General features: G+C 42.9%; 4 protein-coding genes across 4 annotated transcripts; 2 read left to right on the forward strand and 2 right to left on the reverse strand.

Annotated features, from left to right (window-relative positions):
- Positions 1 to 1,576: 1,576 nt before the first annotated feature.
- On the reverse strand, positions 1,577 to 113,940 carry PYD2 (pyrimidine 2). Its single transcript, XM_087395715.1, has 13 exons — positions 113,523 to 113,940; positions 95,937 to 96,092; positions 72,620 to 72,671; positions 54,396 to 54,665; positions 53,971 to 54,182; positions 44,170 to 44,290; positions 43,922 to 44,009; positions 43,715 to 43,793; positions 16,002 to 16,089; positions 4,136 to 4,176; positions 2,696 to 2,748; positions 2,347 to 2,503; positions 1,577 to 2,022 (listed from the first exon to the last, which is right to left on the reverse strand). The coding sequence occupies exons 1-13, from the start codon at positions 113,616 to 113,618 to the stop codon at positions 1,828 to 1,830; spliced, it is 1,608 nt and encodes a 535-aa protein (XP_087251841.1). The 5' UTR covers positions 113,619 to 113,940; the 3' UTR covers positions 1,577 to 1,827.
- LOC147886650 (uncharacterized) lies at positions 101,507 to 104,485 on the forward strand. Its single transcript, XM_087395047.1, has 3 exons — positions 101,507 to 101,563; positions 102,380 to 102,982; positions 104,219 to 104,485. Exons 1-3 carry the CDS (start codon positions 101,507 to 101,509, stop codon positions 104,483 to 104,485), a joined length of 927 nt encoding a protein of 308 aa, XP_087251173.1.
- Positions 113,941 to 147,453: 33,513 nt separating the features above from the next.
- LOC147886651 (ubiquitin-conjugating enzyme E2 2) lies at positions 147,454 to 149,026 on the forward strand. The gene is made up of 5 exons (XM_087395142.1): positions 147,454 to 147,703; positions 147,940 to 147,965; positions 148,068 to 148,157; positions 148,312 to 148,400; positions 148,580 to 149,026. Exons 1-5 carry the CDS (start codon positions 147,579 to 147,581, stop codon positions 148,706 to 148,708), a joined length of 459 nt encoding a protein of 152 aa, XP_087251268.1. The 5' UTR covers positions 147,454 to 147,578; the 3' UTR covers positions 148,709 to 149,026.
- A 129,105-nt stretch (positions 149,027 to 278,131) lies between these two features.
- Positions 278,132 to 278,611, reverse strand: LOC147886652 (uncharacterized). The gene has a single exon (XM_087395295.1). It carries the CDS (start codon positions 278,609 to 278,611, stop codon positions 278,132 to 278,134), a length of 480 nt encoding a protein of 159 aa, XP_087251421.1.
- Positions 278,612 to 288,358: the final 9,747 nt, after the last annotated feature.

Genomic DNA, 288,358 nt, shown 5'->3' on the forward strand with positions numbered 1-288,358 from the left:
ATAATTGCAGATTTCAAGGCTGAGTTGAGAGCCACATTTGATATGTTAGATTTGGGCATGCTTCATTTCTATTTGGGGATCTAGTTCATATAAGAGAGACGTGCCATCATTATGTCTCAATCCAAGTATGTGCAGAAGCTTTTGGATCGGTTCACGATGCATGATTGCAAGCCCATAGCCACTCCCATGGAGCCAAACCTGAAACTTACTATGTATGATGGAGGTGAACCGGTTGATGCCACACTTTACAGCCAGGCTGTTGGATGCCTCATTCATCTGTGCGATACTCGGCCTGATATTCAGTTTGTAGTTTCACAAGTGAGCAGATATATGCACAGCCCAAAGACTGCATTGGTAGGCTGTAAAACACATCTTTTGTTACTTGCAAGGCACTAAGTCTTATGGCTTGATGTTTCCTTGGGAGGGTGACTTGCAGATGCGTGCTTACAGTGACTCAGATTGGACTGGAGATTATGACACAAGGCAGTCCACTAGTGGTAATTGTTTCTTTTTTGGTGATGCTTGCATTTCTTGGTTGAGCAAGAAACAATCTACAATGGCTACCTTCTCATGTGAAGCTGAGTACAGGGCAGCTTTCACAGCAATAGTTGAGTGTGTTTGGCTACGTCGTTTAGTGGCTGATCTTCATCTAGCATTGGAGGGTCCTTCTCCTATTCTCACTGATAGTCAGAGTGCTATTGCAATTGCCAATAATCTTGTGTTTCATGCTTGCACGAAGCACATTGAAGTTCATTATCATTATGTCAGAGAGAAGTTGCATGTAGGGGAGATCAATATGATCTATGTCTCCACACATGACAATGTTGCAGACATCTTCACCAAAACACTTCCACGTGAGAAGTTTGAGGCATTCCGCTCTCAACTTATCTCCTTTTGGTGATTGATCTTTTCCTTGTACATCATCACATTGGCACTACAAAGGGGTGTTGGAATTATCGCCATAATTCATGGCAGTGACCAATGTATGACTAATAAGTGGGTTAGGGGCACTTTTCCCTCTTAGAGGTTTTTTCCCCTAACCGCAATTAGGATATCCAAATACAGTTAGTAGTTAGTGGTTGGAGATCTTTTCTTATATATCTTGGAAGTCATATTGTACTTTTTGGAAAGCTTTTCAATAAGATTGTTGTTATTGATCTAGCAGGACATTGTTCACACCCTCGTGGCCACTTCGGGTGGTATTCAGGACTCCTCATGGGTAGCAATGGTGGCCAAGGGAGCTTCTTTCATAGGAGCATGGGACCATGGTCTATTCTTCACGTATACCTCCACAGGTCCTTCATGGCATTTCCACCCTCCGGGTTTGTTAGGACTTAAATGCTCGTACTTAATTAGAATTTCACTTTCTTGCCCAAAAGAAAAGAAAAGAAATAATATTGCTAGTGAAGACAGTAAGCAAGAGGCCAATGGGGAGACAGAATGCAAGCTTGTAAGCAATCCAGCTGCCAGCATCAGCCCCAATAGAATGAACTTGTCTTATATAAAAAATAAACATGCTGAAAATCACCCATCCAACATCCAGGAATTAGAATCACATATTGTGGATAGAAAGAAATTGATACAAAGAAAACTTCAATGGATCATTCCTCCATTGATTTGCTGTAAGAAACATAGGTATTCATAAAGATAAATTATTTAACAATGCAGCTCTTATCAGCATCTTTTTCCCAGAACTACAATTTTAAGAGATTAAACCAGATTTTGATCCTATCCTTAAATAGGGTATAGAACAGAACCCTGCTGAATGTCCAGTTTGATATACCTTTCCTTGAGCCATCCACATTTTGAATGGTACCAAAATTCGTTCTAGGATATACCAACTCTGTCTTTGTGATATGAAGCTCTAAGGGGAGACAGATAGGCTGAATCAATTGTGTTTAAACCACTAAATAAGGGACCGAAAGGTGGCAGAGATATGTATCTTCCAGAGCCTTGTTTGACATTCAGCCTCCCTTTCTCCCAAACAACTCTTCCTCTACTAATTGTCACTTCAATCTTTCCCTGTGGTCATCATCCATATAAGTTCATGGTTGAGCATAATTGATGGAAGTCTCAAGAATGATCTAGTCATGCTTTCTCTCAATGCATGCATACATCACATGCAAGTGCGGACAGGAAAATGTACATGTACACAAGAAATGCGCATATGCATGCATACATGTAACACGGAAGACTGCATATCACAAATTGGTCTGCATAGAGTGAAGGCACATATTTTAACGTAAAGTAAAATGCAAAAGCGTTCTATGTGTACATTTAGACTCAGAGAGGGAGAGGGAGCCATTTCCAGTGGTTTATAGGATTTGAAAAATAGGGGAGACTCACCTTTATGTGCCAGCCTTCATAAATATTTGTATCAATCCTAGAATGGTGAGTCTTGGCACTTATTGTGAAAGTTTCATTGGGGTTCAGAATAATGATATCTGCATCTGAGCCAGGAATTATAGCTCCCTTCCTTGGATAGATATTGAATATTTGGGCACTGCAGGCACCCAGTTGCAAATTATTGTATTTAGCATTGTTTATCCTAAGCTTACAAAATTCAAAATTCAATTTGTTGAAAGAAAATATCTGGGCATAAGAGAGATTAAGTATATAAAACAAACCAAAATTCTGAGAATTTGTAACCTCGAAGAGTTGACTGAAGATAACTAATATGAAAAGGACCACTCACCAACTCGTGCTTGTTATTCGCACATAATCCATCGGGGTTATCTTTCCAGAATTCTAGAAAGAAAAGGCAAGTCATCAGGAAAAGCACAAATTACACACACTTTTTTTGTGTGTAAAATAACCTTTCATTAGGAATAATACACACAGACACACAAACAGTTTGAAACCTTCGTATGATGTAGCTCTATTCATAATACGCATTAACCTTTCATTATGAAGAATACACACACACACACATACAGTTTGAAACCATCATATGAGGTAGCTCTATTCATAACCATCACCTTCTTCACCTTGTCTTCCATCTTACCAATGCTCTATGACAGGTCACTTCTGTTCCCTGACTCACATCTACAAGAGGTCTTTAGGTCATCCCTTGTACAAGGCACTATCAACTCCGGCTCTTTAGCTCCTGCCCAACCTGCTCATCCTCATCATATGAGAATGCATTCTCTAGAGATAAGGTGTCTTCTCAACCTTTAATGTGACCACTCACCTGTATACGGATGACTAAAAAGACCTCTTATGCAGGGCATTAGCATTGATGGAGATTTTGCCTCCACATCCTCCTTTGAGGAAGAGGAAGAGGAGTCTTGATTTACAAATTTTCAGTTTTGATTCAGAACTCTGACATGATATATTAGAATGTCATACAATACATTAGGTGCCGTACGTAATATATTTTGGGTACCACATGTAATGCATGTCACACGATACATCATATACCTTTGTAATACTAGAATATATCCAATCATACAAATTTAGATCTTTTGTTGTTCACACGATACATCATACATGATAGGTTAGGTAATACTACCAAACCACACAAAAACAAAACAAAAACAAATCCCTAAACTATTGCACTGAACGAAGTCACCAAAAGCTTGCTCTCTTGTCTTTTTTTACCCTTTTTTGGGTATGTGTGTACATACACACTTGTGAGAGAAAGGAGGGGGGCTTGTGAGAGGGAAAGATGGTCTAAGAGAGAAAAGAAGGGGATGAAGTAGGCAAAAGGGCGAGGAGGCTTGTGAGGGAGCTGGTGAAGGAGAGCTTTTTGTAAGCAATGAAGACGAGGCCTTTCTTTTGGGCCTGGAGGGGGAGAGATGAGGAGAGAGTGGTTTCCAGGCATCCTAAAGCAATGGCTATAGACATGAGAGATGAACCAAACTAGACCTTGCGTGAAAGGAGGCTACGGGAGAAAGGAGTGGAATCAAAGGAGGGGGTGATAGAATCTTGTGAGGAATTGGATTAAGGAGAGGAGTTTGTGAGAGATTCTTCCCCCCAACACACACACATACTCAAATACACCCTTGTAGTACACAACACAAAACACTTATAAATGCCATACTAAAGGAGAGAATGAATAAAGTTCGTTTCACAAAAATAATTAAAAAGTAAGCCCTGGGGAAATCAAAAATATTTAGTCTGTTACATATCTTACCACCATTATATCCCACAAAATATGCATCCGTTCTTCAATACCTGCAATGCCAAATATTACAAAACATCAAAATCAATATTTTTTTTTTCAGAAAAGAGATTTCTATTAAGTATGAACAAAACCCACAGAGCAAGCTCAAAGTGGAAATAAGATCATGCAGCACATGAGAAAAAGCACTCCTCAAAGCAACCAAGGTTTAGGCTGAAAATGCCATCTCAACCCTGTAGGAGTCTCAGAGAAGAAGGGGGAGCCCTCCATTCCCTAAAGAACGCAGCCCTCCAAGTAGAAGCTGCCTGAGAAGACCCCTACATGTTTGCCCAGATGGCCATCAGTGTATGTATAGTGTCTATCCATATACTGGCCAAAGTGTGAGAAGGGTGAACCTAGGTGGCATTCTTAGGAAATAAACAATGAAACTTAGCTAACAAATGTAAAGAAGGTAGCATGTCTCAATCGATACTTTATGGATTCCATCTCATAGTGCAAAAGATTTTGTGACAAGATAAGTGTCACAAACTGAGGAAAGAGAGAACTTCGCAAGTGTGTTATAATTACATTTGTGAGAAGATATGAGTCACAAACCGAGGAAAGAGAGAACTTCGCGAGTGTGATATAATTACACAAGAAATGTTGGGAGTACATGGAGATATACATGTTAAGACTCTTGCTTTCTAGCCAAGAAGATATGCAAAGTTCTGCCTCAAGAAAGGTTGCTAGTGTTAGGAAATGGAGTCAAGATGAGTTAGTTTGGTGTGTTCTAGTGTGAGTTCCAGTCTAGTGTGTCCTATGGATACCACGTGTCACATTGGGAGTTATCCCATATGCATTGGTGTTCATATGTGTGTGTGTGTGCTCTATATAAGAGCTGTACTTGTCTAGTGTCAAATCAATCAAGTATCAAGCCTACAATCTCTTTGGTCTATATGTGAGTACTTTCATTTTGTTCATTGCTCTTGCTATTTCATTTCCATTTCATTATGTCTCTCTTTGAGTATCATTATCTCTCTCCCTAGTCTACCCTCTCTCTCTTCCTCTCCACCATGCACCTTCATGTGGTATCAGAGCCTCCTTTCCTACCTTTCCCTTCTCCATGCTCAATCTAGAGGATGAGGGAAGCCCACAAATGGAAGCCATCCTCTCCTCCATATTTGAGCTCCCTTCCACTCCTTTCTCCCCATCTTGTTCTCTTCTCCTACCGCCTCACCTTTGGAAGCTATGGATCTTGGTTTGTTGCCCACATGAAAAGGAGTAACTCGGTCCATTCTTGTAGGAATTTGTGAGCGTCTTCATAGAGGAAAAAGACAGCCCGTTTTTTGCTCACAAATAGCTCGTTTTTGCCGTTTTGGGGGGCATTTTTATAAAGGAAATAGTTGCGTACTATTGGGGAGATGTTTCTACTACTGGTCACCCTAACGACCTCATTTGGAGCCCATTTTTGAATAAATGACCTATTTGAAGAGAGCTTTTGTCATCTGATAGCTATAGCCCATGATGAGTCATGTCTCTCAAAGAAGACCTAAGGCCCCGAAAGGAAAAGCCAAGCAACTGAGCCCCAAGTCATGAAGAAGGGGAAAGTTCAAGGAGCAAAAAAAACTAAAATCCTAGCAACCACCTTCCATATAACCCTTGCCTATTTGCAATCCCATAGACAATACTGAATAGTTTCCATAGCAGCACGGCAACAGGGACATGTAGGGTCAGTCCCTAACCTAAATCTCCACACGTTCACTTCAATCCCACCATGAATAGAAAGCCAAAACAAAAGAGTAATATTTATATTCCTGTGGGATTTCCATAGTCTTCTCCAAAAGTTTTTATGCAGATTAGCAGAAATGTGAAAGGCATCCCAATGAAGCGTTCTGGAGGGCCTCCAACCTCTACAACTGAGCTGAAATCTAACGGCATTGTTGATCGTGTAATGAAAGAAGGAAAGGCTCTTCTCTTGGTGCCCTTTGTCAATCCACTCCCACTCTCCGGGTCCCATTGCAAGCACTTGATGGGGACACCTCCATAAAGCCATAATCTCCATGATCCCAGAGAAATGAGAAGAGAGTCACGATTTAGGTACCACTTAAAGTAAGAACCGATCTCCACATAGCCTAAAATTTTGACCGGCTGAAATGCTCTCTCTAGCAAGATGTCATCTAAAGATCTTGATAGCCTGCCTCCCAATGCACATTAAAAACTAGGGCATCCTCATGTACATCTTGAACTGCAATAACCTGAAGTAGAATGCCCGTACTCAAGAATGCAGCCATCCAGGTGGAGCAAGTGATTGGCATGTCATCTGTCTCAACCCAATCCACTAGCAAGGCTGCATCGATCTGCTGAATTCTGCCTGCACTCCCTCTAAGATGACTAACCATCTGAGCTTTCCTATCCTCTGGAAGCTTTTTGCAAGCTTTCCAGGCACCTACAGTGGAACAGGTCCCCTCTCCCAACTGGACCACTGCATGTAGTGAGAGGCACCCAATGGTCTACCATGCTCATCCAATATTCTATCATTCCACATGATTGTTGCCTATCAATCTCTTCATGAGAGGAAGGGGAAACCCTCCGAAGAGTAATCCTGAAGCTAGCCCATGCTTTCCGGATAGCAACCATGAGAGGGGAGGAATTAGATCTGAGATGGGCTGAAGTAAAGATCCATCTAGTACTATCCATTCAGTCTCCTCCCGAAGGTGGTGTGTATGACTTAATGCTGCGAATAAAAAAGTCTTTCCATGGCTCCTGCCCAAACATAAGTCTCCTCACAACCATCTTGCCGAGCAAGGCCTTGCACTGTAAATCTAAATCTATTACATTAAGACCCCCTTCCAAAGTAGGGAGAATGACATTCTCCCAAGCCATTCTGGCTCTAACATCCTCTATGCCATCAAGTCCACTCCATATAAAATTTCTTATCGGCCTCTTAAGCTGAGTGATGCAATCCCTTGAATGGCACCATCAAAAACAAATAAACCATGTGGTGGCCAAAGGTATCCTGGTTCACCACCACTACTCTAGAGGCAAGGTTAAGCTTGGTAGAGCCCCAAAAAAGGAGCTTTCTCCTTATACTCCCCAACACTGGAGCAAGCTGTTGTGTCAGAGAGATGCCCAAACCAACCTGGAAATCTGATATAAACACCCCTTCCAATTCAAGTTAATCCTATGTCACTTCCCCACCGAGAGTGTCCTCGTCAATGATCCAAAAGCCATTGGATTTGTGCCAATTAATTTGCGCCCCCACAACAGTGTAAAATATATCCAAACAAGTTAGGCTGCTGCTCCTCCCCGTTCCCCTGCTGCTCCCCCTCCCTCAGCCCGTCCCTCCCTCTCTCCCCTCAGCCTGTCCCTCGCCCCCTCCCTGCTGCTCCGCCCCCTCCCCCTTCCTGCTGCTCCGCCCCCTCGCCCTGCCTGTCCCTCGTCCCCTCCCCCTGCCTTTCCGCCCCCTCCCCTGTTCCGCCCCCTCTCCCTACTTCTGCCCCCTCCCCCTGCCTTTCCGCCCCCTCCCCCTGTTCCGCCCCCTCCCCCTGCTTGCCCTTCGCCTCCCCCCTGCTGTTCCGCCCCCTCCCTGCTGTTCCGCCCCCTCCCTGCCTGCTCTCCCTCCCCCTCTCTTCCTCTCAGCCCTCTCCCTACCTCTCAGCCTGCTCCCCCCCGCCTCCTCCCTACTTCTCCGCCCCCTCCCCCCCCCCCCTCTCCTCCCCTTCCCTTCTCTCCTTCCTCTCCCTCTCCTTCTTCTCCACTCCCTCTCAGCCCTCCCCTCCAGCGCCCCCTCCCTCCCTCTCAACTTGCCCCTTTCCCCTCTCAACCCCTCTCCTCCTTCCCTCCCCTTCCTTGCCTCCTTTCCCCTCCTTCTGCCCCCTTTTCTCCCGCAGCTTTTTTGGAACGGAAGGAGCCTTTAATTTGTTAGAGTCAGCCTCCTCACCTTGATTGGCGATGGATACTCCGTCAGCCAATCCTACTCCACCTCCACCAGCCGTGAAAACTCTCACTTTCTCTAAAGACGAGTTGCAACAGCTCAAGAAGGATGTAGAGATTGAATGCTCTACCACGTTGCTAGCACGCATCTTCGGGTCTCACCCCTCCAGATCCCAAGCCAGAGACTGGATGCTTGCGGCTCTCCCCCCAGACCTCACTCCACGATTGTTAGATGTCCGTCTTCTGGGACGAGGTTTTTTCCAGGTTGTTTTTGACAGTCCAGAGGCTGCGAGCACTGTGCTCAAGGCTGAGTTTTTACACCTGGGACACAGGAGATCTTCTTTGAAGCCTTTCACATTGGTTTCGACCCAGTAGAGGCAGATAAGAAAATCCTCTCGCTCTTCATCAGGTTCCCCGGGCTTCCCCAGGTTTACCATCGACTTCTTTCTGTTATTGGGGAGCATTCAGGCAGGACAGTGAGGATTTGTAGGACCTCGGGACACTTTGCCAGGGATTGCCCCAGGAAGAAGAAAAGGCCCAAGAAGCCCTCTGGTACAGCTACCGCCCCAGGGCATCGACAGGGGGGACAGGGAGGTGGTTCAGACCCAGCACTTGCCCCTCGACCTCGACAGAGGGGTGGTACAGGTCCAGCTCCTGCTCCTCGTCCTTCGCTTGGCGGTCCTCCTCAGTTAGGTGGTGGTACAGGTCCAGCACCTATTCCTCGACCTCGACAGGGGGGTGGTACAGGTCCTTCACCTGCTCCTCGACCCCACCTCCCTCAGGCACACGCGACGCTCTACAGTGGGTTCCAGTACGTGCGCAGGTCCCTCCTTCAGTTCACGAGGGTACCTTAGTAGACTCTGCTTCACCTCGAGCTGTCCCTCCTGTCTCACCATGCACACTCCGAGACGTTGAAGCTTCGACCTCCTCCCCAGTTGCAGCTTCTTCCTTAGATCCAACAGTGCCAGATGCTCCTCTTGAGATAGGAGAGATCTCCGCGGCTGGGCAGACACAGGATAGAGAGCATTCCTCACTTCCTCCCTTGGATAGGGGAAAGGGGATAGCTTACACTATTGATCCTCTTCCCTCACAAGGGATCCTTCGCACTCCGGTGTCTGGCTTGCTCTACAGGAACTCGTTTTCAGCCTTGGCAGAGAGTTCAGATTTCCCAGAGGAGGAGTTTGTGCCCGCTACTTTTGGGGAGCCAGTGGTCGGGTTTCCTATTGACAGGGCTTCTTCTTCAGGTGCCAGGATTCTTTCCCCTGTTGATTTTCCACCACTTGGTTCCATCCCTCCCTCCTCGAGCAAGAGGTCTTCCCCTGTTGAGGGGTTTGTTTCCGCCACTAGGTCGGGTAAGGTGTTCCACTCTACATCCTGCCGTCGATGAGGATTATCAGTTGGAACATACAGGGCCTAGGTGGCGTCCCACATCGCCGCCATAGATAGCTGATCCGGGATCAGCTTCATCCAGGTGTTACTGGGGGTTCCATTGATATATTATTTATTCAAGAGCACAAGCTGGATTATAGAGATTGTGCCAAGTCAGGCGAGTTGCTTTCTGGCCATACTCTTTGGTCGCCTGCCTTGGGCACCAGGGGAGGCACTTCTATTTCAGTTTCGCAGTCGGTGCTGGGCACGGAGTCATTATCCCCTCTAGAGCTCAGTGGATTATTCTTTTGATTGGAGGGCGTAAGGTTGGCTTCCTTAACCTATATGCCTCCAACATTAGAGGGAAACATGTCCTTATGTGGAAGACTTTGCTCTCCTGGGCCCCCATTGTGGATTCATGGGTGATTGGAGGTGACTTTAACATGGTCGAGTTACCGTCAGACAAAAAAGGGGGTAGAGAAGGCGGACTTCACTCTTTGGAGAGAGCAGCTTGGGATGCCTTCCTTTTCCATTTCTGTGGCAGAGATACTTGGTGTGATGATGCCTTTCTTATTCAGCCACAGTCCCTCCTGTTCTCTTGGTCGAATAGGAGACAACAGATGCCTATTCATGCATGCATTGACAGATTTAATGTAGATGACTGGGCACTAGACAGAGGTGGATCGGTATGCATTGCTGCGGGGGTTTCCACTTCAGACCACTTCCCTGTTGTGCTGGCTATCTCAGAGCCTCACTTGAGAAGCCGGTCTGCCAGCATCACGATTCCAGATGCCTTTTACACAGAGGAGGACCTTACAGAGGCAGCCCTACAGATATGGTTTGCTCATGTCCACGGTGGGCAGCCACATCCATCACATGTAGCCGCTGCCCTTTCTGGTATTAGCGACTTCTACTGCTCAGTTGCTTGTACCAGGAGACGAGATATTCTCAGACGTGAGATTGGTGTTCGCCAGCAGTTGGCAGCTTTGCAGAGGGAAGAGCAGAAACTGCCTTCAGATGCTTGGATTCAGGAGCGCCTTGCTGCAGCAAGGGCTCATCTGCAGTTATTGCTTGATCAGAGAGCAGAGTATGCCTTTCATGCACCGGAGTCCTTCTAGATTCAGATGGGTGGTAGAGTCAATAAACACTTTTTCTCTACTCTTGGCCCTAGACATAGTAGAGAGAGTGTATCCCAGCTTATTGACTCACATGGGGTTTTACAGACAGAGCCTGATGACGTCTTACGCATAGCTTCAGATTTCTATGCCACCCTCCTTACTGCTGATCCTGAGACACACGATAGAGAGGATGCTAGACATGCTATTTGGCAGAGTATCCTTGTGTTGGTGAATCCGGATATGCATGTTCTACTCGACGCACATTTCACCAATACAGAGTTCAGGACTGCACTTTCAGCCCTTCACAAGGGCAAGTGCCCAGGTTTAGATGGCCTCACCCCGTCTTTTTTCATTGCATTTTGGGATATGATTGGAGACTATATTACTTCAGCCATGCAGGCCATTTGGGACTCTGGCGAGATGCCTGGGTCGCTTACAGAGGGTCTCATCCACCTTATCCCAAAAGGAGGTAGCAGAAATTTATTGTCCCAGTGGAGGCCTATCACACTTCTGGGGACTTGTTACAAGATTCTGGCCAAGGCTATCAGCCTCCGATTGCAGCCACTTCTCCCTGATCTTATTCATGACACTCAGACGGGTTTTGTGCATGGCAGAAGTATTTTTTATAACATTTTTTCTTTCTGGGAAGCTTCAGAGTGGGCCATGCAGAGTGGCCAGAATCTTGCCATTCTACTATTGGATTTTGAAAAAGCTTATGACAGAGTAGATTGGAGTTTTTTGGAGGGCACCCTTCTACGCTTTGGATTCACTGATGTTTGTATCAGAGGTGTTTCCTCTTTCTACACATCAGGCCATAGCCAGGTACTTATGGGTGGGGTAAAGGGTGAGAGATTTCAGATTTCGAGATCAGTCCGTCAGGGATGCCCCCTTGCTCCTTTCCTTTTTTTGTTCGTGGCCGAAGCTATGAGTATCTATGTTAGATCTCAAGCTGACATCTTTGGGCTGAGACTTCCCATCAGAAGAGAAGAGGAGCTACTTGACAATGAGTTGGCTGACGACACAGCGATTTATTTGGATGCCTCTCCACAGACGCTCACTTCTTTCAGGACAGCATTGGATTTATTTTGCTTGGCGGCAGGGGCGCAGATAAATTGGCATAAATCCAATGGCTTTTGGATCAGTGATGAGGACACTCCAGTTTGGGGGCTTGACATAGGGTTCACTTGGGTTCAGAGGGGTGTGCCTATCAGGTATTTGGGCTGCCAGGTCGGCTTGGGTATTTCTACCACGCAGCAGTTTGCTCCCGTGTTGGAGAGCATCAGAAGGAAGCTTCTCTTTTGGAGCTCATCCAAGCTGGATCTTGCCTCTAGAGTTGTGGTGGTCAATCAGGTCCTCTTGGCCACAGCCTGGTTTATATGTTCATGTTGGTGCCGTTCTAGGGACTGCATCATTCAGCTCAGAAGACCGATCAGGAACTTTCTCTGGAGTGGGCTTGATGGCACAGCAGATGCCTTAGCCAGGGTGGCTTGGGAGACCCTCATCCTCCCTACACAGGATGGGGGTCTCAATATTATTGATCCACATTTACAGTGCAGAGCTTTACTTTGCAAGATGGTGGTGCGAGGACTTATGCCAGGACAGGAACCGTGGAAGGACTTTCTTATCAGCAGCATACACAGGTGCACACCTTCCTCAGGAGGAGACTGGATGAACAGTGTTAGATGGATCTTCACCACAGCACACCTCAGGTCACCTTCGTCCCCTCTCATGGTTGCCATTCTGAAAGCTTGGGCCAGTTTCAGAAGCTCTCTTCGGAGGATTCCTCCTTCCTCCCGGGAAGAGATTGATAGGCAGCCCATCATGTGGAACGACAGTATTTTAGATGATCTTGGCAGGCCACTGGGTGCCTCACTCTACATGCAGTGGGCCAGGTGGGAGAGGGGACCTGCTTCTTCTTTGGGATCTTGGAAAGCTTTCCGTAGGCTTCCAGAGGAAACCAAATCAAGGTTGACAGGACATCTCAGAGGGAGTGCAGGGAGGATCTTGCAGATTGAGGCAGCCCTTCCAGAGGCTTGGATAGACACAGATGATTTGCCACTCACTTCCTCCACTTGGGCAGGTACTTTCTCGAGAGGCGGGGTTCCGCTTGAGGTCTTAGCTTTCCGAGATGCACAGGAGGATGCTTTGGTTTTTACTGTCCAGGATGGTGGCAGATTGCTCAGGTCCACAGAGGACATCTTGCTTGAGTCTGCTTTTCAGCCTATCAGGGTTGTAGGTCTTTTGATGCAGGGATCAGATTCAGAGTGGTTCTTAGACCTTGACCCCCAGCTACTCTCCACCGGGTCTTGGAGGCTCTGGCTCTATGGAGGAGTTCCCATCAGGTATTTACAGTGGGACCCCGGAGAGTGGGAGTGGATTGACGCGGGGCATCGAGAGAAGAGCATCCCCTTCTTTCGTTACACGGTCAGTAATGCCAGGAGATTTCAGCTCAGTAGTAGAGGTTGGAGACCCTCCAGAGTTCCTCATTGGGAGACTTTTGGTATTACTGCGGATCAGCAGAGGTACTTCTGGAGGAGGCTCTGGAAATCCCACAGGAATAGAAAGATCACTATCTTCTTTTGGCTTTCTATCCATGGAGGGATTGCAGTGAACCTTTGGAGGTCCAGATTCGGAGCCGACCCTACTTGCCCTCGTTGCCTTTCTGCTTCGGAGTCTATTCAGCATTGCTTATGGGATTGCAGACAGGCGAGATTGATTTGGATGGGGATAGCCAGGATCTTCAGTCACTTTGCCCATTCCCCACTTTTTATGACTTGGGGCTCGGTGGCTTGGCTTTCTCTTACAGGACCTCAGGTTTTCTATGAGGGAGTTGACTCCTCTCGGGCCATTTCGGTTCGACGTCATCGGGTTGAGTTCTGTTCGTTGGATGTGGTACCACACCATCCTTTTACAGATGTACATGCCTCTGTGGATACTTCTTGGGAGATTCTAGCGAGCATAGCAGCCTGGCATATCTGGAGAGCCAGATGCACAGAGGCTATGGAGGGTACTCAGGTTCATCCCTCGCACACATTGGCTAGTATCTGGACAGACATCGTACACACTCTGATGGCCGTATGGACGGGTATGCAGGGGGACTCCCGTGCAGCCTCAGCTAGGAGGGCTTCTTTCTTCAGGGAATGGAAGGATTCTCCTTTCTTCTCTGAATCTACTACAGGGTTGAGATGGCACTTTCAGCCTCAGCCTTGGCTTCTTTCCACCTCACTCTGAGGGGTTTTTTATTTATCCTCATGATTTCATGATGTATTCCGCTTTGAGCTTGCTCTCGCGGGTTTTTGTTCTTACTTAATAGAAGTCTTGTTCATGGAAAAAATATATATATATATATCCAATGTTGTCCTGAAAGAAGTGAGCACTCGTGGCGTGGCATCCAAAAAAACAGCAATATCATCTGCCAGCTCACTATCCAGAAGCTCTACTCCTCATCTCAAAGGAAGTCTCAACCCAAAAATCTCAGCTCGAGATCTAATATAGATACTCATAGCTTCAGCCACAAATAAAAAAAGGAAGGGAGCAAGGGGTCATCCCTGGCGGACTGATCTGGAAATCTGAAAACTCTCTCCCCTTTACCCCACCAATAAGCACCAAGCTATGGCCCGCGATCTGTGTCAAGAGGATACCCCTCTGATGCATGCATCTATAAAGCCAAAACAAATAAGGGTGCCCTCCCAGTGCTGCCCTCCTAAAAGCCCCGATCTACTCTATCATAAGCTTTCTTGAAATCTAGGAGTAGAATGACTAGCCTCTCGCTGCTCTGCATGGCCCGCTTTGAAGCTTCCCAAAATAAGAAGATATTATCAAAAATGCTTCTGCCATGCACAAAACCAGCCTGCGTATCATGAATAAGATCAAGAAGTAAGGGCTACAAACACAGGATTATTGCTTTGGCAAAAAATTTGTAACATGTGCCCAGAAGTGTGATTGGCCTCCACTGGGACACTAAATTTCTGCAACCTCCCTTTGGGGCGGGATGAATGAGACCCTCCGTAGGTAAGCCAAGCATCTCACCCAAGTCCCCAATGCCCTGCAGGGCTGAGATAATGTGATCCCCAATCATATCCCAAAAAGTAATAAAGGGTTTCACACGTGGCAGACGCAAGTCAAGTACGATGTACACAAGTTTGTGGCCTTATGTGAAAGGCACGAAGCAAATTGACATCACTACGGATGAGGAGGATATTGAAGAGAAAGCATTGGCCATCATTGCACTTAACCTTCATCCAAAACTCATTCACTTGGTGGCGGGAGCCATGTTATCGAAGACAGCTTGGAATGAGTTGGATCGACTCTATGGAGCAAGTGGCAAGCACTCTCGCATTGCACTCAAGGCCAAATTATTTGGTTTACGCTTTTCTGAAAATGAAAAGTTGAGTGATTTTATAAGCGAGCTCCATAGTATCATAACGCAATTGGCCACTATTGATGCTAAGGTGGAAGAGGAGGACGTGATTGATGTGCTCTTGAAGAGCGTGCCCGAGCCATATGAGCACCTTGTCACAACCTTAAAGCATCTCCCTGACCCTAATTCAAAAAGTATTATTAGTGCTTTACTTGATGAAGAGCGCAACACCATGGCAAAGAAAGGAGAGGGCGTATCTACATCAACTCAAGGGCAGGCCGGTCACGGCAAGAAGAAAACGTTTTTCAATGGGTTCAAAAGTAATTTTTGTAAGAAAAAGGGTCATGATGGGGCCCCTTGTTTTTTACAAGACCCTTCACGAAGAAAGTGTCATCATTGTGGTGAAATTGATCATTGTAAAAGATTGCAAGAAGCCACGTGAAGCGGGCAACTTTGTAAGCTCGTCAAATGACACCTCTGATGGAATCCTCTTAGTGAAAGAGGAATATGCATCTTGTGCATTGGCATTTTCCTACCGTATGCTATGTAATTTTGTATGCAATGCTCAATATGCATCGAGAGGGAATGCTGAAATCTCTTCCTAGTAGAAGTAAGAGAGTGCATGGGTGAGTGGGTTAGCAAGCCAATGGGATGCAGGCTTGTGGATTGGGGATGAGGACCCTGATCCTAATCTTTGTATAAGTACACACACAAGTTGAAGTGTGTGGTGTGGAATGGAAATGCAAACGTACGAGTCGGATAGCTCTTGCCTCTTGCTCTCTCACATCCACACTTTCTCTTTTGCGAGCTTTCTTCCTAGAGCTTCCACCATCTTCCTCCTCTTGAGTATCCCGATCCATGTTTTGTAACACGTGCGCGTGTGTGTGTGTGTGGAGAGACAAGAACCACTGAGTCTTTTGAGAGCCTACTTCTTCCATCTTCTACTATTTATGGATGTCACTCAGGAAATCCTTTTATGATTGTCTGTTCGTCAGATAGATTACACTGTCTACTTGTCTTACAATGAAATTTTATTTGTTGATCTCAATATAAAATACATGGATTTCACCCCCAAAAAAAAGTGAGTGTGTAGAAGAGAGAGAGAGAGAGAGAGAGAGACCATTTACACCATTTGGAATCTTGCGAAAATCACCCTTTCCAGCAGCCTTTTGTGTAGAATTGAACACGGCATGGTCTGTTCCTACAAGCTGGGCATCCATTTGACAAACATATATTACAACATTGAGAAAAGGAATGTTCTTGTTTACCACTCTAATATACATTTAAAAAAATCATCTTCAATTATCAGAAAATTATTTGCTCAAAAATTTTCCAAAATGAGTGAATGATTGTGCAATAAATTATGAGCCACCACCTTAAATGGGTAGTGGCTAACACGTAAAGGTGGCTTTCCCTTGCTGAGTAAGCATCAAATCCTGTCCGAAATCAACTACATCGCACACCCATCCCCCCCACCCCGCCAACCCCCCCCCCCCCCCCCCCCCCAAGTGTGTGTGTGTGTGTACTTTCTTTTTCTCTGTAAAGAAATCTTGCATTAAGAAAGCGTGCACTTTCTTAATGGAAATTTTCTTGCATGAAGCCCCAAGCATAAAACAATTGCCACTGTGTGACACCCTAGTGTCGTAACATCCTGCCCAGTCACTGTCCATGAATGCATGCAAAACAAGTGGGTCCTCTCAACCATAGAGTAAAGCCAAATATTGTGTGGCCTTCAAGTATCGAAAGACCCGCTTCACTGCTTGCCAATGCTGCGTACTAGGCTTGTGCATGTACCTGCTGAGCTGGGAAATGGCATGCTGAAGATCAGGCCGGGTATGACAAAGGTATATGAGGCAACCAATAGCCTGCTAATAAAGGGATGCATCAAATGGCGGACTTCCATCCTCGGAGGAGAAACGAAAGCCAAGCTCCGATGGAGTAGAAACTGGCTTGCAAATCTCGAACTCTGGAAGCGATCAAGAAGCTGTCCAATATACTTGGACTGACTCATCATTATACCCCCCTCAACATATGCAATTGTATGCCCAAATAATAGTGCAACCGGCCCATAACTCTTTGAAATCTGCAATTTGTTCCATATCTGGCCCATTGATAAGCACGTCATCCACATATAAAATCAGAATTAAAAATTCTGATGCACTCTTTCGGACATAAAGAGTGGCCTCGGTTGGGCTATTTTGAAAGCCACGGGCTGTCAAAAATGCATGTATCTTCGCATACCATGCCCAGGGTACCTGCTTCAAGCCATAGAGGCTTTTATGAGCCGGCAAACCATATTTTTAGAACCAAAATCAGGTGGCTGAGTGACATAGACCTCTTCCTGAAGATCACCATGAAGGCAGTCTTGATGTCCAGCTGATGAACCTCCCAATGCTGATGAGATGCCATAGCAGTAACACACCTGATAGTAGTAATGCATGAGGTGGGAGCAAAGGTCTCCTCAAAGTCAATGCCGTGCTGCTGTGCATATCCCTTTGTAACCAAGCGGACTTTGAGGCGGTCAACACTACCATCAGCTTCCCTTGTAGACCCACCTTGTGCCAATGGCACGCTTGCCTGCTGGCAAGTAACACAACTCCCAAGTGTTAGAAATGACCCAACAGAGGGTACACACAGCGGAAGACTGATAGTAATGCCCAAGAGCTCACACAGCGTGGTGTGGGGTGTGGAATCACAAACTTCTTCAACTTATGTGCATAGAATAGATGTGCAGACTCATCAATAGACAATGAACCAACCAAATAGAGAAACCACCAAAATAATATATTTCCGTCCAAAGCTATGGACACAATACAAAAGAGAGAGATCCAGAGTCCCACCAATGGTGTGGTCCTCTGATCTTACCACAAGGTACTTCTCCTATCTACTGGCTATCTCTAGACTCGAGCCCGCGTGCTCCACCTCGAGCGTCTGTAGACTTTCTGTCTAGAATGGTTCTCTCTACCTTACTGCCTATAGATCAGCCTAGGTGGGCAGCCCTTTCTCAGCTTTTTCTGCAGCTTCTATGTGCCTCCTTCACCTCCTGGATGTAGGCCCAAGGAAGGTCCTCCTGCTACTTCAATCTGCTGGTGGTTGGCTGCTCCAGAGAAATGATGATCACAACACCTTGCTGCCCTAGAAGACAGCCAAGGTTCAGCCTCTAGGGAACTCAGTCTGCAGCACACCTTCCACTCTCCTTCACCCCCAGTGTGAGGCCAAAGGGAGTGGCTTCTGGCTGCTCCTGTCTGCTCTCTTTCTTGCTGAATGTTGGATATAGAATGAGGCCAAGAGCCTCTAATTTTATAGGCCCTCAAGGGCCCCTTGAAGTAACCGACTGGCAGCCCCTTAGTGGCCGACCAGTCTGCTCAAAACCGACCCATTGTCCCTTGCTCCTTTCCTTTTTTTATTCGTGGCCGAAGCTATGAGCATCTATGTTAGATCTCAAGCTGACATCTTTGGGCTGAGACTTCCTATCAGAAGAGAAGAGGAGCTGCTTGACAGTGAGTTGGCTGATGACACAGCGATTTATTTGGATGCCTCTCCACAGACATTGACTTCTTTCAGGACAGCATTGGATTTATTTTGCTTGGCGGCAGGGGCGCAGATAAATTGGCATAAATCCAATGGCTTTTGGATCAGTGATGAGGACACTCCAGTTTGGGGACTTGACATAGGGTTCACTTGGGTTCAGAGGGGTGTGCCTATCAGGTATTTGGGCTGCCAGGTCGGCTTGGGTATTTCTACCACGCAGCAGTTTGCTCCCGTGTTGGAGAGCATCAGAACGAAGCTTCTCTTTTGGAGCTCAGCCAAGCTGGATCTTGCCTCTAGAGTTGTGGTGGTCAACCAGGTCCTCTTGGCCACGGCCTGGTTTATTTGTTCATGTTGGTGCCGTTCTAGGGACTGCATCATTCAGCTCAGAAGACCGATCAGGAACTTTCTCTGCTTGATGGCACAGCAGATGCCTTAGCCAGAGTGGCTTGGGAGACCCTCATCCTCCCTACACAGGATGGGGGTCTCAATATTATTGATCCAGATTTACAGTGCAGAGCCTTACTTTGCAAGATAGTGGTGCGAGGACTTATGCCAGGACAGGAACCGTGGAAGGACTTTTTTATCAGCAGCATACAGAGGTGCACACCTTCCTCAGGAGGAGACTGGATGAGCAGTGTTAGATGGATCTTCACCTCAGCACACCTCAGATCACCTTCATCCCCTCTCATGGTTGCCATTCTGAAAGCTTGGGCTAGTTTCAGAAGCTCTCTTCGGAGGATTCCTCCTTCCTCCCGGGAAGAGATTGATAGGCAGCCCATCATGTGGAACGACAGTATTTTAGATGATCGTGGCAGACCACTGGGTGCCTCACCCTACATGCAGTGGGCCAGGTGGGAGAGGGGACCTGCTTCTTCTTTAGGATCTTGGAAAGCCTTCCGTAGGCTTCCAGAGGAAACCAAGTCAAGGTTGACAGGACATCTCAGAGGGAGTGCAGGGAGGATCTTGCAGATTGAGACAGCCCTTCCAGAGGCTTGGATAGACACAGATGATATGCCTCTCACTACCTCCACTTGGGCAGGTACTTTCTCGAGAGGCGGGGTTCCACTTCAGGTCTTAGCCTTCCGAGATGCACAGGAGGATGCTTTGGTTTTCAGTGTCCAGGATGGTGGCAGATTGCTCAGATCTACAGATGATATATTGCTTGAGTCTGCTTTTCAGCCTATCAGGGTCGTAGGCCTTTTGATGCAGGGATCAGATTCAGAGTGGTTCTTAGACCCTGACCCCCAGTTACTCTCCACCGGATCTTGGAGACTTTGGCTCTATGGAGGAGTTCCCATCAGGTATTTACAGTGGGACCCCGGAGAGTGGGAGTGGATTGACGCGGGGCATCGAGAGAAGACCATCCCCTTCTTTCGTTACACGGTCAGTAATGCCAGGAGATTTCAGCTCAGTAGTAGAGGCTGGAGACCCTCCAGAGTTCCTCATTGGGAGACTTTTGGTATTACTGCGGATCAGCAGAGGTACTTCTGGAGGAGGCTCTGGAAATCCCACAGGAATAGAAAGATCACTATCTTCTTTTGGCTTTCTATTCATGGAGGGATTGCAGTGAACCTTTGGAGGTCCAGATTCGGAGCCGACCCTACTTGCCCTCGTTGCCTTTCTGCTTCGGAGTCTATTCAGCATTGCTTATGGGATTGCAGACAGGCGAGATTGATTTGGATGGGGATAGCCAGGATCTTCAGTCACTTTGCCCATTCACCACTCTTTATGACTTGGGGCTCGGTGGCTTGGCTTTCTCTTACAGGACCTCAGGTTTTCTATGAGGGACTTGACTCCTCCCGGGCCATTTCGGTTCGACGTCATCGGGTTGAGCTCTGCTCGTTGGATGTGGTTCCACACCGTCCTTTTACAGCTGTACATGCCTCTGTGGATACTTCTTGGGAGATTATAGCGAGCATAGCAGCCTGGCATATGTGGAGATCCAGATGCACAGAGGCTATGGAGGGTACTCAGGTTCATCCCTCGCACACATTGGCTAGTATCTGGACAGACATCGTACACTCTGATGGCCGTATGGACGGGTATGCAGGGGGACTCCCGTGCAGCCTCAGCTAGGAGGGTTTCTTTCTTCAGGGAATGGAAGGATTCTCCTTTCTTCTCTGAATCTACTACAGGGTTGAGATGGCACTTTCAACCTCAGCCTTGGTTTCTTTCCACCTCACTCTGAGGGGGTTTTTTATTATCCTCATGATTTCATGATGTATTCCGCTTTGAGCTTGCTCTCGCGGGTTTTTGTTCTTACTTAATAGAAGTCTTTTTCATGGAAAAAAAAAAAAACCGACCCATTGTGGGGTCCACTGGCCAACCCAGCAGCCCTCCCCATGGGCTCACAAAACTAGGCCCCTTTAGGGCCATTTGCAGGGCCGACCTGCCACGTGGCATTGTGCCACTGGCCAGGGCCCTACTGCCCTAGATTCAGGGCCTTTTGCAGGCCTCACACCTACCTATAGCCTCTGCCATCTGCCCCGCATCTTTCTTCATGCAGGCGCCTTCCTGCTGCAGCATCCTTGCCTCCTGCCAGGCCTATACCAGCCCAGTACAGCCACGTATGCATTCCGTACCTTCTCCGTACTGAAGCGCCGTCTGTCCTTGCTGGAAATCCCTCCGCAATCAGGCTGCTGCAGGTCCCATACTGTTCCTTTAGGGATCCTCCTCTATTGGCTGTGAGGTGCTGCCCATGTGGCAGCCCCCTCCCTCTCTCTTCTGTGGGCATCATCTGCCCTAGGTTTCCCTCCCCCACGCTCTCCTCATATGGGGGCTTACAGATGGGGAGGTGACCATTCCAACACCAAGTGTTGTTGGCATGAATGGATTCAAACTCATCCTTCATGGCATCCATCCATTCCTTGCTGTCAAAGGCATCCTTGTGACATAAAGGTTCCTCATTGCAAGCAGTAGCAACCAAAGCTACAGCCAAATAGTTGCCATGCATCTATTTATGCGCACCTCTAGTGTGGGCTGGCAAAGGCTTAGCTTGTTTGCTGTCCTGAGTGTGTCCAAAAGCCATCTCGGGACTGATTTTTGCTGTTTAATGACAGCACTCTCCTGTGCAACTGCCTGCTCAATAGCATGATCATCAATTAAAGGCATACCAGGCTGAGCAGGAACTATTGGAGGAGGATGTGCATTGGTAGAAATGTATGGCACAACAATCTGTGCTGGCTGCTCTGGATCTATGGGCAAGGTAAAATTGTATCAAAGACATCTGAGGAATCAATAGTAGGCTGTTTTTTGCATTCCAGCCAAGGTAAAGGTACATTTTCAGCGAATACAACATCCCTAATGACAATGACCTTGCCTGTGCTGGGGCTGATACAACCTGTATGCCTTGCTCTCTACGCTACAACCAATGAATATGCATTTTACAGCTTTGTCTTCAAGCTTGTGCCTCAGCTGAGATGGCACATGAGCATAAGCCAATGACCCGAAAACCCGCATATGAGAACTTTCAGGTTTGCAACGGTGCCATGTCTCGTAAGGTGTGTGAGTCTTCAATGCCTTTGTGGGTGCCCGATTGAGCACATAGTTGGAACACATTGAAAATGAATCAGAGAATTCATGGGACATGTACTCTCCCCCCCTGTCAGTGCGTAGAGTAAGAAGCTTGTTCTCTGATTCATTTTCAGCCATGGCAAGCCAATGTATGAAGCATGGGAACACATCAGATTTGGCCTTCATGCCATATATCCAAGCAAATCTAGTGTAGTTATCCACAAAGGTAGAAAAGTAAAGGTAGCCCCCAAGAGATGCTGTCCACATCGGCCCACACACATCACTATGGACAAGGTGAAGCTTCCTGGATGCACCAATTGTCCCATCCTTTGGAAATGAGAAATGGTGCATTTTGCCCAACAAGCATCCCTCACAAACATGTTTAACCAGTGCATGCATGGGTGGGAGAGCAACCACCATGTTTTGTGAATGCATTTTAACCAAGCTTTTGTAGTTGAGGTGACCCAACCTCACATGACATAAGTGGGAATCTGAAATTACAGATTCAGCCACCAAATTTGCCTCTATAACAAGTTGTTTGGCATAAACATCAAGATGATATAGCCCAGAAGAAAGTGACCCAATAAGTACTAAGATGTCATTGTATTGGTTGTCATACATGGCACATCGTTAACCATCAAAGAGAACCCGAAAGCCATTCAAGGATATGGCTGCAATGGAGATGAGGTTCTTTTTGATACCTGGGACAAACAAACCGTCCATGAGCGTCATCGTATCACCTGAAACTGAAGTGACCTTGACCTGGCCAATCCCTTTCACGGGATATGATGCATTGCTTGGCACATGTCACTGTGCCACCATGTGGAGCAGTCCCCAATGTCTGAAAGAGTGATCTGCAAGAAGTGATGTGCTTAGAAGCACCACTGTCGAAGCACCAATCTGACTTAGAATCTAAGACAGACAAGGCTGTAGCATGCTTCTCTGGATGGTGGTACTGGCATGTCACCGTGAAAGCCCACTCATGGTGAGCAATGTTTGCTGCCTCATGCAATACTAGCTCTCGTAAAAGACAGTAGAGACACTCTCATTTGCTCTCCCTCTCTCCCTCTCTCAACAGAGACACTTGGGCCCAGGATAACACGTCGGGCTGGACCCCCCCGAAGGTATTTTATTTCTTGAAGAGAGAATCTGTTACAAGAGTTCAGCGTAGAGCTGCCTGATACCAAAATCCAACGTGAATGATTCATTACAAGAGCTTCAAGCTCATTTCAAATTGGCAACATGCCACATGTCTAAAATCTAGACTAAGTCCTATTACATGCCACTAAGGGCCACTCTGGAGTCTTCAAAGCACTTGGTCACACGAACCGCCTCCTAGATGCTTGTTAGGCTCCCATAGCGCTTAGGAAAATAACTCTTCCTAGTACCTGCAACAATTAATTAAAGCGTACCACCATGGCACCCATTAGTTGTGTGCACACACAACAAATATAAAAAAATATATTTATTCTCTAGTTGACCGGAGTCAACACTCTTGATTATAATTAAGAGGCTTTGACCAAGGGTCGAGACGCCTTAATTATAGTCAAGTCTCTCCAACCAAAGTTGGCACATCTTGGTTAACCCTCTTGGCGCATGCCAAGTCTCGTTGACCGAAGTCAACACTCTCTGACCGTAGTCAACTCTGTGGTTCTCTAGTTAACCGTAGTTAACCCTCTTGGTAATAAACCAAGTCTCCTCGACCGAGGTCAAGTTTACTTGACTAGAGTCAAGTATCTTTGACCGTAGTCAATTCTTCGACCATTAAAAGAACTCTTTGACCATAATTAACACATATAAAACTCTTTAATTATGATCAAATAAATGGTCAACTGTACTTTGACTTAGGATATTTACATTGTGGCGACATCCCCTCGGCTTCTATTCAGTTGACCTCAACTGAAAAGCTTCCTTGTAAACATCCAAAAGCTGTGGATGGTCGAATAACATGTCTTCGTCCATCCACTTGGCATCTAATGCCATATAATTCTTGAATTTACAAGATACCTGTAAAACTCCTTGCCCTGAGGGCCTTTGCGTACAGTATGCTACACAATCTGCTCTGGCTGAAGGACCTCCTCCAGCTCATCCACTTCTGGTGGATCCTCTGATACTGGTTCTGTAGGCTCTGGTCCTTGGAATTTCTTTAGAAGACTCACATGGAATGCATTGTGAATCCTCCCATGCTCTGGCAATGCTAACCTGTATGCAACCTCATTTATTCTTTCTGTAACCCTGAAAGGGTCATAGTATCTGGGAGATAACTTTGCATACACTTTCTGTTTGCCTTTAAACTTGCAGAGCCTAGCTTTTTCAAACTTCAAAAGTACCCAATCCCCTTCCTTGAGATCTAACTGTCTCCTATGCTTATCAGCAACTCTTTTATGTTTCTCTTGAGACCTCTTGATTGCTGTCCGAACCTGGCTGTAAGCTGTCTGGAGGTCTCTCGCAAACTGATCAGCTGCAAATATTTCATCTTTGGTCCTCAATATAGGTAGCAAAATCACCTTCCCATAAATGACCTCAAAGGGGGCTTTCCCTGTAGAGCTGTGTACTGTATTATTGTAAGCAAACTCTACCAATGGTAGGTACTTTTCCCAGTCTGAACCTTGGTCACCCACGTAGCATTTCAGCATATCTAATGCTGTAGAATTTGCTACTTCACTTTGACCATCTGTCTGGGGATGGAAAGAAGAAGAAAAATTCAAATTCGTCCCCATGTTATCATATAAAGCTCTCCAGAATAGACTGGTCATTCTGGGATCTCGATCACTAACAATGGACTTAGGCATACCATGATGCTTAAAGATCTGTGCCATGAAAAGCTTAGCCATATGATTTGCCGTTATGGTTTTGCGAACCGGAATGAAATGAGCTTGCTTGCTGAATCTATGAATGATAGTCCAAATCCCACCATTCCCTGACTTTGATCTTGGCAAATCAAAAATAAAGTCCATTGTAATACTTTCCCATGGTGCCTGAGGCACAGGAACATGCATAAGTAGGCCAGGTGCCTTCCGTCTATCATACTTCACTTTCTGACACGTAAGGCATTCAGTAACAAACTGATGTATATCTTTCCGCATCCCTGGCCAAAAGAAATACCTCTCTAGTGCTAGAGTTGTTGCTGTAATTCCTCTATGTCCAGCATAGGGAGTGCATGGCATTCCTCCAAAATCTTTTTCGTCATCTCCTGGGTGACGCATAGGCAATCATCTTTCATTAGATACCCATCTTTCAGGGAATAGTGACTGGTGGATTGCCCCTCTTGTATTTGCTGTAAAATCTCACCAAAATCTGCATCACTAGCATATTGCTCCCTCATGCCTTCCAAGTCTTGATGATAAGCAATAGTCACATTATTGACCTGGGGTCTTCGGGACAAGGCATCTGCCACTCTGTTCCGAATTCCTGGGGTATGGGCAACATGAAAATGATACATTGACAGCATGCTTGCCCATTTCATATGCTTCTCGGAAAGCTTGGTCTGAGTCAAAAAGTATCTCAGACTTTGGTGATCTGTTTTAACAGTAAAATCTGCACCCAAAAGATAGTGCTTCCATGTATGGATGGCATGAATTACAACCAATAACTCTTTCTCATAGATTTCCAGATATCTTTCAGCATCACGCAATCTTCGGCTCTCGTAGGCTACTACATGTCCATTCTGATGTAATGCAGCCCCAACACATTCTCCACAAGCATCACAATCAACATCAAAAGGTTGATAAAGATCCGGGACTACAAGAATAGGTTCTGTAGTCAACGTCTCCTTTAGTGTATTGAATGCTTTCTTCTGTGATATTCCCCACGTGAAGGCTGCATTTTTCTTAGTAAGGTCATGTAATGGAGCTGCGATATCAACAAAATGCCTGATAAACCTTATGTAGTAAGAACACAGGCCTAGGGAGCCAGGGCTAGGTCCTCTGATATGAAATTATCAGTAGCCCATGGATCAAATAAAATTAGCGCTTGCTGGTCTCTGACTTTACCCCAGGATAGCAGCAATTCTCGTTCTTCTGGGTTTGAAACATGACCCAGTATGTCAGGAATTCCTTCTGCCCTTGGCTTTTGCGGTCCCCGTGGCTCCTCTACCTCTTTTCCCTTCGAAGTTGAAGGCTTTTCCGGGCACTAGGCAGCCACATGCCCCTCTTTGCCGCACTTGAAGCATTTCCCATCTCTACGGAATTCAGCTATCTGTTCAGGGGTGAATGGAGATTTGACTTTATAAGTCTTTGAAAACTGAGTTACCCTTGGCTTCTGAGGCTGAAACCCTTTCTTTTCAACCTTGGGGTACTCTTTCTTTTCTGATTTTGAAAAATCAGTTTCCTTTCTTTCAGCACGTCCTGCATGCAAGGATAGTACTGTAGATGGATCTTGTAACGGCACAAGACTAGCCACTGAAGCTGAATGCATAAGTTCTTGAATGTTCTTTGCCCCTAGAGCATTTACTATTGCCTGAATTCTTGGACTGAGACCTACTCTATACTTTCTCATTTGGGTTCCTTTGGAGATCTTTTTGAAAGGTGCAACCTGCAAATAAGCATCCCAAAACTTTTGGTTGTATACATCCACTGTATCTCCTACATCCATATGCAAACTGTCCCAATCTTGAAGAACATGGTCTCTAAACTGTTTAGGCATAAACTGCTGGTAGAAGGCTTTCTTGAAGTCCTTCCACTTCTTTGGGGCTGACCCATCTGTGGTCTGTGCACTCCACCATGCACTAGCTGTTGCGATCAAGTGCAAACTGACCATTCTTAACTTGGAGGATTGTGAAAACTTTTCTGTACCGAATGCAGCATCAAACTGCCTGATGAACTACAATGCTTTGTCTGTATGATCATATTGTCCATTGTAGGTCATAAACTTGACAGATTTACCTCCCTCTTTGAATTCCTTAGTCTCTCTGGAAGACTTTCTCTTCCTAGACGTCTTGTGTTTTCTTCTTTTCCTTGATGGTTTATCTGATAAAGAAGAAGATACAGAAGTCGAACTCGAGGTAGACGGTGATGGACTAGGAGATCGGTGATGATGCCTCGATCTCTTCCTGCTATGAGACCGTCCCCTATGAGATCTCTCTTTCTCTGGCTGTACACGAGAGTGTGCCTCTAGCATTGGCACGTCATATACTGCATTAGGCATAGCTTCTGCTTGAAACAAATGCTGAGCCCTTGGATCCTTTCTGAGATTTTCCATCTCTTGTATACGAGTGCGTACCATCTGCTCAAATTCTTGCTGAGTTTGCTGCACACTTCTCTGTCTTGGATGTACATCCCTATCTTGTGAATCCCACTGGATAGGCGATTGAGCCATTTTCTTACAACTCGACTGAGATCTGCAAGTTTCTCACACACACTGTGTATGCAACTGATGCACACTGCCTTTGCTTTTCAAAGAGAAAAATCACCTCAACAAGGGGTGTCTTGCATTCACAATCTCTGCCAGTACCGGGCTGTCAACTCAAGGCATATACCCACAAAGTTTCCAAGGCATCAACAACTATATTGCCCCTTTTCTGGCTGTTGCAGAAAGCACTCATAATGCATCTGATTCCCTTTTTCTGAGCACAAAGGCATGCATTTTCTCTAATTTTTCCTCTGATCTCTGCTGTTTCTGATAGTAAAAGTCTAACAGGTAGGTGAAATCTGCTAGCAGAAACAGTCTTTGCAACTGTCCCTTTTTTTTTTTTGAACAATAACAAGATGAAGTAACTGACTGGTTACTGTAACCAGACTAACTGGCTCTAGTCTGATTAGTCTACTACTAGTCTAACTGGACTGGTCACAGTCTAGTTACACCAACCAGACTGGTCTGGTTAGGCCAGATTAATTGGACCACTGTTGAACTAACTGGGTACTGGTTCAACTAACCAAAGTTAACTAGCTGTAGTTAACTTAACCACGGTTTCACTAACCACCGTCAAACACGAACTTGCATGTGAAGGCATCGCGTAAGAACCTCCGTCAAACACGAACTTGCGCGTGAAGGCATCGCTATGCTTGAAGGCGTCGTCACCACACGGGGAGCGTGACGGAATACTGGCCGAACTAAATTTACGTTCACGTCTCCTGCTATCGCTTCTCCTCAGTTCACGCCTGGAAGAGTTCCAACTGCAGGAACTTTTGCATCACAACGCGCTGGGCACATAGGAGAGCTTATGTTGTCCATCACAAATTACACTCGGAGCCCGTGCGCTCCCTCAAAGCCTGTGAACACTTCTCCAAAGCTTCATCGGTGCACCCCCGTCAGGCCAATTATTACCCATGCAAGAAACAGGAACGCTTCCACAACTGTCTTCGTCAGGACTCAAATGATGAAATCCTTCACGCCTGCCAATCTAAATTTGCGTTGGCCCTTTCTCTTCTGTGGTCTCTCTACCAACAGAAACTCTCGTCAGAGGTGTCCTACGTTGGCCACTTGGATTTTTCCCGAACCTACTCTCGTAAAAGACAGCAGAGACACTCTCATTTGCTCTCCCTCTCTCAACAAAGACACTAGGGCCCAGGACAACATGTCGGGCTGGACCCCCCTGAAGGTATTTTATTTCTTGAAGAGAGAACTTGTTACAAGAGTTCAGCGTAGAGCTGCTTGATACCAAAATCCAACGTGAATGATTCATTACAAGAGCTTCAAGCTCATTTCAAATTGGCAACATGCCACATGTCTAAAATCTAGACTAAGTCTTATTACATGCCACTAAGGGCCACTCTGGAGTCTTCAAAGCACTTGGTCACACGAACCGCCTCCTAGATGCTTGTTAGGCTCCCATAGCGCTTAGGAAAATAACTCTTCCTAGTACCTGCAACAATTAATTAGAGCGTACCACCATGGCACCCATTAATTGTTAGCGCTTTGCATGCAAATAACACACTGTGGACTAATTCTAGTCACGGTGGGCGTCCCCACTAAACACATGTGCACACATAACAAATAAAAAAATATATATTTATTCTCTGGTTGACCGGAGTCAACACTCTTGATTATAATTAAGAGGCTTTGACCAAAGGTCGAGGCGCCTTAATTATAGTTAAGTCTCTCCAACCGAAGTTGGCACATCTTGGTTAACCGTGGTTAACCCTCTTGGCGCATGCCAAGTCTCGTTGACCAAAGTCAACACTCTCTGACCGTAGTTAGCTCTGTGGTTCTCTGGTTAACCGCAGTTAACCCTCTTGGTAATAAACCAAGTCTCCCGGACCGAGGTCAGGTTTACTTGACTAGAGTCAAGTATCTTTGACCGTAGTCAATTCTTTGACCATTAAAAGAACTCTTTGACCATAATTAACACATATAAAGCTCTTTAATTATGATCAAATAAATAGTCAACTGTACTTTGACTTACGATATTTACATTGTGGTGACACCTCATGACCATGATTTGGGGCAGCAGCAGTAGTAGTGACAGCAAGTCCCTTTTGCTGCTTTTTCTTTTTAGAAGCGATGCGCTTGCGACATTCAGAAATGTCATGTCTTGGCTTCCGGCAATAATTACAACGTTTGTTGTTTTTCTTCTTTGCATCAGACGGGGCAGAATTAGATGAGTGTCCAGCACTAGATGAGCCTCTAGAAGGCTTGGGTTTGCTGTAATTTGGCCCCTTCTTTCCCTTATTTTTGTGATTAGCGACAAAAGCCTAATTTGCAATTTGAGAAGCAGCAAGATTTGTGCGACTCTGCTCTTCCTGCAAGAGAAGGGAAACAAGCTGGTCGTAAGTGTTGGGATTGCCCATGTCAACCAACCTCAATGTAGTAGCAAACCCCTGGTAGGGCTCATAAAGTCCATTGAGTGTCGTGGACACTACCTGAGCATCTGAAATAATTTCATCCACATTAATGAGCTGCTCTTGAAAATCCTTAATTTTTGTGATGTATCCATCCATGCTGTCCCCCTCTTCCATTTTGACAGTCTCCAATTGCCTGCATAAGAAAGCAACACGTGCCTCATTGTGAACCTGGTAAGGGTGAGCCAAGATGTCCTACGCAGCCTTTGATGTTTTGCAAGACCGAATGTGAGGAATGATATGTCTCTTCACTGAAAAAGCAATGATAGATTGTGCTTGGGAATCTCTACCATCCCATCTGGTATGTTCCACTGTTGGGTGTAGGAGGTATGGCTGGAGTAGTAGTAGATCCAGAGGTGGCTGTAGCAGCTACACCAGCAGTGGCAAATTGGGAAAATTGGGAAAAGCCCCAAATTGTGCTGCAAGTTGCAAATGTGATTCAATGTGCTGCAATTCCAAGACAATGTCAATGTCTACCAAATGCCCAAAATTGGTTGTACCAAGCCAATGTCACTGCTGCAAATTTCAACAAAATTGACAAAACCCCCAATTTTTGGAAGGGCAAAACTGTCAAATTTGGGGCAAATGACCAAAAGCCCCAAGTTTTGCTGAAATAAAGCAAATGTGACAAAATAACCTGCAAATCTAAAAAGATCCTGCAATCTGTCAGCAATAGATCCAAAATTCCTAGTGTCCGAGTGGAAATGAAGTCAAAATAGGGCAAATACTGCAAAAGCCCCAAAATGTGACCAAAAGGAGCAAATGTCACTGCAAAATCTGCAAATGTGACACAGAAGCCCCAATCTCTAGAGCGAAATCACCTCAATGTCATAGCAATGTGTGCAAATGTGACATAAAAGAGGGTGAAAAGCTTCAAATCCAACTATACCAGGCAGATCTGAGTCAAGAGGGAGAGAATCCCATCCAAATGGTGCTAGAGCAGGTTGGAGCACCTGGAGGAAGGCCCAAATGACTGAAAAAAGTCCAGATCTGCTGAGCAAAAAACCTCCAAAAACTATTAAAAAATGCTCGAAATCAACTTCTGACAAGTCGTACGGATTTCTGGCAGCATCGCGCATATGTTCGTACAGGTCTGTCCGTACGGCCATCCATACAACTGTACGGACAAAAACAATTCCGCCAAAATGGTGCGGGATAGGGTCATTGGTATGCGGGCAGCTGAAAAATTCCAAAAAACGTTGAAATCGAACCTCAAAAAGTCAAAAACAGTCGCTGGACTGTTTTTCTGCTCAAAAAACAGGTTTTTGGTGATGAAATGAGGCACCGGACTGAGCTGGAGCAAAATGGCAGGTAGGAGCAATGGGAGAGTACGAGGGAAGGCAGGTAGGAGCAAGAGAACCTGCTCTAATACCACTGTTGGGTGCAAGAAGCAATGGAACGGGAGTGGAGTGCAGGAAGCAAACAACAAGCTTAAGCAAAGCTTAGTACTGCTCAAATGGATAAGAGGAAAATACAAAGGGTGGCCTATATGGCCCCCAAGTCAACCATATGGTTGACCGGAGAAGTCAACTCATAGAGTTGACCTGACCTACAAGGCTCATACCAGGGCTAACTGCTAACAATTACACCATTTGAATTTTATTGACTTGTATCTTTCTTATTTCCCCAAGAAAAAGACTTCTATTAAGTTCAAAATTGCTCCAAGAGCAGAGTGATCAAGGCAAGCATGCTCCTGTTCTCTCTCTCTGTAAGCGGCGCCTTAGGTGCATATCTCTCGCCTTGCATCAAGGCCTTAGGTGCAGCCCTAGGCGCGCCTAAGGCACTCAGCTCTAGACGTGCCTAAGGTACCTCACCCTGGGGACGAGCATTTTCTGAGCGAAATCTTCCGAGCATTCGAGCGAAGGAAAAAAAAAGCTTCCAACTATGCATAAATATGGCAAAAATCAATGAGAAGAAAACATAGTTTCACTTAGAAATATGCAAAGTATTATAGCAATGCCTATTTTATACAAAAATCTTTAGGTGAATCTTTAGGAATGGTGAGAGCATAATGGGATGGCTTTTGAAGAAACCCACATGTAGAGTAGACTTCTCTATGAAAATTCCCTTATGATCCTTCTTACAACTTTTACTTAATAGGGGGTGACATTGAAAACCCTCTCTCAACCTATCTTCGTGAAAGGGTTTCTTCAAAGAAAACTCATTGAAGCAAGCCATCCAAGTAGTTTCGCCAGCAAAACCCCTTTGAAGCAGGTCTCCCAAGGTAGTTTCGCTGGCGAAACTATCTTGGACAGCACTTTTAAAAGTGACATAACTTTCATATCCAATGTCCAAATATAGTCATTCAGCCACTCAAATTGATCGGAACACCCCATTTGAGCACATCTGTGGAGTTATATTTTGGAAAATCTTGCATATATAGTATTAAATATTACATGTATTTTATGAGAGTGATATATAAGCCCAAGTTAATACTTATTTATAGTAATTTAAACTTCTTTAGAAACATGTCCATAAATATCTTGTTATTTATGCTATAAAAACACTAAAAAGATATTGCCATATGATATAAATGAGTTAATAAGTAATTATATATGCATAGTATTATTACATTGAGAGTGATTATGAGGGATGTTTCTTAAAGGAATCAACACTTTTTTAAGGTAATAAGAGGGGTACAAAGGGATGTCTCTAAATAAGAAAATTATGTTGTGTAAAAATGAATGAGTGACTAGTCTGTATATTTTTATGATAAAGGGATCTAGCTCTAGTGAAAATAAAAGTGTAAAAACCATGTTTCCTAAAGAAATACATTTTTTTAAGTCTCTTGAAAAACACGCTCGGATAAACCTGCTCATAGGTTTTTGCTCATAAGATTGACACATCCCGTCACCCCCATCTCCAGCCCCGTTTACAGCCACCAGCTTCCGCCTTAGTTTGTCAACGCATCCAAGCAGCAGCACAACAGGTCGAAGTACCAGGTCGAACAACAGTTGGCCAAAGTAGCAGCAGCAGCCGCCTTCCTCCCCCTTTCTCCAGGTCGTAACAGTAGCAAACTTAACCCTGAGCTGGGCTGAGACCCCTTGCCCAGTTCGGGGGTTAGTTAGCTTGGGGGTCCTATAGATATGGCCAATATGGAGTGGCTTAGCCTACCATCTCCATATGCGCATACATACTACAAAGGAGGTCTAAATCGGCCTATCATTGGTCACCATGAGCAAATCTCTTATTTACAGCAAGAGGTATGGGATTTGAAGATGCAATTGGCAGCAGTGATAGCTAAACTTCCATTTTTTGAAGGGCCTAGAAAGCAGACAATCATAGATGTTGTGAAGGCACGTAAGGCTTCCCCTGCCACCCCTCAATTAGTCTCTACAGTTAAAGACTTCATTCACACAGAAGTATAAAAAATTAAGAAGGAAGTTACAGTGGAAGTTGAGTCAAAGGCAAGTAAAACTAATATTCAAGAAGAGATTTAGGAACATGAAGCCAAATGTGACAACGCATTGAAGATTCTTGATAGGACTCTCTGAAAATAGGTACAAGGATGATGACTCTTTTAGTGAAACTTTAGCACATGTCAAAGCAGCCATGCCCAACATTGAATGGAAAGTTGATGATGAAGATGATGAGGAAGGAGCAACTAACATCAAACACTCCAGAGGACATGCTATCATCACGCTCAGATAACTTGTGGACCAAGCTTCTCCGCCAATCATAAAAGCTGAAAGGGACAAAGGTATGGATAGTTGAGGAGCTCAATTGAAGAATAAACAGAGCGGCTTTTGTACTCTTTGGGAGTTGCCATATACCCTCCCTAAGCTGATGAATTAGATGGTTATATGCTGACCCATGGACCTTTTGGTCTCCCTTGGACTTTAATAGACTTTTTCTTTTCTTTCTTTCTTTCCTTCACCATCATGCTCTTGTAGCTCTTGTATCCCCATGCCACCTTTAGGAGCTCTCCTTTCCCTCCATATGTACATGCTTCTTCAACTAGCCTCTTTTCCTCTCTAGTGTATTCTTCTTCCATAAGTATTCTTTGGGCTCTTTCTCCCTCTCTATGTATTTCTTAAGGGGATGAAACCCCTATTTTTTCATGAGATGAGCTCATTGAGTTGTGTTTGAGTGGGGTTTCATCTCCGATGACAATTGATATCAGTTCACGTCATCTCTCAACTTTTCTTCCCTTCTCCCTTTCCTTTGCTCCATTTCTTCTTGGAAGAGCCTAAAAGTTGTCGTTCGTTGAACACTCAATACAGCCACATGGGCCAAACTTTTCTAAAATTGTCATGCACTGTATATTCTTCAATTCTAGTTGAAGTCGATGGGCCTTGCATTGTTGACAAAGGTGGAGCTTTGAGAAAGCAGGTTTCCCAAGCAAAGTCAGTGCACTACAAGGAGGGAGAGGATGGTAGAGGCAGGTAGTTTCGGGGAGCCAAGAGGGAGGGGCGGGCAAGGAGAAAGACAAAACAGGGGGGCAAAGGGTTGCCGAAGACAGCCAAAGCACCCCATAGCAAGCAGGTTTGTTTACAACCACCCATCACTTAGTATAGCACACAACCCATCGAGTGGGCTATGTATGAACATGAGGCCCAATGAGCCTATCAACCTACCAAGGAGGTCATGCCATATGGTGCCCTCCATAGTTCCCAAGAAATGTTGTTGGAAAGATGCATGAAGGGGGACAACTAAGGCAGAAAAGCAAGAGAGGGGAGGTGATGAGCATAGGAGAAGGGACCAACAGCTCACAATTTGTGAGCAGGCAGATCACGAGCTGAGTAGGATGGCAAAGGTAGGGAGGAAGGAAGACTAGGGAGCAAAAGGGAAATTTGTTGGCAGTCTCTTCTTCTCGGTCTAGAAGATACAAATAACCATTCATTCATGCGTATATGCTTAGCTATGTACTTGTGAAAGTGGCCTCTTTGGCCACCCCCAAGTCTCCCACTCTGATGTGGCAATGTTTAGTTCTCTGGCCAAGTGTTGCATGCTCCTTCTCACACACACCTCACCCCACCTTGCCCACCTTCCTGCAGTCTTCACAAAACAAGGTGCTAAGGACGTTGTGATGAAGCTTCATGATGGCCGAGAGAAAGATCACGAGGGCTTGTGCACTGTATTCATTGCATATGGATTAATATCCTAGCCTTGATCCTAGCGAAGCTCTTCAATAAAGTTGTTTGCCTTGGCTTCCCATGCACCTGGACACTTAATACCATCTCACCCATTCACAAAACAGGGGATCCCATGAACCCGGAGAACTACAGGATGATCGTGATTGGACATGTCATGTCCAAGATCGACACTCAGTACTTCACTCCGAGGTCAGCCATAGAGACGCAGGGACTCAGAGCAGAGGGGCAAGCTGGATTTCGATGTGATCACGGGACCATGGATCACATACTCACACTTAGGTGTGTCATCCAGGAGGCCATGGCACGGAAGCTGAGTGACTATTGTTGCTTGGTGGATTTCCGCAAAGCCTTCTCATAAGATAACCGCAGGAGTTGGGCTATGAATGAGAGATCATTTGGGCTGTTGGCACTTTATGAGACACTTTCAGGTACGGTCCAGACAAGAGCGGGGTGGACAAATGAGATAATGAGCATTATTGGGGTCAAACAGGAGTATCCTCTCTCACCAACCTTGTTTGGCCTCTACATAGATGAGCTATGAGCTCGAGACATTTACGTAGACACTGCAGGGGCTGTATGCACTTTAGCTGGTGCTTTGATTCAAATTTTAATATACACAGGTGATGTGGTACTCTTATCTTCCTTTGTGGAGGGCCTCCAGAGACATTTAGATGCACTACAATCTTTTTGCGAGTTACATTGTTTTAAGGTCAATTTTGGGAAGACCAAGGTTATGACCTTCAATACATCTAAAGAAGCCATGCATACAGAGTGGTTCACCCTTGATAAATCACCGGTTGAGATTGTTTCGTCCCACACATACCTAGAGGTTCTCTTTTATGATCCTATATTCATGATGAGACCGGCGATGCAGGCTTGTCCTGAGCAGAGGATATGCCCTGTTGGCTAGGCTCTTTGTTGATCCTCCAAGACATACTTGGATTCATCTTCCCCATTCACTGAGGATCGCTAATGGGAAATTTTGGGTATCTTCACATCGACTCCACATCGAGAGTGGCAGAGCTGAGTGAGAACCCAAGGAGAGATGAATATGCACCTTGTGGGATCTACAAGAGATCGAGTCGAAGGAGCATTTCATTTTTAGATGCCCAATGTATTATGAGATCTAGGGGCACTACTTCTGTCTCTTCAAAGACAGCTCCAGGATGCTATCTCGCTTTTTCTCTTTTCCGGATCAGAGATGTTTGGTCGCTTACATTCATGAGATAGTCAGGCACCGAGAGCACTTACTTAGATCACAGACACAGGGACGGGCCACACTAGTAGACTCTTCTCACAGCATGATCACTGAGTTCTTCTAGCCGGACCACCCAGGTTCTCCTCTCACAGGCCTCCGACACGGACGTGACCCAGAGCTGGAGGCGTGTGCCACCTGGCAGAGGGCAGATGCACAGATTACACTTGAGGACATTCCCTCCATGTTCAAGGTCGACATGGGTCACCATAGCCCTTGTCAGACATAGAGCTATAGCCACGAGACAGTGAACAACCGTACCCACGGACAGTTCGACAGCACTCTATCTCTGATTTCTTGTTACCACCCCCCACCGTCCTTGGGGGAGGGGGGGGGGGGGGGCAGGTGCAGTTGTGATACTCAACCGGTCTTGCCTTGTACTCTAATGACATGCGATGGTAGTGAGGATGGAGATGACCACTCTTCGAGCATAGTGGATTCCCACCAAGAGAGAGATTTTCGTATAGATCCTAGATGCCCACAATGCTTCACAACTTTAGAGTCCATTTAGCATTGCGTTGCAAAAAGGACCAGATGGCCTAGAAGTGCATTGCGTACTTTTTTTAAAAGCCACAAAAGCGTACTTTTATAAAGTATGACCAAAGTATATGGAAACAATAAAATCTTGTGAAAAACCTCTAACAAAATCAAATAGAGAAAAAGTGAGGTTGTTTTAACCAATCCAAATAGCGGAATTGCCATGAAGGCCCTAAGGCAGTCTAAGTGAAGACAAAACCATGGTCCCACTATCTCATGAAAGCCACTCTCCTAGCCATGGCTGCGCATGATGAGCCCTTAACTCTGCTCTAGGTGGCCATGAGTGTGTGTATAATATGTAGCCAAGCCATTGAGAGTGACTGAGAACGATAGGTATGGGTCATAATCCCTTAACTCTACTCTAGGTGGCCATGAGTGCGTGTATAGTATGTGGCCAAGCCATGAGAATGATAGGTCTGAGAACGATAACTCTGGGTCCCGGCTCCCACCTAAGGCCTATGTGCATAAGGATTTCCGAGTCAGCCATGCAATAAGACTGGTGATGATATCCCATGCCAAATGTATGGAGGGGGTTAGCAAATGTTTACTCCCTTGCTTGTCGACAGCAGTGCTCCTCTTTCTGAAAGCGGTTTACAGAGAGCCTTGTAGATGTAGACTCTTGAATTGTTGGAGGAGATTTCAACAATCTAGAGCTTGAGGACAATAAGCAGGGTGGAGCCTCCTTCTCGGCAATGCCCTCTACAAAGCGAAGTACTTGGGAATAGCTCATCTTCGGGATCAGTGGGAAAAATGAAGTTTTTAGAGTCCTTAACATCAAGCAGAAGCTACATGACAGTTGCCCATGCTGGAAAGAAAGGTTCAACAAAGTCTAGTCTAAATCCATTCTTGAAAAGATTTCCACTCTACCTTGGCTCATCCTTCACATGACTACGTAAACAAATATCAAGAGGCTTGAAAACAGGCAAAGAAGATGGAAACTCTAAGAGGTGTCCAACGTGCAAAGAATATGTTTATCACCTGCCCCTATTGTAGGCCTTGCGGAGAATGGAGTAGGAGAGGCCGCCGACATGGGGATGAAGTAGAAGATTGCCATGTGGCAGAGGAGTCATCATCCCACATATGGTGGGTTGTGGAGAGGTCTTGAGAAAATGGCCATACTTGTATTTGAAGGGGACGTCTGCTTTGGGGAATATGACATTCGTTTGAGGCTTATCTTGTTTCATTAGTTGGCATTCTTTCTTTTATTCGTTTGTGCACAATGTTAGTCATTTTGTTGGATGGACGGGTTTATTGTGTTGGATTATATCGGCATGTATGTGATGGTGGTCTTAGTAGTTAGTTTTAGTGGTTTGATTCGTACGGGGTGATGGCTAGAGAAAGGAGGCTCGCCTAAGTGGATGTTTGTCAATTGTTTGTGTGTGTGTGTGCTTTGGACGGGGTGATGGTCCAAAAGAGACCTAGATGCTCTGAAGCAACCTCCCATTGTGTTTTGCCAATTCTTTGTGTCTGTGTATGCTTTGGACGGGGTGATGGTCCAAAAAAGACCTCGATGCTCTGAAGCAACCTCCCATTGTGTATGGAGTAGTACAACATAGTATTGATTCATTGATTACTAATGGATCATAGATGGAGATGAAGTCATGATCATTTGAAAGTTTGCAACATGGAGGAGGTTTGGTTTATGATGTTTATTTTCTAATGTTTTCATAGTGCTAGCTTGGGGTCATGTCCCAGCACTGCATGTGTATATGCCATATAGCAGGAGGCATGTTCCCTCATTTTCTTGTTTTACATTCACCAAGGATGGTGAATGATTTAGTGCCCGGGGAAATTGTTGTAGGCCTTGTGGAGACTGGAGTAGGAGAGGCCTACATGGGGATGAAGTAGAAGATTGTCATGAGGCAAAGGAGTTATCCCACGTTGTGGAGAGGTCTTGGGAAAATGGCCATACCTATATTTGAAGGGGACATTTGCTTTGGGGAAAGCTAATGTGGTAATCGAAGAATTGTTCCTAGTGACATCACCGAGTGTTACTGAGGTCAGGTATGTTGATCCCGAAATCATAGTAAGGATGTCTGACATAGAGAGTTGGGTCGACGAGGAGTCAAATGCCTTTGTGAAGATGAAGGACAGTATGGAGTGCTTGGAACCTTCCAGGTGTGTAGCTGTTGACACTGACACGAGGGTGGATTCCATGGAAAGCCCTGGGGTCTCATGGTCAGATGGATGCTGGACTTCAGAAGGGGACAGTATAGGATTACACACGATCTTGGCAGGTGCCTCATTGAGGTACAGGGTTTGCTTTCAGAGCGAACATTCAGGCAGTACAACAGTCTGGTATGTATTTGATATTCTGCATTTGAGCCTTTATAGCATGCTGTGGAGAGATTCTGCTCTTCATTTGTCTCAGGTGATAAGAGATTGGAAGGAATTGGCCTTCTTCTTGTTTCATTAGTTGGCATTCTTCCTTTTAGTCATTTATGCACAATTTTAGGTTGCCTTACCCAGTGGGCATAGGACAGCTTCCATGCTAGAAGGGTTTGGAAATTTGTTGCAAATACATGTAGGGAGACCCTTAAACTAGAAAGTAATTCTCCTTGGAGACACATCAAAGTGAAACATGAAATTTTGGTTCATATTAGAGCTCAGGAACTTTGGATTATTTGGACCGTTAGGAACAACTACCAGGTTAATCAGACTGATCCTAACGCTGAGGTTTTATCCTCTTCTTGGTGGGACAGCAGACTTGATGAAGCCATCTTGAACTTCAATGATGCCAATGACCAGCTACAAAGGGAGATGGATGCCTTTTGCCAGCAAAAGAAATACTAGGATCTCCTCATCTGCTCCTGTTGCTGCTCACACCCAGGTCAAAAAGGAACCCTGCTGATGGTAACGTTTCTTTTTGGACTTTTTATGATGATGCTCAAAGGTTCAAGTCCTTTGATTTTGGTTATGAGATCTCCTACAAGTTTGCTCCTTGCTCCTCTGTCTCAAGGGACGAAGCCTTCGAAGTGTTTTGTTATTATCTTTCGGAAGATGTATGCCAGTTTTCGCATAGACTACCCCCTGAGGAATCCTGAAACTCCAATGTAAAGTCCTTTTGTTATCAATATAATCATCAATCTTTTTTACCCAAACCACAAAAAAAAAACCCTTGTAAAGTATGTACATTTCCTTATAAGAAATATGTACATTTCCTTGATCTAAAATGGCAAATTTTCTTATAAGGAGAAAACATTAAATGTAAATATAACTATATTTCAATCTCCATCAGTCGTGTCAGGTTCCATAGTGATGGGGAAAGCATAGTAATGTGGAGCAATATACATGCCAATATCCAGATCTGACTGCAAAATGCTGTCAAGTCAACTGGCTGAGAAACACATTTATCTGCCATGTCTAGGACCAAGAGTGGAGAAGAAGTTTGTATTGAATTTCCCCTCCATCTGAATCTAGAAAGACTCCCATGTATGATAACAAGATCAGATATACTCTCCATGAGAGTCTGCTCATGAGCCCTTGCTGCAATAATGCACTTGTCGACCCAGGCATCTAGAGGCCTTTCTTGTTCTTACCTTTGTAGGGCTTCCAACTGCTGACAATGAATGGCAACCTCCTACCTAAGGATATTCTATCTCCTGGTCCTTACAATGGAGTGATAAAACCACTAAAATGAGAGGTCTCTCCTACCATAGGATGGGAGAGCTCTCCTGCCATAGTAAGAATCTCAAAAAGTGCCACTAGTAACTCCTCTACAGAGAAAACATATGAAATTCTAATAGTGGCAGATCAAGCATGAGTGTGAGGCTCAAAAATTAAAATAATAACCGGATGGTAGTCAGAATTAGATAATAGAACAAAATGCAAGTAGTATCACCTCTGTCCAAAGTTCAGCCATCCATACAAAAGCTATCAACCTGAGCATGAATGGTTGACTAAGAAAATAGATCTACTCTAGCAAGAAAAGCATCATCAATTCCAACAATCTATGCCTCCAAACTAAAAAAGGAAAGTATCCCAAGAAGCTCTGTCAAGAGAATGAATGCCACCAATTCATTCCCTTCTATTATTGGGAGCATAAATGTTGAGGAAGCCAATCTTATGTCCATCTATCAACAAGATAACCCACTGATCCATAGATGGAATAATGCATACCATGGCAACCACAAGAGAGAATGATGGCTGAAACTGAAATGCAAGTCCCTCCTTTGGTGCCAAGGACTTCGAGTCGCTAGAAAGAGGAGATCATGAGCACAATTGGGGTTGTCTATTATCACCGACCTTGTTTCGCCTATCCATCGACAAGCTAGTGTCCTTCATTGTCTGTGAATAGTAGAATCAGGATCAAGGAGCTGAAGGACACTGGACCTGAAGGACACTAGCTGGCTACTTGATCCTGATTCTACTATTCACAGACAATGTGGTCCTGTTCTCCTCCTAGGCTAGGGCATCTAGATGCACTTCAATCTTTCTGCAAGCTAAGAGTCGGATGTTAGAATTAAAGCAGCGGGTGGCATTAATATAGCAACGATTGATGTTAATTTTAGTGCAGAGTCGTCGCATTAGCCATATAGCAGCGATGACTGAGTCAGTCATGCATTGTCGGTCGTTTATAGAAGCGACTTGATTTTGTGGGGCCTGTTTGGGAATCTGACTGACTGACTAACTGCTCAGGCTCCAGTGAGATTGTTGCATTTATACATGCCTGGGGGTCCCTTTTTCAGGCTCGATCTTCATGATGCAACCACCTATGCAGACCTGTTTGAGCAAGGGATATGCAGCGATTGCCAAACTTTAGCATCAGTGCTTTCACTCACATGTTCAAGATCCTATAACCAAGTCTCTCGGATGGACATTGACCAATTGGTAGATAACTAAGGGCTCCTGCTCTACGTTTCCCTTTTTGGTTTTCCCTCTCTCACAGCAACAGCCCGATGTATTTATTTTTTCCTCATCACAAACACTAGCCTTGGGTATGGGTGTCCATTTAGTGGCCCCACCATTAGCTTTCATTGTATCTGGTTTTCTTTCAGTCTCAGAGACCCTTTGGTCTTTTATCGACATTAGTAAACTTTCATTCTTCTTTTCTTTCTAAAATCCCTATTATTCGGTTTGTGCTCCTGGATAAGAAGAATATCAATAGGTCCCTGGACATGTATGTTTGCATATCAGTTGTCTTTGGTGGTGATGATAAACACCACCAAGACCTTGAATGTTCCAACTGACAATCCTCATCGGCAGCAGGAAGAAGCATAGAACTGCTTTCCAGATCTAGTGATGGAAGCATTTGCACTCTCTGAACCTCCCCTAGCATAAGTGAGGATGGGAAGTCCCCTGTAGAGAGGATAATACCATGCTGTCTCATAACAATGAGAGTCGATGCCCTCTCCAAATGAGCTGGACTGTCAATAAATTCTCCACTCTGCATCAGCTGAAATGAAGCTGGTGTCCTTCAAATCCTCACTTGCACTAGGGCAGCCAAAGATGTAAGAGATGCCTGCACTCTGGTGGCCAATCCAACTCCATCAGGTGTGGAAGAACTCGTTGAGCTGATAAAGAAAGAGGTTGATCATGAGTTTGAGATGGTATATGAAGGGTGTGAGGAGTCTCTTGATCCATGAATGAGAAAGAAAGAAAGAAAGTTTATTAAAGTCTTCAAAAGACTGATGGGTCTATGAGACTATGAAAATCCTGGTACGAACGAGCTGTGAGGGTGGAGCTACTAAACAAACATCCACACCGATGCAGAATGCAAAAAATGCAGAATGGTACTACTAAGTACTAAGTACAACATAGTATGTCGGTGGTCGACTACTAAACGAGCATCCACACCAATGCAGAATGCAAAAAATGCAGAATGGTACTACTAAGTACTAAGTACAACATAGTATGTCAATGGTTGACTACATATCAATCTCATCATCATCATCATCAGGATATCAAGGTGGATGAGGCAATGGAGGCATGAAATCGGAGATAGAGTGCTATCAGCCACTCAAGGGTCTATCTCTGAAGAGGCAATAGAAACGCCCTCGGATCTCATAGTAAATAGGACACTTGAAGATGAGGTGCTCCTCCGTCTCAACCTCCTGCATGTCACATAATGTGCATATGCGCCTCTCCCTGGGTAGGCGTTCTGCTCTGCCACTCTCGATACGAAGTCTATGTGAAGAGACCTGGAACTGCCCAATAGAGATCCTCAGTGAGTGGGGTAAGTGGATCTGTGTGTATCCTAGTGGGTCAATGAAACCCTCCTCTATGATATGTAAGCAGTGATCTCTGTAGAAGCTAAGCTTCACTGGAAGTTTGCTCGGTCCCAACCAGGGTCTGGAATGTGTGTAGCTGTAAGAGATCCTTACAGATAACCTAGTTGACCTTGTGTGATAGGAGGGGAGAAAACGGAGCATCCATACTGTACTAGAAGGGAGGGAGTCTATCCATGTGGAGCCCTAGTCGCTCAAACCAACTCTCTGTGCGTGCATGCTAGCATCTCTGGTCACCTCCTGCTGAAAGTGCCATAGAGGAGGACAATGCTAGCCATGGTAGCCTGCTGCGCCCAGAAGTGTAATCCCCATACTCCCTGACTCGGTATAGATACAGATACAGATACTCGGTACAGACCTACCATCTCTAACTATTTTCCATCTCTAACGAGGAGGAGCAAGGTCCATAGAAGGATCCTGTTGAGAAGAAGGAGCATTCCTTGTTTCCTTGTTTCCTTGTTTGGGGGATCTCTGGCAAAATGCCAAAAATTCTGCACATAGGACACTGATCCTAACAATCTACAACCTCAATCCTCTGTAAAAAAAAGAATTCATCTGATCAGTGAAGCATAATGTGATCATCCCTAATGCTAGGGTAACAAGCAATGACCCTAACACAAGGGAATCCATTAGCCTTGTCTGCCTAGAAGACATTTCAAGCATTGACACACACCCTGCGTTCACTGATCTTCTGTTGCATTTTTATTGGTTTTGAAGGTGTGGTAGGCACCTCTATTTTCCCTGCAAGGGTTTTTTTATTATATAATTTATTGTCTCTTTTCGCCTCATAGGTTTCATCACGTTTTGCAGACATTTATAAACGACCCCCCCCGCGCACGCACACACACACACACAAAAAGTTTGTAAAGCACAAAATTTTTTGTAATTCCTTAAACCTGCAATATTCCTGTTGAAAGTGCCGCTTGGAGAGCCTTGTTGTGCCCTGAGGGCCTTATAGGCGGACTCATCACATACCTGCACATATAGTTTACATGTAAATACCAAAAGATGTTTACAAAATAGTACACACTTTCTTTCTAAGAAGTGACACACAACAAAGAGTCATAAAAAAATGTTCCAGCCCTTTTATTCAGCAACCTCACTTTGCAGCAATGTCAAAAACCGGGTTCCACATTTCTGAGTCATCCAACGCCAATCCAGAAACCACAGGCTCCCCAATGACACGCTGTCCTGTAGCCACATATTGATAGATTCAATGTCTCTCTGATGCCCATTCTCTCTCTTACTCTAGTCATTTCAGGACACTTCAGAGAAACAACAATATCAGCAATCATCAGCCTACTAGAAGTGTTGCATGTCCACCGTGTGAAAAGACAGTGAAAAGACAAACCAGACTGGCGAGCCCTTGCAATTTCCTCCAATGCATCGATACTCATTACATGCACTACATACAAGGGAGTGTTCACAAACTGTGCCAAGCGAATAGCTCGTGAAGTCGCCTCTCCTTCCAACTACAAATCCACAAAAAATATGTTTTGAGAGCAAGATATTTGTCTACATTCAAGAAAAAAAACACGTAAATTTCCTTGTCATTATGATAACATAGAGTAGATGGCTAAAAAGATTGCTATTTGCAACATAATGTGAGTCCTCTTGATTTTCTTCATCATCTTCTGGCAAGTTTGCAAGATCTATTCAACCAAGATTGAACCGCATGAAAGAAAAAAACAGTGGTGGCCTTCTACTGAAGTGCCCAAGTGCCCTCCACACACATGCATAAGTAGGAATAATTGGTGCAAGGGAGATGCCAACAATGGCTACGATGAATGCTCCAAACTGAGAGTACAGCAACTAACTGTAAAATGAGCAATGAAGCTGATACATATATGAATATCCAGAAGTATACTTTTTTCCTACTGACCTAAGAGTCAATGGAGCACATATGTCTAAATGTATCATTTCAAGGATACCAATTTTGCTTGAACCTTTCTTTGGGATCTTTCTCACGACATATGTCTAAATGTATCATTTCAAGGATACCATTTTTGCTTGAACCTTTCTTTGGGATCTTTCTCACGGATGTGTTTTTCATTATACATCCTTTGTAGATCAACCCCACCCTAGTCAAAGATGTGACAGGACATTTACAAGCCTCTCTTGAAACAGACTTTGCATGTTCAAAACTTTCATGCCACATGATTTCTTCCTTTGAATCATGGTACAGATGGCATTTCTTTATTTAATCCCTCATCCTCAACTCCTTTGGCTATGACTTTGAAGTTATCAGCCTTGTCTTGAATGAGACATTGCCCTTCATCAAATTTAACCTTCTTAGTGATAGCACTAAGAGATCTAAGATTTTTCTTTAAAGCTGGAAAATACAAAATATTATGCATGTCCCACATGTCTTTGGTTAGCATTCATATTGGTATATTCCCAAGCATCCTTTGCTTTTTTGCATGACCTTATGTGAGGGATTATAGCTCTTTTAACTAACAATGCAATCAAAGCATGAACCTATGCATGAAATCAGATACAACCGAGTTGTCAGGCCGCTCCTGCGAATGCTCCCACCCCTCCCCCGCTCCCGTCTACCCCCCCTCGCGCTGTGCGGCCCCCTCTCCCCTCCCCCTCCTCTCTCTCCGCCGCCTCCCAGCTCGCAGCCGCTCGCCGCGCCTCCTCCGTCCCCCTCTCCTCCTTCTCTGCCCGCCATCCCCCCCCCCTCTCCTTCCTTCTCCGCCCCTCCGTCCTCTCCCCGCCTCCCCCCCCTCGCGTTGCGCTACCACCCCCCCGACCCCTTCCTCCCCCCTCCCCGCCATTGCGCAACGCTGCCACCCCCCCCTTCCCCTCCCTCCTCTCCTTTCTTCCCCGCCCCCTCTCGTGCTGCGCTACCACCCCCCCCCCTCTCCTCCCTCCTCTTCCCCGCCCTGCGCTGCGCTGCCCCCCCCTCCCTCCTCCTTTCCTTCCCCCTTCGCCATCCGCTCCCTCTCCACCACCTCTCCTCCCCCCGCTTCCCCGTACTTCTCCATCCCTCCCTCTTTCCTCCCCCGCCTCCATCCCACTCCCCCCTCCCTCGCCTCTGCCATTTCCTTCCCCCGCCTTTTGGAGCTTTCGCAGTTTGTCGGTGCGATATGGCGGCCGTGAGCCCGGAACCGGTGGCCCAGACGGACCCCCCCCCCTCCATCAGCCTACCGCATAACACTGACCAAGCATCAGGTCTCCTTGGTGAAGTAGGCCGCCACTGACTTCTCCCAGACGTCCGTTTATGGGAGAGTCATTGGCTACACCCCTGCACGAGCAGACATCAGGGACTGGTTGCAGTCCACCCTCTACCTTGAGGACAGCCACATTGAGGAGGTCGCACTCATGGGACGTGGTATCTTCTGGCTCAAGCTCTCCTCAGCATAGGCTGCGAGTGATATGGTCAGACGGTCCCCTACTTCTGTGGGTGGGAAGATCATCCTTATGGTCCCATGGTATAGGGGTTTCAGTGTAGCGGACTTCGATGCCCACTTCCGCATTCCTCGCCATCCAGTTACCCTCATTTTCCCAGGCCTCGCAACAGAGCTTCGCCCGATCATCAAGGACCTGGGGGCGCACTTTGGCTGGCTCATGCAGGACACCTTCGTTGATGCGGCGGCAGCCCAAGGGGTGCCACGTGTCAAAGTGGCAGTCCTAGATCCGCAGAGTACCCCCTCGGAGTTCGAGATTGAGACGGACACAGGTGTGGTGACGCAGCACATTATGGTCACTGGTCGCCCAGATCAGTGTCTACGATGCCACGGCTTCGGGCACCAGGCGCGCTCCTACCCTCGCTTCATGAGGACAGAAGCTCAGATGGCCCCCATCCAGGCAACTCAGGAGCCCCCCCGCCAGGCATCGACACCCCCTCCCGAAGGGGAAGGCTGGACTGAGGTCAAAAGAAAACGGAAAGGAAACAAAACAAGACCAAAAAAGCCTTCCCATCTACAGCAAGAGACCCCTGTGGTCACCAATCAGCAGCAGCCCAGTAAGGGGAAGGAGAAAGGGAAGGAGAAGATCAGCCAGCCTCCCATCCTTCACCCCGCCCCCCCCCCTCCCCCCTCCTCCTCGGTCCCCCTACCTCCCCCCCCTCCGCGTTCCCCCCCAGCACCTTTGGTTTCAGCCCCCCTCTCTCCCTCGAGCATGATCCCAAGGGAACCCCCCCTTCCGCTTGCGCCGCCTGCGGCCCCGAAGCCAGCACAGACCTCCCTCGCGCCTATCCCTCCTGGCCCAGTGGAGGGGAGAGGCCCTTCCCCGCAGATGGCCAGCACCACTCCAGCTTGTTCGACAGCCAGCACCCCTCTTTCTGGTTCATACTCCTCATCCTCGTCCCCACACCCAAGGGCAGCTCCTAGAGCTCTACCTCTGGAGTTTTACCGAGCAGGACCTTGGGATTATTTGGATGCAGCGGGTATTGGCTCCTTCCCTGCATGCCTAGACATCAGCATCTTCTTCCTCCGAAAGGGGGCGGAGGGTAAGGTGTCCGTCCTTCCCCCCCATGATGGTCCTAGCTATTCCTTCACTAGCGCCAGTGACGGGAATGAGCAATGGACGAATGAAAATATTTGGGAGACGATTTGAGATCAGTCCCAGGAGCAGGTGCAGGACTTGATCGGTAGCAGAGTAGCGGAGCTTCTTCAGCAGTAGTGGAAGGAGGGTGACGTTCGTATGAGATGGCGCCACAGCGCCAAACGATTCCGCCTTTTGGTCATGACTCATTCGACCGCCTCTGGAGTGGATCTACGCGGAAGGGCTCTGCCCTTGTAGAACCTCAGAGGTAGCGGGCTTCTAGAGTATTTCCCTAGTGGAGGCTTCGAGTTGGTTAGAGAGAGCTTACCACCATGGGACGAAGGGCCTCTCCCCTCTGTTGAAGGTTTTAGAGGATGGGTCCGATGATCCGGCCTCTCCTTCGAAACCCTCACAGAAGCGCCTTCGTTTGCACACTGGACATCCTCCGACCACCTCGACATCGACCGCAAGCAGACAGCTGTTTGTGGCCCATCTCCCCTCTTCATGAGTATGCGCATTATCTCTTGGAACGTCAACGAGTTCCACTCATCAGGAACCCCCGGCCCCAGGAAGATGGTGCTCAGACAGGAGCTCCAGCCAGCCTTCGTGGGAAGGGTAGATGTGCTCCTATTGCAGGAACACAAGCTTTCGGCTTCTCAGACCAGTAAGTGTGGGAAGGTCCTCACAGGACGCTCCCACACCTACTGGGAACCTTCGATTGGCGAGCAGGGGAGGAGCGGGGGTGTCTGTACCTCCATCAACCCTTCTCTAGTTCAGCATGTGTGTGGTTTTGGCACCTTGATCCCAAGACGAGCGCTTTGGGTGGGCTTGAATATTGAGGGATCCCGCATCGGCATCCTCAATATCTATGCCCCGACCGACCTCAGACAGAGAGCCGCTTTCTGGAGCTCTTTGACAGACTTATTGCCAGAGATGGATTCTTGGATTGTAGGAGGGGACTTCAATAACCTTGAGACTTTAGAGGATCAGCAGGGACGGGGCCCAGAGTTCCTTGGTATAGCTCAGGCGGAGCAGGCAGATTGGGACTCCTTGTTCGCTGTGGGAGGTCGGGACAGCTGGCGGGAGCCTTCCTTTTGCAGATTGACAGGGAGTCTGGACTTCTCTTGGGGTTACAGGAGGGAGGGAGGCAGACTTCTGGAGCGGTTGGACCATTTCTATGTCAGTGATTGGGCGCTAGGCAGAGGTGGAGAGTCAGGAGTGGTTCCAGGGACGACCCTCTCTGACCATGCCCCAGTCATCCTAGTCCTGGACTTAGCCTCTCACTCCCTACCTCCACGCTCGTGCCGGATCCCAGAATCCATCTACTCCAGAGCAGCGGTTCGCAGCAGGATAGTGGACCTGTGGGAGCAGGATTGGGACCCCATGGGGGATATGGCAGCTTAGGTAGCTCAGCCGAGTCTAGTCTCATCTGTCAGCAGGAGGCGATTCAGGTCAGGCAGCAGTGGTGGGCGAAGGAGAGGGGTCTCAGACGAGATCTTGCCTCGATACAGCGGATGCAGCAGTCTTCTCCAGGCTCTGAGGAGCTCAGACGACAGGAGGTTAGAGCCCGAGCCATGCTAGAGGAGATCACCCAGTGACGCTCAGAGTTCTCGTTTCATGCTTCCAAGTCCTTTTGGGCTAGGAAAGGCGACAGGATGTGCAGAGAGTTCTTCAGGACTCATGGCCAGAGGTCAACAGGGGAACAGCTTCGATCTCTTAGAGCGCAGGATGGTAGTGTCAGGACAGATCCAGACAAGGTCCGAGACTTGGCGACAGATTTCTATAGATCCCTATTCCAGCAGGAGTCCCCAGACCCTCGTGCCCGCCGTTGCAGGGAGGAGGTGTGGAGGTATACACCGTCGCTCGTGCAGCCTAGCATGAGTGAAACCCTTCTCGCTCCTTTCACCGTGGTGTAGGATGCGGTGAGCGCTATTGATGGGCAGAAATGCCCGGGTGAGGATGGGCTCTCTAGAGCTTTCTTCACCACCTTCTGGGAGCAGGTCCACCAGCCCTTGTTCGCAGCCTTCCAGCATATCTTCTCCAGCGGACAGATGCTAGGACAGATGCTAGAGAGCCTTGCGACAAGCTTGATTTGCCTCATCCCCAAAGGGAGGGACCGTCAAGAGATCAGACAGTGGCGCCCTATCACCCTCCTCCCGACTGCCTACAAAATCCTTGCCAAGATGATCAGTAGCCGCATCTGCCCCTTGCTACATGACTTGATCCATGACACCCAGACTGGTTTTGTCCAAGATCGCAGCATTTTGGACAACATTTTCACATTCTCAAAGGCGACAGAGTGGGCCCAACACAGTGGCCAACACCTTGCCATACTCCTTGACTTTGAGAAGGCGTACGACAGGGTAGACTGGTCCTTCTTGGAACGTACACTCTCGGTTCGGTTTTCTGGACGAATGGATTAGAGGTATTGCTAGTCTCTACAGGTCGGCCTCCAGCCGGGTTATCATCAGCGGCAGGATGGGGGAGAGATTCACCCTTGAGCACTCGGTGCGTCAGGGCTGCCCGCTTGCGCCCTACCTCTTCCTATTTTTTGCGGAGGCCATGACTCACTTCCTACGAGCCCGTACCACTAGTCTTCGAGGGATGCGTCTCCCTATTCGGGACGATGCAGAACTTCTGGACTTCGAGTATGCAGACGACACGGCCCTGTATGTGCATGATGATATCGAGTCACTGGAGCGAGTGAGACTGTCCTTAGAGGTTTTTTGCCTAGCCGCTGGGGCGAAAATCAACTAGCATAAGTCAGTCGGTTTTCTTACGGATCCGGAAGCCAGCTCACAGTGGGGTATTTTCCTGGGGTTTCGTTGGATCCCTAGAGGACAGACGACACGTTACTTGGGATTCCAAGTAGGTCTGGATATCACACCGGCTCAGCAGTTCTTACCAGTCCTAGTCTCCATACGACGGAAGCTAGCCTTCTGGAGCACGGCTCGGCTATCTTTGGCAGGCAGGGCCCTTGAGGTCAATCAGGTCCTTCTTGCCACCGCTTGTGGTACGTGGCATCTTGCTGGTGTTTCTCGAGATCGTGTGTAGCCTAGCTGAGGAGACTGGTGCGGAACTTTCTTTGGTCTGGCTCAGATGGTTCCGGCACCACCAGAGCCCGGGTCGCCTGGCAGACGGTCATTCTCCCCCAGATAGAGGGCAGTCTTGGCATCATAGATCCAGAACTGCAGAGTCAGGCATTACTTGGCAAGTTAGTCATCCGCGGTCTGACCCCAGGAGGGCAGACATGGAAGCTCTTGCTTCAGCATGGTCTCAGCTCGTGTATCCCCCAGAGAGGGGATGATTGGCAGCCGTCTATCCGGTGGATTTTCACTTCTGTCCCACTGACTCAGCCCCGTTCCCCCTTCCTCCGTAGCCTCGTCTTGGTCTGGAGGAAGTTGCGGCACAGCCTCTCTCAGGTTCCCCCCAGCTGCCGAGAGGAGATAGACAGACAACCCCTGATCTGGAGCAGCTAGGTGACAGATGATACAGGTCGCCAGCTTGGAGAGAGATCCCATATCCCATGGGCGCTCTGGGCGCGTGGGCCTGCGCGCTCGCTCCGGGTTTGGAGGGACATCTATAGCCAGTTGAGCTCAGGCGAGCTAGCAGCAGCAGTAGGTACGGCACGTGGGATCCAGGCTCGGCGAGCGGAGATCGATGTTGCCGTTCCTGCAGGTTGGAGGATTCCCATGATCACTAGACAGCTCCTCCCAGGAGATGAGAGGTGGCTAGGGCAGTTCACACCCCGTGGCATTCCTTTGGTGGTTGCAGGCCTTTTCTCGAACTCCTCGATTCACTTCTTTTCCGTCGCCGATGGTAGCCGTCTCCAGAGCAGAGAGGCCGTGATCGACCCCCAGCTTCCTTGGCAGCGCCTTCGCATCATAGGGCTACAAGGGAAAACATGGCATATAGACCCCCTGATTATGCAGGACCAGGACTGGAGACTCTGGATTTGGGAGGGCCGCTCCTTGGTAGAGGTGGAGTGGGACACAGGGGAGTGGCGCTGGCCACCACTGGAGGCCTCAAAGAACCCTACCCCCTTCTTCTCATACAGTGCGTGTACTGGTAGGCGTGCTCTTGGGGCTCTCCAGCGCAGGCTACCCACACAAGCACATAGTTGGTATGCCCAAGGGATATCTCTGGTTTTTCTTTGCACATTCTGGAAGACTCTTTGGGCAAGCTGGCAGCTAAGGAAGATCTCTTACTTTCTTTGGATGGTGGCCCACAAGGGGCTACCAGTTGGCAGCTGGCTGAGGCAAATGGGGCAGGAGGGGCACTGCCAGATGTGTTTTCAGAAGGAGTCGTCCCTGAAGCATTACCTTTGGAGCTGCTCGCATGCTCAGACACTGTGGAAGGGAGTCATGGGGATCTTAGCGAGGGCTGCACCCGAGCTAGGACCGGTCACTTGGGGAGCCGTTTGCTGGTGCAGCACCGAGATGGGACATCACTTGGCTTATGAGTTCTCTAGGCAGAATCCAGTTTTCTTCATCACGCAGGCCACCTGGGCATACATGGACAGCTTCCCTTGGCATCTGACACAGACAGATGCAGGAGCGATGACTCGGCACCCAGTTTGGGAGATCATAGGGAGTATTGTAGGCTGGCATATCTGGACTTCCAGATGTGCGCAGACCTTAGGAGATCAGGCTTCTTCTGCTACCCAGACCCTAGCGGACATTTGGAGCACGATCATTCACACACTCAAGGGTCAGTGAGATCAGATTCAAGGGGAGTCCCGGGCAGGGAAGGAGAAGAGACGGTGCTTCCTTCGCGACTGGGACCATCGAGAACTGTTCTTCCAGCACTCTGCTCAGAGTCTTCAGTGGCATTACTCCCCCCCACCGTGGCTGTTTGTCCACACTCCGATGATTATGCCCTGAGAGGTTTGTAATTAGTATTTTGTTACCACGGGCTGTATCCGTTTTGTGATTACAGCCCGCTGGCCTTAGGCCCTCTTGTACTCTCGTTTTCAAGCAATATAACTAGCACTACTTTTTGCACAAAAAAAAAAAAGAACCTATGCATGAATCTAACAATGCAATTAAAGCATGAACCTATGCATCTCTGCCATCCCATCTAAATGTCCCTAAGTTGGAGGCAAAAGAGGTGTGGTGCTAGAAGATGAAGAATCAATAGCATTGCCACCACCCGTAGTGACAAGTGCACTAGCATGTACCTGTGACATGTACCTGTGATAGAGGTCTAACATCAAATCCTACAATGATATTCCACAAGTTCTTGGCTACCAACACATGATGCATCATGTACAACCACATGGCATAGTTGGTGCCATCTAACTTATCTTCAGGTGCAAGCATTCCAAAAAGATCACTATTTGCTATTGCAACTGGACTGAAATGCAAACAAATCCGCAAAGTTTGCCTGAACAATGTGACTACATACGTATTGAATGCAACTGTCTGATTCTGACAACTAAAATTCATTAATTGCACGACAATGCACAACAGATGTAATCTAAAATCCCAGATTTTATACAGCTTGTACAGACTGTACGGCCCATACGGAATGACATGATCAGCGGTCTACTACTGAGTGACGGGGGTAGCTGCTATTGAGGGGCAGACTTAAGATAGCAAGAGAAAATCCTCCTTAGTAGTGACGGTCAAAGATGGCACAGATAGAGAAGGGCAACCTCCCAACAATGGCGGTGGACAGAGTCTAAATCTGGTGGTAGCAACTGAGTCGAAAGCAGCTAGCTACAACTATAGACCTGCGCCTAATTGAGTCAACCACAGATAGTGATGACAGATTTTTTCGTCTGAGATCAAATTTTGGGGAACTCCTCTACAATGAAGGAAGTGGCTGCAGCAGTAGCTCCCTGTACAAAGTGGCGACCAAGAATGAGATGATTCCTCCAAGCGTGAGGCGGCGGCAGATTTGTGCAAGGAAAAAGCTAGTCAATGGCAATGCATAGGAACGGCAGCGGCTGCATATTTGACACACTAGAAAAGAGGATACGACTTATGGAGAACCCACACGAGAAATCTCCAGATCCCACACAAAATGGGGACGGCGGACTGGATCTAAGACCTGCTCTAATATCACTATAGGGATGCAAGAAAGCAGGAGACAACAAATACATATGAACAGTACGTAGATTGTAGAATGCGTCAAAAATAGAAATACAAGTCTCATGATAGCTAACTCTAGGTAAGCCTCGGATAGGATTAAAGGTCTTAATAGTCATACGCTGACTAACTGGCCTAACTATCCCAAATGGACTGAAAGGTAACTTCAACTAGCTGTCCTAGGCCTACAAGGTCATACAAGGTCTAGGTCTAACAAAAGGGTGGCTTCTCCCTCACACCTCTTCTTAGCTTGTGCTATATATATGGGTTCATTGTGTGTTTTTCAGTTAGTTGCTGCAACTTTCTCTTGTGCATTGAAGCCAGTAATTCAGTGTGTGGATTTCAGATTCTACCTATGCTATTTGTGTTAAGGGAATCACATTCTAGTGATTCTTCACCATCGTTTTCTTTCAAGGGTGAGAGAGGAGGCCCAAATGCTTCCTGCTGTTGTAACGTTTGAAAATATATCCAAAAGTTACTGCCAAAATTTTCCAGTTTAACAGTGACCAACAGTATGCTGAGAATCAGGAAAACAAAGGCTAACAGAGGAAGAAAGACAAATCACATACTATAGAAGGCCTTGAAATGCCATGTCCTTCAGGACCAGTTATACCCAACTCAATCATTCTAGCTTGGCCCTCTGCCACAGCATCGCCATTTTCTGCATGAACTTGTGCTAATGCACCCAACTCCTTGCATTTCTTCAAACCTTGCAATAGTTGCTCATCTGTGACCATGAGTGATCCCTTGTATGCCATAAAGAACTTGAATGAGTTGATACCTACCAATAACAACAGGCACGTCAAAATATATAAAAGACAATTTAAGACTACGTCTCTAAATATATTCTGCAAATAGGAAGTAGCAAAGAATTCATTAGGATCAATTGATAACGCTCCAATCTAGCACCCTCAACCTTCAATACCATGTTCTCTGTAAAAACATGCAGCCTTGTCCATCCACAAAGAAGCCTTGAGAGAAAAATCAGATTCACCTTTTTCCTTTACAAGAACCTCCATGTCTTTTGCAACGCCATCATTCCAAGATGTAACAGCCATGTGGAACCCATAATCCATACAAGATTTTGCAGCCTTGTGTGAATATTCTTCAAAACCTGCAGCCAGGTTTCCATCAAGAGGCAATGCAAAGTCGATGTGCATAGTTGTGCCACCAGCCAAAGCTGCAGCTTGCCCAGAGAAGAAGTCGTCACATGTCTCTTGGCCCATGAAAGGCATTGCCAAATGAGTATGTGGATCAATCCCACCTAACAAATCCCTCAAAGAGTCAATACAGCATTTGAACAGAACAAAATCCTATTTAAGTACTCTAGATAGGAAAAAACTCTAAGAAATAATGTGATTACGCACATTAGGCCAAATTCCTCCGCATACTTTCCCTTAGCCATGTTCCTATTTCTCTGCAGTTATGCCTTCGTTACTAGGAGTGAACCAACAAAACCATTGAAAAGCCTCTAAATCACATAATCATTTTGCCTTTGTGTCACTATCTATTCCTACACAGATTCTTCCCAATGAAGTTTACCAAAGGAAACGGACCAAGAGTCATGTATGATATGGAGCATTATGAAAGGTCATCAAATGCATTCAGTAGTCAGTACGGGACTTATAATGAAGATGAGTATATGTGAGCATTCCTTTTTTGGTTATGAAAAGATTGGTACAAGATGGAGACCTAAAATTTTACTTGATACTACAAAATGCAATTCATTAAGAGCGAGTGAGAGAGCGAGAGAGAGAAAGAAAAAAAGAAAGAAAGTCTATTAACGTCCACGGAAGACCAAGAAATCTATGGGACAACATGAAAACCAATTAGTACATCAGCTTAGGGAGGGTAGCTCCCAGGGAGTGCATAAAGCAGCTCCATTTATTTAGAGTAGCTACATTATGACTTGGAAAGAAACATAATCAGCCATACATTAGTTTAAGACTCAGTCTTTTGGCTTGGATTTAAACTCTTTAATGAGTGCTACGCCCTCACGGTACACTACCCATTTTCCATCATTCCTTGCAGCCTTGACCTTAGCTAATTCCGTTGCCTTATTTTTCAATTGATCTTGTGTAAGCTCTTCAACTATCCATATCTTAGTTCACTTGATGATATGATATGATTGTATTAAAGTCCACTTGAAACCCTTCAAGATCTATGGGACTGGTGACCACTTTTATTATGTTTTCGGTTATGAGAAGATTGGTCCAAGATGGAGACATGACAAATTGCTTGATACTACAAAATGCAATTCATTAAGAGAGAGAAAGAAAGAAAGTGTATGAGAGAGAGAGAGAGAGAGAGAGAGAGAGAGAGAGAGAGTAGAGGGAGATGATATGATATGACTGTATTAAAGTCCACTTGAAGATCTATGGAACTGGTGACCACTATTAGCTAGTAGTGGTCTTTTATCCAGGGATGCCTTTCTTTTTAACTACAGTGGCAAAGATGATTGGATAGATGATGCCCATCACACTTTGCCGCATTCACTCTAGTTCTCTTAGTCGAACAAGAGGTTATAGATCCCCATCCATTCATGAATAGAAAATTTATATGGTTGAGATTGGGCACTGGATAGAGGAGGCTCAATATGCATTGCACTAGGGGTTACCACCTTTGATCTTTTCACGCGGTTCTCATTGTTTCTGAGCCTGATCATATGCGCCGCTTTGCTAGTCCACGATTCCAGATGCATTGTATGTAGAGGAGGGTCTCATAGAGGATGTTTTACAGATATGGGTTTCTCATTTGCAATGTGGAGTATTATCCCCTTCACATGTAGCAGCCTTGTCTGGTGTTAGTGATTTTTAGTACACTAATTGCTAACATCAGAAGACTTGAGATTCTCAGGCAGGAGAGGGGCCTCTATCGACAATCAGCAATCCTACAAAGGGAAGAATAGAAAAGACCTACAAATGCTTGGATTCAGGAGTGCATTGCTACAGCAAGGGCTCATATGCAAATTTTGCTAGATCAAAGAGCATACTATGTCTTTCATGCACGAGAATCTTCTAGATTCAGATGGGAGGATAAGCCAATAAGCATTTTTTCTCTACTCTTTGTTTTAGACATTGTAGAGAGAGTGTATCTCAGCTTATTGACTCTGATAGGGTTTTGCAGAAAGAATCATGCAGATTACTATAGACTTTTATCCTTCCTTTCTTTCAGTAGATCTTGACTCACCTACTAGAGATGATGCCAAACATTAGGTGTGGCAAAGTGTTCCAGTATTGGTAAAACCACATATGACAAAATCTCTTGATGCCCCTTTCACCAATCCAAAATTCAGGACTGCACTTCTTGCCCTTCACAAGGGCACATGCCCAGGCTCAGATGGGCTGACACCTTTCTTTTAAATCATTTTTTGAGACATGATTGGGGACCATGTTACCGTGATTGGGCATTTGGGACGCTGGAACGATGCCCCGAATCACTTACAAAGGGTCTCATCCATCTTACCCTACAGGGAGGTTGCAGAGATTTCATTTCCCAATAGACACCCATCACTTTATTGGGAACCTTTACAGGACTTTGGCCAAAGCTATCGATCTGCGGTTGCTCATTCTTCCAAATCTTATTCATGATATGCAAACGGGCTTCGTGCATGGCAGAAGCATTTTTTATACTACTTTCTGTCTTTAGGAAGCTTCAAATTGGGCTATGCAAAGTGGCCAACACCTTGCCATTCTACTCTTGGATTTTGGAACAGCACTTGACAGAGTAGATGGGATTTTTTGGACGGCACCCTTACGCACTTGGATTTTCTGATGCATCGATTAGAGGGGTTTCTTCCTTATATATATCAGCACACAGCCAAGTTCTTATCAGAGGAGAAAGACGGGAGAAATTTCAGATTTCCAGATCAGTTCACCAAGAACCTGTTTGTGGCTGAAGAAATGAGCAAATATTTGAGATCATATGCAGACGTCATTGGGCTGATACTTCACCTCAGACAGGGCAAGTAACTCTTTGATAGTGAGTTGGTTGATGATACTACTGTTTTCTTGGACACCACTACACAGAACCTGACTTCTTTCAGGGCAGCCTTGGATTTGCTTTATATTGTAGCAGGTGCACCGATCAATTGGAACAAATCCAATGGCGTTTGAATTAGTGATGAGGACACCCCAACCTGGGGGCTGATTTTGGTTTTACTTGGATCTAGAGGGGTCTTTTTCTCAAGGACTTTGGGCTTCCAGGTCGGTGTGGACATCTCTCCTTCGCAGCAATTTGCCCCTATGTTGGAGAGTATGAGGAGAAAACTTCTTTTTTGGAGCTCAGTCAAACTTGACCTTGCTTCCAAGTTGTTGGTAGTCAACCCGTTCCTATTGGCCATGGCATGGCTTGTTTGCTCTTGTTGGTGCCATTCTTGGGATTGCATCAGTCAGCTAAAGACCTATAAGAAATTTTCTTTGGAGTAGACTAGATAGTTCAGTAGACACCAGAGCTTGGGTGGCTTGGGAGGCTCTGATTCTTCCCACGAAGGAAGAAGGCCTAACATAAGAGCAAAGCATTACTATGTAAGGCGGTGGTTGAAGAGACAGGGTAGCTAGCTAGGAACGGAATGGAAATATGGAAAGCATAATGAAAGGCAAAATGGAAAGGAAGGAAAGTACAAGTGCAAGGCAATAACCAAAATACTCACAATGTATTGATAGCTTGATGTTGACTGATATGTTAGACAATAGACAAGTACAACAATATATAGTGTGCCACTAGACTCTAGAAAGTCACAATGTCTATGGGATATCTCCCAATATGACACGTGGCATGTCTAGGACTCACTAGATTATAAAACCACTAGTACACTCATTTTTTACTCACTTTGGCTTCATATTCCAACAGTGGTTAGAGGACTTTTTCCAAGACAAGAACCATGGAAAGACATCTTCATTCGTAGTATGCGGTCCGTGTTCTCCTTCCTTATGTGGAGATTAGATGGAGATCATGTGCAGCAGTGCTTCATGGTGGTATCTAGACCCAAACCCAGATCACATTCCTTGGAGTCATGGAGGACATGGCTCTATGGAGGTGTCCCCATAAATTCTTGCAGTGGGATCCAGGGGAATGGGAATGGATTGATGCAGGGCGCTGATGGAAGAGCCTCCCCTTCTTTCAATATACGTTCCGTTCAGCTAGGAAGTTTCAGCTTAGCCTCAGATGCTGGAGGCCCATCGGAGCTTCTTATTGGGAGGTTTTTTAGATTCCTGCTGATTTGCATAAGTAATTTTTGGAAGAGACTCTAGAAATCCCTCAGGACTAGGAAAATTACTCTTTTCTTTTGGCTTTCTATTCATGGAGGGATTGTAGTGAATCAGTAGAGATCCAGGTTTGCGCCACATTCCACATGTATTCATTGCCTTTATCTTAAAGAGTCTATTCAGCATTGCTTATGGGATTGTAGACAAGCAAGGATCATTTGGAAAGGGATCGCTAGACTATTGGGCCCATTTCCACGTTCTCCTTTTTTCATGGCCTGGGACTAGCTAGCCTGGCTATCACTATCCAAACCTTAGGTGTTTAACAAGAGACATGACTGTTCTTGGGTTATTTTGGTTCGATGACATTTGGTCGAGTTGCTCACTTGATGGCATTCCTGCCCGTCCGTATATACGTCCACATGCCTCTATGGACACTTCTTGGGAGATTCCGGCAGGCATAGCAACGTGGCATATTTGGAGATCCAAATGCATAAAGCCTTTAGCTAGTTCCCAGGTCCATCTAGCACACACTTTGACCAGTATTTGGGGGAGTATGCAGGGATCTTTATGGGCAGCCTCTACCAAGAGGACTGTCTTCTTCAGAGAGTGGAACGGCTCGCCATTCTTCTTGGAGTGCCCCATAGGGTTGAGGTGGCATTTTCAGTTGGATTTTCTCTGGCTCTCATAGGGGAGTTTGATTTTGACCTATTTGGGTTATGTTTTCTCATGATAGCATGATGTATTTTCCTTTGAGCCTTGCTCGGGGAATTTCTTTCATACTTGGAAAAAGTCCTTTCTTTGAAAAAAAAAAAGATAGGTAGCAAAAACTTGTTTTGAAAAGGTAATGGAACCAGCCTCTAATCTCATAGTAGGGGCAGTACTTGAAGATCCATTTGTCGTCTATCTCAATAGGCTAGTAGTCACAACATCAAGCATATCCTCTCATAAACATGGACAAGCCCCCATCTTCTTTCCATCCGCAATCTGTGCGATGAGACTCTCACCTGACCTAAGGTGATCTTTCATGTATGTGACAAGGTGATCCAAGGATACTCAACTCTCAGAACGAAACCATCCTCTATAAATGACCTTGATAAAACGTATGCATCATATGAAGATACAAGGGTGCTCAATCCAAGGCTAGGAACTACTAGCTGGCTGCAAAAGATCGGCTCAGATGACCTGGAGCCTCTTGTTGGAGAGGTCACTGCCCCATCTATAAGCCCCCATATGAGGAGAGCATGGGGGGGGTGAACCTAAGCACAAAAGCATGGCACCCAGGTGCTAGTGAAGGGACTGGCAGAGGCAGCTCAAGGCGTCTTCATGGCAGGATGCAGTCACGGAATAGGCGTCCCGGATGGCAAGGGTTGCAGGCAGGATCTCGACCTGCAGCAAGCCCTGGACAAGGCGCAATGACAGCAGCAGGAACAGCAGTGCTTTGGGGTCTGGAAAGCAACCTGGCAGGCCAGCACAGCAGGCTGGAACAGGTCTCACATGGAGGCAGACAGTGGCGCAGGGCCACGTGGCAAGGCGGGGGAGAAAAGGCTGGACTGGACCCTGTATTTATAGGGCATCTGCCCTTGAAAGGTGGGCCAAGGGCCCTTGTAATGAGTGCCCCAAAAGGGCAGCCCACAGTCCCATAAAAAGGGAGCTGTGGGTCGGTTTTGGTCGGCCAGGGGCAGGGGGCTGAACCGACCAGCAGTCGGCCCTTTCTAGGGCTGCTGGGTCGGTTGGCTGGCCAGGCTCTTGGGCCTATATAAAGAGGGCAATCAGGCCTCATTTCAACATCATCTGGAGCAGCAATTCCACCAGCAGAAGGAGCAGCAGCAGGGCTACCTTTGGGCCTACAGTCAGGAGGAGAAAGAAGTATCTTGTGCTGCAGACTTAGCTTGCAGGAAGCTGCCCATCTAGACTGGTTTCCAGACAACAAGGTGGAGAAGATCATTCTAGACGGAAAGTCTACTCACGCTCGAGGTGGAGCACGCGGACTCTAGTCTAGAGATAGCCAGCAGATAGGAGAAGGACTTTGTGGTAAGATCAGAGGACCACACCATTGGTGGGACTCTAGATCTGTCTCTCTTGTATTGTGTCCATAGTTGTGGACGGAAATATATTATTTGGTGGTTTCTCTATCTAGTTTGGTTCATTGTCTATTGATGAGTCTGCACACCTATTGAATGCATATAAGTAAAGAAGTTTGTGATTCCACACCCACACCGCACACTGTGTGAGCTCCTGGGCATTATTTCCGCTGCGTGTACCCTCTGTTGGGTCTTTTCTAACATGGTATCAGAGCCCAAGTAGGAGGCTCACAGGTGTGGGAGCCTGAAGGCAGGGACCTTGCTGAAGGACGACCCTGATTCAGAAGCTCTAGGGAATCGACTTCCACGACTGGAGGATTGTGCCCTTGCGAGAAGGAGGGTGACTCAGGTTCAGTCAGGTGCGTTCAGAGTTCTGGTTTACTGAATTTGAGTTTGGTTGACTTTGCTGTGTGGTATATATAGCAGAGATGTCGCCATCTACAGCCTCTTCAGCCCCTGCTATCCCTTCCTCCTCCTCCAGTTTTCTCTCTTTCACTATCCCTAACTTTGGAGAGTCTGGGAACCTGGACGAGACTAATTACCCGATCTGGAAAGTGAAGATCCGGAGTCATTTAGTGGCTCGGAAGTTGTGGAAGCTGACCACAGGAGAGGAGTCGAAGCCGGAAGACTTGGTGGACAGTAAAGGGAAGGTACTCATGGCAGTAGACAGAGAGGAGCTTGAAGCTTGGGAAGAAAGAGATGCCCATGCCCTGGCAATAATCATAGGGACTACGGCGGACTCTGTTCTTCCGCATATCCAGCTGGCCGAGACGTCAGTAGAGGCGTGGGCCACCCTGAAGGATCTGTACGAGACAGATAATACCTCCCGGATCGTGCTTCTTCAGCATCAACTTTACAATCTTGATATGGAAGAAGGCGATATGGTACATAGCCATTTGACGAAGGTCAAGGTGGTGCGGGATCAGCTGGCAGCAATTGGTCAGAAGACAGACTCATGCCATCTGGCCTTGATGGTACTAAGGAGATTGCCTCGGAGTTTCAAGAGCTTTGTTACGGCTGTGACAGTAGGACAAAGGACCAAGCCTCTGACATTTGAGGAGTTGTGTCCATTACTGCTACAGGAGGAAGCTCGGGAGAAGCTCTACAATGAGGACAAAGATGACAAGGCGATGCTGGTGAAGGATTCCGCTGGTAAAGGAAAGGGCAAGCCTAACGGTGGCAAGTCCTATAAAGATAACTCTGACGATGAGGGGACTTCGAAGAGGAAGCACAAGAAGAAGTGTTTCTATTGTGATACGCCCGGACATTTTGCAAAGGACTGCAGAAAGAAAAAGGCGGATCTGAAAAACAAACAGGAGTCTGACTCAGATTCAGAGGGAAAGGCCAAAGCTAATGTGGTAATCAAAGAATTGTTCCTGGTGACATCACCGAGTGTTACCGAGGTCAGATATGTTGATCCAGAAATCACAGTAAGGATGTCTGACATAGAGATGTGGGTCGACGAGGAGTCAGATGCCTTTGTGAAGGTGAAGGACAGTATGGAGCGCTTGGTACCTTCCAGGTGTGTAGCTGTTGACACTGACACGAGGGTGGATTCCATGGAAAGCCCTAGGGTCTCATGGTCAGATGAATGCTGGACTTCAGAAGGGGACAGTACAGGATTACACAAGATCTTGGCGGGTGCCTCATTGAGGTACAGGGTTTGCTTTCAGAGCGAACATTCAGGCAGTACAACAGTCTGGTATGTATTTGATATTCTGCATTTGAGCCTTTATAGCATGCTGTGGAGGGATTATGCTCTTCATTTGTCTCAGGTGATAAGAGATTGGAAGGAATTGGCCTTCTTCGAAGGCAGAAGGGGAAGTATTGGTGCTTCTTCAAATCTCGGACGCAGATTGCTAGAAGGTGGTGAACAAAGAGTACTGAAGCCAGAAGAGTACCTACTTGAGAACTCAGCGAGAGTTCATGGTCTAGGTTATCTGGAAATATTCATTGGTTGCGGACCTTGCCAAAGGAAGGACGGGTTGAAACAGACCCTCAGAGCATGGTGCCTGGAAGACTCCAGGTTGTTCACTCATTATGAGGGGGACGACTGGAAGATCGTGACGGCTGGATTGCTCGAGTTCAGAGGCGGGAATGCGACTGAAGGAGGTGGTACCAGGAGGTGCTACCAAAGATGGACCTGTGTATCAGGATGGTGTGCCGAAGCAGAACCGGACCTGGTGGAGCAGAAGCCACTGGATGAAAAGCCAGGAAAAGATTTCGACACCGAAAGGTTCCAGAGGACTACGACCAGGGAGTTACTGGAGCATCTTCATCGACGTGTTGGCATTGGTCTAAGATGTGTCGGTGAGAGGGGGTGTTGGAGAGGTCACCGCCCCATCTGTAAGCCCCCATATGAGGAGAGCATGGGGGGGGTGAACCTAAGCACAAAAGCATGGCACCCAGGTGCTAGTGAAGGGACTGGCAGAGGCAGCTCAAGGCGTCTTCATGGCAGGATGCAGTCACGGAATAGGCGTCCCGGATGGCAAGGGTTGCAGGCAGGATCTCGACCTGCAGCAAGCCCTGGACAAGGCGCAATGACAGCAGCAGGAACAGCAGTGCTTTGGGGTCTGGAAAGCAACCTGGCAGGCCAGCACAGCAGGCTGGAACAGGTCTCACATGGAGGCAGACAGTGGCGCAGGGCCACGTGGCAAGGCGGGGGAGAAAAGGCTGGACTGGACCCTGTATTTATAGGGCATCTGCCCTTGAAAGGTGGGCCAAGGGCCCTTGTAATGAGTGCCCCAAAAGGGCAGCCCACAGTCCCATAAAAAGGGAGCTGTGGGTCGGTTTTGGTCGGCCAGGGGCAGGGGGCTGAACCGACCAGCAGTCGGCCCTTTCTAGGGCTGCTGGGTCGGTTGGCTGGCCAGGCTCTTGGGCCTATATAAAGAGGGCAATCAGGCCTCATTTCAACATCATCTGGAGCAGCAATTCCACCAGCAGAAGGAGCAGCAGCAGGGCTACCTTTGGGCCTACAGTCAGGAGGAGAAAGAAGTATCTTGTGCTGCAGACTTAGCTTGCAGGAAGCTGCCCATCTAGACTGGTTTCCAGACAACAAGGTGGAGAAGATCATTCTAGACGGAAAGTCTACTCACGCTCGAGGTGGAGCACGCGGACTCTAGTCTAGAGATAGCCAGCAGATAGGAGAAGGACTTTGTGGTAAGATCAGAGGACCACACCATTGGTGGGACTCTAGATCTGTCTCTCTTGTATTGTGTCCATAGTTGTGGACGGAAATATATTATTTGGTGGTTTCTCTATCTAGTTTGGTTCATTGTCTATTGATGAGTCTGCACACCTATTGAATGCACATAAGTAAAGAAGTTTGTGATTCCACACCCACACCGCACACTGTGTGAGCTCCTGGGCATTATTTCCGCTGCGTGTACCCTCTGTTGGGTCTTTTCTAACACCTCTCTTGTTAGATAGATGCATGGTTGGGGCATTGCATTGGGATGGCGGAAATTCTCGGAATATTACAATGGTATGGTTATGTAGGCTAGACTTAGCTTAATTATTCTAGTCTGTAGTGTTTTTCATATCTGGGTTTCATATATAACCTAGGTGTTATACTTTATAGTAGAACTATTCAGTGAAGCTTTGTATGTGGATTACACCCTCATATCTTGTGTCCACTTTGTGACTCCCCACAATTCCAACATTTGGTATCAAAGAACATTGTTTTCGCATGCGTCGTGCCCATCACCTCAAGCATTCTACCTTGTTCACTTCGTGGACAGTTCTCGCTTTGATGTGTGTTCTCCTCAATGTCTATAGTCGCGTCACTCTTGCAGCTATCAAACGTTCATCCTCCCACACACTTTAGGATTTCCATTCACATGTGCATAGATGCGATCCATGTGAAATGTGGAGTGGAGATCTTAAAAGGGCGAGGGCGAGGGCGAGGGCAAGGCAGGGAGGAGGGGCAAAGCAGACAGGAGGAGCCGTGGGCAGCAGGGGGGAGCTCACCGAGCAGCTCCTCCATCCAGTGGCAACTGTTTTATGCTTGGTACTTCCGGTTCCACCCTTCTATCGAGGGGACTTGACTTTGTGGGGCCTGTCATTCCTAGCCCCAAAAAGGGGAACATGTATATCCTGGTGGCAACAAACTATGGCACCCAATGGGTTGAAACCATGCTAGATGACATGCTCAGCCCAAGTTGTGGCTACCTTTCTATAGTGCAAATCATTCCCAGGTTTGGATGTCCCATTGAGTTGATGACGAGCAAGGGTACACATTTTCTCAATGAGGTGATAGAGGACTTGGTATGACAATTTGAGACTGTACATAAAACACCCATGTCCTATTATCCAAGGGGTAATGGTTTGGTTGAGAGCAGAAACAAAACCATATGCAGCATCCCACCATCTACGTTTATTTCAGGATCTTCTCAAATGATTCAACTCAAAGTTGTACCTTAATTAGGGTGATGCTTCAGGGAAGGCAAAGCGGCAAAGAGAGGGTTCACACGTGCAGGGATACAAGAGGCAAGCAAACTGACACAAGGCCTAGGAAAGTCAGTTTTGAGGGAGGATCATTGCCACTTCCAGCCGAGTGTCCCCCGCTTCATGAGAATGATATGCTGGCACATTACCTAGCGTCTTCATCCCAACAATCATTCTCCAATGTTGCATAGACACACCTACAAAATCAGGAAAATGAGCACCTCCTGTTGGCATTAAGAAAAGGTGATCTCCTGTGTGTTTCAAGGAAAAGGACTTGGACAATATTTTTACAATCGCCCTACAAGAGACCCTTGAAGCAAGATCCAACACAATCAGGGCTTCAACCTGTTACCTCACTCTTGATACTCCTACACAAAATACAGGGTCATAAAGGGATGACTTGATGACCATGACTAGAAGAGATCGTATACAAGGGATGACCTAAAGACTCAAACCAAGAACCATGCACAAGGGATGGCATATGATCTATTCACATGACCATAGGGCTTCAACAATGACATCCATTTGTACACTGAAGTGACTAGGCAACTTATCTACTTGACCAAACATACCATGTGGTCACCAGGATAGTTAGAGGGGACGATAGACAAGATTGCTAACATACAAGGTGATCTGACCCCAAGGCCACTTGATCGAGCCACTAGGTCTGTGCTGAGTGGCCAAGTTTCCTACAGTGGTGGCATTTTCCTTGAAGTATCGCCACCTCCACCAGACGCCCAATGACTGCTCTTATCATTGAGATCCTCTACTACATGCTCAGTTCAGTTTGTTTCTTGTCCTCTAGAGAGAAAGCATAATGTGATAAGAGGTGAGATTCCAGGATGCTTCCATTTGAGATCCTCTAGCTAGACCCAAAAGGGTCACCTATCCACTACAAAATCACCAAGGTACAATCTGCTAGCTCCACCACGAAGAAAGGAAATAGAAAAGAGGAGGGGATAGGATAAAGAAAGAATTGAATAGGATAAGAAAGGGGAGGAAAGAAGGGAATGAGTGACGCACAAGAGGAAGTAATGAAGGGAAAGGAAGCAAGAAAAGGAAGGGGCAGAAAGAGAGCGCAGAGAGAAGAAGAACCCACCGAAGGAAGTGGGCAAACAAATAAACGGAGTGGCAAAGAGTGGAAGGCATATTAAAATCTGCCCTCAAGCTCCTTCTCATTCAAAAAAGGGGGGCATCCAAAGTATTACCAAGCCAACCCAAAGGGCTGGTGAAAATGCACACACGAACAAGGGGGGGCGCGGGGGGCCAGGGGGAGGGAAAGGGGGAATCAGCAGCCCAATGGAAGGGTCGTCGGGAGGCAAAAAAGAAGGTGGAAAGAGAGACACTAGACAGACAGGGTGGAGGTGGAACAGTGGTGGGGGGGCTAATGGGACATCCCAAAATCCAACCCATCACAAGCCCATGGGTGTTGTGGCAGAACAGAGGACGGGCATCCCAAAGAGGGACCAAAGAAGAGACAGCAACAATGAGGAAAAGACGGAAGGAGCGAAGTGGGAGGGATAGGAAGATGGAGAAGGAAGGATGGAGCAGGAAGAAGGGTGAGGTAGAGGCAAAGGAGGGGTGGGCTGTTGAAGCGAGCTCATCACAAAGTAGGGGAGAAAAGTCTCATCTTGAGTGAGGATAGCAGTTCTCCCTTCCCTCATGTTTAGTTTAAGATTTTGGACAAGCTTTTGATCTCCAATATTGTTTTTAGACAAGGGATCTCCGTTCGCACAAACCTTGCAAACTTGTTAAGAACACATCCATCTTCCAAAAAATTTGAAAGACTTTGCAAGAAAAAACTATTTGGGGTACACTACCATGGTTGATGCAAGATCATCCCATTTGTTGATAGGTGGGTCCAACGCTTACAAAAGTCCTACTACCAGCCTAAAGCTAGTGAAATAAGGAGCGCTACATGCCGAGTGCTAGAATGTAAGAATGTGAAGGTGTAACACAAAGCATACCAGAAATGAAGAAGAAATCAAGACAACATTCAACAAAGAGGGGAATCCAATGGAAATAATCCAATTCAATACTATTACTTATGCTTAGCTCAAGCTTGCTCAACACCTCTCCTCTTAGTCTTCTTCACTCCCCCTTGCTCCCTAATTGATTCCCATACAATGAATACATACCTTCGTCCCCTCCTTGGAATGTATTACCCTCCATTATCAATAGCAAATGTAATGACATGAGTACCTAGTAGTACCCAAATTAGTATGCTAATCAAGGGGAGAAGGACGTTCGTTCAGACGTCTCTGAAATCGGAGACATATTGAGTGAGATAGGAAGGAAAAAGAGTTATGTTAAGTTATAGGTCAATGCCTAGGGGCAAAAGGGGATTAGAATAATTAAAGTGTAGGAAAAGGGGTCAAGGAACCTTAGAAACCCTAGTACCTAAGGTCTAAAGGTTAACCTAGGTCTTAGGGAGAATCGAAGGGGCACATTTAATGAGATGTGACCACTCGTATGGTCACATCCCATATTCCATCCCTTCTATTGGAAGGAGGCTCCTGTCTCATAAGAAGAGTAGTCCCGGCACATAGGATAGGTCCTACGCACGTAGGTAGGTCAGCCTAGAGTAGGAAATGAATAGGATAGGGAAAGAAATACCCACCATAGAGGTCACGGGGGCGCTTACTACAGCTTCAAAGCTGTAGGAGGGCCAGTAAATCAGCCATAGAGTCATAGGATGGAGGGAAATTAGAGATTTAGAGATGAACCCGGAAAATCGGTCCATTACATTTGGTATCTGAGCCACTTTCCACGCAAAGCAGAGAGGAGAGCACATCTGGATCACCCAAGGATTTATCTGCAAAGGGAAAGACATAGCGAGGCCTTCACTGATTAAATGAGTTTCAAAGGCCAGGAGAGTTGGACATTGGACGGTGTTCGATCAAGCACAAAGGTTTGAACATGAAGAAGTCGTGCCCCCTCAAGCTTGTCTAAAGTGGGACGATACAACAGATTTTTCAACTGTTGCAACGGCAGTGGCAAGAATTAGATCGAGACCATGACCGAGATCATCGCAGATGGAACTAAGAAGCATGAAGCCAACAATAGTGAGATACACAACCAGATGTGGTCCAAATCGAGGTGGATACTACACGTAACGGCATACCAGGCCTTTGAGAGGGTTAATGCAGCCTGAGTGCCTTCCCTTGAATATAACAAAGAAATCAAGTGTTGGAGGTCGAGACAATCCAGAATCGGTTGATTTTGATGAGAAGAGGCAAAGCCAAGCAAGAAATCAAAGGATTGTGGAAGGACTTTCGAGGGCATCTCAAACGACTAAAGGAGCTTCAGGTACGCAATGCATAGCTGCAAACAAAGCCCTGTGTTGGAAGCCCCATGATGTCCCACATCCACGACGATCAACCACAACGACACCGTTGTCGCTCAGATGCATGGCCGGGGTAAAAACCCCCAAATAAAGGTTCATCGAGTGGCAAAAGATTATCGTTCAGAGGCTCGAAAAGATTGCGCAAAGGCAAATCTACAAGGATCAAATACACAGGGTAACTAAGAGATTGAGGGTACCCAAGAGTAAGTGAGGGTTTTCCACATTTGGAGGCCACTTTACTTGGATCCTTGAAGGAGGCTACAAATTGTCTCTTTGAGAGTATGATGGGAAAATACATTGTAATGGATTGAGAATTGGACTTACCACCCAATTGTTAATCTATTTCAGCCTGGTAAACTGAAACTGAAGGCAATGTATTACTCAACGTATTACTCGAAGATATCAAGAGGAATGCTACCAATAGAAGAAAGAAAGAAAGAAAGTTTATTAAAGTCTTCAGAAGACCGATGGGTCTATGAGACTGTGAAAATCTTGATACAACGAGCTGTGGTAGTGGAGCTACTAAACGAGCGTCCATACCAATGCAAAATGCAAAATGCAAAAAATGCAAAAAATGCAGAATGGCAGTACTAAGTCCTAAGTACAACATAGTCATGTCGATGGTCGACTATATATCAATCTCAGCGTCATCATCAATATCATCATCATCCCCAGCAACAGCAAGATATCAGGATGGATGAGGCAGTGGAGGCATGAAGTCGGCAATAGAGTGTTGTCGGCCACTCAGAGGTGTGGTCCTAGCACGTCTCCTGGTCGTAGCTCTGCGTCTAACCAGGGCTACTGTGACCCCCGTCGGTCGGGCTCCAACTCTAAACAAGGAGGGGATGTCTCCAAGTGTGATCTGTGTGTCGACCCTCTGTCTGAGCTGTCGGGTCACGAGCTCCAGGTCATGGTCATGTCGAGGCCTCGTCTCGTTGGGGTCCATGTGATCTAGCTGAAAGAACTCCGTGATAGATCTCTAAGAGGGATCAACCAAGGAAGAAGTCTGATCCTGTCTCCGTGCTCGGAGTATCCTATCGCGGTGTCTAAGTGCCTCATGAATGAAACCTGCCAAACACCGCTGGTCTGGGTAGGAGAGGAAATGGGCTAAAATCCCATAACTATCGCTGAAGAGACAGTGGAAACGTCCTCGGATCTCATAGTACACATGACACCTGAAAATGAAATGCTCCTCTGTCTCAACCTCCTGTATGTCACATAGTGTGCATATGCGCAGCTCCCTGGGTAGTCGCTCTGCTCTGCCGCTCTCGATGCGAAGTCTATGTGAAGAGTAGTTTCAAGCTGGTCACTTGGGACTAGACCATTTGTTTATTTTGCATGAGAAGTTCTATGAGGTGCACCAAAGGAAGGACAACAGGGAAAACCATAGGGCGCTCACAAAGATAAATATTCTTATCTTTTCTTTGATTATTATGAACACATAAGATAAAGTGAACCTAAGGGATTAGGGTTGCATTAGAAGTGTTAGGGTGAGTGGTAAGATAGCAAACAAAAGAGATAAGGGTTATCCTGGAACCCTAGAAAATTTATAGTGATTAATTATGCATGTAGTTCACAAACATTTTAGATGAGGACAGCTAAAAATTAAGCAAGAGGGAATGTAATGACATGAGTACCTAGTAGTACCCAAATTAGTATGCTAATCAAGGGGATTAGTCAAGAGAAGAATGTTCGTTCAGAGGGCTCTGAAATCAGAGACATATTGAATGAGATAGGAAGGAAAAAGAGTTATGTTAGTTATAGGTCAATGCCTAGGGGCAAAAGGGTATTAGAATAATTAAATTGTAGGAAGAGGGGTCAAGGAACCTTAGAAACCCGAGTACCTAAGGTCTAAAGGCTAACCTAGAGAGAAGCGCATCCCCTTCTTTCGTTACACGGTCAGTAATGCCAGGAAATTCCAGCTCAGCTGTAGGGGATGGAGGCCCACCAGAGCTCCTTATTGGGAGAATTTTCAGATTTCTGCAGACTTGCAGAAAATTTTTTGGCAGAGGCTCTAGAAATCCCACCGGAATAGAAAAATCACTCTCTTCTTTTGGCTTTCAATTCATGGTGGGATAGTAGTGAACCATTGGAGATCCAGGTTCGGGGGGCTGACCCTACTTGCCCTCGTTGCCTTTCTGCTTCAGAGACAGTACAGCAACAGCACTGCCTTTGGGATTGCAGACAGGCGAGAATCATATGGAAGGGGATTGCAAGACTTTTCAGCACTTTTGTTCGCCTCCCCTTCTATATGACCTAGGGCTCAGTGGCTTGGCTCACTCTTCCAAGGCCCCAGGTTTTCTTTGAGAAACATGACTCGTCGTGGGCTCTTCACAACCAACGACACCTTGTGGAGTCGTGCTCTTTAGAGGATGTTCCGGCCACTCTCTTCAGGGCTGCTCATTCCTCGGTTGACTCTCCATGGGAGGTTTTAGCTAGCATTGCAGCATGGCACATTTGGAGAGCCAGATGCACTGAGGCTATGGAGGGTTCTCAGGTTCACCCTTCTCAGACCTTGGCCATTACTTGGACAGATACGGTACACACTCTGATGGCCACATGGGCGACCATGCAAGGATCCTCTCGAGCAGCCTCCACCAGGAGAGTTATTTTTCTCAGGGATTGGAGAAACTCTCCCTTCCTTGCTGAGACTTATACAGGGTTGAGTTGGCATTTTCAGCCTCAGCCTTGGTTTCTTTCTACCTCATTCTTCTGAGGTTTTTTTATTACATGCTTAGCATGTTGTATTTCCGCACAAAGCTTGCTCTAGCGAGTTTCTTTCTTACTTAATAGAAGTCTCTTTTTTGCCCCAAAAAAAAAAAAAAAGGTTAACCTAGGTCTTAGGGAGAATCGAAGGGGCACATTTAATGAGATGTGACCACTTGTATGGTCACATCCCATCTTCCACCCCTTCTATTGGAAGGAGGCTCCTGTCTCATAGGAAGAGTAGTACCGGCACAGAGGATAGGTCCTACGCACGTAGGTAGGTCAATAAGATAGGGAAAGAAATACCCACCATAGAGGTCACGGGGGCGCTTACTACAGTTTCAAAGCTGTAGGAGGGCCTGTAAATGAGCCATAGAGTCGTAGGATGGAGGGAAATTAGAGATTTCGAGATGAACCCGGAAAATCGATCCATTACAATGAACTCGTCTCGCCTGTCAAGCATCTCCTCACTATTGGCCTTCTTGTTATCCATCTACTACTCATAGCGTCATTTCAAGCTATCGGAATGGCTAACGAGTTCAACCCTATTTCATAAGTCCCTTGATTACTCTCCTTAAACATCCCATAAAAGTGAAACAAGATCGTCGTATAGTTCTTTGTTCTCCCCGAGCCACTCTTAGCCATGCCTCCATGGCAACCCACCTCTCTCCATCTCATACCACTACTTGCTGTCAAAAAGCTCCTCTATTTCACTTTTCCCATACCTCCAAAACACTACTCATTATTATGGGAAATCACACACGGCTACCTCTAAATTGTTGTTTTTGAACTGAAGATGACTCATGTTCATTTCAAAGGTTGTCACTAGCTTGTCATTTGGCATGTTCGGAAGGCACGTTGTTCCCAAACATGGTGGCTCACTACAAAACAAGAATCTCTAGCATCACCTTGAGCTCTCTTGGTTCACACACTCTCATGTATTTACATGAGACTCATGAGTACCTCCAAGAAGCTCATGACACACAAGGCCCTCTCAATGCCTACATTAAAGACCAACTCTTGTTCTTTACTTTGCAAAAGGGGAATAAGATGGCACTATTTGCCTCCTGTATGGCATCTAAAAATTAGGCACGCTTTCCTTTTAGCTGTCACTTTCTGCACTACTAAGGTAAGACATTTTCTGATGTTTTGTATTCCTTACACTTTATGTAAAAGGTTCCACGATTTTGCGTAGTTTAAGGTGGTGGTGGTGTGTTGCAAGGAGGGGGAAAGGGGGGGGAGGGGGTATATGGCTGCATGGGACAAGAACCAGCCCTATCTCAAACTAGGTCACATCTAAAAATGAAATCGAGATCCACATGACAGAAGGAACATAAAGTTAAGTATGATACCTCAATTCACATTTGTGCATTCCCTTTTGTTATAGAATTACCATCATAAAAACTTGTATATTAATTGAGAAGACGATCACCTGGCATTACATAATGTCCAGTTGCATCGATGACTCTTGTTTCATCAAAAGCCTAAGAACAATGAAATTTGCAAATCAATAAGGCCTTTATCCAAAAAAACACAAATACATCTCTATTCCTTTTTCTAAAAGATGAAGATGTCAAAAAGATGAAGGAAAAGATATCCTTTGTTGCTCACATTAAATTCTTACAGACAAGGATGCATATAAGTAACATGAGAGGAAACTGCAAGAACATGAAGCCTCAAACTGAAAAAAGAGAAATAAAGTTATTAAATTGCACAGGTCTGCTATGCCATGCAAGAACAAAACATATTGTTGCAAGCCTTGTGGAGAATGGAGTAGGAGAGGCCTAAATGGAGATTAACACGGAGAGTGCCATGTGGCATAGGAGTTATCCCACATATGAGGGGTTATGGAGAGGCCTTGGGGAAATGGCCATACTTGTATTTGAAGGGGTTTTGGAGAAGATTGTCTTCTTATGAGCCTTCTCTCATTTGAATCATGTAATCTCTTTTCCACTTGGTAATTCATTGTTCTTTGTAGGGCCTAGGACACTTTTGAAGATCTAGTTGCAGAGGTTGAGTTCTTATCCTCCTCCTCATGTGATAAGTGACATCTATTTGAGTTGGGGGCAGTCCATGACCTTATCATCTATAATGGTCTCCAGAGATGGCCATCATCTAGAGGACCCACTTGTTTCCCACATGGGGGGGAACAAGTATAGTGAGCTACCTACTGGGCCCATTAGCCTTTGCCTCATGGATACACAACTTCATTGTACCCCCTCCACCACTCGGGACTGACCACTCATACCTAGCCTTATGTATCTCTGCTACTATGCCAACCACAAGGAGAGCTCCTCCCACGCCTGTTCGCGTCCAGATCCACTTTGACCATGCCCTTGAAACACTATATGTGAGCCACTTAGCCAGAGAGCTTCTGACCCTACTTGAAGATGATATAAACCTCACCATGCCTCGGACACCCTAGTCTCATTGGTACAAGACGCTACAGTTCTAGCACAGATGTTTAACCATCCTATTTGCCACGGCTTCCCACCTGCTTGGAGCACTACCACTATTTTACCAATACACAAAGCACGAGACCCCATAGATGCTGGGAACTACCGCACCCTCATGATTGGCCACACGTTGGCCAAGATTTATGGACTGGTACTAGAGAGGGAGATCAGCAATCATACAGAGGCCAAGGGCAGCGTGTACTAGGACAGGCAAGATTACGGGGACAACATTCCACTCAAGATCACATATTCACTCTTAAGAATATCATTGAGGAGGTGAGGTCCTGACACTAGAAAGTCTATGCTTGCTTCGTAGACTTTCGGAAGGCCTTCGACACTATCCCACGATCCCACATGATCAAGAGAGTACACAAGATGTAGATCCCATATACTTTGATTTGGGGCTTGATGAGCCTATATGAGTCCATTAGAGGTAGAGGTTGTGCCCCAGGAGGCTTATGGGATTGGGTTGAGAGCAAATAGGCGTGAAGCAAGGTCGCCCCCTTTCATAGACTCTCTTTGGACTCTACATTGATGAGATCACATCCTTCATAGACTGCCTAGGGGACGAGGGATCACCACTGATCGACCTCATTATACAAATATTGCTATATGCTAATGACATAGTCCTCATATCATCTTCAACAGAGGGGCTGCAGAGACATCTGGAGGCCCTAGAGTGTTCTGCAAAGAGAAAGAAAGAAAGAAAGAAATTTTATTAGAGTCTTTGGAAGACCGATGGATCTATGAGACTAAAAGAAAACCTGATACAAATCACAGTAAGGGTGGAGCTACTAAAACGAGCATCATCACCCGTGCTGAATCCTAAGTCTGATCATACATAATCAAATACATCTGGGTATGACAATGAAAAGAAAAAAGACTGGAGTGGAACAGAATCCTCCGTATGTCATGTTGCCCTGGCTGGTGCATAGCCGATGATGGGACGCTGGCGTCCGTCAAGGGGTCCCGTGCGTCTCGATCTCCTAGAGGAGGCTCGACGCAAGACCAGAGCCACCGTGACTCCCGTGGGACGTATCTCGGGTCTAAACAATGACGGGAGGTCTCCCAGAGTGATCTGTGTGTCCCCTCGATGTCTCGCGTGTCGTGCTACAGTCGTTGGGTCGGGATCTCGGGTCGGGATCTCTGTCACGTCTACGGCTAGAGACTGAACGATTGATGCCACTCGATGAGAAGAACTCTGTGATCCTGCTCTAAGAGGTGTCTGATGGTGTGGCCAAGCCCCGTCGCCTGAGTAATACTCTCTGTGTCGGACCCCCTCGTGAATAAAGGCCGCGAGGCATCTCTGATCTAGGTAGGCAAGGAATCTAGAAAGGAGCCCAGAGCCGTCTCTGAAGAGACAGTGGTAGCGACCTCGGATCTCGTAGTACACTGGGCACCTGAAAATAAAATGCTCCTCCGACTCAACCTCCTGACAGTCGCACAATATGCATATGCGATGCTCCCAAGGGATCCCCTCTGCTCTGCCGCTCTCTATGCGGAGGCGGTGTGATGATACCCGAACTGTCCGATGGAGATCTGTAGTGAGTGAGGCATATGAAGCTCAGTGTACCCTGGTGGTGTGATGAATCCCTCCTCCGAAATACGAAGACAGTAATCTCTATAGAAACTCAGCTTCACTGGAAGCTCCCTCGGCTCCAACCAAGTCCTAAAGGTGTGTAGCTGCAGGAGATCCTCTCGAATGACCTGGTTGGTGTGTGGCCCGATCAGGATGGTGGGTGGGAGTACCGAAGGGGCATTTAAACTGTACTAAAAAGGAGGTATCCTATCGATGTGAAACCCTAGTCTCACAAACCATCTGTAAGTCCGTGCATACCAGCATCGCTCATCTCCCTTTGCTGCCAACCTCATGGAGGAATCGACAGCCAACCATGGCAACCTTTGTCTCTCTGATGTGCAGTCCCCATATGATCTAACCCGGTGTAGATATGTGATGGTCTGAAAGGCTGCATCTAGTTGGAGTGGAGAAGCACCAAACTCGGCCTGAATGATGTGATGTGGTACAGATGGTTTCCCCCGGATCATCCGTGAGAGCATGAGGATCTGCAGGCGCTCCACCCGTGTCCACTCTATCTCTGACATGTCAGGTCCCCAACAAGGGCTGCCATACATACCGGCTGGTCGGATCAAGGAGTCGAAGAGAAGAGCCTTGGTCCGAGGGTCCTCAAAGTGGGAGTGGAAGCATTGTCTCTCTAGCCGAGCTACTGAGGTGTATCCCCTACTCAGTCTGGCCTGCATCACTGGTCTCATTGTGAAGATCGGGCCGGAGAAGATGACCCCCAAGTAAGTGTATGAGGATACGATCTCAACTGGTGACCCACTGAAAGTAAATTGCTTCCGTTGCATGTTTGCTCGAGAGGTGTTAAAGATCATGACCTTGGTCTTGCCAAGGTTGACCTCCAAATCATGGGATAAACAAAAAGCCTGCAGTGCATCCACGTGTCGCTGAAGCCCCTTGGGTGTGGACGACAAGAGTGCCACGTCATCTGCATAAAGAAGAATCCTGATGATGATCCCGGCAAGTGAGCAACCGGTCCCTCCGGAAGCCCCCATGAAAGTCTCAAGCTCATCGATGTAGAGGCCAAACAGGGTGGTGATAAGGTACAACCCTGTTTAACCCCTATGGTACTCAAGATCTCATCTGTCCAACCTGCGCCTGTCCGAACTCGGCCTGAGACACTCTCATAAAGTGCCATGACTGCCCAGATGATCTCCTGATCAAATCCCAGTGTCTGTAGGCGTGTGATGAGACGAGCTCGAGGTACTATGTCAAAGGCTTTGCAGAAATCCACAAAGCAGCAATATACCCTCTCCTTTCGTGATCTGGCCTCCTCAATGACACTCCTGAGTGTGAGTACATGATCCATAGTCCCATGGTCTCGCCTGAAACTGGACTGACCCTCTGCTCTGAGCCCTCTCATCTCTCTGAACAGGCTAACCGATGCATCCAATACTGTTGCATAGATCTTGGACATCACATGTCCAATCATGATAGTCCTGTAGTTACTCGGGTCCATGGGATCCCCTGCCTTGTGGATGGGGGTGATGGTGTTGAGTGTTCAAGTGCAGGGGAAGCCAAGGCAGATAGCGTCATTGAATAGCTTTGCTAGGATCGGGGCTAATGTGTAGATCCCATATGCGATAAACACAGTGCATAGCCCCTCGTGATCCTTAGCTCAGCCATTGTGCAGTTTCAATGTTGCGTCCTTGACTCCCCCTCTGGTGAACAACGTGCAAGTGGTGGGGCGGGGTGTGTGTATGAGATCTGGTGTAGGCTGGTGTGGGACATCATAAAGATGGTGTGCATACGTGTGCCAAACTCTCGTGTCGGTGAGGGGTGATGGAGACCTATGCTCAAGGAATCTCTGCCAAAAATCCTTAGAGTTGTTGCTGTACAAGATGTTCAGCAGCTCCTCATTTCGACGAAGAAATGCATGCTTCGTCCGACATATGAGACGTCGATACTTGCGTACCGTGTCTGGTGTGTTCGGGAGGTGACATCTGGTTTCAAGTCGGAGTTGTCGGCGATAAGCCTTGCACTCTACATCGTACTAGTTGTTGCAGGGTACAGAACCAAGAGGTGGTGGTCTAGTGGACCATGTGGTGTGGGGAAAGATTTGGAGGGCAACCTCGTGGAGTGTGCAACTAATCAAGGCAGCACGGTCCTCTATGAGTGGTATGTGATCGATGTAGGTTAGGAGTCTGTTTAGGCGTCCAAAGTAGGCAGGGGAGAGGCTGTGATCAAAGTGTATGTCGTGGTAGGTGTCGTGCTTCCTATGTGGTGTGGCTAAGCATGGGGTGGTGATAGTGAAGAATAGGTATGTGTGATCACCTCCTGGAGGGAGTGATGCTACGGTGAAGTCGGTGATACATGAGGTGAAGGTAGGGGATCCCATGATGTAATCTACTACACTAGTGCCCCCCCCGTGTGGGAAGCAAATAAAACCACTTGAGGAGGGCCATAGGTCAAGCCCGTTGTAGATGATGAGATCATGCATCCTGCCCAGATCAAGGAGCGCGTGTCCATATGGTGTAATAGGCCCGTGTCGGTCCGATGAGATCCTGGTCATACCTGCTCCGTCTAGGTCCATGTCTGGTAGCATGATAGAGTCGTCTCAGAAGTCTAGGAGTGGTGCCTGGCGCGTGCTCGTCTTGGCGTTGAAGTCCCCAACAAGGAGAACTTCCCCGCGGGCTGAAAGGTCTGGGATATCCTGATGTAAGGGTGCATATGGCGATGTCTCACCCTCCTCTCGTGCCACTCTGGCGAAGTGGGATGTGCTTGGCGGGAAGTAGCATATTGCTATGAAAAGGTCACGAGTGGTTGTGCGTCAGATCTGGATCCACATGAATCGGGAGTGTGCGTCCTTCCTCTCAATGAAGATGGCTCCAGCGAGGGAAGACCTGTACAATGTTGTGACCCCGCCTGATCCTCGAACTCCTCCTGTATCCCTCGTCTCATCCCTGAAGCTGACTCCCATGTGTAGCCACTGACTATCGGTAGTGGACGCTCTGGGCTCTGGTGTGTCTCCGTGTAAAAGACTGTCTTGTCCTGTGTAAGATTCCGAGAAGTTCCCTGGGTTTGACCATAAGGTACCATTACAGTTCCAAATGGTGCAGGCTAGGGTCTCAAAAACCTGAGTTTCATAGGCCCCTCTCCCTAGGAGGTACAGGTGGGAGCCCGACGGGTGCCGATCAACAACCTACCATCTCGGACCACGGCCATTTCCCCTCCTTGCGGGCAACATCCCGCTGCTAGAGAAGAACTCGTCGCTCCTCAATTTGTAGTGGTGTCAAATCCTCATCCATGGATAGGGTGGGATGCTCTCGTAGAGCGGCTCGACGTCGGAGTGTCGCTAGTCAAGCATGTGAATCTCTGAAGCGAATGACTAGGGGCTGCTCTCGGTTGGGGGGTCTCTCCCAACATGCCATGCTCCCTCTATGCCATGGTCGGGGACCCCCATGGTGGTGGTCACAAAGGTGATCGCCTCCTCCATGGGCGTCGTAGTGGTGCCCGTGCTGTCTCGCGTGATCCCTCGTATCCGGATGTTGAGGGCCTTCAAAGCCCTCTGCTGCTGCTCCTGTATGGCAACTGAAACGGTTGCCTTTGCGGGCTCCCATTTCACCATGTCCACCCTCCTAGTCATCTCTGCTATAGCCGATTGTATCATGGCTATCTGTGCCTTCATCTCTGTGACTGGGGTCCCTCCAGGCGCTGCTCTTAGGGTTCCAAGCTCCTCTCAAATCTGTGATGTCGTGTCTAAGCCCCTGGATAAGGGTGCCCTGCTCGTGTATAATGCGGGCCTGCTCCTGGGTGTATCGGGCCTGCTCCTGAGTGTAATGTGTCAGCTCTGCCTGACGGGCCCGGATACTATGTATCTCAGCCAATAGGGAGTCCCAAGCATCTGGTGGAGGCCTAAGATATCCTGGCCCAGGTGGGAACTAGATCTCGAGAGGGGTTGGAATAAAGGTGGGCTGTTGAGGTTGTATTGAGGGTGGGGACAGCGTGATCTGGGCGGGGGAGTGGTATGTAGGAGTAGCGAGGCCGGAAGAGGTGATGAAAGGTGGCTGACTGAGAGGTAGAGGGGATATGAGGGAAAAGTATTGTGGAGCCGTGGCCGGTTGGGCTAGTGGTGGGGCTACTGGAGAGGAGACTTGTGATGATGATGCAGGAGAGGGGGAGGAGAGAGGTGGCGTAGATGATGAGGCGGATGATGGTGGTCAAATAGTGGTGATAACCATAGAGGTCGAGGATGTGGTGAGCGGCATGGGCTTTGGGTGCGCACCTTTCTTCTGAGCCGCGGTGCTGTCCATTGTCAAACCGCTCCGGTTGCTGCGTTTGTTGAAGTCCTCCAGGCTGAGTTGCTTTTGTGTTTTCCCCTTGTCACCATTCCCCTTCCCCATCTCCTCGCGCATGTAAATTTGGACCGAAGTGTCTTCCGCCTAGTCCCTTGTCCTCATCCCCCTTTGCCATTCATTATGGGGGAGGCAGCAGCGGGCAAAGGAGGGGTTGCAGGAGGGCGGAGCTGCAGGGGGAGGGGGCAAAACAGGAGCAGCTAGGGAGGGGCAGCAAGAGGGCCGGAGGGGAGCGGGTGCAGGGTGGAGGGGCAGGGCGGAGAGGCGAGGGGCAAGGCGGAGAGGTGGAGGGGCAGGGCGGAGTGGAGAGGCTACGGGAGAGGCTAGTGGGAGGGAGCGGAGAGGCTAGCGGGTAGGGCGGAGGGACAGAGCGAGAAGGCGTAGAGGCTAGCGGGAAGGAGCGGAGAGGCTAGCGGGCAAGGCGGACATGCTAGCGAGAGGGCGGAGAGGGAGCGGAGGGGCTAGTGGGAGGGGGCGGAGGGGCAATGAAACCGGCCTCTAATCACTCAGAGGGCAGTGGAACTAAACCTTTAATCACTTTAGCACTTATTTACAGCTCACAAAGCATATATCACAACCATTAACCATTGCATGATCACCATTTGGCATTTACCCATTTGTTCACAAACAAAACCACTCAAAAAGGGATGGAGGCTAGAATGCCCCTGCTCAACAAACATAGACAAGTGCACCCGATTGGCCCCAAACACCGTGGCGCCCCTTTCGGTATTTCTTTATATTTCACAGTGAAATGATTACAAGTTGCATCTGGGAGACCTTCCTTGCAACTGAGCACATAGCCCCAATTCACTAAGCCTTCGCAAGGCTTTCAAGCATAGAACACCATCACATAAGTGCACTTAACCCATAGGCTCAACCCAAAGGCATTCTCTTTTCCGAGTGCAATTCCATTGCCTGTCCAAATGCAATCACACTGCACCCCAGCTGCACTCTCTTTGAGTGGTTTCCAGATGGCATTCACAAAGCTTTTCAAAGCTCCAAAATAAAATCAACAAAGTACCCAACCAAAGAATGACTCATGTAGCACTGCCCGGGCACCTGTGAGCCAAGAAAGAGGCGGCACACGAGGCCAACCAATAGCTTATGGCAAAAAGAAATTGCAGCAGCAAAATCATAACTCACCAAGCCCTGAAAACTCAAACCAAGTCCTCAATCGCCAAGAGGACATAGTAGCCAATGCCCAATTGCATTCTCAGCCAAAGAGGAGTGCAAAGGCATGAAGAAAGAGCATTTAAAAGAGCCGACCAACAAGAATTCCACTGAAATATGCGAAAAGAAGCACTTCTATCGCGAAGAAATGGGAGTTCTTGGGCTCAAAAGAAGCGTGCTTCAGAGAGGAATGCATTGAGAAGGTTTTGGAGAAGTTTCATCGTCGGAAAGTTCTCCAAAACTGAGAAAAACCAGTCAACCAGCGCGTGGGACCACTCGAAATTCAACAAAAAACTGTAGCTTTGCAAGAGGAGAGGCCTAGGAGGCGGTAGAAGCAAAAAGGTCCACAAGAAGCCACTTTTGCAAATTCGACCAGCAAAAGAAGTGCTCAGCTCTGCCCGTTCTACCAAACGCACGGAGGGAAAAGCATATCACTACGAAGGGGAGGCAGAGGGGAAGCCATCGGGCCAAACGGAAGTCGAGGAATCCAAACGGGTGAGGAGTTATGAAGAAAAACGGAATTCAGCTGAAGGAGGCTGAAAAACCAGTCCAAAACCTCAACAAACGAAGAAGATGAGAGAGAAAACCACACATGTGAAGTTTAGAAGGCCCACGAAAGCCCAGGAATGGCAAAGGAGCATGTAGAAGGCACTAGCGCCACCTGGAACTCTAGGGGGGCCACTGAAGGTACATGGCCCTCTAGGGGGCCCATGAAAAATGCCACATCATCATTTCCCAACAACCACTCTTTTAATTCCTTGGAATGCCTTTGGGCCTAAGGATTAATTACGCTTATGTGCTAGGCACCATGCCGCGTTTAATTACACATTATTAAGCCCATGCTTGGACTTTTAAAACCAGAGTTGTCACGGTCTTGTAGTACATTAAAGTACTTAGAATTTCATGCCCCCGTGACATACCCCTCTCTTGAAACAGCAAACCACAGTTTGCTGCCCCAAAACATAGGAGCGAGCATGAAATATAGCATAAAAGAGTATACAAGAAAGCCGCAGCTATAGTATACACAGACCACAGACAGTGAAAATATGGCTAGGAGAGGCATGGATCCATCCATATACACTGCTCAAAATCTATGTGATCCTCGGCGATCAATAGTCAAGATGCATCAATATCATGAAGTCTCACAGTAGAAATATTGTCAGCTCAGTATCTCGAATGAAACATACAATGTCATCAAGCGACCTCATGAAATCACGGTGAGCCCGTCTGTACTGAGGGAGTGGAGGTGCTACCCCCCTCTCGAACACCAGGTAATGCTCCAGACGCTCGCTCTGCTGAACTACCTGTAGGAGCTCGGACTAGAAAGCATCAAGGTAAAGCTGCAATATCCCAGGTGAATTTGTCAGTTCACCTTCCTCCATCCATTTCGCATCAAGTGATGGGTAATTTTGAAATTTTACAAAGTAGCGACGGATAACTTTACCCTTGAGCTTTCTATCTCTGTGTGCCAGAATCTGCTCTGGGACCAGAAGTTCATCCTGTTCTTCCACTTCAGGCTGCACCTCATCAGGTAAATCCTCGGGAATATCTCCATGATATTGCTTTAATAAGCTCACATGAAAGGCATTATGTATCTTCCAATGCGGAGGCAACTTCAGCCTGTAAGCTACCTCGTTTATCTTTTCAAAGGACCATAGTAACGCATTTTCAGCTTTGTGTACAACCTTTCCTTGCCTTTCTTATTTTTCATCCTTGCCTTCTGAAAACGCAGCAAAACCCAATCACCTTCTGTGAATACCAATTCCCTGCGGTGCTTATCTACTGCTCTTTTCTGCTTGTCCTGACTTCTTTGCAAGGCATATTTGATCTTCTTGTAAGCCTCTTTAAGGCTTTCCACAAAACGATCAGCTTCGAAGATTTTCTCTTTTGTATGCAAAATGGGAGGTATCTTCCTGGCACCTTCCACTATTTCAAAAGGTGCTTTACCTGTGGATGTGTGCACCGTATTATTCCAGCAAAGACATAGCATTTAAACATATCCAAGATGGTAGAGTTTTCTTGCTCCGATTGTCCATCAGACTGAGGGTGAAAAGATGACGAAAAATTCAGCATAGTGTCCATATTTTCAAACAGCCCTCTCCAAAAGAGGCCGGTCATCCTCGGATCTCTATCACTGATTATGGATTCAGGCATCCCATGATACTTGAAGACATGCTACAGAAACAATTTGGCCATTTGATTTGCTGTAATTTTCTTTCTTACTGGCACAAAGTGGGCTTGTTTGCTAAACCTGCAAATTATTGTCCACAATCCATCATGTCCAGTGGGAGTACGTGGAAGATCAAACACAAAATCCATAGCTATGCTTTGCCATGGTCTATCCGGAATTGGCAAAGGATGTAACAACCCACGTGCCTTCTGCCTGTCAAACTTTACTTTCTGACAAACCATGCATATTCTCACATATTCTTCCACATCTTTCCTCAAAAAGATGGCCAATAAAAGTATTGCTCCACTGCTGTAATTGTTGCTGTAATTCCCCTATGTCCTGCATATGGAGGAGCATGACTTTCCATTATAACTTTCTGTCGCATCTAATCAGTGACACAGAGTCATCCATGCATCAAAATGAAACCCTCTTTCAACATATAGTGATCATGCCTTTGACCATCAGAAAGCTGATCATAAATAGTTGAAAAATCAGCATCATTAACATATTGATCTTTCATCACATCTAACACATTGTTGTAAGCAATGCTCACTGCTGAAACACTGGGTTTCTTGAAGACTACTTCAGGCTGTGGTTTCTTGGAAAGTGCATCAGCCACGACATGTTTGTTACCCGACACATGTACAATTTGAAAATGAAACATTGAGAAGTTAGCCCATCTCATGTGCTTTTCAGATAATTTTCTCTGCGTGAGAAAATATCTAAGTGACTGATAATCTGTCTGCACATAAAAATCAGCTCCAAGAAGGTAATGTTTCCATGTGGTCAAAGCATGTATCACTGCTAACATTTCCTTCCCGTATGTCTGCAAGTACAATTCAGCATCTTTGAGAACTCTACTCTCATATGCAACCACTCTGCCATCATGCATCAAAGTGTCTCCTATGCTGTTCCCACATGCATCACAAGTTACAGCAAAGGGTTTTGCAAGATCTGGCTAACGGGTTCAGAACGCAACTTTTGCTTCAGCTCTTTAAAAGCTGCATTTTCCTTTGGTCCCCACCGAAACGGTACAGCTTTCTTTTGTAAAGCATGCAAGGGAGAAGCAATTTCTGCAAAGTACTTTATAAACCTCCGATAGTATGAACACAACCCAAGAAAGCTTCTGACTTCATGCAGATTTTTCAAAATTGGCCAACTCCTTATGGCCTCAACTTTTGCAGGATCCATCTTGACTCCATCCTTTGATACTATATGACCGAGAAAATGAATCTCATGCATAAAGAACTCACTTTTCTTGGTGTTTATTAATAGCTTGTGTCTTTTCAACTCTTGAAACACAATAGTGAGATGTTTCCTCTGCTCCTGCTCATTTTTAGAGAACACAATGATGTCATCGAAGAAAGTGCCTACAAACTTTCTGTGTGCTCTGAAAATTATGTCCATCATTCTATTGAAAGTGGAAGGTGCATTAGTCAAACCAAAAGGCATCACAAGGAACTCATATAAGCCAAATGAAGTGCGGAAGGCAGTCTTGTAGACATCTTCAGGCCGTATCCTTATCTGATGGTATCCACTTTTAAGGTCAATACGACTGAACATTAAGGAACCTTCCAACTGATCCAATATATCATCAATGCGTGGAATTGGAAATTGCGACTTTATTCAGAGCCCTATAATCAATACACATTCTCCAACTGCCATCCTTCTTTTGCACAAGCAACACAGGGGAGCAGTAAGGAGAATTACTTGGCTGTATTAATTCCTTTTCCAAAAGTTCCTTCACTTGTGACATTCTCTCTTCCTGTTGTGCCTTACTGACACGATAGGGAGGTATATTAGGCAGTGAGCTTCCTGGAATTATATCAATTTGATGATCCTCGGGCCTCTTGGGAGGTAATTCTTGAGGAAGTGCATCTGAGAAACAATCCTGAAAATCTGAAATAAAAGCAGCCCTTTCTCTATCTAAAGCAGAAAGAGCAGAGCCTTCCTGAACTGGTTGGCTGTCCTCTTTGACAAAAATCAAGTACGCTGAAATATGACGCTTTATTACATTGGAAATACAAGAAGCTGAACCTACAGGGATGGACTCCCCTTTCAACTTTACATCAAATACATGATTTTTGCCTCTATGAGTTAAAGAAATCTTCTTGTTTCTCATCTGCACATCAGCCCCCACCCTGTACATCCAAGGCATCCCAAGCAAAGCATCACACTCTAGCAAAGGCATAATGTAGAAGTCCTCTGCATCCTGATATCCCTGGATATGCATCCTCAACTTGCCAATGATAGGAGTGATAGGTGTGTCTTGGTGTTTGGCAGCCCGTTTGTTGTCTTCTTTCTTGCTGTCCATAAAGCCCAAATTCTTCTCCTACATCCATGCATATGCTGTCCTTGCATTCTCAATTAATTGAGTCATAGAACCCACCTTGGTTTTAATGCAATAATCACGTAGCTCACTAGGCAATCCACAACAGTACCTCTCTATTTGCTCTTTCAAAGAAACATGCCTGTAAGAGCTCAATGGCAGCAAAACATCCCAAAACCTCTGGGTGTAATCATCAAGATTCTTGCAAAGTTTGTATGACAAGTCATGCCAGTGTGAAAGTACTTCAACTTCAAAAGTTGGAGTAAGCCAAGTAGAAGAGAACAGTTGCTTAAATTCCAGCCAAGTAGCAGGTGCATCTCCATGAAGCATAAGGTTGGTGTACCACTTAAGTGCATTGCCTTTCAAAAATGTGGCGACCTTCCTCATCTTGGATGCTTCTGTAAACAAACCCCCAAGAAATGCAGCATCAAACTGTTGAAGGAATGTGAGGGCTTTGTACCTGTCCTGTACTCCATTATATGTATAAAACTTGACATGAGAACCACCATCTTTAAATTCTTTATATACATTTGATATTGGCTGTCCCAAAGATGGTTGTATATTTGCAGCATTCCCTTCACTAGGGAGAGCCATGCTTGGCTGAACATTAGGCATGGGAGCATATGATGTGGCTTGCATGCCTAGCTGCATTCCCACATTGTCATACATGGCTTGCTTTCTATGCCCAATTGGCAGTGGAATCAACATAGCAGCAAAGATAGAATTTGTACCAAAATATTCAGGTTGCTGCCTCAAATATGGCTGAGGTGGTTGAGCCACATTTATGGACTGCACATTATTATTTTGAGGAGTAGAAGTACCCAAACCAAGGCCTTGTGCTGGCTGCTCATACTGTTGCACTGGCTGTACTTTTGGTACCTTTTTCTCAAGTGCTCTTTTGGGTGATCCCTCTCTCTTGGAAGTCACTTTCTGAGTCATTTTTGATGGCTGTCCCTCATGGGAAACTGATGCATGAGTGTGCGGTCCGCCATGAGAAGATGATGCATGTGTGTACTCACTCTTTCCGTGCTTGTGCTTTGTTGATTTCTTCTTCTTCTTGGCATTTGTTTGTACAATCTGAGCCAAATTTTGAGCCAGCTGAGTCAAAGTAGTCACTGCACTTGCAAGCTGTGTATTCAACATAGTAGCATCATCTGACTCACTGCTAGAACTAGTATCACCGTTGAGCTCAGTTGTAGCTTCATGTGTGGCCTGCTCAAAAGGCATTTGTTGGGCTCCCTGCAGCTGTACACTAGCTGGATCATCAAGGCTTTCCTGCCTTCTCCTTTGAGGAGTTGTGAAGCTCTCTTGCTCATGGGTACTCACCATGTTTATGGTTGTAATATTCAGCTGTCAAAAAGTGCAGCAAAGATATCCTTCTACCAAACTACCGAGGCCACCTCTTAAGAAAGAGTGTGTGGTATCCTGGCAATGGAACCAATGAAACCGGCCTCTAATCACTCAGAGGGCAGTGGAACTTAACCTTTAATCACTTTAGCACTTATTTACAGCTCACAAAGCATATATCACAGCCATTAACCATTGCATGATCACCATTTGGCATTTACCCATTTGTTCACAAACAAAACCACTCAAAAAGGGATGGAGGCTAGAATGCCTCTGCTCAACAAACATAGACAAGTGCACCCAATTGGCCCCAAACACCGTGGCGTCCCTTTTGGTATTTCTTTATATTTCACAGTGAAATGATTACAAGTTGCATCTGGGAGACCTTCCCTGCACCTGAGCACGCAGCCCCAATTCACTAAGCCTTCGCAAGGCTTTCAAGCATAGAACACCATCACATAAGTGCACTTAACCCATAGGCTCAACCCAAAGGCATTCTCTTTTCCGAGTGCAATTCCATTGGCTGTCCAGATGCAATCACACTGCACCCCAGCTGCACTCTCTTTGAGTGGTTTCCAAATGGCATTCACAAAGCTTTTCAAAGCTCCAAAATAAAATCAGCAAAGTACCCAACCAAAGAATGACTCATGTAGCACTGCTTGGGCACCTGTGAGCCAAGAAAGAGGCGGCACACGAGGCCAACCAATAGCTTATGGCAAAAAGAAATTGCAGCAGTAAAATCACAACTCACCAAGCCCTGAAAACTCGAACCAAGTCCTCAATTGCCAAGAGGACATAGTAGCCAATGCCCAATTGCATTCTCAGCCAAAGAGGAGTGCAAAGGCATGAAGAAAGAGCATTTACAAGAGCCGACCACAAGAATTCCACTGAAATATGTGAAAAGAAGCACTTCTGTCGCGAAAAAATGGGAGTTCTTGGGCTCAAAAGAAGAGTGCTTCAGAGAGGAATGCATTGAGAAGGTTTTGGAGAAGTTTCATCGCCGGAAAGTCCTCCAAAACTGAGAAAAACCAGTCAACCAGCGCGTGGGACCACTCGAAATTCAACAGAAAGCTGTAGCTTTGCAAGAGGAGAGGCCCAAGAGGCGGTAGAAGCAAAAAGGTCCAGAAGAAGCCACTTTTGCAAATTCGACCAGCAAAAGAAGTGCTCAGCTCTGCCCGTTCTACCAAACGCACGGAGGGAAAAGCATATCACTACGAAGGGGAGGCAGAGGGGAAGCCATCGGGCCAAATGGAAGTCGAGGAATCCAAACGGGTGAGGAGTTATGAAGAAAAACGGAATTCAGCTGAAGGAGGCTGAAAAACCAGTCCAAAATCTCAACAAAGGAAGAAGATGAGAGAGAAAACCACACATGTGAAGTTTAGAAGGCCCAGGAAGGCCCAGGAATGGCAAAGGAGCATGTAGAAGGCACTAGAGCCACCTGGAACTCTAGGGGGGGCCACTGAAGGTACATGGCCCTCTAGGGGGCCCATTAAAAATGCCACATCATCATTTCCCAACAACCACTCTTTTAATTCCTTGGAATGCCTTTGGGCCTAATTGTGGGCAGTGATAGTTTTTCTCGTTTGTGGGGCTTGCAAAACTGCAACAGTGTTGTCTGCGCTGTGAAGATGGAATTGTAAGGATGGTATTCTTTATGTGAAGTTGGTACTGCTGATGACAGACAAAGTGCTGATTGCTTCTGCTCCTGGCTGTTTTGAGGACAGACAAAAAAGCTTATTGTTTGTGCATGGAAACACTGCAGCAGAGAATGGATTAAATTGAATGTGTTATGGTGGTCTGAACGAATTGGGCATGGGGGGCGTAGGGGGGGTCCTGTGCACTGCTAAAGAGACTGCTTTTACATCCTTCAAAGATCTCTGCAAGAAAAGGCAAGACATGATCATTTTTGTGCTAGGCACCATGCCGCGTTTAATTACACATTATTAAGCCCATGCTTGGACTTTTAAAACCAAAGTTGTCACGGTCTTGTAGTACATGAAAGTACTTAGAATTTCACGCCCCCGTGATAGGCAAGGCGGAGAGGCTAGCAAGAGGGCTGGAGGGGGGGCGGGTAGGGCGGAGAGGCTAGCGAGAGGGGGCGGAGGGTAGCGGGTGCAGGGCGGAGAGGCGGAGGGGCAAGAGGGGCAGGGCAGGGCGGAAAGGCAGAGGGGCAGGGTAGGGCAGAGAGGAGCGGGTGCAGGGCGGAGGGGAGCGGGCAGGGCAGGACGAGGGGTAGGGTAGGGCGGCGGAGGAGCGGAGGGAGAGTTGATATTCAACCTTGGGAAGACCAAGGTTATGCTCTTCAACACGTCACAGACATAGCTTCACTTACCGAGGTGAGCCAGTGGAGATAGTGCAGTCCTACACATACTTGGGAGCAGTCTTCATAGAACCCATCTTCATAATGACTCAGGTAGCCAGGGCACAACTCACAAAAGGGCAGATAGCTTTGGCTTGACTCTAGAGATAGTGTTTCCAGGCACACTTTCACACTTTAGTGCAGACGACTACCATGTATGCAGCACCCTTTTGAGGGAGTGATCTCCCGGTGACAGACTGGAGGAGATTTGAGCAGCTACAAGTGACTATTGGGTCCATGATGATTCAGAGAAAGCCCTCAGTCCCACTTGAGATAGTATAGGCAGAGTTCGCCATGACACCTCTCCAGGTTGATGCCATCTTTCAGAAAGTGACATTCATCCACAGAGTTTGGGCATTACCTCACTGGAGACTACCAAGGCTAGCATCCAAACGACTAGCAAAGAGAGGGTCAGACACATGTTATGCGCGTATATCCACACGGTTTTCCAGGCATAGTATTCAATGGATAGACTTCCCTCCTTTCAGTACAGCATGGGCGCGCCACCTGAGTCGATCCCACAAGATGAGATTAACCATATCATACCGTTAGATCTGCTCTAGCTCCACACATCTCGGACATGGGGGAGGACCAGGAGTTCCCCACCAAGATCCAATTCTATCGTGACCACTTCCTGAGAGCATCGGAGGAGTGATTCATCATCCAACCCCAGTATCTCGAGGACAAAGGAGTCTTACATGCACTGAGGATCACCATTGGACAGATGCAGGTCTCATTCCATCAGTTGAGGATTGAGGCGGGGAGAGTTACAAGTATACCCAGAGAGCAGTGGATCTGCATGCTATGCACATTGGGGATGGTCGAGAAAGAGGAGCATTTTCTATGTGCTTGCCCAACCTACTATGAGATCTGGAGGCGATACCACTATCTCTACCAGGAGGGGATCGGTCCACTCTCACGGCTGATCCACTTCCATGCCCAGGTCTGCATTGGGCTTATCTGATTGAGATGTGCCGACAAAGGGAGATACTACTACGACATATTAGAGAGCAGCAAGAGGTGACCAAGACAAAAGATACAGAGGCTGACTTGATCACAGTGACACGTCACAGACTTCTATATGCATTTGAGTCAGCTCCAGGGCACCGCAGAGTGGAGGAGGAGCTAGCTCATATGAGAGCAGTCTGGATCACTAGAGAGAGCCAACAGGGTGATACCAAGAGAGGGACACAGAGACCACACGCGACACGGAGAGCGACTAGAGCACACACTATTGAGATCCGACCTATCATAGCTTTCCTCAGAGGAGACCGCTAGAGACGAGGAGTTACTCTGGACACAGCTTAGCGAGTTCAGAGATCAAGGAGACCATGTCCCCTACCATAGCATGAGACAGCTCAACAAACGTAGATCCGATATATTTTCATAGCTCACCAAAGAGCCACCACGGTGCCAAGGTTAGGCTTTGAGTCCCAGCTCTCAGTTTGTATTTGATTTTGCTTGAGCTCATTCACTTAGCATAGCATAGGGCCCTAGCACACCCTTTACTCCAGCTCATTGAGGCTTGTATGAGGTTTCTTTGTGGTGTACTTTGTCCCATAGGTACGCGAGGCCTCTCTTGGACGTTAATACAACTTTCTTTCTTTCTTTCTTTCTCCCTCTCCATCTTAGCCTTCCATTCCCACCTTATCCTCCCCTCTCTTCCTCATGCTCATTAAGTAGCTCCACTACCACAGCCCATTGTATTCAGGTTTTTTCGCAGTCTCATAGACCCATCGGTCTTCCGAAGACTTTATTAAACTTTCTTTCTTTCTTTCTCTCACTTCCCCTTGAAAAGTAGCACTAGGGCTAGCGTGTTTGGAGATGCTGCAGGGGGGAGGGAGGCAGCAGCCCCTCCCCACACCACCTTTTGTTTCATGACGTTGCACAACGGGAGGGAAGGAGCAAGCCCTCTTGTTTTTGCTGATGCAAAGGGATGGAAAGCGCCCCCCCCCCCCCTTCTAGTGGCGATGGAGTTGGAGCAGTGGAGGTTGAAGGGACAGAATCCCGGAATTGGGATCTCAAAGAGATGGCACGACTCTCTTTTCAAAAATGTTGGATCGGAACAATCACCAATCATCTATACAAGCACCAAAAGCAAGTGGATAGAAGGCTGCTGTTTTGACAATCGATGCTAAACCATTATCCATGTATAAAGGAAAGAGTCATACCTCGCATGCAGTTGATGCAAGCTGTTCCAGCTTAATGGCTATTGTTCCCTGGAGCAGTCTTGCCTTCATGCTTTGTGGCCAGCCTCTTCTCTCTGCGTATGGCCTACATATTTTTTACCTCACAGCCTTGGTTGCTTCTTTTAGTTCCTCCTTGAGATCCTTTTCTTCCAAAAATGCTTGTGCCTCACAACCTTTACCAATCTCGGCTACTCAATCTGCTGCCCAGGATGCCCTTGTTACTGTCCCTCTTAGTTCTTGACCTTGAGAGCTTGTAGTGGCAGTTCAGCTCGTCACTTCTTCCTCTCTATCAGCCCAAATCCCTTCCTTTCTCCTAGTCTGCCCCTCATCCCCAGACATTCCTCTATGATGTTCCTTGCATCCTTCGCATTCCCTGTATTCTCTCCTCTTCTTCTGTTTGGTTACTCTCCCTTCCGCTTCACCTTTCTCTTCCCTCTCTAATCTCTCCTGCATGCAACCACCTCCCAAATTTGTAGTTATGGCTTAACAGGCCGACAATGGACTTCACTTGATAATGGACAGCTCTGGTGATAGCGTTGCTTATGTGGCTCGTTTGGAGTAGAGCATGACATGGTTCGGTGAGGCAGCTGTGAGCTTGAGTGTTGGTTGACTAGCGAAGGCATGGCGATAGGCTTTGGGCAAAACTATACTAGATACACGATGACAGGTTATGAGCAGCCAGGCAAGCAAGCCTAGTGTATGGTGATGAAGAGTCATGCCAGATTGCAGAGATTAACTGAGATGCACGTGATGACGCATGGCGACATTGTGAATTAGTTAGCTGTGGGGATGGCAAGCATGGCTAGCAGCAAGAAAGCTTGGTGTATGGCGAGCTTGAGCAACGAGCTGAAAGGGCATAGCATGAGCAAGCACGAAGAGACACGAGTGGTATTGCACATGACGACAAAAGCTTTGGCTTCTAAGTTATTATTGATGTGCCTATGATGGTAGATAGTGCTAGCATTTAATCTCATAGGTCATGGCATTGGGCAAGAAGCTTAACGTGCCATTTGTTACAGTCCGTCATCTCCACGGGTTTGTCAGAAGGATGGATGGGTTTATTGTGTTGGATTATGTTGCCACATATGTAATGGTGAGTTTTAGATTTGGATTAAGGGGATTATTTGTGTGGGGTGATGGCTAGAGCAAGGAGGCTCGCCTAATTCTTGTGGAGTTAATGGGCATTAAATGTGTGCATGTGTGATTTGGATGTGGTGATGGCCCAAAAGAGGCTCTAAAGCAACCCATTGTTTATGTATGCAGCAACATGAGAGACTATTATTCATGTGATGGAAAATGACTCACAGAGGGTGTTGTACTCATTATCCCTTCAGTGAATCGTTTAGCATTGGGGGAAACTATTATAGGCCTTGTGGAGAATGGAGTAGGAGAGGCCAAGATGGGGATTAAGGAGGATGGCACAGAAGGAATTATCCCACATATGATGGGGTGTGGAGAGGCCTTGGGGAAGTGACCATACGTGTTTGTTTTGGAGAAGATTATCTTCTTATGAGCCTTACATCGTTTGATTTGTGTAATCTCTTTACCACTTGGTAGTTCCTTGTAATTTATAGGTTCATTATCATTTTTTTGTGAAAAGGTTCGAGCAAAGGAAGTGAAGATGTATTTTTCAACAGATGATCTGCTTGTTATGTTCTCACCAAACCACTGAACTTCAAAGTATTGACAATGTGAAAGAATAAGCTAAGCAATAAGGTTGATAGGATATTTCCTGCATATTTAGATATAGATTAGAGCCAAAGGATAGGTTCACGATTTATTAGCACAACCAAAGGATAGCCTCAGCACAAGTCATGAGGACCAAATGAGCGCTATGCAAAGGTGGAAAGGTTTGATTACCATGAGACTTTTGCTCCAACCATGAGGATAAATCAGTCCACAAGTTACACATCATCATTGGCTTGCTTAGGAGATGGTTGTATGAATGGTGAGCTAGACAAAGAATTCTATGTACAATAACCTAGCGCATGAAGTAATGTGATCAAACCTCGAAAGGTACTCTACAGGGTCATGTATGCTTATTGATGAGAAATTCTGAAAGATTGATTTGAGGCTCCACAAATGCTAACCTCTACCTCTTCATTTAACTAACTAAAGCTGGTTGTGGCTTGTACTATTCATCCAATACACAATCCCACATCACTAACACGGTTGAGGTATAGAGTTAGTTCTCCATTCAATTGAGCCAAAACATTGGAAAGCCAGAATGTGGATGCTAAATACATCAAGGACACCATCTAGTACACTTTGGGTACAACTCTGAGTGATTTTTGTGACCCAAATCGAGTAGTTGCCACACATTTGAGACATTCAACTTCAATTGCTTCATGTACAGATAAGGTCGCTACTATTGGATGAGCAAGAAGCAATCTACCCTAGCACAAATGCAAAGTACACACCAGCGCATTTTGCTATATGTGATCTTCGAGGAGATGGGAGTAGATCAGGATCCTCCAAAAAATTTAGAAAGTGACAACCATAGTTACATTGTTGTTTGCAAAGAATTCATTTCTCTATGCTCACACAAAGCACATCAAGGTCCCTAAGCAGTTTAGACTTTTAAAGCAAGAACATCAAGCTTGCATCTTTCTCCATCACAGTAACTGCACTGTCACTTTCACAAAGGGGCCTTATTGGGATTAGTATGAGTACCTTCTTCTCTACTAGGCATTGGTCTTCAATGATTAGTCATAGAGTGGGAGTCCATTATCAACATGACCTTAACCCACTTGTGACACCCAATTTTGACATGCCCCGTATGAGGAGAGCCAAGAAACATGGGATAGAGTAGGATCTTCCCCGAAATGTCTAAAAAGGACCATCCTTATTGGGGATAAGGGACCACCTTCAAGGTGGCTCAACAAAGAGCCCTATGTAGGACCTAAGGCCTGGTTGGCTGGCTGTTCAATTAACACCTAGGCTTGGACCATTATAGGTTGTCTAGCATGTTTGTGAGAAGGGCTTACTTGGTTGGCTCGTGAGTGTGTGCCTACAAGGCTGGCCACTTGTGGCATTATATAGTGGGGTCCCAATTCCTCCTCTCCATACCTACTTATCTCATGTTGATTGATTACCTCATTGGGGTTTTATTGTCTGACTAACAAGGGATGCCCCCCCACCCCAACTACTAACCCTATATAATGGGAGCCTTGTTAGAGAGGCCTTGAGCCTCACCCCTCTGATGATGACATGTGTAATAGTTAGGACTTAGTCCCATATGCAAATGTGTGCCTTGACGTACCTTGGATATAATGAGGATGTTGAGTCCTCATTGAGCAACCCCCCCCCCCCAAAGGAATTTCTGTGCTCAGTGGCCTTTGGCATGGCTATTGGGCAAAGTGTGGGACCCAATGTACCTAGTGCTCTTCTTTGTCAACTAGTGGCAAGTTATGCCTACCCCAACGTGGCATCTAGTATGTCCTACATCTGCTCGCGGCTGATGGGTGGCAGCTATCCTACCTAGGTAAACTTGTCAAGGCATACAAAACTGTGCATTGTGCTATTGCTCTATCCTTGCCCATGGTTGACGCATGTGCATGCATGATTGGCAACGGTGGCTGTGGGATATGGCAGCCCGTGATTAGTGTAGAGACTGACTATGGCTGCAGAATGTGGTGATCCATAGTTGATGCTGTGCGGACCTCGTGATTGGTGCAAAGACTGGCAGCAGCTGATGTACTTATTGATGGACCCATGTGCCAGAATCACGACACCCATGCACTCGCTCTTGATGCTGAGCTGTCCAAAATGTCTACTTGAGGGAATTTCAGCTCATCGGAGGTATTAGAGAGGTGTCGAGTCTCACCCCTCGTGATAATGATAAGTGTAATATTGAGGGACTTAGTCCCATATGCAAATGTGTACCTTGATGTACCTTGGATATAATGAGGAGGTTGAGTCTCCATTGAGCATCCCCCTAGGGAATTTCGGTGAACAGTGGTGCCGAAAGCGATGGAATTTTGAGGTTCGAGCTCTGAGCGAAATCAAAAAGGTGGGATAGATGAGAGATGATGGATTGCCGGGACAAGATGGCAGGCCTCGTCTCTCTCACAAGGCAGCCAGCTGGAAGGTGGCGGTGTCTCCATGGAAGATCCATAACTCCTTCCCCTGGGTCCCAGCCACTCGTCCATCATATGACCAAGACAATTATTAGTCGTTTTTCTCATCACATTGAGGGAGCCTTATTTTGCACTTGTCCATGCCTTGTATAGTTTGGTTATTTCAATCAAGATGCAAAGCAAATAGTACAACTAGTAGATCTATATGTATGGCAAGAAAAGGTAGGACAGCTGTGGGGCACAGTCTGGGACACCTGTACTGAGTGCTCTCCTTCGACGACACGTGGCAGCTTCTTCTGGCTGCCCCGCAACCTAGTATCCCATCTACATACCCACTTATCTCCAATTGAAGTGCATCAAGAAGGAGAACCTTCCTCCTTGTACTTGCAGCTATTTTGACCCAGCTTGATGCCCTTTTGTGCACTACCTATAGATTCAGCTTTGAGCTTCGTTCTTGTGCAAGTTTGTATTGAGCTCATTTTTGAGAGAATTCAATCTTGTGGCATCAGCATATGCTTCTAGTGCTATTTTGGTGATCTCTCACAAGCACAATAATCATCAGCTCCTACATAAGTGACAGTGTTACCATAACAAAAACAATAAATTTCCAACAAGCGCAAGGATCCACATCCTACACAAACTTTTAAAAAAATACATGGAAATTTCAAGCAGGCCATTTGATGAATGAAACAAAAAAAAAACACAACGATTTCTTTAAGCATTAAGTACACTGTGTACGCATGGAATAGCTACACATTTTTATTTAAAAGTTGTACCTTAATGTTTGGTCCAACAGCCATGATTATGTCATCCTCGATGTAAACATCCGCTACTTCTTGCCTGTCAGCATTAACAACGATTCCCCCCTTTATCAAAAGTTTAGCTGGCACACTTTCGGGAGATGACCATGTATCATCAATTACTGAGCAAACCTGGCAAATTTAAAAGATTCATGAAATTAATTAGAAAATACATAAAAAATAGAAGAGATTTCTTTTTTTTTTTTTTTTTTTGCAAAAAAGAGACTTCTATTAAGAAAGAAAGAAACTCGCTAGAGCAAGCTCTGAGTGGAAATACATCATGCTAGGCATGTAATAAAAACACCTCAGAAAAATGAGGTAGAAAGAAACCAAGGTTGAGGCTGAAAATGCCAACTCAACCCTGTAGAAGTCTCAGCAAGGAAGGGAGAGTCTCTCCAATCCCTGAGAAAAGTAACTCTCCTGGAGGAGGCTGCTAGAGAGGATTCTTGCATGGTCGCCCATATGGCCATCAGAGTGTGTACCATATCTGTCCAAGTACTGGCCAAGATCTGAGAAGGGTGAACTTGTGAACCCTCCATAGCCTCAGTGCATCTGGCTCTCCAAATGTGCCATGCTGCAATGCTAGCTAAAACCTCCCATGGAGAGTCAACTGAGGAATGAGCAGCCCTGAAGAGAGTGGCCGGAACATCCTCTAAAGAGCACGACTCCACAAGGTGTTGTTGGATGTGTAGAGCCCAAGACGAGTCATGTCTCTCGAAGAAAACCTGGGGCCCTGAAAGAGTGAGCCAAGCCACTGATCCCCAGGTCATATAGAAGGGGAGGCGAACAAAAGTGCTGAAAAGTCTTGCAATCCCCTTCCATATGATTCTCGCCTATTTGAAATGCCAAAGGTAGTGTTGTACTGTCTCCGGAGCAGAAAGGCAACGAGGGTAAGTAGGGTCAGCCCCAAACCTGGATCTCCAATGATTCACTGCTATCCCATCATGAATAGAAAGCCAAAAGAAGAGAGTGATTTTTCTATTCCGGTGGGATTTCCAAAGCCTTTGCCAAAAAAATTTCTGCAAGTCTACAGAAATCTGATAATTCTCCCAATGAGGAGCTTTAGTGGGCCTCCAACCCCTACAGCTAAGCTGGAATTTCCTGGCATTACTGACCATGTAACGAAAGAACGGGATGCCTTTCTCTCGGTGCCCTTCATCTATCCATTCCCATTCCCCAAGGTCCCACTGCAAAAACTTAATTGGGACACCTCCATAGAGCCACAGTCTCCATGAGCCCAGGGTAATAATTAGCGGGTCAGGATCCAAGTACCACTGTGAAAGAGAGCCATGCTCCATGAAGCCCACTACCCTAACTGGCTGAAACGGTACCTCTAGTAATATATCATCTGTGGACTTGGACAGCCTGCCCCTCGATGAAACATCAAAGACTAGGGCATCCCCATGTGTGTTCCGTAAAGCAATCACCTGCAAAGGAATGCCCGATCTGGAAAATGCCCCCATCCAGGTGGAACAAGTAATAGGCATGTCATCTGTGTCCACCCAATTCAAGGGCAAGGCTGCATCAGTCTGTTGAATTCTTACTGCACTCCCTCTGAGATGATGAACCACCTGGGCCTGACGGTCTGCAGGAAGCCTCCTGAAGGCTTATGCTCCCACAGTAGATGCAAGGCCCCTCTCCCATCTGGGCCACTGCATGTAAAGAGAAGCTCCAAGTGGTCTGCCATGCTCATCCAAAATACTGTCGTTCCATATGATAGGTTGCCTTTCAATCTCTTCACGGGTGGATGGGCCTGCGAAGAGTACTCTTGAAGTGGCCCATGCTTTCAGTATAGCAACCATAAGAGGGGAAGAAGGAGATCTGAGGTGGGCTGTGGTGAAAACCCATCTGGTACTATGTATCCAATCATCTCCTGAAGTGGGTGTGCGAGACTGTATGCGTCTGATAAAAAAGTCCTTCCAAGGCTCTTGTCCTGGCATAAGTCCTCTCACAACAACCTTGCAGAGTAAAGCTCTGCACTGTAGATCCGCATCAATGATATTCAAACCCCCTTCTCTTGTAGGAAGAATCAAGGTCTCCCAAGCCACCCTAGCTGTAACATCAGTTGTGCCATCTAGACCACTCCATAAAAAATTCCATACGGGCCTCTTGAGCTGAGTGATACAATCCCTAGAGTGGCACCAACAAGAGCATACAAACCAAGCTGTGGCTAGAAGAACCTGGTTAACCACCACCACTCTAGATGCCAAGTCAAGTTTGGCTGAGCTCCAGAAAAGGAGCTTTCTTCTGATGCTCTCCAACACCGGAGCAAACTGTTGTAAAGGAGAGATGCCCACCCCAACCTAGCAGCCCAAATATATGACGGAGACACCCCTCTGTACCCAAGTGAAACCAATATCATTACCCCAATCTGGGGAGTCATCATCGCAAATCCAAAAACCATTGGATTTATGCCAATTAATGTGTGCACCTGCAGCCGTACAAAATAAATCCAAGGCTGTTCGGAAGGAAGTGAGTGTCCTGGGGGAGGCATCCAAAAAAACAGCCGTGTCATCTGCCAACTCACTATCCACCCCGTTTCTTTTTCTGTTTGTGGCGGAAGCTATGAGTATCTACCTTGGATCTCAAGCTGATATTTATGGGCTGAGGCTTCCTCCTCGCCGGGAAGAAGAGCTCCCAAGAGGACATCCCTGGCGGACTGATCTACCGATCTGAAATCTGTCCCCTCTTACCCCCCCAATAAGCACCTGGCTATGGGCTGATCTGTAGAGAGAGGATACTCCTCTAATCCATGCATCTGAAAAACCAAAGCGAGAAAGAGTACCCTCTAAAAAATCCCAGCCTACTCTGTCGTAAGCTTTTTCAAAGTCCAAGAGTAGAATGGCCATCCTCTGGCGGCTTTGCATGGAACATTCTGAGGCCTCCCAAAATGAGAAAATATTATCGAAAATACTTTTGCCATGCACAAACCCTGTCTGTGTGATATTATTATGAAATAAATAAATAAATAAATGCTGGCATACTCAATGGATGAATAATGGCATACTCAATCAATGACGAAGCCATCTGATTAAGTTTGATTTCAAAATGGAAAAAAACAATCAAAGGCCTCTGGTAACAATTAGAAAGATGAAAAATGAATTCAGATACTCTTGCATGAAAGGATTAACTTCAACCAAATTGTATAGCAAGAAAAGAATTCATACAAAGCATTCATTAAATTCCACTCGACACTTATCGGGATCTATGAAACTCCCAACTTCAGGGTAACAAGGACAAAAGCAACTCTTGTGTGGCCTCCTGCATTTCCGAAAAGGGAGGGGCCATTGCATATTTGTAGCCCGAAGCACCCGTATAAAGTGAGTATGTGTTTCCCTTGTGGGTGAGGCTCCAAGAAATCAATATGGAACCCAAGAAAATCCATAGGAGAAAGGGGCTTTAGGGGGATAGCATGTCACATTCGGAAAGTTTGGGAGAATAGAATCGAGGTCATAAGGGAAGACACACATAAATAATACATATGGTTGGGGATAGGAACAAATGAGGGGAATATCCAACTGGCAGCATGCTATTTTGCTGGCCCACAAATCTCCCATATACAAACACAACAGAAGCATAGCACAAGGTGACCCCTGCATGCATTTGGGGGAGGATATAGCTGCGTATTCTAAAGACCATGCAATCATGCTGGCAGGGGACTTTAATGCATGAAAGGGATCAAGGCAGGGCACCATAAGAGTGGAAAGAAGAGACCCACTGTGGATGAAGAATGGAAGTTCCATCTCTCTTAGGGAAAGGGAGAGAGGGAGGTACACTTCTAGGATCCAAAACAAAAGATACTCCTTTTTTATTGACTAGTGTCACATGCACCCCTGGACTTGGGTGCAAGGTGACACACTGGCTACATCGACAAGTGCATTATAGTTCCTAGATAGGAGATTTTGTCGTATGCTGTGACCCCTTTGTGAGCCCTTCTCCAGGGACAGGTCACACACAAGCTACATAGGTCAGTCTCTCAGCATTAGGTCAAGTCAGTAAGTCATTTCTTGTTCACTAGTACCCATTGGAGAACAGTAGGTTAAGTTTTTCCATCTTATAGTTTAGGTCTTAGCCTAGGTTAGGAGTCCTTTTAGGGTCCCCAAAGGCTGGACAGGTAAGCAGGGAAGGCAGCCTGCAAAGGCTGCCCAAAAACTCCCCTGGCAAATGAGCCAGGGAGGGCTTTTTATAGGCTGGTTGTAGGCCAACCAGTCTGTAAAACAGACCAACTCAGTCGGCTGTTTACAGACTGGGTTGGCTCAGTCCAGCCCTATAAAAGGGCCCCTTGGTTGCCCTCTTTCCTCATTCAGTGCTCCTGCCTTCAGCTCTCCTACAAGCTCCACTCCAGCCTCCTTGTGCAGCCCCTGAGATCCTCAGTTCTGGCCCTGCTCTAGCCTCAGTCCCTTGGCCATCAGTTCAGCCTAATCTAAAGGTGTCCACGCAGCACAACAGTCGGAGGTTTGGACCAGCAAACGGAGAGATGTTTGGACACTGTCTCCTCAGCTTTTCTCAGTTTTCTTTACAGGCTACACAGCCTACTTCTTAGCTCTAGTTTCTCAGTCATATCTCAGCTCTCTCAGAGTATCTATTACTCTCAGCTATCACTCTCTCACTCACGCAGTAACCCTGCATTTCCGGTAGACAGCACAAGCCTCTTCCTTGCCTTGCAGAAGCATCCTACATCGTCAGTGTGGACAGCATCAAGGTCTCAGTATTGGTTGGCGTTGCCTCTCAGGTCTTTGGGTCTGCTATACGTGTGCACAGTGAGCTCTTCAGAAGCGCGTTCCGTGCTCTCTTGAAGAGTGTTCTTTGTATTTCTTAGTTCTCCAAGTATAAAGCAAATTCTCCCCTGATTGGGGGAGGGGGCCCTCAGTGGGTACAGGGACCCGATCGGTTGTCGACTCTACTCTCTCTCTACCCTCATCTCCTTTCTCTCTCTATGGTAAACAATGCTCATTCCTCGCTAAAGGTTTAAAGAAGGTCTTGCTATGAATTACACGATTAGATTACCATTGCATGTTACATTGGTATCAGAGCTTTGGTCTGTATCCAGCTTGACTACCGCGAGTGTATGGTTGTGTTGGAATCCGGAAAGGACACACAATCAAGCGTTATGGAAGGGTCAGGAAAAGATTTCAACCTCAAAGACTTTGAAGAGGAGAAAGACTACCAACAAGATACGCTTCCGCCAAATGCTCAAGAAGTGATGGCGAACCTTCTAGAGCAGAATCGGGTCTTGCTGCAGCAACTCGAAGAACATTCATCCAAGCTGGAAGAAAGCAGAAGACAGCTGGACCAGACAAAGCAACGTCTGGAGGAAAAAGAAGCAGAAAAGCTGCTGGAAGAAAGAGAAACCACAGATTTTGAAAAACTCCTCTTGTTGATGCAAAGAAAGAGGAACCACAGATTTTGAAAAACTGCTCTTGTTGATGCATGAGGAACGCGAAAATGAGGAGGCACTGCAACGCGTAGAGCTCGCCTAGGCAGAAAGGCAACAAAAGCTAGACCGAGAGGCGATGCTTCTCCAACACAAACAGATGTTAGCCGCTATGCAGGCAAGTTTGAGCGCAGCGGCCGTCTCCGCCATAGCTTCGCCATCGACAAAGGTAACACCACTCACTCCATCTACTCCAAATTTTGTTAAGTATGATGGTAAGTGTGACCATTCAACAATTTTACATTTTATTCATCAGTTTGTAGCTCATTTTCCATTAGCACGGATTCAAGATGAGCAAGATAAAGTCCACCTTACAACCCCTCATCTTACAGGTGAGGCGGTGACTTGGTGGCAACATTGGGCTAGTAAGCATACTGACCCAAAAACGTTTAAGACGAATTTCGTTTGGGCAATGTTTGTGATCGACCTCAAATCCCGTTTTCTCCCACCCCAATATATGCTTAACCTGGAGGATGAGTTCGCTCATCTCTCCCAGAATGGTTTGCCTGTGTTGACATACAGTAACAAGGTCATCACGCTGGCGCAACAGTTGGGCGTGACGGAGAGTGCCAAAATGAAGCAATTCATTCAAGGATTGGACACGAACATACGTTTTACCATTCGGAACTTCGACCCGCCGGATTACGAGCGGGCGCTAACTCTCGCACAGAATCAAGAGATGATGTTGAACGGGGGAAAGCCCAAGCAGGTCCAGAAAGATTCCAAAGCCCCGCAGCAGTCAAATAACACAGCGGGTAAGGATCAAAAGAAGGACAACCAGTTCCAAAAGAAAGACGGCCAGGCTTCTGGTCAAAAGGAGTCCAAGCCAAAGATGACTCCGGATGAGAAGGCTAAAGTGGGTATTACGGGAGGCTATCTACAGCCCAACGAGCAGAAGCGGTACCACCAAGAACATCGTTGCTTTCATTGCCACCACATCACTAGGCATGGCAGGAAGGATTGTCTGAAGTGGCTTGTCGAAAAGGCTGCGAAAGCACCTGCTTCGTCCGTCACCAATGTATTGGCTCTTCGAGCCCCGCCTCCATCCTCAGCTACGAATGCCGTCTTCCCTACTTTGAACGCCATTCCCACGGTGGTCTTTCAAGGTAAGAAGGAGGACGACTTCTCAGATCAAAAGAAGACACTCATTCGAGCGTACGGCACAGCTAACGGGCATCATTTTATTGTCCTGTTTGATATGGGGAGTTCAGAAGATGCCATCTCCCCTCAGCTTGCCAAGACAGTGGGGTGCACCTTGGTGCCTCACGAGCTTGCAGTGGATGGGTTCATGCCCGGCTTACGCACACACATCACGCATAAGGCCATCCAATTCACTTTTTCAGTTCAGAAAACCATGTTTACGTGGGATTTTATATTGACTCCTTTGATGGGGTGCGACATGATCCTCGGGATTCAATGGTTCCGTGAGCATGTTCCGAAGCCTGATTGGTGGCAGGACACCTTCACAATTGTGGAAGGTTTACCTGAGCCCACCATGATACGCGGTGATCGGAGCATACCAAGGATTCCATTAATCTCTCATATTCAAGCAGATCGCGCCGCCTGCAAGGGTGCCATGTGTGCACTTGTCTATGTCTAGTGCCAAATCACTGCAGTTCAAGCCGCTCCTCCGATGGAGCAAGCAATGGTGGATCTACTCCAAGAGTTCAAAGACATCATGCTCCGGGACGATCTGCCACCCCAGCTGCCTCCCAACCGACCGGAAGACCATCGCATCAACTCTCCAAGTAAGTTCCCTTATCGACTTTCAAAGTCTATGGAGGGGAAGTTAGAGCAGCAATTGTCTCAATTACTGCGCGCAGGGTTTATTAGACCTTCTTCTTCGCCTTTTGCTGCACCCATTCTATTTGTAGCAAAGAAGGATAAGTCCGCACAACTATGTGTCGACTACAGAGCACTCAACAAGCTTACGGTAAGCAACAAGTTTCCTATGCCCCGCATCGAGTACATCTTGGAAAGACTCAATGGTGCAATATTTTTTTCAAAGATTGACCTCAAGAGTGGCTACCATTAAGTCCGGATTTTTGAAGCTGCCATCCCAACGACAGCTTTCCGAACTGAGCGAGCTCATTACGAGTTCGTCGTCATGCCCTTTGGTCTGAAGAATGCACCACCAACATTCAACAAGATAATGTCCCGAGAATTCGCAGAGTATATTGGGAAGTGCCTGTTCATCTTTCTTGATGATATCCTTATCTTTTCCGCGACAGCCGAGCAGCATATTAAGGATGTGCGATGTGCCCTACAGTTATTACGTGATAACCATCTATATCTCAACGCAAAGAAAAGTGAATTCGGATTGCTGGAAATTCAATATTTGAGCTACATCATTAGTACTCAAGGGATTCTTGAGAAGATCCAAGCTATCACAAGTTGGGTTGTCCCCACGACAGCCCAAGAGATCCGCTCCTTTGTGGGTTTGTGTCAAGCATACATCTCGCACATGGAGGGTTTCTCAACATACGCATCCCCTCTTACAGATTTACTCAAGGGGGTAAAGACACGCAGACAAAAAGTTCAAGTCACAGGCAAAGCTTTGCAGGCTTTCCACAACTTGCAACGGTTGGCCACGACTGCACCAGTTATGAAGATTGCCTCTTGGGATGATCCATTTCTGGCAATCACAGACGCTAGCAATGTCACCATAGGGGCAGTTTTACAGCAAGAGGATAGGCCTGTGGCATACTATAGCAGAAAGCTTAACGATGCCGAAAACAACTATTCAGTGTATGATAGAGAGCTCCTCAATGTCATTCAGACATTAAAACATTGGAAGCCTTTCCTATACGGACGGACTTTCACGGTGAAGACAGATCACCAAGCCCTTAAGTGGCTTCAGACAATGCCTAGTACGCACGGGAGTGATCAGCAACAGCGGTGGAGCCAGATATTCCAGCAGTTTGGGGGAATGATTGAGTACGTTCCCGGCAAAAACAACCCCGTTGCAGATGCTCTCAGTCGGAAAGCTGCCATCCAGACCATTGAGCAGGCCACTGTGCTCGAAATCAAAGGAAAGGATCTTGATAGTAGGAAGGCACAGTACGCGGAGTCAGCAGAGTTTGGCACGTAGAGGTATCAACAGGATTTTGGAGAAGTTAGAGCACTATTTCTATTGGCCAAAGATGCGGAAGGACGTATATGGCTATGTGCAGAATTGTCAAATATGCCAAAAGGTCAAGGCTTCCCACAAGAAAGCGGCATGCTTACTTATGCCATTGCCAATCCCCGACGGTCCTTTTCAGGACATAGGTATGGATTTCGTGTGGCCACTTCTAGCATCCGCAGGTACGCATTATACTCAATGTCTTACTCTTGTTTGTCGCTTTAGTAAATATTATATGCTCATTCCCTGCAAACAAACGGCCAGCGCTGAAGATGTAGCTCGTTTGTTTATCAAGTATTGGTGTCCCATTGGAGGGTTGCCAAAGACCATCACATCCGACAGGGACTCAAAGTTTACATCTAGCTTTTGGCGAGCCTTGTTTGATAATTTTGGTACTAAGCTGCAGATGTCTAGCGCTTTCCATCCGCAATCGAACGGTGAGACAGAAAAGTATAATTGAAATCATATTGTCATGATGCTCAGGGAAAGTGGGAGCAATTTCTTCCGCTTGTGCAAGCGATACCTATTCTTTGAGTATTGGTCGCACACCTTATGAAGCGGCGTTTGGACGGCGATTTACCTCACTCCTCACCCAAATGGTGTCTCCAACTCTTGAAGTCAACAAAACCACCGAATCAATGGCAGAGATTACGGAGTCCGTGAAAGGCCGCATCACCAAAGCTCAAGCATCGTATACGCGCCAGGCTAACAAGTCCAGACGAGATGTCCAGTATAAAGAGGGTCAATGGGTGTATTTACGCATTATCAAGCAAAGATTGAAGCAGGTGGGCAAGCGATGCCCTAAGCTATCCTTCAGGAGCTTCGAACCATTCCCTGTTATTCAAAAGATCAACGATGTCTCAATGAAGTTACGCCTACCAGACATTTGAACTATGCACAACGTGTTCCATGTAGCTTGGTTAAAGCCATATTTTGGACCTCCTCTTTCAGAGATTTTCGACGAGCAACAACCTGAAGGTCTTGATGAAGCCGAAGTTTTGCAGCCAGAACAGATCCTTCTTCATAAATTCAAGCATGGGTCAAGACGCAAGATCCGTGAGTTTTACACCAAGTTCCGTGATCGAGGTACCCATGAAGCAATGTGGTTGGACAAAGATAGTCCCTTTAGGGTCCCCAAAGGCTGGACAGGTAAGCAGGGAAGGCAGCCTGCAAAGACTGCCCAAAAACTCCCTTGGCAAATGAGCCAGGGAGGGCTTTTTATAGGCTGGTTGTAAGCCAACCAGTCTGTAAAACAGACCGACTCAGTCGGCTGTTTACAGACTGGGTTGGCTTAGTCAAGCCCTATAAAAGGGCCCCTTGGTTGCCCTCTTTCCTCATTTAGTGCTCCTGCCTTCAGCTCTCCTACAAGCTCCACTCCAGCCTGCTTGTGCAGCCCCTGAGATCCTCAGTTCTGCTGGCCCTGCTCTAGCCTCATTCCCTTGGCCATCAGTTCAGCCTGATCTGAAGGTGTCCACGCAGCACAACAGTCGGAGGTTTGGACCAGCAAATGGAGAGAGGTTTGGACACTGTCTCCTCAGCTTTTCTCAGTTTTCTTTACAGGCTACACAGCCTACTTCTTAGCTCTAGTTTCTCAGTCATATCTCAGCTCTCTCTCAGTATCTATTACTCTCAGCTATCGCTCTCTCACTCACGCAATAACCCTGCATTTCTGGTAGACAGCACAAGCCTCTTCCTGGCCTTGTAGAAGAATCCTAGTGTGGACAGCATCAAGGTCTCGGTATTGGTCGGCGTTGCCTCTCAGGTCTTTAAGTATGCTATACGTGTGCACAGTGAGCTCTTTAGAAGTGCATTCCGTGCTCTCTTGAAGAGTGTTCTTTGTATTTCTCAGCTCTCCAAGTATAAAGCGAATTCTCCCCTGATTGGGGGAGGGGGCCTCAGTGGGTACAGGGACCCAATCGGTTGTCGACTCTACTCTCTCTCTACCCTCATCTCCTTTCTCTCTCTATGGTAAACAACGCTTATTCCTCGCTAAAGGTTTTAAGAGGGTCTTGCTGTGAATTACACGATTAAATTACCATTGCATGTTACAACTAGTCAGACCAGCAACTATGTATGAGGTGGTTTTTCGGTAGGGCCCCAGAATGGAATAAGATAAAGCGACTACAAGTCATGATGCTCTTTGGCATGATTCATTCATAGTAGTACACTCGAGAGCCAGAAATTAACCCAAACTACGGAGAATTCAATTCATAACTAGACCTAAAGCAAATTAAACCATGAATACTTGACTGTTGTCCAACTTTTTTTTTCCTTTTTTCTTTTTTCAAAGAAAGGAACCTTCTATTAATGCTTGAAAGACTTCATACAAAACAACAGCCCCAGAGGTGCTGAGTATGGAAAAAACGGAAAAGGCTAAAAGAAAAAAACCGGCCTCTTCCAGAGAAACCCAGCTCACTGCCTAGGGGATCTCTGGTACTGGGGCTAACAGCCAAGTGGGGGGACTATACAACCAGCGAATCCCTCGCGGAGTAAAGATGTAGAAAACTCATGCAAGCCAAGCCTTGCAGAATCGGGCACGCCTCTCAATAGTCGCTTGAGAGCCTGGAGTCCCACGCTCCCAAGTGGAGTGTAGAGTGTAAATGATATCCTGCCAGATGGCGACCATGGTAGCCGAGGGTGGAACCGGATGCTCACATCACGAGACTGCAGTGAGCCACCCAAATGTTCCACGCATTGATACTGGCTACCACCTCCCAAACGCTGTCCTCCGGAGGAGGAAGGGGAGCTAGGCTATTAGGAGGGATTGCCTCATGGAGCGCTATCCTCTAAATGCTTTGACCCTGTATCTGGTAGGCTGGAGAGAACTCATCAATCTGGAACGCATGTCCTCCCTTAGTCAACCAAGCCACCATCCCCCCCAGGTGTAGTCCCTCTGAAGACTCTACATACAAGTCATGATCCTGAGGGCTCCCATCCAAATCCTCGCTACTCTCTGCAATAGCTCCAAAGGCAATGTGGAATTGTCTCCAAGAAACCACCAGAGCAACAATGGCACTCCCCTCCACTCGCATCTGCTCCACCCAACCACGGTCTGATGGTCAAGCCTCCGCGGGCGGCCAGCCAGAAGAAGTAGGATATTTTCCTCGCCCGCAAATTGGACCATAACCACGTTCAAAACCTGGAACGAACATCTCAGGGCACTCTTTGGGTCACCCAATGCCGCTCCCTCGAGGGGGTCCACCTCGAAGAGTCCATCTGAAGCCTCCTGCCAATCCGTGTGGTGTAGGAAAAGAAGGGCATCTTGTCCATCTGCTCGGCAAGGCCGCCCCTGGAGGGCCAAAACCACTCTCCCGGATCCCACTGGACCTCCGTCAAGGGTCTACCCTCCCACAACCAGAGGCGCCATCAAGCATCTTGCTCTGAGATACTGGGAGGGTCAATGTGCCACTCCTTTCCCAAACGTCCCACCACTTTGATCATCTGCCAGTGAATCCCATCAAGACTCCCATCCATCTCAGGGTCTCTCTCAGTGAGCGGATGAAGTAGGCCTCCAGGTCCTACACGGTAGAAGCCGGGGTGCATGCTACCTCGCTGCATCATCATCCTCAAAGGGACACCAATCCAAGAGAACTGCCCCAACCAAATGATGTCCCTCCAAACGCGAAGTCCCTCCCACTAGGACTCAAGGATGGCTGGGTCAATCTCTCTCATCGGCTGCCCTGCCCCTCGCAGATGCACTATGGCGCCAAGCCTCGCCTCTGCCTCCATGGGTAATCTGCTCCATCTGCCAAAAGACCCGGCCAGACCACTATCCCACTGTGCCCAACCAATGTGCGTCCGCTGTCCGAGCATATGCCCCTCTTGATCTCGGATCTCTGGGTGCCACATAAGGGGCTGACGCTCAAAGTCCTCTCTGCATCTGGGCGGAGCACGAATGAGACCCCCTACTAGTCTTTGCCAGACCCTGTGAAGGCTCCTCATCAAGGGTCTTTGAGAAGATCCACCTGTGTGAAGACTACCACTATCCTCCGGTGCGTGGGGTGTTCCTGAGAAGCCCTTGCTGTAAGAGAAGCTTCCAAGGCTCTGCACCTGAGGTGAGGCCGCGAACAACCAACTTGCCCAAAAGGGCTCTGCTCTGCATCTCCGGATCTATGATACCCAAGCCTCCTAGTGCCTGTGGCATGATCACTGTCTGCCAAGCGACCCAAGCTCTAACATTCCGCATGCCGTCTGATCCAGCCCAAAGGAAGTTCCGAACCAAGGGTCGGAGCTGCCCAATGCATCCTCTGTGAAAGCACCAGTAGGAGGCAATATACCAGGCTGTGGCAAGGACCTGGTTGCCACTAAGGCACGCCCTGCTAGGGAGAGCTTGGTCGAGCTCGAGTAGAGAAGCTTGCGCCGAACACTCTCAAGGACCGGGGCGATCTACTGCTCTGCTGTAATGTCAATACCAACTTGGCAATCGAGGTATCTCGTTGTCTGGCCCTGCGGTATCCATCTGAAGCCAAAGTCACTCCCCCACTCACGGATTTCCTGTGTCTCCTCATAGCTTGTGAAGAAACCTATAGACTTTGTCCAGTTGATCCGCGCACCCGAGGCCTCATAGTAGATAGCCAGGGCTCCCCTGACTCTCTCCAAACTCGCTGTGGTACCCTCAACATACAAGGCCATGTCATCTGTAAACTCAGAGTCAAGCAGTTCCTCCTCCTGTCGGATTGGGAGACTCAACCTATGAGGCCCGCCACTTGTGATCTCAAGTAGTATTCCAAAGCCTCCGCCACGAACAAGAAGAGGAAGGGAGCGAGTGGGCAGCCCTGGCGGATTGAGCAAGAGAGAGGAAAGGCCTCGCCCGTGTATCCTCCAATAAGCATCTGGCTAGAGCTCCCCGCATAAAGCGCCGAAACTCCTCTGACCCATCTGTCTGAGAAACCCAATCTCCGCATAGTGCCCTCCAGGAAGGACCACTCCACCCTGTCGTAGGCCTTTTCAAAATCCAAGAGAAGGACGGTTGTTGTCCAACTAATCTAAAGTGACTATAGATGATGTGGTACCAAGAAATATTCCTATTTGTATGACAAGATGATGTGGCAGGTTTCTTTCTTGACGTGTCAATGCTTGATGGTGTGCAATATAGTGTGCCTAGCACCTAAGTTCCCTGCTACTGTAGATGCCCACATGTCATTCAGGTAGGTGCAGCAGAGTTGGATGACAAGCCAGGCCCATCTAAAATGGTTTAGAACTATATACAATGGGTCCAATGCTACAATCTGGACAGATGCCAAAGGTTTTTTGCCCATAGACTCCAACAAACTCTGGACCAAAATCTAGACCAATGAGACGAATACTTTCGTACTTCCTAAATAATGTGAGAAGACATGGACAGGGTGATGTGGACTTCAACAACCTTTATGTTGACTAGTATCATGATGTAGCAAAATTATATGTGATTGAAGAGAAGCAATTGTTGAAGACACTAGCGTGTCTAATTTTGTGTCTACCAATTTTGAGAAGAGAATGTCAAACCTCTCCATTGAATTTGCTAGCTGATGAGGATGTGGTTGGAGATCCCACTGATGACATTATTGATAAGATTAGGGACCTGGTTTAGGATCCTAGTAATGATGACATTTTATCTCGCACACCCCAAGGGCGATTCTTTAGACTCCACTGCCCCTACTATAGCCACCTAGTCTACCCTACCTTCAGCTTGGGCTCGTCAGAAACTTTCTCACAAGATATCCTTTCTCTAGTGGTTTTTGCCTCTCTTTATTTTGCGCCCATAATGGGGACACGTCTACTACCAGATCAGTTAGCAGTTTCCACCAGACCCTCCCTCTTCAAAGAGGGTTGTCCCATCAAGAATGACGAGGAGCTTCTTGACTATGAGCTTGCAGATAGATGCTGCAGCTATAATTCTAGAGGCCTCTTTCAGGAATTTATGATGCTTCAAGGCAGCTTTGGAGGATTTCTACTGTGCCGTAGGAGCACTCATCAACTAGCACAAATCCATTGTATTTTGGATCAGTGATGTAGATACACCAAGATGGAGGATTGAATCTTGGATTGAGATAACTAGAGAGAGGTACCACTGCCAAATGTTTGGGATGCCAGCTAGGCATGTATGTGACCCCATCTAGAAATTTGCTCCAGTTATACAAACCATGAAGAGAAAGTTGCTTTATTGGAACATGCAATGGTTAATGATCGTGTAATGCGCAGCAAGACCTTCTTTAAACCTTTGTGCAAGACGCATGCATATGCACCATGAGAGAGAGAGAGAGAGAGAGGGTTAGAGAGGGAATGTAGACGATGGGTCCCTGTACCCACTGAGGATCTCCCTCCCAAAATGGGGAAGAATTTACTTTATACTTGGAGAACTGCAAAAGATACAAACGACTCTCCTTCACAAAGCTCGGGATGCAAATCTGAGGATGACCCTTCGATACAGAAAGCTAACCCACAAATGCCCCAATCTCAACCAAGACCAACGCTGCCCACACGGAAGATGTGGACCACTGTGCAAGGCTATTAAAGAGGCTTGTCTGTCACCGGGCATGCAGCGGAGCTGCGTGAGTAAGGGAAGACGGAAATCTGAGCTATGGAGCTTGAGAGATCTATATGAAAGCTGGGAGAGATGGAGCTAAAGAGAGCTGTGAAAGAACTGTAAAAAGAGCTGAAAACTGGAAAAGAAAGCTGCTGAGACAGGAACCCCAAACCTCAACTCCAAGCTGGGCTATGGTGCTGCATTGACACCTTCCTGGATCACCATTAGGGACTGCTGAACTGATGGCTGTCTTGCAGGGGATGTTTGGAAGGGCTGAGGGCTGCACCGGGCTGGAGACTTGAAGGCTAGATTGCTGGGGAGCTGGATGGGAAACGAGGCCAGCAAGCCCCCCGTTAAATGGGGGGCTGTGGGGCTGGTAGTGCTGAGCCAACCAGCCTGAAACAGGCCTACAAGCCCCTTCTGAGCTCCTAACCTAGGCTGAGACCTAGACCTATCTAGAACCCTAAGACGGAAACACTAACCTACTATTCTCCAGTGGCTACTAGTGAACAAGGACTTGATTTCTGACTTGACCTAAGGCTGAGAGACTGAACTATGTAGCTCATGGCTGACTGTCCTTGGATAGGCATACGACAACAATATCCTATCATAGGAACTATCTGCACTTTGTCGATGAAGCTAGTTGTCACCTTGCACATAAGTGCAGGGGTGCATGTGACACCTAGACTTAGCCTCAATAGCCCTCATGGTGAACAAGGTTTACTAGCATCTACAGCTTACATCGCTCTCAATTGGTGCTTCTTATCATTAGTCAGCTCAGGAGATTCATATAAAATTAGCATGAGGGCCAGGGTGGCTTGGAGTACCATCATCTTACTTAGACATGAGCGAGGCCTTAAAATTATTTATCCTAACATCCAATGCAAAGCCTTGCTAGATAACTTGGTCATCAAAGAGATCCTGCTTGGCAATGAGCCTTGGAAGGACTTGTTCACTCAAGTTGCACTTCCCACAAAGAGGTATTGGCTCCTGAGCACCAAATGGACTTTCACAGATGCCACGTTAGACTCTGATCTTCTCCGCTCGTGACAGCGTTTATCACAGCCTGATGTCAGATCTGATCAAAATTTCCCTCTCAGGAGTTCCGCAGGATGAGAGGGACAAAAAGCCCATTATGTGGAATGAGTACTTTGTAGATGACTGAGGACGTCCACTGGGATTTTCAAGATACATGCGATGAACTAGATGGGAGATGGGATTGGCCTTGATAGTGGGCGCCTCGAGAGTCTTCAAAGAGCTGCCTTTGCCAGAGCAGCACATCATCACCCAAGACTTACGAGCTACTCGCAGATGCACCTTACAAATTGACTATCCCTCTTGACTAGGTCAGCCGGCCAATACAGCCCCTATAAAAGGGGCCCCCTTTGGGGGGCATTAGTCAGTGCCCTTCCAGGGCACACAAACAGTGCAGATCTGCACCCAGGTAGAAGTGCACATATTCGTGCACAGGAAGCCAGCAGAGGAGCTCGTCCTTCATTGCTACTGAAGAAACACAGCAGTGTCCTGCAGAAGGTACAGCATTTCGGTGCCTTACCTCAGCGCCAGCATGCTGTAGGTGTTGTACATGTATTGGCAGCATGTATTGGCAGGTTTGTAATTGGTTTCTACATAAATACATATTCATTTTGGCTCTCTAGATCTGAAGTGTTTTATCTATAATTTCATGAACAGTTGCTTATGCAACTTTGTGTGATCTCTTCCACTGTGGGAAGTTAGCTGTAAAGAGCAAGCTCTCTTGTTTTGACATGCTATCCAAATCTTGCATGGTGTGGATGCATCCGATCATAGCCAGCGATGAGCTCTAATTGTCTGCAATTATGTGCCTGGCCTTCCAGGAGTCACAGCTTGATCATGTATCCCAAGACCTCTGAGTGTCAAAGCAGAAGTGCCTCTCCCTAACGTTTTGCTCATTTCCAGAATTGGCTGCCTCTATCTGCTGTCCTTTTACATAGCCTTACTTGATATTCCCAAGTGCGCTTCGTTTAAAATACCCCTGCCAGCGTTGTGAATTTTTTTCTTAACAAGAAGGGCCTTCTTTTGTTGGAAGACGGAAATGGATTCATTAGTTGTTATCGTTAGTGCCATGATGAGTTACACCAAAATGTCACCTAAAGGCCCCCTATTATGTGAACGGCAACCTTCCGATTCCTTTGTTGTCAGTCCTATCTGTTAAAGATTCTTTTTTTTTTTAATAACGAAGGTAAGAAATGAAAGATGCAAGAGAGAGAGAGAGAGAGGATGCGGGGGGATATCAACGTACATAAATCACTTAAGGATCAATCAGGAATGCATATGCAAATCAACCTTCTGATTACTAGCGTATTAAAACGAATTCGTACGACGTCTTATCCATAGAAAGAGCGGAGGGGAGGGAGGGGCACTTGTTGCAAATGGTCAGTCACTTCTGTCAGCTGTTTTTGGGCGCTTTTGTGCTTTACATTACATAGACACAACAGGCGCTCATCACAGAAGGATTACTCGATCTTGAGGAGTGACGTCGGCGGATGCATCGCTTGTAAGAGAAAACACGAGCAGGAGCTGCAGGATTGCGCACTTAGCTCCTTTCGCTCCCATATTATAGATGCGATTAGCACTCTGAAATTCGGAGATCCTTAAAAGGGCCTAATTTACTTCTGTACACCGATTGCGTTGGATTGCTGATTTTTCAATCGACCTCGACACTGTTGGCATGCTCCTCAAAATGGCCTGCAGATCCTCTTGGTGGGCTATTGAGCTAGTTCTTGAGCCTCTTCCATCGATCTTTTCGGGTACCAGTACGAAGGTCAAGGTCTTTTTGCAATCATTTGTGAATATTCAATAGAATCCTCTGCAAAAGATAGATTCTTTGATCCACGTCCCAGGATTCCTACTCACGTGCAAAATAATATGTTTCGCGAAATTAAAATCTAATGTGGGAGCTTTTAAGTGTAAGGGCCCGGCGGTTCCGGACTTAGTCTCCGGTTTGCGAGCACCTTACGTCGGACCCGTTTCCGAGTCCCAGCCTCCCTTAACGTCTCTGCTGATACCAAATCCCCTTTATGCGCAGCTTATCCCGACACGACCCCTGCCCAGGCCGTCCACTGTTTTTCCCCACTTGACACCACGCCCCACTGGGCAAGCCCTTATGCTTCACACACCTTGGTCTGCAGGTTCACTCGGGTCTCCAAGACCCACAGGAACGTCCTCTGCGCAACGTCCTGTTCAGCCCACTTCCTTTCACAGTTAACAGCCGTTACGTGGGTCGGCACGTTAGACCCCTTCGGGCAATCCCAATGTCCCGGTTCGGTACCCAACGGTTCACGGTTTGTACAATGGTATGGAGAATGCAAATGGCCCTCACCGTTCCCCACTCGCTTTCACGTGCCCTCAACCCGTCCCACGTTTTGCTTTCTTGTGCGTGCGCTTCAACGTGCACCACGAGGACACAACCCACAAGATGGCATGATGACGTTATTGGCAGAGCGGTACTAGATGGAGTGCCAAACGGTCGCAAGAACGCACTTGATTGCAATAGAAATATTTACAAGCAAGAGGGAGCATAAACGGCCGCTGACGTTTTCCTCACCCAAATCAACATAGCATGAGAGAGCACTATCCTCCATATAGTAGTGGCTGGCCGCTAGGCACCGTGGGGGCTACTTCGCCCAAAAAACGTCCGAACACTCACGACAGGTCAACCCTAAAGTTGACTTTCTTATACTCTCCCCGGTTCAAAAGAATTGATGTCCTCATCAATTAAAGGGGAAGAGTTGCCGGCTATACGCAAAAGCCTAACCTCACCAAGGTGACTTAAGTGAGTGGCCACACACACACACAAAAGCCTAACCTCAATCCGAGAACGTCTCAAATGAGTGGCCACACACGCACTAGTATGGCCTTTTACATGGGCATCAAAATTTGCCTTCTCCTCATAATGGGGGGCAAAGAATGAAAAGAATGATATAATTTTACAACGTATTTTACAAAGAAAACGGTGCCTCAAGTTTTGGCGTTTTTGAGAGGTCATCGCATCTAAGTATAGCTTTCCAAAATGAAAAATTAGCCGTTTGCGAAAATTCCCCGGCCAAAATTTCCAACCCGCCAAAATGGTAACGTCGGGATGCGACATTGGACCGGGCCAATGTTTCCAACCCGCAAGCAACATGATATTTGAAGGAGGCCCCCTTGGCCGGATTTGCCTTGGAAGCCCACGTGCGAGATGAACAAGCCAAGTATCACCTAGCCAAAATTTCCACCCCGCTTCCAACATGATTTCATGAAATGACGCTATGTCGGGCGAATCTTTCCACCCCGCACACAGCATCAACTTGCCACTTGCCACCTGTCCAAGTGAACGAACTTGCTCACCCGGCCAGAACTTCCAACTTGCCTAAAGCAAAACATGCCCGAACGGCTTGATCTTTCTTTTGGTACCTGTCATCTCCATTGGCTTAGGCAATAAGCCCAAGTAACAAGGAGGAAAAGAATGCGAGCCAATACTTAGACTCGTTTTTGACTCTTCCAGTCGGATCATGACGTTAACGCACTGCTTCCATTCCTTCCATGCGTCTTGCCACGCAGACTTTGAATATTGGTGCATCACCCAAGAGATGATCTTATGTTTTGGGAGAACTGGACTTGTGCGCTTCGCCGTTTTCTTCACCCTTCGCACCACTTTTCTTCCCGACCCTCTTCTTCTCATCCTCACCCGTTCTGCACAGGCCGTCCACCGTTTTTCCCCACTTGACACCACGCCCCACTGGGCAAGCCCTTAGGCTTCACACACCTTGGTCTCTGCAGGTTCACTCGGGTCTCCAAGACCCACAGGAACGTCCTCCGCGCAACGTCCTGTTCAGCCCACTTCCTTTCACAGTTAACGGCCGTTACGTGGGTCGGCACGTTAGACCCCTTCGGGCAATCCCAATGTCCCGGTTCGGTACCCAACGGTTCACGGTTTGTACAATGGTATGGAGAATGCAAATGGCCCTCACCGTTCCCCACTCGCTTTCACGTGCCCTCAACCCGTCCCACGTTTTGCTTTCCTGTGCGTGCGCTTCAACGTGCACCACGAGGACACAACCCACAAGATGGCATGATGACGTTACTGGCAGAGCGGTACTAGATGGAGTGCCAAACGGTCGCAAGAACGCACTTGATTGCAACAGAAAATATTTACAAGCAAGAGGGAGCATAAACGGCCGCTGACGTTTTCCTCACCCAAATCAACATAGCATGAGAGAGCACTATCCTCCATATAGTAGTGGCTGGCCGCTAGGCACCGTGGGGGCTACTTCGCCCAAAAAACGTCCGAACACTCACGGCAGGTCAACCCTAAAGTCAACTTTAGGGTTGACCTGCCGTGAGTGTTCGGACGTTTTTTGGGCGAAGTAGCCCCCACGGTGCCTAGCGGCCAGCCACTACTATATGGAGGATAGTGCTCTCTCATGCTATGTTGATTTGGGTGAGGAAAACGTCAGCGGCCGTTTATGCTCCCTCTTGCTTGTAAATATAGGAGGATAGTGCTCTCTCATGCTATGTTGATTTGGGTGAGGAAAACGTCAGCGGCCGTTTATGCTCCCTCTTGCTTGTAAATATTTACAAGCAAGAGGGAGCATAAACGGCCGCTGACGTTTTCCTCACCCAAATCAACATAGCATGAGAGAGCACTATCCTCCATATAGTAGTGGCTGGCCGCTAGGCACCGTGGGGGCTACTTCGCCCAAAAAACGTCCGAACACTCACGACAGGTCAACCCTAAAGTTGACTTTCTTATATTAAGCTTAACTCTACCGCCAAGGGCATATTTGCTCAAGCCCCAGGGCCAGCTCAGCACAATGCCCAAAAAAAAAAAAAAAAAAATCTCTTCTCTCTCACCGTTAAGGTCCCCCACACCTTAAGGACCTAGAAGTTCATACAATTGAAATACATGTCAACAAGAGAGCATGGGTGTTAAGCCTCAAAACTTGCATGCTCATGATGTCATAGAGATGCCACCTCCCTCAACGGCTTTAATTTTGAATCCCCATGGCAGGAATCTGCTCCATAATAGTTCTTTACTTCGGATGTGGGATTTTCAATTTCCAAATACCATGACCTACATATGCACAGACGCACGCCCAAATAAGAGGTTCATGTACATAGATTTGGAGGTTCAGAGAGTTCAACTAGTTCAGCTAGAGTGAGTTCTTGATGTTCTTACACATGTTGTGAGTCCTATAGACACAGTTTTTGCTCTCACGGAGATGAGGTGTCTACATGTAATCTTTCTACAGGTCATTAACTACCCACTAATAGAATTTCTTTCTTGATGTTCTTACACACATTGTGAGTGCTAGACACACAGCTTATGCTCTCACGCAGACAAGATGTCTACTTGTAAATCTTTCCATGGGTGGTGAAGTGCTGAGTCGGTTCAAATTAATTTCGAGACTCGAGGCCTGCAACCGCTTGCCATATTCTGAGGATTTTCCTCCCCTGACTCTTTTTCCCATACGTGGCTGCCCACTAATAGAATGGACTTCATCACCTTGTGACTTTCTTTCCCTTTGGTTCGTAGGCAATTGCATCGAGTCATTGATAGTAATTCAAATTTGGCACATGTGAACTCCTTGTAGCACGAGGGTAACATAAACTAAAGAATAGTTCGATGGAGGTTATTTTCCCCATGTGTGCACATACGTATCATCCTACGAGCAATTAGTCAAAGATGTGAGCTTACACGTGCATGAGAGCACAAGGTGGGATACATGTCTCTTCTTATAAATGATATTACAAGTACTTTCACTCAACAGATTGACAAAATATGAAGAGGGGAGAGGAGGAGAGTGGAGATGAGGAGAGAGAGCACACCACAAATGACTAACTGTACACTAGATTTATTTTGAAAATGTAGAATATATACAACCCCATTTAGGGTTAGGGTTAGGGCATCTAACCCTTTCCTTTATAACACTCTATTGGATTAGTGTTATGCACATATGATCACATGATGGTGCTATGTACATATGATCACATGATGTTGAGCGTGATCTCTCAACACCTTCCCTCAACATCAACATCATGAAGTAGGCCTTCCCTCAAGATGATGACTCTGGGGAATCGAAGAAGGATTGAACATTACATTCCATCACACCCCTTTAATGGGAACGTCCGTCCTCTGCGTCAACCAAGAGCTTGTCGGTGTTTCTCGAAAAGCTCTTTACCAAGTGGTTTGGTAAAGATGTCTGCAACATTCTCTTTGCTATCACAATGCTGCAGTGTGATGTCACTAAGTAACACTCTTTCTCTGATAAAGTGCTCTCTGACATCAATGTGCTTTGTCCTAGAGTGATATACTTGATTCTTGGCCAATGCTTGAGCCGATTGATTATCATAGTATAGTGTTGTTGGCTTTGACTCATCAAAGTAATCTGTTTCTAACAATAGTCTTCTGAGCCATATAGCCTCACATGCACCTATAGTGAGTGCTATATATTCTACTTCAGTTGAAGACAAAGAAACAATTGGTTGTTTGTTTGACAACCATGATATAGCACCTTGACCAAGGAAAAATGCATATCCATGTGTCGATCTCCTAGTCTCATGATCTCCGGCATAGTCACTATGGCAGTATCCATGCAACCGTGGATGACTTCCTCTATATTCTATTTAAAACTATCTTCTACCTCTGATGTATCTCAAGACTCTTTTGGCTACATTCCAGTGAGACTGTTTTGGATTTGCCATAAATTGTGCTAGTGAGCTTATTGCGTAACAAATATATGGCCGTGTGATAGTTCGATATATAAGAGATCTGATGAGCTACCTGCAGTACCTATCATTGACTGTAGGCTTTTCTGAATGTTTAGTAAGTTTCAAACTCTATTCCATGGGAGTGGCAGCAATCTTGCAATCTGTCATATGAAACTTCTTCAGAAGATTGTCAACATATTTGAGCTGACTCATAAAGGTGATGTCTGAATCTCTCCAGAACTCAATACCAAGACAATAGTGCATAAGTCCAAGATCTTTCATGTCGAACTCTACAGATAAGTCTTGTTTTAGCTTTTTTATGAAGCTATCCTTACTTCCGGTCACAATTAGATCATCTACATACAAAAGTGCAATAGTAATGTCTTCCCCTTAAACTTTGTAGTAGATAGTATGATTTGCATCAGACTTCATGTATTCGAGATCAACAAAAGACTTGTCGATTCTGCTGTACCAACTTTTGGGTGCTTGCTTTAAGCCGTAGAGACTTTTCTTGAGATGGCAAACCTTATTCTCCTTTTCTGGCTCAACATAACGTGCTGGTTGTTGCATGTAGACTTCCTCGTCTAGGTAACCATTGAGAAATGCATTCTTGACATTGAGCTAATACACATTCCATTTGCTGAGTGTCGCTCGTGATATCAAGGACCGTATGGAATCCATCTTTGCTACTAGAACATAAGTCTCATCATTATCTTGACCATATTGCTGTGCAAATCCTTTTGCAACTACTCTGTCTTTGTATCTTTGAATACTTCCATCTGAATTGTACTTCACTTTGTATACCCATTTGTTTGCTGTGGCCTTCTTTCCTGGTGGAAGGTCGCATAATTCCCAAGTATTATTCTTATACAAAGCTTCCATTGTTGAGAGTTCTTGCTCAACATCACTAACCTAATATAAAGGAAAGGGTTAGATATCCTAACCCTAACCCTAAATGGATTTGTATATATTCTACATTTTCAACTAAATCTAGTGTACAATTAGTCATTTGTGGTGTGCTCTCTAGATGTGCCCTCTCTCCTTATCTCCACTCTTCTCCTCTCCCCTCTCCATATTTTGTCATGGTATTAGAGCTTCCGCTGAGGCATTGCAATCCTTGAGAGCATGAGAGAGATTGTGAGATCGAGAGTTCCTCTTGAGTGTTCTTCGTGTAAGTTCACTTCTAGTGAGAGAGACATTTCCGTTCATTTCATTTGAGACGAATTTTCATCCATTTGATTGTGTGAGAGAGAGATTCCTTGTGGCATTCCATTTGTCAAGAGTTCTTCATTCATCTTCTTTGAGAGATTTGAAAGAGAGAGAGAGAGAGAGAGAGATTTCTTGTGAGAGTTCATTCTTCTTTTGGGATTCCTTAATGCATGGAAAAAGAGAGAGATTATGTTCCTTCCATCTCTCTACTCAAAGTCTCCATTGAGAGAGCTAGCAAGCTCTTCTTGAGCTCTAGAGCTTCAAAACTCCAACTCCACAAGCGGCATGACACCTCACTGATTGCATGCGGCTGCAACTTCGACGGACCTTGCAACTCCAAAGCTCCGTCCACCCGTGTGTAATATCATAGTGCTAATATGATAGTGCTCAAATGTGTTTTTTGTGAGTGGGCGGCGGAGTTGTGAAACAAGCCGTCCACAACTCCAGCTACGATGCGCCTCTCCTGGCTCACAACAGCCATCCTTCAACACAGTAGAGCCTGAGCTCCTCAACTTCTGCATAATGCCATAACGCTCTAAACAAGCCTCCATGGATCTACATGCCAACGACTAGCGAGATGACTAGCCAACCCATGCTCCAGCGCCACAGATCTGGACGACAGATCTGGACGCTACAGAGCTCTAAGGCTCTCTACCATAGCATAGATGCATCTTCTAAGGGCAATGTTCACCAACGCGGCTCCTTCGAGAATCTGCTCCAAGCTACACCCCTTCAATGAACTGAAGCAACGAGCAGCTATGCGCCTTCACCGACTAGCCACAAAGTCTACCACACACGCGACTGTAGCTTCTCCGGCACCTTGCCACCGCTTCCTGCATCCACGGGATTGCACCAGTTTGAACACACCGATGGCTCCATCTCCAGCAACCATTCTTTGCCTCCAACGCGGACTACGGCTCCTACACCAAGGTCTTCTAAGCCACCCATCCAGCCGACTCCATCACCAATAGCAGCAATAGGCGCTAGGATTTCCAGTGCCATCCCAGTGGGACTTCAACCGGGACACTCCATCTGCTGCTCAAGTGACCTTTTTGCTTGCACTGCGCCAAAGCAACCCTGCATAACGACAGCCCTACATAGTGCCAGACTCCACGACCTACTTTCGTGAGCTCCTAACACCTCTAAGGACAGACCATTGATGATGCCTCCATAGCATATTTCGTCAGCAGATCAACAGTATCTTAAAAAGATTCTGGTCGCTCTCCTCCCAACACATGGCGACCTATCCTCAGGGTTAGCCTTAGGTCACACAACTAACATGTGGTAGCCGACTGCCACATCAACATTATCCATCCACATCAGCATTTGCACCTCGCGTGCCATGTCATCTAGCCATGTGGTAGATAAGCGTTGACCCCAATTGAGAGGTACAATCAAGTTAATCCTGGGTCAACCAAGGATAAGGCTGGTTAAATCTAACCCGGGTTCAGTGGAGGAGACCTTGGGTTGAAGGGTTATTGAAGTTTACCATGGGTCAGTCAACCATGGTCAAGCTACCATGACTCAACCAGATTGCCACATCAGCATCCTAGTAAGCTACCACATCATCAGTGCCACGTGGCACACTGACCTTCTTCAAGCACACACAGTGCTCCACAAGCACTTCATGTGAACACAGGTGCCACCTCAGCATAGGGCTCCACAGGCATAGTCCCTGCTAGGCACAGTCACTGCATGTGACCCCCTGACTGCCACATCATCATTCAACACATTTGCACTCCTTTTGCCTCTCCACCTAGATCAAGTCGTATCTCTTGATCCAAGAAGAATTTGAGGGCGCTCCAAAAAGGAAAAACGATCAATTTTTTGTGCTCTACGCGCTCGTCACATCATGTGCATATTTCAATGCAAGTATCACTCACTTTTGATCTCCATCGACAAATCCACGTCCTACATGCACATTAGCCTCTACATCGACGCATCCGACCCAACACTTAAAAAGAACCAAAGAAAAGAAATTATTTGCTGTTCTTTCATCGATCGATGGTTGGTATAGATCTATATCACAGTAGACTAGATCGCCATAGAGGGGATGCTTTGAATCTCCCCAAGTTGCCAATCTAAGCCATGCCTGAAATTCTCAACTAGTACCTACTGGAAGTTATTGCCTACGCTCACATACGGCTTCACATCATCACATTACATGAAACCTGACATTCATCAATTCAGTGAGCAGACTTCAGAGTGTTTAGAGGCATTGCCGATTGTTCAGTGGTGGGCAGATAGCACATGATTTGATTTCACACACACATGCCATCATTTTAAAGCCTATTTAGCTATTTCACGGCATTGTGCACATCATTTCAGCCTTGTAAAGCCTCTTGGCTATTCCCGGCATCATTTGCCCCAAGCCTTGTAATACAGATCGAATTTTATCTATTACAGTTCTATCTTCACCGAGAGTTCAGATTTCACTTGCCACAGTCAGTGTTTTGCAGTTGATTCAGACAGTGATTTTCACGACGCTTTGAGTACATTTCTTACACCATGTCTACGACTAGCAACCTCAATCTGGAGGCATCTGCTAAGCTAGACAACTCCAATTATGGCACATGGAAATATTGAATGGAGACCATTCTTGTACTTTAGGACAAATGGGAGTATGTCGATGGATCTACACCTAGACCATTGGATGATCTAGCCAGTAATAGCTCTACTCCACCTGTTGTCATAGCACCAGCAGCAGGATCTACAGCTACACAATCAATTTCCGCACCTGTAGCAAATCCTGCCATTGCCCGAGCTTAGGCAGAATGGGATAAGAAAGATAAGTATGCATATCATCCAATCAAGCAGAATGTGCAAGATGTCATGCTAGGACAGTTCAACACCGTCAAGACATCAAAAGAAGCATGGGATATGTTCGTAGCTCTCTATGAGTCCAAGAACACTTCCAGGATTCTCAAACTGAGAAACCAGATCAACTAGAGTTTCCGCAATAGCAACGAAACCACAATCAACTTGCAGTAGCAGGAGAGACCATGAACCCCACAGAAATGGTTCAAGTCATCCTGAATGGACTAGGATAGGGATACGAGAATCTAGTCCAGAGTATTGCCATCCAACAGTAAATTTTGACATTGGAAGAACTCCAGTCAACCCTACTTGGTGAAGAACTCAGGACACAAGCCATTCAAGCATGCAAAGGTCATTCTAATGATTAGGCATTCACAGCCGTAGACAAAAGTAGAGGCAGAGTCAAAGGCAGAGGTAGATCGTTTCAACAAAGTGGTAATCATCAGCAACAACAAAGACATCATTAGGAAAGTTAGCATCAGCATCAGCATCATCATCAGCAACATCATAATCAACAAAGAGGAAATCATTCCAATCGAGGAAGATTCCAAGGATGAGGGAATGCATCCACCAACATGTCAAACATTCAGTGCAACTACTGTCATAAGTTTGGACACTATGAAAGAGATTGTCATAAGAAGAAGTACGACCAAGACGGTTAGTAGAGCAACAATCAAGGCAATTTCCGCGACAGAGGAAATCATCGTGGTGGACATTCTAGTCAAAGCCATTTTGCAAATGAACATGGGAATATGTTCCTTGCAAACGAGGAAATGCAGCAAAATGATACAGTGTACCTAGACACCTAGACACTGATTTCAATCCAAAAGAGGATTTCAACATCAAGTCGACCAAGCAGAATAGGATCCTTGGTATATAAAAGGTGGTGCATCATCTCACATGAAAAATCATCAAGAATGGTTCACAGAGATGAAACCATTAGAAGGTCAAAAGAATGTCATATACATAGTAGATAATACACCGAATCTAGTTCAAGGGACAGGTGTTATCCTTATGAACAATTTCACTGGTATGAAAGGATTGGTCAAGTACTCTATGTTTCGAAGCTCAGCAAGAACCTCTTGTCGCGGTAGGTCAAATGGTGGAACACAACTATCGAGTCATCTTCGACGGAAATGAATGCATTGTTAGAGACAAATCCAAAAGATGTCAGCTAGTAGCAAAAGGTGTCAAGGAAGGACGCTTGTACAGAATGCTAGCTACAGTACTAGATAAGCATGCCATGTCCACTCAACCACAATAGATGCCACTATGTGCAAAATGGCACAAGAGATATATTCATGTCAATTTCAAGTACTTGTTAGATCTTAGGAATCAGAATATGGCAATTGGGATTCCAAAGCTATAGTTTCTTGGAAAAGTTTGCAAAGCATGCTACTTCGATAAACAAAAGCGAGCCAATTTTGGCAGAAGTACCTCACGTGCATGAGGTATTCTTGATTTGATTCATATAGATGTATGGGGTTATGCCCAGACCCGCAACATCAATGGTTCACTTTACTACTTGACTTTCATCGACGACTACCGCAGATATTGTTGGGTCTATTTTCTGAAAGAGAAATTTGAAGTTTTTTCTAGATTTCAAGAATTCAAAGCCATGGTAGAAAACCAGACAGGTAGAAAGATCAAAGTCATGAGATCAGATAGAGGAGGTGAATACATGTCTTCAACATTCATGAACATTTGCAGAAGTCACGGCATTTGAAGACAGTTCACATTTGCAGATACTCCTCATCAGAATGCAAGAGCTGAAAGGAAGAATAGGACTTTAGCAGACAGTGCTAGAGCAATGCTTAGTGAGAAACATCTTTCAAATCAGTATTGGGCAGAAGCAATAGCCATTGCAAACTATTTGCTTAATCGGCTTCCTATTAAACCGATACAGGGTATGACTCCTTATGGAGCATTCACTGGACATAAGCCACACATTGGGTATCTCTACAAATTTGGTTGCATAGCATATGCCCACATACATGATAATCATCGTCGCAGGAAATTGAATGCGAAGTCATGCAAATGCATCATGGTTGGCTCTACAGTGAAGAAAGCAAAGCATACAAGTTGTATGATCCCATCAACCGAAAGGTCATTATCTCCAAAGATGTAATCTTTGATTAGGAATCAGAATGGAAAACCTCAAATACATAGGAGATAGAAGCATTGACTTCACAGTCATCTACACAATAGGTTGATGAAGAAGGGCAGGAATTGCCAAAAATACCCCAAGCAGAGCCACAGCAGCTCAGACGGGCTACTAGGGAAAGCAAACCTCTAGCCAGATTGACATATGCTCAAAAAGGCAAAGCAATTCAGGTTGAAACCACCAACTATGCTCTTATGACTACCATCATGCTACAGAAGAGCAGTGTACTTCGAAGATGCAGTGCATTTCTCAATGGTTATCTAGACGAGGAAGTCTACATGCAACAACCAGCAAGTTATGTTGAACCAAAGGAGATTAAGGTTTGCCATCTCAAGAAAAGTCTCTACGGCTTAAAGCAAGCACCCAGAAGTTGGTACAATAGAATCGACAAGTATTTTGTTGATCTAGGATACATGAAATCAAATGCAAATCATACTCTCTACTACAAAGTTCAAGGGGAAGACATCACTATTGCACTTTTGTACGTAGATGATCTAATTGTGACCGAAAGCAAGGATAGCTTCATAAGAAATATAAAACAAGACTTATTTGTGCAGAGTTTGACATGAAAGATCTTGAACTTATGCACTATTGTCTTGGAATTGAGTTCTGGAGAGATTCAAATAGCACATTCATGAGTCAGCTCAAGTATACTGACAGTCTCTTGAAGAAATTTCATATGGCAGATTGTAAGATGGCAGCCACTCCCATGGAGCAGAGTTTGAAACTTACTAAGGATTCAAAAAAGCCTACAGTCAATGACAAGTACTACAAGCAGCTCAGTGGATCTCTTATAGATCTGACTATCACACGACCAGATATTTGTTATGAAGTAAGTTCACTTGCATAGTTTATGGAAAATCCAAAACAATCTCACTGGAATGCAGCCAAAAGAGTCTTGACATACATCAGAGGTATAAGACACTTTGGGATAGAATATAGAGGAAGTCATCCACAGTCGCATAAATACTATGATAGTGACTATGCCGGAGATCATGAGACCAGGACATCGACACATGGATATGCATTTTTCCTTGGTCAAGGTGCTATATCATGGTTGTCAACCAATTGTTTCTTTGTCTTCGACTGAAGAAAAATATAGAGCACTCACTACAGATGCATGTGAGGCTATATGGCTCAGAAGACTATTGTTAGAAACAGGTTACTTTGATGAATCAAAGCCAACAACAATATACAGTGATAGCCAATCGGCTCAAGCATTGGATAAGAATCCAGTCTATCACTCCAGGACAAAGCACATTGATGTCAGAGAGCAGAGAAAGAGTGTTACATCACACTACAGCATTATGATAGCAAAGAGAATGTTACAGACATTTTTACCGAACCACTCGGTAAAGAGCTTTTTGAGAAACACCGACTAGCTCTTGGTTTGACATAGAGGAAGGACATTCCCATTAAAGGGGTGTGATTGAATGTAATGTTCAGTCCTTCTTCGATTCCCCAGAATCATGATCTTGAGAGAAGGCCTACTTCATGATCAACATCATGTGATCATGTGTGCATAGCCCCATCATGTGATCATATGTGCACAGCACTAACCCAATAGAGTGATATAACGGAAAGGGTTAGATACCCTAACCCTAACCCTAAATGGGTTTGTATATATTCTACATTTTCAACTTAATCTAATGTATAGTTAGTCATTTGTGGTGTGCTCTCTAGCTATGCCCTCTCTCCTCATCTCCACTCTTCTCCTCTCCCTCTTCATATTTTGTCATCCATTTCTTCATTAATAGCAGTTTGCCATTCTGGCTTGTCTATTGCATCTTCGAAGTACACTGGCTCTTCTGTAGCCATGATGGTAGTCATAAGAGCATAGTTGGTGGTTTCAACTTGAATTGCTTTGCCTTTCTCAGCATATGTCAATCTAGCTGAAGGTATGCTTTCCCTAGTAGACCATCTGAGTTGCTGTGGCTTTGCTTGGGGTGTTTCTGAAAATTCTAGCTCTTCTTGTGTTGGGGCGAATCCTTGGCTAGGAGGAATCAGACAATGGTTGTGTATTTTTCTCATGTTGACACGCTTTCTAGCCATCGAATATTCACATAATTCTCCCTAGAGGAATCACCATTCACAAAATGGCTCTAGCTACTCTTGGGTGACGCTACAAGGAGCATGCTAATGAAGTTTGAGCAACAATGATCTAGTAGATGACGAGAAAAGGCAAAAAAACTAGTCGAAAATGGCGAGTCTCTCTCAGGTGACCTGACATAACATTGCATGATTGTTTCCTAGGGGATCCTCTCTACTAAAAGACCTTTCATTTCACTAGAAAATCCCTTTCAATGCTTTCTTCTATAGCTTGAATTGCATCCTCCAATCTTTGCTCATTTCTGAGTTCACAATTTGACAGTTTTGTGAATTGGAGGGTTGACTAAGTCAACTAGGATTTGGGGCTTCTTAGTTTGATTGCAAGAATATTTAGTACTGATTATGCTGGAGTGCTACAATTCAGCTATTAGACTTGTGGAGTCTCATTCAACTACAAACATTATACTTGGTGTATTGATAGATTTGTATTCATGGTTTTTGAACATGTCTTATTCTTATGGTTCTTTTTGAATTGTAAAGGGATTAGACACTGCTAGTCTTGGTAAGACCTTCCCTATGGCCTCCAACACCAAGATAGATAAGTTTGAGGGAGAGGGTTTTCATACTTGGCAGATAAACTAAATTTATTCTTATGAAGAAGGGGATCTGGAATGTGGCTAATGGAAAAGAAAAGAAACCAACCACTAGGGAAGGAGAAGTTTTATGGCTCCCTAAGGATGAAAAGGCACTAGCCATAATTGCTCTTAAATTGACATTGATGTGGCTGTGAGACTGCTCATGTTGCATGGAGTCATCTTGAGCTTGTCTTTGGAGCACAGGAGAAGTGTTCCAAGTTTAGCTTGCTCATCAAATTCTTTGATCTGAAATTGGATAGAGGAGAATCCATCTCTTCATATTTAAACTCCATGAAGAGCATACTGACTCAGTTAGCTAGCATCAAGTTTGATCTTGGTGATGACATTGTAATTGCTATCTTACTCAAAAGCCTAACTGAGGAATATGGCACTATTGTCACTACTCTCACCAATATACCAAAGATTAGTTTGGTGGAAATCGAGGCATCCCTCTTGGAAGAGGAAAGGAAAATCAAATAGAGGAATGACTACAAAGAACATGGGGCATATTTGGTCAAAAGCAACTTCAAGGGATCCACCAGCAAGAGCAAGATGAAGTGCAACTTTTGTGGAAAGCTTGGATATTTTGAGAAAGGGTGCTATACAAAGAAGAAATGTTCAGCAAACCTTGTGGAAGAAGCAGAGAAAGAAGAAGAAGAAGAACTAGAGGATGTTAAAGCTCTCACTGCTTTCACCATCCAAGTCAATATTGACAAGGGTGATGACCCATATGTTTTCTAAGTTGTTTGTGTGTGTGCTCAATAAGGGTTCTCTGCCCTGGGATGTCCCCCTTAAATGATTGTTAGTCCTTTGTTTGAGGTTTTACCTTGTTGGACCCATGGGGATTTCCATACATAGTCATTGTCCAATCTTCCAGATGTAAACCAAGAGCCATAACCAAAGTGAGTCATAGGTTGGGGTCATGAGTGTTGTTACTAGGTGTGAACAAACCATGAAGCTTCCCATGTACTACTACTCGGGTGAGGTCATCAATTTGTGGGGGGGTATGAAGGACAAATTGATGTAATGGGGTGTACCAAAGGGTACAAGGGTTGTGTGTAGATTAGTGTGACCAGGTTTGGTGGTAGAAGGTTCTATTAGGTGTGATTGAGAGATTCATGGGGTTGATTGAGAAATCAGTGGAGTGATTTGTGGATCTTGAGATGCTCTCCTTTGGGGCACATGCATTGTATCCGTTGCCCTTATAAGGTCCTCTCCTCTTTTGAATAAACATCTCTTTTGTTCCATTTGCTGAATCCTTCATGCTGTTCCATCACAACTGAGCTTGAGAGCTCAATAGCCATAGCCTCGGAGGACTAAAGAAGCTTGATAGTAGCTGAGCCATAACCATTCCTCATGGGGGCTAGTAGGAAATCATTATGGGAAGTTGATGCAAGTAAGAGATTGCATGCACAAAGGAGGTGAGGCTCCCCTGCCATCTGTAGCTCGTTGCTGCAAGTCAGTAAACGGAAATCCAAACAAGAGCACACGTCCAAACCAGGACACGGACAAGCTAGTGAAGAAGTTGCAAAACGAGTTTTTCTCAATAGAGTTATTCATATAAGAGAAAATGAAGAAAGAGCTTTATAATGGGCCTCTTATATATAGAGATCTTTTCTCAGCCCAAAATGCAAACAGTGCCTAGCCATCAATTGCTCGCTCAATTTAGTGGGAGATGTGCATGGAAAGTAGAAGAAAAAGAGAGTTCGGCTCTGAGGTGCACTCTTTGTACTAGGGCACACTCCCAAGATCCATCCTAATACCTCAGGAGGATAAGATCATGCACAAATGGCCAAAGTGATGGCCACAAGGAGTGGGTGCAGCTCCACTTGGACTAGGTGGTCCTTGCAAGTGATACCATAGTAAGAAGTGAGTGTGATTTGTTCAAGTAGGAGTTTGAATGGCATTGTATGAGCCTATGGAGACCCGCGCCTGGCAAAGAGGCTCATGAATTATAGCCGCGGCATGCAATGCTAGGGAAAAGTAGGAACAAAACGAATGGCAACAAAAGATGATCACTTCTCAGAGGGTATGCAACCATAATACTGTAGCTCATTCTCTACAACGTACAGATACATAACCATCTCAGTGAAAAGGCATGTCCATGGGAGCGACGCTCGTAGTCACTGAGTGGAGCTGCATCAGATTTTGCTCATAGTCACTGAGTGAAGTTGAGTGAAAATATGCAACTCTCATGAGATCTCTCTATCACTCTCTCTACACTCAACTCCCAGCCAACTCTCTATGTAGTGAGCATGGATAGCAAGGCAAACCCATGCTTACCTAGGTCTCACTGTGCTTGCAAGTCCTCCTAGGCCCCATCGTGAAGGGGTGCTCAAGGTCTCCAATGGTGCTTCCCTTGATTTCCAAGCTCCCTTGATTTTAGCTCCACTGATTATTCGAGCTCCCTTCATGTAGTTTAAAATTTCTCAAGCTTCTTGAGCTATGTGCATAGTTGGCAGTCCCCAAAACTAGAAGAGAGAGGGAATACGTAACTAGGTAGACACGGTGTTCCTTCCAACTGTCATTTCCATGGTGGCAAATGTCAATAATAATATCAAGGGTCATGAAAGTGTTGATCAAGTGCCAAGGGTCCCCAAGGGAAGTCTAAGTGGGTGTCAATTTATAAACACGTCTCAAGATTGCAAGGATCCTCGAGGGGAAGGATGTGCACACACACACACACACACCTGTATGTATTTATGATGTAGATGCATACTATGCTCCACATGATTCCCAATTCCCTCTTGGCATATGGCTCCTTGTGCCATGTCACCCCAATGCTATATATGTGTGTGTGCATCTCTCTCTCTCTCTCTCTCTCTCTCTCTCTCTCTCTCTCTCTCTCTTTCTCTCTCTCTCTCTCATTCTCATGAGGCAATACAAAAATGTAATACATCTCCACCGACACCGTAATTTGTTTCTAAAGTGCAACTCAAGTGAAATCTATGAATCAAGAGATGATTGCTGATGTGAATAGCAAAGTGAAAAAAGTTGGCCTTTACAAAGAAGTGAAAAAATAAGAATCTAGGGTAAATTATAGAATGATCTTATGCATTGGGGGTTTGAAATATGGATGCCTTCATGATGCTTAAGACAAAGACATAGACGATATAATTGTATGTCTTAAGAAGGAAATACCGCAAGTGGAATGGGATGAGAATGATATAAGCAATATCAGTCAAACTAGCACTCAAACACAAGTCTATTTCAGAGGGAGGGTAGCAAGAGTTAAGATCTTGAGACAAACACATAAGTTGGAGGGCACAAAGATTTGATATTTGAGGATCTCATGCCGACCCAGCTCAAACAAAGAAATAGTGAACTCGCTAAAGTAAAGGAAGCATGCAAAGCAGGCAAATGGACAGTTTATTGAGATGGGCAAGCACTAATTAGGGATTTCAAATCTAAACCCAAAGACCCTCAGTATGAAACTGATGTTATAAAAGGCACCTGATGATAGTTCTAGAATGTAGTTATGCCCTATAATAATTCAGGAGGAGCGGAGCTTAGTGCACTCCCTCGCTCCTCTCTAGCATTTTTGATGTAGTCATTCACTTTTTGAAGGTTGTACTTTGTCTCATAGACCCGTGAGGTCTTTTGCAGATGTTAATAGAACTCTCTCTCTCTCTCTCTATATATATATGTGTGTGTGTGTGTGCGTGCACATGCACGCTTGCATGTGTGTGCATGTGCATGTGCGTTTTTCTTAGCTAACTACAATCCTATCTTCAATACATGACAAATTCCATTGTAATAAAATGCTCAAGTGATCCATAGTGAAAACATATTCTATTACCCTTTAGTAGTCCTTGTAAATGAGAGTCATCCATCTATTAATCCAATACCTTATAGAATTCATCCAATACTATAGAATCCATATTCAAAATTCAAAGATTATTATCAATGAAATAATTATAATTACAATAATAGGATAAAAAGATATATAAAGAAAGAGTTTCCTCCAATTAATTGCATAAAGGGTAATATTCTACAAAAATTCCATCCAAGGAGTAATCGTTGGGGTTGTCATCACCCATACTTCCTCATAGCAAACCTTGCCCAAGAATTCATATTGCAAATCAGATGGAGAAGTATGCCAACTCACCTGGCACCATCCCAACAAGATGAAACTTAGTACATTTCATGCATGTTTTGGAAGCCAAGCTTCAATTCTAGCACACAGTTATTATCCATGTCCCTCTATTTAGATCAACAATATTCAACCCTTGGCATTTAATAGTCCTGAGCAAATGAATGTTTCTGGTAATTTCCAAATTATTATAAGCATTCCCCAAATAAAGGAGATACATGTCGAGATCTACATGGTAAAATTGAACCCCATATAGTCCATTAAGAACTTCCTTTTGGACTACTTCTATATCCATTGATATCACTTTGTATTAGGACCAAAAAAGTGTTTAGCCTCTCCTATATATCTACCTCCCCATAATAAAAGTTGTAGAGTATTTAAAGAGGTAGAGTAAACGCTGTAGAATTGGCAACTCATTGAACAAGTTGTGGAGTAGAATAAAGAAGTTACAAAGGTCTCTGTGTGTCCTTATAACCTTATGAAAGGTCCTCTCGATAATCGATGGCTCTTGAGGTAGAGAAGGCTATGATGGTGGATAACATGTAAGAAAGAAAGATGGTGTCCCACCTCCTCAATAGTTGTTGGAAGCAAAGGAAAGAAACAATGAGATACATAGAGAACTAGCACCTATGAGATACATAGAGAACGAGCACCCAAGAGTGCACTGGGCTTATCCCACACATGGGAAAACCCATAGCACATCCTCAAGAATAGAAGGAGACATTATAAGGAGTTAGAGCATTCTGACCCAGTCCTAGGAATGTAGCATGGAAATTGGCTTAAGGGTTTGCATCGTTGAGCCCTTCCTTACTACATAGTATGGCAGACTTCAGGCAAAGGGATGCAAATACTTAATTATTCCACCGAGTGTTTTGTTCTATGGATAGCACTTCGTATCCATAGGTTTCGACCCCTATTGTTGATTGTTGAGCATGTGTCTTTTCTTGCTGCTCATAGAGGTTAGAAATAAAGGAATCTCGTGTTTCTCAATGCATGAGAGCTCCTTTCAGCTCTTTAGTCTATTCGGGTAGTGTCATTTACCCTTTTTCAAACCTTCTCACTTAAAAGGCTAGCATGACTAGGTGCCAGACAACTGGTGCTATATTCCATTTCCTTCACATGGATGCTCACCTATTTTTTGATGGGATGGAGTTGTTCAGTGGAGCTTCCTCGGAAAACGAAATACAAAGACTCTTATATCTAGTGCCCTTCCTCTTACATAGTGCATTGCATATACTGAACTTTTCTTTTTCGTAGATGACCATAGAGAAAGTTCGCCTACCTACCCATCCATGATGAGTATGGCAAAATTGTTGAGGACCTGTATAGGCTAGAATCTTATGCATTGTTGTATAGCTACTAGCGACCATACAATTGCAACATGAACTTTAGTTGCTCAAATCTCTACTTGTGGTCCTTTGTTAATAGATTGGTTAACAATATGCCACTGTTGGTTAAGTGATGTGATTTGATGGACAATAGCAAGTCTATAGAGCTAGGATTGTGTCTTGGAGCTAGATGGGCCCAAGAGGATGGTAAAAGAATGAGAAGGGAGAGTGGTATAAAGAGATTAGGGTTGGCCCTCCTTTCAAAAGGTGACTTGTATAAAAGGCCAAATGGTTGACTTTGGTCTTCGTTGTTGTTTGCACCAAGTTGAATACAAGCTCCCTCTTCTCTTCTAAGAGAGTGTTTTGGGTGTTCTCTTGTTTCCTTCATAGTGCCCTTGTTGTTGTCACTCTATCCCCCTTCACTCCTTTCTCCCCCTTCCCCTCCTTCTCCCTCCTTCTCCCTCCCTTCTCCCTCTCTAGTCCCCTCTTCCTCTTCCCTCTCTCTCGCATGAAACCACATTGCAACAATCTGGAGGCCGCTTGCGTGACACTTGCGGACGAGTCGTGCTATGCATTGCTCCCACAAGAAGTAGCTCAGAGTGAAAGCTCCATCGGCATACCTTTAGCATCCCCACAACATGTGAGTCACAGCCAAGACCCACTACATTTTTGGTGCCACTGCCAAGGAATGAAGGTATGCTTTTGCATTTGCACTTGTCTTCCTTCGATATCTACCCATTGCACAAGTCTTCAAACCTAACTTGGAGCTTGTTAGTGGAGTTATAGGAGAAGAGAGAGGGAGGAAGTGAGAGTGTGAGAGGACGAAAAAGTAGGGAAACTTTTTTTTTTTTGGTTGGAAAGTCTTTTTGGAGGATGTGAAGCTTGTTTTTCATGCTTTTTAGTGTTTTGAGTTAGTGGGAAGATAGTTTGAAATATTGCTAAGGAGTGTATGATGTCAAAACTCACAAAACACAACCAAGAATGAAGAATCAAGCTGAATTTCGAAGTTGTTTTGTGTGTCAACACTCACCTCTCAAGGAATCTTGCATTTTGGGATTCAAATGTTGTTTTTCTTTCAAGTTTTTTTCATTGATTAGGTAGATTAGGTAGTTTAGCATCCCCCCATCACAAAAAAACATGAAAAGAAACTTCCAAGTCTTCACAACCCACCGACCAGCACCATAACCATATCCCATCGGTCAAACTTGCATTGACCCATCGCGTTAGCACTATCCCGCCGACTTGCTATCCCGTCGGTCATCTCTTTAAGTCTATCCCGCCGACCTGACAAATGTCAATACCTAACCCGCCGCTCTAATTAATTAATGTCAGTCAGCTATCCCACTGGTCAAACTTGCATTAACCTGATGCCATAAGACTATCTCGCCGATCGTTGCCATAGTGCTATCTCGCCGACTGACGCCATAATCGTATCTTGCTGGTCAAACTTATGTTGACCCAATGCCATAACTGTATCCCATCAGTCAAACTTGCATTGACCCATCGCTTTAGCTCTATCCCATTGACTTGCTATCCCGTCAATCGTTGCCATAGCTCTATCCTGTCGGTCGTTGCCATAGCTGTATCCTGTCGGTCGGTCATAGCTCTATCCCCATGGCCATAGGGATAGCTCTGGGAACACAAAAATCAGGGGAAAAGCACATGAAAATTGGGACCCCGAGAATCAAGAAATGATGAAATTTGTGTGCAAATTGCATTGAAATAAACCCCATTTTTGCTGCCCCTTGACCCCGTGTCGAGGTGGGCTCGACCTAGAATTGAGGCCTCAACCGTGCCAATGAACACATGTTCTTGAGATCAGGAAGAGTCCTACAAGATCACCTTGAGCCTAAAGACAGTGCATCAAATACCATCTTGTCAACCTCCATACCTACCTTGGCATCCTTAGGGTCAGTAAGCTCAAAAGTCGGTTCTCACTTATTGCAAGAACCACCACCAGCTGAATTATCCAGCTTGGAAGAGTCCATGAGTCAAGACAGAGACATGGGTGATCCCTCCAATGTTAGAGCCTCTGTGGCTCTGAACTCCATCCCCATTGATCTCCCCTCTCCAACCCCATCTACATCAGCAGCTACGTTAAGGGAAAGCTTCTCCAATATCATGGGAAGGTTTGGATTGACAGACTCGATAGAGTGGCTAAAACCACTTGATGGACCGACTAGGGCAATGTCAGAGGCTCAAATGCCGACCCAACCACTAATGTCAGAATCAATACTCAAGGAACCAAGTCCCACAATACCTAATGGCAATCAACCCCCATCGTACCAATTCTTTGATGATAGGCAATCCTATGGGGAGGGATTTGGACCCACATTCTTGCCAAGGTCCCAAAATCTAGAGCAAAGGGGATAGAGGAGTAACCTTGAAGGTCCACAATCAAGACCCTCCACCTCGGAAGCCCCTATGATGCCTCCTTAGCAGCAAACCATGGGAGATATCCCCTACCCAACAAGTTCCCCTTATAAGCCTATGCCTACAGGGAACATACCACTCCCTAGAGGGCCTCTAGACCAACCTGTTAGGCCCAACTTGACCTAAGTCACAATGACAATGCCTAGTGGGCCTAGATCCTCCCATCCCAACCTCATGTCATAAAATCCGTGGAACCCTTCATCAGGTCCACCAACGTATGGGACATCGCCCACCATTCCACAACCTCCTCCTATATCACAAACGGCCCTTATAGACGAAGCTATGAGAATCCTAGTGCAAGCACTAGGAAGGGGGACTGCTGCTCCACCACCAATGTTTCTAGAAGGGGATACCAATCCCTCAAGGAGCAAGCCTATCACAATCTCTAAGCTAATCACCAAGTTTGTAGGAGAAGGAGACCCAGTCTCCCATTTGAGAGGTTTGAACAAATCTGTGAGACCTTTGGTGATATCGGGGATCTAGACAAGGTCAATGCTTTTAGCTCCTTCATGGTGGGGTTTGCCCCTAGTGGTCCCAAGTGGAGCCCGCTTCACCAGCTTTATGAGGTGAAGTAGAAGGACACTGAGTCCTTAAGAGACTATATCACCAGGATTAAACATCTAAACTCATGATGTGAACCCCATGAGAGGATGAGTGATGTGCAGCTTCTGCCATGCTTCCTCATAGGGCTATGAGATTCTAAGCTGCATGATCATCTGTTTGCTATGAATCTCACATCATTTGAGCTATGCAGCAAGATGGCGATACGCCGAGGGGATAACATGAGGGAGACACACCAATAAGATAAATCCTTAGCTTCCTTTGATATGTCCCAAATAGCACAGGCTTCAACCACTCAGAAGCAACTAGGGATGCAAGCGTGATGCCCAAAGTGCTCAACATGGAAGAGTTGGCCACATAGTTGGAAGGGAAAAAATAAGGTCATCATCCAAGATGGGTCGGACGAAGAGACAGCGTCCCTAGCAACATCATCTTCCTCTGATGGTATTCTCTCAAATGGTAATAGCAACAACCACTCGCATGAGGCACTGATAACGGCTTCAACCCATGGCCAAGCCACAACACCTAAGGGTCATGGTGAATATCCCAACCCATGGGTGGGGAAACAAGGTCTCATCGAGGTGCATAAATTGGTACATAAGTGCCAAGAGGAATTTCAGCAAAGCCTCAAGGAAAGCAAGAGTAGTGATACAATTCATCCTAGATTTGAGATAAATGCTCGAGACTCAATAGCCTTGAAAATATGTGAAAGGGTAGAGGAAGAAGGTGTGTCATGCCCTTCAACAGAGGGATCCACCCTAATGCAACGAATGTTTGAAGAAGACCCTGCCTTGCAACAACTAAAGGAGGATGACAAAATGTCTTTATATGGCGTAGAAGAGTCTAAATTGATAGGCACGGAATCTATGACTGGTCCTTAAGACATTGTAGGATTAGCCTCATTCCTGTCCACTGAGATCAAGATACCCATCGCTACACTATTACGAGGTAATCCTAATCTATGGAGAGACCTCTTGGATTGGATGAATGAGCAAATAGTGACACCCCAACCCACAAATCATGATAATGTTGAATCTCCCAATCATGATCAAGACCTTCCAAGGAAGCTAGTCAACAAATTGGGGGAATATTTTGAGAGTGATGACACGAATGTCGTGATACCCATCTCCTTCCATGATAATAAAGCTATGGCAATCTTAGATAGAGGAGCAAGTGTTAGAATCATCACAAAACAATTTTGGGAAAAGTGGGGAAGTACCGATCGAGAGAATACTCCCTTGGTAGTTAAATTAGCCGATGGAGGTGTGGCTCATCCCATAGGAGTACTTAAGAACATTAAAATCAAAACTTGTGGTCTCACATATTGGGTGTGCCTTATTGTAATGGATTTCCAAAACAACCCTGGGTATGAGGCTGTTTCAGGGAGACCTTTCTTACGTATTTAGGATTGATCTATGATTAGTGCTCCAACAACATTTATCTAAGGAAAGATCAGCAAGTCGTGAGGGTTGATCTCCGAACATGGAAGGCTCACACTATGTCCACAAATCTATTTGCAGCTGAATCGGATACCACCGATAGGTCTGTGCTGGTAAAGCTGGTTAAAAAATATGAGAAAGAGGACAGCGAGAAGAGTCTTGATGAACCTTGGTGTGCTCCTTTACTAGATCTAGAAGACTCAATTGATTGGATGCATACACTGGCGGCAATAGATCCACCAACTACTGAGGGCACTCAGACGATGTACCTTGATGATGAACAACTTAGCTCCATTACACCTTTTTACACCATAAGAGTTGTACTACCTAATCAAATTGAATTAGGAATTGACAATTCCCTTGATCCTAATGAGATAGATATGATTCCATCTCAACTTTCGGTAGAGCTGACATCAGCAGGTGCAACATGCCGAATACAGGCTAGGGTAGATGGGCGAGCAGGCCACAACCTCATCTCTTGGGAGACATTAAAGCATCTCGTCTAGGTATGCCTTCAAGTATGTGATTCTGAAATTCAATCCATAGAGGGTACCACTATTAAGGTTATTGGTTCTTTAATGTTGAATATTTCCTTGGACAATTACATTGTGCCTTGCAAGTTTTTTGTTGCTCCTCCAGGTACCTTAATGGAAGCCACCATTTTTGGTAAAAGCTGGATCCAAGACACTTACAAAGTGTTATTTGGTGATGAATCATCCCATCAAGATGCACCAATTGCTAGCCAAGGATCAACATTAGCAACTACTTCCACCTCCCCACCTCGACAAGGATGCCACCAAGAAAGAAGACGAAAACAAAAGGCAACCAAGAAAATATGGGTCCGAAAGGATCTATTGAAGGCTCAAGGATACTTTCAGGGTGAATCATAATTTTGGATTCTAAAGAAAACTCAACATATAAAGCCATCCCCTCCTCTAAACATCAAGCCTCACCATCGCTAGCCACCCCCTCATGTAAACAACAAACCTCAACATCAAAGAAGAAGACGATGCCATCCAACAAGGAAGGAACATTACCAATGGGTTCCCATAAGACTACTCGAGGCCCAAGGATATTACCTTGGCAACTCTTATATATGGGTACCCAAGCCTTACTTGAGCACTCAACAGCCCATTTATGCTTGTCCTAAGCCTAAATGTATGCCATCTCCATCGGAAAAGCAGGAGCGGAGCCCCAAATCTATCAATACAAAAGCATCGACAAGTGCAGATGCACCAGTAGTAGTCACACAAGAACCTACTCTGCAAAGGTGCCAAGAATAGCGAGAACCTGCTTTCAAGGACAAGGGAAAAGCACCAATGCAGGAGGATCATATGCAAAGGAATTCATCTACCTCCTCTCGAGTAGTTACACAAGAACCTATCTCAAAAAGAGAGATAGTAACACAAGAACCTACTCGACTCCAAGTCTATCAAAAGGCATGTCAATTTATTGCATCATCTTCAAGGCAACTTGCAGCAACACAAGAACCTGTCTTGAAAAAAGAGACAGTATCACAAGAAGTTGCCAAGACAAAAGCTGAATCTATGTTGGGAGCCTCACAAGAACCTTCCTTACTGAGAAATTTGGCATATATCATCAGGGTAGCTACGCAAGAATCGGCCACACAAGTAATTCCCAACACAACGGAAGCCATACAAGAACCTTCCTGTGTGAACAACAAATTATCTTCATCCTTGACAACTTTCTTAGCTGAAACTTGGTCTCAACAAAAGCAAAAGATCTCTGAGACATTGCAATCGTACTCACACTTGATACATCGAACATATATCACTTTATTACGATGAGTATCATAAAAGTGGCACATGTGGGAGATCACAATGTTCAATGGTGCAACACTGACAACAAAAAACATGGCAACAGTAGATCCACAAGAACCTACTCCTAAAAATGGAGTAGCTCCACAAGAACCTACTACTGCAATCAAGGATCTCAAAGAACTTCAAGCAACGTTGCTGCCAACGGGATCTGCTTGCCAACAAAGATTTGCAGTACTGTCTTAAAACTCTCCTTCAAAGTGATTATCAAACTTATTCTAGGGGTCTACAGAATGATGTTCTTGCTAGGTCTAGGTGTGTCCATAAAGAGCAATAAAGTTATAACATGTGGAAGTTCTACCTCAGCTCACATGTGGAAGTCCTCGGTGAAAATAGGCGGTCAATCCTATTCTGGTCCTCAGCATGGCACAATTAGCAAATCACAAGTACATCAGCCCAACGGCTTCTTAGTAAAAAAAATTAGTGACAAACACTATGTTCAGCATCAACAACAAATCCCATTAGCAGAGCCAAAATAGAAGAGGGCATTGACTTATGCCTAAGTCATCATCTTGAATTTGAGTTCACACATGGAATGACAAGTGGTTCTACACAAGCAGCTCTAGAGGACGCATTCAACTCCAGGGTGAAGGTGATTACACCAATATGGGTTTGGATGAGTTTCTTGTGACCCTCAAAGCTTTTTTCACATTCCTTTACTAACATCACCATTAACTATCTAACTTCTACTCATCCTCTTTTCTTTATTTTTATTTTCTTTCAATTCTAGCTTAGAAGCCTTACCAAGAATCCCCCTTCTATAAACCTCTTCAGCCCTAGTCCTCATTTTAGGGGTTTGTATGGTGTATTATCAGACTCCTCTTGATCTGATGACTCATACAAATAGAGCTCCAGATGGTGCCACAACCTTATTGGGCTCAAATACTTCCAAGCAAAGCCCTCGATGAAATATAATCCATAAAATGGATTTTGAAGGCACTTCAATGTAGAGAAGCAATACAAAATGTCATGCACAACTCCAGACGTTCAAACATGGCATGACAAAGACATAGTCTGATGAGAATCCATTAGAAGTCCCACTCAAACCAAATATGGGACATAAGAGGGGCATGAGAATGCACTTTACTTACTCTGCTAACACTAACACCACTAGGATCTTACTAACACCTTCTTCCTAATAAATTACCCTTAGACTTTCTTTTTATCTTTCTTATTCCTTCTTTGAATGGTCAGAAGTACTCAACTCGGCTCACACAAACCTTGAGATGCTAGTTCTAGAAGAATCACTCATCCATACTTCCAGCAAGCATTCCATAACAAGGCGCCACTACATCCCAGTGCACACGAATGACTATGATCTTCATTGGCAATGCTCCAACAACCATGAACGCTACTAGATCCAGAGGACTGGATTGAGATCAAGAAGGGGGGCATGTTGATAGATTGGTTGACAATATGCCACCACTAGTTAAGCAATGTGATTTGATGTACAATGGCAAGTCTGTAGAGCCAGGATTGTGTCTTCAAGCTAGATGGGCCCAAGAGGATGGTAAAATAATGAGAACGTAGAGTGGTATAAAGAGATTTCCCTTCAAAAGGTGACTTGTATAAAAGGCCAAATGGTTGACTTTGGTCTTCATTGTTGTTTGTACCAAGTTGAATACAAGATCCTTTTTCTCTTCTAAGAGAGTGTTTTGGGTGTTCTCTTGTTTCCTTCATAGTGCCCTTGTCACTCTATCCCCTTTCACTCCCTTCTCCCCCTTGCCCTCCTTCTCCTTCCTTCTCCCTCCCTTCTCCCTCTCCACTCCCCTGTTTCTCTTCCCTCTCTCTCGCGTGAAAGCACATTGCAACAATCTGGAGGCCACTTGCGTGACACTTGCAGATGACTCGTGCTATATATTGCTCCCACAAGGAGTAGCTCGGAGTGAAAGCTCCATCAGCATATCTTCAACATCCCCACGACATGTGAGTCCCCACCGAGACCCACTACATCCTTGTGTGGCAAGGACTTTCCTGCCAACATCTCCACTAAGATTCCCCACATGCTAAATCTTATATGCCATAATAGTACCTGTTTGTTAGAATTTATATAGTTCAAAAAATGTTCGATATGCATGAGTCAAGATTCTCCAATAAATGGATGGATGTGCTCAATCCTTACTGTCCATTGGCAATAATTGTATGCTGATTGCATAATTTCATAGGTTATTCTAACCTCCCAAATCCTAATATTGGGTAGGTTAATAGTTGATATTAATAAAATTCTTCTAATGGATAATTCCTATGGTAGCACAACTCCCATGGATCCTTATATTCCCATTCTTTACATCTATAATAGGTTGCCAAGACATTAGTCTATATATCAGCTTTCTATGGAGTCTTAAAGGCAAAAAAATATGGGCTTATGCTTCTACAATCGCCCCCAGTTTCAAAAGAGTCTAGTCTACTAATTGGAAGCAATACTAGTCTTCAAGCTTCTCTTCTATGTATTTCCCATAATAGAGGTAATCTAGTCTTCAGCTAGACATGTGCCTTCACTAAGTTCCTTGCATGTTCCTTGTCCGTCCATTTGATGAAATATTTGATGCACTCTTTCCTTCTACTCTTCCTTGTCTACTCATATGTAGTCTTCAACTTCAAGTCCATTTTATGTAGATGTTGAGAGTGGCTGTTCTTATCTTCATGCTCTTCTTCTTGTTGCTGATCATCATGCTCTTAACTCATTTCCCATCATAATTATAAAGCTTTGCAACATTGCAAATGGAACTAGTTTTCTTTTTAGGGGTCATAAGGTCACTTGTGAGCCCTAAATGAAGTCTCCCATTGGCACTTCACCCTTAGTAAGAATTGCAAATGCACAAACTATCACCTTCATTCTTAAGTCACTACCATCCAAGTTTCAAAAATCCAAGTCACCCAGTTCTTAGAACAACCCATCTCCTCACATTAGTTGTAGGGCTCTAAATAAGGCTACCAAGCCTAAAGTCTAGCAAGCACTAGGTAAAAAATCCAAGAAGGATGATAAGGTAAAGTAATAAAAGTCTGTGTGAATTCCAAGAATTTGTATGAGTGCCTTAAGTGTATGTAAGGTGGTTAGCACTAAGACATAACCCTAGTCATCTTTGGGAGGGGTGCTTTGATGTTGTGCTGACATGAGGATGTACATGATGACCTACTAAGGTACTAGAGGATGATGCTTGCCTATGCATCAAGGTAAGAAATTTCTTGTTAAGATATAGCCCAAACTAAGAATCACCGGTTCTCGCCTTGAATATGTGTCTTAGTGGTAGTGGTATGGTATGCCGAGACATATGAACACCAGGTGTGAAGCTTTGCTAAAGAAAGTGCCAAAAACAAATTTGTGCAACATCAAGAGAAGTGACTTTGCCTAGTACATTTCCTTATCCTAATTCTATAATATCATCTTGACATATAGGATTTGTGTAGACTAATTTTTTTTAACAATAGAATTTGGTGATTGATTTCTTTGTGTCACTAACGAGGTCTTGATCTATGACTACATCCATGTGCATATCTATTGTTTACAAACTATAAGGTTTTTTATGACCTTAATGTTCATGGTCCTTGCCCTTTTCAATTCCATGTTTCATGCTTGCTTTTCTAGCTTTGAATTGTGTCTTTGCAATTTTCCATCTCATTTCCTTGGACTTCATAGTTGACTTCATTGAAGTTGTATGTTTCTTCTTTATGACCAAATGTCATTACCATAATTATTTTAGGTTGGTGCAAGTTGGTATGCTACATGCCCAACATTCTATCAAATTATTGCACTGGTCGTATGCCTATTGGTTTGATTTCCCATGTTGATTGGCTCTCATATGGAGCTTCTTTTATGCTAGATATTGGTCCACTTTCCATTTACTATTTGGTATATTGAAGCATTAGTTTGCTTCTTCTAGCACTAGTTTATGGGACTGATGTTGCCTGCCATTGCCTTACAATCACTCTATTTGCTCTTCCTTTTCACCCTATACCATCCGGTCTTGCATTATGTCTGATGCATTTTGATTGTTTTAATGAGCTAGATCATTCTCGATGTTTGTTAAATCTTGTGATTCTTATTAGTGAAAACATGCTTGTGCATATCCTTCCCTTTTTATCTAAAGGTTTTCATACTTGAAGTCTATTGTTGAATGTATTTTGTTTGATGTGTGTGTCACACAATTCCATGTCAATGATTGTGCATTACTTTAAGTGCTATGCCTTAATGTTTGACTTAATGCTATTATAGCTGAATTGGTTGCATATCTTTGCATTTTGCTATAAAATATCTGGATTGCATTGGAGTTTTCTTGTGTCACATTCTTCCATGTTGTCTTTTCTTGACATTATGTCATGTTTTGGCTTTAATTTCTTTTGTAGATCTTCAGCTCTAGTGTCTATCATTTGTCCATTGTTATCATCAATTGTGTTGTGACTCTATATTGCAATTTGTTTGTCTAGATAGTCTTGAAGTATACTGTGGTATTCTTGCCTTGGTCTCTATAAGTAGTGGAAAAGTGAAGCTCTAAACAAGGCATCCTTACCATGCAACTAATATCCAAATCTATTCATCTAGAGAGCCCACCACAAACAGGTAACCAATTATGCACTAGTCTCCACAAGGTCACCTTGAATTTCCTAAAGTGTGCTCTTTGGATTCTATTCTCACCATCTATATATAATTCAGCTCAACTAGAGTAGATTCATAATTCACGACACCCACTACCATACTTTACGTTCTCAATCTTGTACTTTTCCCCATAGTCCATTGATTAGACCTCAATTTACAAGAATATTCATTATTTGATGGCCAATATTCTCTAGCCATTGCAATGACTGTTTGAATCAATGCGATGTTTTCTTGCTTAGTGCTGTATTTATCCTTAACCTAAGAGTCAAATAGCCAATATGGTTTTCTTTCACTTAAAAATCGATCGCTTTCTCTTTCTCTCTTGATTTTTGTTTCTTTTAAGTCATCATCTTTTTGCCATAAAAATCGATTGCTATTTTAGTCTAGTTCTCTATATTCTAAACATTTTCAGTACTTTGTTCAAGATTGTTGTTTGCATATCTAAGGATAAGAAGAGAATGGAAAACATTATTGTTGACTCCCAATTATGATAGAAAACTTTATCAGGCATCTAAATAGTATGGGCACGTGATGGGAGAACGTTAGGGAAATTAGGACTCCTCCTAGGTATGCTTGCAAACTCTATAGGCTCGCGTATCTAGAGATGTACTAATGCCCCTAACCTATGGAGGAAGAGGTTTGGCAAGTTGTGGAAAGGGTGGTGGTTTCCAAAATTCAGGTTTCTGATGTGGAAGATACTCATGCAATGGTGGCAGCTGGCTATAAGGGTCGGGATTGGGAGGCTTATTGACATGTGCACACTATGCTCCTTGTGTAAACGATCCATAATAGCACATCTTTTTTGAATTGCCAAGTTAGCAAGGACCTATGTAATTGATGCAACAGAACTTCATACATCTACCCAACGCCCTTTATGGGGATTCTAGTCATTTCAGTTCCAATCTTTGCCTGATATGGCTTGGGAGTCTCCTAGAATGACATTTGATATAGCCAAAGAGCTTTCCAAGGCTCTGTTTAATTATGCGGGTATGGCCTTTGTAGGCAAGCAGGAACATTTGGGTCTAGCCTCTGTTTAATGGTGTGGGTTGGCCTTTGCAGGCAAGCAGGAAGATCTGGCCAGGAAATGGATAACATAATTAGTTAAGGTCTTGACTGAAACTTGTTTTCTACACAGTAGAGCCATTTGAGATTTAAAGTCCCTTTTTTGTAATCTAGGTCTTTTTTAGGTCTGACCAACCTATAATATAAGCCAGTTATTTTACTTTTCAATTTATTTTACAAAAAACTATAGCCATGCCATGGGGTTGAGCTAATTGCTATATAGTTGTGGGTGAGTTCCAGATATTGCACTCACTAGTTTGGTTTTCTAGTCCATGGACTGGTGAGGAAATCTTGGCTTTGTGACTCAGTGGGAGAGTTGTTAGTTGATCCTCTTCATGAGAACCTCGATGAAATGCAACAGTCACTTGCTTGTGAGTAGTTGCCATTTCTTTGGTTGATTTCTCTCTGGTTTGAATGACGTGAATTTAGCAAACTCTATCTTTATAATAGATCACAAGATTCTCTCTATATTGGTTGGAAGTTTTCAGCGTGTAAGTGTTGTCCTTACTTATGGGCTATCTCTCAACATTAAGGAGAAGAGCATAGATAGGTAAAGTGCCTCTCACTCAACATATTGTATCATCTTTTTAAACTCCCTAACCATAATTCCTTCAAGGTAACTCAATTAAGGAACTGAGAGTCTTAATTTGCCCTCGATTTGGTCACTTTGCCATGCTAAAGTCCTATACATTTGACCATTTGCAAACTCCTTTGCTATTCCTATCCAAACTTGCATCTCCCCTCAATCCTGTTACACCACTGAAGTCTAGAAACTATCTTCTTCTAAGGTCGACATAAGATTCCCAATTTTCACCTTCAAGTGGAAGAGAGAAAAGAGGTTCTCATTCTAGCTGATCCTTGCCCATTTCCAAACCCCTTTGCCCACGCTTTCCCTCTAAAAAGAAAAGAGCCAATAATGCCCATGGAGCTTTAGAAAAAGGAAAATTAAACAACCATTTGCATACAAGTGACAATGACTTGATTTTGAGAGAAGGAACCCTAAGGTCTCCATTCAATTGGCTAGCAATTAGATGTTTACCTGGCATATAACTTGCTCCTCCAGCCATAGAATTGCTATGTTGTGTATTAAACTTAGTTCATTGAGACTTGTTAAAACACCAGAGACTTATCCACATACACTGTGGAAGAAGCCAACACATGATGCAAAATGATTACTCTTGTCTAATTTTCAAAAGAAACCGTAACATCTATACTAAGGGGAGCTCCCAAGTTTTTTAACACTTGACCAGCTTTTGGTAGACCTCCATGTCCCATACTACAAAAGCCCCATCCACGAGGGATGCATTGATCTACCTTACAAATAGTGCTAGAATAAAACTTTTTTTCAAGCCTTTAATATCAAGGGCAATCCAAAAACTTAATTGGATTAGTTTGTAGGATTTCCCAAAATCATATAAATGCTGGGATTTTTTAAATAAAACACATACATTATGTCCCTTAAAATTAAAGGCAACCTCTAATTTCAACAGGGATTTATCAATTTCAGCCAAGAAAAATACACTACAAGCTGGTTACTTAAAGCACAGCTTGCAAGCCACTCCCATGCTACGATCATCAAGATGATAATGCTAGGTTCAGACCACACGTCTGTCCAGCCTTCTAAACAATGCTTGGTTGCTGCCTCCTGTGTTCATACCAACATGCTCAACCCAGCACTCATAAATGCAATAGTCATCTGGAGAGGTTGTCATTGGAGGATTTTGACTTTTGCAGTCCCACAAAAAATTATGATTTGTGGATATCTACTAGGGCCGGTTGGTTCAAGCTTGGGTGTGAGGATGGTGCTGGGCAAACTTCGCGGCACTGGACATCAAATCTGGGTGAAACAACTTAGCCAATGCCCCTTTTGTATCCTTGGCCGCCGCTGCTCGTCGTTGGTGTGAAGACTGAGTTCACGCTAGTCGACCGCTATCCTCCAAAAGGTGGTGTGAAGGGTTGCCGTCTTAGTTGGCCCAATAAGAGGAACGGGCTCGGACACTGAAAGATTTGTGTCTGCCATTAAGTTGCCCACTCCATGGCCAACCGCTACGTGATTAGCTCCTCTAACTGCTATACAATCACACCCCTAGTAGTCTTCTTTATAAAACATGGGGTGTGAACCACCACAACTAGTGGCCATACTCTAATTCCATTTCCTCCACAATGAGTGGGTGGGTGGTTTGAACCGAAGATAAGGCTAGGTTCACGCCACCCGTTCCCCATTCTCCAAAAGGTGGTATTAAGGATTGCTGTCCTAGTTAACCTCATAGGAGGAATAGGGCCAGACATTGACATAAAACAGTTGAAAGCTGCCCACTCTATGACCAATGCTTCCAACTGCGACATGATTGGCCCATTCCATCTCCTCCAACCAATCACAGGTGAGTAGGGTGGGAGGGTGGTGTCAAGTTTCAACCCAGCTACAATATACTAAAGGTATATAAATTGATGATGGCGATGGGATTAATGAAGGTCACCGGGGAATTAGGGCAGAGTACAAATACCGAAAAGGGTTCTTCTTCTCACTGGCTGTGGTGGAATCTTGTTCTTCTCTTTTGCTTTGGATCTGTGCTCTGCCCAGATCTCATCATTCTTCCTCACCATGTCTACCCCTTCCCGGAAGCGCTTGATGCGTGATTTCAAGCGACTCCAGCATGATCCTCCTGCCGGCATCAGTGGCGCCCCCCAGGACAACAATATCATGCTTTGGAATGCCGTCATCTTCGGGTAAAATGCCTTTTCGCTCCTTCCTTTTCCCTCATTGCTCTCTCAGCGCAACCACCGTGCTTCTTAGCGTCCTTTTCTCTTTCCACGTGTTGTAAAACCCAACCTTTTGGTGTAGAGGCCGTGTCTGAGAATAATCGATCCCCTGCCTGCTCCGGATTTTCTGCTTGCGTGTGTTCATTTGTGTTTTGTATCTGCTTTTCAGTCCGACTTACGTCTGGTTGTTCGTTCGTTTGCAGGCCTGATGACACTCCCTGGGATGGAGGTGAGTTTTGTGTAGATCAATGCTTTGGAAGCTTTTAAGGTCACTAGTCTTCTAAGTGTCGTTGAAATCGTTTTATGACAGTTTTGCTTAATCGAGTTTCAGGTACGTTTAAGCTAACCTTGCAGTTTACTGAAGACTATCCGAACAAGCCTCCTACAGTTCGATTTGTCTCAAAGATGTTCCATCCAAATAGTAAGCTTTAACCAGTTACCTTATATGTATCTCGCCTATGGGTTACACAGCTAGTGATAAACAGTTTTATAAGAGTGAATTTGCATCCTAACTAGCTTTTCCAGTTAGGGAATAAATTCATCACCCTTCAATGACTTCTTGCCCTGTGCTGCAGTTTATGCTGATGGAAGCATTTGCTTGGATATATTACAAAATCAGTGGAGTCCAATTTATGATGTGGCAGCTATCCTAACATCTATCCAGGTAGGTAACCCATATTTAGCTCCTTCTTGCGGTTGAATGCCAGGAGGGTATTTCTTGTTGCCTAGGGGCTATATCTTACTGCTTTCTGCAAGACTATTTTTTCAAGACTATTTTAATTTCTATAAAGAACACTTCAACGTAAAAATTGTGTTGATGCACTTTCGTGGCTATTTATGCAGTCGTTATTGTGTGATCCAAACCCAAATTCCCCAGCCAACTCGGAGGCTGCTCGCATGTATAGCGAGAACCGTCGAGAGTACAACAGAAGGGTCCGTGAAATTGTTGAGCAAAGCTGGACCGCGGAGTAAAGAGTCCTGAGATGCTTGTACGTCTGCTGGACTGTGATCTTGTAGCTTTCGTTCTTTAGTTCAGACCTGTACTCACTTGTTGCAACTCGGGAACATTGACTATGGTAATTGGCGATTCTAGTTTATAATGATTAGCTCCTAGATATCAGAAAGTGTCAGCCAACATGTAATCTGCCAATCAATAGTTTCTGGTATGGGCTGTTTTATCAGCAAGCTGTGTATCTTTATATACATCACATGCCTCTGCAAAGAGACGGAGGACAACTTCAAAAGCATTGTATCTATCTTTTGTATAGTTTTAAGAAAGTTATTATCCCAGTGAATACTTGCCAACTCTTAAGGTTCGCAGCTCTTCTTGAGGAATTGTCTTGGATGGTATTTGGCTCATTCAGGTCAAAACTGTCTTTGAAGGAGACGTTCCTCATGGGTTTGTGGGATAGGGATGTCGTTGTTTTACTTTGGTTGTGCAGTCATGTGTAATTGCATAATTAATTCAGGCAGTGGTGCTTGATCTAAAGGGTCAAGATCAATATTTGCAATGTTTAAATGTCAAGTTTAAGAGACCATACCGTCCTTTGCCAATATTGCAAACGTTAAGATTATTGAATTTCAAGGTTTTGTTTCTTTGTTGTTTATCTTTTTGGTTTTTTGCTGTCTTAGGATACATTGGGCGTATCTTGAAGGCTTCTAAACACAATTCATGTATGCAATATAACTCTTTGCAATTGATCAATTCTTCGTATGCTGGCAAAGTCGTGTGAACATGTGAGGCTATTGTCGTCAATCTTGGCCCTTGTAAGCACACACGGTGTCTGGGTCATTTTTTGTAGTCAATTTTGTTGTCACGAGTGAGCTTCTTGACTGGAACGATATTGCCATGTACTGAAACTACTTGTGAACCATTCAGAATGTAAGGGTCTGATTGGTACAAGTTTCCATTTGGAGGTAGAGGCAGAAAGATTAGGTGATCTAATAGCTCATGATCTGCAGCCAAAGGTGCAATCCACGTGAAAACTGTATTAGCAATCATGCAAATTTTACCTCGTGGAGTTTTTGTCCATGTGTGCTTGTTGATAGTGTTATAAATTCTTTCTGCTCTATCTGCCAGCTTGTCTAAGCTTTTTTTGCTTAGAAGTGCTCTGTGGGGGGAGACTAAAATGAAATCCTAGATAGTCTTCGTAAGCAGTTATAACTTCAGTGAAGATAATGGACTACTTTTTGTTTAGCCGCCTTCTTTAGTGCTAACTTCAGTGAAGATAATGGACTACTTTTTGTTTAGCCGCCTTCTTTAGTGCCTTTGTCACAGTCGAGTCATGAATAAGTGGATGCTCAAGTATGTGTCAGGGTGGGAACATGTATGTGTGAAAGCATATGTTTATACTAGGGTCTATACCCATTCTTGGGCGCTGATAATGTCGGTCGGGATGTAGTTGTAGCTTATCCTTACTATGTGTGACGGAGTTTATGGATTTCAACCTTGTTAGTGATTGTCATGAGGTTGGAACTGGACTATATATTGTTTTCAGAGTTTTGAGTTTGGGTTTGTTCCTAGATTCATCTAGATTCTTATCATTTTGATCTGAAGTAGCTCCAGAGTCGAACTGGGTCTATAACATTAGCTTAAATATTATCATCAACAATGGAGCTGGAAACAGTTGTCCTTATCATAGCTATCTTCATTTGAACCATCTACAAAAGAACAATATGGATTTTTGGATCTTCATTTTCATGATTAGCATAGTAGACAGTATCTATCCTAGGAAGTCATGTCCACCACGATCACCATGCCAATTATTCTGGTTAAGCATATCATCTTCCCCTTCATTGTCATTTGGAGAATTGAACCTAACAGGATCATGAAAATTGATAAATGGTTTCTCCATTTTGGACATGTTCACCTCTATGGTCACAATTCACGAAACAACTAATTTGATATTTACCTTTATAGCATTAAAAGTAGTCCACCTGCAATGTTCCAACCCGTAAGAATTGAGATAAAAAACCTGGTTTGAAAACAAAGGTTTGCTGTTCAAAGGAACGATTTTCACAGCTATGTTCCTCTTCAACTTCTTAAACTCAAGTTCTTTGATACATGAGTCAAACGCATGCCCTTGTGCCTAGTCTTGCATTCATCCCTCAAGATTGTGTTCGCATTGTGCATCAATCCTTTATGGTAGTGGGAAGCCATTCAAGAAAATATACCAAGCATACAAGTCACCTTCTTTAAAGCATCCTTAACGCATTGAGTCTGCCTTCACGAATGACATTTTATTATCAAAACATACTTGTCCTTAGTCAACTTTCCTCTGCAAAGCTTCTGCATTTGAAGAAGCCCTTTCATATGCAATCCCCTCCTTATGATTCACTTGCTTGGAAGTCAAATCATGTCCAATGAATGCACATTGGGTAAAGGGTTCATTGTAGTCTCTAGTTTCTTGTGCCCATCATCATACTTGCATCCTTCCATAATCTGAAGAGGGTCTGATAAGACTGAGATTCCTCATCTACCATTCTCTGAAGACAGGACTAGTAGTGCTGGATGGGTCAAACCACAAAAGAGCAAATGGTGGTGGCTTAAGTAGCTGTAGCAGCAAGTAAAGAATAAGACAAAATATAGGAAACGGAGGGTAGGAATTTTCAGCTTGTAAAGTTGAATACAATGAGTGCATCTCCTTGTATCTCTGCCTTGCCCTGCATCTTAGGACCATCAGTATTAGTCGATGGATTGTTGTAATTCAGATCACTTGGTAGACTGGATGATGAGGAAGGTTCAAGGCTCAAATGCTTCTTACCTTTCGGAGCAAACGCTAGCCCAAGGGGTCCACATTTATACAACACCATTTTAGTTCATCTACAGTTCTTTCCTCTCCCTCCTCTCTCCCCTCCATTCCAACATGGTAGCAGACCTATGAATGAAGGGAGTCGTTCAAGTGAGAGACAATTCTTTTGGGGGATCTTTCATGTGCAAGAGCGAGCGAAAGAGAGAGGACATATAGGAATAGACTTTGTAAGCAAGAGAAATAAGAAAAGAGAGAACTTAGGTAGAGAGAGCTGTGTGAACTAAAAGATAAATAATTTGAAAGTAATCTCTGTGGTTTCCATTCTCTCGCCCTTCTCCTCCAGGGAGGATGTCAAGGACTTAGGGCGGTTTTGCTCTCCAAGTTGCTCGAAGACACAGCGAGACCCAGGTTTCGCTTCCTGTCAACGGTGGGTTGCGCCTATTCATGTCGTCCAACCCATCTTTTTTTTCCTCGACTCGAATGGTCGAGTGTCATTCATCAATTGACGTTGTGGCTCATTTTGCTAAGGACGGTCGTGGACAGTCTGCCAAGGGGGATTCGTCCTTGGATTCATACAGATTCAGCCGTTGCAGTTTGAGAGCTTGTAAGCTCTCATAGGTCAAAGCTAATTTAAACTACCAAGGGAAATCCGTCCTTGGAGGGTTTAAATTTGCTAAGGAGGGTCGTGGACAGTCTGCCAAGGGGGATTCGTCCTTGGATTCATACAGATTCAGCCGTTGCAGTTTGAGAGCTTGTAAGCTCACATAGGTCAAAGCTAATTTAAACTACCCCGTCCTTGGAGGGTTTAAATTTGCTAAGGAGGGTCGTGGACAGTCTGCCAAGGGGGATTCGTCCATGGATTCATACAGATTCAGCCGTTGCAGTTTGAGAGCTTGTAAGCTCACATAGGTCAAAGCTAATTTAAACCCTACCAAAATCTCACATTGGAGAGCTGGAAAGACTGCTTGGGTTTGTGATCAACAAAAAGAGTCGTTCCAAAAGAAGGTTGTGAGATACGGTAAAGGGTCCACTAAAGAGGCGGGTGCCTTTAAAATGTCATCAACCCCCCAATAGGGAAGCTAAAGAGGCGGGTGCCTTTAAAATGTCATCAACCCCCCAATAGGGAAGCAGGTGCCACCCAATGCTCTTCATAGAAAAAGATGATGTGTCAAGACCTCCTTTCACCATTCTTTGGATACACAGTGCCTTAGTAGTGGCCCTCACTTGACCTAAGCACTGGCACTCATAGATTTCAATCTTCCACAATGTTTTTGAAAAGTTTGAACATAAAAATTAGCTCCCTATTACGACCCGATGACTCAGATAGCTTCAAATCTGAATTCTGATTTTAGGAAGGCCATTTTCGCCATGGGTTAGTGCTAAAAAGTTAGCCCTCCATAGTACCGGTTCCCTTACCCTAGGGTACTCTCGTATATTTAGGCATGGTTGTAAAGATAAGTGGTAGTGCAAAAGCAGTCTCTTTTGAGCCTTATTCCCTCATCTCCCGAGTAAAAGGCGAAAGAATGAAAGTTGGGTTTGTGCTTTGGAGGGATTGCTCAAAGAACAAAGCTTGTTGCATGACATAGATGGTTGTCATCGAGTTTGATGTGGACGTGGAATGGAGTCCTAGGGCTAATGAGCTAAAAACTGAGTGAGCAGGCACTTCATATAGGTTTGATTTTATGTTTCTCTCATAGAAAATGTATAGGATGCTTGTCTAAGCTAGCAATCAAAGTAATGCCAGTGGTCCTCCATCTTAATCCACAGGCTTCCTCCATCGCTCGTCCTCACTTCCTCCTCTGTCCAGTCACATTGCTTTGGCGGCAGCCCTCCCTGGCAAATCGTTATCCACTCCATGCTCAAATGCATGGCGAAAGCCCTCCCTGGCAAACCCTATTACCGTCCCTGCTTCTCACTCCACTACCCTTGCTTTCCTTCCCTCTCTCTGCTCGGTTCCATCCCCTCCATTGCTCTGCTATCCTCCTTTCTCCGCTGTCTAACCTCCTTAGGAGTGACACGGTTCCTCTCATCCCCTCGGTGTCTTGCAATGAAAGCATCCATCCTAATTGAAATAAAACCTACATGGATGGACGACACAATAGATGTTTTCATGTTCCATCAAGTCATGACATATGTGGTGTAAGAGTTTTTCACCCATGGATCGCTCCCAAAGCATGGTCAGTTGTGCAGATAGGATTTTGAGTTGGAGCTTCTTTCATTGGATGTGTGTGTCATATGAGATGATCTTCAGCTTATAGACCACTATGAGGTCTTCATATAGTATAGTGGTGGGATGCAATAGAAATTCTGTCAATAGGTTTATCCATTGAATCATTTGTATTAGCAAGCAATTGGAGTTCCATCTTTGAGATTAATACTTTTTGGGATTGCAGTTCCCTAAATTTTCCCGTATACTAAAGGTACATGGAGGTATAGGCACTCTTAAGGTTCTTGAATTGGAGACTAACGTATTCTTGTAGAAGAATATGGTCACTGGTACCAGGCCATTGCTCCAAGACTTCAATTGGAGTATTGGTTGCCTATAAGTTAGTGTTGAGGTGTTCCTTGAGCACGAGGCATTCCCTTGTGAGCTCCTTAGCATAGAAAATGTAATTTGTCAGAGTCTTTTGCAACTCTACAAGCTTGTCCTGATATTCTTGAAGGTCTTTTTCTTTGTGGATGACAGTGTGTCAAACTTGCACAAGTTCCTCCACTTACCAATTACAAAGGAGGCCAAGTGCAGGTTGGAGGGGTGTAGCAATGTTTGAGCATGAATGGCTTTCGTAAGCTATACTTTACTGGTGTTGAAGATTGGAAGTGGACTCGAGGATTGCTCTTTCCCTTTCTTGAAGAGCTTGGTTAATGTGCACTTATTCAAGCCCTTGTTTGGATATTTGGGTATGAATGGATGTGACCTCATTTTGGACTCCTTGGATTTGGAGTTAGATATCCACTCTCAAGTTAGCAATCCAATTTGTGGAGATGCTACTTCCTAGTTAAGCTTGTGAATAATTTTGACATTTATTGCATTTGTTGGGCTTGGTATTGAATGAATGATGACAAATGGTGACATGTTTGCCAAAAATGCTGACATATTTGTTGCCTAGACATCCAGGTTGAATTTCTGGTTTTGGATGGGGGTTGCTCCATTTGCAAGCCATGGAACTTGTAGATTAATTTGCATGTGGGTGTGACAATAGTGCATGAGGATAATTTGTGTTGTCTGAAGATGCAAACTCATTTCATGATTGTAAGTGGGAGAATAAAAGAGTGTTCAACAAGGTCTTATTGCTGCAAAATATTATGTGAAAGCATGAAATCATGTGTGTGTATGAGCATGCACGCGTGCGCATGGTGTGTATGTGTGTGCATATATATATATATAGAGAGAGAGAGAGAGAGAGAGAGAGAGAGAGAGAGAGAGATGCGCTTGCACACGTGCGTGTGTGTGCATACACACACACACACACACATACACACACACACACCGTTGGGAATCCTTGTGTACTATAGGTTTTTCAACATATTAATGGCCCATATGTTGGCATCCATCAATGACATTAGAGACTATGGAGGGGATATTGATCGTTTTGGATGGTCCATCCTAACTTATAATATAAAAGAATGACATTTTGTTATATAGCATACGTGAGACTGTCAAGACAAACTCATATGATTATAATATTATATAAGCTTGAATAAAAACAAGAAGAAGCTTATTGATGAATTCTGAGGCACGAATATTGTGCGTACTTTGCATGGTCCTTTAGTAGAAGATTTGAGATCCAATTGGCTCCTTGAAACGCCACATAAAGGGACTAGTACATGTACATTTTCATTAATGAGCTTTGTAATGGGGATATTGGACATGTGCCCCAATAAATGGGGTCTTTATGATAGTGGGCAGAGATGAATCCAAACGCTAAGACCTTACATGATAGTCGACTTCTCCTAGACTCCACCATGACAGATCACCAACTCCTTCACGACAGACCCTTGCGTAAGTGACCACTTCAATGGTGAAAAAACTAGAGATGGATGCGTGGCCAAGACATATGCGCTCCTTTCATGTTAGAGCTCCACACAACATTGCCTCGAGACGAAACAGATCTTTGGCCTCCCATTTCACCCTTATTTCGAACATTACATGGATTGCTCTCCTACCTGAATTCTTTGGTGCTCTGTTTTTAAATTCTACGTAAAGCTTGCCTGATTGCCCAGATACTTCCACCACTACTAGATGGGTAAAGGTGTCCACTGCCTAAGGCATTCCCTGTTTCAGACTCCTTCCGTTCCCTGAGCTCCCTGCGCCATTTACGTACATGAGCTCCCTGTGCCATTTACGTACGTGTATTGGCCTTCCCGAGCTTCACAATTTCAACTCTGAGATGCTGTAGCCCTCTTGACACTGCTAATTGCTCCATAATGATATACATCCATGGACTGTAGCCTCTGTGAACTTGCATACGACCAAGACTCCCTTGTCCGCTTTTGATCGCGTGTGAAGCAGCATATTAGATGGCATGCTGAAACGAAGAGGTTCACTGAGTCATTTCTAGAGGGAGCTGTGCCCTTTTGCTGCGATAAATTCAACTTGGTCATTTCTTTGTTTCGTAATGGTCCTCATTGACCAGCAGAGTCCTGGTATACAAAGTCAAAGACCTGTAAAATCCCCGGTATAGAAAGTCTGCCCAGCCGATCCGATCCGGTGAGAGAGCTTTATATCTCTTGATTGATCTCTGGATTTATCCCGAACAACCAAAGGGAGATTGTATGCAGGGAGAGAAGACTAAATAGAGAGTCAAAAAACTCTGTTCTCACTAGATTACAATGGCATTCATTGGCTTGACGAGAGGAATGAAAAACGTGGAGGTCACATTATAGAACTCAAGCCTACGAGGCAGTCGAAACACAGAGTTAAGCATAGGGTCTTTACGTGCACAATGAACCAGTCGTCGGAACACTAGAATGAGTATGCCCACTTTAGTTGTACACAGGTCCCGCTTTCGTTGAGAAAAAATATCAACCATACATTTTCACGCACTGTCTGGCTTCTTCTAGCTATGTATACGACGCTCTATTGATAGAAGAAACGGGAACATTATGCTGATGATGGAAGAACATTGCACTATAGTTGTGGATCTACAGAGGACAGTATAACAGAGGAAGGTAATGCTTTGTTCCCATTTTGACTCGAAGCTTCATCAAGCTCCTCTACTACTACTACATGAACATGGCGTCTTGCCCATGTATAGTTCTATCCATGTTTGGGTTTGGTACGAAGGCTTGGCCATTGAGCAATAATGCCTGGGGCTCTGTTGGAGAGGTAAGATTGGACGTTGTTGGGCTTCCGATTACTAGAAGTCAATGATATTGAGCTGTCGAGTTCTAACATCCAAGCCAGATTGATTTTTACGTAGCTTCTTCCTTACGACGATCACAACATGCCTTGATTATGATGACACCAGTTTACACACATGTATTCTGTTTCTCCTTAATCTTGGAAGTATGCGCTCTGAAACTAGAGCCCAAGCAGATGTTTCCATTGTTTCTGTTACTTGAGCTGAGTCGGCAGGGTCGTTCTGCATAGGAGCAACTTCCGACCAAGTGACTAGACACGTCCTCTTTGCATTTGGATGTTTGATTTCTACATTGACAAATTCTATGTACGGTTTTTCTATGGGAGTCTTACTTGATTTTTTATAATGAGCTTTATATTAAGATCTTTAGCTTGGATAGTCCCTGGTGTGGAGAAGGGCTTATGAACATTATAGAAATGTGTCAATTTTGATTGATTTTGCTCTTTTAGAAAAAGAAATGACAAGTTTAATTTGCTGATTAGAGTTTGTTTTATATTTGGAAGTAGACTTCGGTTTAAGACCCTCTAATTCGTAAGCACTTCTCTAACCTTGGTCAGAAGGAAATTGCCATGGGACTTTAAAAGGCCCTTTTTTATGTGGGAAGCCCAAAAGGAAGTCACCCAGCAGGGATGTACCAAACTTGGATGCATTGAACTCTTGCTGATTGATCCATTTAGACTTGATCGAAAAAAAGATAGACCACTTGTATTACATTAGATTAATTATTGATGGGCTACAAGCTTGTGTATTTGTATATAAGTTATTGGTCTTGGGTCTACTTTGTGGGCTACAAGCTTGTGTATATGTACATAAGTTATTGGGCTTAGGTCTACTTTATTTCTATTTGGGTGAAAGAAAAAGAATAGACCACTTGGGGCTTGGGTAAATTGCCATGGATATTTATGTCTCTTAATTGGGACAAATTTTTACTAGATTTTCACTGGATTTTTTACACTTGGAAAGGGATTTCTATGCCAAAAAGGAAAGGAAACTTTAGTTCCTTTAGTACAGTTATGGGGAATCTTCTTTAAGTTAAGAAGCAATCATGGTTTCATTAGTGTCTTTGGGAGATTATAAAAGTGAAACTTGGAATTGCATTGTGTTGCATTTCTTACGAACCTCTCTTAATGTAATTGAAGAGAAAATTACCATTGGAGTCTTCTTTTATCTTACTAGATATCTTATAGAGATGGAGATATTTTTTATCTACTGAATTAAGAAGCATTCATAGTTTAATTATCTCCTGGATTTTCTTTCGGAGGTGTGACTATCTAAAGTCCATTCATTAGGGAAAAAGGGAACTCATTTTGGGGCCCTGTAAGAAATTCACTATTTTTTGATTTATTTCTCTCCTAAAAGACCTCAAAAATAGTAAAATACAGAAACGTGGCTCAGATTTGTCAGTAAGGACTACAGAACTGTCAATTCAAAAAGGAATAAGATAATCTTTTGTCTGACTAACACGATTTTGTATCAAATATCCTCTTAGATTTTTTTTTGTTTACCAAAGATTCCGCATCTCTTTGGCCGACGTGTGCAGGTCTTTCATAAAGAGTCCATCACTGAACTTAGTGATTGCAAGTTTTCAAAATATTCACATGGATACCGCCACACTTCCACGATTCATGTTACAAAATGACTATGAGATTGAAAAACAAACTTCGCAACCTGAGAAGCACAAAAAATGGCCGATACTAGTGAGTCACTATCTGAGAAGAAGCGATTACACCATCTTCACATCGACTTAGAAGAACAATATGCTCCAGCACAAAAAAGACGAAAGGATACGGTGCTGAATGCTCAACAGCGGGAAAATATGAGAAGAGAAGGGCTTCAACATATTGACTTATGGTGCGATGGAAGCATATATCCAAAATGTCAAGTAAAAAACTCTACACCTCCATTTGTCAATCCCACCACTTTACTGAGGTTTGCCGGCGATGGACAAAATGGACTTCTTGGTTATATTTCAGCGCAGTCTGCATTTGCGGAAACGTATAAAATGATGTACCTACAAGAAAAGGGGGCCAAGATGGAGGAGATAGCCATTCGTGCAAAATTGGAGCAGCAGTTGCAGAATGAAATTGAGGAGCATTCAAAGAGTAAAAAAGAGTTGACAAGAGCAAGAAAGAAGAGAACCGTGCTTGGAGACAGACAACGTAGCAGGAAGATTAAAAACATTGTAAATTTGAAGGCTGGGACTGGTGGATGCAAGCGACGAATTCAGGAAGCAAGGTTAGATTGAAATTTATCATTTTGTATACTCAAAAAGGCTCTCTTCCAGACTATATCTATTTCGTTGATTGTCGCAAAATAAGAATGGAGGTGCTGAATAATATAGTCATATTGTGTTGTTACTACCGGAAATTATTGGAGCCTGCAAAAGAAAATATGGACCCGAACCTTCTTCCTGTTAAACAAATGAAAGGATTGCTTTCTTGCAGTGTAGCAAAAGGTTTGATTGAGGAAAAACAATACAAAACAGTCAAACACAATGTTGTAGAGGACTTTGTATCCAATAATCAAGTTGATGGCACTATAATCCAAGAGGCTCTTGATGTTAGTGGAGTTAGCAGGAAGGGATATAGTTCGATTTTCCATGCGATATCCTCAACTTTGAAAGATCAAAGGATTAAACGAGTTTTACTGCCAAATCCAGCAACCGTGTAGAGGATAAGAGGTCATTTGAATGAAAGTATAGATGAATTTATTGGGCAATATATCCATATTGAAGAAATATTTCATGGTGTTAAAGGAACCACTGTGTATGATCCTTGGAACAATATATTTTTAGATCTGCAACAACTTCAAAAAAGAATGGTCGAGTTTTATGGAATAACATTTGAGGAGTGCAAAGGCATTTTGAAATTTGTTATCAAACTGGATGAGTGTGAGGTTGTAAAGGAAAAGAAAATGGAAAGAGTTACTGTTACATTGATGAATGGAGTGATTGATACATCATTGACTGAAGCGAGTTCGAAGTATTTTAGTGTGCAGTTAGAGAAACACATATGGTGGTTAGGCTCGTTCCAGGTATGATCATGGGTTGTTTTATACTTGATTTTGGTCATTGTTTTCAAATTTGATATAGTAATACTTTTGTTTTCTATAATCTCGCAGGTGAAGACCGAAGACCATGAAACACTAGATTGGGTGTTTCACCACACGGAAATACCAAGAATAATCAAAAGACAAGTGCAAGGCGAGAATCTCCATGTTGCAGGAAAAGGTGATTTTCAAGTAGAGTGGCACATGGCCGGGGATCTTAAAACACTTAAGTGCATGTATAACATTAGTAAAGGAGGCAACTCAAAGTCTCCTTGTCTTTACTGCAAAGAATCAGCTCAAGTAATGGATTCAAAATGGTGGAAGAGAGCACCTAATAGAGATAAAGTTGACCCTGACTTCAAGGCCATTCTGGACATTCCACTATGTAATGTTCACATCTGCACATTGCATGGTCTATGTCGAATTATTGAGAAATTGGTATTTTTATATATTGGATTTGCTTGGAAACTCCGTCCCGAAAAAAATAGAAAGGATGCTCTTCAAGCATTGGAAAAAGTGTTATCCGATATAGGTCTGCATGGAGGAGATGTTCAAATCACAAAGGATTTTAAAAAGTCTACCAATGGCAAGGAGGTACCAATCAAGCCCTCTATTGGTGGTGTTAAGGCAAGAAGATTCTTGTCTCGACCCAAACACAGTAAGCAAGTAAGGCAAGGTAGAGCAGTTTCAAAGATTAATTATGGATTGTGGAAGCAAGTCCATAATGCTGTGAAAGATCATGAGGCAGATGGGGAAGCACGAAATAGGAAGGCAGAGGTGTGGAGGTCTCTTGATCAACTCTTCATGTTCTGTGACAAAGTAACATGGACAAAGAGTGATTACAAGAACTTTGAGGAGGCAATTAAACATTTTGGAAAGTCAATGAAAGACGCGTGGACAGCCTGCAATATAACTCACTACATGGTAAGGTTATGTCTTTTTCTTTTACTTAAGTGTGATCTTCTTTTTTTTAATTACTTACTATGCATTCTTATGTCTTACAGCATATCATATAAAACCACCTTCCCTATTTTGTCAAAAAGTATGGATGCCCAGCTATTTGGTCTACCCAAGGCATGGAGAAGTCTCACTACATGGCATGTAATGCATTTTTTAGACACACACAACACTATGGAGGGAGTCAGAAGGCGAATAGTCTGAAGGAAGTCTTCCAATGGTTTTACCGAGGCATACTACAGAGGCTGCATGCTAAAAGAAAAGTTGCTAGCTCCAAAATCAAGCTTGCTTTTCTTCTAGCCCAAAAGCAAAGACGAAGACAAGCTCTAGACAATTCAATTGCAGCAGAGAGACATAGACAATGGAGGGAATCGAAGATATTTAGAAACCATAAATGGACAAGTAAACATGAATAGGACTCATTTGTAACTTATTGGTGTTATGTCCACATGTTTTCAAACTCATTCAATAGAAATTTTTTTAGTGGAACAAGTGACTCTTGGTGTTATGCATGAAAAGTATTTCAATGTGAAACATATGATTTGAACTTAATACAATTTGTTTACAATTTCAATATATTGTTCATTTAATATTTAACGACACCACTCTATGTAAATGTAAAAATCATTTCATCATCAACTTATTAATCATTTATACAAGATCATACCAGATATCAAAGACTTTATACAAATCAGTTCAAATTTAATATAATGTTTGTGCTATATTCGATGACTAAATCCTATTTCTCCCAGGGCCTGCCGATCGGAACTCTCTTTTTGATCTTGATTGGAGTCTTTTTCTTCTTTATTGGCTTGATGTCAATTGTCTCTTTATCCTTTTCTTCAGCTCTCTCCACCTGTTCCTCTTCTTGGACTGTGTGGCCTGATGCAATCATGGGTGGCTCTCGAAACCTTACGAGCTGGTGTTTTCCATAGCCCTCCAGATATTTGGGGTCCTTAACACCACATGCTAATGCATAAGAAGTGTAAGACAAAAAGTAAGCGGCCCTAGAGGCCTGCTTATTCACATAATCTCCAAATATATCTATGGCAGACAACCTCTCTATCAAAATGATCTTTTCCTTTTGCCATGAAAGAGCATGTCCACCTAAAGCCCTGGACAAACATTTTAGGAAGTAAACAATGGCTTCTCCATTGTTGCTCAACTGCCTATGGTAAATCAAGATCTTGGCACTGCCTAGATCATGAATATAATGAGCTAGGCCTGACATTTTGTGAAACCCAACCTGCCTGCTTGGAGGAATGTGTCATCCTCAATTTGTAGCTGCAACATATCAAAGGATTGGAGTGAGACAATACACAACCTACAAAACCAAAGTTAAGCATAAGTCAAAGTATATGATTTGAAGTACCTTCTCATTTTCATCAGCAACAAGCAGTTCATCTTTCCAAAGATTTATCCCTCTCCCTTCTTGTCCAGCCTCTTCTCTAGGCTTTTCTGTGTATAGTGCTGAGAGATTCATAGCTTCCTGTGTGTGCTGGAAGGCAGCTTCATCTGGATCTTGGAACTTTTCAGCCTCTTTGAAACAAAATGAAAGGGCCTCTACAGGATCAAACATTGTTTCCAAAGCCAGTAGTGAATGGTCATCCTCTATGCCAACCTCCTTGTCAAGCCTTGAAGCCTGGGCAATAAGGGAAATGGCATAGTCCTCCCTCAAATTAAACATACACTCTATATCATGGAGGAAAACATAATCCTTTCCACCAATCAACACACCTGGAAGCATGGGCACTGCATAGTTGCTGCTCTGAACATCAAAATCTTCAACTGGCTCTGCTCCCCTCAGAGTTTTTGTCCTCAGTTGAACAAGGTCAAGAGCAGCCACTTGCAGCCCCTCATCCTGAAGGTTGATATCTTCTTCTTGCTCTGCCATTTCTGTGACCAAAGAAACATCCTCCTTTTCAGAAGCTTCAGATGTGTCTTCTTCTTCTATTTCCTCCCCTTGTTCATCCAAAGACTCCTGACTGAAGACAATGTACATAAGAAATGCCATGCTCTCCTCCAGCACTCTGCACTTTCTGGTGTGCAAAGTACAGTTGAATTTATAGTGATCAGGCAGGCTGTCAAATCTTCTGTTCACATGGTACCTCAGCCTGTCATTGGAGACAATATGATTTAGGTGCACAAAAACCTTTTCTCCTCCCACAATTCTTCCTGCCTCTGTCAGTTCTTTGAAGGCATCCCAATAGTCTGAAAGAAAATCTTTGTGCTGCTCCAGTACAGAGCTCATTGTGAACTCCATGTTGAAAATACTGTGGTATATATGGAAGTTACTCTGAGCCTTGCATTTGTGAAGAAACTCAAATAGGAGCAAATTTGGAGAACTGTCCTCTTCTGGTTCCATTTGTTTTTTGATGGAAGAATCAGCACTCTGCTCCAGCCTCTTCTTTTTGCCTGTTCAAAAACTTATATACTATGAATTCTATATGCTGACATATGCAATCAGTGAATGCATTGTATATCACCAGATAATTCCTTCATGTCATCTCATGACTCACCTGGTGATTGCTGTGGTCTAATAATAGCAGCAGAAAAGTCCAGCTTCCTCTTGAAAGGTGGGGCCTGGGAGCCAGCTGTTCCAAAACAAAAACATTTCTCATCATCAAGGAAGATTTCCACAAGGCTAAAGATAGCAAATTAATGAGGTAGAAGTGAGAAACAAATAATACACAGGAATTTGCAGCAAAATGCGATATGGGCTGTTTAGAGAATTGTAAACCACTCTCCTCGCATTTTGTTGCAAATTCTCAAATTCTGTTCATATGCATGTCAAATCAAGCACTTGGTTCATCTCAGTGATTCCTGGACACTATGATCTCATATGCAAGAGAAATAATGGAATGAGTGAAACTATTCATGAGGAATGTGTCAACAACAGGAATTTGCAGCAAAATGCGATATGGGCTGTTTAGAGAACTATAAACCACTCTCCTCGCATTTTGTTGCAAATTCTCAAGTTCTGTTCATGTGCATGTCAAATCAAGCACTTGGTTCATCTCAGTGATTCCTGGACACTATGATCTCATATGCAAGAGAAATAATGGAATGAGTGAAACTTTTCATGAGCAAGGAGTCCACAACAGGAATTTGCAGCAAAATGCGATATGGGCTGTTTAGAGAGTTATAAACCACTCTCCTCGCATTTTGTTGCAAATTTCTTGTTTCTATTCATATCAACCTACAATCTAATTTCTGGGTGATTTACCACATTCTTGAACAGTATTAATTGAAAATGTAAGAAGAAGGATGGAGCTGAGTGAAAACATTGGGAAATAAAAAATCCAATGGATGGAAGAAATAAATGTTGAAAAACATTGAAACCAAACTAGAATTCTGATCTTTTTTTTCCTTTTCCATGCTGATTGAGTTGCACTGGTAAATCTCCTGCTCTTTCTCTAGCTTGAACTTTGCACTCTAGGTAACCTGGAGATCTGGCAGTACTGTCTTCAGGCAGGTTGCAGTCTGGATGGAGTGTGCTGGGTAGGAAAGGATCAGAGAGAAGGAAATGGAAGATGCGAGGGTCGTGGCAGGGATGAAAGATTGGAATCCAGGGGAGGGAAAAGTGGTTGTGGTATTGATGATGAAATCATGAATGGCACAAGTTCCAAGGAATAAAGTGTACTTTCACACGTGCCAAATTTCAAACTCCAAGAGATCTAGGTCCCATCCACACGTGTGAAAAACGACTAGATTCCACACGTGTGGGATTTAGTGATTCTTTAATTCTATTTGCACTTATTTGTGGTATCCTGTTTTAGACCTCTTGCCCTCCAGTCTCTACTCTCTTGCCTCCCTACCTCCATACTCTGCAGCATCAGCATCTTGTCCAGCAGCACAGGTTCATCCTCAGCACAGATTACTCCTCAGCAGCACATCACATCCACAGATAGATTCCAGGTCAGTAACAATGGGTTCTCCCCTTAGTCTCTACAATCTTCTTGCCTAAAATAGAAAAAATACATCCTGTATGGAAATGCATAGACTCAAACCAAGACAGAGAAATCATTGTAGGAATGCAGATCTTCAAGTGTGATATTTGCATGTGATCTTCTTGCATAACCTCCATTCATACTGTATTTGGTTGGAAAAACATAGAAATCACTGTAGGAGTGCACCAGCATGTCATTTAAAAAATTTGCAGCAAAATGCGATGTGGACCTGTTTGAAATTCCAAACTGCTCATATCGCATTTTATGAGCATTTTATTGCAAATTTCTCTATTTGGCTTCTTCCACCCCTGTGATTGCCTTTTCTTTGTTAGAACATGTTCTGGTTTTGTGACTTCCATAGCTGTAATCTTCTTGCATAAACTCCATTCATACTGTATTTGGCTGGAGAGACAAAGAAATCACTGTAGGAGTGCACCAGCATGTCATTTCAAAAATTTGCAGCAAAATGCGATGTGGACCTATTTGAAATTCCAAACTGCTCATATCGCATTTTATTGCAAATTTCTCTATTTGGCTTCTTCCACCCCTGTGATTGCCTTTTCTTTGTTAGAACATGTTCTGGTTTTGTGACTCCCCTTAGTCTCTGCAATCTTCTTGCCTAAAATAGAAAAAATACATCCTGTATGGAAATGCATAGGCTCAAACCAAGACAGAGAAATCACTGTAGGAATGCAGATCTTCAAGTGTGATATTTGCATGTGATCTTCTTGCATAACCTCCATTCATACTGTATTTGGTTGGAGAAACATAGAAATCACTGTAGGAGTGCACCAGCATTTCATTTAAAAAATTTGCAGCAAAATGCGATGTGGATCTGTTTGAAATTCCAAACTGCTCATATCGCATTTTATTGCAAATTTCTCTATTTGGCTTCTTCCACCCCTGTGATTGCCTTTTCTTTGTTAGAACATGTTCTTCATGTCTGTGATCTCTTTCCAATCCTTTGTATGCAGTTTTTCAGAGTGATGGCAAGAACCAAGTCAACTGCAAGGCAAGTTGGCAAAGGACTAGGTCTTGCAGCAACAGCAGCTGGGGCAGGTACCAAGAAGTTTAGTGTGCCTCCAAAGGGAAGAGCTTCACATGGCAGGAAGGGTAAGCCAATGAGCTTGCTCAAGCAAAAGGCCAAAAGATTGAATAAGGGTGCAGGTGTGCTAAGGGAGATAAGGAGGCAACAGAAAGCCATAGGCTTTGCAATACCCAAAGCACCCTTTCAAAGACTGGTGAGAGAAATTTGTGACAGTTGGAACCTTGGGTTCAGGTGGAATAGAATTGCCATTCTTTCCTTGCAGGAAATGGCAGAGGATTACCTGGAGAAATATTTTGAGGATGCAATGCTTGTAGCAGCCCATGCTCACAGGGTGACTTTGATGGCCAAAGATTTCAACACTTTGTCCAGAGTGAGATGGAGGTATGACAAGCTGGTTCATCCTGTGGAATGGCAGGACATCAAAATGAGAGATATATTGCTAATTCCACCTACAAGGAAGGTGAAGGTTGATGAGGTAAAGGTTGTTGAGGTAACACACTCAAAGAACACCAGAGGGAAGGCTGCTTATGAGGACTCACTGAAGCAACAAGTAAAAGAAACAAAATCTGTTATAGATGTGGAGACTGGAAAGAAGGAGCTACACATACATACAGGGTTGAAGGAGCTGGGCCCTGATGTAGTTGTACATATTGAGGATGAAGTTTCAGTCAATGATTTTGATTTGACAAAACAATGCTTAGCAGCATTGGCTAACAAGAATGAGTATTGCTCAGATACTATCATTCTTGCAATGCTCTAGTAAGTGTCTTTAAATTTTACATTTTTTGCAAATCAATCCTCCTTGTAACTCCTTTATAACCTACCCTAATTATGTTCTGATCCTATGTAGCATGATGAGAAGCTGGCTTCACCCCTCTGTACAACATACAGTCCATATTGTTGATCCAGCCATTTCTTCTAGATTAAGAGATGCAAAGGAGACTCCCATGAGTATTTCTAGCTGGTTCAAACACTGCAATTTTGAAGTAATTGACATTTTGCTACTTCCATACCATAGCAGGTATGTGGGTCACTACTTCTTTTAAGATTCTTCTTTAATATTGGGAACTCTTGTAGCCTTTCATTTTCTTATGCTTTTTTCCTATGCAGTGACCACTGGAGTTTTGTGTCTATTGACATCCAGCAGAAGCAATGCTTTCTATTCAACTCTCTAAAAAACACACATAGAGAGCTGAAATTGTAAGTGCTGTGTGTGCTTTTTGAACTTAAAACTTCATTATTTTGATACCATACTAACTAAATTATACATATTGCAGTTGTATTAGAAGGCTATTAGATGCATTGGATCATTGTCCTCCAAATGTCTCTCTGTTGGATTCAATAGAGCCAATAAGTCTAGAGGTAAAAAGTCTATTAAATGCTATGTCTTTGAACTTATTGAATAATTTTGTTTTGTGCTGATGCTCACAGTTTCTAACATTTTTTTCTAACTGTACAGACACCACAACAAAATGATTCAAGTAGCTGTGGATGGAGGGTGCTGATCAATGCAAAATATATACTTTCAAGCTACTTTGAAAAGGAACAGCCAGATCTGGTAAGGAAAAATACTTTTCATTTAGCTTGAAGATAATTCATAATGATACAAAGTGTTCTAAATTATCCTCTGCCATTGCAGATGAAAGAGGATAGCTTCAGCCCCAACTATGTACATAATTTTAGAGCTCATACAATTTGGAGGTTTTAGAGCTATGCCTCCCCCAAACCTATTGTACCAGCTACTGTGGAGCTGGGTGAAAGCTCTAAAGTACAAGAAGGTGTCATACACCTTGATCCCACAGATGAAGCACCTAATGCTGAGGACCAGAAGCCACAGGAGCAATCACAGAGTGCTGAGGAGGAGCAGACACAGGAGCAAAGACCTGCTGTTGATGTTGAAGGTGGAGAAGCAGCAAAGAGAGGCTTCTGGGGCAGTGGAGGAGACAGGATGGAGCAGCAGAGAGAAGATCCTCCAGAAAATGTAGAGCAGCCTCTGGATGAAACTGTATATAAATAGAAAATGGATGTTAGAAATATGTTCTACAGATTCAGCTAAACAATTCTGTACAAAATCTTACTTGATTGAATACAAAACCTTTCTTTATGGAGTTTGTGTTATCTCAATTTTAAAATTTTCTATATCTTTGCATTTAACTGAGCTCTCTCTTCTTCTGAGTAACTGCAAAAAAGCAATATGAATTAGAGTGGTAAATTAAACTAATAGCAATGCTTAATGAGACTAGGATAAATCAGATGGTGTACCTTTCTGTTCTTGTAGATAAATAAAAAGTCGTTTGAGATAGAACCTTTAGTGTCAAACAGAATGTCACTGCACAATTGAGTTAGGGAGCAACATTCTCTTAACGAGATATTGGCTACCACATCACCATTCTCAACAACATCAATATCAATAAGTTTATTTTGTGCACTAAAAGACTCTTCATCTTGATCCATTGGGACAAGCTTTGTGCCTAGCATTCGACTGCGCTTGTAATAAAAAGAGAAAATAAAATTTTGTGATGCAACCATGTACTTCAGTTGCATAGAAGGTTGGACCACCTCACAAAACACTGAACTACATGTCTTCTTATGCCAACCTTTATCCAAAAATTGTGGCATGCATGCCGAATTTGTTGCTTTAATTGTGAACATTGTTTTTGAAACCTTTACTGGAAAGGTATTAAACAAGTCTACAAAAACTGTGAGAGGCATGCACAAAGAAATTTTTACTATCCTAGTGGCAATATTGGGCCTCAGAGCTTTCTGTACTTCTGTAAAAAGCTTCGCCCTATATGCCTCTGTAACACTAGAATGTGGGTGAGGCCAATCCATCGAATTCCACTCCGGAAGGTCTTGTTTTATTAATACACCATGTGTGTTAGCTTTGTCCAGCAACTGATAAAAATGATCAGTAAAAAATATACCCGATTGAGCTAGCTCTATTGCACATCGGTATTGTTGTTCTCCTATCGATCCATGCAGAACATCTATAAATCCCAGAATACAATCGATGTTTTGCCATGTCTCATACGATGAAGGATATAAATCTGAAATAAAACAACACAAGAATGTCAATAAGTTAAGAGAGAAAGCTTCATCTTAAAAATCCATACACCTCATGAAGAAAAAAACCACAATAGAAAAATATACAATTTGGCCTGTGTTGTGGAAGATTTTTTGGATAGTCTCGCAAGACAAGTTCTTTATACATGTACACGTGCTGAATCAAAACTTCTTTCACGGATATCTTCCCTTTGGTGATTTTAAAATCTCGTACTCTTCCCTTCCACGATGCCAAGAAAATGTTTTTTGTTTGGGGTCTTTTTCTTTTGCTAGGTTGCATGAGCACCCATGCTCCTTTCGAAACACTAAACCTTTCCCAAGTTCCTTCTGTTTTGACTGTACTTGAATTCTCTACCGACGAAATAGAAGAAGCAGGTCGACGGGGTAAGGATGTTTGGTATAATTCTGCCTTCGTAGCATTATCATCCACAGAGCGTCTTCCACAAGAACGGCCGTGGTTTTGGTTCACCATCGAGATTTTCTGAATCTGTAACAATAGCAAAGTAATGTAACTAAGATAACAATTTGAAGTTTCAAGAAAGAGAAAGTGGGCAAACAGATAGTTGACGAGAAACATCTCACTCTACGCCAAACAGGATCAAGGGAGCAGTTTTGGAAAAGAAAGGCTGTTGCACAATGAGGCAATGGTGTAGAATGGTAGACCTTTCGCACGAAAGGCGGCACAACATTTGAAAATTCAAAGGAAGGTGGAAGCGGGAAGGATCTTGTCAGATAAAATGTCAGTTTAGATTCTATCTTCTTGTCCAAAGATCTTCTAAGAATAAAAAACCAATCTCCTCATTAATGTAGCACGCTTGTACTTACATAAAGTATTGTTTCTTTTTTCTATTTTCTCTTATTTTCGTGAATTTTCAACGTTACGTTGGCCTTCTATTGATTGGTTGAGAGCTTATTTTTCCAAACCGTAAAAGGCCCCAAAATGAGCTTCCTTTTTTCCTAATGACTTGAATAGAAGGGTATAAAGATAGAAAGAGTTTCCTTCTATTGCAAGCCTAATATTCATCATCATGATTGATCGAGAACTGATAAAAGGTAAAGAAGGCCTTTGAGGAATCCATATACTCCCTTGGGAATCCCCCCAACATTTTATAAGCATTTCATTAAATGTCTAAATGCCAACCTTTGATTATTCTCTATAACTACAGTGCCAAGATTTAATTATGCGAGTCTATATAGAGTGACACGGATAACAACTCTGTACTGGCATTGAAGGCTAGCTACCACAGCTTGAGTGAATTGTTGTAACTTTCATTTGGTTGTGATGGTGCTAGGTGAGTTGGCATACCTCTCCATAAGATTAAATTGAAAAATATAAGGCATGAAGATATGGTGTTGGCAATTTTGAGGCATACTCTACAGTGGATTATCTCCAAGTATTGATAAATAAGATTGGACATTCTATTGGAGACTAGTCATCAGTATTGTTCTACTTTTTGCAATGTACTGACATGAATGTGAGTACAAAAATTGACTCCCACTTTGATACTTTGTCAGAAGGAATGGTATGATATGGATTATTCTCACTTATGCGATATTAAGAGGTTGGTTATTAATGGACTACTCTTACGAGGTGTTCGAAAAGGGCAATGACGGGTGTTTGCAATTGGTTTACTTTGACATTAGAAAGTGGTCCAGTAGTATAGTAGGATAGATTGTTTGATAGGACGAACACACACTAGTATGTTTATTATAAGATAAGAAAAATCTTATGACTAATGGCTATACTTGGGTCAACTTGTTTGGACTGATTTAAGTTTCAGGCCTGATATGGCATAGGGACTATGGGACCAGCCCCTTTCCTTGGTTGCTAGGCCATGATGCTTGGACCAACATCAAGTTATTGGATGCATCCATTGCCCATGATATGGAAAGTCTATGAGATGATGTAGTTTCTCTTCACATATTTGATATTCACAATAAGTCTCCATATAGTAGGATAATCTATCTAAAAGCTTGAAGTATTAATTCTGATAAGAAGGATGTTCTTTTGATACTCGGGATTGATACCCTTGACCAACTCGTCGAGCATCTTTCACTTGATACACTCTACGAATGTCCCCGACCTATGGGTCTAAGGACTCTTCCATGACTATGAAAACGTGGCCGCGCTCCAACTGGTTAGTGAGGATTGATACCCTTACGTACTTTTTGCTTACAAATCTAGATCCACTACATAGGGTAATGGATAGTAAGTTGACCTCAATGACGGGTGTTTGTAATTGGTTTACTTTGACGTTAGAAAGTGGTCCAGTAGTATAGTAGGATAGATTGTTTTTGATAGGGCGAACACACACTAGTATGTCCATTGTAAGATAATAAAAATCGTATGACTAATGACTATACTTGGGTGAACTTGTTTCGAACTACTGATTTAGGTTTCAGGGCTGATATGTCATGGGGTCTATGGGACCACCCCTTCCCTTGGTTGCTAGGCCATGATGCTTGGATCAACATCAAGTTATTGGACACATCCATTGCCCATGATATGGAAAGTCTACGAGAAGATGTAGTTCCTCTTCGCATATTTGATATTCACATATAGTAGAGATAATCTAGCTAAAAGCTTGAAGTATCAATTCTCATAAGAAGGAACCTCTCTTAATGTAATTGAAGAGAAAATTACCATTGGAGTCTTCTTTTATCTTACTAGATATCTTATAGAGATGGAGATATTTTTTATCTACTGAATTAAGAAGCATTCATAGTTTAATTATCTCCTGGATTTTCTTTCGGAGGTGTGACTATCTAAAGTCCATTACTTGAATAGAAGGGTATAAAGATAGAAAGAGTTTCCTTCTATTGCAAGCCTAATATTCATCATCATGATTGATCGAGAACTGATAAAAGGTAAAGAAGGCCTTTGAGGAATCCATATACTCCCTTGGGAATCCCCCCAACATTTTATAAGCATTTCATTAAATGTCTAAATGCCAACCTTTGATTATTCTCTATAACTACAGTGCCAAGATTTAATTATGCGAGTCTATATAGAGTGACACGGATAACAACTCTGTACTGGCATTGAAGGCTAGCTACCACAGCTTGAGTGAATTGTTGTAACTTTCATTTGGTTGTGATGGTACTAGGTGAGTTGGCATACCTCTCCATAAGATTAAATTGAAAAATATAAGGCATGAAGATATGGTGTTGGCAATTTTGAGGCATACTCTACAGTGGATTATCTCCAAGTATTGATAAATAAGATTGGACATTCTATTGGAGACTAGTCATCAGTATTGTTCTACTTTTTGCAATGTACTGACATGAATGTGAGTACAAAAATTGACTCCCACTTTGATACTTTGTCAGAAGGAATGGTATGATATGGATTATTCTCACTTATGCGATATTAAGAGGTTGGTTATTAATGGACTACTCTTACTAGGTGTTCGAAAAGGGCAATGACGGGTGTTTGCAATTGGTTTACTTTGACATTAGAAAGTGGTCCAGTAGTATAGTAGGATAGATTGTTTGATAGGATGAACACACACTAGTATGTTTATTATAAGATAAGAAAAATCTTATGACTAATGGCTATACTTGGGTCAACTTGTTTCGACTGATTTAAGTTTCAGGCCTGATATGGCATAGGGACTATGGGACCAGCCCCTTTCCTTGGTTGCTAGGCCATGATGCTTGGACCAACATCAAGTTATTGGATGCATCCATTGCCCATGATATGGAAAGTCTATGAGATGATGTAGTTTCTCTTCACATATTTGATATTCACAATAAGTCTCCATATAGTAGGATAATCTATCTAAAAGCTTGAAGTATTAATTCTGATAAGAAGGATGTTCTTTTGATACTCGGGATTGATACCCTTGACCAACTCGTCGAGCGTCTTTCACTTGATACACTCTACGAATGTCCCCGACCTATGGGTCTAAGGACTCTTCCATGACTATGAAAACGTGGCCGCGCTCCAACTGGTTAGTGAGGATTGATACGCTTACGTACTTTTTGCTTACAAATCTAGATCCACTACATAGGGTAATGGATAATAAGTTGACCTCAATGACGGGTGTTTGTAATTGGTTTATTTTGACGTTAGAAAGTGGTCCAGTAGTATAGTAGGATAGATTGTTTTTGATAGGGCGAACACACGCTAGTATGTCCATTGTAAGATAATAAAAATCGTATGACTAATGACTATACTTGGGTGAACTTGTTTCGAACTACTGATTTAGGTTTCAGGGCTGATATGGCATGGGGTCTATGGGACCACCCCTTCCCTTGGTTGCTAGGCCATGATGCTTGGATCAACATCAAGTTATTGGACACATCCATTGCCCATGATATGGAAAGTCTACGAGAAGATGTAGTTCCTCTTCGCATATTTGATATTCACATATAGTAGAGATAATCTAGCTAAAAGCTTGAAGTATCAATTCTCATAAGAAGGAACCTCTCTTAATGTAATTGAAGAGAAAATTACCATTGGAGTCTTCTTTTATCTTACTAGATATCTTATAGAGATGGAGATATTTTTTATCTACTGAATTAAGAAGCATTCATAGTTTAATTATCTCCTGGATTTTCTTTCGGAGGTGTGACTATCTAAAGTCCATTACTTGAATAGAAGGGTATAAAGATAGAAAGAGTTTCCTTCTATTGCAAGCCTAATATTCATCATCATGATTGATCGAGAACTGATAAAAGGTAAAGAAGGCCTTTGAGGAATCCATATACTTCCTTGGGAATCCCCCCAACATTTTATAAGCATTTCATTAAATGTCTAAATGCCAACCTTTGATTATTCTCTATAACTACAGTGCCAAGATTTAATTATGCGAGTCTATATAGAGTGACATGGATAACAACTCTGTACTGGCATTGAAGGCTAGCTACCACAGCTTGAATGAATTGTTGTAACTTTCATTTGGTTGTGATGGTACTAGGTGAGTTGGCATACCTCTCCATAAGATTAAATTGAAAAATATAAGGCATGAAGATATGGTGTTGGCAATTTTGAGGCATACTCTACAGTGGATTATCTCCAAGTATTGATAAATAAGATTGGACATTCTATTGGAGACTAGTCATCAGTATTGTTCTACTTTTTGCAATGTACTGACATGAATGTGAGTACAAAAATTGACTCCCACTTTGATACTTTGTCAGAAGGAATGGTATGATATGGATTATTCTCACTTATGCGATATTAAGAGGTTGGTTATTAATGGACTACTCTTACTAGGTGTTCGAAAAGGGCAATGACGGGTGTTTGCAATTGGTTTACTTTGACATTAGAAAGTGGTCCAGTAGTATAGTAGGATAGATTGTTTGATAGGACGAACACACACTAGTATGTTTATTATAAGATAAGAAAAATCTTATGACTAATGGCTATACTTGGGTCAACTTGTTTCGACTGATTTAAGTTTCAGGCCTGATATGGCATAGGGACTATGGGACCAGCCCCTTTCCTTGGTTGCTAGGCCATGATGCTTGGACCAACATCAAGTTATTGGATGCATCCATTGCCCATGATATGGAAAGTCTATGAGATGATGCAGTTTCTCTTCACATATTTGATATTCACAATAAGTCTCCATATAGCAGGATAATCTATCTAAAAGCTTGAAGTATTAATTCTGATAAGAAGGATGTTCTTTTGATACTCGGGATTGATACCCTTGACCAACTCGTCGAGCGTCTTTCACTTGATACACTCTACGAATGTCCCCGACCTATGGGTCTAAGGACTCTTCCATGACTATGGAAACGTGGCCGCGCTCCAACTGGTTAGTGAGGATTGATACCCTTACGTACTTTTTGCTTACAAATCTAGATCCACTACATAGGGTAATGGATAGTAAGTTGACCTCAATGAGGGGTGTTTGTAATTGGTTTACTTTGACATTAGAAAGTGGTCCAGTAGTATAGTAGGATAGATTGTTTTTGATAGGGCGAACACACACTAGTATGTCCATTGTAAGATAATAAAAATCTTACGACTAATGACTATACTTGGGTGAACTTGTTTCGAACTACTGATTTAGGTTTCAGGGCTGATATGGCATGGGGTCTATGGGACCACCCCTTCCCTTGGTTGCTAGGCCATGATGCTTGGATCAACATCAAGTTATTGGACACATCCATTGCCCATGATATGGAAAGTCTACGAGAAGATGTAGTTCCTCTTCGCATATTTGATATTCACATATAGTAGAGATAATCTAGCTAAAAGCTTGAAGTATCAATTCTCATAAGAAGGAACCTCTCTTAATGTAATTGAAGAGAAAATTACCATTGGAGTCTTCTTTTATCTTACTAGATATCTTATAGAGATGGAGATATTTTTTATCTACTGAATTAAGAAGCATTCATAGTTTAATTATCTCTTGGATTTTCTTTCGGAGGTGTGACTATCTAAAGTCCATTACTTGAATAGAAGGGTATAAAGATAGAAAGAGTTTCCTTCTATTGCAAGCCTAATATTCATCATCATGATTGATCGAGAACTGATAAAAGGTAAAGAAGGCCTTTGAGGAATCCATATACTCCCTTGGGAATCCCCCCAACATTTTATAAGCATTTCATTAAATGTCTAAATGCCAACCTTTGATTATTCTCTATAACTACAGTGCCAAGATTTAATTATGCGAGTCTATATAGAGTGACACGGATAACAACTCTGTACTGGCATTGAAGGCTAGCTACCACAGCTTGAATGAATTGTTGTAACTTTCATTTGGTTGTGATGGTGCTAGGTGAGTTGGCATACCTCTCCATAAGATTAAATTGAAAAATATAAGGCATGAAGATATGGTGTTGGCAATTTTGAGGCATACTCTACAGTGGATTATCTCCAAGTATTGATAAATAAGATTGGACATTCTATTGGAGACTAGTCATCAGTATTGTTCTACTTTTTGCAATGTACTGACATGAATGTGAGTACAAAAATTGACTCCCACTTTGATACTTTGTCAGAAGGAATGGTATGATATGGATTATTCTCACTTATGCGATATTAAGAGGTTGGTTATTAATGGACTACTCTTACTAGGTGTTCGAAAAGGGCAATGACGGGTGTTTGCAATTGGTTTACTTTGACATTAGAAAGTGGTCCAGTAGTATAGTAGGATAGATTGTTTGATAGGACGAACACACACTAGTATGTTTATTATAAGAGAAGAAAAATCTTATGACTAATGGCTATACTTGGGTCAACTTGTTTGGACTGATTTAAGTTTCAGGCCTGATATGGCATAGGGACTATGGGACCAGCCCCTTTCCTTGGTTGCTAGGCCATGATGCTTGGACCAACATCAAGTTATTGGATGCATCCATTGCCCATGATATGGAAAGTCTATGAGATGATGTAGTTTCTCTTCACATATTTGATATTCACTATAAGTCTCCATATAGTAGGATAATCTATCTAAAAGCTTGAAGTATTAATTCTGATAAGAAGGATGTTCTTTTGATACTCGGGATTGATACCCTTGACCAACTCGTCGAGCGTCTTTCACTTGATACACTCTACGAATGTCCCCGACCTATGGGTCTAAGGACTCTTCCATGACTATGGAAACGTGGCCGCGCTCCAACTGGTTAGTGAGGATTGATACCCTTACGTACTTTTTGCTTACAAATCTAGATCCACTACATAGGGTAATGGATAGTAAGTTGACCTCAATGACGGGTGTTTGTAATTGGTTTACTTTGACATTAGAAAGTGGTCCAGTAGTATAGTAGGATAGATTGTTTTTGATAGGACGAACACACACTAGTATGTCCATTGTAAGATAATAAAAATCTTATGACTAATGACTATACTTGGGTGAACTTGTTTCGAACTACTGATTTAGGTTTCAGGGCTGAAATGGCATGGGGTCTATGGGACCACCCCTTCCCTTGGTTGCTAGGCCATGATGCTTGGATCAACATCAAGTTATTGGACACATCCATTGCCCATGATATGGAAAGTCTACGAGAAGATGTAGTTCCTCTTCGCATATTTGATATTCACATATAGTAGAGATAATCTAGCTAAAAGCTTGAAGTATCAATTCTCATAAGAAGGAACCTCTCTTAATGTAATTGAAGAGAAAATTACCATTGGAGTCTTCTTTTATCTTACTAGATATCTTATAGAGATGGAGATATTTTTTATCTACTGAATTAAGAAGCATTCATAGTTTAATTATCTCCTGGATTTTCTTTCGGAGGTGTGACTATCTAAAGTCCATTACTTGAATAGAAGGGTATAAAGATAGAAAGAGTTTCCTTCTATTGCAAGCCTAATATTCATCATCATGATTGATCGAGAACTGATAAAAGGTAAAGAAGGCCTTTGAGGAATCCATATACTTCCTTGGGAATCCCCCCAACATTTTATAAGCATTTCATTAAATGTCTAAATGCCAACCTTTGATTATTCTCTATAACTACAGTGCCAAGATTTAATTATGCGAGTCTATATAGAGTGACACGGATAACAACTCTGTACTGGCATTGAAGGCTAGCTACCACAGCTTGAATGAATTGTTGTAACTTTCATTTGGTTGTGATGGTGCTAGGTGAGTTGGCATACCTCTCCATAAGATTAAATTGAAAAATATAAGGCATGAAGATATGGTGTTGGCAATTCTGAGGCATACTCTACAGTGGATTATCTCCAAGTATTGATAAATAAGATTGGACATTCTATTGGAGACTAGTCATCAGTATTGTTCTACTTTTTGCAATGTACTGACATGAATGTGAGTACAAAAATTGACTCCCACTTTGATACTTTGTCAGAAGGAATGGTATGATATGGATTATTCTCACTTATGCGATATTAAGAGGTTGGTTATTAATGGACTACTCTTACTAGGTGTTCGAAAAGGGCAATGACGGGTGTTTGCAATTGGTTTACTTTGACATTAGAAAGTGGTCCAGTAGTATAGTAGGATAGATTGTTTGATAGGACGAACACACACTAGTATGTTTATTATAAGATAAGAAAAATCTTATGACTAATGGCTATACTTGGGTCAACTTGTTTCGACTGATTTAAGTTTCAGGCCTGATATGGCATAGGGACTATGGGACCAGCCCCTTTCCTTGGTTGCTAGGCCATGATGCTTGGACCAACATCAAGTTATTGGATGCATCCATTGCCCATGATATGGAAAGTCTATGAGATGATGTAGTTTCTCTTCACATATTTGATATTCACAATAAGTCTCCATATAGTAGGATAATCTATCTAAAAGCTTGAAGTATTAATTCTGATAAGAAGGATGTTCTTTTGATACTCGGGATTGATACCCTTGACCAACTCGTCGAGCCTCTTTCACTTGATACACTCTACGAATGTCCCTGACCTATGGGTCTAAGGACTCTTCCATGACTATGGAAACGTGGCCGCGCTCCAACTGGTTAGTGAGGATTGATACCCTTACGTACTTTTTGCTTACAAATCTAGATCCACTACATAGGGTAATGGATAGTAAGTTGACCTCAATGACGGGTGTTTGTAATTGGTTTACTTTGACATTAGAAAGTGGTCCAGTAGTATAGTAGGATAGATTGTTTTTGATAGGACGAACACACACTAGTATGTCCATTGTCAGATAATAAAAATCTTATGACTAATGACTATACTTGGGTGAACTTGTTTCGAACTACTGATTTAGGTTTCAGGGCTGATATGGCATGGGGTCTATGGGACCACCCCTTCCCTTGGTTGCTAGGCCATGATGCTTGGATCAACATCAAGTTATTGGACACATCCATTGCCCATGATATGGAAAGTCTACGAGAAGATGTAGTTCCTCTTCGCATATTTGATATTCACATATAGTAGAGATAATCTAGCTAAAAGCTTGAAGTATCAATTCTCATAAGAAGGATGTTCTTTCAATACTCGGGATTGATACCCTTGACCAACTAATCCAGCGTCTTTCACCTGATACACTCTATGAATGTCCCCGACCTACTGGTCTAAGGACTCTTCCATGACTATGAAAATTTGGCCACCGTCCACTGATTGGTTAGTGAGGATTGATGCCTTTACTTACTTTTTGCTTACAAATCTAGATCCACTACATAGGGTAATGGATAGTAAGTTGACCTTGAAAGAAATCACTATTATACTTATTATGTTTGCATGGATATGGAATTTATGCTACCCTCCACCGATTGGGGTTGGTACTTCTACTTACTTGTCAACTAAGGATTCAAATCCACTATCGAGAGTAATGGGTATTATGATAACGCATTTGGGATCCCATAATTTTGATTGGATTTTTCTAGGGAAGTAGTATGACCCAATCCACTGTGATGGGCAGACTGTTGCCCTCACTTGGAAACACACAAACACACATACACACACACTTACTATCCCTTTTTTCTTTTTACTTTTCTTCCCTTTATAATCCTTCAAAAACCTTTTAAAACTCCCTCTCCCCCTTTCTCTCTCTCTCTCCTCTCTCCTCTCTTACTCCAAAATTGTTCCCTCACCCTCTCTCTACCCTTCTCGATGCTCTCTTTATCCTAAAATTCCCCATTTACCTACTTTTTCCCTGTTTACCCCCATTTTCCTAATCTTTCCTTAATTCCCTATATTTTTCCTTATATCCCTCCCCCTAAGTTCCCTTTTTTCTCCCTCCTAAATTTCCCTACTTTCTCCAATTTTCCCCAATTTTTTCTTATTTTGTACCTAATTTTCTCCATATTTTTTCCTAATTTTTTAAATTTCTTCCTAAAATTTTCTCCTAATTTTTTGTATTTTGCCTATTTTCTCCTTTCTTCCTAGTTTTCTTTATTTTCTTATTTTCTTAAAATTTCTTAATTATTTCCTATTTCTCCTAATTATTTCCTTGTTTCTTCTTAAATTTTTCTAATTTTCTAATTTCCCCTTCTTTCCTAATTTTCCCTAATTCCCCTATCCCTAATTTTCCTAATCCGCCCCCCCCAACTATTCCGTTATTTCCCCCTTTCTCTCAGCCTTCCCCTAATTTTTTCCTATTTCTAAACTACTCTTTCCTTCAGTCTTAACCTAACCTAACCTCTCTCCCAAACATAAGTACTGCTAACCATCCACCCCCCCTACCTTTCCAACTCCCCGACTGGTTGGTTTCCTCAACTCCCTGACTTCCCCGATTGCATTTCACTCACCTATTTAAAGCTTCACTGCTTCCCACTTCCAAGTCTCTTGTTCTCGTGAGTCAGAGTCCCACTGGTTCGTCAATTGGCTCATCTTGGTCTCCCATTGGTTCACCTTCCCCCACACTCATTGACTGATTGGAAACTCCTACTTCGTATGCTCAATCCATCTACTCACACTTATTACCATCCCTCCCACAACCCCCTACTGCACATGCTCCTCATGCCCCGTACTGATCACTATCCTTCTCACCCGCATGCGGCTCTAACTCCAATTAAGCTCCTTGCATTGCTTGTAGTCTCTTGCTCCTTGCTATACGTGCATTGTTGTCATGCATGTCTCTCTCATCTCGCACGATCTTGCTGCTCTGAACTTCTGCGCCAGCCCTCAAAGAGGCTCTGTGCTATTCCTTGCCCGCCGCATGCTTGCCTCTAGAGTCCGCACAGTCTGCATTCGATGCAATTCGATGCCCACAGCTCGACAACCAGTGCCTTCTATGGTCTACCCTCTTAGGAATAGACTTAGAGGTAATTTTTTAATGATATCCCCCCCCCCTTCTTATCACACCATAATTTTTGTGTATATTAACCTTCAATTATATTAACCTTTTATTTCTTCCCCCTTCTTATCACACCATAATTTCTTCCCCATCTATTGCCCCCCACGTTTTAACTTACTTCCAGTTCCTCTCCATGTTTTTTCCCCTTCTCTAATTTTATTTATCATTAACCCCCCCCCCCCTTTTTAATCTAACCCCTCCCTCTTTCCTTTTTAATTTCCCCTCTTTCTAAACCTTATAGAACCCTTTCCCTTCATTAATCTAAACCCTAAACCTTACCCCCCTCACCCCCCTTTTTCCTTATTTTCCTTTTTCCCTCCTCCTTCTCTATATACATTATTTTCATTCTCCCAAAAAAATTTCCCCCTTCTCTATTTATATAAAATTTCCCTCATGGTTAGATTTATTAACCCCTTGTTTTATTTCTTTACTTTACTTAATCTATGATCCTTTGATTTTCATTAATTCCTTTACTTTTCTTTAATCTTGGTCCTTTATTAACTCCTTGGATTATTTCCCCCCCCTTTAATCTATGGGCCTTCAATTTTCATTAATTTCTTCACACTTCTCAAAACCACCACCTCCCCTTATTCTCTTGTCTTGTGGATTGGCATCCACATCCAAATCTCTTTATTTTTGGCTTACCTTTAGTTAGATTATTCCTCCCCCACTTTTTTCTTTCTTATCATTTGTTTTAAATTTCCCTCTCAAGTTGATTGGATGATTAATACTCGATTAATAACTATACCTTCTTGCATTACTTTTCCTCCTCCAAACTTCTTCCAAAAACCCCTCCCCTCCCTCTCCCCTTCCACACTCTTCTCACCTACCCCCCCTCTACAAAGGTTCAATATTCCTCTCCCTATAATTGCTAAACTCATTCTTCTACCCAAACAATCTTGTTTTTACATTAAGCTTGATTAGTATATGGCGAAGTGTTAATTTTTATTGTGACTCCGATAACAAGGGAGGGGTGTTTATGATACCTGTCTTTCCAACTAAAGTTAAAATTGGTTCTTACTGTTTTGCTTATTGGATGGTGGCAAGTAGGCAGACTCCCTCTTCAATAAAAGTGATGCTTGCCAGGACTTATCCAAGCTCAACTTCTATATAGTTTCCACAAAGTCATTTCTACAAAATGACCCACTGCTGGTTTCCTTTATAAATAGGGATTCTTCGATTTGTACAAACTTTTTGTTTAGACAATTAGTCCTATTCCATTGTCTAGCTTTGCTCTTTTGTCTTTTCACTATGCAAAGGGGTGTTGTCAAATCTCACCCCCCCCCCCCCCCCACACACACACACTTCAGGATGCTTGTGATCTTGGAGTTATCGATATTTGGATAACCCATGCAAACATTATTGGCTTTGACCCCGGGGTCATTGAAAGAAATACCCATTGATTTCTTATGTCCCCTAGTGGGATTAGGCATATTATATTATACCCCTCAGATTATTTGTTAACCAACTATGCATGCCCATGGTCATGGGGACCCTTCTATACTTTGAAATTTTCAAAGTATTGATAGTCCATGGAAACATGTAATCATATTGAAGTCCCTCAAGAAATATATGAGTACCCATTGAACTACCATGGGTAAGTGATCAAACCTAGTGGACAATGGAGTAAGCTCCATATATTGAGACCCTAGTTGATATTTATTCCCTAAGGAGATGATAGGCTGGCCAGCATTGAGGAATGGACCGTCCATTGACATGACAAGTAGTATGGAATACATCGAAGAGTATGAAGGAGAGTGGTGGTGAGAGTGTGAATTTAATGGCCATGGCTCATAGCACATCTTTTGAGATCTTAGTGGACAAGAGCATCCAAAAGTACAAAGCATGAATAGTGAAATTAGATCAACTATTGCCCACTTAACTGTAAATCTGAGTGGAGCAACAGTCGACGGAAAAGGTACCCTGACATGACATTCGAGAGCTTGAGACAAGGAGCAGGCATGCTTAGCTTCCAAGCTTCTAACAACTCATTTTGACCTCTTCCAAGACTGCCCCCCTTTTAGAAAGGCTTGCAGACAAGCGAGGAGCTTGCAAACACTCTGTTCTACAAGGAAGTGCAATCCTGGACTGTAGAACAAGTGCAATCCTGGACTATAGGCCGAAGCATTCTAGACGTGCAGAACACAGGAATGGACTCGTTAGCGCCTTCGTATACAACTCATGGTGAATGGTTTTACTACGATCTCCTAAGTTTGTGGGACTTTGTCCTCAGCAAGACTAAAGTAGAAAAGCTTCTGCTCGACTCGATCTTCAGTTTCAGGTGAGTCTTCTCGATTGGATCTTCGGTTTCAATTGACTTATCATTGCCCCACAGCATTTCTTACTCGAGTTCAGCCTGAGAACTCGACGCTTCTCTTCAACTTCATTCCGAGATACTCCAAGCTCTCTCCTTCGTGAGCGTCTGTGTTTAAGATATCCTTCGAGATCTGAGTCTGATTTGCGATTCATGGATCCAAGAATTGATGCAAAAGGATTTACGAGAGAGCTCGAAGCTCCAATGCAACCTGTACAGACCTTGTATGAGGACAACTAGTGCTATCGGGATGCTCCAAGTCGTCTGCTTGCTTGCACTAGTCTTACGTTGCAGGTCATGCGACATCGTGGTCATTTTTGAGAGCGTTAGTACTTCGAGGCAGACTCACGTACGTATGATTTGTTGCTGAATCATACGAGATGCTGACTACGAAATGCAGCTTATTCTTAGATAACCTGATGCATAGGTTATAACACATTATAATATTTTACAAGTCCTTTACTTATAATCCTCTAATGCTATAGAAGTTTCTGTCGGACATGGAAACGGCCAAAAAACTCTTAGAGTAGTGGATTTTCGATGTAAAACTCTCCTACATAGGCTAGAATAGTCGTACACCAGGGATGGGACTTTCCAATATAAGTATGGTATAATGAAGCCAAAAGGAATAGAGGATGTGCATTGTCAATGTCAACCACTGCGTATGAAATAATCATATCCATCGTATAAACTCCAGACTCCCGCGCACCATTTTTCCAACTATCTGTATTCTATATACAGGCTTCAAAATAGTTTTCCTCTTAAGGATCATGGAGAGTAAATGTGCACTATCAAACCCATGGGTTCAAGAGTGTGATTACTCAATCTGGTTGATGAGCAGTCAAGAGATATTGCTCTCCGTGTGAAGAGATATCTCCAAAATGCAATCACCTCTGAAAGCTATGTATAAGGCTCTAGATAATTGGAGTGTGCCCAGTAAGTGTGGCTGGCTTGTAACTGGAATGCGCATAGCACGTGTAGTTGGCCTGCAACCCAAACGTCCTTGCGATCTCATAGAGTGGTCTCAATGAAGCTTTTGTGATGCGAAACTGCATAGTAGTGGGTTTGTAGTCTAATCTAGGAATGAACGGAAGTCCAGTATAGGTACGAATGCTTCAGAAAGTAGTGGGCTGGCAGATCTCCAAAGTCTTTCGTGTGCATGCTACAACTCATGCTACAAGAGTAGTCAGAGAACCGGGATTCCAACTGGGGCCTGGCAAAATCAGCTTTGAGTCGCAGCTATCAAAGGCATACTGCATTGGTGGCAGCAGAGCCATAGGGCTCGTCTCATGCTCTCACCGCGGTATTGCTGGCTCCATAGCTAAAGTTCATATAGATATAATGTTTGTAGAGTCCTGGAACTGTGATGTTTTTCATAGGGCAAGGAAAGACGACTAAGTGGCTCAGCCAGTAGATTGAAACGAAACTGCAATGAAAGTCTAAAACAAAAGGTAAGCAGCACAATAAATCATACGTAAGCTGTAAAATGTGATTTATTTTATAAATCAATGATACAATGTTCGTATATCTAGATTCTGGAATCCATTATCCATTTACTTTTCAATATATAAAGATGAAATGGTCTTAACTTCCCTACCATTGGAATTTCTTTATATACACTAGTGGTGATGAATCCTTGTTTGAGTGCTTCGCGTCAACCTCCACAGGGGTACCAACTATCTTGCACTCAACCATGCCAAATGCCTTCAGTATCTCTCTAGCATACTTCAGATGTGAATGAAGATCTGTTTCGGCTCTTGCAAACTTCAATTCCCAAATAGAAATGCATCAGTCCGAGGTCTGTCATTTCAAACTCTCTTCCTAGCAAATGCTTCGTCTACGAGATCTTCTCTTCATGGTTCCCTATTATGACAAGGTCGTCCACATAAAGGACCACGATCATACACCTGCCTCCTTCTCTGAAGATATACAAATTTGCATCAAATGGGCTCCTCCTGAACCTGTTTTGCAGAAAGTAGGCATCAATTCACTAGTACCACGTTCGTGGGGCCTGTTTCAGCCCGTAAAGTGCCTTCTTTAATTTGCAGACTTTACCTTTTGAACCGGGGATCTCAAAACCTGGTGGTTGTTCCACGTATACCTCCTCCTTGAGATCTCCATTCAGAAAGGCAGATTTCACATCCATCTGAAACACGGGCCAACTTCCCTAGGCAACTAAAGCCAAAACACTGCGAATTGTGGTTAGTCGAGCTGTGGGAGCAAAAGTATCTTAATAATCAAAACCATGTACTTGTGCAAATCCTTTTGCCACGAGCCGAGCCTTATACTTATCCAATGTGCCGTCGGAGTTGTACTTGATCTTGTACACCCACTTGGTTCCGATTACCTTGCGTTTTGGTGGTCGATCCACAAGGTCCCAAGTGTTGTTCTTCATTATGGAGCCATAATCCGATTGCATAACCTCCATCCACCTATCATCGCCTTGTGCCTCTTCAAGACACTTGGCTTCATAAGCACGGATCACTTCTGTCATCAAAGCATAGTTGACCAAGTGTTCTTGTGCCCTTCTTTGCTCCTCTAATCTCTTGGATCGGTGGTGTTCGGATGGTTCCTCCTCAATGGTTAGAGGTACTCTGCCATCCAAAAGCTGCTTTACTCACTTTGGGAATGGCCGTTGCCGTTGTGGTTCTACAGGCTCTTCTTCATCTTCTTTGTGTTGAATCCTCCAAAGTACCATTTGGGGAGTTCGGTCTGCTATTGGTGGCGGTACTGGATGGATATCTTGGTCCTGGTTATCTGGGAAGGAAGCATCCTTCTCCAATTGATGCGGCTGTTCTGAGAAGACCACATCGCGACTTATAATTACCTTTTTGGTAATAGGGTTATAGAGATGGTAACCCTTCGCCTCTTCACTGTAGCCCAAGAAAATACACTTCCAGCTCTTCGGTTCCCATTTGGTCCTGGTAGCATCAGGGACATGCACAAAAGTCACATCCAAAAACTCTGAAATGTGCAGCTGAAGGTTTCTTACCAGAAAAGGCTTGCAGTGGAAAGTCCTTGGGCTATTACTATCAAAATTTTATTACCGACTTAGGTTAGTCCCTAATAGATTGGATGTTGCTTAAATATATGATTTTGTCAGGAGTAGATGGTCTTGAGCCATTGTGATTTTCTATATCGGGACTGATGGGGAATTGTGGACCTCATGGGGCAATGATTAATTTCATTGGGCTATAAGATATTTTATGGGTCATAAGAAGATGTGTGTTGGTCCTCTTGGAATGTGACTCATCACCAGTGTAAGAAAGTTTATGACTTCTTGGAGTGTGATTGGTTGTTTATTGTTGGAGAAGCTTTATTCTCATGATAAGCCTTATATGTCCATTGGTTTGGGATTCATTATAACACCCCTTAGTAGGATGTTCCTTTCTACTTATAAATGGAATAGTGATGGTGATGCAGGAATTGGAGACCCCCTTATGATTTTATATTGCGGGTTTATGGGCATGACTTACTTTGAAATGATAACTGAGGGTTCCATTTCATGATTAGTGTCTTTATCTTAAGATCCATTTCATGATTGTGATATTGATAATTGGACAATCCCAGTGAAGGTCCTGAGACATTATCCCATCATCCCCAGAATACAACACATGTTCAGATGCAAGTCCATTGCACAACTGATGACATGGCATGCTACACATTGTTCCACCGATGACACTTTGAGGCTCCCAGCAGATTGTGCTACTTGGAACCACATAGACAACATGTGGCTGAACTTTGTGAGAGAGCCACGCAATTTACATCTCAGGCTCGCAATGGATGGCGTGAACCCTTTCAGGTTATGCTCCACGTCTTGGTCAACATGGCCCATAGTCTTAGTGAACTACAATATCCTGCCATGGCTAACAATAAAGAAGGGACACCTCATGCTTATGCTGGGAAAGTACCAGGCAAAAAATATGGACGTGTACATGGCACCCTTGATCGAGGAGCTGCAGACCCTATAGAGGGGCATACATGTCTTTGATATTTCTAGAGCCCTGAGGCAAGCCGAAGACAAGTGCATCAGGGGAATTTTGATGTGGACCATGCATGACTATCCAGGATTTGGGGAGTGCGTAGGTACTTGCTTTTGCATGCTTATTGATACCTTTATGATTCTACTGTGGCGTGATCTATGGATGTCTAATGACCTATGTGTCCATGCATATATGTAGGACTTAAAACACAAGGGTACCATGCTTGTCCTATTCTGTGGCCATAGTTTGAATGCATGACACTCCAAACGTACGAGGAAGATGGTTTATGAAGGTCATGTTCAATATCTTTTGCTTGATCATCTTGCACATGAAGGTCAACTTGATCTGCCACCGGTCCGTAGGAAGGCACATGACTAGATTCAGGATTGGAGAGCTAATAGTGAGGAGCCTCCTCTTGGTATGGACTGGTTAACCATCTATCTTTCACGAGTTTCCATATTGGGGTGAGTTACAAATCAATCACCTCCTTGATATCATGCATATCTTCAAGAATGTGGGGGCTTCTATTTGGGCACACTTGGTTGGTGACAAAGACACAAGGGGAGTGCGAGAAGACTTGCACGAGATGGGTAGGATGCCTCACTTGTGGCCCCAAGAGCGTGTGCATAGAACTCAAGAGCATGGTTCTACAACTCAAGAGGGTCATTCAGGAAACCAAGAGCATCCTCCTGAATTTTTCTCCCAAAGGCACCGTGGATCCTTTCCAAGGTAGAGGAGGCAAGGTTCAAGGCGGATATTTCATCTTTTTGGACACCCACAGGACACATGCATTGCCTGAGGGGAGTGTTTACAAAGGACAATAAGCTTAGTGGCCTGAAGTCCCATGATTGGCACAAGGTCTATTCTACATGTTAGATTGAACGAAGAGTAGAACTAAGATTGTGATGCTTTCGTGTAACTTTTATGATTGTGACACATTGTTATAACTCCTTTGTTGCTTGGGTAGTTTATCCTCCCAATTATAGTGAGAGGATGCTTATCAGAAGATGTTAGAACTACTATCTACAAGATCAGTGGCATTGTCAGGTATGCTTACTATCATATCACCTTCATTATATTTCATACAATTTTAAATGATGGGTATAAAATATTGAATCTTACAAGTGCATGTGGAATAGGTGGATCTCACAAAAAGAGATCTTTGTATCGAGCATTGAGAGGGATAAGGTGGACTCCATTGAAGCTGTGTGCTTGCTTGAGAAGCACTTTCCCTCAAGCATTGTGACAACTCAATTGCACTTGCTTATACACGTAGTTGATGAGGTCACCATTGCAGGAACCATTCGTAGTCGTTGGATGTTTTTCTTTGAATGGTTTATGAAACCTTGAAGGGATTTGTAAGGCAAAGAGATAGACCCGAAGCAAGCATGGTAAGGGATGGATTGTGCAAGAGTCATTAGTATACATCACAGAGTTTCTTACATCCATGGATCCCAATATGCCACATGCTTGGAACATCAAGGACAATGATTGTGTCATTGTAGAGGTTCCCCAAGGTAAAGGGGTTGAAAGAAAGATGACCAAAGAGCAAAGAGAGAAATTCAATAAGTTTTGTCTCCTCAATAGTCCCGAGATGCAAAGATGGGTGGAGAGATATGAAGAGGCCAAAGCAAAAAGAATAAGTGAGAGGGCGAGATTTAGATTCATGCCTAGGCAAAGGGTGCCATATCCATCGGACCTTGCTCTTCTCCCTAGACACATATCTTGTGATTGGCTACAAGAAGCTCTTTGTGAAGCCGAAGATGGAGAGGACGTAACTGATTGAGAGCCGGAGCTTGCAGTCGGATGTATGCCAAATGTAAGTTTTAAACCTTTCTACTTAATTTGGGTATTTATAATCACAATCGCTACAAAATGCATCCTCATTGTTTTAATCATGTTCTTTTGTAGTACAAAAAGTACAGTGTATTGTGGTCACATGGATGACATTTTCATGTGGAACGCATCGATTCAAGGAGAGTCACATATGATTGTGGAGTCATAGCTAGCTTTGTACAAGATAGCCGAGCAAGTGCTTCTCATACCAATCTTCTCTCCTCATAGTTAGATTATTGTGGGACCATACATGACATCTACGAAGTTTATTTTAGACAATTTATTATTTTCATTCTTGATGTCAAATGGTTTAGAACTATCTACAATGATCCCAATGCTACAGTCAGGAGAGACAGTTGTGGTTTCTTTGCCATTGACTCCACCAGACCCTAGACTGATGAAAAAAATACTTTTGTTCTTCTAGAGCATTGTGAACAGGTACACACTAATGAATTTATTAAAATCTAATATCTTTGTTTTCAAACAAATGTTGGTAGATGTTCATATATAATTTTTTTAATACCTGAGCATAAATGAATATAATTACTAGCACCTAATTTGTATCTTCAATGTAGGTGGGGGTTTCCATTTTTCGAGCAAAAACCCCCGAGCGATGAGCGGACAAAAGGTAGGAGGGGTCAAAATATATAGGCTCAAGTCATTTTTGGGGAGCAAAAAAATCCAAATTATTTCAAGGAATATGTAAGTAAATATGAAATACTAATAAATAGATATAGATATAAATATATATACCTTTATATAATAGACATATATAATGTCCAAGTGGTGACTTATTTTATCACTTTAAAAAATCCTTTCTTTTCCTTTCACCATTGGTTGGATTATGAAATTTTGAGCAAATATCCTCTATAGTTCCTCAGGATGACCTAAGAAAATAATATAATACTTTTTTAATAGACCCTCTAAGTGTATTTTTCCAGAGGAATATGGTTTGAAGAGCTTGCCCCCCAACCTTATTCCGTCGGCGGAATACCCTTGGAGAGCCTACGCAGAAGGGGTCATAACTTTTGCTCCTTATCTCAGATTGAGGAGCTGTAAAAAGGAAAAATGTTCAAAATTTTATGGTCTATGCAATGGTAGGCTTAAAATTATACTTTTGATAGCTATAAAAGATAAAAAGTAAAAATTTCAAGATATATATGAGAGTTACAACTTCTCCCTAATTCATATTAATATGGTAGGAAGGAGTTCAATAGAGACCATATTTCCTTAAAAGTATTTCGGTTTGAAGAATTGGGAATATTTTAAAAATTCGTTCCTTGCCTTCCCATATTTGATAATGTGTTAGGGATGAATTTATGATCGATTATAATGGCCTCAAGTATGAGGTTTCCAATATCTTTTTCCTACTCATCCAAGGAATATGGTATACATTGTTATACGAGAGCTTCAAATATGGGATTGCTAAAGATTAGGGAAAATCTTTTAAATTGATTTAATTACCATAATCCTCAAAAGAGAGTATGGTAGGGAGGTATTTATAGGAGTTTCTAAAGTGTTCACTATTTGTTCATATATAGATGATGTTCTCTAAAATGAGGGTTATAATGAAAAATAAGTAAGTATATGGTTCCATAAATGAGAAATTAAGAAAGAATTGTATATTATTTTGAGAAATATACAAGCATGGTTGGTGTTAAAAATTATCGCTCAGACTTTTTTGCTTGTAGGTTTTTGCTTGGAAAGTGTACACATCCCAATGTAGGTGGTGTGATGCCAAAAATTGATATTTTTTATTTGGCATTGGTATTGTTTTCTTCTATGTTTGATAAGAGTTTGAGTATCAAGTGATAGCCTATCTGCTCTCACTTATTTCTATTTTCTAAGATATTGTATGGGATTGAGAGGATGAGTAGAATGGATCATTGTAAATACCATGTGTATGAATGATAAATACCTTCGTATGGGGTGAGAGTTATTTGTGTATGGGATATTATGGGGTTTTTAGAAAATAGGAAGAGTGAGTCATATAAAGAGGTGGGCTCATGCCCATGTGTCTCAATAAGTGTGGAAGGCATGTGGAGGAGTGTGGAGTCAAGAGGAATCCTTCTAGACTTCTTATGTGGAATAAGGAGGATGTGAACATATGGAAAAGAGAGGGTCCCTATGGGCTCCATGTGAGGAGACTCTTGACTTTCTCAATATTTTAAGAGTCTTGAGCATCTTTTGATGGGACACATGGCAAGAGTAGCCAAAAAGGACGTGGATGGTGAAGTGCATACAACAATGCACATACCGAGCTCATTCAACACTTGGTTGAACATATCAGCAGGTGTAACCTGGATGCCACTCATGACAAACCTCCCAAATATTTCCATAGGGATGTCTCTACTACTGCTCACGGTGTCGCTGCTGTTGGACAAGATGATCCTAAGACTCAACAAGGTGGGGATCATTCTTCTTTTCATAAGAATGATAAAATAAACCTACCTTCCCCCTCTCAGAGAGATGCTATTGAAGCATAGTTGTTGTCTGAGTTTACTCTTGTGGTTCATAAGCTGGTCACGATACACTGGGTATGCTTCCAAGAAGATTGATCATGTCACTTTTTCCTCTTGTGAGGGGAGACCTAAGATGTATGAAGAATTGAGAATATCAATATAAAATCTTTTTTTTTTGCCCAAAAAAAAAACAACCCGCAAAAGTGTTGCCATTGAAATTGTCTTTAACTACTCAAGCAACCTATTGCATTATTTTTCTTTGTAGGGAGTACATCAAACGTAGAGCTAGGCACATTGAAACCTTATGGCATATCAACAATAACAAATGTACTAATTTTTGGCACTAACTTTGCCAATTCATTACAATGACTATTGAGTAATGATAGGAAGGTACTAATTTTTGGCACTAACTTTGCCAATTCATTACAATGATAGGAAGGTGGTCGATGATTTTATCCTTGCTCAAACTTTAGAAACTCATTTGTAGAATGATTGACTGTTGTCACATCCCATGCTCCTTTTGTTTCATAGCTAGATCAATAAGTTGCTTGAAGTTTGTAATGGAGATCTTACTAGGCTTCTTGCCACATCTCCACAACATTAGTCCTTTACTTTTTTGCAATACAAAATCTTGCAGTCTAAAAGAGAAACAACATGCATCTTTGTAGTACAAATATTGCATTTTAAAAGAGAAATATCATGCATCTTTGCACACTGAAATTTCCTTACCATGCTTTTGAAAATAGTAATATATGTAGCAAGGCTCTGTTTTGTACTCTTGGCGTACTCCTCTCGAGCTGCGTTCCAATGTGGACAACATGTTCAAAAATCATGCATTCTTGCATTCTCATGTATACTTTATGCTTGTATTCAAACACATTTAAAACACCTTACTTTCTAAAAACAAAGCGTCTTGAAGGAAAGGGTATATGTACTAAATTTTATTATGAAAGAAAGCTTCATGATCAAGAAAATGAGAGATGTTACTTACTTATCAAAGTTGTTGCCCATTTCTTCTAGAGATAGATTTCCCAATATAACTCTAGCTAACATTGACTTAATCAATGCCTCGTCCTTTATTTATTTTATACTCTTTCATAATGAGGTTTGAATCGCCTTAAAGTTTGGCTATCGTCTTTGCTTAGCTATGACCTTCCTTAGCCCTTTCAATTCTAAGTTCCCCCACATTGTAAAAGTAGCATCAATGAGATACGACACTTCTCCAGTACAAAAAATGAGAAGAAACATGTGACAAAAATAGATTAAAAGCAACAATATAAGGTCAAATGGAAGAACATGTCAAAAATATAGTAAAAAGCGTAAAATGATGAAATCATATACTAGTTCTTGAGTGGCAACTCTGAAACACATTGTTGTCTAGGAGATAGTGCTCTAAAGTCATAATTTGGCCTTATAGATGCAAACATCCCTATCTACTTTAGCCCAACAAACTCTAGAGTAATGGCAAATCAATCCCCTTTGCTAGTTGCAACAAGCCCATTGTAATAAAAATGTCCTTGTTCTATCCCTAACATCAACTTACAATGTCATTTTCATTGTTGTGATAAAAGACCAACAAGTTTTCTTCCTCTTCACTCAAACTCCAAGATAGATAGTACATTGATTACATGGGAGCTAGACCTTTAATTTGCCCTTTGAGTTTTGTAGAATGGGAGCCTCCAATGACATAGTATTCCTAATCATTTGCTTTTATCGATCAAAAGGCTACTGTTAGGATGTTGCATTGGATTGTGTTAATAGCCATGTTAGGGGATAACCCAGCACCAAGTGGAGCACACTTTTGTAATCAACATAAGTAGTAGTAGTAGTAGTGGGGAAAACAACCATATGGGCAGTTACAACTGTTTGGACTATTACAAAACATAGTCATGGTAATGTGATAAGGATTAGACTGAAGGAGAAGAGCAAGTTGTACTATTGGTTGTTGGAGGAAGAAATATTTTTGCTTCTATCTTTATCTATTGTATCAATTATTACCTTGAATGATGCACTTTTGAGTTAATACAGAGTCTGACTATCTTCTATTTTTTGCATTGTTGTGTTGCCTTGCATAGCTGATATATCTTTCTGTTGTGGGTAAGTTTAGCCCATAACATATTTGGTGATCCTGCCTATGAATGACCATGAATTACTTTGGTTGTGACAGACCAACCGACCAGTAGCTTAGAACATGTTTCGAATCCAGTTCGACAAAGCTGTTAAAAATTTCCAAAAAGTTAAATTAAAATACCCCTCCTTTTGCATGCATGTGGTACACTAAAATTTCATGAGGTGAACGCCTTGAGAGAAAAGTAAAACTAAAGAGAAAAAAGAGTGTCGAGAAAAGTAGACAACACAGGAAGAACTTTCCAATGTATTAGGAGGCCAATTTTGTACCTCTAAGTCCACCTTCCTTGACCTGATTTTGAATAAGCCACCCTAGAGCATCTGCTTCAGCTGAGTCACCAGAATCAGCATTAGACATAAATACAGTGATAGATGTGCAAGAAGTAGAGTGATGTACCATCTGATGAGATTGAAGATGGTTTGTTTATTGCAGTTTGGGCATTTGATTTATATTATGAGTTGGATGACCAAGGTGGCCCAATTTGTGTGGCAAATGTTGCAAAGATAGTAAGGGATGAAAATGGAATTCCCATAACATTCACAACTTTATGGTATGAACCAAATCCATTGGAAAGTCTCCCAAAAATATATACAAGAAAGCAACTCTATGAGGGTGTCGTACAGAACAAAGTGAATGGGTTCCAAATAAAAAGGGCCTAACAGAAGTGGAAGCACTGAGTAGCATTATTCATTGCAACAAATTGAGGACTCGAATTTTCAAAATGACACTAGTACCATTCCCCATGTCATTATATCACACAATTTTATCATACCACATGTTTAATATCTTTAATATAATGAGAGTATGTGCAATCAAGAAAATCCATAAAAGTCATATTATTTTATTGCTAAAATTATTTTGAAACTGTATACACAAGGAATAAATGAGTAGCTAAAGACCTTCTTGCTCCAAATCTTCCAATGTAATCTTTGGGATAGCCTTAAGTTATGCTTTAGTTAAAGGTCACAAGTCTTCAATGTGATGCTCACCCTCTTTAATTCCTTCATCTATAGGTGAAGCAGCTCTATGTGTCTCGACAGGCCTCTCAATGCTAGAACAAATCTTACTATGGGGATTAGCTGATGCATATGCCACACACATAGCCCCGACCTCTGTCACCTATTGGGATGTCTTCACGAGTGCGATCAATTTTCTTTTGCTTGACAATGGTTGTAATGCCACACCTCCTTTAGTATAGACATCAACAACAACTTCATGTTCCTTGCTATAATAGGACCTGATGCACTCCTTGATGATGCCATGCTTCATAATCGCCTCTTTTTCATACTCATCGTCCTCATCAGAATAAAGAATATTGTCCTTAATTATTGTGTATGGACTTGTGTTTTCTAACAGGTTCTCAAATCCCATCAAACCCATCATGTGAGCTTACAAACGACAAAAAACAGAAGGTCTCAGGCAAACCCTTTTGTGCGCTCTCTGATTTATGGATAGCACCCACAAACCTTCTATCCCAAAATCGAGCCTCTACCATTGCTTCCTTAAGAGTTACCATCTCTGTCATTGTCAAAAATTATAGCAATACATACTGTGATGGAGTGGTAACGGTCTTCATCAAACTACAAAGCAACTTCTTGAAGGCATCCTTATCCCAACACATGCCTTTGGCAGATCCCTTTGAGGTGTCAAGCACACACAAGCTGATTGGAAGCCGTCCCTTGGAGTGTCAACATGTTAGAAAGTTACCCCCCTCCATCTCCATGTTCACCTGAATAATTGTCTAAGGAAAACAAGACTGTGATGTAGACTTGTTATCCTCTATTGAACTAATCAACCAATCAACATAGATTGACATAGCATGTGGGAAATCAGGTTTGGACTTGCCAACTTGCAGCTTCTCTCTCACCCATGATTCACATGAACCCTTAAAACTCTGATAAACAATTGAATCAATTTTGAAATAAGTTGCAAGGGCGGGGGCAAAGGGTGGCGTTAGTTGAACTCCTTGATGAGCGCTTCTTTCAGGGCTCTATCATGCTTAATCTCTGTTGCCCATTGAGGCATTTCAATGGAGTCCTTATCTTTGCTTGACTCGACCAAGAGAATTTCTTTAGACTCAATCTCTGCTTGAAGTGCACGTACATCGTCGTCTTCGAATCCTAGTAGACACGTCATATATGTTATTGTGGCTGGAAAAAGAAAGATAATTCTAGGAGACTCTGGATTACGGACGACAACAACAACAACAACAACATGATCACCGCTCTACATTAGTTTAATCGAATACTTTCTCCATAGACTAGAGTCATCAATGAAGATCATGAAGTTAATCCTCAACTACACTCTTCTTATCTTATATCTTCTTATATTACTTATTTTTAGATTTGAGGCGTCGATCAAGGGTTGTGACACGTGTTGTACATATAGCTCCTCTCCTCTCCTCATGTGACAATAACCGCCTGCATCTCAAATGAAGATTCATGTGACAATAACCGCCCAAGGATTCATGTCTAACGAGGTCTTTCCCTTTCACGTGACAATAACCACCCGCATTCTCAAACGATGATTCATGTCTAATGTATACTCTCTTCATTCCTCGCCCTTCCATTATAGTTAAACTCCCTCTTCTTGCCCTCCGCTGCCTCCTACCCCTTGCACTTCTTTGCTCTGCGTATTCTTCCCCCCCCCCAAAAAGCTCTGCTTGGCCCTCCCTCTTACCATCGCTCCATCTATGGCTTCTCATGGAGCACTTTTTGGGTGACAATTGACCAAAGGTCGGTGGTGATGAATGCGTGCAAAAAAAATTCTTGCAGACACAAGGCTTTTTGTAACCATAAATTGCATAGAGCGATGGCATGAGGAGAAGCTGCAAATGGCAAGTGCTTGTTTCGAGAAGGGCAGGGATAGATGAAGATTTTCCTACGGACGTCAAAAGTAGCATAGAAAAGCTTGGCTTCTTATATTGCATGTTCACAGATGCTGTTAAGTCCTCTTGATCTTTCAGCATCTCCTCAGACTGAGGGCTTGCAAAAGTTAAAAATAGGTAGTCAGAACTGAAGCTTCGAAAGTGTGGAGGGGATACCCGATTTCAAGGTGACTGTGGAAGGTCTCTCAAGAGGTTGGAGAAACTCAAAGGTTAAGAAGTCTTATCGCCTATAGCATCTAAATTTCCAGTTCTGGCGTCTGTTTTCTTTGTGCTTCATGCAACCAGGGTGGTCTTGGCTCTTGTTACTCACTGCGAGCTCTCAACTACGTTCCGCATCCCGCTAGAGGTAAATTTGTGTTTGTTGCTTCAACCATCGATAGACATGTAATTAACAATCTCCCTAGTGATGTGGCTTTGCCGTGGATTATATAGACAATTGTTGCTGCCAATGTTAATGCAATGAAGGCCACAATGACACTTCTGTGCAAGATTGCCAGTGCTAAAATAGTTTGCAGCGTTGATTCTGGTTTCTGGACATCAACTGCTATTGATGCGGCATTTGCAAGTGCGAATTGCTAGTTTTTGTCGCTATAGCATATAGCCAGGTGCGCGGACCCTGGGCTGTAGTAACTGCATGGGTTGCGTTGATGTGCATCAGATTTGTGCTGATTGGATCCACCGTCCGTCCTCTAGTTCTTTCATCTCCAACAAAAAAATCTTTGCATGGCGGCCTGGAATCCAAGGTCGACTCAAAAATTGATGCCAAACCTGAATTGATCGCCTCAACCAATAGGCACGAGCGCACCAGTCCTATCTTTAGGGCATTCAAATGTTTCTCTTTGAGCTGGAAAGAACCTACGAAGACTAAAGGGCACTATGCCTCAACCCAGAGCCAGTTCCGTTGTTATGTTGTCCGAACCCAAAACATGACTGCTGGACACAAAAGATCGCATGGAAACTCCGGGTTGTCTGATGCAAGGCTTGGCAAAGCTCCACAAGCAAGCCACTTTCATTTTGTCCAATGATACACAGGGCAAGGACGATCTGTCAGCTGTGGAGATGGTTCTAATGGTAGGTATCCAAGATGCATCTAAAGAACTCCATACTAGCCTGGGAGACGAGCTCCTTTTACACCTGGAAATCAATGCTACTGCCTATTTCCATGGTGTATGGAGCAGTTTCCCTACCAAAGACTGTGTTACATATGAGTTATACGATAAGTAAAAGTGCTTTGTGAAGCAAAAATGGAGGATTGCTCATCGAAACAACATGTTAAGTAGGGCGACACGTCGAGATCTCAAAGGATTTTGAAAGAAAAGCCTCTGTTGAACACGAATCCAATGGAGTGGGAGTCCTCCATCTAAGTGAGGGTTAGACAATTATGCTGAAAGCTCTCATCATCGGCCCTGTAGACACTCCTACCAGAATGGATCTGATATTCTTCGTTCTCTTACTCATTATGACTCTATTTCTTTTTCCCAACCAATCGCCATCTTCTTTGCTATTAATTCATCTCCATCTCCATTCTCACTATCGTTACATGCAATATGGTATTAATAATTATATATGGTTTCCTTTTATGATGTAGGTTAACTTTGAGCTTTCTATTATATTTTAATTTTTCATGTAACAAATGATAAAAGGAATGGCATTGTCCAAATTCTTATTCCTTTGTTTCTCCTATTGAGTAATAAGTATTATATTGGGCACGAATATTCAAATCAACAATTCTAATTTTGTATGTATTGCAAATATAAAGTGTGTTTCTTTAAGTAGTGCATGCCTTATATAATTTGAATCATAGATAAACTATTTTGGATATCAAATACTAGAACTCAAGAAGTTTTTGTTAATTCTATTAGACTCAACTGCCAAGCTATAATGAAGGACGATAGTTAGTTAGTGTGGAAATAGCTTATCACCTTAGTTTCTAAGAGATTTAGGATTTAGTGCTAACAAGGACATAAGAGGTGTATTTCCCTATGGGTAAGAGGGGGAGACCTCAATTTGAAGGGGATGTCCAAAGACTGTTTGCTGCTTTGCTCTCACTAACATCCAACAGCTTTGACGATTTCAAAGGTTGCCATTAAATTTGTTGTGTGTTCCTACATGCTTACAAATTCTCTCTCTCTCTCTCTCTCTTCATATCCACTATTAATATCTACTGTTACTTATCTATGGCCGGTGGAAATCTCTCTTTTCAATAAATCCAACTGTGCCTATAGATTACCCATCTCCCAAGAGAGAATAGTAATTGCTTTTACACGCCGCAGTAATGCCCGGGTTCAATACTATATCATCAATTCTTCATACACGACTATGCCACATGGCAAAGTTTAAAAACCAAATTACTTGGCCATAATTCATAATTTATAATTCTACAAAGGGATATTTCCATTTGAGTATATTTGAGGAAACTTTGATTTGCTAGGCATGTTATCTATGTGTATGTGGCATGCAATGTTATTGGACATGTGTGTCTCTATATATGTGGATGTTTATGTTTATGTTTGAGAGCAAAAACACACAAAAGTACAAACACATGTACATATACATCAATACACACACATAAACACATATTGGATGCACATGTAGATAGAGACATACACACTAAAAAATGACCAAAGTATTAACACACATGTGCAAGTGCATGGACACATCATGACATGTGTTAGAGGTAAACACACACATATACATGTGTAGAGATATAAGCATACGCATGTACACTTATATGAGCATACATACACTTGAGTGTGTTTGCACATGTAATGTATGTGTGTGGGTATACATATGCATATAGCAACGGGTTTCCACGTTGAGAGAGAGAGAGAGAGAGAGAGAGATGCAAGAACCAAAAAATTTATCCTCAACTAAAAGCAACGAACCTAGATCCAATTTGAAAACACCCTAAAAAGCATTCAAATATGTCTCAAATTGTATTTCTTGAAATTAAAGGCAACCTAGGGTCTCAATGTTGAGACTTTGCAAGTCACTAACCCATCGTAGATGGGTCATGCTATATCATCACTTCTTCATACACAACTATGACACATGGCAAAGTTAAGAAACCAAATTACTTGGCCACAATAAAAATATAAAATACAAGCATTGCCATATCAAAGGTTAGGATTGCACGCTTGCAGAATTATGAATTTGGAAAGAAACCCATCGTAGACGGGTCTAAGTACTCTTTTGTATAGAGTAGATGACTCCAATGTGGCTGATCTTTTACTGAAATATACACTCTATCTTCTTCATCCCATTGAGAGGGAGAGAAGGTTATCTACATCAATGCAATGAAAAAGACCATGAAAAAGAATGCTCCATGCAGCTGTGTTCACAACAACACAAAGCAACTATAGACGCGCTTGGTAGACGCACAAAATAGCGGGCGCATCTATAGGCGTTGCTTTAGTAAAGGAATTACGGGTGCGTCTAAATGCGCGTCTAAAAGCCCATCTATTTGCACGTAAATTACCGCGTCTACGTGCGCGTCTAATCTGCGAAAATACGGGCCGGTCTAACATCGCGTTTATTAGCGCGTCTATTTGCGCGTGTATTAACGCGTTTATTTGCGCATTTACACTGAGAATCAGACGCGCATTTAGACGCGTAGATAGATGCAAACCAGAGAATACAAAAAGTGAGATTTTGGTGTACATCATTGCTTTCCAAACATTGCCCATGATTACCAAAGCACATAATTTTTTGCAAGCCCACATATACAAGAATTAAGTGAGATGAGGAGAATGAGACAATATGTAAAATAGTTTTGCCAATATCAATTATGGGGCTACGGTTCAATCTCATCCTCAATGAGATCAACCCTTGCCAAACTATCTACTTCAAAATCCAAACAAGTGTTTAGATCTACAAATACATTCAACCCACTACTACTTGTGCCACTCATGTGCTCATCGAAATCAGTATCTCGAATGGTAGGCTCGTCCTCACGGGTAAGGGCCTCAATATCTGTATCTCCTATCTCATGATCATCCTCCTCTCTCGTATCACAGTCATCATCACGTCCATGGCCATGATCATCCTCCATACGCTCCATATTAGTAAATGTACTATACATCACTTTGGAACGTGGCATAATAGGTATAACATGCCACCATCTATTATTATCCACCATTGGTTGATAGACAACCTAATTCAAACACAAATACAATCATGTTACTTTTCTTGCATCAAATATTTAAAAGCGAGTATTTTTATATGTGTGCACAGTGCCTGTTCACATTGTTGCGGCAGTACTAGTGTGTCCTTCCTACTTTGCCAAAACTTTGTGGAGTCAATAGTTACAAAGCCACTTGCACGGCATTTGATTGTTGCATTAGGGCCTCTTTCCACTACGTCCTTAAACCACTTTACATCCAAAACATACACAAAGAAGCGTCGAAAGTCAAGCATAATAATGTCTTGGATTATGCCACAATAATCATCCATGGCTCCATTGGCTCCCTCAAAGCTAGCAATGACGCCACAATCTTATGTGTTTCTCTTATCATCAATCCGTTGTGTTCGAAAATGCTTGCCCTCACACCATATAGCATTGAACATAGTGCACTACACCAAGAAAAAATCAATTAAATAAGCAATCTAAATTATTGAAAGCTCCTAACTTATGCATAACATTCTATATACCGACCTTGCTCATGCATCCCCTAGCATACTCCCATTCTTCCATTGTGATATGCATCCCCTCGTCTTTCTCTGCTTTCTCCATTTCATCAAGTAGCCAATCCACATGAATATCCTTTGGAAGTGCTCTTAGATACTGAGGGTATGGCACACGAGATCCGTGGTGTGTACGAAAGAGGGCCCTTTCTTCTTGTCTTATTGCCTTTGCATCCTCGTATCTTGTCACCCATCTTTTCATCACATCACTATTAAGCACGCAAAAGAGGTTGATACTATTATGCAACTCTGTGTCTATTACTTTGTTGCGTCCTTTCCCTTGAGGCACAATAGAGGTCATCCTTAGGTCTTCATCATCTCTCCATAGTCGTGGGAGAGAGCTATCCACATCAACAAGAAACTCAGAAATATATACAAGTGACTCTTATACCAACCAACCCTCGGCCATGCTACCTTCGGGTCTTGCATTTTGTCTCACGAAGCCCTTCAAGGTCTTCATGAAGCGCTCTAGGAAGAACAACCATCGTGCATGTATAGTACCGCATATAGCAATCTCATCCACCAAATGCACTATGAGATGTAGTTGGCTTGTGAGAATAGAACGTGGAAATGTCTCCTCCACTAAACAAACCGCCTCCACTGACATAACTCGAGCATTCTCAAGTGTGGTGGGATCTATTTCCTTTGAGCTCACATACCTCACAAGCTCGCCCATCTTGTAAATACAATCTTTCACATCCTTCGATGCACTACGTGAAATGCTAGTAGGTAGTATGAACTGAACCCGCGAGGAGGTGGTTGATTAGTTGCTTATAGCTATTCACTCACAAATTTGAAAGGAAAAAGATATTATGCACATAAAATACTTACTTGGAGCATCTTGTGCCAATCATGAGATTTCAAGCCATATAATTGCTCTACACCTCTTTTCTTGCTCTTTGTAAAGGCTCCCTTCAAAAACCTCATGCATCCAGTGGGAGTACGAATTGTAGTAATAGCGTGCTTCACCATCGCCATCTCTAGCTTTAATAACATCCACGGTGCACGAGGTAAAAAAAACACGCCCATTTGGTCTCTCTTGAGGCCAAGCTTCATGCATCCTCCCTGTGGTATGTAGATCCTCCCTTATGCCTGCCGAATCTCGTGTCCCATTCAAATGCTCCCAAATGGTAGATGCCACATTCTTGAAGATATGCATGGGATCAAGCAGGTGATTGATCTTGAGGTGGGACCAATATGGTAAACGATAAAAGATGGAGTATCTAAACAAAATAAAGTGTTAGTGTGCAATCTTTACTTTCAGCCAATATAGCCAATCTTTACTTCTAGCCAATAGTTACAAACCCTTACCGGCTCATGCCAAGTGGTGGAGTCGTCGTGGAACCATCCCAAATTCTCATCCAATCTCCCGCGGTGAGTGATTGTGGGAGGACTTCATTCCAAGGGGCAACATATCTAGGATGATCAGGTGGGAGAAATCGATGGTGATTCTCATAGATGACCTTATTCAATGCATCTGCCCATGAGGCAACTAGCAAAGGACCACAAACAGGACATGCATGGTAACCCAATGTAGTGAGACCTGAACAATAGATGCAATTAAGAGTGGATGTGGCACTGCATCTTGTATCAAATTAAAACGGGATCATAACTCAAACATATGAATACCCATAGGTATCCCAATCAACCTTAACTTACAAACCCTCACCCTGTTTATGGTCACATCCCATTCTCCATACTTTGAGATATGATTGAGTGTAATCCTGTGTGCACGGTACATGTTTCCTCGACATCGATCACATGGACATTTGATTTTTTGCTCCAACGACATTTCGCGATGGTGGATACGGAGGGATTCATCCTCACTGGAGCTACTTGTTGAAGATGAAGACATCCTACAAACAAACAATCCACCAAATTTGCTCTTCAAATGTTTAATTTAAACTCTGTGGCGCGTCTAAAGGCGTGTCTAAAAGCGCATCTAAAATCGCGTCTAAAGGTGCGTCTATAAGCGCGTCTACTCTGTGTATTTAGACGTGTCTATAGACACGAGTATAGATGCGGCTTTTAAACCTGCTTTTTAGCGCGCCGCTCGGCTTGCTTTTCTTCACATTACTTATACTTCGCACGGCTTGCTTCCTTCCTTATTAGTAGATCCATAGTTTCGACGCTTAAGAGGAAGGCTCCCATACTTACTTCCAAGCTTACACTTAAGAGGAAGGTACCCACACTTACTTCTAAGCTTAAAGGAGAGGAGGACAAACAAGGAGGAGAAGCAACTTTAAAAAAGAAAGAAGAACATTCCATACCTCTATCCAAGTAAGTCTTTTTGCAGTTGATCTTATTTGAAAGTTTGCTCTCTTTAGATTTGTACTTTCTCGTATCCAAGAAGCGCATGATTTGGGTATCAGTGTCACGTTTGTGTGTCGGGCGCAATGTCCTTTTCTACTTTTTAAGAATCTCGTCTGTCGGAGCGCGTCTATAGGCACATCTCAGAGCACGTCTACAGGCACGTCTAAACACACGTCTAGCTGTTTGCAGACACAGACAGGCGCGTCGATAGATGCTCTGTTAGACGTGTCTATAGACGCGCAAATTAGACACGTCTATAGACGCGCTCTGACAGTAAGCCTCTCTTCCCTTCCCCTTTCTTCTCAGCTCATCAGTAATAGATTTTTTTCCTTTTTTCCAGTTCAACATGTGGCCAAGAAGCGCTTCCAGCTCACCTGATCCCCGGGAATCTATTTGGAAGGACTTATATAACCTTTTAGGCACCCTCCTAGTCCTGCAGAGTTATACAGGTATATGACGGGTACTCTAAACACTCCCTAGGTGTCGGCACTACAGACTTTAAGCCAACCCACACTGCCTGAGATCACCCCAGCGGAGTCAGCATAGCCGCCTTATGCCCCTTCCCCCATACCATCTTATGCCCCTTCCCCCATGCCGTCTTATGTCCCTTCTGCCATCCCGTCTTATGCCCCTTCCCCCATGCCGTCAGGAGGTCCTTCTATCTCGCAGAGCCGTCGACGTACTCCTGTGCCATCGAGACTTGGTTCTCCAGCTACGAGTGGTCAGCGTAGTCCCGTGCAGTCTCTAGCTACGAGTGGCCAGCGTACGAGCTCGACACGATAGGGTAGCAGGCGTAGTAGCAGGGAGAGCGGTGGGGGATGCATGGCACAATGCTTTGGGCCATGTGGCGGTGGGGAGGATGATGATTCAGATGATTTAGACGTGCCTCTGGGTGATGGTACGATTTATTATGACATCACTCAGACAGGAGGCATCTTGATGGATGCGCGGGGGAAGGACATCATGGCCTTCATGCGCTTTGTAATTGCTAACAATTACAGAGATTGCTTTATCCACTACAAAGACCACCCAAAGAGGTTGGCTAATGAGACCCTCGCTACTGTTTGCTCTAGGTATCCTAACCCCCCCAATCGCCAGTTCATAGATAAATGGGCCAAGTCAAAGATTGTTACGATACGTGGCAATAAAAGATCTTCGCTGAAGAGGCAGGCACTAGCGGAGCTTGCCAGGCTTGAGGCAGGTCAACCACCAAGGGGCCCGCCCCACACCGCTCACAAGCGTGAGTGGAAGAAGGCAATGACCCCAGTCTGTAGCACGTGGAGGCACGGAGGATCCAGATGGAGGAATATGGAAGCGTGCATTTTGGAGCAGGGGGTGTTGAATTATGGGAGGCCCAATTTGTAAGTATCGATCTCAAATTATATTGCTTATGTAGTTTATTAGGAGGTTGTTTCTTTGTACTAATCCCTCCGCAAAGTGTGTCATCATGCAGCTTGAGATCGTGGGCAGATACCCTACTCCTGTGGAGACAGCCTATCACCGCCACCATCGCAGAGGAGATACATGGAGGCACTTCTATGATGACGGGTTGATTACTGAGGAGCAGTATACCTGGGCTACTGGAGCGGCCCCCCAGGTATTTGAAAGTAATTAAATAATGCCAAAATTATAAGTAAAGATTTGATTTTTCATACATTAATATATGTTGTCCCTTGTTTACAGGCCCGTGCACAAGACGATGAGGAAGAGGAGGAAGGAGGCGCAGAAGGGAGCGTGGAAAGGAGCGAGGACTTGGAGAACATAGATTAGTCGTACAAGTAGTGCTAGATACTCTTTTCTGTATTTAAAGCCACTGGCTTGGCTTTGTGCCTCTTGTATATACACTCCTCTTATTTTTTGTACTTGAAGCCACATGACATGGCTTAGCTTCATGCTATATGTATATACAAGCACTTTTTGAGCTTTCAATTTTATTGCATTTTGGAGTTGTAATGTTTTATTTGGAATTGTAATTAAAATGCGGTTGACTGTAAGAATTGAATTACACAATGTGGATATGGGATTCTTGTAACTATATAGCATACACAACATACACAGCATTCTGTAAATTTTAAAAAAAATAAAATAAAGCGCGTCTATCTGTGCATTTAAAAATGCGTTTATATATGCGTCTGTCTGTTCGACTTGCGTCTATAGGCACATCTATAAATGCGTTTATAAGCGCGTCTACTTATGCATCTAAGTGCGCGTCTATACGCGCGTGTGTCTGATATATAGATGCACAATTAGACGTGGGTCTCCAAACACGAAAATAAACACGCCCGTAAGTTTTTTATTTAGTTCAGTAAACGCGTCTGTGCGCGCGTCTATGGAAGGTTTGTCTTGTTGTGGTTTTTTTATTCAAAATCAAGATCACGTAAAAGTATCTTGGTTGTTCAAGGACTTGCTTGATCGTGGATAAATTCTAAAACAACACACACATTATTAATTGGTGACTCACCCCCAGTTCAAAAGTGGTGATTGTATGCACATAATCCATACTCTATTACTCAGAAGGATTTTTGTCTTATGGGGGAGTATTGGAAATAACACATCAAAGTCTTCTTCACACACAAACACACACACGGAAGATACGAGAAGGCACATGCCTCTTGACAACCATCATGAACATCTATACTTGTATCTCATTCACCATCAATCAATTGCACAAGCAATTCATTCGTTCTATACACAATCTCTGATTTCAATAAGCAAAGGAGAGTTTCAGGCCCACCAACAAGAAGAGCTGATCTCCCTCGTATACCTGACAGAAAAGAATGTTGAAATAGTCATAATCCTACTGTTGGATGTATGATCCCTCGATTTCAACCAAATGTAGCTTACGGCCATCAATTCTCAGGTTCAAGGAAGTACCGATAACCACTTTTGATACACTAAACCGATATGTATTGTCAGCTATTGAGAAAATGGAGAACAATGTATTTTAACGAGTGGTTGCATCGTATCTAAGGTCTCCGTTGGGAGAGCCTCATAGATATACAATGCGTAGCGAAATCATATTTATAGGAGTTTGGTGTTGGAATTAAGACCTGATTAAGGTCATGCATTAGAATAATCAAGCGATGATGCCAATCGGCACAACCATTGTCAACCGTCATGGGCACATCTATGTAATCGAGCTATCATCAATGAATATACAACAGTTTCTACTCGTATGCGCACAACTTTGTGTATTCCCACATGGTATCAGAGGACAGCTGGGGCCCAAACCAGCCACGCTTTTGCCACAGGCATGGCCTGTTGATTCTCCTCAATGAAGGAGCAAATGCAGATAACGCAGTCCTACACAGAGGCAACCTCCCGCCCATAGAAAGAGGAGAAGAACAAGGTGAGATCCCGGCCAGAGGAGCATTAATAGGTGCAGGACACCAGCCCTCAAACAGTGGAGAAAATGGGCATGAAGATCCCAAAGAAGACAAAGGTAGCCTCCTGCCCACACGAGGAGACTTAACTGGAAGTGATTCCCTACAAGAAAAAGCAGTAATCGATCAGCAACATCCCCGCATGAAAGGGCGAAATGGTGATTTTTTTCCATTTTTTGATGATCGATTTCTTCCAACGCTTGATTTTGATGAAACCCATTCTTCTCCTGCCTTCCGGAAGCATGCGAAGCCTAGGGCCAATCAAAACTTGAAGAAGAAGACCTCACTTGTTCTCTACCTTACTATTCAAACTCCCTTCCATCCTGGTGAAGTATCCCATGGATTAGACAGACTTGTTGCCATAATGAATTCCCCTCCTCATGCAACTGTTGGGAAACAGCGATTTCTGTGGCCAAGGAGTGACTGCTTCCAATGGCGATGTAGGAGTGGACCAAAAACAGGATAAAGACAACTCTGACCGAGCCTGTAGTGAACTGCAAAACGGAACAGAAAATGGAGAGCAGGGAAGCACCAAAAAGCATTTTCTAGATGGGACTATTACCTTTGCTGGCGATCAATATGCAGACAAAGATAGCAATGCAGGGATTAAATCAAAATCTGCTATCCAAGCTGTAGATTTTGTAGAGGATCAAAACGCCGCACAAGCAAATGGACGGGCTACACCTGACGAGAACGAAGATCGGAAGGATATCTCAAGTAAAGATGAAGGCCACAATCCCGATCAAAAACATCAATGTCTAGATGATGGAGGAGCATACATTGACGATGGCTGTAATCAACCGCATGTACGAAATGGCAATAAAGATTACGGCAATAACCTACACATAGTCGAAGATGCACATTCAGACTATGATCATCGTACAAAAGGGGACCCTAGAATCGATTACCGACATGAAAAGAATGAAGAAACTGCAACTAATGATTCAGATGGCCACGATGAGGGCCTTATGGCTCACACAGACAATGCTAATCGGCGCAAATCTACAAAAGGAAACACTTTTGGTGCTAATCAACTCGAAGGAGACATCAGTGATGAGCATGCCGAATCAGAAGAAAAAGCAAATGGACAGATTGCTGCAGAAGTTGACGACAAAATACACGTACTTGGAGAACATGTTGAAGCAAATGTGCAATACAAGCTAGATCACGAAGATGCTGAATCTACGAAGTACAGTGGAGTAGAAGACTACTTCCCTTTCTCTCGCTTGAGGGGGACTAAGGATGTACAAGCTCAAGAAATGGTCATTGCAGTAGTGCCATATATACTCGGATCAAAGATGAGAACCAAAATGATAATGTTACTAATAATCCATGCTGAACTGGATCCTGGATAGATTTGCATTGCATACTTGTAATTATTATAGCATGTAGGATAAACCATGCGAAGCACCACACCAAACTGGGGGTGCATCTCTTTCTGCACAATAATCCTCGCTCTACTACTCTTAAAGACCTTATCAGTCTTAAGGGGGAGTGTTGGAATTAAGACCTGATTAAGGTCATGCATTAGAATAATCAAGCGATGATGCCAATCGGCACAACCGTTGTCAACCGTCATGGGCACATCTATGTAATCGAGCTATCATCAATGAATATACATCAGTTTCTACTCGTATGCGCACAACTCTGTGTATTCCCACATTTGGAAAAGCCAGAGTGGGAAAGGAAATAACGAAGTCTGAAGAATCTGTGAATAGCGAAGGCTGTATGATAGAATAGATGAAGAGGAAGCGGGGATGGACCTGTAGGTCGCTATGCAAGCTTTTGATTCGGTATCTATAAACGTTAACGGACGCAAAAAAAAGAGAGTAATTCATTGCGAATGTGTGCGTCTCAGAACAAAGAAGCATTCATAATAAACTCAACAATTGCAAGAATTCGGTCAACATAAAAATCAAACTCGAAAATTAGAGCCATAGCCAATCTCACTAGCAAGGCCAGAATTGGAAGATCTCTCCATATCGAAAGAGCAATCGACGTAGTATAAGGGACTGTAAGTTTCCAAGCAAAGCTCAAGCGTATCAGATATTGGGGTACATGAGGATGACACCGGGAAGCATTACAACGCTCGAATTAGAAGACGCTCCGAGATCCTAGAACTGTGATCCAGCGTTTGGAGAGGGTAAAGGCAAATAGGAGTCAAAAATAGATTGCGAGCAAATGCCAGGACTACATTTACTAGCTTTTCTCCTTTGATAAGACGATTTCAACTGTTGGAAGAATGATCTAGCTTAATCGTGGAGAATGTGGTCAGAATTATATTGGATGGGGTGATGTTTGAACAAATGAATATTCAAGAATAGAGACTCCGTTTTTGAATGGCTTAAGGTGGCCTAAGAATAGATCTCGGGGTCTATCCTTTGTCGTATACACACGCTGGTGCATCGGGGCCCAGACCTCGAGATTGAAGCCGCTATGGGACCCTCACGCCTTCGGTTGTCTTCCCATAGCTCCTTTGCTCCTTTCCGGCAATTGCATCACCCCAGCGGAGCCCATGCGCATCCTCTGTCAAGTCTGGGCGCAATCATTGCCGCATAATCTCCAGTGGGCAGAGGCACGGCCCTGCACAACGTGAGCTGTACAACCAACGCCCTCCGCTCCAACCCAGGCTCTTGGCTCCTGCCTCTTGCCCATGTATCACAAACGGGAGGTTGGAAGCTCCACCCCTTGAACGGACGAGCAAGCGCATCGAAACGCACGGTATGTCACACACTCAGCGCCATTTCTTTTGTTGTGCATTAGAAAATGTAGAATGGACTTACTAATTATTAATGACGCACGGACTTAGGATAATGTAGGATAATGAAGAATATCGCACTGGGAACCTTCGACTTAGAGATGAGTGGTAATTTACTGCACTCTTAGTAGTCATGCATCAAACCTGGTGGTGGTAAACTGGAAAGTGAGTAATTGCGGGCCACTAAGATGGCTGGTAATTAACTGCTAGCCCGTTGGAGTCTCCACTATTCCTTCACTATTCCATTCCCTTCACTGCTTCTTCTTCTATCCCTCTCAACCGTTTCTTTCTCCCTTGCATTCGGACTGCAAACTTAAGTCTACACTATTCCATTTCCTTCACTGTTTCATCTTCTATCCCTCTCGACCATTTCTATCTCCTTTGCACTCTTCCTACAACTTCTATCCCCTCTCGTAATGGATCCCACTAGACACACCAAGCTCCAAAATGTGTCTACATAGTTTGAAAGCTCCTCACATGATCTTTCCTCCCCCCCTGCACAATTTGGGAGATCCTCACACAATCTTTCCTCCCCCTCTACAGCACAGTGCGAGAGCCTCTCCTCCCCTGATCTTGAAATCGTGACATCTGGGAGCTCCTCACTTGCTCTTCAAAAGCCCAATTTGGATGCTCTCAGCAACTTCACCAGATTGGTATCGGAGGTGAACGTGAAGGAGGGACAAATAGTCTATCAACGTTAGCAGATTACCATCACTGAAAGCGTGATTGAAAATGTGTTAGGCATTCCTGGAGGCAATTTGCAAGCATACCTCTTCAAGAAGCAGTGGAAGAGACATGATATTCTAGATGTATACCCCAACACCCATATTAGTAAAGATGGTGGAGTCAAGCGTTCTAGCTTGCCAATAGACCTCCAAGATGTGCTAAAGAATGCATCACACTTCTTTCTTGATACGAGAGGAGTCGTGAAGTTATGGAAGGTTCAAGAAGCAATAGAGCAACTGAAAGGATGTGATGCCTCTTTCTCAAGGGTGATCTCCAAGAGCATGATGACCAACCTAAAGAATTACGTGGATGTGAAATCCCAATTGTCATCTTAGTCCACTGGAGTTACAATGCACTTGATGACATGTACCCTTAAAGGGATTTTTGAGAAATAAGATAAGAAGATGTCTCAGAAGGTGAATTTTCTACAAGAGAAAGCCACTGATGCAGCAAAGGCAGTGCAACTTGAAATATTTATCAGGGAGGGTGCAGAAGCCAAGGTAGAGGAGGTAGAAGTGAGGGCATTTCAGGGACGAGAGCAAGCTGAGGTCGCTACAAAAATGGTCATCATGGAAAGGCATAGAAGAGAAGAATCAGAGAAGCACATCAAGGAGCTCTAAGATAGGCTTGAAGAAGTTAGAGGTGATGGGGACATCACGGACAAGGAGCTAGTAATGATGCAAAAGGAGCTTTAAGATCAAAGGGCCAAAAAGGAGGGTCTTTACAAATGGCTCTACAACATGCAGAACGCATTGAACATTCAAAAAGACCGGATGATGGAGGAGCTGAAAAGGGAGAATGCAAAAACCAGAGTGGTGATGCAGGAGCTATAAGAGAGCTTCAAGGCAAGGAAGGATGGGGCAGAGAGAAGCCGGGGTGGAGAAGACAACGAGAAAACTCTCTAGGCTAGGAAGAATGCAGAGAGAAGCCATGGTGGAGCAAGTTGCAATAGCCAAAGTGGGGGTTGTTATTTCAAAACACTATTAGAAGTTCAAAGAGTAAGCTACAAGACCCTGCAACAAGATTACAATAGGGTTGTGCACGAGCTTGCAGTGGATTTTGAAAGTTTTGAAAAAGAGTTCATCATTGTGAGAGATTTCCAAACTAGAGTGAAAGTCTAAAAAATAGCCCATGTTGATGTTTTTAAGCAATTTAATCAGCTTCAAGAAATGCTGAGGGAATTAGATGAAGTTGTTGCACAGAGTGAGCAAAGAGTGGAGGAGATGAAGGAGTTCATTTATAGCCTTAGGATGAGGGAGGAAGGAATCAAGAAGCAACTTCATAATGACAAAGCTAGATTGTGGTATTGACGGGCCACAATAGTTAAATCGAATGCCTATCCTGCTATGCAACAGGGTCTAGAATGCATGGTCTGGCATACCCCCATCATAGATGACTGCATGATCCGATGGACTGCATGCTACCACCCTATGCACATTTTTTGCTTTGGGGTGTTTGTGTATGCAAGCTCCGTATGTAGAGTATGTCATTTGCCATTGCCCAAGTCATGTGAACAGATCAAATGTGCCTACCTACTATAGCTATCTACAATGAGAAAGTAGATGCTGCAGCTCAATTTGCCATTTGGGAAAAAGTTGCAAAAGACAGGGAGCACAAATTGAAGAAGGCCAAGCCTGTGACTGTGAGGAAAAGGAGCCTGAAGGGAGGAACCAACCCCCTTCAAGAAAGGAGCAAGAAGGGCCAAGCCTACAACCAGGAAACTCAAAGTAAGGAAAGAGGAAGCGACATGAAGGGAGGGGCTAGGCCCCTGAAGGAAGGAACCAGCCCCCTTTAGGAAAGTAGCAAGGAAAGGAGCAAGGAGGGCCGAGCCTGCAATCAGGGAGCTCAAAAAGGTGACCTGCTCAAAGCAATGTGGAACCAACCCTCTGAAGGAAAGGAGTCTTTGAGATGCAATCTATGTAATATGTGTGTAATCTATTGAATTATTAATTTCGCTAGAGTTTACTTGGGCAATGTATCTATTTTAGGATAACACTTTGTAGCAATGTGATCTGTTCTAGTATAATAGCTTCTAGTATAATAGGACTGGTTGGTTGCATCAAGGAGGTTGGTTGTGCACTAGGATATTAAATGCTGCCAGCACGGTGGTTTAATTCTATGATTACGAGGATATTAACTTAACTGCCTCTAGTGCGGTGGTTGGTTGCACACTAGGAATATAACTGCCACCAGTGTGGTGCTTTGCTTCTATTATTATTATTAGAAGACAAGATGAATAGCATACAATTGAGATACAATTCATTCGTTTAGGAATTATGGATTAGTTATGGGATTTCATATTTTTCAATATACGTGCAGTTGTTAAGATATATATATACACATATAATAATATATACTAATATATGTATATGTATATAAATGCAACACTATAATATTTCCAAAGTGATTGAAGTGATGTTTTTTCAGCTATGTGACTAGATAGTGTCTTTTAATAGGCCAAGGACCATAATGTGAGATGAAAGATTTTCATTAAACAGAGTTGAAGATTTGAAATAAAGTGGTTGGATAATGCTAATGAGATCTGAGGAAGAGATGCTGCTATGATGCTAGTAAGGCAAGAGAACGCTGGGAGTCTAGAAAGTGTACAGGTAGTTAGACCGAATGTCTACATATATCTATACGTCTGCATATATCCAATTTAATAGACGAAGTGATCGCAGTGATGTTGTTACGAAGCTCCAAAGTGATCAAAGTGATGTTGTACAAAGCTCCAAAGTGATTGAAGTGATCCTTTTCCAGGACAAGTACCATCATGTCAGACGAAAGATTTTGAATATCTATATACATCTATATCAACTAGGATATTAACTACCACTAGTGCGGTGGTTTGCTTCTATTATTACTAGTATTTTTCTACTCACACATTATCTTTGCATATCTTTGCTAGAGTTCCAACATGCTAACAAAGAATACTACCCACCTCACTCGAATGATGAGAGGTGGACATGTTAGGTTGTATGAAAGCAGAATGAGAAGACTGGGCTCAATGAACTCTCTCCCTATTTAAGTGCAGTGCAGACACTACTAAGAGCCCATTATGAATAGCCCCTAAAATTTATACACTGATCCACCCACTGCAAATCTATGGCATACCCAAAAGACTTTGGAATGCTCATTGAGAACAATATTGGATGACCTCCTCGCAGAAACAGACCTGGAGACAAGGGAGGAAAATAGCTACAAGGAGGACATGCTTCGTAATAGGCTGTTTGATATGGAGATAACAGATACGGTGAATATTCATTTCCATGACTATTATAATTCCTATTCCTTTAGGGTACTTGTCAAGCTCATGATATGCGTTTCTTTTGGTAGGACATGGCGGAGGCTCGATGATGTATATAGCATCAAGAGTAGGATGAAGAGGACCCCCAGCAAAAGGAGGTGCTATTGTAAAACTATAACTATTTTGACTCAACATTCATGAGGTTAGGGTAACAAAGAAATCAAATCTTCCACATGTCAAATTAGACAAGACAATTTTAATCGCATAAATAGTCTAACAAAGTATATAGAATAAGTATCGAGGTTCTATAGAGTCACACCATTATGTATAAACTAGAATTCAATGATATGCTACATTTGAAAATATGAACTTGGAACGACTTTTTAAAGAAAAGATGAAGAGTCTTAAAATGCAACATTCTAGATTTGAACAGCTGGTGGGTTTGAAGATGACATGGAATTTCTTTGGATCTGGACACGGAAAGGGCGAGCATGATGGGGTTGGGGCTGTTGTAAAGAGAGCACTGATACATGAACAACTAAAGCCAAATGGAGCCACCTTAAAAAATGCAAGAGATGTCATGGATTTTTTGAGGAGCAACTTGTCTCATCGCTCAAGCCAGGTATGCATCTAAGGAGAGGAATGTAGCACGAGTGATTTGGGAGGTTAAGGAAGGAGATATTGATAGATCTATTTAGTGGGACTGTCAACCTATGCCACAAACACAATCCATGCATTGTATACGAGGAGCTGTGCAAGGGGTTTTTAGTCAAACAGCAATGAAAAGGTTGACATGTTACTGCAATGAAAAGGTTGACATGCTATTGCAATGCTTGTATTCAAGAGTCTTGGGGACACTGCACCAGTAAGAAGCATGTGCCCAGTTGGGAATATCACATCTTTGTTCCTGATGATGAACGTGTTTTGGATACTGATGAGGGCTCATTGAGGAGCCTCTCTTCAAAGGGCATCATGAAATGCTTAGCGATGCTCTTTGCGCAGGGGACAACTTTGCAGTAAATGCAGAGTTAGACAATGAAGAGGGTGCTGACTTCTACATCTTGAAGTGTACCAAAGCTAAGGAGAAGAGCCAAAAGGCTATGAAGGATGCTTGGGGCAGCATAATTGCTCCAAGCTCCTTTGTTGTGAAGGGTCTCTTTTATGGTCATCAAGGTGACCACCGCTACAAGCTTCTTGATCATAAACCTGAGATCATATTATATTCCCATCTTGTAAGGTCAATGAAGTTTCCACTGGAAGCCATTGAGGGAGAGAGAAACTTGTACTTGCTATCACTTGAAGAGTACAAGGCTATCTACTACAATAGCATGCCTTATGTTCTCTAGACCACATTCTAATTAATTTATTTCCCATGCTTGCTTTCATTTTCTATGATTGTTTATTTGTCTCCCCCCAAAAAAGAATCCAAGTATGATTGGCTGTACCAAATATGTGAGAAACCATTGTATATACATTAGTCAAGTAATGGTCATGATCCATTAACAAAAGTAATACTTCATGATCCAACCAGAGGGCATATGATCCAAGTTATTGATAATATTTGCAAGCAGTTAGAAAGCACTACATCTAGGCAAAGACATGATGCAAGTCACAAAGAATAATTACATGGTCTGGTATTATATTCACGATCCAGTTGAACAATTGTACATGATCCAATAGCCAAAAATTACACCTCATGAAACAACAAGGTACATGACCAAGGTTACAGGTAGTATTTGTAGTCCTTGAACAATTTCATAGGATAACAGCTTGTAAACTACGTCCTTCATCTAGGTTTGATAAACATGTCATGTGCCCCATAAGCAATCAGCTCCACAATTGGGGCTACACAACATAATTTTCTGCAACTAGCAGGCTATCTGTATCTTCCCATGCACCAAATTAGTCTTCAGATGCAAACTATTGGCGATCCCATGATTTCAACCATCGTCATAACCAGGGTCCTACATGCTTAATCAAAAAATTGTGCTACCAATGCACAACGACTGAATCTAACTTTGGGAGTACACAAAATGTCCCTTCTAGATTTTCAGTAGACTTGTAGAAGCTGTCATCTAGAAGCACGGTGCTCGACACATCATAGAAAGGGTATTTCTTCCAGAAATACCACAGGTTCTTAAAAAAGATCGGTTTCCCATAAAAAATGGTGAAATGTGCCCTGTCACAATATTCCTGATCCAAAAATCTTGAGATAACATTCTCCAGGCCAGGAAAACACAGCACCACAACAGGTTGCGTCTCCGTTTTGGGAGCTCCATATATATACGTCGAACCATCGAGTAGCCCAACACAGAAAAGTCTCTGCATCCTTTGGCACCAAAAATGTCCGGGCCCCCATGGAAGTCTCATACTTGCCATGCATGATGGTGCCATCGGGGCCAGAATAGCTACTTTTCATGGTTGTGATGATAAACCAGCACACCATTCATGTCTATCACAAGTGCACGTTGTTCTGCATTCTTGTTCTTTGGGATCATGTAGTCAGGTCCTGGGGGAGATAACAAAATCCTACTCTCTGAGTTCATGAGGGGTATTGCGATATTGCTGGTATGATGAATGATCCTGTGCTGACCTGGATGTGAACCACATGCTATTTTGAACTCATCTTAGACCGGAGTTTGAATGGACCTTTTGTATACATGATTAATGCTAATTTTTGATCACCTATACAAACCTCAACATGATCGAGCTTCATCAAGGCACCTCTCTCCATCTCTCACTCTCTCATTAAGTTAACACATGTTTATGCATGGGTGCAAATATCTACAACTCCAAATTTTTGAACTGTAATTTTAATAAGATACAATTCCCTGCCTAGCTTTTAAGTTCTTCGAGGGGAGTAATGAAGTAAGCAGTCACAAACCTCAAATGCAGGATAGTATAAGATTAATGTATGATAATCAAATTATTTTAAGGTTTAGGATCTCTGTTCAGATGGAGAGCATGCGTAATAACTAGAAGACATTTAGACTACAATAAGAGACATCACAATACCAATTATTTGATTAAGATGTCATTTCATTACATGGGGTAAGCCCAGACTCCAAATCTAAAAATTACAATCTCTTATGGGCCCATTGGCGGTGCATACTTGCTTTCAGGTTAGCATTGCTTGGTGTTTTAGTCCTTTTTGCCCTGCTACTAGTAGGAATCTATGTAGTTGATGGAGTGGCCTCGACGACTGCATTGTTTTGCATGGTCTTGCACTTTGTCAGTACCTTTATCCATTGTCCCACAGTCAATCCATCTAGAATGGTCTCCTGGTTGGGAGAAGAATCTACTATAGTTGTGGTTGGCTCTATGAGATCATCCAAACCTGCTTGTGCAGGTACATCACCCATCTTTGTCTGTTCCATCTTCTACGTCAACCACTTTTTCAGGACTCTGCATAGCAGCTGCCCGCTGACAAAGGTGTTATCTCATCATTAATAAATGTACAATCAGGTACTCTTCTAATATTTTCTTACGACCTCGCCTGTTCATTATAAAAAACAACTTCCCAAAAAGGAGAATGGGGCTTAGGCCCTGAGGCCAGGAATCTTCTCATGGGCTGTGCTGCCCAAGAAAGTTGCAGTCTCACCAGTAAATTTCTGTGCACATCCAAGTACTCCAGGCTTGTCTGATGATCCTGCCTATGAATTATCAACAAAGGTTGCATCCACAGAACATGCCAAATTTCAAACGGAGATTTTATCCCGATGGAAAAAACACATGCAAACTAATGCAAGAACACATTTAGGAATCATGTAGTCATGCACAGACAATGCAGAAACAAAGCACTACCAATAAATATACAAAGCACTCCCTGAAAACCATCACAAAGCACATGATGCACCTCGGGGGGGTCACTATGTATAAACCCTTTATACCACGTGCGTTCAAGGCCTATTTCTAAAATCCCTTATCTGTAAATTTTTCATTAATAAAATGTACCCCTTTTCTATACAAATCTGTAAATTTTTTCCAAAACTATTTTAAATAGTCCCTTATGTATATTTATTTCTGTAAATTTTAGAAATAAAAAATATCCTTCTGTTGAACTCACGTGATAGAGTTACATATGATGAGAGAACCCCCCGAGTGATGCACTTGCACATCCCATGCAAAGCATATGCAAAGAAGTCCAAAAGTAGAAGGAAAGCAAAAAACAATCTAAACCCAGTGCTTAATCATTGCCAAACCAGTCCCAAAAACACTGACAAAATCAAGAAGTTAAAAAGCACTACCAAACCACTCACAAGCAATGCAAAAGCACTCACAAAAGCAAGCAGTCACAAAGAAGTCACAAAGCAGTGCCAAAGCATATTGAAAGCAATGAATGTTAACATGGAAAGCAGTTTTGAAAGAGAAAGCAATGGTAAAGTAGTCACAAAGCATTGCTAAGTATTGACAAGCTCACATACAAAGCAGTGCTAAAGCAGTGAGACCCACAAAGCACATGTAGAGTACTTTGTGGGTGTCATTGCTTTAGCACTACTTTGTATGTGTGCTTGTCAATGCTTAGCACCAGTGACCAAGCAGTCAGAAACCAATGCTAAAGCACTACCAAAACACTCACAAGTAGTGCTAAAGCACTCATAAAAGCACTCATAAAAGCAAGCACTCATAAAAGCAAGCAGTCACAAAGCAGTGCCAAAGCAATCTAAAATTGATGACTATTTACACAAAAGTAGTTTTAAAAGAGAAAGCAGTGGTGAAGCAGTCACAAAGCACTATTAAAAATTGACAAGCACACATACAAAGCAATGCTAAAGCAATGAGACCCACAAAGCACATGTAGAGTACTCTGCATATTCCATGTAAAGTAGTCTAAAAATGCAAAGCAGTGACCAAGCAGTCAGAAAGCAGTGCCAAAACACTACCAAACCACTCACAAGCACTGCAAAAGCACTCACAAAAGCAAGCAGCCACAAAGCAGTCACAAAGTAGTGCCAAAGCATACTGAAAGCATTGATTGTTTACATGGAAAGCAGTTTTAAAAGAGAAAGCAGTGGTAAATCAGTCACAAAGCACTACTAAGCATTGACAAGCACACATACAAAGTAGTGCTAAAGTAATGAGACCCACAAAGCACATATAGAGTACTTTGCATATGCCATCTAAAGCAGTCTAAAAATGCAAAATAGTGACCAATCAATCATAAAGTAGTGCCAAAGCACTACCAAACCAGTCACAAGCAGTGCAAAAGCACTGTAAAAGCACACACAAAAGCAAGCAGTTACAAAGCAGTGCCAAAGCATACTAAAAGCAATGAGTGTTTTCATGGAAAAGAGTTTTAAAAGAGAAAGTAGTGGTAAAGCAGTGCTAAGCAGCATTGACAAGCACACATACAAAGCAGTGCTAAAGCAATGAGACCCATAAAGCACATGTAGAGTACTTTGCATATTCCATGTAAAGCAATCTAAAAATGTAGAGCAGTGACCAAGAAGTCAAAAAGCAGTGCCAAAGCACTACCAAACCACTCACAAGCATTGCAAAAGCACTCACAAAAGCAAACAATCACAAAGCAGTGCTAAAGCATACTGAAAGCAATGACTGTTTACATGGAAAGCAGTTTTAAAAGAGAAAGCAGTGGTAAAGCAGTCACAAAGCACTGTTAAGCATTGAAAAGCACACATACAAAGTAGTGATAAAGTAGTGAGACACATAAAGCACATGTAGAGTAGTTTGCATATTCCATGTAAAGTAGTCTAAAAATGCAAAGCAGTGACCAAGCAATTAGAAAGCAGTGCCAAAACACTACCAAACCACTCACAAGCGGTGCTGAAGCACTACAAAAGCACTCACAAAAGTAGCAATCACAAAGCAGTGCCAAAGTAATCTGAAAGCAATGACTGTTTACAAGAAAGCGGTTTTAAAAGAGAAAGAAGTGGTAAAGTAGTCACAAAGTATTGGAAAAGCAATTCTAGCCACTGCGGTGGAGCAATTTGCAGCACCCACGGTGAGGGTTGCTTTTCCAAAACACTATTGGAAGTCCAAAGAGCAAGCTATAATACCCTACAAGAAGATCATGATAGATGTTTGCATGAGCTTGCAGTGGCTTTCGACAATTATGAAAAGTATTCCGTCGTCCTGCGAGATTTCCAAACTAGAATGAAAATCTTGGAAACCACCCATGAAGATGTTTTTCAATAATTTACGCAGGTTCAACAGATGCTGAGGGATTCAGATGAAGCTGTTGCACAGAGTGAGCAAAAAGTGGAGGAGATGAAGGAGAACATCCACGTCATCATGGATCTGAGAAATAAGGGTTTGCAAAAAGCCCAACTCTATCGTTGTTATCGATACTACAATACCAAAGTATCCCAATTATGCCAGTATGAAAACCTAGCATCCTAGAGGTCGTTGTTTTGCTACTGACGATGGTTTTGTAATCATCTAAACTTGAAATCTTCTTTATTGATCTGAAATGTCTCTCTTGTATGAGAACAAATGATCTCATCTAGCTCAACTTCCTTACATTAGTACATAGTTAGCCTTGGTTTCATATTTCATGCTATGTAGTGGCCAAGAAAGTTTTTTCCCTAAGTGGGTTTTCCCCCAAATGTTTCAAATTCCCCATGCTTGCCTCCCCCCGCCCCTTTTCCACCTTTTAAGATTATTTGCTTAAATAAACTTGACGACAAAAATTTTGGATGAAAAACTACAAAGTTTAGCCCCACCTAGGAATCCTACTTTTTCAATGCTCATGGATGGTGCATGGTGAAAAACAAGGAAATATCCATTCCAAGGCATGAAAATGACATTAGATGGCCATAATACTTTGCATAGTCCTTGAAATCTTGTAGCTTAAGTCTTGTGCAACATATCATGCCTAGCCACTATCATTTGCATGGCTAGAAACACACCAATCCATGTTTTACAACCCTCATGCATGATGCATGGTGAAAACCTTGGAAATATCCATTCCAAACCATGCAAATGAAATCAGACGGACATGATACTTTTCACACGATTTTACAAAGTAGAATGGCCTTTGAATACCATTTTCAGGCTAAAAACATAGTGATGCATCTTATTCAACGCTCATGCATGATGCAAGGTGAAAAATAGGAAATATCCATTCCAAGCCATGAGATGGTCATGATACTTTGCACAGGCCATGGAATCACCTATTTTAAGAATTTTACAAAGTTTCATGTCCATAAAATACCATTTTCATGGCTAGAAGCACATCAATGCATGTTTTTCAACACTCATGCATGATGGCATGATGCATGGTGAAAAACTAGGAAATATCCATTCCAAACCATGCAAATGACATCAGATGGCTATGATACTTTGCGCAAGCATTAAAATTACTGATTTTAAGGCTTGAACAAAGTATTTTGTCAATCACATACCATTTTTAGGGCTACAAGCACACCTATGCATGTTTTTGAATATTGGTGCATGATGCATGGTGAAAAACTAGGAAATATCCATTCCATGCCATGAAAATGACACCAAATGGCCATGATACTTTGCACAAGCTTTGAAATCACCCATTTTACTGCTTGTACAAAGTATGATGTTTATCAAATGTCATTTGCATGGCTAGAAGTTGACAGATGCATGTTTTTCAATGACCATGCATGATGCATGGTGCGAAACTAGGAAATATCCAATCCAATCCATGAAAATGACATCGAATGGCCATGATTATTTGCATAGGACTTTAAATCACCTGGTTGGAGGATTTTGAAAAATATCATGCACATCTAATACCATATGCATGGCTAGAAGTACAACGATGTATGTTTTAAAAGGTGCAAGGTGTGGTAAAACAAGAGATATGATAAAAAAAGTCAACATGCACCCTAAAACAGGGCCTCCCAGGCTACAAGATTTTGCAATCCAATACAAGTCATCATTTAGTAAACCTAGTAAGAAACAAGAAGTGAGAAAAGTACTAAAAGTTTGAGGAAATGCAAAAACAAAGGAAAACTCTCTTTTCATTGGTACAGGTGCAGGTATATACCGATGCCTATAACGACTAGATAAACTTTCAAAAAGCAAACCCAAATGCCTCTTTTTGCCACACCTCTCTTGTTTGAGATCTTGCCAACTTTTTGCCTCTTCCTCATGACCTTTCCACCATCTCCCTACCCTCCCCTGCCATCCCTACACCACCACTCCCCTCCACTCCAAGCTTGAAAAAGAAGATTTTTATTTTGGGAACTAAATAAGTGGATGATATTTTGAGTGGTTTGTATTCAAATTTCTTCTTCTAGGTAAGCTTCCCAACCCTTTAATCTGCATTAGAATAATCTTTGGAATTTGCATTGTGTGTTTACATGTTTCCTATGTCTTTGTGGTTGCACAAAAGGCAAATATGAGATTTTTTGATGGCCCAAGGGAGATGCTACCAAAATTTTCCAATTACTTGTTTGCTTGATATGATTGCATCTTGTTTCTTGCTTGAGTTCGTTGCTTTCTTGGTAGCTTGTTGTCTTGTTTGTGTTCTTTCATTTCTCTTGTTTGTTTTGATTACTTTGTTGCTTGACATTGTTACTTTTTACTCATTTCTTGATTTGTAGCATAATTTTTAGCACTCATGCACAATGCATGGTAAGAAATTTGAAAACACACATGCCCAACCATGAAATTGATGCCTGATCCCCATCAAAATTTGAAAGCACAAGGGTTTTTATCTCGTTGAAGCTATGTAAAGTATCATGCCTATCAGACACACATAGATATGCTAGAACCACTCATGCATGATGCATGTTTAAGAATTGTGAAAATACGCCTGCCCAACCATGCAAATGATATCCTATCAACCCAAAAATTTGCAAGGATAAGGGTATTATTGGTATTAAGACTTGTATAAATTATCATATCCATCCAACCCACAAACATATGCTAGAAGCACACCATGCAAATTTTTAACACTCATCCACGTCATAGATGGAGCACTGAAGCACAATGAACAAAACTTTATTCATGAGTGGTTACATATATATGCAACTTCCTCCATGTTGGTAGATCCGAGATCCACAATTATCTCCATGATTATCAGTCACCTCCTATGATCAATTCAAATCCACACATCACACCAACCTGACATACCTAACTGCCAAGTCACTAGAACCTTCTAGCACACCTACACTCACATACTCCTTGCATAGGACTCCAAGCCCATAGGCACACACACACACATACATCAATTTGTCCTTCATTCCCCCCCACAAATTGATGACCTCATCCCTCGGCAATAGTACATGCGATGCTCCATGATGGCTCTCACCAATATCTCACTCCTCTCTTGGCAGTATTATCTAGGATGATCCAAGTCATGGCCCCAACCAGTACTCACTCCTAGGACTCTTGGTTTACAACTGGGAGATTGACACTGACTATGTATGGAAATCCCCATGAGTCCTACAAGGTAAAACCTCAAAAAGACTAACAATCATTTAAGGATGGACTATCCATGGCAGAGAACCATTATTGACTCAAACACACAACATAGAAAACTACTTTGAAGATGTGGGGAAGTACTGCCCTTTGATGGCATATCTTGTCCTTTTCCTCCTTCTCTTCCAAGCTACCATAATGTGAGGTACATTGTCATTGGAGAGGTTCTTGGTGTATCCCTTCTTGTAACTCCTTTGCTCTTTGTCTTTCTCCAAACTCTTTAATGTATCTTGTCCAATTCTGCAATACAAGATCCTTGTAGTCCTTCACCTTCTTTGAGTGTCCAAGCCTTAAAAACATTTTGTGAATCAGATGGACTGAAGAGGGTCTTACCACTTATCATGCAAGGGAAGTGTCTAGTCTTGTCCAAGAGGAGGTCATGATTGGAAACCATCATGTAAATCATAATATACACTTTCTTCATGTAAGCTTTTGTCATAGTCAACCCACACTAGTCAATTAGTCAACAAGATAGTATAACTTGAAATTCACTTCAAAGTACCATAACTTCAATCCTCAATATAAAAGATGAGAAATTCATTTAACTGAACTTTAAAGAGCATTCTCAAACCAAAAAAGGAATCTCTGAATCTCTAATTTGTACTTTAACTCCTCAAGCATCACCTTAGCATTTAGTGTAGCATCAAACTTAAAAAATAGTCTAGACATGCTTGTAGAAAATAGAGGCACCTTGGAGGATTGATACCTCACTCCACATAGCATCAAGTAGGGGGAATTTATTGTGCAATCAAAGGTACTTAGTAAGAGAAGACTCAGTAGAAACCTCAGATGAAATGAAGCGTCACACTACCCGAGGCAGCAACATCTTCTCCAATTGTAAAAACCATGTCTTCTTCAAAACCCTACTGGTTTTTCTTCATTTTCTCCTCATTCCCTTGACCATTTTCCCTCATATTTCACTAGAAGGTAGCCCATAGGGTTGTCTAAGTATTCCATTGACCATTTTTGAAATGGTGGCTCGAGCAAGCTGAATTGATAAAAATGGCACGAGATGAAGTGAGTATCAGCACGAGCTGTAGAAGGACAATTTCCAAAAACCCTACGGAGTAGAAGTGCACCTATATGAGGGGAATATATGGTTGAAAGTGTTTGGATAATGGTTGCATACATTGGGAGAACAAGCGCTTGGAAATTTTGCTCAAAAGAGGAAAAAATGGAGAAGAAGACGGTGTGAGGAAGAAGATGATGACGTGGCTAGAAATGGCTCAAGGAGGCTGAGTGGCTCTGATTCCACATGTTGGTTCATAGATGGAGCAATGAAGCACAATGAACAAAATTTATTCATGAGTGGTTACATATATAGACAACTGCCTCCTCCAAGCCCATAGGCACACACGCACACACATACATCAATTTGTCCTTCAGTTGCATGGTAAGAATTGTGGAAATACACATTCCCAACCCCATGAAAAAGATAGCTTATCCACATAAAAATTTTGCAAGAAAAATTCTATTACTTTCATTAAGGCCTATACAAAGTATCATACCCATCGGGAGTGTTGATGATGCAATCATTAAGGATGCTTGTATATTTAAAGAAAATTATGAGATTCAACATTGGGTCAAACCATAGGCTTCAATGTTTTTTGTAAAACTCTTCATGTAATGTCTTTATAATTTTATATTTTATTTTGCTATGTAAAAATTGTATTATTTATCTCTCAATCAACTATTTGTTATCGAGTAAAATATGTGTGTTATAAAAGGTAAAAGTTATTCCTTAGAATTTTAGATGAATTCTTCACACTGTGTACTATGAGTATTGATGCACTTAGAGACTTTTGATTAATTTTTCACAATATTACTCAGAGATAGTAATATCAATGTTGTGAATGGTAGTACTAAATCTTTGGCAAAACAATAAGATACTTTGCAGCAACTGAATGGTCAACCATTGTGTAATTTTACTCCACATATGCATTTTGTACTGCCATTTCTTGGTAAGAATGGCAATTTAAAAACAATTGCCATTTCTTCATAAGAAATGGCAGTCAAGAGATAGTTGCCATTTTGTGCTACCATTTCTTGTTAGAAAATGGTAGTCAAGAAGTGCTTGCCATTTCTTTGAACGAAGTGGCAGTCAAGAAATGGCTACCATTTCTTTTACTAAGAAATGGCAATCAAGAATTTATCGCCAATTCTTCATAAGAAATGGCAGTCAAGAATTTGTTGCCATTTCCTCATAAGAAATGGCAATCAAGAATTTGCTACCATTTCTTCGTATAAGAAAGGGTAGTCAAGAATTGGCTGCCATTTGGTGCTGCCAATTATTGCTAAGAAATGGAAGACAATAAAAGGTTGCCATTTTTTGTTGCCATTTCTTCCAAAGAAATGGCAGTTCAAGAGTTAGTTGCCATTTCTAACTATCATTTTTGCAAAAAATATGGCAATTTGAGAAGCTGTTGCCATTTCATACATAAGTATTGGCAAAATTGGAAATTGTGTACCATTTCCTATTGCCATTTCTAACTAGTTTTGTAGTAGTGATGGGGACACTACCACTTGTGTAATTCTTGAAGTACTCTGGCACTTCTTGAAGATCAGCCTCTGATGGTGTTGAACTAACCTGACATGTGCTATGGGTACTGGGTGTCATAGCATCATTAACCAATTTGTTAGGCCCTTGGTGACTTTCTTTTTTTGAAGTCTCTTGATTGAGCTTCATCCGCACATGTGGCTTTACTTTCAAAACTTCTTACGTCGAGAACTGTGGGGTAACTTGTCCACTGGTAAGGTGTTCCCAAGTAAGGGTTCATTTGCTATGCATACTCCTTCAAGTCCATCAAGGGACCATTTAAGAGGAGGTGGCTCAGATTTTGAGGGAGATGGCTTTGCAAGATACAATTCGACGATCCTTGTTTGGACTTGTTCGAATTCATTGAAGTGTTTGGCCTTGGCTTTGCGGCGATTTCCTCCTTCAGCTTTCTTGCGGGATCTTCTGCTTGTTGTTATTCAAATTTGGAAGTTCAACTTTGGGAAGCTCGATTGCCATTAGGGAATGCAAAATGGCTAAGTCATTGTCAAAGACTTGATCTTCAAATTGAGCATTCTCAGCCTCAGTTTCAAGGTCCCAAGGAAAATCTAAGTCCTTATTGGTATGGGTACCTTCTTCAGGTTCATTATTCCATTTGAGGTGAGCCATAAAGAATGGCACCTCTAGATCGATTGGTTCTTCATGTGTGACTAGAGGATCTACCTGCATGACCTTAGGATCTATCTATGAGAAGATGGTGTCTACTAATGAATGGAAGTTGTCAACGGTTGCCAATGTTTGTATCTAATTATTAACATTGCTTTCGGTATCGCCCACTATGGCATGCTGTTTCAGGGGAGATGATTTTCTTGAGATCATCGTTGAAGAGGTTTCATCCAACACTCTCGGTACAATTGGTTTTATTTTTCCTATCCCCACATTCACCCTGATTGTGGTGTTGCAATTTTGGATTGTCAGTCTATCAGTTCCCCAATCATGGAGGACTGATGCTTCACGCAACCAAGGACGTCCCAACAAGATTTGATAGGATTTCTTAGGGAGATCCAAGATTGTGAATTGAAGGGAAAAGCAGACTCCTATGACTTTTGTTGACACGCCATTCACTATTCCCAAGGGATTTGCCCATTGATCATCGGCAAGGCGTATGTTGACATTAGCCTTTTGCATTGGTGGGAGACCCCATGCATCGTAGAGCTCCTTGGATAGGACATTTACACCTACTTCACTGTCCACTATGGCTTGAACTTCATCATATGCCTTGTGGATCAAATGTACAATGATGTTGCATATGTCATCTCTCTCACCCATCTGTGCAGGGCTATCTTCTATGTCTTCCAAAGGTGGAGGGGGATTTGCAAGTTCAATATAGACTTTGAAACTCTCCCAGAGATTGGGATAATTCTATAATAGGATTCTAATCGGAATTGGCACAGGGCAACTTACAATGCTAGAGAGTGCGACTCCTTCAAGTTGGCATGGTGGTACATTATGTTGCAGAGTCTGTTGTTGGAATAGAGGCTCGAGTACAGTATCAATACTTGGTGGGGCCAAGTCAGTTGGATCTTGTTTTGCTTCTCAGCCTCAAATTGAGCTTGGTCCTTTTGTACCCATTGTTGAAGTGCCTAAAATCGAGCCTTCTCCACTTCTGCATTTGGGTATGGAGCTTCTTTTATTTGAGACTTGGGAGGCTGCTCATTGCTTGGCAGAGGTAGAGGCACTGTGCTTTCTTTTGAAGAAGTCGTCTTGATTAAACTGGAATATTAGGGTCCTTGGTGGCCTCTTTTTTGTTGGCATGTAATTACATTCACAGGTTGTGATATTATGCTTGCCGCGGCCCTAGACTTTGATGGTCCACCCCAATAATGTCGATTGGGACGTCAGGCTTAGCCTCAGTGTGTTGTGGGACCTTATTTTTCATGGAAGAATCCATACAGGCTTGGCGTAGGCTTGGCGTATGCCACAATCTCTCCAGAGTGGTTGGAAAGTAGCGAGGCTACCACAATGAGGGCACTCTATGATCCAGTGATTTTCTCCACAACCATAGCACTTGATTGGAGCTCGATATGTGTTGGGTCGCACTTGATTCGCATAGACCGGTATTAAACCTTCAATGCCTTCCACATAGTATACTAGGTACTCAACTTCATACTCGAATGGCGAATCCACTTCCTCGGCTTAAAGTTGTATTGGAACTATCGGAGGAGCTGGATTTGGTGCTCTTGGATATGGTCATGGATTTGGATTCCTCGGTAATTGTGGGATTTGTGTCCGAATAGGAATAGGATTTAGCCTCAAAGATGGGGGTGCTTGTGCAAGTGCCAGTCGCCTATACATTGGTATGGGTGTTGGTTGATATTGTTGCGGTCGAGGTGGGTTGTTGCGCATGTTGAAGATGCAACTATTTTCATCATGGCCACCGACTATGTAGATATGGCACCACAACCTTGGCGGTGGATTTTTGTGTGCAGTGATCTTGGCTCTTAGGACCGGGCATTCATTTGTTGTATGATTGGCCATGCAGTGTGGGCACCATACATTTTCTTGCCGTGGATAAGTCTGAGGTGGTGGTTGAGACATGTGAAGCTTTTCTTCCATGGCCTTCATCATTTCTTCTTTTAGCTTCATGGTCATGGCCTCTAGGCAATCTTCATTAGACGTTTCAGAAGTGGACTTGGATTTTCCCTTTTTAGAGCACTTATCTCATCCACTGGCTCTTCCATCATCACTGCTGGTGTTAGAGTCAATCATGCCATCCTTGATGTCAATGGCTGCCGCATGAGCAACACTGAATGTTTTGTAATTACTAATCTTTTTCATGTTTTTGCAGATTTTCTTCCTTAGGCCTACAATGAACCAGGCCGTGAGGTATTTAGCATCGGGGCATGGGTTATATTTGGCAATTAAGCGTTTCATCTTGCCCAAGTACGTGCATACATCTTGTCGGCAACCTTGTTCGAGCTTGCTTAGTTGAAGAGAGGGATCATCTTATAGTCTCTCGGTTTGAAAGTGCCTCTTGAATTTAGCTTGTCGTAGGTCCCATGTGGCTCTTTCTTCCACTAAGAGGTCTAGGTACCATTCTGAGGCTTCATCGGTTAAGGCCATGGGGAACCAGGAGACCTTAGTTTCATTGGATTGATCTCCACCTGCTCGGCATGTAGCATCAAAACACTGGAGGAATCGGGCTAGATCGCCTCTACCATTATATTTGGGAAGTTCGAGTTTGCCTAGGGGGTGCCTTGATTGTTATTATTGTTTCCAAAATTGTTGTGATTGTTAAAGAAATTGCTCCCCTCTGTTCGAGTTCAAGATCCCCATCATCGCGACGGAGCCCCGCCATGTTGTGTCATGGAGGAGTCAAAGGGATTTCTTGCATTTCAAGGGGGGAATCGGGATAGAGGGTTGTTGGAGGCATTGACTGCATTAGTGTCGTATGCAGATTTGGTGAGCATTGTTGTTGGAGGCATTCATTGGAGCGTAGCTACATGTAGATTTGGCGAGAGGTGAACAGGTATCTCTGCCACAAGTGCGGGTGTTGATGTAGTTGTGTTAGGAGGGTTAGAGATGTGTTAGTGTTGTAGGGACCATTGTGTTAATAATATGCCTAGTATTGTCCCATGTATGTAGTGAAATGTGCCAGTGCAGATGGATCGTCAATCGGAGGTCACGACAAAAATTTATGAACAAATTAGTGCAAAAAGAGGCCACACGGGGGCACAAATTAGCGAGTGCTAGGGATTTTGAAATGGCATGCTATAGTTTGGAAAAATGCCCCATAGCATGGTGCTTTTGTGTGTGAAACCGTGGTTCAAACAGGGTCTAGTTTGGTTGCAAAACGGACGAGTTATGATTTATTGAAGTAGGGGTAAAGTGTGGTCTTTTTAGGGGGGGTTCCTTGGCCTTAAGCCTAATGTGAATGGACTTTAGTGCGGTAGCTCAACTAGGGCTAGTTTATCTAATTGGTCAATCATCCTAACTATCCAATTACTCTAACTGCTAGTTAGTTTAACTTAGTCAATTTAGTTAGCCTAATTGGACAGTTAGTTTGACTGACAGTTAGTTCACCTAACTTAACTATAGTTTACCTAAGTAGCTAACCTACAGTTACACTAACTTGGGGATAGTAAAATTAACTTAACCTAATCTCGTCAACTAACCTAACCTAATCTAGGTTAGTGTTAGGGTTAGGTTAGTATTAGGGTTTTTTTCTTTTTCTTTTTGAAAAGGGGGGAGCGGGCAGTGTCGCGCAGTGGCCACAGGGAGGTGTCTATGAGGGGGGGCTGTTGCGACCGAGGGGGAGAGGGTGGAGAGTGGTGGGAGGGGAGGTAAGGAGGGGATGTAAGGAGGGGAGGAGAGGGTTGGAGGGAGGAGAGGAGAGGCAGGGAGCGAGGTGCACACGTGGGTGGTGCAAGGTGCACAGGTGGGTGGCGCGGGAGTTGGAGGAGGAGGCACCGCCAAAGCAGACCTGAATGTGTGATTGGCTGGGAGGAGTGCGGGGTGGGCACCAATGCTATGGTGGGCACCTTGCAAGAGCAAGGGCTTTAAGCCCTTTGTTAGATAGTTAGGTAGGGAGAGTGGGGCGGGTAGGGGAGTGAAGGGGGGGGGTGGAAATGGGGGGGAGGGGGGAAATGGAGGGGGGTGGAAGGGGGGGGAAATGGAAAGGGGGGGGGGGGGGGATGGAGGGGGGTGGAAATGGAGGGGGGGGGTGGAAGGGGGGTTGGAGGGGATGGAGGGGGGGGGGGAATGGAGGGGAGTGGAAGGGACGGGGGGGGATGGAGGGGGGTGGAAGGGGGGGGGGTTGGGAAGATGGAGGGGAGTGGAAGGGAGGGGGGGGGGGATGGAGGGGGGTGGAAGGGAGGGGGGGGGCAAGATGGAGGGGAGTGGAAGGGGGGGGGGAGGAGGGAGGTGGAAGGGGGGGGGGCAATCGAGGGAAGGGGGAAATGGAGGGGGTGTGTGGAAGGGGGGGGAAATGGAGGGGATGAAGGATTTGGGAGAGCTGCGTTACTTCTTGGGCATTGAGGTGATTAGATCCACAAGTGGGATATGGATCTTGCAGAGGCAGTATGGATTGGACATGTTGTCCAAATATGGGATGCCAGGCTGTAAGCCTATTTCAGTTCCTTTGGAGTAGAATGTGAAGTTGAGCACAGATGCAGGTGAGCTTCTGGAAGACCCTACTATGTATAGATGCATAGTAGGAAGTTTGATTTATATGACTATTGCCAGGCTAGATTTGAGCTATGATGTTGGGTTGGTAAGTTAATTTATGCAGGCTCCAAGGAAACCGCATTTGGATGCGACTAGACGCATACTAAGGTATGTGAAGTCCACATTGCAGTATGGACTATTTTATGAGATTGGGGTTCAGATACAGTTGCATGGATACACTGATGTTGATTGGGCTGGTAGTATTTTCGATAGATGATCTACCAGTGGATATGTGTTCTCTTTTGGGAGTGCTGCAGTCACTTGGAGCAGCAACAAATAGCCTACAGTTGCCTTGTCGGGCACAGAGGCTGAGTACAAGGGTGCAGCAATGGCTACATGTGAGGTAGCTTAAAGATTGATTATGACTATGATATGGAACTTGCCGAGGTTCAAAACCTAGATTCACCGACTCACGTCATTGCACTCCGGTCCTTCTTAGGACATGTTGCATACTATTGCCGATTTATAGGGTATACAACCAAGCAAGTGGCACCTCTAACAAAGTTGCTTAAGAGAGGAGTGATGTATGAATGGACTAATCAATGTGAGCAATCATTTTTGGAGCTCAAAGAAGCATTGATAGTATTATTAAGATCGCATCTAGTATATGGGAGTACATAGCTCCTTGATGATATGGGTGCTCAATCAATCAAGAGCACATCTGAAGAGTGGACGCTAGATTATCACATGGTGGAGGCATTTAAAGAAATTAGTGGAAAAGAAGTGGAAGAATTTGGTCGAAATAAAGGAGCAGGTTGTAATGCTGCCCAAGAGAGAGAGAAAGGAATACTAAATATTACAAGGGAAGTGAAATCTTTTGACAGTGGCAAAATGACCAACAATCTGGTGTCATTTAAGTCCTTAGGGGGAAGTAGAGATACTCCCATGGAGGAAGCTATGAGTGACATGGATATAAGTTTCAGGGAAAAGGGATTTCAGAAACTTTGCAAGGAATTAGAACAAGAGAAATGGGAAGTGGAGGATGAACCGAGGGATGCAAGAGAGAGGGTGACACATCGAGAAATTAATAAAGTGTAGGCTTTGCAAGAATTATGTCAAAGTAAGGAGTTGACACAGAAAGTAGATCTTTATCATAGGGAAGAGATTGATTTATTGGATGCAACTTTGGGGGAGAAAATTGAAACTATAAAACAACTTCGAGTTCAGTGGGAAGTAGAAAAACATGACATTAGGGGAGAATTGTGGTCTCAAAAGGGCCTCCTAAGGAATGTATTAAGAAATGGATTAAGCCAATACCAAGTGAACCCACTATGGTAACCCATGGGCTAAGGGTCCCCTAGCATTTACTCAACTGGGATGGGTACCTTTATTTTGAAATTGATCAACCTTGGCCCTTGGATGGAGGTGGATGGTGGATGAATCAAAGGCCTAGGATGCTCAAATTAGTGGGAGGCACCTTTGGTAGGCTCCAAATTGGCAAAGGTTGACAAAATAGAGGTGTAATAAATGGGGATAGGTCGCCATTTGTTGTGGACCATTAGATCTTGGATAGATCTAAAGGTGGAGATCAAAGAATCAAATGAAGGGCCTAGATTGGGGCGCATTTTGGAGGGTGTAGATGGAGCCATTGAGATCAACACTTGATATTCAAGCACATAATGGATGGTGTGGATTTGAGCGCCTTTTTCTTCCATCTCCACTCTTGGATCTCCTTGAGATCAATGGCTCGGATTCCAGTGCCTTTTCCTTGCATGTCCACCCTTAGATCTATTTCTAGATGGATGGCTTAAAATGATCCCCCTTCTCTTTTGATCTCATCCATTAGATCCTTGCCATTTTCAAGAGTTTAGATTTGATCCTTCTATCCTTTAATGGTATCCATTGGATCTACACCTTGATCTAATGGCTTGGAGCATTCTACCAAAAATTTGAATGTATCCCTTGGATTGTAGATGAGATCAATGGCTAGGAGTGAAGATCATGGGTCTAAACCATGGGTGAGAGGTCTCCCCACCCATAAATGCTCAACATGTCCTTTTGTACAACTCAATGTACCATTGCCCCACACAAAGGAGCACTCTCATTGGTACACCTCAAATCCCTCTCTAATCCCTTGAAATTAGGAAACACTAATTGGAGGCCCTTTTGAGACCCCAAATCTCCTCTAATGGATCTGGAGGGTATTTCAAGATAAAGAACGTGCTCTTATCCAATGAGGTGAGCAAGAAAAACAAGATAGGCATTCTTTTAGGGCATGTGGTTTCCCAGGATGGCATTTCTATGGATAAGGGAAAGATTAAGAAGATCAGTGAGTTACTGTCTCTTCAAAATTTGAAGCAAATACATGGATTTCTTGGCCATGTGAACTATTATCACCATTTCATTGCCAATTTTGCACAAGTTGCTTTTCCTTTAACCACACTTTTGCGAAAAGATATTTCTTACGTGTGGACAGGGCTTTGCCAACAAGCATTTGCGCTTTTAAAGTCCAAATTGGTTGAAGCACCTATTTTGATACCCCCAAATTGGACCAAAGAATTCCATATTCATGTAAATGCATCACTGGCAGTAGTCGGTACCATTCTTTGCCAAAGTGGAAATGATAAATTGGACCATCCTATCTATTATGCTAGTCAAAATTTCAGCGATGCGAAAAGAAATTATACCACAACAAAAAAGGAATGCGTTTCTATGGTATATTATGTGGAAAAGTTTTGGCATTATTTGCTAGGAAATAAATTCGTCTTCTATGTGGATCATGAGGCTTTAAAATATCTTCTCAACAAACCCAAATTATCTGGCTGAGTAATCTGATGGATGTTGTTATTTCAAGAGTTTGATTTTCAAGTGGTGACAAAACCAGGCAAAACTCATGTGTTAGCCGATCATTTATCACGGTTATTAACTATCGATACATAATTTGTGTGGATGATGATCTACCTGATGCTCAATTGTTCTTAGTTTAAGTGGAATATCCATGGTATGCTAATATTGCTAATTTTTTGAGTACTGCACAATATCTACCCACAACAGATAAACGTGATAAGAAAAAGCTTTTGTTGCAATCTCGAAACTATACTCTTTTTGGTGGATTTCTTTATAAGTTCTTCCCTAGAGAAGGCATCTACTATAGATGTGTGCAGGAAGATGAAGTTTCGATTATCCTTAAAGCACTACATGATGAGCCTTGTGGTGGACATTTTGCAGGGGATCTCACGGGTCGTAACGCGTTGTTTGTTGGTTATTGGTGGCCTACCTTGTTTATGTACTATCATCATTATTGTCCTAAGTGTAATAAACGTCAAAGATTTGGCCGACCCTCTAAACAAGTTGCGATGCCACTTACCCCAATCTTAGCATTGAAACCTTTTGAAAAATGGGAAATTGAATTTATGGGACCTATATACCCTACCTCAAAGTATCGATCGAATCAGATTATGTAACCAAATGGGTTGAGGAGGCCAAGGCCTTAAAAACTAATCATGCAAGTGATGTAGCCAAATTTTTATATGAGAAATCATTACTCGATTTGGCTATCCACTAGAATTAGTGAGTGATAGAGGTTCCCATTTTCTAAATGAAACAATTTGTGAGTTGACTGAGTTGTATCAGATCAAACATCGAAAGTCTACCCCCACGGGCTAATGCAGAAGAAGTGACTAATCACGTTATGGGCGGTATCATGACCAAAAGTTGGCTGAAAATCGACGAGATTGGGATGAGTGATTGTATGAGGCATTGTGGGCCTATCAAACAACATATAAAGCCACCACTCAAAATACACCTTTCACTCTAGTGTATGGGACTGAGGCAATATTTCCTATTGAGTACAAGGTTCTGACACTATGGCTGGCTTTGAGCATGTGGCTAGGTGATCGTGAGTCCTTAAAGGACCAATTGTTTTCATTAGTAAAATCAGATGAGGACTACTTGGTTTCGTTGCAAAATATGGAGGCAATGCACAAGTGCAAAAAGGCATGGCATGATCACAATATTAAACTTTGTGAGTTCAAGAAAGGCGATCTAGTTTTGGTTTATGATAGCCGTTATTATAGGTTCCCTAGTAAATTGCGTATACAATGGTTAGGCCCTTTCTGAGTTCTAGAGGTGTTTGACAATGGTTCTTTGATTGTTTAAGATGTAAAAGGAGAAAATAATCATTTAGAGTGAATGGCCTACGGGTGAAACATTGTGTGGTGGAGTGATTGTATGGTGTTGGTTGGTGAGTGAAGTACAAAAAAAATCAAACAGACAAAGGTTGGAGTACACATGATAGATCTTGTGTGCCTCCTACATCATGTTTCTCATTACAACCCATCAATAGGCACCATATCTAGTTGTCACTTGTACATGGCACTTCTCGCCTCTAACGTAAGTAATCTACCAAATTCAATTGAAGGCATGCTCGTTGTATCATCCTCCTCCAAAGTAACCTCATCCAACAATATCACTAGCACTTCCTATGTCTCTGGTTCCTCTTCATCCCAAAAACTATTAGCAAAGAATAGCTCTCGGTCGCTCAAAGGGGAAAGAGCTTCAAAACAAAAAAATGGCATGGAGATTGATGACAATAATCCCTCTACCAATCATGTAGCCCAACAAGGACGATTTGCCCAATTAGAAAGAGTAGTCAAAAACCCACATTCTCGATGTGCAACAATAGGAAAGGAAGGGGACAGCTCAAACACACATTCTATCTGCCAATGCTGGATCTCGACCTCAAGACCTATTACTCTCCTTGACCCACACCCCTAGTGGGATGAAAAACACTATCAAGGTCATGAAACTGAGGGGTAGTGCTGACTATATGCTAAACATGCTACACCCATATCTGCAAAAGTAAGTATGGCATTGCCAACAAATAAAAGAGGCAACCGAAAGGATATTCTGCTCACATGAAACACAAACAAGGGTATGATGGAACTGAAGACAAAACAACACCACAAAGTCCATACCACAATATACCTCACCTTAGATAGCATAAAAAAATCATGAATGGGTCTTAGATGAGGGATACTATAAATACCCTAATCAAGCTCCTCCATACTATCTGCATCCACGATCAGAAGACTCGTATTGTGCCAAGTAAAATCCATCTGTGATTAAAAGATGACTACATACATTGTGAGGACGAAAAACCAAATAAAAATGAGTAACATAAGAACCACAATACACCATAGCACACAATGAAGTGCAAGCTATAGAATTGTACTAAAAATAATCGAGAATTGTTTTGCCACAAAAATGTGATAGGTTTTCTTTCCTTTCAAAAGAATATAAAAATGTGGATGAGCATGGTTTAGAACATGTGAGAGTGAGTGAAAGAGTGAGTATAAAAGTGAATATGTGATTTGGAAAGCGTGTTTAATGTGAATTAAAAGTTGTGTGGAGAGAGAGAGAGAGAGAGAGAGAGAAAGAGAGAGAGAGAGAGAGAGAATGTGTGTGTATGAAAGAATTGAGTGAATTGTGTGTGAATGTTTGTAAGAATGAGCGATTGAATAAATTATGCATGTATGAGTGTGAGTGAAAATGTGATGGTAAGAAACAATGCATGTGAGTTTTTATGTTTATGTATGTGTGTGAGAGAAAGAGTATGAATGTGGTGTGTAATTGGATGTATGATGTATGAATGTGGAGTGTTTGATGTGATCAAGCATAACTAGAGTACATTCCATTTTGGGTGGCTAGATAGAGGATTGCTAAAGCTTTTCCATTTTAAGAGGCTAGGTAGTTTTATCCATTCTTAGATTCTATTTGAGGTATGTCAAAGGCGTATGCCAAGTGCTTTGGCCATGTTTTGATTGAAGCTATTTTGAGGTTTCATATTCTCATTTCATAGGTGGATTATAAGTGAGAAGGATGAACTTATGAAATAAATGCAAAGTGGCGTGAAAAAAAAAACAGAAAATAAGAATGAGCTAGGAAGATAATCATTGCCATAGAGGTACTTGGTAGGCCTAGGGCCGATGGCTTGACCTTTATGGGGTGAGAACTTGGTGAAAAAATGGAAAATAAAAGACTAAGAAGATAACCAGTGCCATGTAAGATTGTTGGTAGGACTGGGGTCGATGCCTTGGTTTTCATGGGTTCAAGACCTTGTGTCGAAAGAGAGAAGGAAAAGAAGAACACAAATGAAAAGGAAGAACATAAAATGAGGGATTTATGATTGTTTGTGATCTCTCTATGAGGTGGAATATGTGGTTTTGAGATGGTTTTCATGACGAAATGTGTGCTAAAGACTGAGATGGTTTTCATGACTAAATGTATGCTAAAGACTGAGGTCATAACCATAGACATGAATTTGAGTAGTTTTTAAGTGTGGATGGTTCTACCTTAGTTTCAAAGATGGGTTAGTTTTAGTAATTTTCTTTTTAGCAGGCCTATGTGGAAATGTAGTTTAGTTATGCTATCCAGTATTACCTGCAGGTGAATGATGAGGTATGTTGTTGTGAGTAGTGATGTGTGTTGAGAGACATTGATCAGTTGTGTCATGTGTATTGAGTGATGTGATGGTATGAGGTGTGTTATGTGTGAGTGTTGCTATGTGGTATTGGTGTGTTGTTATGTGGTAATGTGATATGAAAGTGAGTGCTATATTTGGAATGGTTTATTCGTGTATTGATTGTGTGGCAGATTTGATGGACAAGATGATTGAGGTAATGATGAAGCGCTCGATGTCCAAGTTTGATCTTCGCGAGGACACTTCATATTTAAGTTCGTGGGAAATGATGACGTGATATTGAGTCTTAAAAAGCAATGTATTTGTTGCAATGTCATGTCGTATGCAAGGTTGATGCTATTTAGTGTGGGTTCAACAAAGCATTTATCATGGTATTTAGCCATGAAAATGGGTGCATATGTTTTGCTCCGATTTCAATGATGGTTTTTGGGATCTGTAGATCTTGTTGACATGAACACTTTTGCTTTTTATAGTGTTGCAATCCGAGTTACGAATTGAAAGTTATGGAGGTTGCAAAATGAGCAAAAATGCATTCAATTGCGGATTTGGAGTGGTAAAAAGGTGGAGAAATGAAGGGGTGTGAGAGAGGGACACATGGCAACAATCTAAGTAATCAAGATCCGACGGTTGTATTTTAAAGTTGGAGACTAAGGTAGTTATGGATGGAGAATTACAAAACAAAGAGAAAATACACAGACGGACGACGACGCGGGAGAGAAGAGGAATTCCAATTTGCTCATTTCATCATGATATTGGGTTGTGAGTGCATTGTGGGCTTCGTGGGAGATTGCTAAGCCAGCCCAAGTGATGGATTATGAAAAGATGAAGTGGTTTTGCTGAATTAAATGGTGCCAAGAAGAGGTTGAACGCCCAATTTTGTGGGAGAAGCTTGTGGAGATGAATCCACTCAATCTTGGTGCTTGCTAGGCTTGAAAGGGTTGCCAAAGAGAAAGCTAAGCATCCCATAGCATCTCCCATACTAATCAGTGAAGGATTGAGAAGTAGGAGCATGGTTTTTCTATCAAAAACGAAACTGAGTTCACACACAGTCATTTTTACTCAGGTTTTTGCAAAAACTGGTTTTCGGTTGTGGAAATTTATAGACTGTTTTATATTTTCTCGAATAAGTCATAAATGGTGTGTCAAATGGAAATGTTTCTTCTACAAAAGTGTTTATAGACATGATTCCGGTCAATTTGATATGTCATATGTCTGATTTGGACAAGTGGAAGGTGGATTTTGAGAAAATGGGTTTTGTATAAGGGATTTTGACACATTTTACGGTTTCATGGAAATCTAAATATCTTTTGATTGGTGTATGGGATGGAAGTGAGGTAAAAATGAAAAGTTTATTTTGTTAAGAATATTACAGATCGGAAATGATATATTGTTTTAAAAATTTATGAGAAGGTGTTGCTTTGTAGATTGATCATTAAAAATGCAATTAAAAATTATGTATTTGTGGATATCTTGAGATGAAGAAGTGTGTTTGAGATGAAGTAAAAAGGAACATGTGCTATTTTTCTATGTTAAATCTGAATATGCATTCATATTTGATATTTGAAATGTATGAAGGGGTGATGCTTTGTAAAATGATGGTTTGAAGAGATTGTGAGATGTTGAATATCTTGGGATTGACGCATTATTTGGGAATGAAATGAAGAGAAGGTTATGCTTATTTTCTGAGGGGATCTTGAATATTAAATCATAGAAGGTTTTAGATGAGTTTGAAATGATGTTGATGAGTAAATGCATAGTGGATATGGATCATAAACAAATATATTTGGTGGAATATTTCATGATGAAGGTGTTGAAATGAAAGGGTATTAAAAGAAATAATCTAGTTTTTTTTAATTTGTGGATGCTAGAATACTGAAATTCAGTTTCAAGAGAGTATGAGTGAAGTTATTGAAGAAAAGTCGAGTTTTTGTGTGTGAAGAGTTAAGTCTTGGAAGGCAAATTTGAGGGGATCTTAATGTGTATTTTGGACTACATTCTTAGGTTCATATTAAATCATGTATCCCTTTTCTAGTGCAATAGCCTAACACTTGGCTAGTCAGATACCCATCTTTGTGGATACCTTTAGGGGTTACCAGATACACTTGGCTAGTAAAATACCCATCTTTGTGGATATCTTAGGGGTTACCAGATAGTGATTGTTAACATCCACAGAGTATAATTGTCGAATGCAGGGTAATCAATGATTAGAGATGATTAGGCTTCATGATTTACTTCAACGCTTACAATCATGGAAGGAGTATAGTATAAGCTCAGGGTATTTGAGCCCCAAATACCCCAAGGCCAAATATTGTAGGCAACATGCACAGGTTGTAGGTTCCAGCTTACAGGTTGTATGTTCTAGCTACAAGCTATGGTTAAGTGCCTCACGAGAGTTAACCCTTGCCACTTCAGGTATTGAGCCTCATATAGGGGGCTTGAGCCCCAAAAAGCTTAAGGCTTGGAGGCACGAGGCTAACACAAGCACTATTTGTTGGCAGCCAATTAGGAACACCTCCTAATGCTAGGTTTGTCCCAAGCACTCTTATATGGTTAACACCACGCGCTATTTTCTCTAGTAGGGAGAGATGGAAAGAATAGTAATATTCCTTGGCACCCTACGGGCCCAAGAGCCTTTTTATGTAAAGAGAGGTAGAGTGCTAAAAGGAAAAGGGTTGGCCTTCCCTTCAAAGGGTGATTTGTATAAAAGGCCAAATGGTTGACTTTGGTCTTCATTGTTGTTTGCACAAGTATACAAGCTCCCTCTTCTCTTGCAAGAGTGTTTTGGGTGTTCCCTTGTTCCATTGCAGTGCCCTTGTGTTTTCTACTCCATCCCCCTTCACTCTCCTCTTCCTTTCTCCTTCTTCCTCCCTTCTCCCCTCTTTTCTCCCCTCTCCTCTGTCCCTCTTTCTCTCATGGAAACACATTGGAACAACAATCTGGAGGCCGCTTGAGTGACACCTCCAGACGGCTCGTGCCTTGTATTGCTATCATAAGGAGTAGCTTGCAGTGGAGGCTCCATCAGCATCTCTTTAACATACCCAAAACACGTGAGTCACCGTCGAGACCACACATTTTTGGCACCGCTGTCGACGAATGGAGGTATGCTTTTGCATTGCACTAGTCTTCTTTTGTTATCTACCCATTACAGAAGGCTTCAAGCTTAACTTGGAGCTTTGTTAGTGGAGTTGTAGGAGAGGAAAGGGTGAAGAAGTGAGAGTTTTGGATGGAAAAGTTAGGAAAGTTGTCATTTTCTCTTGGAGAGCCTTTTTTATCATTTGAAGCTTGTTTTTTATGTTTTTTAGTGTTTTGAGTTCATAGGAACTTAGTTTGTAAGATTGCTAAGGAGTGTATGATGTCTAAACACACAAAAAACAACAAAAAATGATGATTCTTGCTTAATTTTGAAGTGGTTTTGTGTGGTAAAACTCACCCCTCAAGAAATCTTGCATTTTGGCTTGCAAAAGTTATTTTTCTTTTAAGTTTTTTTCATGAGTAGGTAGACTAGGTAGTAGCACCCCCCTAGCATAGAAAAACTAGAATAGAAACTCAAAATCCCCCAAAAATCACCAAAAACCTGTCGGTGACATAGTGTTTCTCTATCCCCACGGGTTGGCGTGTTAGAGCTATCCCGCCAACCGACGCCATAACCTCATTGACCCAATGCCATAGCTGTATCCTGATGACCTAACTTCTGACCATGGCCTTACCCGTTGCCTTGATTAAATGCATGTCAGAGTTAATTATCCCGCCGACATAATAGTCATTGACCAGTGGCCATAGCATTATCCCCGCGACCATTACTATAACGTTATCTCGTCGATCGGTGCCTTCAGTCACCCCCACGTCCGTGGCCATATTTGTATCCCATCGATCCAATTATTCCATCGATTGGCACAATAAGCTCATCCCCACACCCATCACCATAATTATTTTGCCGACCCCATTATCCCTCTGACCGCTGCTATTTTTCTATCCCCACACCCGTCGCTATAAGTATTCCGCCGACCTATCACCGACTCCATTATCCCTCCGACCGTTGTCTTAAACTTATCCCTACGTCCGTGGGGATACCATCTATGTCTTATCCTGCCGAACACATGGCACAATCTATTTTGTCGACCGGTGTGTTTCGTCACTCGTTGTGTTATGCCTATCCTACTGCCCACTGCTCTACTTGTATCCTGCCGCCCGGTGTGATAACCTATCCCTACAACCGTCACCATAGAGCTATCCCTACAACTGTTGGGATACCTCTAGGGTAGTCTAGAATATAAAAATTGTAGACCTATAGTTCAGCCTAAGTGTGCCTAATTAGAGGTCTCATACATGCACTTGAGGTTCGAGAGAATTTTGTCCAAGGATCATGTGCTAGAAGATAGTGCTTCGAGCTATGCTCAGCCCACCTTTCACCCTAGTTGGGGATCCAGAAGCTCAATTCCTAGCTCCCACTCGGTAATAGGCCCCCGACAGGACGATCTATCTAGCTTCGACAAGACACAAAGCTTGGATGAGGTAATGGACAGTGTAACATCTAATTCGAGAATTGTAACCTCAAAAAGAGAACTCTAGGGGAATCTTTGAAAGATTCCCTCTTTTTCATGTGAATTTTACGTTTATTTGAAAAAGATGGCCTTTTTGCACGACGGTTTTTGAAAATTTTCATAAAAACCATGCTTTTATGAAATTTTGCCGACAAAGTTTTTTTGGAAAACGGGCACAAACACCTACACTTGGAATACCAAAATTGCAAAAAAAAAATTAATTTTTTAAAACCAATACAATAAGGGCCTATGCACCCAATGCACATAAAAGGACCATGGCATAACACATTTCAAAATCCTAAAAAGGTACAAATCACAGTGTTGCACAAACATACATGCCACTGATCCTACAAAGAACAATACTCATCCTCTGATCCTACACCTTCAAATGCACTAGAGCCTAAGCTTTGTGTGGTAGAAGTTGAAGATCCTTCCTCCTCTAGGCTGTCCACTAGAACATTCTCCGAGTCACAACCCTAGGCAAGTTTAGCTGCCACCCTCTTTTTTGCATGGCATGCCTTGGCTTCCATTTGTTCACTACATCCGATTAATGTCTTTGGAATTTTTTGGGATATTATGTATTGTGTCTCCTTTGGCAAATGCCCGGCTTGTGTTAATTGAAATGCATATACCAAAATATCTACCTTGACATCCAATTGTAGAGTATCAATTCTTGGACAATTCTTTGTTGCCCTCTTCCCTTTTTGGCCACGCTTCCTTGTTACCACCATCTTTGGGTTATCTTGACCCGTGAAAGCATCCATGGACTTGGTGAAAAAACAATGCACCTCTATTGACTTGGTGTTTGAACCTTCCTTTTTGACTTTCACAACTTTAGCAATCCAAAAAGGAAATCCACTAGGATCATCTGTTGCTAACACAACAACCATCATACCCACTGCCAAGTCCTCAATGCTACCACTCCACATTTCTTGAACCCTTTCCTTGGCTTTTTTGGACTTACTTGCTCCAAGGTACATTTCTCTCTCCTCCCCAAGATAGTTCTTCTTTGAAGGTGCATGTAAATGTGCACTTGAAGAAGTATTCATATGCACATTTACAAAATCTTGTTCAATGCATTGTGGCCAACTAAAATCTGACACAGCTTGGGGGTCATTTAGTAGGTGATTGATAAGTATTTAGGATGCAAAGAATGGATTCCACCATGTCCACACCACATCTTCAAAATATGTTGTAGCATGCTAGATTATGTCTCTAATCTCATGGACTGAACTTATAGGGTTTGCATCTCTCCCCTCCTTCATGGCTCATTGCAACTCCCTCACTGATTGTAAAGGTTGTAAGGGTGCCACATACAATTTCCCCCACAACAACATCGTGCCTTCTTGATCTTTCTTCATTCAAAATTGGTGTTGAAAGCTTGCAACATCTAATCGTTTTAAATCAATTCACTCGTTGTGTCACCAACACAAAGCGTCTAAAATCTGTTGTTTTTTCCATGTTTGCAATTATCAGTTTTGGCACATATGCATCCTGTAAAATGCGGATCATTGCATCCCCATATGCATCTTGTAAAATGCTTCTTTCCTTCTCAGCTTTACTGAGAATCGGGTAAACATCTGATCAATATGGTCGTGTGTGTGACCAACCATAAGGAATCCTTTTTGGCCATAATTTTGTAGTTTTTGCATTATAGTGTTGTTACTTTACATGCTTTTTTGTTTTTTATTCTCTAGTCCAAAATCATGTTCCAGTAATAAGCATGTCGATATCTTTTTCCATGAAGAATGTAGATGTTAGAAGCTCAATGTCTTTTTAGAAACCATCAAGCTTGTTGTACTAGCTTTTGTTTTTTTCAACTTGAGATATTCTCTCCATGATATCATAATATTTTGACATTGTTTATGTCTTTTGTAGGTATCATGTCAAACAAACAAACTTTCGCAGAAATCCGTGTCTTTGGAAAGTCCACATTGGAGGATGCTTCCACTAGGATCCAAAAGATAAGGGTGGAAAAGGAAGGCACCAAGGAACCAAAGAAAAGTGCCAAGGATCCAAGTCTTGAGGTGTAACAAGTTCAACAAATTTATGATGTTCCTGCTCCGTTTGATGAAGGTTCATTGCAAATTCAAAAATTATGGGACATAGCGGAAGTACACAATAACATTGATTCAAAATGGACCATCAAAGTTGACACTGATATGGAAGAGATTACTTTGTTGCTTCCAAAGACACTTTCCACTATAAGATCGGTTTTTAAGCCAATAATAAAGATTAAAGATATCGCAAGAAGTGAGTCCAATGACGAATGTGTTGAAATTCTTGGGATTGATAAATAAGAAACCTATTGCTTGTATTGTTATGGAAGAGAAGTTCTCTTTGAAAGCTGTTACTCCGCCTGCTATAGCGGACAATTAAAACAAACCAAAGAGGAAGGGAAGGTTAGTTAACTACTATCCATAAGTGATTTAATTTTCTATGTTTATGTAATTTGTTTTGAATACTATGCGAGATTCAATTTTGTTTTGTGTGTCCAGGATCTTATTTTATCACTTAACAAATCAAATTGTGGAGGTTGATGAAATAATAGAGGAGATGGAGGTATCAACTTCCAATAGTGATTCTGAGGAGCATACAGAGGAGGGTTATGAAGAAGATACCACAATATCACCAATCAAACCAAGAGGTTCTTCAAAGTCAAAAGGAAAGGGATCTTCCCATGTTGAAGCTGAAAAATTTGGATCTAATACACAAGGATTAAGGACTCCCATGGGTTCACATGGATTGAGAGCACCTTCTCTTTCAAGCCATCATGGATTGAGTGCACCCCCAAGTGGGCATGGTTTGAGCACACCCCCAAGTGGGCATGGTTTCCTCTTGAGTCTTATGAGGATGTTGTTGAGGAGACTCCATATATTGCACAAGGGAAAAGATAGAGTAAACTGGGATCAAAGGCTCCAAGGAGAGTACAACCATTGGATATTATTAAAATACCAACCAGTGGTGAGTTGCAAGTACCAGGAGCTGACATTAGAGATGGCACCTCAGATACATAACAAAATAGAGTCCGAGCAAAGGTACAACAAGATAACCTTGTAGATCGACATACTTTCTTCTTGCATATTGATCATGTTATTAGACCTCCTATTGATCCTAGGACTGTGGCCTTCGGCCATTTGAGGTGCATGCAATACAACCTTTCCATATTGAGAATTTGAAGTCACGAATGAAGGACAATCCGCATGCACAAGTTGTGAACTACATTGTGCTCATGGATCCAAAAGATTGTCCAAACAAGGCATCTTTTGATCGTCAGAAAGCAAATGATTATAACTACTTTGTTCTTGGAGGCTCCCATTCAATAGAGGCAAAAAGGCGGTTGAATATTGAGTTTCCATGCAACTCTTATTACAAGACATGTAATTGTACAGTTTATGTTAGTTTGATTGATTCGGAGGCAAACTTACTGGCTTTTGATCACAATAATGACAATGACTATAGGAAGTCCATGTCTTGGATAGAACGGGTTCGTTTCTATCACAATGAGTTCACTATGAAACTCAATGAGGATTGTTCTTTGATCACTCCAGAGTTTCGCTTGTCTTTGTTGAATGAGACTGGGATTTCCGTAACAATTAAAGATCCATCAAGGCCAAGTGACAGCTTCAGATCATGGGATGGGATGTTTTAAATTGCATTTCATAGTGGAGAAGTTTGGGATTTGATAAATGCAAGTTTTTCAAAGTGGGAGAATTTTGAAATTAAAGGGCATAAAAAACTCATACCTAAAGGAGTCAAGAAAGAAACCCAGATCTTGAAGGCATTACCTGAAGAAATTCGAGCCACAGCATGGAAGAGCATGCAGGGAATTAAAGATGAGATTCTAATTAAGTCTGTGCTTGGTAGAGTGGTGTCTAGGGATCTCTCTTTGGATGAAATGGGCAATGAATTTGATGAGTAAAGAAACTTCTCTCCTTTGCATCATGTCTCTCCTTGATTTTACATTAATCTCTCTACAAATGATGCTTCAATAGACTTTGTTTCAACTGTAAAAGTGAGAAGAATTTTACATGTGTTTTCAATGCAAGCATAAAATATACATGAGAATGCAGGAAGCAATGATCCGGCAATTGAACATGCCGGATTGGGATGCTATTTGGGACGAGTATCTAGAGAGCAGCAGCATGGTCAAAAGCATGGTATGTCAAATTTGGTATACATGTGCTAATGGAATTTTTCTTTCGAATTGCAGATTTGAATGTTTAAAATATTGAACTGTTTTTTTGACAACAACCTTCAGAAAAGAGGCAAGAAGGGATCTGAGAGTAGTATGATGCCTACAAGCTTTAAGCAATTGATTGATCGGGCTACAAAAGAAAAAGACCGTCAAACTCGACAACAATCTATAACTCTTAGTGATGATGTGTTAGAGTTTGGCAGGGGGGAAAACTATCCACCAAACTTTTATTGTCTGCTCAATGGAGATTGCAATGAATTGTCGAAGATAGTTCCAAAGATTGAGTACACATTGGTCATTGTAGACATACCATATGGATTTAATGTTCCCAGATCCACCTTTGATGAGGTCCCTTACAAAGAAAAGGAACTAATGAGTCTTCTTGACCAGTTCATGTCAATTACATTGGCAACGCTTTGGGTGTCGTAATTTTTCATTTCGACTTGCAATGTGGGGTAGTGATGAGTGTCATCAATGATAAATGTGCTGGATGTGACCACCTTTATTGGTGAGTGTAGCAATGAAATGCAAAGATTTTTTTGGGTCAATTATTATTCTTATGATTGTGTTTTCTTTTGATAAATTTAAAACTTATTTTTGTTTCATGCCGTAGGATGAAACCCAATGTGAGACAAATGAAAGGACCGATTCACATCTGCTACAGAAAACATTTTAGTTGGGTATTGGTCTGTGGATGGAAAAAAAAATATTGGTCACATCAATTTTCCCTCATCTGCTCCATTTACTCTTGATCATTTCATTATTCCAGCTCTTGACGAAGAAGGTCAGGCATGTGACCATGGATAAGAATGGGGATATAGTAAATCCTTATAAAAAACCACAACTCCTAATTAATCAGCTCATAGATTTGTTTTCGAATGAGCATGAGTGGGTACTCAATCTATTTGCTAGTTCAAGCACAGTCATAGCATGTGCCTTAAAATAGGGTCAAAATGTAATTGCAGTTGAAAAAGATCCTATTCAATGTGATTATATAAAGAAGAGAGTGACTTCTATTCATCACTTGCCTGATGAGTATTAGGAGCTTGGTTTGAAAGGTGGGAAGTTTGATGCAGATTCGATGGTAGCCTCATCAACAGAACCCCAACCTCGTGAAATATTGAAACCCAGTTTTATAGAGGCAAGCGACCTAGCTAATACATGGGAGAAGGAGGTTGTGAAAGAGAAATCGATTGACAAACCCATACAAGAAACCCAGACTAGGGAGGGTGATGAAGATGAGGTAGATGACACATATGGGAGAATTGAGTAGATTCTAGCTATGGAATTGTATTGACAATTTTTTGTATTTGAATGGTTTCAACAGACAAGTGTTCTTAAGACATTCTAGAATCCATATTCTTTGAATGTTTTGAACATTTAGTTTTCCCCATTAATTTGTTGTTGGGGATGGTTATGAAGATGATGTAGATGACACATATGGGAGAATTGAGTAGACTCCAATTATGGAATTATATTGACAATTTTGTGATTTTGAATTATTTCAATAGACAAGTGTTCTTAAGGCATTTGAGAATCCATATGCATTGAATGTTTTGAAGAAGGATGACAAAGTATGAAGAGGGGAGAGGAGAAGAGTGGAGATGAGGAGAGAGGGCACAGCTAGAGAGCACATCACAAATGACTAATTGTACACTAGATTTAGTTGAAAAAATAGAATATATACAATCCCATTTAGGGTTAGGGTTAAGCGATCTAACCCTTTCCTTTATAGCACTCTATAACATTAGTGCTATGCACATATGATCACATGATGGTGCTATGCACACATGATCACATGATGTTGAGCATGAACTCTCAACACCTTCCCTCAATATCAACATCATGAAGTAGGCCTTCCCTCAAGATGATGATTCTGGGGAATCAAAGAAGGACTGAGCATTACATTCCATCACACCCCTTTAATGGGAATGTCCTTCCTCTAGGTCAAACCAAGAGCTAGTCGGTGTTTGTCAAATAGCTCTTTATCGAGTGGTTTGGTAAAGATATCTGCAACATTCTCTTTGCTATCACAATGCTGTAGTGTGATGTCACCAAGTAACACTCTTTCTCTGATGAAGTGTTCTTTGACATTAATGTGCTTTGTCCTGGAGTGATATACTAGATTCTTGGCCAATGCTTGAGCCGATTGATTATCACAGTATATTGTTATTGGCTTTGACTCATCAAAGTAATATGTTTTTGACAATAGTCTTCTGAGCCATATAGCCTCACATGCACCTGTAGTGAGTGCTCTATATTCTGCTTCAGTCTAAGACAAAGAAACACTTGGCTATTTGTTTGACAACCATGATATAGCACCTTGACCAAGGAAAAATGGATATCCCTGTGTCGATCTCTTGGTCTCATGATCTCTGGCATACTCACTGTCACAATATCCCATGCAACGGTGGATGACTTCCTCTGTATTCTATCCCAAACTATCTTGTACCTCTAATGTATCTCAAGACTCTTTTGGTTGCATTCTAGTGAGACTATTTTGGATTTGCCATAAACTGTGCTAGTGAGCTTACTGCATAACAAATATCTAGTCGCGTGATTGTCAGATATATAAGAGATCCAATGAGCTGCCTGTAGTATCTATCAATCACTGTAGGCTTTTCTAAATCTTTAGTAACTTTCAAACTCTGTTCCATGGGAGTGGCTGCAATCTTGCAATTTGCCATATAAAACTTCTTCAGGAGACTATCAACATACTTGAGTTGACTCATGAATGTGCTATTTGAATCTCTCCAGAACTCAATTCCAAGACAATAGTGCATAAGTCCAAGATCTTTCATGTCGAACTCTGCAGATAAGTCTTGTTTTAGTTTTCTAATGAAGCTATCCTTGCTTCCTGTCACAATCAAATCATCTACGTACAAAAGAGCAATAGTAATGTCTTCCCCTTGAACTTTGTAGTAGAGAGTATGATCTGCATTGGATTTCATGTATCCCAGATTAGCAAAATATCAATTCTATTGTACCAACTTCTGGGTGCTTGCTTTAAGCCGTAGAGACTTTTCTTGAAATGGAAAACCTTATTCTCTTTTCATGGTTCAACATGCTAGTTGTTGCATGTAGACTTCCTCGTCTAGATAACCATTGAGAAATGCATTCTTGACATCGAGCTGATACACATTCCATCTGCTAAGTGTCGCTAGTGATATCAAGAATCATATGGAATACATCTTTGCTACTGGAGCATACGTCTCATCATAATCCTAACCATATTGTTGTGCAAATCCTTTGCAACTAGTTTGGCTTTGTATCTCTAATACTGCCATCTGGATTGTACTTCACTTTGTATACCCATTTGTTTGCTATGGCCTTCTTTCCTGGTGGAAGGTTGCATAATTCCCAAGTTTTATTCTTGTACAAAGCATCCATTTCTTCATTCATAGTAGTTTGCCATTCTGGCTTGTCTACTGTGCCTTCGAAGTACACTGGCTCTTTTGTAGCCATGATGGTAGTCATAAGAGCATAATTGGTGGTTTCCACCTGAATTGCTTTGCCTTTCTAAGCATATGTCAATTTGGTTGGAGGTTTTCTTTCCCTAGTAGACTGTCTGAGCTGCTGTGGCTCTGCTTGGGGTGTTGCTGGCAATTCTTGCTCTTCTTCATCAACAACCTGTTCTGTAGATGACTGTGAAGTCGATGCTTCTATCTCCTGTGTAGGTGAGGTTTTCCATTCTGATTCCTCATCAAAAATTACATCTCTGGAGATAATGACTTTGCGGTTGATGGGATCATACAACTTGTATGCTTTGCTTTCTTCAATGTAGCCAACCATGATACATTTACGTGACTTCGCATCCAATTTCCTGTGATGATCATCATGTATGTGGGCATATGCTATGCATGCGGAGATGCCCAATGTGTGGCTTGTGTCTAGTGAATGCTTCATAAGGAGTCATACCCTGTATCAGTTCAGTAGGAAGCCGATTAAGCAAATAGTTTGCTGTAGCTATTGCTTCTGCCCAATACTAATTCGAAAGATGCTTCTCACTAAGCATTGCTCTAGGACTGTCGCTAAAGTCCCATTGCTCCTTTCAACTCTTGCTTTTTGTTGAGGAGTATCTACACATGTGAATTGTCTTTGAATGCCATGATTTCTGCAAAAGTTCATGAATGTTGAAGACATGTATTTACCTCCTCTATCTGATCTCGTGACCTTGATCTTTTTGCCTGCCTGGTTTTCTAACATGGCTTTGAATTCTTGAAATCTGGAAAACACTTCAGATTTCTCTTTCAGAAAGTAGACCCAATAATATCTGCTGTAGTCATTCGATGAAAGTCAAGTAGTAAAGTGAACCATTGATGTTGCAGGTCTGGGCATAACCCCATACATCTGTACGTATCAAATCAAAAATACCTCATGCACGAGAGGTGCTTCTGCCAAAGTTGGTTCGCTTTTGTTTGCCGAAGCAGCATGCTTCACAAACTTTTCCAAGAAAATGTAGCTTCGGAATCCCAATTGCCATATTCTGATTCTTGATATCTAACAAGTACTTGAAATTAACATGACCATATCTCTTGTGCCATTTTGCAGATAGTGGCATCTGTTGCGCTTGAGTTGACATGGCATGCTTATCTGGTACTATAGCTAGCATTCTATATAAGCATCCTTCCTTGACACCTTTTGCTACTAGCTGACATCTTTTGGATTTATCTCTGATAGTGCATTCATCTCCATCGAAGATGACTCTGTAGTTGTGTTCTATCATTCGACCTACTAACAAAAGGTTCTTGCTGAGCTTCAAAACATAGAGCACATCTTTCACCAATCCTTTCGTACCAGTGAAATTGTTCATAGGGATAACACTTGTCCCTTGAACTAGACTCGGTGTATTGTCTCCTGTGTAGATGACACTTTTTTGACCTTCTAATGGTTTCATCTCTCTGAACCATTCTTGATGATTTGTCACATGAGATGATGCACCGCTGTTGATGTACTAAGGATCTTGTTCCACTTGGTCGACTTGATAGCTGAAATCCTCTTTGGGATTGAAATTAGTGTCTAGGTACACTGTATCAGTTTGCTGCATTTCCTCATTTGCAAGAAACATATTCCCATGTTCATTTGCAAAATGACAGTGACTAGAATGTCCACCACGATGATTTCCTCTGCCTCAAAAATTCCCTCAATTACTACTGGATTAATCGCCTTGGTCGTACTCCTTCTTGCGGCAATCTCTTTCATAGTGTCCAAACTTGTGATAGTAGTTGCACTAAATGTTTAACATGTTGGTGGATGCATTCCCTCGTCCTTGAAATCTTCCTCGGTTGCAATGATTTCCTCTTTGCTGATTTTGATGCTGCTAAGGATGATGCTGATGCTGATGTTAATGCTAATGCTGATTCTAGCTTTGCTAATGATGACCACTTTTCTGGTATGATCTACCTCTACCTCTGCCTTTGCCTCTGCGTCTACTTTTGTCTAAAGTTGTGAATGCCTGATCATTAGAATGACCTTTTTGAGCTTGAATAGCTTGAATCCTGAGCTCTTCACCAAGTAGGACCGCCGACTAAAGTTCTTCCAGTGTCGAAATTTGCCCGTTGAATGGCAATAATCTGGACTAGATTCTTGTTTCCCTCTCCTAGTCCATTCAGGATTACTTGAACCATTTCTATGGGGTTCATAGTCTCTCCTATTGTTGCGAGTTGATTGTTGTAGTCTTTTATCCGGAGTACATAAGCATGACCGGTTTTGCTGTTTTTGTGGAAACTCTGGTTGATCTGGTTTCTTAGTGTGAGAATCCTAGATGTGTTCTTAGACTCATAGAGAGTTGCGAACATATCCCATGCTTCTTTCAATGTCTTGACTGTGTTGAGCTGTCCTAGCATGACATCTTGCACATTCTGCTTGATCAGATGATAGGCATACTTGTCTTTCTTATCCCATTCTGCCTGAGCTCAGGCAATGGCAAGATCTACTACTACTGCGAAAACTATTTGTGTAGCTGTAGATCGCATTGTTGGTGCTGTGACAACAGGTGGAGTAGAGCTACTAGTGGATGGATCATCCAATGGTCTAGGTGTAGACCAATCGACATACTCCCATTTGTCTTGAAGTACAAGAATGGTCTCCATTTGGTATTTCCATGTACTGTAATTGGAGTTGTCTAACTTAGCAGATGCCTCCAAATTGAGGTTGCTAGTCGTAGACATGGTGCAAGAAATATGCTCAAAAGTGTCGTGAAAATCTCTGTATGAATCAACTGCAAATACACTGTCTGTGCCAAGTGAAATCTCTGAACCATCGGTGAAGATAGAACTAACATATATAAAATTTGATCTGTATTACAAGGCTTGTGGCAATGATGCCAGGAATAGCCAAGAGTCTTTACAAGGCTGAAATGATGTGCACCATGCCGTGAGATAGCCAAATAGGCTTTACAATGGTGGCATGTGTGTGTGAAATCAAGTGCTATCTGCCCACTGAAACAATCTACAATGCCTCTGTACTCTCTGAAGTCTGCTCATTGAATTGATGAACATAAGGTTTTAGGTAATGTAATGATGTGAAACCGTATGTGAGCGTATGGATTGCTGACTCCAAGTAGGTACTAGTCGAGAATTTTGGGCATGGCTTAGATTGGCAACTTGGGGAGATTCAAAGTGTCCCCTGTATGGCAATCTAATCTACTCTGATCTAGATCTATACCAACTGTTGATCGAAGAAATAACAAATAATTTTTTTTCTTTTGTTCTTTTTAAGTGCTGGGTCAGATGCGTCAATCTAGAGGTGAATGTGTGTGAAGGAAGTGGTTTTATCATGAGCGAGGCTCAAATGTGAGTGTAAATTGCACCAAAATGTGTGTGTGATGTGACGAATGCATAGAGCATAAAAAATCGAGCGACTTTCCTTTTTGGAGTGCCCTCAAATTCTTCCTAGATCAAGAGATTCCTAGATCAAGAGATACAACTTGATCTAGGTGGAGGGGCAAAAGGAGTGCAAATGGTGCTCAATGATGATGTGTCACTATGGGTCACATGCAGTGATGATGTGGCACTGTGCCTAGCAAGAAGTGTGCCAGTGGAGCCCTATGCTGAGGTGGTAGGAGTGGGCACTGATGATGTGGCAAATGATGTCAACAAAGGTGATGTGGCAATAATGGTGTGGCATAGGTGATATGGTAGCTAACGTGGCCAAATGATGTGGCACAGGTGACATGGTAGATGACATGTCACTGATGATGTGGCAACTGAGCTGGTAGGGGTGATGTGGTAGCTGACATGGCCAGATGACATGGCAGCCTCACAGGGTTGCTGATGTGGCCTGAGTAGCGTGTCAGATAAGGCTGATGTGGCACTTATTGATGTGGCTGATAGGGTGCCATGTGGCACTTTGGTGACCAACCTTGACCTGGGTTAACTCGACCTTGGTTAATATAACCAACCCTATCCACTTCTAACGAAAGTGACTCTACTCGGGTTACCTTGACCCAAGGTGGGTGTGGTTTGAGGAGTGCCACGTGGCCTTATCTACCATGTGGCAGTTTCTCTCTCAGAGAAGGGTTGAAGCTCCTGGTCAAGACTTCGTTAGAGGTGATGTCAGAGGTTTGGAACTATTGTCGACTACCGGGAGCTTGGAGGTCGCGAATCCATTGAAGGCCTCCTCACAGGTCTCGTTGCAGTAGAGAGAAAGGATGTGCAGTCATCTACATGAAGAAGAGCATCGCTTGTGTGGCACCGATTAGAGGAAGTGGTTGCTGCCTTTGGAAGGAGTTGTTTAGGGAGCTCATCCCGTGTGTAGATGTGAAGTGCTACTAGAGAGGTCCTTCATGTAAGAAAACAATACAACGTCTATGCTCAATAGATAATAGGATCTCGTACGCAAGAGAGAAAAGCAGATAGTATCGAGAATAAAAAATTTGATTACTGTAAAACTAATACAATAGATGGCGCTACCTCCTAGCCGTGCACTTTGGTGAGAGAAGCTTTGATGGTGCGCAAAATAGAGCAACTAACCTACATTCGCCATTTGGCCCACAGCCATATTCAACTTCAGGGTGAAGGTGATTACACAAATATGGGTTTGGATTTGTTTCTTGTGACCCTTAAAGCTTTTTGACATTCCTTTACTAACATCAACATTAACTATCTAACTTCTACTCATTCTCTTTTCTTTATTTTTCTTTTCTTTTAGTTCTTAGCTTAGAATCCTTTCCTAGCGTCCCCCTTGTATAAACTTCTTCAGGCACAGTCCTCATTTTAGGGGTTTGTATCGTGTATTATCGAACTCCTCTCGATTTGATGACTCAGACAAATAAAGCTCCAGATGGTGCTGGGCTAAAATACTTCCAAGCAAAGCCCTCAATGAAATATAATCCATAAAATGGGTTTTAAAGTAAATTCAATGTAGAGAAGCAAGACAAAATGTCATGCACAACTTCGAACATTCAAACATGGCATGTCAGAGACATAGTCTGATGAGAATCCACCATTAGAAGTCCCACTCAAAGAAAATATGGAACTTAAGAGGAGCATGAGAATGCACTTTACTTACTCTGCTAATACTAATACCACTAGGATCTTACATCAATCCCTACTAACAACTTCTTCCTAATAACTTACCCCTTAGATTTTTCTTTTTCTTTTTCTTATTCCTTCTTTGAATGGTCAAAAGTACTCAACTTGGCTCACTCAAACCGTGAAGTGCTAGCTCTAGAAGACTCACTCATCCATACTTCTAGCAATCATTCCATAACAAGGAGCCACTACATCCCTCTGCTTTGCAATGGACCAAAAGAAGATTCAGCCCAGTGCACAAGAAAGACTACTTTGCATGAACACTCCAACAACCATGACCGTTGCATGATCTAGAAGACTGGATCGAGATTAATAATGGGGGCATGTTAGCAGATTGGTTAAGAATATGCCACCACTGGTTAGTGATGTGATTTGATGGGGACAATGGCAAGTCCGTAGAATTAGGATTGTGTCTCAGAGCTAGATGGGCCCAAGAGGATGGTAAAAGAATGAGAAGAGAGAGTGGTATAAAGAGATTAGGGTTGGTCCTTCCTTCTAGAGGTAAAATGTATAAAAGGACAAGTGGTTAACTTTGGTCTTCATTGTTGGATGCACAATTTTGGAATACAAGATCACTCTTCTCTTCCAAGAGTGTTTTTGGGTGTTCATTTGTTTTCTTTGTAGTGCCTTTGTGTTTGCCACTCTATCCCCTTCATCCTCCTCTTCTCCTCCCCTTCTCCTCCTCTTCTCCTCCGCTTCTCCCTCTCTTCTCCCCTTCTCCTTCTCTTCATCCTCTTCTCCTCCCCTTCTCCCTCTCTTCTCGCTTCTCCCCTTTCCCTCTTTCACTCGTGGAAACACATTGCAATAATCAAGGAGTCGCTTGAGTGACACTTGTGGCAGATGGCTCATGCTTTGTATTGCTCTCACAAGGAGTAGCTTGGAGTGGAGGCTCCATCAGAATTCCTTCAAGATTCCCACGACACGTGAGTCACCGTTGAGACCACACAAGAATCCCCCAGACACAGTGTGTACGGACATCTTTGCTCCTTTAAGGGGAGTTCATGTGGTTTTTGTGTATAGATGGACATGCCAAGGGTGCCCTCCAACATTCATCACACCTGCATTGGTATCCACCTATGATCTTCAACTTTGCCACTCCCTTTGTCAATGAACAATGGGGAACAATGTAGTGTAGCTTTGACATTCAAGGCACACGGTTTGGATTAGGAATGATGCTTGAAAGTAACATCAAAGATTCAATCATTGGGCAACTCTAACCAATTCTGTAGGGCGTTTTTCCACCATACAAGTTGACTGCTAACCTTGCTTGTGTGTTAAAAGGTGTGCTACTATGTAATATACATAGGCATTGAGAGCAAGTGGGTATGCACAATGCTTGTGTATATTGCAAAGCCATGTGCACTTCATAATGTACTTTCACACTCTTGTTGGCATTAGAGGAGTGCTTTAGTGGAGACTTGGATGTCCATTTGTGTGGGATTGAACATGTTTCGCTCAGGGGGGTCATTAATAAATATGTAAGATAGCATGTGCGATCAACAGAAGGGGTTTTACATTTTTATGGACTTACAAAAAATATACATACATAAGGGTTTTGTTAATTCAAAAAGTGAGCATTTTCAAACATAAGGGATACTTTAATGATCTCCAAATTTATACAAGGGGTGTATATAGGTTATAAAAATCCGTAGGTAAGGGGTTTTGAACATACCCCTTGATCACACGTGCTATATGGGGTTTTTACATAGTGGCCCCCTTAGGATGTTTCATCTCTTATTAATATGACTATCCCAACCTCTCTACACCGGGCTAGAGATGCGCATCGTCGAGTCTCAAGGTTGGGATTGTTGGCTCCCTTTCATAACAAGGAAAAAAATTTTAGATTTTATTTATAAATCTCAATATCTAAATGCTTCTTAGGGAATTTTAAAGTTGGGTAAGCCTTGTCAAGGCTTGCACTTGAGAAAAATGTATTTTGTAGCATTGCACACATCTCTCTCTCTCTCTCTCTCTCTCTCTCTCTCTCTCTCTCTCTCTCTCTCTCTATCTCTATCTATCTATCTATCTATCTATCTATCTATCTCTATCTATCTATCTATCTATCTATCTCTATCTCTATCTCTATCTCTATCTATATCTCTATCTCTATCTCTATCTCTATCTCTATCTCTATCTCTCTCTCTATCTCTCTCTCTCTCTCTCTCTCTCTCTCTCTCTCTCTATCTATCTATCTATCTATCTATCTATCTATCTATCTTTCTATCTTTCTCTCACCCTGACTCGGAGGGACACCATATGATAGGGGCATGTTACCCATCATATGGTATCCTGCCCCCCACCAAGAAGTGCTAGTAGGGAAGAAGTATTGATGCAACAACCAGGAAACTGATTCTCTTATATAAATTTAATAATTAGATTTTCAATCTTGCGTTGGAGAAACCCATTGTCGCTAAATAGTTTTATGAGTGTAGTCAAATCTAACCAAGCCATTTCATGGTTAGATGCAGCATATATGATGGGGACAACCTGAGATAAACATACTCTGTAGCAGTTGTCCTTGGGTCTATTGCTATGTAGATGAATGAAGGATACATGAGGGACTGGTAGTCTATCTTTCTTCCATGCAATTGAGAGGCATAAAATAATTCACCCCAAGCTCTAAATAATTCTTCAATCGCAATGAAAGGGTTAGGAGGGAATGGGGGAATATGATTCAAACCTTTCGAAAGAAATTCTTTAATCTTTGGATGATGGCATATAGATATATCTATAGTAAGCACATGTGACTCCTCTAGGAATCCATCACTTAAAAAGGGTGCGAAGCGTTTGCATTGTTGACAAATGCATGAAGTGTTTTGAGAAGTGGTAAATGTGTCCATAGGACGATAAAACCAATTTGAAATATTTGGAGTATATGACCATGCAAATCCAATACTTTCAAATAAGTATTCCTTAGAGGAATCAAAACATTTAATCACTTCCAAAAAGACCCGTTTGGGAGTAATAAACTCAAAAAATTTTGAGGAAAAACAAACATGGATAAACCTTTTGGAGATCTTTCTCTCCATAAAAAGTGTCCTCATACCATTAACTTGGGTAGTCAACTATCGTTGGGGGCCATTACTCAAATGAGATTTGTTTGGCAATGTCTGAAGCGTCACTGTATCTCTTGGCTCCACACATGGGGCGTTTGGAGGAATTGGAAGTTGAGGATCCATTTGGAGTGGAGAACCTTGATTTCTTAAATGATCCCTTGGAGGACTCGATGGCGAGGTTAGGTTTCAAGATTTGTTGAACAATGAGATCAAGAGGAGTGTGGTTGATTTTTGGTAGGAGAGGGGAACTTGGTGTGGAACGTGTCAAGTTATGAGCTCCTTCAAGCAATTGTTCTTGAAACAAGTAGTATGCAATCAACTTGTCCTAGCTTTAAGAGGGAAAGAAGAAATCTAAGCTATAAAAGCATCAAATTGACCTTTCAGGGTTTCAAGTCTAAAAAGGTTTTGAAGGTTGTGGACCATGTACCATAGTACTTAGTCAAGCCACATGATAGAGGAAGTACACCCAGATCCATCGCGAGTAGAACAGCGACACTTGATGTAGGGCATGTGTATGTTCCAAAGGGTTTTGATGTATTTCTTGCCCAATTTCTCTGGAGGGATAGCTTTGGTACGGAAGTATACGCTATGGCTTGAACATTTGGATTGGTCAAAGGTTTGGAGAGAAAACAAGGGGAGGGTAAAATTGAGGTTAGCTGTGCTGAGAGGAAATGTTTGCCTTGCCAAACAAATATCTTGCATTGGTCAACCGCTTCAGAAGACAGACTACATAAAGTAATAAGGGAATCAAAGGTGAAGGGAGCTCGGTGGTTAATAGTCTCAAAGGCCTGGAGTTTGTGAATGAGACCACTAGAATCCAACTCAAGTTGTCTAGGGGGAAGGAGAGGAATGAAGGAAGCAAACTCAGAAAGAGGTTGTTAGAAGAATTTTCAGAGGGGACAAAGTTTTGGGTTAGGCTTGCTAAGGCTTCTTTCTCAGCTAGATCAAGTCCATCAACATCAACCAAAGGATCAAGGGAATACAAGCAATTTGGGTAGGTAAGGGAATTAAGGGTAAGTTATTTACCACAGTAAGAGTTTGTTCACAATGGCTGGGAGAGCCTTGTGTGGTAGAACTCTAAATCTTGCTCATCAAAAGTGTTGATGTTGATGAGTCACCGCAAAAACAAATCAAAAGCTACATTGGCAGTGTGTGGATCCTTTCCAAAAGTTTTGAGTAATTGCAGCCATTCATTAATAGAAGCAATACCAACAGTAGGAGGAGTGTCTTTTCTCTTTGCTTCTTCCTCAAACTTGATCAACTTTTGATGGAACCCACTATTTGGAAAACATGCAAGTATAGTCTAATTGCCTTGGGCCAGAGGGGAACAAATGTCATCTTTGAATCCAAGTTTCAATAAGAAATCATTCCAGTGATCCTGTTACACATGTAAAAAAAGTTTTGAGTTATGCAAAAAATAGATGTTCTTGCCTAACTCAATAAATGTTTTAATGAGCAACATGGCACGTGACATGGAAAATGTGGTAGTCCAACCAAGGATTACCAACGTGACCCATGGTTAACCTCACCAAAGGTTAACAAGGTTCGGGTGTGTGTGTGTTTAAAAAGAAACCTCTAAACAACACGGCACACGATGCTCAGAAAAGGGTGGAAATTTCTTTATTTTCAAAATTATTTGACATATGGATACTAATAAGTACAAAGTGTCAAATCCGTCCAGTAATCTCCACTCTGAGGTTGGGGTCCACTTACCTACCACCATCTAGACAAAACAATGTGTTAGAACATCATAGTTTCATGAGGGAAGATAGGTAATGCTTGTACACCCCAGCTTGTTATCGCTTATACCAAAGAGCAAGATACCTACTAGGATTCTGAAATGAAAACACATTTTCTTAAATTATCAACAAATTATAAAGTATAAGAAGGGGGATCCTGCACCTTTACAAGAGATAATTAGCTTCCTCTCTTCAAAAGGAGGAACAGGGGGGGCATCTCACCCATATTACTAGAACATATTTAAGAAAAAATGATTTGAATGAAAGAATATCTTGCCAATCGGAGGAACATGAAAAATAGATTAAGCAAAGAAATGATTGCATCGATAAATAGTGCTTAAGATACTAGGCAAAAATTGAATAAATTTTCATATGGTACTTTGAAAAAAATACCCTTCATAGGCACCTAAAATGAAATAGAAAATATTATATTGAAAAGAGGAAACTATAAAGAGAATATTCAGGTAACCTAAATTGGGCTATAATCCACGATGGTAATCATTATTATTATGTTCTAATAAACCATGGGGTGTATTCCAAGGCCACCATGTCCATTAAAAATAAATAAAAAATTAAAAAAATAAAAACTGCCATAGAAAAGAGGTAGAGAATAAGGCGTAACCATGATATTCTTAAGAAATTAATCCCTAAGCTAAGGTACATGCTTTTTAATATTTCAATATAAGAAGCATTAAAGTATATAATTTTAGAAATAGCTATTAACTTCAAAGAAAAAAAGGGGAAAGAAAAGAAAAGAAACAAGAGAGGGCGGGTACAAAAGGATTAACTAAGTTTTAAAAAAGGAGGGGGGGGTTCCAAGAACGAGGTAGAGAGGGGGGAATTTCGGTATATAAGAAAATAAAGAATGGGATAGGGGGGCCCAAGCTCTGTCGGTGGACTAGGGAGCAAAGGGTGGGAGAGGAGAGGGGGTAATATGTAAGCAATTCAAAAAATAAAAGGTGGTTTAAACAATAGATAAAAGGACACCTGAGTATCCATGTGGGCCAACAATGGAGGCACAATCATGAGCAGTGGGCAACAGTCTCATGAGCCATGAGCAATGGGCTGCAGTGGGTAGTTGTGAGCCATGAGCAATCGTAGGCCACTCGTGGCGACTTGAACTCCTACCACAAGGTCATGTCAAGCAAAGAAGGTAGAAGCTATGGTATTTGTAGTACGGGAGGGAGGAAGGCGAGGTCGCACAGGAGAAATGATTGGGAGCAGGAGTATAGAGGATTAGAGCGATGGCCAACTTATCGTAAGGAGTAGGGTGTACAATCGCAGGAGCAACGAGCATTGGGTAATGACTAGGTACTAGCTTAGTCAGTGGGTTAAGAGGAGGGTAGCCTAGGTATTTTATAGGCACATTAGTCAGTTAGTCGGGTAGATACGCACTAGGGTAGTTAGGTGTAAAAATAACCATTCTCAAGAGGCGGGTAGGTAGGCAGTTCTAGGGAGGGAAAAAATCTCAACCATAACTTTGAGTGCCAATTGGAGCGAGGATAAAAGGATTGCGGTGGGTGGGTGGGAGGGGGTTTCTCTTTTAAAATAATTAGAAAAATTAAATAAAAAATAGGGGGGAATAAAGGAGAGATAAATTAGGACAAGATAACTATTTAATATAGGAAAAAAGGGGGTTATATATATATATATATATTTATTTATTTATATTTAAAGGGGGGTTAAAAGAAGAAGCAAAAAGAAAAAAGGGGGGCTTTTTTAAGGAATATTTAAAAATATAGGAAAAAAAGGGAGGGATTCTATTTCATAAAGGAAAGTATGGGGGGTTGTTTTTTTTATTATCCCACCGACTTCCAAAGGGTGATGAACAGTGGAGATAAAGGAAACAATCTGGGGGGGTTTTTTTCGGAAGGGGGGGTTTAATAAATATTCTAGAGAGGCAGGCAGTTTAGGTGGCTCTAGGGAAAGCCTTAATCTAAGTGCTATTTGGAGAAAAGATAGAGGATTTTAATATGCGGTGGGAGGGGGGGTTGGTTTTTTATTTTTAAAAATAATTAGAAAATTAAATAAAAAAGGGGGGGAGTAAAGGAAAGATAAATTAGGACAAGATAACTAATTAAATGAAAATATAAGAAAATTTGAAAAAAAGGGGGTTAAATAAGGGAAGTGTGTAAGTGTGTGTGTGTGTAAGTTTTTTACAAAAGGGGAATTGATATTTCTCATAATAATTATGTTTATCACCATCATTGTGATAGGGACATAGTGGGATTTTTCAAAGGAGATACAGGGCAAAATTACGAGGGTTTTTTCTTACCAAAAGAAGGGATGTGTGTGTGTGTGTGTTTAAAAAAAATTGACAAGTAGGGAAGAGTGTGTGTGTGTGTGTGTGTGTGTGTGTGTGTGTGTGTGTGTGTGTGTGTGTGTGTGTGTGTGTGTGTGTGTGTGTGTGTGTGTGTGTGTGTGTGTGCAATTACAAGACAAACATTATCCATCTTAGACTTATCAATCAAGACAATTTGTGATAGGATATTCTCTACCAGGAAAGCTTATGAAAAAGATCATATAATTTTGCTAAAAAAAATACAGGATGATATTGAAGGAGCTCCACTCACCTGCATCCATCCACAACAAGGACAAGTTAGAACAAGACCCCTTATTTGTGGGACTACAAGCTTCAATGCGTAGCTCCACTTGTTATCGATGTCACAATATCATAGGTTATTTTAATATAGCAAAATCGAATCGACCTTGGATGGTGATGCACCGTGTGGCACCTCAATATTTGAGTCACAGGCATCCAAATGCTCCATGTGTATGGTGTGAGCTCTTCACACCTTCTGAAACATATTTTTACAAGTTATCCCAGGACGGAGGATAGAAGAAACTTTAGTCTAGTCTGACATGGAGAAAGTTTTATCTCTATTGAAGCAAGAATCTTATAGAGACCAGGGATTTAATCATATAGATTACTATTTACTAAAATTTAGTAATAGACATCTAGTGGTCCCGATTCATGTCTATAGGAATATGACAATAATATGCTTAGTGAAAAAATCATCATACCTTTAGAATAAGAGACAACAAGGCTAAGCTCTTAGGCCAGTAGTAGCGTATGACTTTCCTAAGTCTCCACCAACTCACGTCTAAGATCCAAGTGAATCCCTAGTTGATTTCCATTATCGGAACAGGAAAATTTCATTTATGTATATACCCACGTAAAAATGGTAGATGTTTAAGAGCTATATTTGCATCATACTCACTATTATCATGTTATAAATGGTGCTCCACCCTATCACTAGTGTTAAATATCATGTAATTTGAGATAGTAGTCACCTCTTACTGGCTCGAGTGCTCCAACTAAAGTTTGATTGGGCACAAAGTGACTGCGTACTCCCCGTGCCTCTGCAGCGCAACTATGTAGATGCTTGGAGTATCTTTGCACAAGTCTCACCTTTTACGTCGAAGACTCCGTTGGCCAATATATGAGGTACCTGTGTATCTCTCAAGATTAAGCGGTCATGCATAGCTTTACAAGTTAGACTGCCATTCCGAATACTTGTTCTTGGCATGGCTTTATTTGGGTGTCGATCAGCGTATACCTGGCTTGCTTCCGTTGTAGAAAACTATCCATCAATATTGTGTGGTCTTCAGGCCTTTGGTTGTGCTGCGATATCCCTCCTTGCCTTTGGAATGAACTGATGCATAATTCGATCGTTCAGTCACCTCGTTATCATCTCTTTATGCAAAGGAGAATAGCACGATCTCTACGTGCAGAGTTACACTCAATACCGAATAAGTTTACGGGCAATATAATTACCGACAGAGATCAACGATTGTATAAGAGCCGTGTCTCATCCCTGGACTGAGCGTCGATCAGAATCTCCTTATGGTCATACGAGCTAAGAGGTCTAGTGGAAGTCTATATCAGTAGTTTCTTTTCTTTACAACGAGTCCACACAGCTAGCCTCTCCTATTATCAATCTTACCACGGGATGGACAAGAACTTTTGGCGGTAAAATAGCTCAGAAGCTATCGTAGAGTGAAAGAAAAAGAAGAAGAAGGAGAAACGATCAAGCACCATGCATTATCCGTGGGAATCGAAGCTGCAAGGTGAATCGTAATGGTTTGAGTGGGAGGCTTTATATAGCCATCAACGTATTCAGGCCGACCCAGTCGGTCCATATTCAAGCAACGTTTCACCTTATATGTGCATTTCCATGCAAAGTCCCATGGGCAATTAAAAATTAATATTCTCCAACAGCAATTCCCCACAGACTAGCATATGTTTGAAAAAAAGTCATGGTCTAGCTTTTACGGTAAGTCCAGGAAATACTTCTTCCAAAAAAGTACACACATAGGTGTGTGTGTGTGTGTGTGTGCCCAACCGTCCGCCTGCACAATCACAAACCCACACCCTACGAGGGTCACCATGTCCCCTCGTAGGAAGGGGATCATGGTGCCCACCTTTAGGACTGAAAGACATCCAAACAAGCCTAGATTAGATCAGGAGTGTTTGATCAATGTTTCAGGAACACCAAATTATGAGAAAGTCAATTATAATCCCTAATCAAATTTTGAATTGAAAAAGTAGAATTTATACCAATTTTATTAGATCCTCAGTCTTGATAAAAAATGCTATGGAAATCTCCCATGAGAAAGTTACAAACAAGGGTCGCCATGCTCCTTGTACAGAGGGGTCAAGGTGACCACCTTTTGAAAAGTACTTAGACAAATAATAGTTTAAGAGCATCGTTTTGAGTGATATCAAATAATCTTTATTAGATCACGAGAATTGATTAACGTCCCAGGGAAATTATTGTTAAGGAAGTTAGAAACAACCCTCCTAAGTCTTAAGCTATTACAACCATTTTCAGAAAAGTATCTGAAAAGTTTACGAATAAAATAAGCCGCCTGTTTGTCATTGTTGCAAATGTAAATGATATGCATAATCTGAGAGCATATAGCCATATAGCAAAGTTTAGATGGTCTATTGCTATCCACCTTGATGAATCTTGAAACCTTAAAAGGGAGGGAATCCTTTTTGTCATATTTTAAGATGACGAAGGCTCCATCATGTATTGATGTGATAATGACTTCTGTGCCAAGAAACTTAGCACTAGTTCCAATTATACAACCATTCTCCAATCGACAAAAACTTGTGGTTTCAGCAATAATCTCCACGAACTCAAGAGGATAAATACAATAATCCCCAATGGAACAGAATATCATAGGGTTAGGTATATTGACCAGGCAAATGTCATCAATGTACCTAAAGGGATATTGAAACCATTTTAAAATATTCCATCTGCCTTGTCTGGCCAAATTGATGCAGAATTTGTATTCAAAGTAAAATAGGTAAAGATTGCACCAAATGGGTCAGCAAGATAAGCCCATAGGAATTCCCTTCTTTTGCCTCCAGGTCATGTTGTTAAGTTGAACGTACATGTTGGAAATGAGCCATGAATTAATTTTAATGACCGACTCCATATCATAGTTTAGCTCAAAACCACCTGTCAAAGTCCATATACCTTCAATTGGAGAGTGAGGCTTTTTTCGAAAAGAGATAAAGTTGAAGCTACTATCCTTGAATGCCAAAATGATTACCTTCCTTATGATGTTACCTAGACCAAGTTCGCCTTCTAGAGGAATGTTTTCATAGCATTGTGCTATGTCAGCTGAAAAAATACTAAATATTTTGTCGGGAAGATTTAGAGTGTAATCATAGAGGGATTCAATCCCCCACCAACAAGAACAATTGACTCCACCTCTGAGAAAAAGCTCATGTTGCGTTTTAGCGCATTTACTTTTAAGTTGTGAAACGCATGTTTTTAATATGCATGTATTGATAAGTCCAATTTCATCATAAATGCACCCAGCAGCATTGGTAATCCATCTAAAGGTGTTCTTATGGGCTTTGTATATACCCATAATAAATGGCAATTTAGTGGATAGAGGTGTTACAGAAAATGCTTGGAGTTCGGTTTCAATTTTCACTTCAATATTTAATCTATTTTCTAATTCGAAATCTCCATCATTAAGTCTTTCGAAGGCCGAGTCATGAGCAAATTTCTGACATACCAATGCAATGTTGTTAGAAGCCTTGTCAATACCATGCATGAAAAAACAGTCTTTGAGAGTTCTAAGATTTTCCCAAAAATATTTATCACCCCATACATCTTTCATAAATTTCTTATGGTTGGGTAACTTTCTGTATTGGTTCCAAAGATAATCATAAGAGAATTTTATGAACAATTTTAAAGTAGCCCGTAGGGAGATGCCAAGTACGTGGCACAAATTTTTCCAGGCCTGTTCAAGTGCTTTATGAGCATCACGTATACAAGGCCTTTTAACCGGTATGTGGTTAAGTCCTTTTTTGAGTTCATGTCTTAACGGTTCGTAATCAACTATACTCAAATCACAAGTAACCACATGATTCCATTTTTCATCGATAAATTTAGTAAATATGTGGCATGAGCATTGTAGCTCAGTATTATTACAAAATGTATCTTTTGGAGAATAAATGTACCCTAATAGATTTTTGTGGAGTTTCCAAGTTAACAAGATTTCATCAAAGATAGTATTTTCCACTATCACTTTGCAAAAGTTACATGCATTTAGAAAAAAGTCCCTCAAAATTATGCCTTCAAGCAATGGGTTATCAAAAAGAACCTGGATGAAGTGTGAAAAGTTATTTTCTCTTATACTTTCCAACATCCTCCTTCCGTGAACCGAAAAAGAGATACATCTGTGAACCTGTGTCAAAATAGAATCCTTTTAATAGGATCCCCATCCTCTATTAGAGATATTTCGGAAGAGTTTTTACTACCCTCCTCTGTATCATATCCTGTGTTATCACGTCTTGAGCTGTCCATCATGGATGATCTACTAAGGGAGAAATCGATAGTATCATGTCTTCTCGCAGTATCACTAACCCTATTGAACCCATAGGAGTCCACTACACGTTGCCCTCTACCTCTGCCTGTTGGAGGGCGGAAGCCACCTCTTCTTGGCACACCACCACGTCTCCCACCACGTGTCAAGCTATTTCCACCTCTAGAACTTCTGGGTTGCTTCTCATCCATAACTCTAGCCCATTTTGGGTTCAAAGATCTGACCAAAAAGTTAATCCCTTTTCCATTAAGCCCCTGAAATGGGTCAATGTCTGGATTACTTACTGTGGCTTTGACACCTTCATTGACTAAATCCCGGTAGCAAGAAAAAATCATGGCTTGCTTAACTGAAAATTGTAGAAAAGAAGAGCACCATTGTATGAAGGCATACATTTTGATTGTAAGGCTATTGCCATGCATAAATTGGTGTACATGATTGAGTATGTACCATATAGCATGGTCAAACCACATTACCTTGTTGGGACACTATAATCCCATATTGTTACAGTTGCACTTTAAGTGGGGTCGCATATAATTCCACACATCTAGCACTTTTTTAACAGGTAATAAAGTCTTGTGGCTGCAAAAAATTCCTTGTTTTGAAGTGCAAAAAGACTCTTCTAAATCATTTAGTGCAAAGAGCTCTGGTAGGATAATGTTGTCCATATGTGCCGACTTCCCTTCAATAGCCATGTTCTTGTATTCTTTTTTAACAGCATCAATATTCTCAGTAATACCAGCCAAAACTGACCACATTTCAAATGTGATGGGTGTTGCAATGCTTAAGTCATTGAGTGACTACAATTTATGGTCCACTTGATGTGCAAACGTCCCTTCTAATATCCTTCTTGGGATAAGAGGATTAACCGAAATATCCTTGATATTAAGAGTCAAAGTGTCTGGTGCAGGGAAGTCCTGCGTAAGGACATTTCTCTCTTCTTGAGATAAAGTGTCAAAAGGAATCAGAGAATGTAATTTTGTGGAAAAAGGTGTAACCGTGGCGTTACGTTTCCTTCCACCAATATTATCGAAAAGATATTCCGCATTGTGGTAGCGGTAAAAAGATTTAACTACCCCATCACTTATATTCCTCGTATTGTGATTCATCATTGGAAATGATTTACCAATAACCTTTAACAGTTTTTGTATAGTGGAAAGGGCATTGTCAGAAGATTTTGCAGAAAGTTCCCAGATGCGGCACCAATCTGAAATACTTAACTGGATCAATAATAGTTGTTGGTTCTCTGGATCGACAGAAAGCAAACCATTGTCGTGTTGTTGGATGAATTTATGGATTTCTTTACTAGATATAATAGATAAAAATCCTTGGACCCCAATGGAAGGAGCCGGAAGGGGATCAATATAGCCCAATTTGTGTAGATCACTATGCCAAGTATAGTCCTGTGAAAGTACATATGGACAAAGAAAGAAACAGAAAAAGATAGGATAATGTTATGGATGCAATAGACGAGGGTTATCCTCCCTTCTCCATCCCCCAGGTGTGTGTGTGCAATTACAAGACAAACATTATGCATCTTAGACTTATCAATCAAGACAATTTGTGATAGGATATTCTCTACCAGGAAAGCTTATGAAAAAGATCATATAATTTTGCTCAAAAAAATACAGGATGATATTGAAGGAGCTCCACTCACCTGCATCCATCCACAACAAGGACAAGTTAGAACAAGACCCCTTATTTGTGGGACTACAGGCTTCAATGCGTAGCTCCACTTGTTATCGATGTCACAACATCATAGGTTATTTTAATATAGCAAAATCGAATCGACCTTGGATGGTGGTGCACCGTGTGGCACCTCAATATTTGAGTCACAGGCATCCAAATGCTCCATGTGTACGGTGTGAGCTCTTCACACCTTCTGAAACATATTTTTACAAGTTATCCCAGGACGGAGGATAGAAGAAACTTTAGTCTAGTCTGACATGGAGAAAGTTTTATCTCTATTGAAGTAAGAATCTTATAGAGACCAGGGATTTAATCATATAGATTACTATTTACTAAAATTTAGTAATAGACATCTAGTGGTCCCGATTCATGTCTATAGGAATATGACAATAATATGCTTAGTGAAAAAATCATCATACCTTTAGAATAAGAGACAACAAGGCTAAGCTCTTAGGCCAGTAGTAGCGTATGACTTTCCTGAGTCTCCACCAACTCACGTCTAAGATCCAAGTGAATCCCTAGTTGATTTCCATTATCGGAACAGGAAAATTTCATTTATGTATATACCCACGTAAAAATGGTAGATGTTTAAGAGCTATATTTGCATCATACTCACTATTATCATGTTATAAATGGTGCTCCACCCTATCACTAGTGTTAAATATCATGTAATTTGAGATAGTAGTCACCTCTTACTGGCTCGAGTGCTCCAACTAAAGTTTGATTGGGCACAAAGTGACTGCGTACTCCCCGTGCCTCTGCAGCGCAACTATGTAGATGCTTGGAGTATCTTTGCACACTCACCTTTTACGTCGAAGACTCCGTTGGCCAATATATGAGGTACCTGTGTATCTCTCAAGATTAAGCGGTCATGCATAGCTTTACAAGTTAGACTGCCATTCCGAATACTTGTTCTTGGCATGGCTTTATTTGGGTGTCGATCAGCGTATACCTGGCTTGCTTCCGTTGTAGAAAACTATCCATCAATATTGCATGGTCTTCAGGCCTTTAGTTGTGCTGCGATATCCCTCCTTGCCTTTGGAATGAACTGATGCATAATTCGATCATTCAGTCACCTCATTATCATCTCTCCATGCAAAGGAGAATAGCACAATCTCTACGTGCAGAGTTACGCTCAATACCGAATAAGTCTACGGGCAATATAATTACTGACAGAGATCAACGATTGTATAAGAGCCGTGTCTCACTGAGCGTCGATCAGAATCTCCTTATGGTCATACGAGCTAAGAGGTCTAGTGGAAGTCTATATCAGTAGTTTCTTTTCTTTACAACGAGTCCACACAGCTAGCCTCTCCTATTATCAATCTTACTGGTGGTAAAATAGCTCAGAAGCTATCGTAGAGCAAAAGAAAAAGAAGAAGAAGGAGAAACGATCAAGCACCACGCATTATCCATGGGAATTGAAGCTGCAAGGTGAATCGTAATGGTTTGAGTGGGAGGCTTTATATAGCCATCAACGTATTCAGGCCGACCCAGTCGGTCCATATTCAAGCAACGTTTCACCTTATATGTGCATTTCCATGCAAAGTCCCATGGGCAATTAAAAATTAATATTCTCCAACAGCAATTCCCCATAGACTAGCATATGTTTGAAAAAAAGTCATGGTCTACCTTTTACGGTAAGTCTAGGAAATACTTCTTCCAAAAAAGTACACACATAGGTGTGTGTGTGTTAGGCCTATAAGAAACCACCCTAGGAATAAGTAGTGGTCCTGCAGACTAGTATCTAAATGTTAAAAGCACAATTTTACAACATAATAAAGTTCAAAATACATAAAGAGGTACAAAACCCTTAGCATTTGCACTCTCCAATTGGAGAGATGAAGAGCAACAAGAGCATTGAAGGCAATGATCTTGTTGGCAGATGTACTAGAGATACACATTCCAATGTCGGGGATAGTTACCTGCATCCATCCAAGACAAGGTTATGTTAGAATACATATATCTTCTAGCTTGGGACTATAGGTGTCATAGACCCCAACTGCTTGTTATTGTAGTCCGAAGATATGACCCAGTAGTCAGCCAAGAGATCTAGCTAAATCATAACGTTGAAAAGAGAATTGTAGCTAAAGGTTATAAGCTAGATGGAGTTGCCAAGCTCACCATAAACCAAATATTAGAGTGCAAATTAGTATAAAGGGATCCATGCCAAGTATTATAAAGGGAGCCATTAAGATAAGGTACAAGAAAAAGAAAAACTAGAGGACTAAGATCATAGTTCACTAGTAACAACATACTCTTTTGATGATAATCACAGCAAGCGTATCTTTAGATGATAATCACAAGTATTTAAGGCAATCGGACGATCCCAAATGCAAGTCATAACCCTAGCTATTTGTAAGTCTAGAGGAGGTCTATGATGACCAGTGCACTAGCAAACAAAAGGAGATCTATGATAGCCACCACGCTAGTTCTTGGAGTTATATATTTGTGTACCGAGGAAAATGTATTTCCTTGTGTATCGAAGCAAAATGCAATTGACGATATTAACTCGATATTAAGCTATTGCACAGAGTGAGCAAAGAGTGGAGGAGATGAAGGAGAACATCCGCAGCCTTAGGATGAGCGAGGAAGGAATCAAGAAGCAACTTCGTCATGTACAGAGCAAGACTGTGGTATTCATGGCTGCAATAGTTAAATTGAATACCTATCTTGCTATGCAGCAGGGTCTGAAATGCATGGTCTCCCATACCCCCATGATAGATGACTGCATGATCCGATGGCCTGCATGCTCATTTCTTGGACTTGTGGACTTTCTTGATCGGCCATCATCCATGATCTAGGGTGCTCGTAATACCTGATTTTGTGTCGACTTGGTTCCATGTTAGTACTTAAATGTTTTCAGTAGCATCGTGGTTGAAATCTGATGGTTAAAGATAACTAGTCTAAAGGGGATTGTTTAAGTATAGCACTGTGCAACAAATTTTAGGATAGCACAGCAATGGTGCATGGTAGTAGTGCAGGAGAAGTGATCGCCAGTGCAATGGTTGGCTACACTACGATATTAGCAGCCACCAATGTGGTGGTTTGCTTCTATTATTACAAGATGAATGGATTTGTGGATGTGTGGATTCATTATGGGATTTAATAAAACCAGCGCGGTGGTTGTTGGGATATACTAAAAATAAGCATAGGATTTACCGTTTGGGATTTACAAAAACAATTTAATAAAACCAGCACAGTGGTTGTTTGGGGTATACTAAAAAGCATGGGATTTATCATTTGGGACTTATAAAAACAAGTGCGGTGGTTAATTTGGGATTTACTAAAAGAAGCATAGTCTCAAATACATTTTCCATTTTCTAGGATAGCAATGAGACTTCATTTTCTTAGTGCTATCTCAGTCGTCCTCGTCCACTACTCCAAGACACCCCAAGATGTGCTCATGCGTGTCTAAATCCAATTTTAAGACACTCTTGCCCTTCTTTTATTGTGGCACAGGTTGTGTTTGGAACTTAATAGCTCTTACTAGATGAGAGTACGCAAATGTTTGTGGACTCTTCTGTAGAAGTTCATAATTGCAACCTCTCTTGAATGTTTTTTTGTATCAAAAAGCTCCAACTACTACATCCCACTTCGCATAGGTTGTTCCCCAATTATCCTTAAATGCTTCCTCAACCTTGTGATTAGCTTTTGTGAACTACAATAGAAAGTATGGGTCATCTTCCTCATTCTCCCTAGATGTAGTGACAACTACAACGTCATCCCCTTCTTCCAGACAATCAGTGAGGTCATCGAAACTCTCCCCAAACTGTGGCGAGTTGTTTTTCTCTCCATTGTTTATCACTCAATCTGAGTGTAGGGGTAAAACTTGAACTCGCTCCCATGTCTTCACAGTTGCAATGTTCTCACAATCGTCTCATGATCCCCTATGATGCATGCACTGCAAAAACAAGAAAGTTTTCTTGTTTTAATCAATTGGTTGTTTGAAAAGCCCCATATGCTATGTAGACCACGAACTCCTTTAATTTTCTTGCAATCGTGCCAGCTTCTCCTTTGCACTTCATCCACTTTCACTTCATGGAACACTCAACATACTACAATATTCTTAAGGCTTTGTTTACTGTATGTTTGCATGCATGTCGAGAGGTTGTTTGTAAGCCATATTATAGCATCGTGGGCATCATTGAGTTTTTCTTGAGGGCATGTTAATTGGTGTTTAAATAGAGCTTTCTTAATAATAGCACCGCATTCATCATGTTCACCCTTGCCATGGCTAGACCCAAAGAAATTCTGCATCATGTCTAGACCGCTCAGGGATTTGAACCTTGAGACAAATCCACGAGCTAATTTAAATTGAGAGGTAGCACCATCTGACCACACCCAATGTTGTTTTATATTTTTTGCATGGGGATTTTCCTTTTTTAGCCATTCCCAATGTAGTAGAAACTTTCATGCTGCACAAATAACTTGTCATGTTCCCTATCATCTGAAATGTAGAAATGGTATGTGCGTTACACTAACCTGGACTCCTGTGAGTCATCAAGCAGATTGGCATTAGGCATGGAAGAATCAAGCAAATGATTGTACATGATATGCATAAGAATTGTTATCTTCTTGTTGTACCAATGAGCACTTTGTATCTCATCTTGTTCTTGAAATGAATAATTTTTAGCCAAATCTATGATAGAGATAATAGTGTCATGGGAAAATTGGCAAGGCATATCCTGAAGTGCTTATCCTACCAGCTGGCCGCGAAATTGTGAAGCACATATTTTGGGATGGATTGAACCACGTGACCTATAAGCTCCCTTGGCTAAGTGCTCTTATTTGACAATAGCCATCTTTTTTTATTGGATCCTTCAACATTGACATTTTCAAATCTCCTCCATTTTAGAGCAACGTGGTTGTCTTTACTCATTTCATTTGGATAGACATTGAATGTCTTCTTCTTCAGCTTCAAACTGCAATGCTTGCATGTGCCACAAATGCATTCAATCCGGTGCCACTCACAGTCTCCCTTTGGACAAACCACTGGCTCCCATAGAGACCTTAGGCTACAAAACCTGCCCTCCCTTGCAACACATGATGAGGATCCAGGTGGCCTACAGACTATGCATTCATCGAGGAGGCATGGGCATCGATCCCCATGGAGCAATGCTTCAACACGGCCAGATATCAAGTCATCCATAGCTTGCTGGGCCAAGTCAAAGTCTATGTGTGTTTTGCAACAACAAACATTCATGTCTTTGAGTTTCTTGACGTACCAGGGCTTATAGTGCTCAAAGCTCCTCTGCCCAATTGAAATGTCTAGATTCTGATCCATAAGCTTGAGATACAACTTCATCTACTAACCCAACATGCAGGAACAATAGAATAGTGAGCCCCCTTTTTGCACTACTAAAACGAGACAAAACACAGTCTAATTAAAGTATATAATGAAGCAAAACAATTTTCAACCACTGCGTTGGTTTAGGACAGTCATAATTTCAACTACCAAGCTGGTTTAAGACAGTCACAATTTCAATCATCGGGCTGGTTTAGGACACGTTTAGGACAGTCAACCACCGGGCTGGTTTAGGACACATTTAGGATAGTCAACCACCGGGCTAGTTTAGAAAACATTTAGGACAGTCACAATTTCAACCACCGGGATGATTTAGGACACTATCACAATTTCAACCACCAAGCTGGTTTAGCCTGACGGTCTCAACTTCACATATTAGACAATAACAAGTATATTGCTTTTCATTTCTGAAATTCACAATTAGAAAATAACAATATATTCCTTTTTATTGTTGAATTTCACAATTTCAATCACAATTTATGTCAAACTGCTTGGTGATTGTCGTGAACCATTTGTCTTAAACCAACACCACCGGGCTAGATTAGAACAATCACATTAAGTCCAAGCCATCCCGGTCTAGAAATAGTGGTATGTGACCCTAATAGAAGGAAATTAAATTTAACGAATTTAAGTACTAAGAAACATAATAATTTCAACCACCGAGCTAGTCAATAGCTAATGTCTATTCAACCACACTGGTTCAGGACAATCACATAACTGGTGATTGACCTGAAGCAGCCACAGTTGCATGATGTTCCAACCGCCGGGCTAGTTTAGTAAAATAACAATGTTTTGCTATTTTATTGCAAAATATATTGCTTTTAATTTTTGCTCAGCCATGCCACTGGGCTAGACAAGAACTAATATCCATTCAACCACGTTGGTTCAGGACAATCACATAACTAGCTATTGAGTTGAACCAGCCTATGGTTGCATGATGTTCCAACCACCGAGCTAGTTTAGGACAATCACATTTAGTCCAAGCCTGGTTTAAGAAATGAAACAAGTAAACTATCCCAATGCTCAATCACAAACAACCATCGAGCTCGTTTAGGCACCACTGACCCGTGTTGTATCTAGCATGTGTATGATTTGCTCCTCAAACACCTTGCATTCTGTCTTCTTTTTATAGATGTCCTTTCTATTTGGAGAACTCTCGTATTTTTGTGCCAAAACATCGTCACTATAGCAATGACTTCCACACTTAGGCTGTCTCTCCTTTTCTTGTGTTCTGTTGAAGCCCATAGACTTCTCAGATCGGGATGATCGTGCATTGCTTCTGCTCTAATTTCAACCCCGTTGGAGCCATGTTGGTCCTTCTAATTGACAATATCTTTGACATTGTGCACCCAAGCCATTTCTCCTTTTATTCAAGGGACACCAACATAGCTAATGTCGCCCTCTTTGCAACTAGTTGATCTAAGTTATGCACCCCTTTCACTTTATGTAGGCCATTTCTCATGTTACAGAGCATCGCCTCTTGGGCGTGCATCTCCAGAGGTGTTGGTAGGGTTGTTACTCTATGAACTTTAGGGTGCAAGCTAAAGCTTGTGAAGACTTGAGACTGGTAATCACCTGAATGGCCTGATGTTACTACCTCAAATGCTCCCACCAATCGTGACACCACAACTCATGTTCTTCACTCCAATGGCAATGATCGAATGCATGTGTCTACAACTGCTTCTTGCTGCTGCTCTGCAAGGAGTCTAGTTTCTTCTCATTGTTTCTCCCTTCAAAGATGTTGCAAAAGTTTCTTTTGTTGCCATTTCGATACCGTGCCAATGCTTTCCTCAACCCGCACTCTGTTCCTTGTGCCTTGACGTAGCTTTTCAACTTTCTTATCTCGCAGCCTCTATCTGCTTCTCTTGCAAGCCATGGCAAGCTACATGTTGCCATTGACACCATGGCCACGATTAGTGCAAAATAGACTCAGAGAACCTAGCTGGTGAGGCAAGCAAAGAATAGAAGACAACTTACCTAAAAGAAGACAATGGCAAACCAAAGTCTGTGCAAGGTCACGTCGAGGTGCATGCAGGTTGCAGGGCATTTGCAAGGCGAGGCAGGTTGCAGGTACTTAATCTTCCAAGATTTGATGGACACAAGGTATGAAAATTTAAAATTCACGAGAGTAGCAAAATTTCCAACCATCGATTTTCCCCCCTTCGGCGATACACGTCAATAGAATTGGATATCGCAAACAAGTGCAATGTGGCCTAAAATGCTTCAAAACACAAATAGGCCAAAGGGCACACTATCATGTTTGATGTTGTGTACTATGAAATGCAGTGACCTTTGGCATGTTTATGAGCCATATAGCAAGCAAGTGAATGGAAAAAGAAACAATTCAAAATTGTAAATAGTGTTGGATTTATTAAAAGATCTTTGGACATGCACAAATTGCACTTTTTCAACTTCTTTCATTTTAGGGTGAATCTAGATACCAATACCAACAACTATCAATGTTTTAAGACCACCATTCAGTAGTCCCTCCCACTAGTTTGGATTCCAAATTTTCAATCCGTTTTGGTTTTCAACAAATCAAAAAAAATTTATGGAGCGTGCCCTCAAATGGGTATGCATCACTTTAGCACAACATTGGAGGCCTATTAACCGATACCTAATGTTCTCATTTAGGTGTGGCCTTGGGTTGAGGAGAAGCTCACATAGTGTACTTTTGAATAATTACTTTGTTGCATATATGTATAGAGCAAAATTTTGATGTTTTTGAATAAATTTCTATATCCTATACTCTTTAAGATGCATGCTTCACATGCAACATAGCACTTCTAATGCTTTAACGAGCTCGTTCCACATCCTTATTCCATAATTTTTTGCTCTCATGTTCAAGTTTGGAATGTGTACTATAATTTGAATACAAAGTTTACCGAATTCCGTTGAGCAATGCATAAGTTATGGGTCATGCAAGATACCTATATACAGAAAAGTTCCTGAACCTCACCAAAAATGGCTACACCTAAGCAAGCAATGACCCATTATCTAGGAATAGTTGAAAGAACTTGTTGAGGAATAGTTTGAATGTAGTATACATCACTATTTGAAAGGTTACAATCAATTGCATAACCCAAGATGGATTACCGTGTAAGAAAATACTCCTCATTTAGTTGCAAAGGATGTCTTTGCTTGATCTTTTCATTTTTTCTAAACTTGGTTCTATATGAATCTTTTGGTTCTATCTAAACTTGTCCAAGAAGATATAGATCTTAGATCTTGTCATATCCTCTCTGATTGTAGGAACATTTACATTCTTTAAATCTATACACATATCGAAGCTTCTTTTTCTTCTATGGTGCTATGAAAGTAAGGGATGCCTAGTCATTCTACTCTATTTCATAAACAAAACTGACTACTAGTAGCTTTTCCTGGTCATGAACTAAAGGTGCACACCTTGGCTTGGTCATGTACTTTTAACTTTGCCTTGGAACCTTCCTTTGACTAGGATAGATGAAAAATAAACCATGGTAATGATTTAGAATCTAGAATTGGTAACTTAAGTTTGGAGAGCTGTGTGATGGTTGACCACCTTGCATGGTTCAAAGAGCACTTGTGTATGTGATGTGACCATCTCGCATGGTTTAGAGAGCACTTGTGTATGTAATGGGTGGCCATCTCACACAGTTCAAAGAAAACTTGTGTATGTGATGCAACTGAATGTGTGCACTACAGCAACAATTGGCACCAAGTATTTTCAACCCTATCTATATTCCTATAATAGCCGAAGAACATGCTTATCCTTCAACTGCAGAGAGACCTAATCATTGTGATATAATTATGAGCTCAATATATAATTATGTGTGTCATTTCATAAAATAACTTGAATTCCAAATTGTTTTGTTGCTTTAACCACTTCTTCCATGGATGCAAGAGCATCAACTCCATTCTTGTTGGCTTTTGAAAATGTGAGAAAATATTTTAGGATTCCATGAGAGCTAGGATGCATGACCAGGTGGAGTGGAATGAGATCCACCTATGTGACCTACTACTTTAGGTAATATCCCTTCTGTTTCCTTGTAAGACCATGCTAGTAAATCTCCACATGTAATTGGCATATTTCTTTAGCTATTTTTCTTCATCTATATCATTGATGAATACTAGATTTTCATAAACACATATATACATGTGTGTGTCTGTGTGTGTGTGTGTGCGTGTGCATGTGCACATACACGTGTGTGCATGCATCTCTCTCTCTCTCTCTCTCTCTCTCTCTCTCTCTCTCTCTCTCTCGTCATTGTGGAAGTGATAAAGGAAATAAGAACTATACCAAGAACCTATGACACAAAAACCACCAATGTTAATTCATGTTACTAGAACTTGCATAACTAGTTGGAATTTTGAAGGCAAGTAGGGAAGGAAAGTAGGATTCACAAGGATCTTCATCTTTAGTTAAGAAAGAGTTCAACCAATAGATTTGTACCATCTTCTTTAGGATGTCAGAGTTGGAAGATGATGGCGAGTGGTGGTTCATTATTTTGTTGTAACTCGGTGCCTATCTACAACTAAAGTAATCAAAGAGGCTACTCTAGAAGATATAGCCATATGAAGCAATGACAAAAGCAATAGCCGCCAGTTGATGTATACGTAGAAGAAACAAGCACTCATACACTCCCATAAACACAACAAAAGCTCAAACGTTATAGGGGTCATGAAAGATCACCTTCTAGTTGAGTAACAACATCTAATAGGTCCAGTATCCCAAGCCATACGCTTGCAACAATTAGCCATCAAATCTCCTTCATGTGGCTATACGTCATTTATTAGGTCTTCCTCCTTAGAGGGAGTTTAAAATCTCTTTAAAATAAGGTAAAAGGTTATATCAAGCTCAATTCCCGTAAGGAAACAATGCTATGTAAGCTATGTGCGCTTCCTATAATGTACGACTTGGCATTAGACGAATTCTTTAGTGGAGATGGACAATACGTGCTCGTTGAAAAATCAGTCATGGAGCGTGGGCAAAACTCGTTGAACAAGACACTTTAGTTTCCACACGATTTAAATCGCGCGCCAAACTTTTCAGAGGACTTAACGCCTCAAATTGATAGTATGGATGGAATGTTGGAACTTTAAGCGGTATACTATGCAGAAACTGATAATCTCGTGGAGACCTTGCAATATTGCTTGCAGAAGAGGCATCACAATTCAGGAGCACCCTGCTGATGTGGGCCAAAAGTTTTCAAGCTCTACATTCTCGTCAAAGTCTGTAGCCTTACATACCATGCTGTTCTAAGCGCAACCGCACGAAAGTAGACAAGTGAGCGAAGGAACAGACGTTTATGAAAAGGACATCTTGCTTTCTTGGCTGGTTTACCAGCATGGCTACCTAGGACTCGGCGTTGTAGAATTCCATCAAGTCGTTTAGATTCAGACTTCGCAAATACGGGTCGTTCTTTTGCACGAGCCACATGAGGAACTCGAAGAGTATAGTGTCGCATTCGAGATAGATGGGTCGGACCCAAACGCCTCTCTCGTTCCGAGACGTCTTGTAAAACTTTCCCGACTCTTTACAACCTTGCGTCGTCCGGCTCTTCTGCAGCAACTCCTCGAAGACCCAGTGCTCCAGGAGGTGACGCTGGACCAGGAAGACCTGAGTCTCGCGCTTCTGCTTGCCGACCAGGACCGGGATGGCGCAACTGCCATTATTCGTGTAGCCACAAAAGCCCAAGGCGAGATCGAAGCTGCATTTTTGCGGGAGGAGGGGGGAGGGCTGGAGGTGGTGATAGGCGGAGGGACTAGAGCAGGAGGACAAAACTGGTCTCCATTTGGAGAGGGATCGTTTGAGGGAGCCGGAATTCGAGGGCATGATGGCAGGCAATGGCGATGAGAGGGGACTCTGAAAGTGGCTATGGCGAGGATTCAGGAAGGTGGTTCACAGAAAAGCAAGACGCCCGTGCTTTTCTGAACACATTAAAAGCTCCATCTTTTTGGGGAGCGTTTTACGTCAAGGAAAAAGTGAAAGACATCTTTCTCTACTTTAACATATCAAACTAAATGTTGGGACATACCTCTATAGCATTATGAGGACCAGATGGCAGTACATCCATTGCAAGTGCATCATGAGAGGGAGATGGTGGCGCGCCATGAAGGGGGAATGGTAATTTTTCTCCCGGGAATGTAGGTCCTTTAATAAGGGACATCAATATTTCATTAAAAAAGTAATACTCTAACAATATATTTTGCACAATCACCAATGAAAAGAAACCATCACAAAATAAAAACACAACATTTGCAATAGTATTATGAAAGAAAAAGTGCCAGTTTTCTAATTACCAAGTCATTCAATGGTTGACGATGAATGGGAGCATCTCTTTATTCTAAATGCAGACCCCATGGCCATTACAAATCCCATTCTAGGGAGACGATAACAAAGGGCTATTATTATAGCCTTGGGCACTTACAAACTCCCGTTATAGGGAGCCAAGATTATTCTCCATCATGTGCTTAGACTACAAGTTCTTACAAGCCTTGGTTATGGGCCCTATACTCTCAAGGGGAGGCTCCATGGGATTTGCTTGCCTTCTTCTTCCATCTGCATGAGGCTAAGGAGACTCACCTTGAACCCAACTGAAGCTATAGTAGGTTAAATTATGTCAATCATGTTATCATAAGCGAGTCATAAGCTCAACACCTACAATCATAAAGAACAAAGCAACATTAATAGTAAGGTGCACAAGTTTAATCATTTAAGAAAAAACCAAAACCGTGCATGGGAATCAGGGTGAGGCTCCACTTTGCATGGATTCTTCTTCTATTTACTTGAAGGAGGCTAAGGAGGCTCACCAAGAATAGCTACTTGGCAAACTGCAAGTAGAGTAGCTTCAATCATGTCAACCAGGCTATCTATTTTTGTGTCATAGGTTCAAGACGTACAATTATAAAGATCAAAGCATCAATTAATGATAATGTGCACGAAGAACCAAAACTATGTATCAAACAATGATTTACCTTCAACATTAATTGAGGGCATAGTTTTATGGAGCCTCTTTGATTGTTTGGTAGCATATGACTCCAATTCTCATGAGTCGTCACCACAACTTCTCATGCTTTTCTTGAAGGTGTGCAGGCTATGTCATTTGCACAAGGTATAGGTCACCACATTATCTTCTTTAGGGATGGACATTAACCTCATCTAGAGGACCTTTGCTCTTGAACATTAACCTTAGCTAAAGGATCTTTCCTCTCACTACCACTAACTATGAGTGCTAGTTATTCTAAGGATAAGTCCTATTTTGTAGTGCTTTCTAATATAGAACTAATGTTACTATTCTACTACTTTTGATAGTGCTATCTACTGCTATTAGCACTTAATTGTAAAAGCTTATTATATTTGGTACTGCTAGATGCTTTTACTAAAAATGGTTGATTATAGTTAGTAGTGCTAACTATTGTTACCATAGCCAACTAGATTACAAGCAACACATAAATGCTCATTGCATGTGGTTGTTTGTACTAGAAGCACTACTAGTCTTTAGGTTAGTAATAATAATCAACATGATTTCAATAATTTTGGTGGGAGGTGGGAGGGGGGAGGAGAGGGGGGGGGGAAGGGAGAGGGGGGGGGATGAGGGTGGGAGGGGAAAGAGGGGGCTACGGTGGGAGGAGAGAGAGGGGATAAGGTGGAAGGTGGGAGAAGAGAGAGGAGGAGAAGGGAGGTGATGGAGGGAGAGTTTTTTTTTTTTTTGGGGGGGGGGGGGGGAAGAGAGGGGGATGAGGAGTTAAGGGATGAGACAAGAGGAGGGAAGAGAGGGAAGGAATGACAAGAGAGGAGGGGAGGGAGAGAGGAGCCATGAGGAGGGGAGGGAGAGAGGAGCCATGAGGAGAGAGAGAGAGAGAGGAGGGATGAGAAGAGAGAGGAGGGATGAAGGGAGAGAGGAGGGATGAGGAAGAGAGGAGGAGAGAGAGGAGGTATGAGAGAGATGAGGGAACATGAGAGAGGAGATGGATGAGGGAAGAGAGGAGACGGAGAAGGGAGGTGGCCATGGCCGTGATCAATTTTAAGAAAAGCAATCTCACAACTGCACCTTCAACTCCCCTCTCAGTCCTCTCCCTCTCCATTCCCCTCCCTTTCCATCCCCCTCACTCCTCTCCCTCTCCAATCCCCTCCCTTTCCATTCCCCCTCTAGTGTCCATTACCCTTCCTCTCCTCTCCCTCTCCACTCCCCTGTCCCCCTCGTGAATACCCCCCCTTTCCACCACCAATCCCCTCCCCTACCCTCTCCCCTCCCATCTCTTTCTCTCTTGTCAATAGCTAGGATTAGCAGAATCGAGATCTCAAAATTTGAATCAGCTTTCTCTCATAATGGCCATGCATCTGCTCCATTACAAAAAAAATCCCAAAGGTCAAAGTTGACTAGCTCATCAATGACCCTGGCACTACTGGTAGCAATTGGCACTTGTGTGGTAGCACACAAAAGCTAGGCCATCAAATCTAGATATAATGGCCAAGAAATACCATAAAATTCACATTGTTTGATCTCCACGTCAATCCTACAATCTAAAAGAGGCGTTGCATGTCTAACTTTTTATCAAATCCTTGATCGTGTGGCTAGAAACACGCACACACGAATGCCCTTAGATCAAAATTCTTGCTGCTTCCCCAAGCTATCGATGATTGAAAATCACCTCTGATCACTGTTTATCGATACAAAATAGACAAAACTACCTCTCATCCTAATGGCCAATTGCCGGCTCCACCAGTTTCCTCTTGGTAAACGCCTCCCAGAGGTGATTCCCTACTCCTTCCCTCCACTCTCCTCCCTCACCCGTTTCCTTCCCTCCCTTAATCATGTAGATTTTTATTTTCAATTTAAAATATTAAAATTAAGCATGTTACCTATGGAACTAGCTTCATGTACACTTGATATCAATAAAGTCCCATGCCCCTTATAACTAACAGGTCTTTACACCCTTGATACAAAGTGCATATGGGTCCCTTTTAGAGTTGATTTTCCCATATCTTGTTTACATGTACCTTTTCCAAGTCCCAAGAATCACTTCTCCTTTGGTTTTCTCTCTCTCTCTCTCTCTCTCTCAAGCATGATATCACATTTCACAAGTTTTTTACTTTTGAGGCATGATTGTATTTGTATGTAAAAGTGCTAAAGCTAGTTTAATTAAAAATTACGATAAACATTTTATGTATACGTAAAATTAGTACTGCGAAAATTCAATAAAAGAATACAAAGAATTTAAGAATGTTTCAATGTACCAATGAGAGTTCTCAAAGGTGTGGGGCAATGGTAGGTCGAGGTGGCATGTGCATTTACTTTTCATAGGTCCATAGGTGGTTTCAATTTGAAAAAGGTGGTTTCAATCCAGTACACCAGTCATCCTTGGATAACTATTTTGTTGATCCCACACAATAACGCTTGGTGATAAACATAGAAGATGAAAGGATTACCAATAAAATAGTTTTGGAATATTTTGACACTGTAAACCATCCCAAGATCTTACCATCCAGCTGTGCCACATCTCAAATCAATAGTGCTCTAAAACTCCATAGCAAGCAACAAGCTCAAGAGTAGTTAAAGTTCCAAAGCATATAAGAAAGTTCTTGAAGTATTTTGATGAATATCTTGGGATCTTTATGGATGGTATGGACCAAAACAAGACCTATTTGCCACATTTCATGAGTTCCAAATTATGTGAATAAAGAGACATTTGTGCAAATGTGTCTCATGGGATGTCTTCTCTATCACAAAACCTCTAAGCTAAGATATTTTTCAACTATCCAAGTTTTTCATAATGATCCAAATCTATTAATCGCAATAACTCATTGCATTATCATGTTGTGTGAAGGCCCCCAATCAAGAACACTATATATCCAGCTTAACAATATAGTAAGAGAAAATAAAAACAAGACATTTCTTGTGCGATAAGTTGTTTATAAGATCAAAGTGGGATTTCTCTTGGTTGGTCATACATGATCAAATAGATGAAATGTTTAGTACATTCTCCAAGAAGCTTGGAACACATGATGTATTCACTTGGTAGCGATGATGGAACTTGTGCAAGAATCTTATAGTCCATAGTTTGAGGTTTATCACTTGAAAGAGACTTACAATTTCAGGAGATTTATTCAAGGTGGAGCAGGTTAGGAATGGTGTACCAGGAGATTTATTCAAGGTGGACTAGGTGAGTAATGTTGGGTGAGTAATGCTGTACCAAGAGATTGAATTATTTGAGATTTCAACATCAATTTTTCATTTTAAAAAAGTAGATTAAAGAACATATCTATAAGGTAAGAAATATGCCTCTTCTCTAGACTCCGTGCCCATGGATGGCTTACAACTTTTTTCCTTCATTCTACTCCTTGAAATTTATGCTTCAATGCAAGATCCTTTAGTGATTAATAGTGAGATGAAGCAAGCACAAGCTCAAGGAAGGGATGTTGACTATCAAAGGTGCATGTCTGAGAAGAGATGTTTGATTAAGAAGGCAAAAACATACTCTAGAAGTGGAGATAGTGGAGTGTGGTGAAATACTTTCTTTGAAAATCAAGCCTTCATCCTTGATGGGTTTTGGAGTAATAGTATTACTTTGTGCAATGTTTTTGTATGGCCAAAATCATCTCCTCCTTCAAGATAGGCTAGACAACCTCAAAGTCTACCACTTCACCTAGAATCTTTAATCAACATACTTGCACAAGAGATGCACCTTGGTGTACAATGGTCTCACCAAAGATGAGAAGAGCTCACTAAAATGTGGTCAACTTCTATATAAGATTTAAATATTGGATCTATGATTGCAACTCTCGATCAAGAGGACCCTCTCAAATATTGACTCTGGGCTACAAAAGTGGCAAAATTTCAAAAGCTATGCAAGGGTGGATGATTTCCACTGTTGTGCAATGTCTTAGGACTATGCATGCTAATCCATTGAAAGTGAAATATTCTCTTAAAATACTGCATGTCCAAAAATAATAAGGCCAAGAACGGGCATCAAAAACCAATCACTATTGACCTTCGAGACATAGATATACTTGTTTATGATTTTTAACTTACAAATGATGGATGCCTAAGGAAGAAGACAATAATATCCTCTTTGATAAGGTTCTATCCCATGCAACACATCTTGCTAGATCCTCCTCCTCTGGAATCACACGATTGCAAATGGAATTCTGCCGGTAGCCCAACCTAGTGTAGGCAGTCATCTACATCATTGTCTAGCCATGACGTGCGATTAGATGGTTGCCATGCTAGAATTTCTTGGTCATCGGAGCCAAGATCTTGTGTCAATTGTGTGACTCAAGGTGCCTATCACCTGCTAAGAGCACACAATCCACTAGCTGGATTCCAGCCTAGCACAGGCAGTCATCTACATTAACTAGAATTTCTTGGTCATCGGAGCCAAGATCATGATAATTCAATAGGATGAGGAGGGAGGAGTAGTGGCACATACACCCAACTTTTCTGGTAGCCCAGCCTAGCGTAGGTGGTCATATACATCATTGACCAGCCATGACATGTGATTAGATGGTTGCCATGGGAGAATTTCTTGATCATCGAAGCCAAGATCATAATAATTCAATGGCATATTCGTTTATGGTAGACAACTCTTCTTTTGCCACACCATGAGCTAAAACGTTTTTTATAGGGTAAGTTCAAATCCATTTCTATGTATCTCGTATTCAAGTACCATACTAAATCTTGTCCCATAAATAGGTCTATAATGACTTTTTATTTTACAAATTCCCATCACGCACACTACAACACGTGAGGGTCACCAATGTTGGTTTTTCATGACCATGTTCGACATCGATGGTCAGAAGAAGACAAAACTTTATAGGAATCTATTAGATGATGGAACAAAGATTATGTCTAGGCTCTATGGCATTTGAAGTAGCATAGCATATTGTTTTATGGTAGATAACTCTTTCTTTGCCGCAATGCGATAAGAAATATTTTTGTTAGAGTAAGGTCAAATCCATGGCATTATATCTCCTAATGGACTGATACTTGGTATGCCTCTAAGTCACATCATGCCCAAGTACTATACTGAATCTTATCACATAAATAGATATATACATGTCTTTTTTTTTTTAAGAACTATGTTGCACACACTAGAGCAGTGTGTCGCTTTTTAAAAAAGAAATATGTTGCACACACTGGAACACGTGTGGGTCGTCAACGTTAATTTTCATAATTGTGTTGGGCATCCATGGTCAAAACAAGATGAAACTTGGTAGGACTCTAATAAATTATGGCAATAAGTTTTTGGCTAGGAGGTATTGGATTTGGAGTAGCATAGTGTCTTGTTTTAGGACGGATAACCTTTCTTTGTCACACCTTGAGCTGAAACATTTTTTATATGGTAAGGTCAAATCCATAGCTTTATATCTTGTAATGGACTGAGACCTGGTATGCCTCTAAGTCACATTGGACCCAAGCACCACACCAAATCTTGTCCCATAAATAGGTATATGCATGCTTTTTTTATTTAAAACATCCGTCACACATACTAGAACACGTGTGAGTCAACAACATTTATTTTTCATAGCCATATTAGGCACCAATGGTCTAAACAAGATGAAACTTTCTAGGACTCTAATACATGCAAATGATATGTGAGGGTTATGACAATTTGCATAGATCTTACACAAGATAAGACGAAGGCATGTCTAAAGTATCATAGGGGTCTTAGATTAGATAAGTTGAAGGTGTGTCTAGAGTATTATAGGGATGGAAGATAAGCATATAGAAAGACATGTAGTAAACAACTACTAGATATTCATTAGGGACCATTCAAATGATATTGAAGGTGTATGATACTTTGGACCTAAATTGAGTAAGATGAAAACTTTTACAAATTATCACAACATTAGGAAAAAAGGGAGATCATTTTGGGGCCTTTTAGGGTTTTGAAAAATAGGCTCTCAACCAATCAGAAGAGGGCCAACATAACATTGGAAAAATACCAAAAACCATGTAAAAAGATAAAATAAGTCATATTCAAAATCTTTTCCTTTTATTATGTCTGGCATACGTGGTCTTCAAAAGATGATATTATGTGCAGAATTTGATGATTCGCCAACTAGCCAAATCGCATTTAAGTGCAAATTTCCCATTCTGGGCATTCTTGCCCTTTTTCGAACCTTTGGGCGTCAGTTTCCAGTGTCTCCAAGGTCGATATGGGGGTTTTGGCTTGCTCCGAACGCGTTGGCGACGTTAGAATCTTCAAATTCTACACAAAAAATGAAGGGTCTTATCTATGCATTTAATGTGAAGCCAGAGTACTAGACTACCATTTTTGTAGCAGTAAGTATCCGTATTTTATGGCATTTCCCATATTTTGAGTGCAACAAAAATAAGTAAATAGTGAATTTCTTAGAGGGCCCCAAAATGAGTTCCCTTCTTTCCTAATGATACATAGGGGGGTAGCACACAAACATACATATGTTTTTATTTATTTATTTATGTATATATATATACATATATATTTGTATATGTATGTATATATGTATATATACATATATATATGTATATATGTATATATATATATACACATACATATATATATACATATACATATATATACACATACATATACATATATATATATATGCACATGTATTGGAAGAAGATTATTTGAAAATAGGAGAGATATCTATGTAATTTATATATACACACACTCAGATATGTGTGTGTGTGTGTGTGTGTGTGTGTGTGTGAGAGAGAGAGAGAGAGAGGGGGAGAGATATATTATATTATATGTATTTTAATACATGAGAGAAGGAAGGGAAGAAGAACATGGGAGGGCATGACATCACAACTCGCTTTCTTCGCTTTGAAGGCAATGATCGAATGCGTGCATCTGCAACAGCTGCTTCCTGCTGCTGCTCTGCAAGGAGTCTTCTATTCCTTGTGCCCTGGCCAAGCTTTTCAGCTTTTCTATCTCACAGTCTCTGTTTTATTCTCTTGTAATCCATGGCAAGCTACATGTTGCCATGCCAGACGATCAATGAAAGACGACAATGCCAAACCAAAACAGAAAGACGATCAATGAAAGACAACAATGCCCATCTCCCCTCGCGCCCTCCCCTCGCACCCTGGTCGCTGCCCTCTCACCTTACTGCAAGCCCCGTCCGATGACTGAGTGCTCTCACCTGCTGGCCGGCTGCCCCTCCTGCTCGGGATCTACCGTGAGCCTCTCTCTTGGATGGCGCTTCCCCAGCCGTGGCCTGCTTGTTGGTGGCTTCCTTCGCGTGGCAGTGTTGTCTTCCCAGGCTGGTCTTTTGCACCCCTCTCCCTCTCCGTGGAGTAGAAAGCGCTTGAGTTGGGGGTGTTTGAGCGTTTGGAGGTGTCGAGCCATTCTTGGCATGGGGCCTTGCACTTCTTCGGAGGGGAGTTTCTTCGGCTTCAGCCTTCTCCCTTGCCCTGGCGGTCCTCCACCTTTGCACCTTCACAGTAGCAGTAGGTTCATCTTTCAGGAAGCGTCTCTCCCTTCCTTGTGGCATTTCTATGGTGGGAGGAGGTTTGCCCTGCACTCTCTTGTTCTTCCGGAGTTGGAGATCTCCTCGCAGCTTTGCCCTGGCGAAATCGGCCATGGCCATCCCCCAGCTGTCCAGTTTGTGCCTCCCCGTGGTGGTGGTTGTGCTGCCCTCGTCCCAATAGCATCTCCTGGCCGCGATTGGTGCACTGGAGCTGGAAAGACCTGGCCCTTGGACAATAACACAGAGGGGTCACATCTGCTGGTGGCCTCTTTGCTTAGGTCTCCAAATTTCTCAAGACTCAGAGTTTTTTAGTACTACTTCGAGCTCAAGGAGATAGAGATGTGAGATGCCTGCCTCCATGGTGGTCAAGAGCTCTTCTTGATGGTCAAGCTCGACAATAGGGATCCTGTCGATCTCGGAGCTATACTCCGGCCCATGGAACCTTGCTACCTCGAGTGGCTTTACTACTTTCTTCCCAGCAGGGGTTCTTGGTCGTGGTTGGCACCTTGGTCTTGGTCGGACTCAATTGCTGGATGTTGACTCAGAGGAGTCATATCAGTTGATGGCTCACTGTCTCAAAGATTCTTTACCCACAGGGCAGCGGCTCTTAGCTCTATCCTCAGGGATCCCTTCTCTTGGGGCTCTACTTCTTTTTGTCATACCGGAGGCACCCCAAGTGGGTTGAGGCCTGCAGATGTGTGGAGCGGGCTACTGGAGTGCGGACTCGCCCCCCGTCAAGTGGTGGTTGCTCATGCAGGCGGGTGTCTTCCTGTTGGCGCCCTCTGGTGGGCTCAATGGATGGGAGCTCAGCGGAGGAGGGATCCATACCTTCTTGGATCATGAGTACCTCCAAGATTCACTTCATCAGGGATCTGTAGCTTTTTTGGTTTCGCGGTTTACTGGTTCTCAGAAGACCCAGACTAGGGCTTCTTGTTTTGACAGCATTTTGCAACAGTTTGATGCTTAGCCCTGTGAGGCTTGTAGTTTCGCGGGTGGAATTATCCCTTTGCTCCAGCAATGCTATTGAGTCTCTTGTAATCCTTGTTTTGAAAGTAATATAATTAGCCCTTCTTTTTGCGAAAAAAAAAAAACCGAAAGAAGCTAGCTGGTGAGGCAAGC

Source organism: Dipteris shenzhenensis, chromosome 24, assembly GCF_047967505.1.
Source record: "Dipteris shenzhenensis isolate YYH24624 ecotype China chromosome 24, Dip_SZ_1.0, whole genome shotgun sequence".
NCBI classification, from domain to species: Eukaryota; Viridiplantae; Streptophyta; class Polypodiopsida; order Gleicheniales; family Dipteridaceae; genus Dipteris; species Dipteris shenzhenensis.

What these genes read in the sequence shown, in the direction of transcription:
- PYD2 (XM_087395715.1), bottom strand. Translation starts at nt 113,618, where the DNA reads ATGGGAGCGAAAGGAGCTAAGTGCGCAATCCTGCAGCTCCTGCTCGTG. An exon ending in ACGTCACTCCTCAAGATCGA is followed by an intron (nt 96,093 to 113,522) that starts GTAATCCTTCTG and finishes TAAATTTGCCAG; the next exon opens with GTTTGCTCAGTAATTGATGA. An exon ending in GGTTCTTGTAAAGGAAAAAG is followed by an intron (nt 54,183 to 54,395) that starts GTGAATCTGATT and finishes TGTTATTGGTAG; the next exon opens with GTATCAACTCATTCAAGTTC.
- LOC147886651 (XM_087395142.1), top strand. Translation starts at nt 147,579, where the DNA reads ATGTCTACCCCTTCCCGGAAGCGCTTGATGCGTGATTTCAAGCGACTC. An exon ending in TGGAATGCCGTCATCTTCGG is followed by an intron (nt 147,704 to 147,939) that starts GTAAAATGCCTT and finishes GTTCGTTTGCAG; the next exon opens with GCCTGATGACACTCCCTGGG. An exon ending in CTATCCTAACATCTATCCAG is followed by an intron (nt 148,401 to 148,579) that starts GTAGGTAACCCA and finishes CTATTTATGCAG; the next exon opens with TCGTTATTGTGTGATCCAAA.
- LOC147886650 (XM_087395047.1), top strand. Translation starts at nt 101,507, where the DNA reads ATGCAGGCAAGTTTGAGCGCAGCGGCCGTCTCCGCCATAGCTTCGCCA. An exon ending in TAGCTTCGCCATCGACAAAG is followed by an intron (nt 101,564 to 102,379) that starts GTAACACCACTC and finishes CTTGTCGAAAAG; the next exon opens with GCTGCGAAAGCACCTGCTTC. An exon ending in AGGGTGCCATGTGTGCACTT is followed by an intron (nt 102,983 to 104,218) that starts GTCTATGTCTAG and finishes CGGACTTTCACG; the next exon opens with GTGAAGACAGATCACCAAGC.
- LOC147886652 (XM_087395295.1), bottom strand. Translation starts at nt 278,611, where the DNA reads ATGCCCTCGAATTCCGGCTCCCTCAAACGATCCCTCTCCAAATGGAGA.